Raw genomic sequence first — 288358 nt, 5'->3', positions numbered from 1 at the left:
CACAACGTAGAAACATTGTCCACAATTTTATGGGTGACACCCCTCTGAAGACCCACCATCAGCTTAGCCGCAGGGATTGAAAGCAAGGAGAGGGAGCCTTGACGAGGCCTGAATTTCATTCAGTTGAATCTTTGGACACATCCTCGCTGATGACAAGCCAAAGAACACCTAACCCAACCTCAATTCAAAGGACACTACACAAACTATATAGGACAGTACCTTTAACAGAGCAAGCTGCAAGCATTACTCCGTGAATCCAAATCATGATTAGGATATTAGGTTGCACTTAAGCTCATAATCAGAAGATAGTCTCGTATTTGCAGCATCTAAACTTTAGCTTATCTCTGGCATTGTCTACCACAAAGCAATATCTCCATCACATTGCTTAAACTGAATGCCCAAAATAATGATATGCAAGAGGCCCAAATCTGACATCTCAAAAGCTGAATTGAAGTAGTTGAAATAGAATGGCCTTCACAAGCTGATAAGTTTGAAAATTTACTTGCTTCTCTTCCTGCTGGCGCTGTACTTCTGCATCCCTTTGTTGCATCTCCTCCAAAGCTTTTGCCTGCAAGAACAAATTGAGCCAAGATAGTTGCACTGGAATGCAGCTTTCAACTCCATTCTATGCACTAAATTGCAAAAAAATTAACCAAACGTGTCCTACCGCACGCTCTCTAGCTCGCACATGGCGCTCCCATCTTGATTTCCTGCGTTCTAGGGATTCTCCTTCTATCTCTTGAAACCCATCCAGAGAAGAGGCAAGACCTGTTAAAAACAATAGAGATGTGTACTCGGTGCTTGAACTAGAAATGGACAAGAAGAAAAAACTCTTCACTTGGGCACACATGAAGCAGGAAACTGTAAATGGCGGCAGAACAAAGTAAATCGAGAATCCATATGTTCACAAAGCAGGTAACCAACCTAAAAAGCACTCTGTATCCTCCATCCCTACATTGAGAGATATTTCACTCCCCTCATTGTACCGTACAAACTCCTGCAAAATAAGGAATCCATAAAAAAACAGTAGTCTTCACAAACAGCCCTACTTACTATGACCATATTATTAGATATTCTAGAATACATCTCGCCACACCTTGAATATATCAACAGAAAAGGTTCCCTTAAAAAAAAGGAGCTCACCCACAAGACCACAGCTCGCACCTAGAGTAAATGTTTCTTTGTTAACTTAAAAGAAGAAACTGACCCTTTTCTAAGCTTGAATAATGTGTATTGAGGGTAAAAGGGGGAGCAGGGAGCTATAACACCATCTAAGCTCATTGAGGGCTCTAGTCAAACAAACGACCCTGGCTCCAAACATGCATTGAAACTGCTCTCCATTCCTACATAGCTCCCAAATTGCCCTGTAGGAGATCTCAATGAACATGGAGTATGTGGCTAGGATCCGTCTATATGGTGCTGACAGTGTCAGTCAGGGGAATAGAGGTCCCCCTCAGTGGTATCCCTACAGCATGCCAGCTATTGTGCCAATCAGAAAGACAGCTATTAAAAATAGGAAGAAATGTTTACCTGATCATCTCCCACCTTGAGTCCTGCCGCATGGAGAAGTGCCACAGTATCAAGGGGACTTGTCATGCAATATTGAGACACATCACATTACGCCAAGTCCTCTCCATGGCGCAAAGTAAGGCCCATGTGACTTTTTGAGCCTATAGCCCCAATGTGATGAAACCAGTATGGGAGTAGCCATGAATGAACAAAAAAATGCTATCTTGCCCTAAATGTGTTGTGCTACACAGCAGCCCCAATGGAAACATTGTAATCTGCTGAGAACAAAAGTGGTATTTCCATGGCTGGCCCCTTTGGGAGGGGAAAAGCCAAAAGACTAAAACAATAAAAGACAGACTCTAAATCATTAATCTTTATTGCTTTGCGTTAATCATCATTAAGCACACTTCCGCATAGTAGTCATGCAACATTGGTATCAGAGCATGTCGAGGTCGTTCCAAGGAAAAGTTTTGCATCAATGCTAAGGTTTACATGTAAATCAGCAAATTAGGGTTTGCATTTTGGCATTAAATCAACCTTTTTGCATCAGCTTTTTGCTCATTGTCAGCATAGTATAGTACTAGAAAGTCTATATTTCAATCTAGCATTGTTCTAGGGTGTCTAGGATGCATGTGGAAGCCTAGGTTTAGGGTTTTGGGACTGATTATAGCAAAAAAAAACAGCAAGCGTTTCTTCATGGAAACCATAGAGGATATTTTTGCTTGGATGAAAAGGCAAAGTGAAGCTAGTTGGGCAATGTTCGACCGGGCATCCCAAGAAAGGGCAAAGATTTACCAACAAGCATGTGAAGACCAAGATCACCGAAGGAAACAACCTGAAGAAGAAGCAAGGCAAAGAAGGGAACAACATGAAGAAGAAGCAAGGCAAAGAAGAGAGAGACTCTTTACCGTCCTGGTCAACAACGACTGGAAAGGTCTTCCAAACGCTGCCTCATATGGAGTCTTGCCAATAGCTGAAGAAAAAGAATCATTCAAAACAGCTTGAACTAAAGGCAAATAAGATTCCCACTTACCTTGCTGATCGTGGACATAACACTTCAGCACATCAAAGACCAACTGGTTGTATATCTCTATCTGGCCGTCCGTCTGTGGGTGGAATGCACTGGAAAAATTCAATTTAGTATCAAAGTTATCAAACACTGCCCTCCAAAATGACTAGTAAACTTGGCATCTCGGTCTGACACTATGGTCCTAGGAATCCCGCCAATCGGGTACCAATGCCGAATGAACATCTGGGCAACATCCTCGGCGGTCACATTGGCCCTACAAGGAATAAGCATAACAAATTTGCTAAATCTATCAACAATAGTTAAGCACTGTGTATTACGCTTACTCGGACTGGGAAAAGCAGATTCGTGACAAAGTCTATTGAAATATCTTGGAAAGGACCCTCCGGAATTGGCAAGGGCTGTAACAACCCTATTTCCTTTCCACGAGGAGTTTTCACCTTTTGACAAATATCACATTGTTGTACATATGTAAACACATCTCGCCTCATCTTCGGCCAATAATATTGCCGTTCTAATTTCTTCAGAGTCGAATTCATGCCCCTATAACCACCAGTAATGGCATCATGGCCATCATGGAGAAGAGCTGTCCTGAATGACTTCATGACACACAGTTGACCTTTGTAGAAAAGCCAACCATCGCGTATCACAAAGTGGCATAATCCTGTGGCATCCAATGCCCGTTCCCACTGTGTACCGAATTCCTCAGAATCTGTGTACGTGCGCTTCATGTCATCTAGTCCTGTACCAACAAGATCGAGTCTAGTGGTCTGAATCAAAGTCACTTGTCCCTTCCTGCTCAAAGCATCGGCCACTGGATTGGCCTTTCTTGGAAGGTACTCAAATCATACCACCGAATTGCTGGAATAACTGGCTCCAGCGATATTGTTGATCACTCCACTCTGCACTTGGCATTGTCTGAATCCAGCGTAATGCCTGATGGTCAGTGCGAACCTCAAAGTCACGGCCATACAAAAAATGTTTCCAATGTTTCAAGGCCTGTATAATTGCTAGGAGTTCACGATCGTAGACTAAGTAATTTTTCTCTGCGGACAGTAACTTACGAGACATGTACTGGATGACTATTCTGTTGTAACACACCGCCAATTGCAATGTTACTCGCACCAGTGATCACCTGAAATGACTCGTCCCACGAGGCAAGTGCTAAACAAGGCGCTTCTGATAAAGCCACCTTGAGGTTCTTGAATGCCTCCAACGCTCGAGGAGTCATTCGAATCTTTTACCTTCTTGTCTTCACACCCTTTAGCAGATCGGTGAGATCCGCCGAGAGATCAAAAAACTTGTCTATGTGGATGGAGTATGCCTGGCATATACCCACAAAGGATCTGATGTCATAGACTATCTGAGGTACTTCCCAATTGACAATCTCGGTCACTTTAGCCAGATCAAGTCGAATGCCTTCAGCACTAATTATGTATCCAAGTAATGCACCTGGAACAGATAAAATTCCGACTTCTTTTCATTGACATAGAGCTCCTTGCTTTCCAGCAACTTAAGGACTTTCTCCACATCAATGTCATGCTGCTCAACCGTAGCTGAAAATACCAGTATGTCGTCCAAAAATATGAATACACACTTTCCAATCAAATCCCGGAAAACGCACATCATCATGCAGTTAAATGTAACTGGGACGTTCGTCAAGCCAAATGGCATGACCACAAATTCATAGTGGGCCCGTTCCGTACGGAAGGCTGTCTTGGGGATGTCCCCCTCCACAATCCGCACTTGGTGGTACCCACTGTTTAAATCAAGTTTCGAGAACACCTTTCCTCCATTCAGCCTCTCGAGAATATAATCTATTCGAGGCATCAAGAATCTGCTCTTGATACTCAGCTTATTGAGTGAACGATAATCGACACACAAACAGAAAGACCCATCTTTCTTGACAAATAAGATCGGTGCTGCTACAATTGGCGACACGCTGGGACAGATTAAGCCAGATTGCAACAATTCTTGGAGTTAGCGGTCCAACTCCGATTCCATTGCCTTGGAAAGGCGATACGAAAACCTGCTCGGGGATTCCGAGCCTGGGAGGAGGTCAATCTTGTGGTCCTCCAATCTGGATGGGGAGAGCTGGGGAGGGAGGCTATCCTGAAGAAAAAATCTTCTGGAACTTTTCATGGAGAGCCGAGTACTTCTCGGAAGCACTGGCCACGTCTGGGTTGTCTGGATGTATATCATCGCACACTGTGCGCCTTTCCTGACTGCTTGTTTAGCCTGCAAGTGGCTTATGAGCGGAAAGTTCGGAATTCCTGGCTCACACTTAATGGTCACTGGGGCGTTTGACACATTTCGATTGATCTGGAATATGTGCTTGTCCCACTTGACATCTGGAAGAAACTTGTGAAACCATTGAATACCCAAAATTATGTCTGCTCCTACAAGATAGGCAACCATAAAATCACGCACAAATTCTATGCCCTGAATAACTAACTTAGCACCTAGAGCTTCATACTTGACGCTCGTTTTGTCATGCCTATGCTAAAACCCTCAACCTGTTTGCCCACCAAAGTCAGGTCAAAACGGGCACGCCTAGCGGCCTGTTCCGTGGCCACATCCTCCGTGTTGCCGCTATCAAACAAGACAACGACTCTCTAGCCACCTATGTAACCAAAGGACTTGAGCAATTCATTGCGCTCATACTCCTGGTCATGGGCGCCCTTCTGCTTATATTCGAGCTCCCGGCTAATAATTGCTCCAACTGAAGCACCGGGGTTTGAAGAACTAGGGACAGCCACTGGGGTCTGTGTGGGAGCTGTGCTCACCACACGGATGCTGTGGAGGCAACAGCGGCGAGCTTTGGAGGCTTCTTAGAACACTCCCGAGAAGTATGTCGTTTTGTATGACAAAAGAAACATCTACCCTCCTTCTTGTACTGAGAAAGCTCCTCGGCACTCAACTTGCCACATGTCTTGCCTGCCTCCGCTTTCTAGTCTGGAGTAAGCTTAGACGCATTGTTCGAGTTCTTGGAGCCAGAGGCATCCGGGCTCTGTCCTAGGGAAGACCCTGTCTGGTTCTGGCCTTTTCCCCCCAAGGCGGCAGCCTTGGGAGTAGCAGGCTAGGAAGTCTTGGGCTTGCCACCATTGTGCTTCATTTCTACACTCTGCGCAAGCGAGAGTGTGTCTTCGAAGGTGGTTGGCCTAAATATACGCACCTCCCATTGGATTTGCGTGTCAAGGCCATACAAAACTATCCTTTCTTGTCCGAATCAAATAAGCCTAATTGCAAACATGAAGTCAAAATTCTATTGGCAAACTGAAGGACTGGTTGGGCGTTCTGACGCGCTCCCCTGAACTCGTCTTCGAGTTGCTCAAGGTAGTGGGGCGGTAGAAACCGCTACTTAAGGTCGCGGACAAACTCGTCCCACACATAAGCTGCCATACCTAATCTAGTGTGGGCATGAGCCCACTGAGTCCACCAAGCAATGGCCTCACCTTCCAAGTGCCAACTGGCTAAGATCACTCTGTCAGTATCTGTCTTTCTAACTGCAGCAAAGTAAGCTTCAAACTAATGCAACCATGAATAGAGAGTTGTGGGATCGAGTTTACCATTATACTTACTGAAGTTCATTTTCTTGGAAAAATGATTCGAGAGCACCGCCAGTGTCAATCTACCGTCCAAAGCTGCTAGGTAACGCTCGTGTTCCACGCGTCGCATGGCTTCGTCTTCACATTGTCAGATCTCCAATGCACGCATCTGCAACTCAAGCAAAGAGCTCGGCTGCGGTGGTGATCCCGCAAGAGGGTCCCTGTGTCGAGGATCTAGAATCTGGGATACGGAAGGAGAGGGAGGAGGAGATGGAAAACGCGACGCTGGAGAACGGGTACGTTCCTCTAGAGCCTCAATCTGCGCCTTCTGCTCTTCCAACTTGGTCGTCTGGTCTGCGCGACTGCTCGCATCATTTGCTGGAACATCTCTGCAACACTCAAACCTGGTGCCCTAGCTGGGCTGCCTGGTGCACTCTGGTCCCATGGTTCTTGGTCTCTCTCGTCGTCGCAGCTCGCCATAGCAGGAAAACGCACTTCCTTCAATCTGACCATCCACTATGTAGGTGGGAGACTTCCGGAGGCTGAAAACCAACCATCCTTCGAGGGACAGGAGTCACTCCGAAAGGGGTAGTCCACCGGCATCTAAAAACCAACCACACGCGCAAGAAAAAATTGTGGTTTCTTTGCTGAATCTTTGCACTTGAAGTAGGCTCTGATACCACTGTAGCATGCGGAAGCTTCGGAGAAGATCGGTAACTTCAATGCTCAGAAATCAGCACTCTTTTCGCGACCGAATTAACGCACAAAATTGCATGAAGATGTGCAAAAAAATAGAGAGAGAGAGAGAGAGAGGGAGAGATGGAGAGGACAGTATTGGGTCCCAAATACCCTCTGTAGGGCCCCCACCACGGATGGTGTATTTGCTTTATTAGAATGATGTAAATCTGAAAAGAAAATACAGTAATCTTGACCTTTCTTGGCTGAGAAATCTCTGCCCTTGACCTGCAGTCCTCCACCCCTTTGCTTTAGCAACTTCTTGGTTGTCCTAGCCCTGGTTTGCTTGAGCACTTGGTGAATGATGAGATAACATAATGACTTGAGCTCTCACCTATTTATACTACCTATAACCAGCAGTCAACCAGTTCGTATTCCATGCGGCCAGCATAAATTCTGTCCACGACTATAAAATCAGCATTAAATGCTGATTAAATCAGCATTAAATGCTGAATAAATCACATAAAATCTGCGCATCATTTCCCTTGATGGCTGGACACTAGGCGCCTGAAAACAAGGGGCTGGGCACTGTTTTGCAATCAGTTTGGGGGCTAGGCAGCCTCTATGGGCTGCCCCATACTTGCCCTACAACCATATAAATGCTGCATGAACTGTCGGCTGCTCCTGGCATGCCCCTAGGGCTGTCCTACAGCCCTTCCATGGCTGGTGGGTTCAGCCACGGCCTCTGGCCCTCATGGGGGTGGTTTCACACTATCCCCATGCCCACACAAAGACCCGGGGTAGCCCTATGGGCTGGCCCCTTGTTCTAAAAGCAAACCCTAACTAACTACACAATGATTTGGCATCTGGTACCATACCAAATACACAATCACTGTCATCATTCCAGAGGGGGACTCACAGCGCGGACTGGCACTGTTTCAAGTGCAGGACAATGCACACCTGACCTTGGACTCCTTTGCACGACAATGCACACCTGACCTCGGACAACTGGGATGGATCCCTGGCTAACTCGTCCCGGACTGGGCTCCCAGGTCCTACACCTTCTGTACAGAAATGTCGACGTGGCATTCAAGTGCGGGATGCACGTGACACACCGATAGAGACAATGACCCCATTTGGCATTACAGACCACCTGTGTCATTGTTCCCCCCCCCCCTCCCCCTCCCCCTGTATGAGATAGCCTTCTCCTCACAGAGCAGCCAACCGGAGGAGAAGCGTCTCTTCCCCTTATGATCATTCGATTCCTGCCCTTAAATGAGCAAGTTTGTATTTAGCCCTTCGTGGTTGTATCTAGCCCTTTGTGGCTATTTTTTCTTTAACTAATAGAAGGATCTTTTTCCCGGAAAAAAAAAAGATTGACTTATGGGTCCAAGGATGTCAGAATGCGCAGCGAAAGACTAACGCACGTAGGAGACGCATCACCATCGAGCTCCACGAACACCCCCAACAGGCACTGCAGCATCCCTCCACCGGGCTCCCATCTCTCGGTGAGCTGCCTCCCAAAACACCGGCCGGAGGAGATGATTATGACAAGGTGCCACTCTAGCCTATATATGGCTCTTCAACTTCCCATGCTTCCACTTATGGGATAATCCAAGGCACCTTCTAGCCATAGATCACACGCTCGAAATCGCCAACCTTCCAACACCCTCCCTCGATTATGTCCTCCTTTGATGATGGATGTCATTCTTCCCTGAGAGTTCATGGGCAACATGTATGCAAGACTGACTGCTAAGATGTCTGTTATGATGACTGCTAAGATGTCTGCTATGCAAGCCGTGTGCAACCCTAGATGCTGTGCAAGAATGCAGATGAATGGGTTACTGATGCAGACCTGAGGGAAAATCCCTAAGGGTGGCTTGCAAAATTTTGAGAACTGGGTTTAACTGTGCGGAAGCGATAAAAATGATGTCTGACTGAATGACTGATGGAATGAACATGCTCTAAGGCTGGTTACCCTGTAACGCTCTGATACCAATGTGACATAAGAGAGCTTATGACCGTAGTAATCACAACCTTAGTCTAACTAAACTGCACTTAATGATGTTTAAGAGAGAGACAAATTGGTGTCAATGCAATGCAGCTATATTATATGAGGAATGCGGTTACAATGAGATCCAAATGGATCTATACTACTGAATATGCTGCCTATATGCTGAATATGCTGAATGAACTGAATGAACTGCTGTCCACTATCTTTCCCTTGTTTCCTGGGAAGGAAACGCTGAAGGGAGGCTTTGGAACAGATGCTGAATGCTGACCTGATGATGAAACGCAGAACTGATGGGCTGAACTGAGCTGAATGTGGCTGCGTTTGCTGAAGATGAATGCTGATGATGATGCGTTACTGATATGCTGATGCGTGGGCTGGTTATGCTGCTCCCAATGCTTCCTGGAGGAGATGCGTTGGAGAACACACTGCTGAATGCTTGAATGATGAGCTTGTCGTGCTGAATGGAGGAGCTCTTCTATTTATATGCACGAGGGCTGCTGGTCGGCCAGCATTAATGCAGTCGGCCAGCTACTGAATGTCCACGACTGGGTATTTAATACCATAAAATAGTATAAATACTGGTCGGCTGATGTAAAATGCCCATAAAATGCCTGAATAAATCATGATTAAATGCCTAATGATTCCTGATGATGCTAATGATGATGCCATGTCACTGTACACCTGACTGGTGTGCACGTGACAGCTCTAGACAGATCTTGGGCGTTTTTCTGAGCAAGAGGGGGACTGTTTTGTGGCTGATTGGTGGACTGTTTTGGGCTGATCGGGAAGAGGAGAAGCAAGAGGAAGGCGGGCTGATTTGCTGGACAGCCACTTGCAGGTTTTAGTTCTTCTTTGTTCTCACCCACCCACCCTTTTCAGAGTACATCCCCGCTATGGCAGATCTGTTTGAGATGGCCGAGAGACATGTGAAGATCCCGACACTCCCCACGTTCCCGGTGGACCGTCAGTTGGACGGGAGCAACTACGGCATATGGAAGGTTATGATGGAATCTGTTCTGGAGTCTTACGACCTCGCTGATTTCGTCATTGTTGGTATTCCACGACCGGAAGTAGAGGAAGGGGAGTTACCGTCAACCCGAAAGGACCGGGAGGCCCAGACACAGATATGGGATCGTGTCAACGCCAGGGTCCGTTCGTTTATTTTCCTCAACTGCACACCGCAGGTAATCAATCATGTAAAGCATATGACGCTGGCCAGAGGTATATGGCAGCATTTGGCCTCACTTTACAACAGGGTATCGCCCATGAAGAGGATTTCCTTGGAAGTATAGATGCGGGTTATGAGCCCTGCAAAGTCGCCGACGATGCGGGAGCATATTAACAAGCTGCAGGCTCTTCAGCAGGAAGTTCTCCAGGCTGGGAAGGAGATATCGTCAGAGGACATGGCCATCACGTTGCTGTCACACTTGCCCTCTTCGTACTCAGCATTTTACTCCTCTTTGATTACCAGTGGCAGGCTCAGCACCATCACGTGGGAGGAGCTCGTGCCCATGGTCCTGGACCAGGAGGAACGATTCACGAACCCTCCTCAGGGTGGAGGTTCGGAGGCCTTTACTGGCCAACGGTCGAAAGGCCGTAACTCGGGCAAAGGGAAGGCTTCATCGGAGAAGTCTTCTGAGAAGAAGTCCGACGCTGACCGCGAGAAACTGAAGGCAGAGAAGAGGACCTATAATGATTGTGGCGAGAAAGGCCACTACTGGAGGCAGTGTCCCAAGCGGAAGACCGAGAAGGGTGAAGATTCCTCAGCAAAAATCATGAAGACTCCGGCTTTTGTGCACCTGGAGGTGATGGACACCGATGCTGCATTTTCTTCAGGCAGGGAGGAGATTGGAGGACTCTCCGCAATGGATACTCGGGAGTGGATTCTCGACAGTGGTGCTTCCAGGCACATGACTCCTTCCCGTTCCGGTTTACAGGATCTCTGCAGGCTTTCTGGTCATATTCTTACTGGGGATACGTCCACTATCCCAATTCACAGTGAGGGCAGGATGGAGATAGTTCCCGATGGCAGAGGGGGGAAGCATTCCTCCCAGGTGTTGTATGTTCCGGCACTTGGTTTTCATTTGTTGTCAGTGCATCAGGTTTGCAAGACTGGCGTACGGGTGGAGTTTGATGAGCATTTTGTTGCTCTCCGGGACAAAGCAATAGACCAAGTGGAGAATGGAGTTTACAGGCTTTCAGCACTCTCTCTCCAAGGTCCTCAGGTTTGTGATGAGTGGCAATCTGGTAATGGCTACTCAAGGGTGGATATGCTGCTGGTACAGGCTTTCTGGGACCAGATGGTGGTTAGCTTACCAGTAGATGGTAGCAGTTGGCAGGAACTTTCCAGTACTGATGTTGGTAGTTCTTGTGTTCGTGAGTCAGAGGAAGCTGAACAGGTCACTTATGCTCTGATGTCTCGTCGTGTTCGGAACATAGAACCTCCAGTAGATGAGGATGTTCTTTCCACGGGGACCTTTCGGAAAGCCAGGCAGGTGACAGGTGATTACTTGCAGATAGAGGTGGTTTCTCCAGGCTTTGTGGTTCCGGATTCAGAGGGGGTGGTTGACAGGTTTCATCAGGTTTCCAGGACTTATTTGTGCACCGTAACAGGTGTTGATCCTTGTGAGCAGTGTGATGTCTCTGTGACTCAGAAGCTGTATGGTTCATTGATCTGGTTGATGATTGGACGGGAGCTTCCTGATGAGGCAGTTGAGCTCATGGTTGCAGATGTCTCTTTGGGAGGCAGGATTGCGTTTCCTGTGGTTTCTACGGCATGCGAAGGATCAGGGACTCTTGTACACAGGAGGGGGATTGTTGGATGGAGTCCGACTCCACGGTTGGAGTGACTCGGTTTGGGGAGGAGATCCGGACACGAGGAGATCTACTTATGGCCCAGGAGCAATTTCACGGAGCAGCAAGAGGTTACATTGCAGGTTTGGGTTTCCACTGGAGGAACACATGGTCATCCTGAGGCACTTTGTTCGTGAACAAATCGTTTGCTGATGACATCTTGCTGGAGTTCTGTTCGACGGAGGACAGTACGGTGGACCTCTTCGCGAAGTCGCTCTCTCAGGACTTGCTCGGGCGGCACCCCAGCTCCCTGTGGTTGGTTTCACAGCCAGGAGCTGAGAGGGGGTGTTAGAAGTCATCTCCTGTCTAGATTTATACACCAGGGCCTTTGTTGTGGGTGTGCCCGCCCTTATCAAGTGTTTTATCATTTTTCCTCACTCCCCGTATTTTTCCCCTATTTTTTCCCATTTTTCTGTGGCTTGGGAGGCATCCCTGAGTTGGCAGGAGGATCTATATGCTGGCCGACTACATCTGATATGTGTATTGGAGCTGGCCGACGGTACTTGATCAGTCGTGGACGCCTCAGAGCTGGCCGACTGGATGCATGCTGCTGGCCAACTGCATATGCAGTCGTGGAGCCTTTTTCAGCAAGCCGACTACACTTGTGGGGGCATATAAATAGGCCCCCACCCCCATACCACTGATTGTATCATTTCTCGGGATCTTCTTGTGTATATAGAGCAGAGTTACATGCCTACATCTCTCTCTCTCTTGTGCTGTTTTTTCTGCCTGCATTTTTGCTCGTGTTCCCAGATTTGGTCATCATCTCCGCTGCGTATTCTGACATAGATTAGGTCTACATCTATCTTGTCTATAGCATGCTTTCATTCACGTTTCCGCATAGGGAGATTTATGTTAATCTACCACTTAGTCTGTGTTGTTGTGTTAATATCCATTAAGTTAAGCACTCATGTTATAAAAGCTAACCATGAAGGACTTATAGACTTAATCTATTGTATATTGCCAAAACATGCTATATTTACAATGATGATCTTGGATCTTGACTTAGATTCTGCTTACGCATGGAGCCAACCTGAGAGAATGAAACCGGTTTGGTAAAAGCTTTAAGACCAAAAAAGCACAAATCAAAATATCTGTCGAGAAAAGCTTACAACTACTCTAAAAAACAGCCAATAGGTCAAAAACTCTTCTCTTGTTTAAAGGCTAAAGCTTACCTGTGATGATCCATTCGCTGAGTTCTGGACACTTGCAACCCCGTCTAGATCACTGGATCTTCCCGAAGCTTGCTCCTTAATAAGGAATTCAGCATTTCCATGTGCTCCAGAAACTGCTTTGCTCGGTCTTTCTTTAGGATCTATACCAGCCCATCCATCAGCTAACACTCCAGTAGATGACACAAAACAGTTTGTGGACACTTTCTCTGTAACTACCTTCATTATTTCCTCTGTGTCAAGAAATTTTTCAGCTTCAGATGTGACATTCACTCCTGCAACGCTTCTAACCCTGTCCTGGACCAGGACTTCACCATTGACATTGGGGAACTTTGTAGCAGATTTATCAGTCATGCTGCCATCCCTCGTCACTTCCTTCCTTTCTCTGCTTGCATATTTTCTCCATTCTTCCCAGTGTAAATCAGCACGTCTGTCCTCCAAGTCCACTTGCATGCTTTGTTGAGGCTGAGATGCCTTGGATTGCCTACTCAAATGCTTTCTCCGTTCCTTCCAGTGTGGTTCATGCTCTTTTACCTCTGATATTTTGGGTACTTCTTGTGATTGCTTAACAACATTTTTCTCTCTCTCTCTGTTTCCGTTGATCTTCCAAGCTTTGGCCAACAGAGCCTGCAACTCCCTCTCTTCCATTTCAACAGTCTCCTCTGCAGACTTGGCTTTTACCTTACTTCTGGCAGCTGAAACTTCAAATGATTTCCCAGGGTATTGCTGTGCTGACAAGTTCTTATCAGATTGTTTGCCAGGAAGCTTTTCCACGTAGCCCTTGAGATATCCAGATACAGCATCTCTATCCTTAAGTTGTTCATTTTCAGCAGAAACTGTAGAAGCTACTGTTGCTGCTGCCATTGCATCCAGAACTGAATTGCGAGTCCAGCCTGACAGCGATATGCTAGCTGAATGGCTGGCAGGAAACTCAGAAGCCCAATCCTTCCATGACTTGAATTTTAGTTGAGCTACAGGTGTAGGTGGGGGCCTAGCTGGTGGTGGTTTATGTGAGGGCTGACGTGAGAGACTCGAATTATTGACTGTAAACGAAGCTTTTCCAGCATTGTCTGAAACTAAAGAATCGTTCCTTCTATCCATTCTGATCTCGATAAAATCATCATGCAGTCCTCGCTCATCATTCGAAGAGGAAGAATTGGAAAGTGTGTGATGTATACTTTCATAAGAGTCAGAGTTATGGGCTGTGGAGGAACTATTGTGAGCCTTGTTTCCTGTTACAAAACTCTTCAAGTATGGTTTTTCCAATGCCCCTGCAGCGTAAGTTTCTAATGCATTTGATGCATCCTTGGCATCAGATTGGACAGCTGACAATGGCTGAGAGTAACATCTCTGAGGAAAACCACCAAATACATCATCAACTTCTACGCTTGTGGGTGCTCGTACACTGTTGATGCCATTAGATCCCATGGTTCTCTTCAAATGGCCCCAAGGACCTGCATGTGGGGGTGAGGAGGGTAGGCTTGATGTAATGGGATCACTTCTTAAAACCATGAGGGGATTGTCCACAGGCTTTCCTCCCCTTTCGTCGAAGGAAGAAAATGAAGAGAATGAACACCGCCTTGTGAACTTCCCAGAACCTGGCCTGTTCTAAAGCAGCAGTTGATTCAAACAGTAAGTAACATAACCATGTCTCAAATTCACCACTCAACTACTAACTACAAGCAGCACTCCACTAGAACTCGTCATTTATTTGACCCATTCTAATATGACTCATTGATTGGATAAATCCAAATGCAAAACAAGGCTCCAGGCTCCAATCAAGCATGAAGATTGCAGCAGATAAGGGTATTGGGAACTGATAGGCTACCTGGGCTTGAGAAAGGCTGCCGAGCTCATTGCAACTGGGATTTCATCCTGTCCAGGCTGGCCAGGAAATGCAGCAGCAGGATGGACAGGGCTCATGCGCCGAGAGCTGGAGCGAGAGCTCGCTTTCGACCTGGAGATGCCAGTAAGAGAGTTGCCATACAAACTGGAAGCCGGGAAAACATCAGGCATTTGTCCTTCTTCTATGAATATGTCCTTGTATGCAGCAGACACAGACCTTTGATCGTATGTACCACTGCTGCCACTGCCAAAGACATCATCCCCAAAGACCGGGAGCTCAAACACAGGCAGCGATGAAGATCTGAATGATGGAATCCTAGCAGTTGTTCTGTCAAGCATTGCTGATGGTAATGGCCCTGACTGTGATGCAAATATCAATGTAGCAAACTTAGGCGGGCCTCCAAAGACATCATCATATTCCACTGCTGGTGAAGAACCTGCTCCAGGTGGCTCCTCTATGCCTTTGCTGATTGAAGAAGGCGAAACTCCACAGCTGTGGAGGATCCCCGCTCCTTCGATCCTTGGCGAATGCATGGGAGGCAGCTTGCTGTACGGTCCGGAGCTGTGATCCCTGTGCAGCATGTTTGGAAAATCCGCCATAGCGGTAGCAGCAAGCTCTGCTAAAGAAATGAGAGGAGGTAGATGCCGTTCCTGAGGATGGACGATGCATGGTCTGAAAATTCCCAAGCCACGCGAGTCATTGAAGGCGATGGACTCATCACACGAGCTTCCAAGCTACCCTTGCTTTCTTCCAGAGACGGCTCATTGACGCTGGATTCATGCCCTTGGCAGCTCGAAATTACATACAAGGAGAGACAAACAGCAGAAAAGGCAAGCTAACCATGCTAGGGTTGCGATGCTCACAGATATGGCGAAACGTGAAGTTTTCGATGAAGCACTGGTCTTGGTGAAAAACAATGGCAAGCCAGAAGGACAGGCAGTACTGGGGTTTCAATGAAGCAGAGGGAACAGGCTAAATTAGGGTTTAAAAGAAACTTGTGTACAGATAGCATCGGAATAAGGAACTTCGATACAGCGATGGCGAGCTAGAGTTTTTGGCGTTGAAGCTGCTATGGCCGCCCTTGCAGACACCAGAGAGAGACTTCGATCTCAGTGAGTAAACACACTGAGCTGGAACGATGGAAGAGTTCCAATAAAAATAATAAAATAAAAAATACGTAATTTTGGCCCCATGCCCTACGGCTGCGCACCACGTGTATTTCTATATTCTTTCCTCGCCACAAATTATTATTTCCCGCTCCCGACCCAAAAACAATGGCCTATTCGCAGGTCAGGCCGGTCCATTTTTCTCCTATTCGCCTTATCTAGTATACCTGACATTTTGTGACATAATTTGTTAGGGTGGTCTAGGCTAATATATATATATATATACTAACTAGCCTTGGTTAACTCTACCCTGTCGAATCTAATGATGTGAGAAAAGAAATTCACATTCCCACGAGTTTCTTCCTCCATCGTGCACCTTCCTCCACGAGTTTGAGAGAGAGAATGTAGCTCGCTGAAGAATTATTCTCACAACTAACTGTGATGTGGGAAAGTTATGTATGGCCACGTTCAAACAACACAGAGCGCTCACGTGGCGAAATGTCATTCGTTGCACTTCCAACAAAATAAAATTCCTTCCATCCTCAACCTCCTTGGCTGGAGCTAAGGCCATCTCAAGAATTTTGCACAAAGACAGAGCTTGGCAAGGTTTGAACCCAAAACCCACCATGTTTAGTGAAACACCCTAACCAAATTGGGCCACGCCCATTCATTGATTGGTGTGGGTGTCAAAACTAAGATGATCTTGCCAATGCTTTGTGTGAACACCTTCACAAATTTTAGTGTATGGCTCACCGCCAACTAAACTGGACCTATGGCTTTTGTATAAACATCTTTGAATATCTTCTTATCAAATATTTAGGCCTATAATCCAATGAACACTATCTTATTGGTCCTTTTGTAGCAATGAGGGTGGTGCTTCGGAAAATGAATTGAGGTTTTGGGTCCTTCAAGAGTAGGTTCATTGATCATGTATTATAAGCTATTTCTTTGCGCAAGAGTTGTACTTTAAAAGATAGGTGCATATTTACATCACATTAGCACAAAGCCTGTGTAAAGCTTTCTATCGTGGGTGGTGCCTAGAGACATCAAGAACTTCGTGCTTTACAAAAGGACTTCTTTATGATGACACCTCCACAATTATGAATTGGAGGTCTTGTGGCACAAGAGAGACCCCACTCTCTCTTTTTAGTCCATATACGAGTGTAGACCCTCATGTCAACCCATTGCATTGTACATGTAAGTTGTTAGCCAATCGTGTCTTCGGGCTTGTCAATTGTTTTCTCAAATTTTTTACCTTCTATTTTCACTTGTTTCAAGCTCGTAAGTATTGACAACTATGAGCCTTGTTCAAATGTTCATGTGTTAACCTCCAAAAGAACACTCTTTTCTTAACATCTTTAGTCTACCCCACACGCCCACCTTTTAAAAGACCTTGTACTATTGTTGCTTCGACAGGGACACTAAATTGTCTTGATCCCTTAAACATGAAAAGCCATGAGTGAAAGCATACCATGACACATTGACGTGCAAAGGCTTTTTTATTTTAAAAAATGAGACAAAATGAAGCTATAATTTTGAAATTCCATATATATATATATATATATATAGAGAGAGAGAGAGAGAGAGAGACGTCTTATGTTGCCAAGTCACTTTATTGTATGCCTTGTATTTAAGTACAAATTATCATAATACATAGTACATGCATGTGTTCTCCTTTTTTTGTAATAAAAGCTCACCTTCCCTTCCAAGAGTTAGTAAATAAAAGCTCACCTTCCCTTCCAAGAGTTAGTACTTCTTACCTATTCCTTATAAGTAGCATTTTTTATGCTGTCTTCAAATAAAGATCTATTGTTTCACCTTTACAGTGCATTAAAACCTACTTACAACATGCACACTAGATTTTGAACATTTAAGTTATAAAACTTTCTTGTTGTCTTAAATATTTCACGTGATTTGTTGTCCTTGTATAAAACAGCCCATCAACTTTTTTTTGTGATTTCCATTGTCCTTGAGTACTATGAGACACCTTAAGCTTCTTTAAAATATATTACAATTATAAGTTTAAATAACTGTCATTGATTTTTGTACCAAACAAAGTTGTTTTGTCTCATAAAATATTTAAAATCCTATAACCATTGTATATTTAAGCAAGGATTTTTTGTTTAAGGATAGTATGAATATAGATAGGTTATTAAATATTTATCTTTTACAAAAGTGAAGACATTAAGATTGTGAATAAATCTATCAGAAACTTTACCATATTCCCAAGCATGACATGAGTTTAGTTCACCAAACTCGTGTGAGCCTATTTCATACAAAAAAGGCATGAGTCCACCAAATGTAAGCCCAACAAGACATGAACCTACAAGTGTGAGTTGTGAGCCCACAAACCGTGAGCCATGAGCCATGAGACATAAGCTAACAAGCGTGAGCCCACATACGTGACATAAGCCTACAAAGAAAAAAACATTTCAAAAACCAAAAAACGCATATATATTTTTGTAATTGGTGTTGTACCGAGTGACCTATGCACTAGATGCCAATTAACCAAAAAGAAACCCTTTGATGCAAACTCAATCTAAGTTGGATACGATAATCCAAACAACTATAGTGCATTAAACCACACTTCCTCAAACCTACACTGCATTCTGTCCCATCAAATGACTAGGTAATAGAGTGCTCTCGTGTTAAGAAGGCAAGACTCCTTCAGATCTTCCTCAAGTGAGGAGTCTTGGGAAGAAATGGGCCAAGTAAATGCAAACTTGAGCAGAGTAACCCCTATGGGAGGAGCCACCCACCACGGTCCTCCAAGTCCTAGATTATTTACTATCATGCTCAATGAATAGCACCATTAATTTTGTCAAAAGGGAAATAAGCTATCATATTCTTTGGGCATAGCTCTAGTGTGAAAGAGCACAGCAGCAAGATGAGGAACCTCAACATTTTCTAGTGTGAAAGAGCACAGCAGAGCAAGATGAGGAACCTCAACATTTTCTCCTACAAGAAGTGCTCAAACCATGTTGAATGAGCCACAATCTTTATAACTCTTGGTGTGGATCTTGAGTCGAGTTTGATCCAAGTTGGTGGACATGGCCAAGTAGCCCGACAACCACGATGTCAGGAAATGTCCCTTTTGAAATATCATGAGGGGGCAGCAAATCCATAAACCCGTCAACACACACAATGTAGGTAAGAGGTCCACCTCCTCAAGAAACCCATTATGGAAGCTTTTTCACTGTGGAACCAAGTTCCAATTCCTCTTCGTTCAGACAAGGAATAGAAAATGTAGGGAAAGGCCCAAATTATAGAGGACCACTTCAAACCAAGGTGTTCCACAAAGGGTAATCACATAATGTGTCCTGAATCACATAATGTGTCCTGAATCGTCTCGTAGAGGAGGCAAGGGAGCTCAACCTCGACATCGAGGGGGATCCACGACCGATCTTAGTCACATCATGGGTCTAGGAGGACCCCATTACTAGGACTAGGGTTTTTGCCTTCTTTAAGGGACATTAGGATGTCTTTGCATGGACATACAAAGGACCTTTGAGGTATTGACCCAACCATTGGCACTCATAGGATCCCACTAAGAAAAGGCAACCACCTAGTGTGGAAAGGGTATCTTCTACTACAAGATGAACCTAGTGCAAAAGGGTATCTACTACAAGATGAACCCCAAGTAATCACAAGTGGTTAAGAAAAAGCTAGACAAGATGGAAGAGGGAAGTATCATTATTGTACCCATTCAGCACTAAAAATGGTTATCCCCGATAGTGGTCATTCCCCAAGAAGAAGACAGATAAGATCCACATTTGCATGGAAGGATGGCAAGTAACTCATTGATGGTTGCGGCTATAATCAAGTGGTAATAAACCATGCGAATCAGCTTAAAGCTACTTCTCCCACATAATGGGTCACCTAAACTTATGTCATGATGCCCTTTGGCCTTCACTCACAATGCCTCGACTTCCTTCTAGCCAACAAAGATCTTCGATGAGTACTATGGTCCGGTCGATGGTCTTAATGGCCGGTCAATCTCCTCGTAGAGCTGCTACGAGCTATGTAACATTACCCCCCCCTTAAGAAGAGTTTTCATCCATGAAAACGAACTCCAAAAAGTTCTTACTTAGCCTGCTCAAGCGCTCCCACGAGGACGCCTCATCCTCGCGATCTTTCCACTACTTAACAAGTGCCTCTCAGTACACAATGTGCCTCATGTTTAGATCTCTAAATTCGAGAATCCTCTCAAGTTCATGTGGAATAGATGGTGGTTCTATCAACTCCACCAAAACGCTTGGAAAAGCTATGTTTTCCTTATGGTAAATGGTTTTTCGTAGTCTACTGACATATGAAAAACAGAATGAACTCGAGCTCTTCGTCAACTCAAGTTTGTACGCTAATCCACTAACCTTCTTAAGGATTTTAAAGGGACCGTAGTATCTAGGTGAAATTTTTTCACACTTTACCATCTTTAAAGTCTTCAACTTCGTAGTAGGGACTTTCAAATATACGAAGTCACCATCTTTACCATCTTTAAAGTCTTCAACTTTGTAGTAGGGACTTTCAAATATACGAAGTCACCTTTTTCAAAGGCTACTTGTAACATGCAGCGGAATTATGTGTAATGAAGGATCTTGTCTCACAAAGTCTCACACCGCTTTCTTTATCCTGAGTTTTGCAATCCACTTTCACTTCAAACCTTAAGAGATGAGAGAGAGAGAGAGAGAGAGAGAGAGAGAGAGAGAGAGAGAGAGAGAGAGATCTACACCTTATTGGGTCTTAAATTACCCACACTGAAGGGCCCCCTCCTATTGCTAGGAGTATTTGCTTGATTATCTTTGAAGAGAATGAATGGAGGACTGACTTGGGACTATAGATAAGCCAAACGCAACACCTTTGAAAGACCAAGACTTGGGTTGAACTATACACGGTTGTAGAAGCATCAATGAATGACGAATCTCAATGCCTATGCACTCTTCCAATGGAATGTAGGAACGCTACAAATCTAAGGCTGAGAGAAGGGGCTGATTGGGACTGTTATAGGTTGTGTTATGCACTATGAATGAATGAATATGATGCATTTTACCTTCACCAAAGTGGTTGTAGCAAAACGATGATGAGATGGTATGTTGAATTCTATTTGTATGTTAAAAACGTAGGGTACCGGAGCACCTTCCTTGGCTAAATGCTGAAGATGAAGCATTTTGTTGATGTATGTTTGTGTGATCCAAACAATGATGCTCCCAAGGCTGTGGGACTGAATCGCTTGGTTGATGTGATGATGATGTATGGCTGAATGCTCAAACGTTGATGCTCCTTGTGCTGAAGGACTGAAATGCGCGACTCCAAAGATGATGAGATGGAATGAATGATGTAAGCCTATGCTATTTATATGCTCTTATGTGCTGGTTAACTGGCTGCTTTGTGAAGCTAGCTGACTGCTACATGACTTGCATAAATGGATAATGTTGAAATAATATGGTGAAAAGGCTAGAATAAATGTTATAAAATATGGTAAAAATAGTAGATGATATTCCAAGGCTTGTGATGTGGTCTATGTGCAAATGAGATAAATGATATGCACTATGCAACCATGATCTGATGTAAATCCCAAGGCTTCTACTAACTCTATATGCATTAATGATTCTCTCTAAGTGGGTTAAGGGACTTGACTAACTGACTGACTCTCTAAGGAAATCCTAAAGGATTCTACTGTTGTACAATGTTACATTGATGATGAGCCATATTGTCTCCATGCACTATAGTACAGAGTGCATGTGACATTCCCTCCTGTGCTTAGCTTAGCGATGGTTTCCAATTAGTCCGGGTACTCTTGAAAGAACTCTTCATCTAGCCAAACTACTTCGTGGGTACCTTGATCTCAAAACTTCTTATAGAATTGACTCAGTCTTTAACTGGAACCATGCTTCCAACGATGAAGAAGGATTTGCTCAGGTTGAATGACTTATGATTCATCTACCATGTCTGGTTGCTCTTAATCTGACACATCAAACACTTCTAGTCCAACATATGGTTTTAGCCAAGAAACATGGAAAACATCATGCATCATCCAACTGTTAGGCAACTTCAATTTCATGGAGACATCACTTAACTTTTTAGCTATAGGAAAGGGTCCAAAACTATAGAAATAAAAGCTTGGGAAAATCTTTGCCCATTTGTTTCAATCTCTATTTCGTGATGTGCAAAAATACCCTATCCCCTCCCTTGAAATGGATATCTTGTTAGACTTATTTGCATGTTTGTGAACTGAATACTGGCCAAGATGAACACCGGAGGACTGTATGCTTGGCAACATCTTCTCTGGGGCTGATAGTACCCCAATCCAGATCGATCAAGGGGATGCCAGTATATGTGAGATATAAAGCCTCTAGTTGGGAACCTCTTGGCAAAACTAGTCATGGCCGCCATCGCCCAACCTAGTGAGAACATATGCCATACATCTGGTGCAACATGGCCTGCATCAATGTCCTCATCTGATGCCTCGTCTACAAGAGGTATGGGCTGATCATTCCCTTTATGTCGTCTACCATCATTAATATACAAGACATAATCAAGCTGTTGTTATGCATCATCTTGTACATCTATATGCATAACTAAAGCATCATGAGAAACACTCTCCACACAACCTATGTTAGACAAGGTCTTCCTTGAGGCTAGGACATCACAAAATGCTCTACCCACAGAAGTAATAGAAGAATCAGAGGCAGGACCACCTTTTAAAGCATCATGCACATCTGACCCATGGTCAAGTACATTCGAGGAACTCCCCTGGTGGAAGACTCCACCCAACAACCCCTCATGTGCATGCTCAATCACAACCAAATCCACTCCATTATCATGGCAAACATAAGCAGCATCTGGATCCACATCGGAAGCTTCAGAGTCACTATCTTAGCTGCTCTCCGAACTATTGTCCTCATCCTCGAGGTCTGCAATCAATCAATCGCATGCTTGACATCAGACAAGAGGCGTCCTGCTGCATATGTTGCCCATGCACTATCCTGCAACAACAAGGAATCTCCTCTTTGGGGGTGTTGGGAGTGCCATTCCACGGCCAGGGCAGCATCTTTGAGAAACCTCTTTAGCTCCTTTTTACTCTTCAGAAGGTGGTCAATATCGTGTGCATTCCTCCTCCATGGCCATGTTGGCCACATTGCTTGCAGGTCACACATTCACTAGATCAATGCTTCTTGCTGCTTGGATGCTCTCCGACCCATAAATTGGGGGGGGCAGGACACCTATTAGCAGGCCGGAGAGCCACCCAGCCGCCGTCGAGTCCCGCCAAGCTATCGGAGACAAGCGTGCCAAGTGTTAGCCTTCACCTTCCTTAGGTTTTGGGGAATGTATCTCATTCACTCGTTGGGGAATTTATCTCCTTCACTCGTTGGGACTCGTTGGGGGATAGTCGAGGGAATGTAGCTCGACTCTGTGAGCAAGCAGCTTAAATGGAACCTTTCCTTTCTTCTCCTTCTCCTTCCTCTTCCTTCTCTTTCTCTCTGTGTTTCTTTTTGCGATCATTTCCCTGTTAGGGCTAGGCACTAACACATTGGCGACCCATAATGTTAGCAACCCACCACTACTGGTGACGAAGCTCGAGGTGAAAGCGGGCTCAGAGATGCAGGCAAGGAGGGCTCTCATTTTCCTGTTGCCTCAATCACAGAGGCTACTCGAGCTGAGTGTTTGCTTGTGTTGCTTGCTCTGTGAGGAGGTTGTGCGACGGCCACTACTTATCAATGTAATAGTTCTTGCTGTCTGCGGGAGACCCTTGTGAGCAACGGGAAGGCTGCTTCAATGGTTGCTGCCATCTATTCTTCTCTTGCCGGTGAGAATAGGTGGCGAGGCCTTCTATTCCGCTAGTCGGGCATATAAGCTGCAGTGAATCTGGCGGCGGATCAATTTCACTTGAATCCAGAGGCAAATCAATTCCACGTGCTAAATTCGAAAGCGGATCAATTCTGCTTGCTGAATCCGGAGGTGGATCAATTCCACTTGCTGAATTCCGAAGCGGATCAATTCCTCTTGCATCTACCCAATAGAAACTAAGTTTTTTGTAACATTAAGAACATGAAGTACATCAATGCTTCTTGCTGCTTGGAATAGGTTCATATTGACGAAAGCACTGGATTCCTAAGATCATGCCCCACCCCAAAAGAGGAAATCTCGTTCGAATGAGGCCTTTTGAACTTGAAAAGCAAACTTTTGTGCCTTTTTGAGGAATGTGGGTGTGGAGACCATGTGTAAACCCGAATGATAGGGCACTAAGATACAACTCTTGTTGGTAGCCAAGTGGGAAGAGATGGCGTCCTCAAAACTTCCCATGTCAAAAAGGATTATAAACTCGCGGCCCTTGGTAGAGCCATAAGCTCAGATCAGGCATTTCTGTGTGGTTGTAGCCTCACCCTCCTGCCTAGCATCTAGCACCACGGATGGCATGGGATGCATAGAAGGTAAGTGCTGAACCGCATTGGTGGTAGTAGGCAGTTCTAGAGGAGCGGGCAAAATTGTGGTAACTGTGGCAAAAGGCTGGTAATAACTGTGGCAAAAGGTTGGTAATAACTGTGGCAAAAGGCTCTTTGGAGGCTTGCTCCGTTTGCCATTTTTGACAATACTTTGATGGTATGACAGTAGAAACATCAGTTTTTTTACTGATATTTCCTTTGCTCCTCTGGAGGAAGATAGCCTCCAGTGATGCTTGCTTTAGCCTTTTCCTTAGGGGTTTTCTTAGGCTTGGATTTCTTACCCCCCTAAACTAGAGCTAGGACTATTATCTATCTTAGCATCTTTAGAAGACGGAGGACCCTTTCCAAGTCAGGGTTTGGTACTAGATTGCGGTTGTTTAGGCTTGCCTCTGTTCATCTTCATTTTGAGCCAGAGTCAAAGCCCGGTCATATGTGTTGGGTTCAAAGTTACGAACTATGAACCGGACGTTAGAATCTAATCCACGAATTAATTGATCCATCTTGGCCTGCTCATATAACTATCAACCTACGACAACTATGTCCGCATACTTATGTAATGGGCGCCAGCACTATATATTGTAAATCCCATCATTTGTGATGCCCTAAAGACACTCCCAAGTATTGAGTTTCAAAGGCCAGACAAGAGGATCTTAGTTAATTGGCTAATCCATAAAGAAAAGCCTTGTAACTATGTTTTGGGTGCCCCATGTCACTTACTCCCCGGGCAGCCTAGTGGGAAAAGGCTTGGAACTATAAAAGCCAATTTCTCTTGTTTGTAACTCATTCTCCTATTTATGCAATGAAAGTGAAGTGTTCTCTCTCCCTCTTTCTTGCAACTCTAATTTAGCATGTGTGGTGTGATTAGGATTAGGGTTTGGAAGTGCTAATCACTTGTTCCCTCTTGCTTCCTCTCTCCCTATCGCTTGAGTGATTAGGGTTACCAATGCGCTCGTCTTCTGTGAAAATCCCATATGATCTTCATAAGAGAGGTTGCATCACCCGTTGGATTAGAGCAACTGCCTTGGGGTGGCAATGAGTGCGGGAGGACTACGGTGATGAGTGTCTACGGTGGAGCTCTTGAGCCTAGCTTGGGCTCGGAGGATAGGGTAGGATTTCCTTAACATCTTTGGCGCCGTTTGCTGGGGAGCGCCAATCCGCTACTTGTCAAAGCCATCTCTAATTCAAATCTGTCTTTGATTCGAATCCAACGGAGTCTCCATAGCCAGTGCGCCAGGTAAGCTCTTTGGCATGCAGTTTTTTTATTTTTTAATGTTTTGCATGGTTGTTTTTATGTTTTTGCTGTGATTCATGTATAGCTTTGTGTTTAGAGTAGGATTACTACTTGTCTGAGTGAAAAAACTTGAGATTTGGATTATTAAATCAAGAGGATTTTTGCTTAAACCTATATTATTTCTCTTAATTTTTAGCTTAATCTTGTTTCTTTTGCTTAATTGTATAGGTAGGTTAGCATTGTTAGATAGAACCCTAATCTACTAAAAAATCCAAAAAAAAAACCATAAACTGTCTCTTAGTTTTCACTAACTATGACTAATCTACTGGTGGTTAGTGTGATTAGTGAACTTAAAGAGAGAAAAAAACAAAAAAAAATTGAGCCTAATTGCTTGTAATTAGACTAATTAGAGTGGAATTAGTGTTCTAAACACTTGCCTTGACCCAAATCCATGTTTAGTTCACTCCCATTAGGTCTTCATTTTAGTAAGAATTTTTCCTCTTTTGAGTGGGTTAATTAGAGATCTAATTAGTGAGATTATTTAGGGTTGAGCACATCCTTGGATTAGCCTAAACTTTATTAATTCACCTATCAAATTCCCATCCCTAAACTCCTCACCAATTAGGAGTAATTAGAGGGTAAAGAAGAGGATTAAAAGGTGATTAACAATGGAAATAATAAGATTAATCATTAGTTAAGTTAGAGTGCCTCTAAATTAGTTAAAATCCACTAATTTAGAGCTAACCTCTAACTTTAGCCTTTTCCCACCTACCTTGCATTAATGAGGGGATCTTAGTTATCTCCCACTCACTTCCCTCCAAATTTGAAATTCAAATTCAAAATCCAAATTTAAACTTCAAATTCAAATTTCAAACTTGCCATGGCCATTCACACCTAAGGCCATGGGCATACACTTCTAAGCGTACGGCCGTATGAACCTGATTTTTTTTTATACCACAGTCGTACCTTCTTAAGTGTATGACCGTACCAACCTTAGCTACAAGCTTACCAACCTAAGCGTACGCCAAGCGTACGCTCGTTACCAACCTAAGCGTACGCTCGTTACCAACATAAGCATATGGACGTACCATTCTCGAAAAAAATTAAACAAAATTGCCATGGCCATACTTTCCTAAGTGCATGCCCGTACCAACCTAAGCGTACAGATGTACTATTCTCGAATTTTTTCAAAACAAAAAATTACCATGATCGTACCTTCTTAAGCGTATGCGCGTACCAACCTAAGTGTACACCCATAACAACCTAAGCGTACGGACGTACCATTCTCGATTTTTTAAAATAAAAATAAAAACAAAAAAATTACCACGACGTACCTTCCTAAGCGTACGCCTGTACCAACCTTAGTCATGGTTTACTAACTTAAGCGTACACCCGTACCAACCTAAGTGTATGAACATACCATTCCCAAAATTCTAAAAAATAAAAATTTCCAAATCTTTAGAGGTGCTGATGATCTCCTCGACTCACTAGGGTCAAAAGACCCATTTTAACCTTAAGGGTGCATTCACGGTGGGCAAGGCAGCGGGAAAGGCAAAAGAAAGCCAAAACTCCTATTTCGAGACTGTGCACGCTCTGTTGAAGCTTTTCTAAGCTTCCCCACACACCATGGACACCTTTCGGTCATGGTTGCATGTCTCCAGTGCCTCCATTCCATTTGGCGGCACCTCGGTGCTAATTGAACATTCACATGTGGTGGCTACACATGTTTGGCCGTGAGGGCAAAACGATTTTTGAAGAGCCCTCATCTAGTGGGGCCCCTCCATACTTGCACCCCAAATGCCCCGAGCACCCTCACATACCTTCTTCTCTATCCAGAAATTTATTCCCAACCTCCCGCCCTTGCACCACCTCCCCTTGCACCACCTCCCCTTGCACCACAACTTGGCATTCCGAGCTTAGCACAAACTCTAGGAAGGGGAGTGTCACAACACTTCTACCCACAAACCTCATATGCAAAACCTATGTGGGCGAAAATTTTCAAACTTCTGCTGAAATTCCACGAAGTTGGACACCCCATATTCCACATCGTCTTTAACTAAATATGTCAAGTATTTGAAATTTTTGATGATGCAACCAAAGTCCATCTCCTTGGACTCTGCTTTTAAGGCAAGGCCGTGCAATGGTTCCAATCCTTGGACCCTCGGCACAAAGGTGCTTTCAAAGCATTGATAGACGCCTTCATACTTGGCTTTGCATCCTACAAGCCCAAATGGAGCCCCATCATCCAACTGTTCCAATTGGAACAAAGACCCGAGGAAACATTATATGACTACATCGCACATATTAAGTACCTTGAGTCGCGTTGCGAAGAGAGGAAAAAATTGAGTGAAAAGCACTTAATGGACCGTTTCCTCTTAGGCTTGCACAATCCACCAAGGCTACACAACCACATGTTGGTCAAGGACCCCTCCACCTTTGATCAAGCCTGCAAAATGGACGATCTTTCTCGATGATAACATGCGAGAAAGCTATTCCACGCAATTGGCTAACGCGCCAATGACAACCCAAAGCTCATTTGTAAGATTACCTTTCTCTCCTCCTGGGCCCGAAGCCTTACTCATGGCACTGCCCCCAAACTAACTACTCACACATAGCGCCACCACGACCTTCTCCAATGCCAATCTTTCCATTCCAACCATTGCCTCTCCAGGCAAACCCTATTGCTCTCATGGAAGGATTCCAACCAGGTCCATTGCTAAACCTGTGGAGACCATGCGCCCGCCATCCCTGAGGCACCCCTAATACATCAGCTCCCTTTGTCAGTGCCTCACATGGACCCTAAACCACTTGTGCACACTATAGGTGCACCCGCAAAAGGAAACCACCTCTTCTATGTTTCCTCTCTCAAGGACCCCATAGAGTGGTTGAATGCCCTCAAAAGAAACACTTGCTAGTGACACCACAATGTCATGGCTATGGAATCGACCATTACTTCAAAGATTGCCCTTTGCAATCAATTTCTCACTCCACAGTCGAAGGCATGCTATCTCTCAACATGTTGAGTATTCAACATGGGAAGATTTCGATTGTCCCATTGCAGTCCAAGCTAAAGAAGGACACATCCCAAAAGAAACAACGCTCTAAGCACGTTGGCCAAGGTGACGATCGGATTAGCATCAGCAATGGCTCAACCAAGACCACATCCTCCTCCTCTGGAGTGATGATCGTGCCGAAATGCCACTCTCCCATGCAACCCACCAAAAACTCACCAAATGGGAAAAACAACTGGCCATATATCCCAATGCCATCATTGAGAAGCAACGTCTTCAAGAGGCCCAAGCACTGGTAGAGAAATACCAGGCTCAACTTGAACCGCCACCCATTTTTATAACCGTTGACCCAGTGCTTGAGTGCGCGTCGTCTCCCATAGAACCTGAACTCCCACACTAGGTAAGGCCGAAGCCCAACTTACGCTCAAGGTCGAGGAACATCTATTCACCAACATGACGTTGACAAACGAAGATTTTTTCCCACATTTGCCCTGAAATCCTCCAGTGCCTATTCCACAAATGACCAAACCAAAATCCCACGTTCACATCGAGCAACTTGATGAGAATAGTGACACAGAGACTCACGCGGTGCCCACACAAGATTTGTTGATCTTTTACTCTCCTATGGCACTCAAATCTCGACTTTCACCCATATCAAATAAGGACCAAATTGAACTTCCATATACTATTGCTGGTTCACCTTATGATCAACAAGGCCCCGCACTTTAGGAATCTCCTACTCATCAACACAACCTGGCTAGCCTCTCGGCCTTCCTTTCCTCCCAAATTGAAATGCCCATTGACACCTTGTTAAAAGGTAGTCCAAATTTATGGAATGACTTTCGGGAATTGGATGGAAAGAAAACTACATGCTTCTATGGAGGAGGGAGCTAACTTAGATTCCTCAGATGAATTTGAGCCCCATCATCTAGACATACTCCATCACCACAACCCACAACCCAAAGGCGCACCATAATTCGCGTAAATGCACTGGGCCACTACTTTGAAGGTGATGACACAAACACAGCCTTGCCCATCTCCTATAACGAAGATGTGGTCAAGGATGGAGGTGCTCGCGTCAACATCCTCACAAGAACATGCTAGGAAAACTGGGGCCAACCACACTGTCACGTAGGCTGTAATGCCTGTGTGACCGCGACGGGCAGACCGGATGGCCATGTCCGGGTTTCAGTGGGAGAGGACGCCCATGCGGAGTCATGGGCGACCAGGCTAGTGTGGACGGCAGGCCACACACTATATAGCCTGGGGGATGAGGGGCAATCCTCATTCTTCCTCTATGGCTGGGTGGTGAGCCAGAGGCCGTCCCCTCTTGTGGTAACGCCTGTAGCGGCGTTACGGGAATGTAACACTGGTATCAGAGCGTGGTTCGAGGGGATCGTGAGAGTCCGCGCGTGAACGGGGGACCGGAGCTCACTCGATGGTTTTCATCCACAATCTTCTCACCCTTATCTCGAATGGAGGGTGTGGAGGGAGGCGGCCATGGAAGAATGGAAGGGAAGACCTCTCTCACTCTCTCTCTCTCCCCGTCACACACAGCAAGCAAAATCAAGTAAGCGATTTGAGTTTTGTTTTTTTTTCTATACGATTGAAATTGTCTGCGTTGAAGCTTGTGTGTGGGGGGAGCGTTGAAGCGTTTGTGTGGACGAAGCGCTGCGTGAAAGAATGGCTGGCGAAGACCAGCGCCTTTGCCTGTGAGATGGGACGTAGCCTTGCGTCTGTGTAAAAATTCGTTTCATAGACAGAAGGTAGCCGCTATATTGTGTGTGGGGGAGGTTGGGGGGGGCGAAGAGCACCCCCACTGCGAGGACCAGCCCCACCTTTCACCACGACCTGCGTTGAAGAGGATATCCCGTCTAGTGGTCGTCGTCTGAGGAATGGAGCGAAGATCACAAATGTGCGAAGACCACGTCTGAGGGGCGTAGAGCCCAAGCGATACGGCTCTGACGGCTGCGCTGTGCAAAGGAAGGCTAGCCAAGCGGCCAGCCAGGCGGCGGCGCCGACCAGCGGGGCGCCGGCCAGCCAGGCTAGCCAGCGGCGGCGGCCAGCCAGTCAGCCAGTGCTGCAGGCGGCCAAAAAAAAAGAAAAAAAGAAAAAAAAAAGAAAAAGAAAAGAGTTAAAAACCATTTTTTCTTTTATTTATATTTTTATTATTCATTTTTATGCAAGGGGAGGAAAGTTAATCCCCGCAAGGGATAATCCCGGCAAGGCACAGCCTCTCGACAATTTTTATTTTTTTATGAAGACTCTGGGAGCGTAGCCTCACCAGATTTCAGTTTACACTTTTGCGAACGTCGTCTTGCTAGAGTCAAAGTTTTTGTTCGGACAAATTTGTGTTTGTTCTGTAGTGACAAACAAATGTGTTCTTCTGTAGACACCCCACGAAACAAACCCAACACGGCCATCGTGTCGTGTGGCCGTAGTGCCCGTTTTCCACGAAAGAGACCCACCGCACATGGCGTAACGCCGCGTGCTAAGAGAGAGACAAATCCCACGGCCGTTGTGCCGAGTCCTTTGAGAGAGAGCCGTTCTATGGCCGTTGTGCCTAGTGAACACGTCTATGGCCGTAGCACCGCGAGAATAGCACATATGGTGATCACACATTTGGTTCAGAGAAACTAAATTTAAGCTGAGCATAGACTTAGAATTGACCATCAAAGTCACGTAGTTTGGCTATAGTGTAAATCTAAAACTGCGGTGTGTTTTACTTGGGCTAAGAGGACCGGCAATGGCGTCAGTTGTACCCAAATTTGACGAAGTGCTTATCACGAGAAATCAAGGTAAGCCTAATTGAGCCGTAGTGCTCATAACCCTTCACAATCTTTTAACAGATGCTAGAAGATTATGATAAACTTTGGCAAATGAGAACCATGTACAAGCGTAGTCTTGATGTGGTTATGCCTTGTCTCCAAACAAGTTGCTTACTGTTTGTAGCAACAAGAGAGCCTTGGCCCGTAGAGGCAAGCTGGCCCTTGTTGGTAGTAACAAAATAGTGTCACTACTTGGGCCTAGACAGTAGTGACTAGTTTGATTTAGTCACGAAGATAGCCTTGTGAAAGTAATCCCTAAAGTGTGTATTACTTGGGATAAAGGGGCTAGCAGTGCTGCTAGCAGTACTCAATTTGGTTTATCTAGGAGTACTAATCTGAAGGATTAGCATACACCTAGATAATAATAGCAGATTTAGGATTGATTTGTAGAAATCAAAGGTAAATCTGAAGGGGTATAGTCTTGAGATGTAATGCTCAATTCCCTTATAGAAGTGATCGAAGAGAACTGTTCTTAAACTTACTAGCATGGTTTTCTCTTCTTTTTATTGCCATGCGTCGACATCCCACTGCTCGAGAGTTTGTGGTGATCTTTCGAGGGGGGAAAGAGCCTTTTTATATGTCATATCAATTGGTTGGGTGGTAATTTGATGGTATGGGACATCAAATTCTCACGGAATAGATTGTAGTCTTGGTGGAATGGGACGCCAAGGCTTGTGCATGTAACTTGACTCTTTGGCAGGTCTGTATGTACACTTGTCTGTAGTGATAAAGTGTGCAAAATAAAATTTGAACTTTGAAAATTACCAAATATAGCCATAAGTTGGGATAAAACCCAGTTACAGAGTTCGGAGAAGCTCTAGGTAGCAAGACCATGATGGTGTACTAGTGCTAACAGAGTGATTTAGTTCCGGAGTGATCTAAATCTAGAGGTTAGCAGTAAGACTAGTTTGGTTGGACAGTTTCATGCATGGGGGACGCCCTATAGCATTTTGCAAGCGTAGTCTTGCCTATGTTCAACATAATGTGCGATTGTGAGCACATTTTAGTTGCTACCATATGAATTTGGGAAATATATTACTTTCCTACATAAGCAATTGTAATATTGCATGACCGGCTATTTTGCTTACAAGTTCATGTGCGTGTAAACCCTATAAGTCGTATGACCCCTGGGAAATGAGTGGAGCATTTCTAGGATTTAATAAGGTTTTACATGGCAATAGTGAGTAGTATCCCACTCCAGACGAGCCTGGTTGTTGTTAGTATCGGATCCGACATATGTAGTGTACATAAAATCGGGCTGAGTTAGGATAGGAGGCTAAGCCGGAGAGCTTAGCGGTAAATCCTACTGTATCTGGTGAGTTTTGACTTAACCGGAGTGTTAAGAAGTAAACTCAAAGTCTGGGGCTGAACTGGAGTGTTCGGAGGCAGACATATCTTTTGTTAAATCGGAGAATTTAGCAACAAATGTGGGGTGAACCATGGTACCCAGGAAAAAAAAAAGCTCTTCACACTAAAATAGTGCACAATAATTTTAGGGTGATAAAAATCCATCTCGCAGGAATGTTTTACAACTTTCCATAGATGATAGATGAGACCATGTACTTTACGGAGTTAAAGTACATAGGTGGTGACTTCGGCGCCACATTTTTTGTAGGAAGTCACCAATGGTGTGGTTAGGTCAGCCGAGACTCCACAAGACCTATGCACTAGTTTTTAAGTTGACCTCTATGATAAGGACGTCCAAAAATTCGTGTTGTAATACCAGAGATTGTACTACAATGTGCAATGGAGGGGTCAATTTATGTAGTCACTTCTTAGCAGCAAGTGACTTAAGCATCTTGTTATAGATGGCTGTATATGGTACTCCCACTCGGGGGAGGTACGCCATTGGGTACGGAGTTACTCATCACAGACTAGTATGTCAATTTGTGTAGTCACTTCTTAGCAGCAAGTGACTTAATCATCTTGTTATAGATGGTTGTATATGGTACTCCCACTCGGGGGAGGTACGCCATGGGTACGGAGTTACTCACAGAGACTAGTATGGAGCTACTAGTGTGATGATAGTGAATACGTAGTTACTCACTACTAATACATAGCTGCTAATAAAATTAAGATCCTCGAGTGAAAGATACTCTAGATCAACATTTTAAATTACCGAACCACAATCCATGAGTATCGAGGTACTCATAAATATGTTGACGTTGCTCAAATCGACGAGCTCAAATCGAGGGATCGATTTGTTCGATGGTATGGAATAAGCAAGGAGAGTGGAGTAACTTAAAAGTTACACATCACTAGTCCTAGTGAGTTGTCGAGGTCATCCGTAGTTTGATGATCCCCTCTACCTATCAGATAACATTCAATTTTGCAACCCTGGCATTTAATCCGTAGTGATTATGAGTTTGGTGTGAGATATGGTTATGAAGTTCTTACAAGAGTACTCGTTTATTTGCTTGTCATTGGTTATAGCTTGGTAGAGATTGCCACCTGTGATGGGTAGGTAGCGTTGCCGCTATGATGAGGAGGCAGCAAATAATGTTCTCATAGTTATACTTTATACCAACACCAAACAGGGATAGGATGAAATTCCTAAGTTCATCATCACGAAGTACTGTGATGTTTGCATTTATATTGAATGTATGATGTAATGAGACATTGGGCTTGTGTAATTACCATCAATTATCTAGCAACCTATGGCTTCGCAGCAAGCTCAGTCATTATCTGTGGATTGATAATGTGGTTATTAGTAGTTTGGAATTTTTCTTGATATATGGTACAATCCACCCATATAATTCATGTGTGTAACCACTTATGAAGGGTAATAATATGCAACAATGAAGCACTTTGTTACAAGTGTGAAACCGTTGCAAAGCAATTTATCAATAGTACCACCATATGTGCGTAGACACTATACCACATCTTCATTGCAAGATGTTTAAAAGTTTCTTGGAAGGACTCAAGATATAACATATGATATTAAACATGGTCTAGATTTGTTCGTGTACCTATGACACTAGCGCGTAGTCCGCTTAACAGTAGAGTTTTTGAGGACAAAAACCTTTCTTGAGGGAAAGGAGGGATATCCTCAAATATCACATAAACTCGAATAGTTGTGTGAGTCCAGACAATACTTGAAGGGATGTGTCTGGTAATAGCAACAAAGAGTTGTAAGTGATTGGATGTAACTCCAGACACCCGTAGTGGTGCCAGAATCTTTATCAAACATCTCCGCATACTATATGGCCCCCGCAAAGATAGTATGGCATAAGAGATAGGAAGTTTGATTGTTATATTTGAAGGGAAATCTTCAAAAAGTTACATTTACTCTGAGTTAGAGTGGAGTTTAACCATCCGTAGATTGATGGTAGTTAGAAACTCAACAAGATTCTAGAGCATATGCTTGTGTAAAGATGTTACTCTAAGAGAGAAAGTATCTCTCAGCTTTAGAACTAATCCTTGTGATGCATGATTAGATTGGCTCTAGTTTATTTCTCCTATAACCGTAGAGCTTTCCAAGGAGAAGTTTTAACAAGTTGGTGATGCAACATGGTAGCGTAGTCTACAAATATCTAGTAGCATGGTCTAAGAACTTGCGCTACTAAAATGCTCTCCAGTACATTAGCTTCTGTGCTAATGACATGATGCAAAATCAAGGCATGAAATTTGCCTTAAGGTTTTGGTTGAAATACCAAATCATGGCTTGTGTGAGCATGATCCTGTCTTTACAGAGGTCTGGCGCGCTGTACGCGTACGCACTTTGTCACAGCCTCGCCCACCTTCCTCGCCGGCACGTAATGCTAGTCCGGAGAGACTGGCCGTAGGTGCGGCAGGTAGCGAAGCGAGAGTTAGTCCGGAAAGGCTAGCCGAGTCTTCGGGGTATAGTTTTGATAGTCCAAGTGCGGGTCACCCTGGGATTCAGAAGACCTATGCACTAGTAAAAAGACAGTTTTATTGGCCTAGTTTGTTTAAGAACGTCCAGACTTATGTGCTGAAATGCAGTAAGTGACAGGTCAATAAACATGAACGTCTTAAGGTTGGAGGACTACTCCATCCGCGCTGGAGATTTCTCAAGGGAAATGGGAAAACATTTCCATGGATTTCATTACCGGTTTACCCAAGACGAGTCGAGGGAATGACTCGGTGTGGGTGGTAGTGGACAGGTTAACTAAAATGGCAAAGTTCATTGCCACGAAGAAAACTGTTAAAACGCCAGAGTTGGCAAAACTCTTTATTGAACATCTCTACAAGCTATATGGCCTGCCCGCAGATATAGTGTCGGATAGAGATAGAAAGTTCAACAATCATTTTTGGAGGGAAGTCTTCAAAAAGTTGGATACTACTCTGAGTATGAGTACGACGGACCATCCGGAGTCTGATGGTCAAACAAAAAGGGTTAACCAAATACTCGAGGATATGTTGCATTCTTATGTAAGTAAGAAACAATCAAATTGGAAAAAATATTTTCCCATATCGGAGTTTGCTTATAACAACTCCAAGCATTCAGCGAACGACTGGATTTACACCATTCATGTTAATGTATGGATTCCAGCCGAGATCTCCGATGGCTGTAGGCCTAGAAAAGGAGAAGATTCAATCTGTCAAGGATTTCCTTGAAGATATGAATGATATGCTCGGAGCCGCACGAGAGAGCATCCGTAGCGCACAGGATCGCGCTAATACATTTGCCGATAAAGGACGCAGACAAGTGACCTTTGCAGAAGGTGACTTTGTATTTTTAAAGGTTCTTGCGCAGTCAGCAACCATGCAAACGGGAAAGTGTGATAAACTTTCTCCTAGATATTGCGGTCCTTTCAAGGTCCTTAAGAAGATTAGGGACGTAGCCTACAAACTTGAGTTACCGGAGGGTCTCAAGTTCATCCTGTCTTCCATGTTAGTAAAGTGAAGAAATCAGTTCACGGGTTAGAGAACGTAGTTTCTCTAGATATTTTGGTGGAATTGATCACTCCACCAAAGATACCACATAAACCGGAAAGGATTCTTGGGTATCGAGACAGACAAACCCGACATAAAGTGTACCCATAGGGATGAGGAGGTGGCAACCTGGGAACGTCGTAGTGCAATTTCCAAAAGGTTTCCCCAGTTTGTTTTCGAGGACGAAAACTCTTCTTAAGGGGGGGGTAATGTCACGTAGGCTGTAATGCCTGTGATGACCGACGGCGACGGCAGACCGAATGGCCATGTCCGGGGTTCAGTGGGAGAGGACGCCCATGCGGAGTCATGGGCGGCCAGGCTAGTGTGGACGGCAAGCCACACACTATATAGCCTGGGGGATGAGGGGCAATCCTCATTCTTCCTCTATGGCTGGGTGGTGAGCCAGAGGCCGTCCCCTCTTATGGTAACGCCCGTAGAGGCGGCGTTACGGGAATGTAACACACACCTTGATCATACCACATTGGTCATCAAGCTTGTGGACGGAAAATCTGCAAAACCCCTAGACCTAGTGCATGACCTCAAAGGTAAAAGTCTGTGACATGACATTCCACCTCACATTTATAGTCATGGACTTTCGTAATGCTGCATATGACAACATCTGGGTAGACCGTGTTAAAATTACAGCAATGTGATGAGCTATGGTGGATCAAATGCTAGAATCAACATCATTAACAAGAGATTAGTGATAATTAAGACGTGATTAGTGAGAAATTAACTGAAAGCTTAATGTAGGCATGGATAATCAAAAACCAGCAAACTCTCATTAGACCAACACCTCGATTTATAGGGTTTACATCCAAGCATCGAATCCCACTAATCTCTCCTTGATTCACTCCACCTCTCCAAAAAAATCTCCACATCTCCTAAATCTCCTCATGCTACCCTTTCTCTCCCAGTAGATTCTTCTCACCTTTTCACACTCACATTTACATATTCTCTTTTACAGCCTCTAGCCAAGGGCTTTTTTTCGCACACCCTATTCACTTGTATATTTCAACACCTCTCCTCAAGTGAATACTCCTAGCACACCTCTCCTCAAGTGAATACTCCTAGCACACCTGGACCCTATACCAAGTTTCCCTCTTACTTGATAGTCCGCGACCAGTGCCTCAAGTCCCTAAACTCATAGTCCTTGACACACTCTCTCTATGTGTCCAAGGCTACTACAAGTGCCCGTAACCTTGACTAAAGTGCTCATACATACATCTGCCACATGGTCTATATCATCAATGGCTCAGAGGTGGTTTTACTATGTTGGGGCAAGTTACATTGGGTTGTGGGGTTTCTCTCTCTCTCTCTCTCTCTCTCTATCTCTCTCTCTCTCTCTCAGAAAAGATGATCTGACTCCACTTTCTTAGGAGCCTCCATGAAGTTTACCGATGTCGTTCCTTCTCCACCATTGGGTTTGCTGTAGAGCAGTCTCTTGCCATGTGTCCTGGCTTTCCACAGTTGTGGCAAGTGAAGGTCCTTCCTCGTACTCTGCCTCTTCCTTGTCCTCGTCCTCGAGAGAATCCTCCTCGGGTGAAAAATATTTTTTATTCTCCTGCTGTTAAGTCCAGCCATTTGTTCTCTTTGCCTCTGCTCTCTTACTCTAGTAGAGCTCCTTCTATCTCGTGTAGCTTCAATTCAGGTACATTCTTTAGTGTTGCTACAATGTTTTCATATTCACCTTTGTCCACACTCTTCAGAAGCACTGCTAGTGCCTCATCATCTTCTACCTTTTTGCCAATAGCTACCAGTTGTTGCTTAATGCTTTTATATCTGTTCTAAGTGTGTGACTAAAGGTTCACTTTCCTTCATATCCAATTTGTAGAATTGCATTAACAGATTTATCTTTGAATTTTTAGCTTGTGTGCCAAATAATTTATTGAGTTCATCCCATGCATCTTTTGCCCATTGTATCTCTATGATGTGATGAATGATTTCATCATTTAAACTGAGTGCGATAAGTCCCAATGCTTTTTCATTCCTACTCTTCCACTCATTTTTCCCTCACCTCTGAGCATTCATCTCCTTCCTCAACTAGCCCCCACAAATTTTTCCTCATGAGCAGATACATGGTTTTTATTTGCCATGTGTAAAACTGCTCTCCATTAAATTTGGCTATTTCTTGTGCCGTACTCATGATAATGTGAAGGTGATCTTACCTCTTGATCCAATTTCAAGATTCAAGGGCAGTGTCTACCCTTTTACAACTCAATCTGGTGTTTAGGAGATGATTACAACATATTTATCAGTATAAAATCACCAAAAATTACATTAAATCAAGGGTAACCAAGTTGTACAGAATGGTTGGAGTATCAAACCATCTCCGAATTGCAATCTGAGGTTATAGGGATCTGTATCAGATACCTAATGGTTAATTTGAATCCTCAATTGTATCAAAAAATAGTGATTAGCATTGATTAATCATTACTGATTAGCAAATTAATCCTTTGTTTTGTGTGCAAAAAATAGAGAATGCGGGGAGCCCAGATCTGAGGCCTTAGAGTTCAAATGAGCTCAAATCCTTTCAATGCCATCAATAGCAATTAGTCTAGTAGAGAATTAATCCAAGAAACACAAGATTTGACCAAACATTGAATGCTTAATCTCTGTTTTACCAAAGTCACCTGCAGATTTGATGAAGAGATTGAATCTCACTGTAGACTTGATCAAATCAAATCCTGACTTCACCAACTTGTAGAACACCCTTGAAAATCCCTAGGACCAAGAGGAATTAGACCCATTGTAACTAAGTCTAATTCCTCTTGATCAAATCAAATTCTGATTCCACCAACTTGTAGAACACCCTTGAAAACCCCTAGGACCAAGAGGAATTAGACCCATTGCAACTGGAGAAGAAGAGATCATTTTTCCTCAGAAAAAATAACGCCTGTAAATTAACGAAAATTGTGAGCTTTCGTAGGCGGTTTGCTGCGCTGATTCGCTTGGCTGGAGCACAGGTGAGATAGCTATGTATGGCTACAAGGGCTTGAGCTAATGTTGCTCCTGGAGGGAGATCAAGCCCCTCCACTGACTGGGAGTACAGTGGGCTACTTGAAAATAACTAAAAAAGTGATTATTTTTTAATCATCTACTAATTTTAATTAGTTAGATAATGGACTCATAAACTTGATGGATTCTAGGCTAGGCTCTGATATCATGTTAAAATTACAGCAATGTGATGAGCAATGGTAGATCAAATACTAGAATCGATATCATTAACAAGAGATTAGATGATAAATAAGACGTGATTAGTGAGCAATTAACTGATAACTTAATGTAAGCATGGATAATCTAAAACCAACAAATTCTCATTAGATCAATGCCTCAATTTATAGGGTTTACATCCAAGCATCTAATCCCACTAATCACTCCACTTCTTTTGCTTGATTCACTCCACTTCTCCCAGAATATCTCCACACCTCCTAAATCTCCTCATGCTACCCTTTATTCTCTCCCAGTAGATTCTTCTCACCTTTTCACAGTCTCCTCTGCAGACTTGGCTTTTACCTTACTTCCGCCGACATAGCTGAAACTTCAAATGATTTCCCAGGGTATTGCTGGTGCTGACAAGTTCTTATCAGATTGTTTGCCAGGAAGCTTTTCCACGTAGCCCTTGAGATATCCAGATACAACATCTCTATCCTTAAGTTGTTCATTTTCAGCAGAAACTGTAGAAGCTACTGTTGCTGCTGCCATTGCATCCAGAACTGAATTGCGAGTCCAGCCTGACAGCGATATGCTAGCTGAATGGCTGGCAGGAAACTCAGAAGCCCAATCCTTCCATGACTTGAATTTTAGTTGAGCTACAGGTGTAGGTGGGGGCCTAGCTGGTGGTGGTTTATGTGAGGGCTGACGTGAGAGACTCGAATTATTGACTGTAAACGAAGCTTTTCCAGCATTGTCTGAAACTAAAGAATCGTTCCTTCTATCCATTCTGATCTCGATAAAATCATCATGCAGTCCTCGCTCATCATTCGAAGAGGAAGAATTGGAAAGTGTGTGATGTATACTTTCATAAGAGTCAGAGTTATGGGCTGTGGAGGAACTATTGTAAGCCTTGTTTCCTGTTACAAAACTCTTCAAGTATGGTTTTTCCAATGCCCCTGCAGTGTAAGTTTCTAATGCATTTGATGCATCCTTGGCATCAGATTGGACAGCTGACAATGGCTGAGAGTAACATCTCTGAGGAAAACCACCAAATACATCATCAACTTCTACGCTTGTGGGTGCTCGTACACTGTTGATGCCATTAGATCCCATGGTTCTCTTCAAATGGCCCCAAGGACCTGCATGTGGGGGTGAGGAGGGTAGGCTTGATGTAATGGGATCACTTCTTAAAACCATGAGGGGATTGTCCACAGTCTTTCCTCCCCTTTCGTCGAAGGAAGACAATGAAGAGAATGAACACCGCCTTGTGAACTTCCCAGAACCTGGCCTGTTCTAAAGCAGCAGTTGATTCAAACAGTAAGTAACATAACCATGTCTCAAATTCACCACTCAACTACTAACTACAAGCAGCACTCCACTAGAACTCGTCATTTATTTGACCCATTCTAATATTACTCATTGATTGGATAAATCCAAATGCAAAACAAGGCTCCAGGCTCCAATCAAGCATGAAGATTGCAGCAGATAAGGGTATTGGGAACTGATAGGCTACCTGGGCTTGAGAAAGGCTGCCGAGCTCATTGCAACTGGGATTTCATCCTGTCCAGGCTGGCCAGGAAATGCAGCAGCAGGATGGACAGGGCTCATGCGCCGAGAGCTGGAGCGAGAGCTCGCTTTCGACCTGGAGATGCCAGTAAGAGAGTTGCCATACAAACTGGAAGCCGGGAAAACATCAGGCATTTGTCCTTCTTCTATGAATATGTCCTTGTATGCAGCAGACACAGACCTTTGATCGTATGTACCACTGCTGCCACTGCCAAAGACATCATCCCCAAAGACCGCTCAACACAGGCAGCGATGAAGATCTGAATGATGGAATCCTAGCAGTTGTTCTGTCAAGCATTGCTGATGGTAATGGCCCTGACTGTGATGCAAATATCAATGTAGCAAACTTAGGCGGGCCTCCAAAGACATCATCATATTCCACTGCTGGTGAAGAACCTGCTCCAGGTGGCTCCTCTATGCCTTTGCTGATTGAAGAAGGCGAAACTCCACAGCTGTGGAGGATCCCCGCTCCTTCGATCCTTGGCGAATGCATGGGAGGCAGCTTGCTGTACGGTCCGGAGCTGTGATCCCTGTGCAGCATGTTTGGAAAATCCGCCATAGCGGTAGCAGCAAGCTCTGCTAAAGAAATGAGAGGAGGTAGATGCAGTTCCTGAGGATGGACGATGCATGGTCTGAAAATTCCCAAGCCACGCGAGTCATTGAAGGCGATGGACTCATCACACGAGCTTCCAAGCTACCCTTGCTTTCTTCCAGAGACAGCTCATTGACGCTGGATTCATGCCCTTGGCAGCTCGAAATTACATACAAGGAGAGACAAACAGCAGAAAAGGCAAGCTAACCATGCTAGGGTTGCGATGCTCACAGATATGGCGAAACGTGAAGTTTTCGATGAAGCACTGGTCTTGGTGAAAAACAATGGCAAGCCAGAAGGACAGGCAGTACTAGGGTTTCAATGAAGCAGAGGGAACAGGCTAAATTAGGGTTTAAAAGAAACTTGTGTACAGATAGCATCGGAATAAGGAACTTCGATACAGCGATGGCGAGCTAGAGTTTTTGGCGTTGAAGCCGCTATGGCAGACACCAGAAAGAGACTTCGATCTCAGTGAGTAAACACTGAGCTGGAACGATGGAAGAGTTCCAATAAAAATAATAAAATAAAAAACACGTAATTTTGGCCCCATGCCCTACGGCTGCGCACCACGTGTATTTCTATATTCTTTCCTCGCCACAAATTATTATTTCCCGCTCCCGACCCAAAAACAATGGCCTATTCGCAGGTCAGGCCGGTCCATTTTTCTCCTATTCGCCTTATCTAGTATACCTGACATTTTGTGACATAATTTGTTAGGGTGGTCTAGGCTAATATATATATATATATATACTAACTAGCCTTGGTTAACTCTACCCTGTCGAATCTAATGATGTGAGAAAAGAAATTCACATTCCCACGAGTTTCTTCCTCCATCGTGCACCTTCTACGTTCGCAAGTTTGAGAGAGAGAATGTAGCTCGCTGAAGAATTATTCACAACTAACTGTCATGTGGGAAAGTTATGTATGGCCACTATTAGTTGCTTGATCTCATTTTAAGTACCTTGGCCCCCCCACATTGGCTCTCCAAGCATTGTCCCAGTCCAGCATTCCAATGATTAACACTATCTTATTGGTCCTTTTGTAGCAATGAGGGTGGTGCTTCGGAAAATGAATTGAGGTTTTGGGTCCTTCAAGAGTAGGTTCATTGATCATGTATTATAAGCTATTTCTTTGCGCAAGAGTTGTACTTTAAAAGATAGGTGCATATTTACATCACATTAGCACAAAGCCTGTGTAAAGCTTTCTATCGTGAACTTCGTGCTTTACAAAAGGACTTTTTTATGATGACACCTCCACAATTATGAATTGGAGGTGTTGTGGCACAAGAGAGACCCCACTCTCTTTTTAGTCCATATACGAGTGTAGACCCTCATGTCAACCCATTTAATCGTACATGTAAGTTGTTAGCCAATCGTGTCTTCGGGCTTGTAAATTGTTTTCTCAACTTTCTTTACTTCTTTTTTCACTTGTTTCAAGCTCATAAGTATTGACAACTATGAGCCTTGTTCAAATGTTCATCTGTTAACCTCCAAAAGAACACTCTTTTCTTAACATCTTTAGTCTACCCCACACGCCTACCTTTTAAAAGACCTTGTACTATTGTTGCTTTGACAGGGACACTAAATTGTCTTGATCCCTTAAACATGAAAAGCCATGAGTGAAAGCATACCATGACACATTGACATGCAAAGGCTTTTTTATTTTAAAAAATGAGACAAAATGAAGCTATAATTTTGAAACTCCACACACACACACACACACATATATATATATATATATATATATAGAGAGAGAGAGAGAGAGAGAGAGAGAGAGAGATCTTATGTTGCCAAGTCACTTTATTGTATGCCTTGTATTTAAGTACAAATTATCATAATACATAGTACATGCATGTGTTCACCTTTTTTTGTAATAAAAGCTCACCTTCCCTTCCAAGAGTTAGTACTTCTTACCTTTTCCTTATAAGTAGCATTTTTTATGCTATCTTCAAATAAAGATCTATTGTTTCACCTTTACAGTGCATTAAAACCTACTTACAACATGCACACTAGATTTTGAACATTTAAATTATAAAACTTTTTTGTTGTCTTAAATATTTCACGTGATTTGTTGTCCTTGTATAAAACAACCCATCTACTTTTTTTTTATGATTTCCATCGTCCTTGAGTACTATGAGACACCTTAAGCTCCTTTAAAATCTATTACAATTATAAGTTTAAATAATTGTCATTGATTTTTGTACCAAACAAAGTTGTTTTGTCTCATAAAATATTTAAAATCCTATAACCATCGTATATTTAAGCAAGGATTTTTTTGTTTAAGGGGGCAATCGCATAGTATGAATATAGATAGGTTATCGAATATTTATCTTTTACAAAAGTGAAGACATTGAGATTGTGAATAAATCTATCAGAAACTTTACCATATTCCCAAGCATGACATGAGTTTAGTTCACCAAACTCGTGTGAGCCTATTTCATACAAAAAAGGCATGAGTCCACCAAATGTAAGCCCAACAAGACATGAACCTACAAGTGTGAGTTGTGAGCCCACAAACCGTGAGCCATGAGCCATGAGACATAAGCTAACAAGCGTGAGCCCACATACGTGACATAAGCCTACAAAGAAAAAAACGTTTCAAAAACCAAAAAATGCATATATATTTTTGTAATTGGTGTTGTACCGAGTGACCTATGCACTAGATACCAATTAACCCCTTTGATGCAAACTCAATCTAAGTTGGATACGATAATCCAAACAACTATAGTGCATTAAACCACACTTCCTCAAACCTACACTGCATTTTGTCCCATCAAATGACTAGGTAATAGAGTGCTCTCATGTTAAGAAGGCAAGACTCCTTCAAATCTTCCTCAAGTGAGGAGTCTTGGGAAGAAATGGGCCAAGTAAATGCAAACTTGAGCAGAGTAACCCCTATGGGAGGAGCCACCCACCACGGTCCTCCAAGTCCTAGATTATTTACTCTCATGCTCAATGAATAGCACCATTAATTTTGTCAAAAGGGAAATAAGCTATCATATTCTTTGGGCATAGCTCTAGTGTGAAAGAGCACAGCAAGATGAGGAACCTCAACATTTTCTCCTACAAGAAGTGCTCAAACCATGTCAAATGAGCCACAATCTTTATAACTCTTGGTGTGGATCTTGAGTTGAGTTTGGCATGGCCAAGTAGCCTAACAACCACAATGTTAGGAAATGTCCCTTTTGAAATATCATGAGGGGGCAGCAAATCCATAAACCTGTCAACACACACAATGTAGGTAAGAGGTCCACCTCCTCAAGAAACCCATTATGGAAGCTTTTTCACTGCGGAACCAAGTTCCAATTCCTCTTCGTTCAGACAAGGAATAGAAAATGTAGGGAAAGGTAAAGGCCCAAATTATAGAGGACCACTTCAAACCAATGTGTTCCACAAAGGGTAATCACATAATGTGTCCTGAACCGTCTCGTAGAGGAGGCAAGGGAGCTCAACCTCGACATCGAGGGGGATCCACGACCAATCTTAGTCACAACATGGGTCTAGGAGGACCCCATTACTAGGACTAGGGTTTTTGCCTTCTTTAAGGGACATTAGGATGTCTTTGCATGGACATACAAAGGACCTCTGAGGTATTGACCCAACCATTGGCACTCATAGGATCCCACTCAAGGAGGGCAACCACCTAGTGTGGAAAGGGTATCTTCTACTACAAGATGAACCTACTGCAAAAGGGTATCTACTACAAGATGAACCCCAAGTAATCACAAGTGGTTAAGAAAGAGCTAGGCAAGATGGAAGAGGGAAGTACCATTATTGTACCCATTGAGCACTAAAAATGGTTATCCCCGATAGTGGTCATTCCAAGAAGAAGACAAATAAGATCCACATTTGCATGGAAGGATGGCAAGTAATGCAATTTACTCATTGATGGTTGCGGCTATAATCAGGTGGTAATAAACCATGCTTAAAGCTACTTCTCCCACATAATGGGTCACCTAAACTTATGTCATGTTGCCCTTTGGCCTTCACAATGCCTCGACTTCCTTCTAGCCAACAAAGATCTTCGATGAGTACTTAAATAATGTCTTACATATCTTCTTGGATGACTGGGAAGAGGGGTACTCCAAGGGTCATTTCATTACACGAACACTTGCCTTAGCTTACCCTTGTGTTCAAGAAGCGTAAGTGCCTAGGCCATCATCTTAACCCCTATAATTATCATTTCCTAGTTGGCCATGGTGCCTTATTGGGGCATGTGATCTTGGTAGAAGGACTCTCTCCAAATTCGGAGATGATCCTTGTGATTCTTCAACCAACACCAACCACCAGCCAATCCCAAGGGGGGTGCAAGAGCTCTTAGGACACATCATCTATTAGAGGAGGTTTGTGAGGATGTATGCTTACATTTGTTTCCCTCTCAATAGGCTATTTTGCATGCAGATGTGCCATATCATTGGGGTCTAGACTAGGAGAATACCGTTGCTTTCCTTAAGCACATGTTGGTGCATGCCCCCGTGATTACCCCTAATTGGGAACTCATTTTTAATGTGCACACGTCTGCTAGTGGGGTGGCAGTAGGAGAAACTAGTCCCGCTAGATGCAGTTGGTCTCACTAGATGCCGCTTTGAAGATGGACCAACCAAAACATTATGCAAGCAGATGCCTCGATAGAGTGGAGCGCAATTACTTCACCACTGAGAGCGAGAAAGTTTGGGCATTGTCTACTCATTTCAAAATCTAGGCACTACTTATTGGGCCACCACTTTGTGGTGATCTTTAATCACCAAGCCTTGAAGTATCTCCTCAACATGGCCCAAGTCTCCGGATGAGTGTTGTGGTGGTGGCTACTTCTCTTTCAAGAATTTGACTACAAGATTATGGTTCTAAGAAGAGAACATGTCTTGGCAAATCACCTATCAAGGATCCTAAGTGGAGATCCATCCTCAAAAGAGGGCATATGTGATGACCTCCCTGATAGCATGCTATTAATAGTTGATGCCACACCCACCTGGTGTACGAGGATATTGTCATGCTACTACTAAGTACTGCCAAGTTCCCCCTCTCTGCAGATGCCAAGGCTAAGTGGAGAGAGCTAAGAGGAGGTTGTTGCTAAAGAGGAGAGGGCTAAGAGGAGGTCAGGTGGGCGTATTCTCTACATCCTCATCCGGGGCCCTGAGCTTGTCCAATTGGTATAGTCGACCAACTTTATAAGATGGGTAAATGTTATGTGCATGTAGCGACAACACATGGACGACGGAGGACAAGAGGGAATGGGGGATCCACATGTCCGGTCACCCGCGGGACTATGCTCGGGTGCCCTCTCCCCTAAACCCCGGCTCGCTCACCGCCCATGGTCCGGTGGATGGTCTTAATGGCCGGTCAATCTCCTCGTCTGCTATACGAGCTATGTAACATTACTCCCCCCTTAAGAAGAGTTTTCATCCATGAAAACGAACTCCAAAAAGTTCTTAGTTAGCGTACTCAAGCGCTCCCACGAGGACGCCTCATCCTCGCGATCTTTTCACTTAACAAGTGCCTCTCGATACACAATGTGCCTCATGTTTAGATCTCTAAATTCGAGAATCCTCTCAAGTTCATGTGGAATAGATGGTGGTTCTATCAACTCCACCAAAACGCTTGGAAAAGCTATGTTATCCTTATGGTAAATGGTTTTTCGCAGAGTCTACTGACATATGGAAAACAGAATGAACTCGAGCTCTTCGTCAACTCAAGTTTGTACGCTAATCCACTAACCTTCTTAAGGATTTTAAAGAGACCGTAGTATCTAGGTGAAATTTTTTCACACTTTACCATCTTTAAAGTCTTGAGTCGCGTTGCAAAGAGAGGAAAAAATTGAGTGAAAAGCACTTAATGGACTGTTTCCTCTTAGGCTTGCACAATCCAAGGCTACACAACCACATGTTGGTCAAGGACCCCTCCGCCTTTGATCAAGCCTGCAAATGGACGATCTTTCTCTATGATAACATGCGAGAAAGCTATTCCACGCAATTGGCTACCGCGCCAATGACAACCCAAAGCTATTCCATGCAATTGGCTACCGCGCCAATGACAACCCAAAGCTCATTTGTAAGATTACCCTTCTCTCCTCTTGGGCCCGACGCCTTACTTGTGGCACCGCCCCCAAACTAACTACTCACACATAGCACCACCACGACCTTCTCAAGTGCCAATCTTTCCATTCTAACCATTGCCTCTCTAGGCAAACCCTATTGCTCATGGAAGGATTCCAAACCAGGTCCATTGCTAAACTTATGGAGACCATGCGCTCGCCATCCCTGAGGCACCCCTAATACATCAGCTCCCTTTGCGAGTGCCTCACATGGACCCCAAACCACTTGTGCACTATAGGTGCACCCGCAAAAAGAAACCACCTCTTCTATGTTTCCTTTGTCAAGGACCCCATAGAGTGGTTGATTGAATGCCCTCAAAAGAAACACTTGCTAGTGACACCACAATGTCATGGCTGTGGAATCGACCATTACTTCAAAGATTGCCCTTTGCAATCAATTTCTCACTCCATAGTCAAAGGCAGGCTATCTCTCAACATGTTGAGTATTCAACATAGGAAGATATTGATTGTCCCATTGAATGTAGTCACATGATTGCAGTCCAAGCTAAAGAAGGACACATCCCAAAAGAAACAATGCTCTAAGCACGTTAGCCAAGGTGACGATCGGGTTAGCATCTGCACTGGCTCCACCAAGACCACATCATCCTCCTCCGGGAGCGATGATCGTGCCGAAATGCCACTTTCCCATGCAAAGTCCAAATAGCTTGAAAGTTAAAACTACTTGCCTTATTTTTAATAAAAATATATATTTTTTAAATTCTCTCATAAATAGTCAAAAGAATTTCCACCAAACTTGCAATGTTTATATTCTTCCACTAACAATATATTAACGCCACTTTTTATAGTCTATAGGCAGTGCCACGCAGTGTGTAGCATGTTTCTTTGCAATTCCAATCATGTGGCTATTGTTTGCAATGGCAAAAGAAGGTGGACAAGGAGGCAAGCACACAAAGAGCATGCAACATTACCTGAGGAAGTGCGCCACAATGAGTGAAAGGAAGACACTGAGGTGATGTAGCATAGTGCTGCAACAATAGATAGCGTTGCGTGGTCGAAGAGATGGGGATGTGGCTATCATAACGTTGCTCGCCAACCAACAGAAGAGAAGGGCTAGCCGTCATGTCTCAACAGAACAAGGGCGATCAACAACCCTTGTAGGAGAATCGCTAAGGAAGAAGAAAAATAGTTGGCCACTTGGTTTATCATGAAAACCATGGGGTGGGGTGGGGTGAGGTGGGTGGGCACTTGGGAGAGGCACTAGGCAATATAGAAGCTTGCCCCTAGTAAGCATGGAATCAATTGTAACCCCTGGGCCGTGGTTGAGTTTTTGGAGTCTCGCAGTTCCCGTGTATGAGCTTGCAGAGCCTAAAGCCTACATTGTTGGAAGCGAACTACTACCTAGTAGCTTCTCCAACATATGCACATTGTAACTTCCAAGCTTGTAATTCTTTAAAAAAAAGGGGACTGGAGGTGGTCTGCACTGGCGTGGGCCACCTCTAGCCCCCTTTTTTTTAAAGAATTACAAGCCATGATGTTTTTCTTGCCATAACCATTCAACCACAACATAGAAAAAGGGGTTAGTAGCAACTTGTACCGGCACGGGCCCCTTCCAGTCCCCTTTTATTTTATGTTATGCTAATCCAAAGTGGTTGCTTGCCTAGCTTGCCATAGAAGCTTGGAAAGTGCTAAATTTTGACGCCTGCTACTACAGTATATATATTTGAGAGCTTACTACGGCTAGTTTGTGCATCCATTCAAGGGGAAATTTTTCCCATAATATTGCCTAACTCCTACGCTTTGAAATTAAACCAACTGAGCTTATGGCAAGAAGGCCATTTCTTGTACACCATGACCTACAATTCTGGATATGTATTTTTGGCATTTTTTGGGCCTTGCCTTGTTATGTGATGTGGCCTTGCTTACTACGGCTAGTTTGTGCATCCATTCAAGGGGAAATTTTTCCCATAATATTGCCTAACTCCTACGCTTTGAAATTAAACCAACTGGGCTTATGGCAAGAAGGCCATTTCTTGTACACCATGACCTACAATTCTGGATATGTATTTTTGGCATTTTTTGGGCCTTGCCTTGTTATGTGATGTGGCCTTGGTTTTTAAAATCTTCTCTATCTCTTTTTTTCCTTCCCATTAAGTTAGTGCATCTTCGATGCATTATTGATGACTTGTTTCATTTTTTTAAAAGTACTTTGCCAGTGTATGCTAAGGCTATGGCTAGACAAATGATGGGGGATGTAAGATATAAGCAACGAAGTCGAGACCGTCTCACCGACAACAGTCCATTTTTGTGGATGATGAGTGTAGCTCTGAGTAGCATTGTGTGGAAATGTAACTTTTGTGTTTGCCTCACACACTTGATGAAATACCTCCACTTGGTCTTGGAAATGACGCGGTTTTCTTGGCCTTTGTCTCATTCGTTCCCACCCGCTTGTTGTTTGGGATGCCTCCCATCATTTGATGAGGGAAACGCCCTAAAGACGCTCCCAAGTTTTGAGTTTCGAAGGATAGACAAGAGGATCTTAGTCAATTGGTCAATCCATAGAGAAAAGCCTTGTAACTATGTTTTGGGCGCCCCAGGTTACTTACTCCTCCCGAGCGACCTAGTGGGAAAAGGCTTGGAACTATAAAAGCCAATTTCTCTTGTTTGTAACTTATTTGTAACTTATTCTCCCATTTTTGCAATAGAAGTGGAGTGTTCTCTCTCCCTCTCTCTTGCAACTCTAATCTAGCATGTGTGATATGCTTAGGGTTAGGGTTTGGGAGTGATATGCTAATCACTTGTTCCCTCTTGCTTCCTCTCTCCCTCTAGCTGGAGTGATTAGGGCTACCAACGCGATCGTCTTTCATGGAGATCCCACATGATCGTTGCAAGAGAGGTTGCATCACTCGTTAGATTAGAGCAACCGCCTCGGGGTGACAACGAGTGTGGAAGGATGGTGGTGAGACGAGTGTCTTTTACGATGGAGCTCTTGAGCCTAGCTCAATCTCGACGGTGGATAGGAAACTTCCCATGACACGCTAGGGTAGGGTTTCCTTAACAATAACCCTAACTATTGTGCTAAAGTGATAACCTTATCGAAAAACTGAAGCACGGGTGACTTGTTCTGTCTGAGTCCATAGAACTCATCTACCAGGTTGGTCAAATACTAGGGAGGGAGAAATCTGGTCTTAAGGTCAAAAACAAAGGTATCCCAGCAAAAAGCTGTGACACCTGTGATGTGGTCTGTATGGATACTAAACCAATGCTACCACCAAGTGACTGCCTCACTCGTGAGGTGGAGAGCCACTATGTGGGCTTTGTCTTGAGGACCAATTACCTTTGCCAATGGAAAATAAGCATTAAATTGATTGATAACAATGATCACACTTACCATCATACTTACTAAAATTCGGTTGAGTTCAGATGAAGGTTGTAGATATCGTGGGATGCTGGCTGGTGGCACCTATGGGTGGTGAAACTGAAGAGAGGCGCTAATATTTCAGATGTAAGGCCTCCTTTTCCCATTGGTGCATGCACTCTCAATCGAGCTCTCATTGGTACACCCGAGCGGCGAGTTCAGCCTGACGCGGGTGTTCTTCAAGCCTGCGTCGTTGGGCTTCCTCAGAATCCCATCTGTTTACTTTTTTTCCCACTGTCTGGCTTCATTCTCTTGTCTTTATTGTTCAACTTGAAAGAAGAGGGTGAAGAAGTCAGGGGTGACTGGAGGAGTGGGTTTTATTGCTGTTGCCTCCAAGAGTTGGATATGCCCCATAAGAAGCTCGTTTTGTGCTCAGAGTAGAGCTATGGTATCTGTAGTAGGAGGACGAGCATGGTCTCCTTTGAGGAATACATCTTCCCTCTGCTGATATGTACTCTCCTCTGTAGACATGTTATTGAAGTCGGTGGTCATGCCGAAGCGAAGTATGACCATCCAAGGATGCTCTCACACTAGGATGCGGTGTGTGTGGTGGACAAGCTGAATCTGATACCAATGTAACATGCAGCAGAATTATGCGTAATGAAGTATCCTATCACACAAAGTCTCACACTGCCTTCTTTATCCTGATTTTTGCGAGTCTTTAGCAATCCACTTTATCACTTCAAACCTTAAGATGTGTGTGTGTGTGTGTGTGTGTGTGTGTGTGAGAGAGAGAGAGAGAGAGAGAGAGAGAGAGAGAGAGAGATCTGTACACCTTATTGGGCCCCAAATTACCCACTGAAGGCCTCCCTCCTATTGCTAGGAGTATTTGCTTTATTATCTTTGAAGAGAATGAATGAAGGACTAACTTGTGACTGTGGATAAGCCAAATGCAAAACCTTTGAAAGACCAAGAGTCGGGTTGAATTGTACACGGCTCTAGAAGCACCAATGATGACCAATCTCAATGCCTATGCACTCTCCCACTCGAATAATGTAGGAAGGCAGCAAATCTGAGGCTGAGAGAAGGGGCTGATAAGGACTGTTCTAGGTTGTGTTATGCACTATGAATGAATGAATATGATGTGTTTTACCTTCATTGAAGTGGCTGTAGCAAAACAATGATGAGATGGTATGTAAAATTTTGTTTGTATGCTAAAAATGCAAGGTACCAGAGCACCTTCCTTGGTTGAATGTTGAGGATGAAGCATTTTGTTGATGTATGCTTGTGTGATCCAAATGATGATGCTCCCAAGGCTATGGGACTGAATCGCTTGGCTAATGTGATGATGATGTATGGTTGAATGCTCAAGTGTTAATGCTTCTTGTGCTAAAGGACTGAAACACTTGACTCCAAAGATGATGAGATGGAATGAATGATGTAAGCCTATGCTATTTATATGCTCTTATGTACTAGCTGGCTGGCTGTGAAGCTGGCCGACTACTACACGACTTGCATAAATGGATAATGTTGGAATAATATGGTAAAAATGCTAGAATAACATGGTAAAAATAGTAGATGATATTCTAAGGTTTTGGCAATGGTCTACATACAAATAAGATGAATGATAGGCACTATACAACCATGATCTAATATGAACCCTAAGGCTTCTACTGACTCTATATGCATGAATGATTCTCTCCAAGTGGGTTAAGGGACTTGACTGACTGACTAACTCTCTAAGGCTGAGGAATGACCTATGTAGCTTGTGGTGGCTGCTGAGGATTACAATGGGGTCACGACGTACGACAATTATCAAATCCTAAAGGGTACTACTACTGTACAATGTTGCATTGATGATGAGCCATCTTGTCACCATGCACTATAGTGCAGAGTGCATGAGATACAGCTTCTTTGCGACCCTTGTTTGCATATGTTTTGTGTGCTACGTATGCTATCTTTTGCTACTTGTAGCATATCTTACATGTCTTCAAGGAACTCCTTGACTGACTGCTATAACTTCTGCTTCTCTAGTTCTACGGCTATAGGAGATCTTGATTAGAAGCCATACATCAACATGAATGGACTAAATCCAGTCCATTCATGTTACATGTCGATCAAGGAACTCCTTGACTGACTGCTATAACTTCTGCTTCTCTAGTTCTACGGCTATAGGAGATCTTGATTAGAAGCCATACATCAACATGAATGGACTAAATCCAGTCGCATATTATTTCAAACTATTATAAGCAAACTCCAAATGTGGTAGGTACTCCTCCCAATTGGATTGCTTTTATTGACATACGCACAAAGCATGTCTTCTAATACTTGGTTGACTCTTTCTGTCTGACCATCAAACTCCGGACGATATGCTATACTCATACTCATAGTAGTGGTCCAGCTTTTTGAAGACTTCCATCCAAAAGTTACTATCGAACTTCCTATCTCTATCAGAGACTATATATGTGGGCAGGCCATATAGTTTGTAGAGATGTTTAATGAACAACCTAGCTAACTCAGGTGTTTTCACACGGTCTTTTTAGTAGGTATAAACTTTACCATCTTTGTCAATCGGTCAACCACTACTCAAACTGAATCATTCTCTCGATTCGTTCTAAGTAAACCAATGATGAAATCCATGAAAATATTTTTCCATTTTTCTTTGGGAATATCCAATGGATGTAGCAAACCTCCAACCTTGAGGCGCTCATGTTTATTAACATGACACTTCTTGTATTTCAACATGAAGTCCTGGACGTCCTTAAACTAGACTTATAAAATTATTTTTTGACTAGTGCATAGGTAGAAAATCTCGAGATGACTAACACATACTATTGTGACTTTCAATAAGAATTTGGACCCAAAACTCACCAATAGCTGATACGCAAACTCTACCTTTGTAGAGTAGGCACTCATCATCAATGAAATAGCATCTATAATTTTCCCCCCGATGAAGTTTATTACCCCCAAGTGAGCTAGTGTCAAATGGTTGTGAAGGGTCCACCCTTGAGCTCTCTGTCTTCGTACATAACCCGAGAGACTCGTCTAGCCAGACTAGCACTTCTCACAGAAACCTCGACTAATCTCTCCGGACTAGTACTTCCCATAGAAACCTCGACTAATCTCGTACTCCTTCCTGATGAGGGAGGTGGCTGCATTTGTAAATACGACCACGTACAGTGTGTCATACCTCTTAAAAAGATGAATCATGCTCACATAAACCATGTAGTGACTCTAAGAGTTCACTCTTGAAGGTTGCGAAACTCAACTCGTTCACCATCGGCATGCGGCTCAGTATATCTGCTACACCGTACGTTAAATTTACCTCTATGGTAACGGAGTGTATATGTGAAAATATACCCAAAAGGGTATTTAACCCATCCCAAAAGGGCAACGTTTTTATATAATATTTATCTTCTGGCCGACTTCTCATGCTGGCCAACCAGCACCTTGCCCTAATATAAATATGAGGCGCCTCTTAATCCTCTCCCATTGACTTGGTGTTCACTCTCATCAGCGTTTCACCCCCCTTTCTGTTGGATTGATCGCTTTCGCGGGACAGCACCATAGCGTGCTTCAGTACCATCTGTTGGCATTGGAATAGGCTACCTACAAAGTGGCGGAACCCGACTGCTCTACTACTAAACTGAATGTGTTCTTCTTCAGTTCTTTCTTCAGTGTTTTTCACATGTTGATGATGCTGGTCCCACGGTGCATACATCTGTGTTTTTCACCACAGCACACTTTTGCATTTTTCCATCAACAGAGCAATAGCAGCAATTAGCTCATAAGCGCTTACATCAGTGCTTACATCTCAGCTCTACTTTAGAGATACATCAATGCTTACTTCTAGGCGCTCACATCAGGCTTACTTCAGGAATTGACGTCTGCATTTTTGGGATAGCAGCCTTCAGAGCTCGTTCAGAGTCTCACATAGAGCTCCTGTACTGGACTTCATCTTTTATATAGATATCACCATTGCATGCTGTGTGTTGTACTCTGATCTTTCATATATTTAGTCCTTTGGTCTCTTTTTCCCTCACATGGTATCAAAGCAATCATGAGCAAAGGGATTGAAGACCTCGAAAGTACACAGCATGGATCATCTACCCTCGATTTTGAAGGATCAGCCTTTCATACCAGATATTGACTCTCCTTATTCTGATATAGATCACATAGAGGATGGGACTCTTCATTCACTGGAGAGCCCTGTTCGAGGTCTTTCATTGGGAGACGACCAACCTACTTTTACCCACCCACCCTCTACACCCTTGGCATATGTTTTTTCTTCTCTGAGCTCATCAGCCCGCCGCCGTTACTTCTAGAGGAGGATACATATGCCCACAGCCAGTGTGCTAGTATTGGACCCAGGTATTCAGCCTCAACTGGAGAGCTCTGCTTCTCATTCTAGCCAACAAACTACTGGACTTCGGTATGGGACTTTTTCTCAGGAAGGACATGTACCTCCTCGGTTGTTTGGAGATCCATCATCATCCCTGTCAGTGACCGCGTGGTGTCAGGTTTGTATGTGCCTTTTAGTACGTATGTATGTTCCTAACTCTATCTGGGTATCTTCTTCTGTAGCACATGTAGCATAAATGGTACCATCAACTACCCTCGATCCCTGGCATTTTGTGAACCCAAATAGAGGAGGGTCATAATTCGGAGGTAACATTGTTTTCTCCTCTAGTTCACTTTCTATTCCTACTCCTAATGTGTTATGGAATACTGCCCAAATTCAAACACAGAACCCTCCCTCCCAAACCATATCTCTTCCTACTAGTGTTGGCATGCAGTCATCACTCCCTGCACCTCCTTTGGGTCTTACGTATGGGTTCTACCCATCCATCTTTCAACACTATGCCCTCTGGCACCTCTAGCACTGTAGTACCACCCAGCATTCCGGGGTATCACGTGTTTTACCAACCCATCTCTGGCACTGGTGTTTTTCCCAATTATGTGCCCTCTCCAGGGTTTGTCCCTCAACCAGGTATTCCACCTATGCTGAGTACTCAAAACTTTATTCCATCTTATGGAGCACCCTCGACAGGTCCTCCTGGTGGATTGTTTGGTTTCCCTCAACACTTACACTATGGATATGGACCCCAGCCTTCTTGGACTCCTCACCATCTTCCTTTCATATTTCTATGTCCATAAATGCTTTCACAGAAAAGACTTATTAACGGGTCTAATTATATAACCTGGGCTAATCTTATGGAACAAGTTTTCACTTCCCAAGGTTCCTGAAACCTAGTAAAGGGATTTGAACCAAAACCCCACCCTTCTCTAGTACCTCATGAAGTCATCAGCCATTGGGAAGCTAGAAATGCCACTGCTATAGTGGAGCTCATGCAAGGCCTTTTGCCCAAGTTCCATTCACAACTCTAGCAGTTCCCCTATGTCTCTGATAGATGGGCACACCTTGCAGAGAGATATGTCGCACGTGATCTACGTGTCGCATTGATCTTGAGCAGCAAATTCAAATTTTCTCTATCAAAGAAGGGGATGACCTGACCGTCAAAGTTGCTGAATATCGGCGCCTTAACACCGAGTTTGCCACCACTGGTTTTGCTAAGTCCCAGGAAGATCAAGTTATCACTTTACCAAACAAGTTGCTGCCTAGCTTCTTTACTTTTGTCACACAGACCATTAGTTCAGAACCTATGCCTAACCTATATAAGTGTGAGTGCCAATTCTTTCGCTTCACTCGTTTGCATGACCAATTTCATCCCAAGAAGTCATCCTCTTCCTCCACTCAAGAGGGGGCCCTTGTTTCCAATACCACCTCTACTCAAGAAGGACAGCAAGGGAAAGGCAACAGCAACTTAGGAAATCAAGGCAAACCTTCCAACAACAACATTGATTCCAAAATTCCTACCTCAGTACCCATTCCCCACTGGCAAAATATTCCCAAAAGAATAGATTTTGCATTTATTGCCAAAAGAATAGATTTTGCATTTATTGCCAGCCAAATACCTGGACATGATGATGATGAGTGTGTTTTTAAAGCCAAGGAAAATTGAGGCAACACCTCCAACCCCACTACCTCCACCCGCCAAAACAACCAATGTGGTAGAAATACCCCAAATTGGCGATCGAGAGGGGGTTAGCAATCCAGCACCTACTCTGCCAAGATCCCCTCCAAGGACCCAGCAACAAGGAAATGGTTCTACTTGGCCATGTTCCTCCCAGTGGTGGGGCAAGCCAATAGTCAGGTTGCTCAAGCCCCACCTTCCCAATCAATTCTTTCACCACTCCTGAAGAGATGTCTGACTGGTCTTCCCTTACACCTCATCCCAGCGCCTCGGCCAATATTGCTCAGGTCACATTTAAGGTTGATTCTAGCCACTACTCCAGAAAAAAGAAGAAACAAAGGCCTAAACGAGGGCATCCGCCAAGGGAAAGCCTCTGCCCTCATTCAGATTTGTCAATTACCTGACAATCCCTCTATGCCCATCATTGAGACCCATCCAACTCTTCCCTTTGCCCTCATTCAGATTTGTCAATTACCTGACAATCCCTCTATGCCCATCATTAAGACCCATCCAACTCTTCCCTATGGTCATCATGTCACTTGGGTAGTTGACAATGGAGCTACTCACCATATGGCATGCAATGCTGACATTTTCATTTTTCAGCGTCCCATTAAGGGAGAAGTTCGATGTGGAAACAACACAATGACGCCCATAAAATCCATTGGCACTGTCTTATTTGACACCAACACTAGCCCCAACCAGGCTACCTTGGACAATGTCTATCTTGTCCCTAATTTAGGTCGTAACCTTCTTTTTGTATCCCAGCTGACCCAACTCGATTGTGGTGTTTACTTCAATAAACGAGTTGTTGAGGTAATTGATGAAACTACTGGTCTTGTTGCTAGAGGTCAAGCTCAGAAGGATGGTTTGTACCCAAATGTTTACTTTTCTAACTAAGCCATCTTCTGCTGGCTCAGAGTTTCGTTGGGGTTCGGGCCTATGTGACCCAAGCTCCCTCCAACATTGAACGACTATGGCACTTTCGCTATGGTCATCTACCCTATGCCACACTACTCTATGAGCTAAAAAGGCACTCTTAACATCCATCTGATAGACTGGCCATTTGTGGTGGCAACAAGATTGAGTAAAAGACAGATTGTGGTCATTCGAGTAGTGGGTGTAAAGGTCTTGTCGAAATCAATGCCTTCTTTTTGGCGAAAGCCTTGCACAACAAGCCGGGCTTTGTATTTGTCCAAGGTACCATCTTTAAGTTTGGTGCAGAATATCCATTTAGTTCCAATGACCTTCTTATGAGTGACGAGGGCAATCCACAAGGGACCACGTGCCATTACGGTCAATGCTTTCTAGTTCTAGTTCCATGGCCTGTTTCTAGGATGGAATTTTAATAGCATCCTTCCACGATGTTGGTTCATCATGTGCCACATAGTATGCAGAGAAAACAAAGGCGAATATCCATTTGGTTCCAATGACCTTCTTATGATGACGAGGGCAATCCACAAGGGACCACGTGCCATTACTGTCAAAGCTTTCGAGTTCTAGTTCCATGGCCTGTTTCCAGGATGGAATTTTAATAGCATCCTTCCACGATGTTGGTTCATCATGTGCCACATAGTATGCAGAGAAAACAAAGGCGAATATCCATTTGGTTCCAATGACCTTCTTATGACGAGGGCAATCCACAAGGGACCACGTGCCATTACTGTCAAAGCTTTCAAGTTCTAGTTCCATGGCCTATTTCCAGGATGGAATTTTAATAGCATCCTTCCACGATGTTGGTTCATCATGTGCCACATAGTATGCAGAGAAAACAAAGGCAAATAAGGCACAAGGAGCAAGTCTGGTGGATCAAGGAGGACCATCCAAAGGGATATCAAGGGGAAGCATGCCAAAATCACGCATGGTTTGTTGATACCAGCGAGGTAAAGGGTCCCTGGGTGGTTGGGAGGAGGAAGCCTCCTCACAAGCGGTGAAGTTGTAGGTGACTAATGGGGTTCATTTGGTACAGTTTGAGATTCTTGTTTAGTTGGTATGGGCCGCGAAAGGCGAAGTAAGTCTCACTCTCATTAAAGACGTCTTGACAAACGAAAACTTTGTTTGATCGTGGATCAAAACTTTGTAAGCCTTTAATTCAAAAGAGTAGCCCACAAAAATGAGCAACTCACTCCTTGGCTCAAGCTTGCCCCTTGTATCATTCGGAGTGTGATTACATGCTCGACACCCAAAGACACGAAAAATGGGAAACAGTTGGCTTTTCGCCAAAAAATGCCTTAAACGGAGTCTTGTGGGGAATAGAAACCGTGGGGCAACGGTTCAGAAGGTACACCATAGTGTTGACTGATTCTGACCAGAGGAGTTCATGTAGCTCAGCTCTGCTCTGCTGCTGTGGTGGGCAGAAAGCATGGAGCGTGCCATATCCATGACTGTTCAATTCTTGCGCTCGACCACTCCATTATGTGAGGGAGAGTTGGTGGAGGTGAGTTAGCATTGAATGCCCTGATCTTGTAAGAACTGAGAAAATTGATGGGAGATAAATTCACCACCATTGTCACTACGAGCAATCCCAATTGAGATGCCCATTTGAATGGTAACTAACCAAACCCATGTGGAAAAGTATTGGAAAGTGTCAAATTTATGCTTTAGGAAATACACCCACATGTAGCTTGAATAATCATCAACAATTAGCATGTAGTAGAGAGATCCATTCAAGGAAGGGGTTGGGGATTAGCCACTCAAGTCGAAATGAATCAACCTGAGGATTCTCGAAGCCCGATGAGTAGCGTGTTGTGGGAATGGGGAGCGATATTATTTACCCATTTGACAGGGCTAATAGACATCCTTTGTCAATTTGAGGCTAGGTATACCTTCAACTAACTTGTCTTGAGATAGAGCTCAATGTCATCTGTCCGATGAGCCTTAGAGCGCCTTCATCAGAGATATGGTTAATTGTATTCTTAAAGAGGAGGTCTACGCTCACCAAGCTCCGAGTTTCCCGCTCCCCGCCCTTGAGGACAGTCTTTTGCTTACATAAAGCTCTTTATGGGCTTAAGCAAGCACCCCGGGCATGGTATCATCGCATTGACAAATTTTTTCACAGCCAAGGTTTTCAACCATCTCACTGTGACCCCAATATCTACATTTACACTGATCAGGTGATGGTTTGCTACCTAGTACTGTATGTCGATGACCTCATTATTTCAGGTTCACATCAAGCCAAAATGGTTGATATCATGGCATAGCTCAGACAAACTTTTGAGATGACTGATCTCGGTCTTCTCTCATATTTCCTTGGCATGGAGTTGATCCAACATCTTGATGGTATTTTCGTGTGTCAACAATAAAAGTACTGTCTCCAACTCATTACTTCCTACTTTCTTGATGGTGCTATCCCAGTGGCTACTCCATTGGATCCCACCGTTAAACTGTCAAAGGAAGTGGACTCACCTCCACATGAAGAGCGAGCCTACCGACAAGTGGTTGGGAAACTTATTTGGCTCACCAATTCTCATCCTGATATCTCCTATTGCACATCCATTTTAAGTCAGTATTTCAATGCTCCTAAGGAGCCACATTAGAGTTTAGCAATGAGGGTTGTTCTCTATCTAGCAGGTACCTATTTGTATGGACTTCACTATAGTCGTGGGATCACCTTACGTGGTTACACGGGGCTGGTGATCTCGATTCTTGACGTTCTCATGGTGGTTATTTGTTCTCCCTCTCAGATCTGCCCCTTTCTCTTGTTCTAGCGAAAAGCAGGAAACCGTTTGTAGGTTCTTCAGCATAAGCCGAATACCGGGACCTCTATGACGCCACCGCTAAGGCTATGTATCTTCGTCAGCTTCTTTCATATACATCCCCATCGACACCGCCTCTACATCTTCGTTGATAGTCAGAGTGCGATTGCCCTTGCTGGCAACCCTATTTTTTCTAACTGTACCAAGCATGTGGGTGTCCATTTTCACTTTACCAGGAAATAGGTTGAGCTTGGTACCATCCGACTCTAGTACATTTCCACGATAGACAACCATACAGAAATAGGTTGAGCTTGGTACCATCCGACTCTAGTACATTTCCACGATAGACAACCATGCAGACATCCTTACGAAGTCTGTCAATCACCCCATTCTCGAGTGTCTTCGCAATCGGATCGGCATCGGTCCACCACCATCATCCTCCACACATTGAGAGGGGGATCTTCCTCTCCCTTCATATTTTTTATCATTTTTGTATCGAGCACATGAGTCAGTGGTGAAAACCCCATGAGGGCACGGCTCATGTGAAAACCCACTGCATTGCATTATTTTCCCATCTGTGCATTCCCTATGCACAGCATTCTGTTTTTTGTGTTTGGGGCACATGTATGAATGAAAACCCAAAAATGGGCATTTATGCATGTGAAAACCTCTTACATTGTGGCGTTCTTCTAGTACCTCTCAATCCCAGAAGCCTATACTCTGGTCTCAAATAACATGAATCCTCATCTTCGACAACCAAATCTATTTTTTTTCCCTCATCTTCTCTCATGATCCCTTTTTGGTCTGAGAGGGGGTGTGTGAAAATATACCCAAAAAGGGTATTTAACCCAAAAAAGGGCCACGTTTTTATATAACATTTAGCTTATGGCTGATTGCTCATGCTAGCCAACCAGCACCTTGCCCTCATATAAATATGAGGCAACTCAATCCTCTCCATCGACCATCATCGACTGGGCGTCCACTCTCATCAACGTTTCACCCCCCTTTCTGCTGGATTGATCGTGGCGGATGGCACCAAAGCGTGCTTCAATACCATCCGTTGGTGTTGCAACAGGCCGCCTACAAACTAGCAGAACCCGTCACACTACTGCTGCTAAACTGAATGTGTTCTTTTGCAGTTCTTTCTTCATCGTTTTTCACATGTTATTGCTATTGGTCCATGGTACATACATCTGGGTTTTTCACCATAGCACACTTTTGCGTTTTTCCATCATCAACTATTAGCTCATAAGTGCTTACATCTCAACTCTACTTCAGAGATACACTAACATCAGGCTTACTTCGGGATTGATGTCTGCGTTTTTGGGACAGCAGCCTTCTGTGCTCGTTCGGAGTCTCACACAAAGCTCTTGTACTGGACTTCATCTTTTATATACATATCACCATTGCATGCTGTGTGTTTTACTCTAATCTTTCGTATATTTGGTCCTTTGGTCTCTTTTGCCCTCACAGTGTAAGATCAAACTCCTGTAGGATCTCTGACCACCAAGCTTTTCTATCCTTTAACTCACTCTAACTTGAAAGCCATTTAAGACTTTCATGATCCGTCTGGACCTCAAACGTAGCGCCATACAAATAATGTCACTGCTTTTTTAGAGCATGAATCCTAAGTCAAGTAGTTACACTGGGCACGGTTAAGCTTGTACCTTTCAAATGTAATATGATGTCCCCTTTGCAATAAAACCGCCCCAATGGCCTTCCCAATAGCATTTTTCTCCAAAATAAATGGTTCGTTGGGGTCCACAATGCTCAATACTAGTTCCATTGCGATGGTTACCTTGAGCTTCTCAAAACTTCTTCGTTGAGGATCCCCCCAACAAATATTTTTATCCTTCGTCCTTAGCTCATCGGTTAAGGGGACTTCGATCTTGGCATAGTCCTTTACATACTGTCGGTAGAACCCTGACACACCTAGAAAAATGTATAGTTCCTCGAGATTTCTAGGTTCAATAGCATCCACCTTGTCAGGATCCATCCGTGTACCATCATGGATACTATATGGCCTAAATAGTGCATCTCCTTTTAGCAAAAAAATCACACTTAGATTCCTTGCCAAATAGCTTATTTTCTTTAAAGAGTTTAAACATTGAGTGCAAATGCTGTAAGTGTTATTCTTTCAACTTATATATAAGTATGTCATCAAGGAAAACTACTATGAATTTTCTCAAATATGGATGTAAAACCTTGTCCATCAGTGTCATAAATGTCCTTGGAGCATTCGTCAAGCCAAATGGCATGACTAGGAACCTATAATGTCCAAAACGAGTACTAAATGCAATCTTGAAAATATCATGTTCCCTTAACTTAGTGATACCCCGATCTAAGATCAATCTTAGAAAAGTATTTCGCACCATTAAGTTGGTCAAACAACTTGTCAATGTGTGGCATTGGGTATTTGTTCTTATTCGTAATTTGATTAAGAGCACAATAGTTTATGCACATCTGCACAGACCCATCTTTATTTTTTACCAAAAGAATCGGTGATGCCCATGGTAAAGAACTCGGTGTATAAACCCTTTCTTCATATACTCAGCTAACTACCATTCCACTTCCTTTACCTTGGAGTGGCTTAACCTGTAAGTAGGTTTGCTTATAGATTTCCCCTCTGGTAGTATATCAATGCCATGGTCAAGCTCTCTAGACGGTGGAACCTCATCTGGGAGATCATTGAGAAACACACCCTAAACTCTCGTAATAAATCACTCAAAGAAACTGCATGCATTTGTTTTATTGTCTCGATTCTAACCTTAGTATTTACGTTTTGTTCACAAGAATACAAAACAAGTTTTGGAAAACAATGGTCTCGACCAAGGCCATTTAAGTTATCACAACTTAAATTATTTTCAACTATGGAAACTTTATCAATCACATTTATTTCATCTATGGAAATAAAGTGATGCGAGAGAGTATAAATATATACTTGATGTATGTCGTTAAGATCGATGGTACAACACAACTCTAGGGACAAAATCATGGGTGTAACTGGAACCTCCTGCTTACCCTGTAGCCTCACCACTCTCCCCTCATGCACAAACTCTAGGTTGTTATCGTGGTATCTACGACTCAAGGTAAGGTTGAGATTATACAACCATTCCCTGAATAGATAAATATCGGCTCTAGCCCAAGTGCATGACCTGAAAATCCAAACAAGTCTCATAGCCCTACATAGCTAAAGGTCCCCCCAAGAACACTATGTCCCAAATGGTCATGAGACCTTTAGCCCTACATAGCTAAAGGTACCCCCAAGAACACTATGTCCCAAATGGTCATGAGACCATTAGCCAATGATACAGTGTACTTATGGTCACTCTTGGTCTCTGGTGGCAATCGTAACTTCTTAACTAACGTATAGTTAAGGAAGTTGTAAGTGGCACCATCATCAATCATGACAATGACTCTACGACCACCTAACCTACCATATAAGCGGACCAAATCATGTGGTCCCATTGACATCACCTGGGTAATGCAGCAAGCATGAGTACTATCTGTGTGTCCTACAATCACCTCTCTGAACTCTGCGGAACTAAGAGGTAATCGTTAGATAGTATGTTGAGATTTGAGGTGACATGAAAGCTAGAGAGAATGTGATAAGAGTTGGGTAGTATCCCACATGGAAGAAATACCCAAAGTGGATTGTACCTTCTCATATAAAAGGAGTCCATTCCAAGCAATGAAGCAAAAAATTCAAGTATTAGAGCACATATTGAGTAAGTCTTGCATTTGGTTATCTCTTAAGTTCCTTCATAGCCATAGCTTGAGTTTGATCCATGTTTCTTAACAAGTATATAGCTACCCCGAGAGGATTTACCATCCTTCTTGGAATCGCTAGAACTACCTCCAGCTCCCAGCTTTGGACTTGCTGCCTTACAATGTCCAGCCTCGAAATAGTTAAAGCATAGATTTTCCTTTCTAGCGTTCTCGTATTGTTCCTTCTTAGTGGATTTATATTGGTTTTTCTCTTGAAAACGGTTCAATTTCTTCGCCCAGCGCCCACTCTACCCTCTCTGCTACTCACTCCATCCCCCTTGCCCCCTCTCTCCCCCAAAAAAAATCATCTTAAATCTAGAGCCCTCTTCACTTGTCTTGTTAAGATTGGATTTAGAGCAACGTGAAATGTCATCATAAATCTACACATATTTTATGGCTTCACCGAAATCTGTCAAGTGCTTAGGCTCTACACAAGCCTCATAGTATGGGTGTAAGCCTCTCATGAACACGTAAAGTCTGGAACTTATTGATTTCCTTTAATTTCAACACAATCTCACAGTAGTTGGAGATGTACTATGTGAGGGAGATTCCCTACATCGAGCATTTATCCCAGTCACGCCAAGACCTCTACAACTCATTCACAGGCAAAAACTCTTTTCGAAACATCGTTTTGAACTCTACTCAAGTACTCGGAAGTCTGGCACTCTCGGGCAAATTCATCCACCATTTGTACAACTTGCCTATCAACCTTGCCTATCAACAAAACAGGCTGGCCTCTATGGGCCTCACCTCCTCTGGCACCTACCTAAGGTTGTGGATATCTGACCACTTCTATAGAAAGATGTTTATCGAGTCCTTATTGCATTCTTTCTCCTCTCCCCCAAAGCTTAGTGGCTTGAGATCCTTGAGGAGATTAGTGGTTGTTGCTAAAGATTGCTTCAGAGGCACTCTGGCCTGCGATTATACTCGAGGCACTACGTCCTCCTCGGTATGAGGAAAATGCACCCTCCTCTATGCAGATGTCGATGCAATAACACTCTCCATAGGAGTTATTGGAATATATCATCTCCAGAGGGTCTACATCACCTTTTTTCATGCTTGTACTGGTCATTTTATGAGAGCTTGCATAGGAATATTTACCAGATATTATTTAGGCATTTTTTTACCATTTTTTAGGCACTTTATAGCATTTTATGCTACTGGACAGTTGTCGGCCTGCTACTACAGCTAGCCAATCAGCTCTCTGAAGGGATATATAAGGGTTCTCACCCTTCCCCTCACTTTTCATCTCATTCTTGCATATCTGTTGGAGGGTTCTCACCCTTCCCCTCACTTTTCATCTCATTCTTGCATATCTGTTAGAGGTCATTCACTATTGCAACAATCTCTTACAAGCACCTATACAGGCTTCCCTCGTGCTCATTTTTAGCAATAATTAACTGTTTCCAGCCTTCTATAGTTTGTGTTTTGGGCCTACAACCTATGATGCTCTTTCTTTCATGGTATTAAAACAAAACGTTGATCTACAAGTAAGGAATTGCTGTATTTTTTTGATTGGAGCAGAGGCTTTATCATTGCTACGTTTTTTCTACATCTATACTGTTGGACTGTTGCGTTTTTGCTGTTGAAGGTTGAATCTCTCTTCTAGGTGTTGAGGACAGGGTTCCTTAGAGATTTGCTTTCCCTATTTCTCTTTTCGCACCCTCCCTTCCTCTCTTCTTTCTCTCCTCTTGTTGTGCATAGCTTCAAAGGAGGTTATTTGCTATTTTTTACAACCCTCTTTCTTCAGAAGAAGGTTTCTTGTCAGAGGACATGGCTTCAAGAGATTTCTCTACTACTGCTCCTTCTCTTGTGATACTCCGGCTCCTTCATTGCCTAGATCCCCTACTCTCGCTCCCCAGGTGCTTCCTCTTCCCATTCTTTCTTCTTTGAGTTTCTCTCATCCAGGTCTTGCTCCCACCCCTACCCATATACCATCCTACAATCCTCCCTAAATCAGGGACTCCATGAAGCTTACAGCAACCAACTATCATACATGGTCTTTCTACACTCAATTATTGCTGGAGGGAGTCGGTGTGTGGATGGCTATCTCCATGCCTCACTTGGTGGACCGTGCTTTGAGAAGCATATTGGACGCTTGGGCTCATCTTATCATCATCCATTGCATGATTTCATCTATACAGGCATAGTCGGTCTCTACCCAGAGTAATGGATAGAGATCCAGAGGAGGTATGGGAGAGTTTCGACAATGAAGATTTCCAAATTGGAGTCAGATCTGGAGACGCTTACAATCAATGAGTCAGATAACTTGATTGAGAAGATTGGAGAGTTCACCTCTAACAAGCTGTAGCTTGATCCATTCTCGGTGAATGTTAGTTATCTTATACCTCTTCCACATCTAGAGTTCACCGAGAATGGATCAATCCATTCTCGGTGAATGTTAGTGATCTTATACCTCTTTCACATCTAGGTCCTCCTCCTCCTCCTCCTCCTGCAACTCCGATGTCAGGTGCTACTTTACAACCACCACTTCCTATTGCACCAACTTCTGCAGCTCCTAGTCCCTCTACAAGTCCTGCTTTAACTCCAAGATTGCCCCCACTAGTGCTTACTTCATCACCTCTCCCCCAGAAGCATCAGATGAGTCCTCTACTGTAACAATTGGATCTTCACGCTTCGAGAGGAAGGCTGGCCTACCTTGATGGGTTCAACAACTCTTTAGAGATTCTGGTCTCACTGATGCACAGCTCCATAACTAGATCTCTAACACCACCCCTGGACATCGCCATTCATCTCGGGCTTCCATGTCTCATCACATAATGAATTATGCTCTCATGAGTTCTATCTTAGATATTGATGAGCGTGAGAGTCCAGGGGAGGCTCTTTCATAGCCACCACAGTGTGGCAGCAAGCCATGGAAGTAGAGATGTCCTTTATTGAGAGGAATCACACTTGGTCTTTGGTGCATTATCATTTTGTACATGACTGGATTGAGTCTAATATCTCTCTAATGCATGCTAGTGAGTGTGTGTGAGTGAAGTGAGGTGAGAGGAGGGAGGAGTACATGTAATGCACGCAGCAGTGTGACAACGCTCGCGGGAGACACGGTGGAATTGCTTCTCAAGGAGTTGTAGAGCTTGGAGACCTTAAGGGTTACGAGCTCGAGACACGGTGGAATAGCTTCTCAAGGAGTTGTAGAGCTTGGAGACCTTAAGGGTTACGAGCTCAACCATTAGAAAGATCCTCACGACGATAGTTGCGGTTCACTAAGTAATCTCTTGTTGGATGTGTTTCAAGGGGGGTTAGGGTGAGCCATAATAGAGTCTTGCATATGGGATACTTTCTTGTGTGTCAGCCCCCCACGAGAAGCACGGAGATTAATTCTAATAGCACATGCTCTCATTGTCATTGTACACTAATTTTCCTCTTATGTTAAACTACATATCACTCATTTTGTTATTGATTCCAATAGCACATACACTCATATAAGTCACGGTATTACTTATCCTCTCAATATTGTACTTTATAAAAGATAGACTTTTCGAGCTTTATTCCTTTTGGTTTCTCTCTTATATTCTCTTGTCCATTTTTCTTAAATGTAATCCATACTAAATTCCAATCTAGTGGAGTCATCCTCAAGGGTGGTGGTCTCAATGCTCAATCTCACCCCGTTAAATTTATGTGCCTCAGTTGTCCTAAATGGGTGATCCATAAGTAAAAACTTCCTATAAGATGGGTATATACACTTTTTCAAGCTCGTACTCCACTTAGAATCAAGTTCATCTCCAAATATATATGCTTTAATATCCATTTATAATAAGCCCTATCATTGTGACTATTCATTAAGTGGTCAATGATTAAGAAGTATGAAATGGGATAGTTCTAAGTTAAATAACTCATCTACGAGTGGTATTTTATACCTGAACATATTAAAAGGCTAGGATAGTCATGAATGGTCCATGTTAATATGCCATGTAAAGTGAAATTGTCATGCTCATCAGGTCTAGACCGATCATAAACATCAAAGACCTTCCAAAGCTCTTGAAGCTTCTCAATATAAGCACTGCCAAGTAAACGTTAATGTTGGTTTTGGTGCTTTCCTAAGACATTAAGATAATTAACAATAAATCCATCTCCTCATTATTCATTATACAAAACAAAAAGAAAAAACGGAGATTCATCATACTAGGAATCAATAAGCCTAAAATCAAATGTTCATTTTTTATCAATAAAAAAGGTGGAATATTATAGTTAACTAAAATTACAGGCCATGTCAACCATTTTGAAGATTGTATAAAGAATGGATTGATCCCATCAAGTTCTAGTAGGTCAAGCCTTACATTGCATGGTTCCTCATTTAAGATTGGCCATTCTCTTTCAATACATTGAAATGCTTTAATGAGCTGGAATTCACAAAACTCCATTTGTGATACGGTTCTTTGCATGCCAATCCATATGTTGGGCAAGCACTGGACATCATCCAAAGATACCCTTGAGATGAGGTTTAAGAAGAAAATGTCGCATGATATTTTTCCATACTTTACCACTAGCGGAGTTCTCTTTGAAGTGCTTAAGAAAATGCATGTTTTTCTCATAGTCTCCTCTATACAACACACACTCGTTAACGCATGTGGAGTTCTCTTTGAAATGTGCTTCATTGCACTTAAGACAATGCATGTTTTCTTCATAGTCTCATATATACAACATGCACTCGTTAAAATCCAAGTCTAAGTTAGATAACATGCATGTATACTATTAAAATCCAAGTCTAAGTTAGATAACATGGATTCTACCTCAAATCTTGACTTTGGCAATGTATTCTTATCCAATAATAGTCTTGTTGATAGGAATATGCAAAATGTTACCCAAACTTTATATTTATTGATCTACTCCAAGAACATAATTGAAAAAGTCATAAATTTTAAAAATATATACTCCAAAAATGCGGTCACATAGTTATTGCTCCATTCATGCTAAACTTGTAGGTTTAAAATTAGCAAGCTTGTCAAAAGCCTCGATAGTTTTGCACTCTCAATAACACGGCTTAAGACTTCCTTCATCAAATGATCATGTCTATATCGAGTGGCCTCTTTCTCTTTTTCTATGGTTAGTTCATTTGAAATATATGTTTTGTGGTCATCAAAAATATCTCATAGCATCATGTTAAGTGTCCCATCATTGTAAGTGTCAACCAAGGTTGATTGGTCATTGCATGGTTCCCCATATCTTAGATTTTCATATTGGTTAGGATCTTTTTCTCTTATGAAGTTGACATAATTTTTTGGTAACTCTGATATTGTGGTCCATATAATTCATTCAAGAAGATTATCAAGAACCTAATACTACATGACCATACTAATTGAATGAGACATAATGATTAATCATAAGCACAGATCTTTATTTACCTAATATATGTTTGTATACAAAAGATTTGACACCTAACTTAGCCTTAATTACCATGATATTGATCATGGTAATTCCATGAGAAACACAATGATTAATTATAAGCATATATATTTGTTTACATAATCTATGTTTGTATACAAAATATTCAACACCTAGCTTGGCCTTACCAAACACTTGACTATGATCTTACAAAGTGTCAAGTCTAGCATGTACATTAATAATTTCATGCAAAAGATATAAACAAAATACAAAGAGTCACACTTGAAGAAACCATAATATATATAATCAAGATGGAGTATAATGAAAGTTGAAGTATAATCATCTTGCCCTAGAGTGTGGGCATCCCAATGGAACATCTAGTGGAAAACCCACTTTCTCCCATCTACATCATCTACATCGAATAGGTTGGGGTCTAAAAAATGAGTAGTTAATAAGAAACTCCTTTCTAGCTTGTAGACTACGTATAAAAACAACTACTACATAGTTACAAACATCCTGAGACATATACTCTTAAGTACCTATATGCTCTTCAAAAATTACAGTTACTCATGACTATCCTCTGCTACTATTTATTAGCCCTGCTATATTTCCATAGGTGTAAGGTCGACCATCTGTGTATGTTCGCTCGCTTCATGGAACCCTTTCACTAGCTACTTCTCTCTCTTCAATGGCATTTGAACACTTTCATATGTGGCCATGCTTATCACATATGTTGAGAGCGTGGTCCAAATGTTAAAAGCATGGATTGGACCACAAAAACTCATAAAAGTGACTTCACATCCCTCAGGAACACAAATGTTGTGAGCAATGTATAGACCATGAGCTACACCCATAATACTGGATGGTGTTATGATATAGCAATGTCCCCAATGACTAAACTGCTCCCAAATCAGAAGGAATCTGTTGTGTAATCCAAGGACACTACTTTACGATCAAACATGTATCATAAGGGAATGTGGTAGACTGTAACCATTAGTCATCTCTACAATGGGTTGTGGTTGTAATGTGGCATTCCTACTAAGTCTTCATAGTTGACTTTATAGAGCTTGAATTACATTCAATCAATGTGTGACATATCTTGTGGTCGACATCTATCCACCTCATGATCGTGAGAGGTCGAGCTACTATGAGGAGGAGTAACTACTCATCGTCAATTAGAATATGTGACATATATATATATATATATATATATATATAATTATGAGAAAAAAAACTCTTTGAGAACTTCATTATAAACAAGATAATAAAAGTGACAAGTAAGAAATTATATAGTTTGATCACGTCCAAGTAGATTTGTAGGAGCATTCGCACAAAAACCTTTCTCAAAATCATGCTAAGCAAAAATATAACCCATGTGTTGAATGTACCCAGGTGGTTCTCCATGATGAGGTGCAATAGATGATGTTACTCCCATAAAAGTATTTAAAGGAGGTGTATGGGTAGATTCATCAGAGTCACTATCTTGTATTTTTAAATGAAAATATAATTATGAAAATATAATAAATCAAATCTCTCTCTCTCTCTCTCTCTCTCTCTCTCTCTCTCTCTCTCTCTCTCTCTCTCTCTTCATAGTTTAAAATGTCAAATATTTCAAAGTACCTATATTTGTTATTATGTAGTAACACTAACATTTGTAAAATAATTAAGGAGAAGTGTAAGAGTTAAAAAGGCTACTCGTCTGCTCTAGTGATGTATGGGCACACTTTTGGGGGGGAGAGAGAGAGAGAGAGAGAGAGAGAGAGAGAGAGAGAGAGTTGAGAGTTCTGAGTTGTGTGTGTATGTGTGCCTGTTGTAAAAAAGACTACACATGGTTTTTTGTCAAATACTCTAATATCTAGTGTGACTTTTAAATTTACAATAGATAATTTTAAAAGTCACTATTTGTGACTTTTAAAGTCATAAAGTGTGTCATTTAAAGTCACATTTGTGTGGTGTTTAAAGTCACATTTGTGTAACTTTAGAACTCACTAATTATGACTTTGAATGTCACTAATTGTGACATTTAAAGTCACTCCAAACGGTTAGTTTTGGAAATTAAACACCTTATAATGTCACTATTATGAGATGATAGTTGTGACCATATGAGTGACATTTTGCGATGGGTTCTTTACGTCTCTCATATCATCAAAAAAAATATGCGTGTTAGATGATGTTATTTGTGACATTTATGGGGATCTACTCTTATAGTGTTATCATCATCTTCTTTAACCATATTGACATGAGCTATAGATGTGAGGTTCTTCTTCTTTTTTGGACGATATAGTGTGATGTACCCTTTCTTATGACATCTAAAACACTTGACGATATGATCCTTTAGCCTACCATTCGAGGGTTTGTTGTTTACATCCTTCAAACATCTCCTTTGACTACTTCTTTACCTTCATACATCCTAGATTTATCAAAATTTTTCAAAGGAAAAGAGGATTTGCATAAGTACTATCTTACATTCTAGAATATATAGAACTAGAAGTTTTGTGTTTAGAATTAAGAGCAAGATCCATAGCAGAGATGAGACAACAAAGATGAAACCGACAATGAATTTCCTTCTTTACTCTCTTTAGGAACCTACAAAAAGATATTCCAAAATTTGTCAATGTATGCCTCCACATTTTCTTTCTCCACTTGGTGTAGAGAACCTCTTATCCTTTTTTTAAGATTTTTTTTTGGCCAAAAAAAAAAATCTAGTTGCCATGCAATAAACATAGAAGTGTATTTCTTTCATCATAATTCTAGAAAGCGATTGCCTTTTGGCTAATTCGTCAACTTGTTCGAGAACTCTAGGTATGCAATGTAGCCTCAACATAGCATTAAACATGATCACTTTCCTCTTTACCAGAATCAGGAAAATCACATTTGATACAACATTTTAGTTGGTGCCTATGATTATGCTTAGTTGTTATTTGCCTTTGAAGTGCAACAATTTGCTCTTACATTGTGGGTGCTGCACGTAAATCTACCATGCACCACAAATCTATATTTAAATAAAAGTGCTATATGAATATTTTGTAAATAAATAAATAAATAAAGAGCACAAATTTGACTTATCTCAGTACTCCCAAAAAATGGCTCAAATTTGTGTTGAAACTAAGCAAACAGTTTGTATGAAGGTCGACATGGAGTCTTGCTTCATACAGTTTTTCCGATGGAGATCATGCAGGTTCAAAAGCAAAGGTCAGAAAATTGAGACTACGTAGTGTAGGTTTAAGAGTCTTGGATCATAGGTCAAAATGTGGTCAAATTTTGTTTCTTCGCTTTGCCTATTGTGAATGCGAGAAAATTTTAGGTTATTTTCTAGTTTTTTCAAGGTAATTTTAGGCCTTTTTGAGCTTAAAATAGGTTTCAAAAAAATGTTATTTTGGTCTGAAATAAATATGTCAATTTTTTGTGGAAAATTGTAGAAAAGCTTTCTAAACCTCAGAATGACTCCCATAAATTTTAGCACTCCATTTGGCCACCAAAATGCCTTAAAATAGGGGGTTTTGCGCTTGTTTAAGGTGTTAGGCTTGTTTAAGGTGTTAGGCTTAATTTGGCCTAATATTGTTTAAGCTTTAAGCGTACATGCTTTCTCACTATGACACTTATATTAGGGGTGGATACACACTGCCCACCATAAGAAACTCCCCTTTTCCAATCTTTTTATGACATGGCATTGGAGGTGGCTTTGGGGTCACCGCGCATGAATAAGTCCTAAGCGTACATACTTTCTGACTTTGACACTTCACAAGCTTCGCCTCCTGAAACTCCGTCCTAAGCGCATATGCTTTCTCACTCTGACACGTATATTAGGCGTGGATACACACAAGCTTCACCCACCCATAAGAAACTCCCCTTTTCCGGTCCATCAAGCTTTTGCCAACTGTGGAGTTGTGAAGGCATGGGAGAGGAGGTGGCTTTGGGGTCATTCGGCGTGCATGAACAAGTCCTAAACGGACATGCTTTCTCACTCTGACACTTCACAAGCTTCGCTTGAAACTCCGTCCGTCAAATTTTTTTTTATTTGTATCAAGCAGTGTCCTTATGGATGAGAGCTGGAAGTAAGACTAGATCAGTAGACGTTACCACGCTTCACCAATTACTCTACCGCACTGCTGGTAACTCCGTCCATCATTTTTTTTTTGTAGCATTGACTAGTCTCGATCTCGTCACTCTGTGTGCGTATCAGATCAGCCTCTGTTTGGCATTGAGGAGAGAGAGAGAGAGAGAGGGGGGTCTAGCTGCAGCCTGCAGGCAGTTTTGGTATCGCTGTATCGTGAATCGATGGCGCCCCTCTCAGGCAACGAGCTGTCGCTGTTGCGGGAGAGGATTTACACAGCGGCCCTCGTGGACGCCCACGCCCACAACCTGGTGGATGCCCACACCTCCTCCTTCGCCTTCCTCCGATGCTTCTCAGAGGCCGAAGGCGACGCATTGCAGCTCTCCCCGCACTCCCTCTCCTTCAAGGTACTCATTGCCCACCATCGCTCTTGCATTCCAGCAAACAAAAAAAAACGTTCTGGTCAAAATTAATCATCTTTATTAAGCATTGGTTAAAAATAATTAGGAAATCTCAGCTTACCCTCTTAAGCATCTCATTAATTGCTACTTGGAGCTAAGCATCTAATCTCTGCCCACCCTCCTTTAAGCATCCTAACAAGTGTTTGCAAGACCATACCTGCACTTGCTCTATGTTAATTTGCTTTACTCAATTTGATGCTTTTGGATGCTTGCAGAGAAGCTTGAGAGACATTGCAAGCCTATATGGTTGTGGTGCTTCTCTACAGGATGTACAGTCACACCGCCGCTCTCTTGGAGTCAAGGCATTATGCTCCAAATGCCTTGAATCTTCAAACATATCTGCAGTTCTCATTGATGATGGGCTGCATTTAGATAAAATGTATGAGCTTGAATGGCACAAGGGTGTCTTCCCAAATGTTTACAGAGTACTACGGATCGAAAGATTGGCAGAAGATATTCTTAATGAGGTAGGAGAAGACTTTGCTCTTTTCATATATAAGCTTACTCTTCATTTTTTTGTATGTGTACAGATGCATGTGCTATATTGGTCTCAACGGGCCAGCAAACTTTCCAAGCTGCTAACAAGGAATTTTTTATATTGTAACAAACTAGTGATGGAAGCGGTCTCCACGTGAAGAGTGATACTTAGGATACGTTTCTAGAGCCAACGATTTGCTTTCTACACCTTCATCTTTCAATTACAGACTGTTCTACATGTTTATTGCTAAACCAATGTGCCTATTCCAACATGCCAACCACGTGGGAAGATAACCTCTCAAAGGGGTTGGCAATTCTACTCGGCAAAAATGCGAGAACAGGGTGATCGAATCCCATGTGTCACTACCAAACCACAACGATCATAAGAAGGCAGCAATCCCCATCGCTAGCTGCCCCCCTCACATCCACACAAAACCCGGGAGGGGAAGATACCTATGAGCCATGCCTATTATGGGATTCGCATGTGGGATTACTCCACGAGTTCCTTGGCTCCATCCAAGCTCCATCCAAGCCCCCTGATTCACATGTGGGATTACTCAACGAGTTCCTTGGCTCCTCACGCACTCCACCACAATGCATTGGTGGCAACCCAAATCCTAACACCTTATCTCCAACAATGCATGTGAACCCCCCTTGCCACATGGTCAACCCTTGAAAGATTGTCAACTCAACAGTTGGCTAGGAGTAGTTTGTTGACATCGCCATAGTTAACTAGAATCCTTGCACCGTTGCGTTCTCGCATGAACGTCTCTCCAGAGGTCCCTAGTCTTGCGAACCTTTGCTAGCCCTTTGCAATGGATCCTCATCGTTGTTAGCAGCAGCTGCCTCTAACCATCGCCTAGAGGAAGATCTCAAGCAGTGGGAAGTTCTGCCAGGATCGAGCGCCTAGCGCTTTGATACCATGATCGAATCCCATGTGCCACCACCAAACCACAACGATCACAGGAAGGCAGCAGTCCCCATCGCTAGCTGTCCCCCTCACGTCCACACAAAACCCCTTGGAAGATACCTATAAGCCCAGCGGGGTGTGCTGTGACAGATTCAACCACATATCCAAGGGATAAAAAATGTAGAGAGAGAAGGTAGAGAGAGAGGGAGAGAGAAAGGTTTAGAGAACTTTGCAGAGTACACACATTGAGCGGGAAATGGGCTCCGCCACCCTTTTAGGAATTTATTCAGGAACAATCCATGACCTTATCAAGCCAGGATCAATACAACCAATGAATACAAAATCAAACAAAATATGTCGATGTATCAAGACTGCTCTAATGTAATCTCATCATGTTCAACCACAAAAGGTTTTGACAAATCTAGAGTAATCAGCACCGGTCCTTTGCTAGCATAAAATCTCAATGCTTGAAAGGATTCTTTTTCAGCTTTGGTAAAACTTGCAATGGACTAGCATCCAGTGCCACCCTCTTGATGATCTTCCTGGCATAAGATCAATTTGATGATCTTCCGGTCTCTTTGGTTTGTTGCTCTGGCTTGTTGGGACAATTTGCAGGTGTCCCTTCTTTCCACATTGGAAATACTTCCCTTCTTTGGGATATTCCTCATGTTGCTTGAGGGATAATTTTCTTCGAAAGAGTGGAGGTTTGTCCCCACTCCCATCCTTTTTCTCTTGAGACTCGGTTCTTGATGGGGATTCGTCTTTAAGCTTCTTCTTTTGAGGTGAATCCCGATTGTTGTTCTTTGTCTTGCCGTTCATCCAAGGCATGTACAAAGCCTCGGTTTGTAAAGTTTTGTCTTGAGCTTCTTCCAAAGTTTTTGGACGAGCCATATGCATTGCTTGCATAAGCTTTGATTGTAGTCCATTCACAAACTTGCGCATTTCCATTAGCAGTGGAATAGGAGTATATGAAGTAAACTTCAATGAAACAGCTGAAAAGTTGTTAAGGTAAGTAGCCACATTCTCACCGACTTTATGCTTTACTTCATCCCACTCTTTTTGCACATCTGCTTCAAAGCTTGCGGGTAAAAACTTTTTGTTGAAAACATAGTCTTGAAATCGGTCCATGTCTTTTGGATCGGTCCCTTCTTGTACTACCTTTAGCCACCAATTCAAGGCGGCATCCTTCAAGTGCATGTGAACCATGCGAAGCTTGGAATTTTAGGTGAAGTCCTCTCCTCCAAAGGCAGCATCAAACTGCCTAACAAAAGATAATGCTTTTTGTGTATCCTGCTTTCCATGAAAAGCATCAAACTTGACACTCTTCTCTCCCGGCTTGAAGTCCATCTTGTGAGGGCAAAAGAACGAAAGGACTAGCTGTGCGAGAGATCAGAACAAATCAACACAGCTTGAAAATGATGAATGAATGTATGTATATTGTTGAATGTAATCTAGTACAAGAAGCCCTCTGATATGAGGTGACTCTGAGTAGTAGACTGGTGAAGAAGAAAAGATGAAGTTGAAGCAAGAGGCTCGGTCGATGACGAAGGCTTGCGTTGACAGATTTTTGTGGTAGGGCTCACACTGTCTCTCTATAGCTCCTCTGTCATTTTGATTACGACACTACAGTGCTCTATACCCACCCGACCGACCCAACATAACTGATCCATCGTCAACCATTCACACTTTTGTGCATCAATATCTACCAAAATCATTAGGAGCCACCAGAAGGATGAAAGGGTGAAAACGTTGTCGTGACGTGGGTGGTATCGCTGGGAAAGTGCGAGACTTCTGGCTGTGAGAGTAGCTTCCAAAATCCCAGCAAGGAAACAAAACAGATAGCTCTTCAAGGAGCATAAGACATCTCCATTTTTGTTGGCATGTACATGTGACAATTCACTTCAATACATCCCCAAATTCAACTTGGCACATAAATTGTGTGTCAAGAGCATGACCAGCTCCAAGCATAGATCTCCTGACTCTTTTTCCAAATGCCTCAATCATATCACATGTGGGCATAACACAATTTACAAAAGATTTCCATATACATGTGACCGTTCACATCACATATATCATATACTGCCAACTCCATTATTTCAAGATGTCTCTTGATCTCATAAAAACCTGTTTTCAGATTCCAACAACTCACAAAGCAAAAGATGGCATATGGCATATGGCATATGTACAACATATTCATGTGATTTTAGAAAACTCCATGTCTAGAAAATCCAAAATCCGACCAAGTAGCTTTTTACCAATAAAATCCAAATCCAGGAAACTCTTTGTATTTTTGATGCTTTCTTATTCCAAGACTCTCAAAAACCATAAAAACCTTTTTCCCAAAACCTTCTCGTTCTCAAAAACCTTAAAGGGTTCCTAGACTATACGATTTTTGAAATCGTAAGTAGCAACAAAAAAAATCACTTATCTCAGAGTAAAAAAAAAGAAGCGAATTTATGGATTTCGCTATTCCCATACGGCTGCTTCACTGCTTTTTGGCGTGCCCAAACTTAGTAGATACAAGCTGCCTTCCACGCTATTCTGCAGCTTTTCTTGCCCATGGCTTCAGATGTTTCCTCCTTTGCATGAATTCGGCAGCGATTCCCTTCATTTTTTTTGAAATTTTCTGTAAGCGTATCATTAGATGCAGCTTGAATTCCTCTCTAATTCAAATCCCTACATGGCTTGAATAGAAGTTATCCTCCATTTTTTTGAATCTCTGGTCCATTTGCTCTCTGGTTCTGATTTTTACACACCCCCCCTTCAATAATCGCCGTTTTTCTGGTTTTCTTCTCTTTCCTGCAAGATATTCGGGCTCCCTTCACTTTTGTAGCTAAAAATTCAAATTTCCCAAAATTAAAAATACGCTTGCGCCTCCTTTTTTTTAACTTAATACTCGGATATTCCGTTTTTAAAAAAAAAATCCTTCGTGTTATTGCCACGCAAGCCGCCACCTTGCGTCTGCCAGTTGCCCTCTGCTTGGTGATGATTTTCTTCATCAGCTTCGCTGTCTGATTGCGCATTGGCTGGTGTGCCTAATTTGTTGGATCTCGCCTCATGCCGCTTGTTCTTCTTTGGATTGGTAACTTTCTACCAGCCATGGTTGATTTCATGACCATTTTCGGCACCAGAGGAAGCGCCATTACTGAAGGCCTCAGGAAACCCACCATAGCTAGTGGTGGTGCTGGTATCCATGGAAGCTATGCCGTTCTGTTTTAGGGCAAGCATACAAAGAAAGGAATGTATGGAAGCTCAAACAGTATCGTGGGATCCTTACATGCCAAGAGAAAGAAGTGCATGCAAGCATGCAAGCAAATATGGGAGAATCTACGGGCGGACAAAGTCACGTCCGGCTAGGCGTCCAAGCTGCCAAAACCAAGCTGGACAAGTTCGGCTATGGCGACTGCAAGAGTTCTAGTTGCCATCCCCGTACTCAACACTTACAAAAAATCTAGTTCTTCCCTACACATCATGAAAGGTGCCCCAGTTGGTGTGTCCATATCTCACCGCTCACGCACCCGATCACCAATCCAACTTCATGGCCTTGAATTCCATATGACCACCTATGTCCAGACACCTGGGTCTCACCACAGCATGCTCATCATGTGCACACAAAAGCCGCTTCAAACTAGCCATCTATCATCTGTAGCTATTTCGGATGAAAAGTACCCACCTTGGGTGCTAAAAAGATCTCAAACTGTAGCTTCTCTGCAAAAATTTCCTTCTAGGAAGTTGTTCATAGCATGTCTGACCACAACTCTTCAGTTCATCACATACCCATCAGGCACTCCCAGCTCCTGCTATCTGCCCTCCAAAATGGCTCCTTATCAGCCTGTACACTTCACAAAAACTCACACATTTCTCCACTGTTTGCCTGGCCTTCAAGCATGCATCTGCACAGCAAAAGATTGCCCTTTTCCTCCACTAAAAACATCACACTATCCAAGTGTTAAAACACCTGCTACACTCGTTATGTACACAGGCTTTGAGACCTGACTCAGTCTCAGCTCGTCTTATTGAACCTCATTTACAATATGAACATATGTACTTAGGCATCATATAATGACTCAAATCATGGCACTTAATTCCATGCATCTGGATTTGTATTTGATGGCCTCATATGCATGATTTCACACCATAGACGTGCCATGGCACGACATCCACCCCCTCTAAACCTGCACATCCTCTGGTATGTGTCAAATCATCATCAAGATCCACATATATCTGGATGTCGTCTTCATCTTCTACATTACCAGGAAGATCATCTTCTTCCTCTTCAACCATATCCATGCTATCACTGTCAAGCCTCTCATCTTGAGTCTTCTGTGAATCAAAAGGATCAGTGTCATGCCTTCTTTTAAACATCTTGATCCTTTTACCTGCTACAAGATTCTTTATCTCTGTTCCATCAAGCTCACATAGGGTATACGTGGCATTTTCATGCACATGCTTGACAATGTAAGGACCAAACCATCTTTTTGCAAACTTCCTTTGCACAGTAAACTGGTTGTCAAGACTACTATCATACATTAGGACCCAATCACCTTCTTCAATAGGTTTTGGCCGGAGTCTGTGTCTTCTGTCAAATCTTTCTTTATTTTTCAACCTTGCATCTTTCAAACGAGCTTTAGCAAGCTCTACATCTTCAGGCCTCCTCTCCAACTGCCTTATTTGCAATGCAAGGAGGTCTTCTCTATTCAATTCTTCCACCCAGGGTAATACATTCCAAGTTGGAACTACTTCTTTCAGGCATGTATCCTGTCACTGAGCTATGAGTTGTACGGTCAGCCCACAAGGCATGTGGTAGCAGCCTTGGCCACTCTCGCATTCTTCCTCTGCATGCCTTAGCCAAAGCTTTAATGATTGGAGGATGTCCTCGCTCACTTTTACCATTGCCCTCAGGGTTGTAAGCACATGTTAGGGCCAATTTGATGCCAATTCTAGAGATGAATTCCCTTGCTTCTTCAACATCTAGCTCACCTCTGTCAGCTGTTATTTTTCCAACACAACCATACCGGCAAATCACATCTTCCAAGAGAAATTTGCATACTGTTTCCGTACTCTTTGTTCTAAGAGCACGCCCTTCCACTTGATTTGTCAAATCTTCTCTTGCAAGTGCTATGTACCGCATCTGCCAAATTCCCAAAGGCATTGTAACTAGATCCACTACCCATTTGTAATGCATGGCAGGTGGGTAGGTTGGTTGCAAGCCATCACGATGTCGCACATTTGAGTACATTTGGCATACCATGCATGTTTCCACATATTGGGAAACATCCTTGTACATTCCTTTCCACCAATATCTTTCCTTTATTTTGGTAAAGGTGGCCCACACACTTCGATGTCCAGCCCAGAGACTCTCATGGAATTCTTTCATGAGCTTCCCTTGAGTCTCTTTATCACGTATGACTCTCTGTGGCATAGCATTCCTCTGCTTAGGATGCTTCCATAGGTATCCATCCTTTAGAAAATACCCATATGCTTTTCTGCGGATCTTCTTAAATTCTGAGTCAGACCAATTTTCCTGTCTTGTCAGAGTACTCAAGTATTGACCAATAAGCAACCAATCTTCTTCATACATTTCCTCAGTAAAAGACTCAAGTGCATTTGATAGGCAAGTATGGTCCCCTTTTGCATATGCAGTAGTATAAAACTTTGTACCTACATCATCAATGTCACTAATCATCCCTTCTTCATCTTCATACCTGGCTCTTGATAGCATATCTGCAACTGGGTTATCTTTTCCTGCAATATGCTCAAACTCAGGATTTAGTGACTTGATATAGGCAATCCACCTAAGCATAGCGATATCTGGAGTGGTGCAGCTTGCGATCATCCCAAGGAGTGGCAAGCAATCAGTTTCCACAAGTACAGATGCCCCAATAAGATATTCTTTTTCACATTTTAGAGCAGTGACTATTCCCCATAACTCCCTCTTGATCTGCGGATATTTTCGTTGACGAATGCTTAATACCTTTGCTCCAAATTTGATTACATACCTGTGATCATCCTCATCATCTTGCCCTACTGCCCATCCTATCCCAGTAGGACTAGTATCAACTGTAACAATCACAGGCCTGCCACACTCATAATCTGCCTTCCTTAGAGTAGGTGATGATTGGAGCAAACATTTCAGCTTCCGCATAGCTTTAATATGTACTGCACTCCATAAAATTTTTTGATTTTTTCTCAAAAGTTGATAAAGAGGATCTGCTACATGTGCATAATGTGGGATCCAAATAACATAAAAGACACATGCACCAAGAAATCTCCTCAGCTCTGTAACATTAATGCATATCTCTTTCATTCTTTGTATTGCATCTATCTTGGCTGGACAAGGTCGGCGTCCACTAGTACTACAAAGATGCCCCACTATTAGCACTTCACCAACCCCAAACACTGATTTCAGTCCAGATAAAGTAAGATTCACCTCTTCAAGCCTGGATAGAATCATATCACAATCTTTTATATGATTCGCCACAAACTTGCGGCACCCCTTCGAATCCAAATCCCCATCTTTGTCTTTCTCATCACAGCCTTTTATTGGCACATCATCCAGAAAAGGCATAGTTATTTGTGGTATGAAGTCTCGCAAGACTTTATTCATTCCATTCATCATATGCGCCACTGAGTTGGTAGCTCCCTGTGGTAAGGTACACATCCTTACCAATCCCAAAGGAGTTTTCATTGTGGTCAAGTCCCTGCTTTGTATATCCAGCTGGAACTGATCATATCCCGAATACAGATCACCCATAGAGTATATAGCTTTCCCTGCAAATGCTTCTGCAAACTCGTCCACAATCGGACCTGCTCCCACATTCCTGATTGTGACCTTGTTTACAGGTTGCATGTCTTGAATGAAGCGCAATGTTCCATTTTTCTTTGGCACGGTAAACCATCTGTTGGAGTATGGAGCGCATGATGGCTCCAAAATTCCCATCCTGATCTTTTCTTTTAGTAATTCCATCAGCTTTGGCAAGAGAGCCTTTGGTACTGGAATCGGCCGCAGGTTCCAGGGCACATGTGGAACAGTGAAGATCACCATTGGCGCTGTTACACTTGGATCAACACAGCCTATCTCATGCGGCTGAAAAGCAAAGGCTTTCCCATGTTTAACAAGCATCTCCTCAAAGCATTCCCTTTCAACTGGCAACAGAAAATCCTTTTCACCAATCTTCAGCTCTTTTAGGGTTTCCTGTGTAAACTTATGCCCAATTTTCTTTGGATCTCTGAGATTCGGTTGCATAGAGGCTTCATCTATTTTCTCCTTGCTTCCTGGTGGCAAAGGCAAGGCAACTGGTTTCACCTTTTTTGCAACCGTTTTATACTTTGTATCAACATGAGCATCTATCTCACAATTCATGTTTTTACATTCCATCCCCTCAAATTCCCGGATTATATCATACATCCCCACAGATGACACCTCTATCATCTCATTTCCACCCTGTAAGCATGCTCTTTCCATGGCAAAAAGCACACCCATAGTATCCACAAATGACACCTCATCAAGCACCCCTGAAATAAACTCAAACTCATTCTTCTCCAAAAGACCACACTGCTCAAGACTTTTTTGTTCATTTTGTACATGTCGACGCATGCCACGCTTCAAATCCTTGCTTTTTACAAAGACCAGTGACCCATAGCTAGAAAATCCCTGAAAATTTGCTGAAAAGTTATTTACATTGATTGAGTCCTGCAAGAACTCATTTTCCCTTGTACCATTGGAATCCCGCTTTACAATGGCACCTGGCCAAAATCCCTCATCTCCCTGTAGTTCATGAATTCTCTGTTTATCTTTGGGAGTGACTGTGCTCGAAGAGACTCACGGTTCCTTTCATGGTTAATGCAAACTGTCAAGAACTGAACAGCTTTCTTGCCATCTTTACTCCTTATTCTTGCATATGCCGAGCCATCATCCAAAACTTTTGTTTCCATCCTCACAACTGTAATGTAGGGTTGCCCAAGGATGAGGGGATACGATGACATCTCCTGAACAAAGAAGTTCTGATCATCTTTCACATCCCCTATAGTTACCCTTATATTTGGACAGGCTGCATAGAGCTCTCCAGATGAGTTATTAGCTGCTTTAATCATCCACCCATGATCTACATCCATTGGCCACTTACATTTGTTGTAGAGATTTTTAGCCATAAGATTTATTTCAGACCCATGATCAATTAGAGCGACATACGGCTCTTCCAAGTCACCTATCTTGACAAGGGTTTCAGTGGTGGCCCTTGCCCAATGGCTCCTGGAGTAATGACTCTTTGTAAGAACTTCCTTTTCATCATCCTCATCCACAAAGCGCACTTGTCGTGCCCCTTCAGCAGAGTGATTACATTCCACCACATTCTCTCTCTCTTCCTTTTGCTGTACCTGTACTCCATGAGTCTTGGAAGTGCTTGCCTCCCCTTGTGATGGAATAGATTCAATTATGGACTGCCTTTTCCTTCGTATAATATCAATTATCTCATCATGGAATTCTTTCTTTGCAATTCCCAAGACTTCCCCTAGTGTAAATTCCACCCTACTGTTTAGAATCCTCTCTTCAAGCACCTTTTTGAGATCTGTTGCGGCTTCAATATCAGATTGAAGCTTGTAGAGTGGACTTTACCCTTTACCCTTCTCCTTCTCATGCTTCATTTTTGCTGGCACTTCTTTCATTGATACTTCCTGTGGAGGTCTGCTATGCGGTGGAGGCATATGTGATGGCCCAGGATCCTTCTTTTCATTACCACGGGTAACCCTTTTTGATGGCCCTCCTTCCTCATTTTCCCTCTTACGCTTGTCCTCTACCTGTGCCTCATTATTCTGGCATTTTGCAATGTAGGCATGAACAGATAAAGAATCCACAGGCTCTTCCCAGCCAGTCTCAAGACGTATACAGTCACCTGCCTCATGCAAAGCCTGTTTAGACACCTTCTTTGACGCAATTAGCTCCATTGTTGATGGCCAAAAATCTTCATTCTCATAATCTTCATCATTCTCAGATTCCTGCTTTGATTGACCAACCTTTAACCCATAGGCCGCTGCCTCAACCATAGAGATGGCATGTCTAGCAACCATGTCTTCAACTAGCTTTTTCATCCCTCCCTTTCCAAAGTTTGTGCTTAATGGAAGACCAGTCTCCGTAAGGTGGATTTTTCCATCTTTGAAAAACACAAGTTGATTTCTGAGGGCTTCTTTATAGCTAGCACAGTCTTTCTTTGCATGTTCTGGGTCATCACACCATATACATCTGAATGTAAACCCTTCCTTGCTTTGAGGCCTTTGCATAGAAGCCTGCCCTAATGGTATCCCTTTTTCCTCAATCCTGGACATCTTCAGTTTTAGGTCTCGCATGCCCTTAATAAGCTCATCCATCGGCCCTTCTACCTTTGGGATTGCAGCAGCTGGTTTTGGTAGATTCTCAGGGGTAACAGCAGTTATAGGAGTTGCCGAGCTCATCACCATTTTATCCCTCCTTCGCTGCCGCTTTGCTAGCATGGTGACCGCATCCTCGACATCATTCCAATCATTCTTTAGCCCCTGCTCTGTATCCTTATCCTCAAGGAGAATTTCCAGTTTTTCTTGGAGATCTTTTCCGGCTGCTTGTAAGAAGAGCTCTGTTTTTTCCCTGTCCAAGGTTGTGCGCTCAATCCTTGACAGCTGGGCATAGCGCTTCTCAAACTCTCTTAGCAACTCTGTAGCAGAAATTCCCATTTTGGGTTTTGTCCATTCCAAGAAAGTTCGTTTGGTCACCCGCTCGGAATCCTCCATGAAATATTCATCCTTCAAAGCAAGCTTGAACTCCTCCCAATTTCTGCCACCATGTGCTGCCTGTAATCCTCTTATGCGCTCTCTTATTTCAGGAACACATACCAGCTCAAAGCTTCGAACCATATCCTCCTCAGTCACCCTGTTTAGCTCCATTTCCTTTGTGTAATTGCGCAGGTACTTTGTGATGTCCTTACCATCAAATTGATCCACCTTTTTCACAATTGACTGCAGTGCTTTAGTCGTGGAAATTTGCCCCCTCTCAGCAGCTTGCTGCTGTTGCATATACATAGTAAACATCTGAAACATTTGCATAACCCCGGGGTCAAAATGAACCCCCTGTCCCTCAGGATTCTCAGCCATAGCTTCCCTGTGTATTTCACCACACTCTCACCCCAGCAGTTTCACGTCGGGTTCACCAAAGCTGTCGTGACGTGGGTGGTATCGCTGGGAAAGTGCGAGACTTCTGGTTGTGAGAGTAGCTTCCAAAATCCCAGCAAGGAAACAAAACAGATAGCTCTTCAAGGAGCATAAGACATCTCCATTTTTGTTGGCATGTACATGTGACAATTCACTTCAATACATCCCCAAATTCAACTTGATGATTGCACATAAATTGTGTGTCAAGAGCATGACCAGTTCCCCAAGCATAGATCTCCTGACTCTTTTTCCAAATGCCTCAATCATATCACATGTAGGCATAACACAATTTACAAAAGATTTCCATATACATGTGACCGTTCACATCACATATATCATATACTGCCAACTCCATTATTTCAAGATGTCTCTTGATCTCATAAAAACCTGTTTTCAGATTCCAACAACTCACAAAGCAAAAGATGGCATATGGCATATGTACAACATATTCATGTGATTTTAGAAAACTCCATGTCTAGAAAATCCAAAATCCGACCAAGTAGCTTTTTACCAATAAAATCCAAATCCAGGAAACTCTTTGTATTTTTGATGCTTTCTTATTCCAAGACTCTCAAAAACCATAAAAACCTTTTTCCCAAAACCTTCTCGTTCTCAAAAACCTTAAAGGGTTCCTAGACTATACGATTTTTGAAATCGTAAGTAGCAACAAAAAAAAATCACTTATCTCAGAGTAAAAAAAAAGAAGCGAATTTATGGATTTCGCTATTCCCATACGGTTGCTTCACTGCTTTTTGGCGTGCCCAAACTTAGTAGATACAAGCTGCCTTCCACGCTATTCTGCAGCCTTTCTTGCCCATGGCTTCAGATGTTTCCTCCTTTGCATGAATTCGGCAGCGATTCCCTTCATTTTTTTTGAAATTTTCTGTAAGCGTATCATTAGATGCAGCTTGAATTCCTCTCTAATTCAAATCCCTACATGGCTTGAATAGAAGTTATCCTCCATTTTTTTGAATCTCTGGTCCATTTGCTCTCTGGTTCTGATTTTTACACACCCCCCCTTCAATAATCGCCGTTTTTCTGGTTTTCTTCTCTTTCCCGCAAGATATTCGGGCTCCCTTCACTTTTGCAGCTAAAAATTCGAATTTCCCAAAATTAAAAATACGCTTGCGCCTCCTTTTTTTAGCTTAATACTCAGATATTCCGTTAAAAAAAAAAAATCCTTCGTGTTATTGCTACGCAAGCCGCCACCTTGCGTCTGCCAGTTGCCCTCTGCAAGAGTTCTAGTTGCCATCCCCGTACTCAACACTTACAAAAACTCTAGTTCCTCCTTGCACATCATGAAAGGTGCCCCAGTTGGTGTGTCCATATCTCACCGCTCACGCACCCGATCACCAATCCAACTTCATGGCCTTGAATTCCATATGACCACCTATGTCCAGACACCTGGGTCTCACCACAGCATGCTCATCATGTGCACACAAAAGCGGCTTCAAACTAGCCATCTATCATCTGTAGCTATTTCGGATGAAAAGTACCCACCTTGGGTGCTAAAAAGATCTCAAACTGTAGCTTCTCTGCAAAAATTTCCTTCTAGGAAGTTGTTCATAGCATGTCTGACCACAACTCTTCAGTTCATCACATACCCATCAGGCACTCCCAGCTCCTGCTATCTGCCCTCCAAAATGGCTCCTTATCAGCCTGTACACTTCACAAAAACTCACACATTTCTCCACTGTTTGCCTGGCCTTCAAGCATGCATCTGCACAGCAAAAGATGGCTCTTTTCCTCCACTAAAAACATCACACTATCCAAGTGTTAAAACACCTGCTACACTCGTTATGTACACAGGCTTTGAGACCTGACTCAGTCTCAGCTCGTCTTATTGAACCTCATTTACAATATGAAGTACTACTATTTAGAAGAATCTTCATCTGGACTCTCCTCATTCGAATCTTCAGAGCTACTATGCTTCTTCCCATGAGATGAGCTTTTCCTTGACTTCTTTTTGGATTTCTACCTGCTGGGTGTGTCGTCGTCCTCCAGGGATTCAATTGATGTTACTGATAAATGAATATAGAACTGATTATACACAGTGCAACATGATTAATACTTCACTAACACAGACTGCTGAATTATCGCGTCAAAATGCTGATTGATTGATTACTTGATTGTCGTTGAATATATAGGCATATAGCCTTTAAAACAGTTACATCGTTGCAGGATTCAAACAAGCGCGACCTCCCATTTACATATGTACTTAGGCATCATATAATGACTCAAATCATGGCACTTAATCCCATGCATCTGGATTTGTATTTGATGGCCTCATATGCATGATTTCACACCATAGACGTGCCATGGCACGACAACGTGGGAGTGGCATAGATTGCCCTTGTAGTGAAGGATCACACCCAATGCCTCAGAAAAAAACTAGTGGTGCCGTAAACATTTTATACCAACACATGGCCATGATCTTCTTTCCACCACAACAGATGTAAGCCAACATTTTATAATTCAATCCAACACCATCAATGTAGTAGAGCTTAAATTGTATTGAATGGTCAAGGGACTTCAAAGACAGAAGCATTTTTCACAGAATACCAGTAGAGGCTCCTTTAAAACAATAGTATTTCTCATACTTCAACCCATTTACAGAAAAGGAAAGATACAGTACCATGACAGTCAATGGTGATTTTAGTGACTCCTTTTTGTGTAAGCCGGGATCAGATTGCTACCAGATGAGCATGTTATACTGCCCAGAATACTGGCAACTCAGCCTATCACCTTTCCTCACAAGACTTCAAAGGCTTTCCATTTGATTGGGTTCTGTACAGCCATGCAAATCCGTTTTCTGAGAAACCACCTTCTCATCCACACCCCCCTCTCTGTTCTTTTCTGCAGCACTTTTTTCCCACCCCCCTCTCCAGAATTTTACCCACCTTCCTTCTCCTCCCTCTTTCCATCTCTGGCAACTCTACATCCCTCAGGCACGCAGCACACAATTGCTATTTTCTATCATTAGAAATGGCCAGCTTAACTCTTGTCCACACGTTGTCCCTATGCAGCCGACTTCAAAGTTTCTATTTTCTATTTCCTCAAAGGTATATTACCTTTATAATTAATATTTTAATCCTAGCTGCAAGCACTTGTTCGCACTGTTACTTTCTTTCACATTAGAGTTAGCCCACAAGCATAGTTGCAAAGAAACGCGTTTCATTCATGTTTTATGAAACGAAACGTTTCAAAAATGTTTCTTTCGAATGAAACCCGTTTCTTTTCATCCCACCTATTATCCATACAATTTGAGCATTGTTTTTGTAGGAGGCTATTGATGAGGACATTGAGGATTGAGTGCCCAGACTCCAAATTGAGGTCTCTATTCTTTGGGGCTATCAGGCTCCTCTAGTTTGTCATGCATCTGTCAGCATGCTTTACTTTGTGTATTTCAGACTTCATTTTTCTTTCTTTGTATCACTTCAAGATTCAAACTTTTTGTGATCACTTTGAGTGCTAAGTTGACTATGTCACTCTTTCTTGCTTTATATATTGTTTCTTAAGTTTTGAGCAGTTGCCATTATTGATGATGGAATCCGAATCTTGATTCTTGATGTTGCTAGTTTATTTATGCCAATTGGTCGGGTGCGCAGTGTAACTGGGTTACCTTGAATCTTTAGTTTTAACTTGTAAACATGTTTAATGTGTAAATGATGCATGTTTAATATTGTTCTGCAAGCAAGGCAACATAATTTTTTGCATATTATAAACTTATATATAAATTTTGGGGCATGTAACCCCTCCCTCTTGTATGAAACGTTCTTGAAACATCTGGGATATGAAAGAAGCTTTTTTGAAAGGTTTCAGAAACGGTTTTAAAACACGTTTCAAAAAACACCTAGCACAACTATGTCCACAAGAGTGTTTCACAAGAGAATCCTGGCCAGTCTTGTTCACATTTGCATAGCCCATCATTCATGTGCCTTCATCTGACTATGGAAACTTTTGAAGTCAAGTGAAGGAAAAGAAGCATAGTATATCATCACTTCCCAACTATCATACACAATGCACAATGGAGTATATAGTCTTGTGGGTTAACTACCATGAGTATATAACATGTACGTTCCTAAAAGGTGAACTTGGGCATGTTCTTGGATTCATCTAGGTATATATATACAATGCACAGCAAGACTTATGCTATAGATAGTTACATAATGTCAAAATGCAAAGTACATAACTCAGATCCTAGCAAGTCATAACTCACACACCCAAAGCATTCCTTTTAAGCTAGGTTGAGGATTTTCCTATCCCTAAAATATATACACATGATTTTTTATATTTTATTTTTTGAGCCTGTCATATTTTTCCCACCCCCTAGCTTGCTGGAGCATTTATGCTCAGCAGTAGAGAAGTTGGCCCGGTGTTGGATCAAAGTCTTCTTCCTTTCCTTCTGTTGATATCAAATCTTATTTAGTTCCAAGCATGTCTTCTTTGACTACTGTCATTAGCCGAGCAAGGTACTTCTTCAAGCGATAACCATTAACCCTTGTTTTATGCCAAGTTCCATCCAAATCAGCTAATTGATAAGTGCCATTGGGAAACCACTCAATCACCTTGAATGGCCCTTCCCATTTGATTTGATTTTTTTTTGAAATGTGTGATCCAATCTGCTATTGTAGCGAAGCCCTAAGTCTCCTTTTTTGATGTTTTTATCCTTGATAACCTGATTGACCTTTTCTTGCCTTTTTCTTTGTACATGATCATAATACTCCAAAGCTACGACCCGGTCCAGTTGCAATTGTTGCAAATATAATAATCTTTCTTGCAATGCATTGGTCCCTTCTTGTGCCAGCTTAACTATTATCCTTAAAAGAAGGTAATTCCACCTCAATAGGTAGAATTGCTTCTTTGCCATATACTAAATGAAAAGGAGAGAACCCTGCAGTCCTATATGCCCAAAGAGCACAAGGTAACTCCAAGTCCCAAGTTTTCCCATATGTTTGAGTCATTTTAGTGAGGATTTGGACAAGCTCTCCATTAAACCTTTGTTTCATACCATTACAATTGTGGATAATAAGGAGTTGCATAGTTGTGTTTGATCTTGAACTTGTCACATAAATAGTTTCACAATCTCACCTCGAAAACCTGGCCCCCTATCTGAAAGAAGTTCCAATGGCATCCCAAACTTGCAACATATATCTTCATAAATGAACCTTGCTACATCTTTACTGGTTATGTGTTTAACCGCTTTAGCTTCTGCCTAGCACGAGAGAGAGTCTACTGTGGTAAGAATATAGCATTTTCCTCTTCTTGTGATAGGTAGAGGCCCAACAGCATCAACACCCCATTTTTTAAAAACGTCAAAAGCTAAAATAGTACCTCTTGCTTAAGCTTTCAGGACCTTCTTTCCCATAGATTGGCATGAGAGACAAGATTTGCACCAATGATGCACATCCTTTTGAATACTAGGCCAGACATAGCCTTCCTGCAGAATTTTATGCAACGTTGTTTTTACAGCAAAGTGCCCTCCGCATGCGCCTTCATGATTTTGCTCTAAGATTTGACAAATTTCTTCTTTCCATGGTATTCTTCTGATAATCAGATCTGCACCCTTCATAAACTAAACATCTTGCAACAGCTTATACTTGTTGGCTTTCCTTACAAAAGAATACTTTTTGGATTTGTCCAGTTCCTTTGGAATTACACCTATTTGTAAGAACTCTTCCTCCTTAGACATAGTTTCTCTACCCAAATATAATGGCGTGTCAGCTTTAATTACAAATGTCTCTGTAATCATGTCTTGGGCTACAACATGCGCTTCTTGATTAGAGTCCCTAGCAATGTGTCTTATACTCCAGGCTTCAAATTTTTTAAGTAGAGCCCAAACTTGAGAGCATAAACTCTTCAATCGAGTATTCTTGCTTTGCCAAACACTAAGCACCTGCTTTACCACCAGAAGTGCATCCCCTCGAATTCGAAGTCTCTGAATACCGAGCTAAAGACACATTCGTAAGCCTGCTTCAAGAGTCTTGTATTCCGCTTCATTATTGCTTTGTACATCCAATTTGGGTCCTTGCTTCTTCATTAGGCCACCTTGTGAATCATATATAACAACCCCTCCCAACGCAGCATTATGACTCTTTCTGTGTAACATGCGGAAGCTTCGGGGGAGATCGGTAACTTCAATGCTCAGAAATCAGCACACTTGTCGCGAGGAAATTAACGCACAACTAAATGTAGATGTGCAAAAAATAAGAGAGAGAGAGAGAGGGAGAAGAGGACACAATATTGGGTCCCGAATACCCTCTGTAGGGCCCCCACCACGAATGGTGTATTTGCTTTTATTAGAATGATGCAAAACTGAAATAAAAGATTGAACCTGAACCTTCTTGGCTGAGGGAAAATCCTCTGCCCTTGACCTTCAATCCTTCACCCCTTTGCGTTAGCTTCTCCTGGCTGTCCTGGCCCTTTGATTGGCTTCAGCACTTGGTGAAATATGAGATGATTGGATTGAAAATATGTTTTTACTCCTCGGGGGTGCTGGTCGACTGTAATAAAACCAGGCAGTTGATATAAAAAGCCTCACAACCTGATTAATCAGCATTTAATGCTAGAAAACCTGCGCATCACACTAATGGAGGGCTGGCCACCATGCGCCTCTGCCTTTGGCTGGTGGGCACAGCCAAGGCCCTCCTGGCCCCTATGGGGGTGGTTCTACACCTCCCCCATGCCCACATATTTGTTCTTGGGGTAGCCCTATGGGCTGGCCCCATTCCTATATGCAAACCCTAACTGTCTACACAGTAGTTTGGCATCCGGTGTCATACCAGATACATAGAACCACTGACATCATTCTAGAGGGAGACTCACAGCGCGGACTGGCACTGTTTCATGTGCAGGACAATGCACACCTGACCTTGGACGCATGTGCAGGACAATGCACACTTGACCTCGGACGACTGGAGTGGGACCCTGGCTGACTCGTCCCGGACTGGGCTCACATGGGACCAGTTTTCCACCCAAGTCCTACACCTTTTGTACAGATATGTCTAACGTGGCATCCAAGTACGGGATGCACGTGACATTCTGTAAGAACCATCAAAGAATAAAAGATAGCACTAGTGATTTTTGATTCTTCTAACTTGGGTCCCTTTACTATTTCTTCTTTAATAAGCAAAGGACTCTCTTTGTAAGTAAGCAAATCAGCTAATGTAGCTCGTGTACTCTCTTCCACAAGAAAGGAAAACTGAAATTCTTGAAGCTCCACCACTCACTTCATAAAAGCTTTGGACATATACACTCCATTTATCAATTGAGGAAGTAAGGTATAACTGGTGAGAAACACAAAGGCCTCGGCAAGAGATATTGCCTAAATTGTCTGCATGCATAAACCACATTGAGCCTTACAAGCTCAGCTTTTGAGTATTTCCTTGCTGCTACTGTCTTGACTCTACTCGCACAATAGATAGGCTTCATGTAATTTGAATTCCTTTCTTTTTACAGCAGCATGGCACCAATGGCATCCTCACCCACGGAAGGGTTTACATAGAATGTTTGTTCAAAATCTAGCGCCGACAGGGCTGGCAAAGCTCCCAATACCTCCTTTATTTTAAGAAAAGTTTCCTCACACTCTTCGGTCCAATCCAAAGGATCCACTCTTGCTGCTTTTTGCAAGGGATACGATATTTGTGAAACTAGAGAAATAAAACGAGACATATTTTACCTTTTAGATAAAGGTAGCTAGTTGTTTGGTATCTTTGGGAGATGGCAACAACATCAAAGCTCTAACCTTGTCAGGATCCACTTCAATCCCACTTTATGATACAATGTGGCCCCACAACTTCACCCTTGGTTGAGCTAAATGACATTTTTTAGGATTCAATTGGTCCCCACTTTCATCATATTTTTTGAAAGCTAGAGCAAGCTTGTTGCAATGAGCAGCCCTACTGCTATGAATACAAAAATCATCAATGAAATCCTGTAAAAACTTCCCCAAGTATGGTGATAGAACTTGGTTCACCCATCTTTGATAATGTGCAGAAGCATTTGAAAGATCAAAAGGCATACAACATTTGAAAGATCAAAAGGCATACATTTAAACAAAAGCATCCCCATGGAGTTAAAGTTGTTTCTTTTGATCCTCCTCAGCTTTTCGCATCTGAAAATAACCTGAAAAGCCATCACATACACTATACCGTTCATAACCAGCAATAGCATTCAAGATTTCATCAATAAAGGGCAAAGGATAAGACCGCATTCAAGGGTTTGAAGTCAACACAAACTCTCCATCTTTTGTCCTTCTTAGGTATCACCACCACCGGGCTGACCCACTCAGCTGGATCCACCGGGTAGATGAAGTTTGCACGAAGCAATTTCTCCACCTCTTCTTTCAAAGCATGCAACCGTTCTTCTCCTAACCTTTGCAAAATTTGCCTTATAGGCTTAGCTCCTTCCTTCAAGACAATTCGTAAGTCCTCTCCTTTGAAACCACAGATTTCCTCATATGATGTAATGAACAAGTTAGGGAATTTCCCCAACATTTGTAAATACTGATCTCTTTCATTTTGAGTCAAATCTTTGCACAACATTCTTTCCAACAATGCTTGCTTTTCCAAAGGCTCCACCTTTGGTTGCATGAAGTCTTCAATCTGTTCATAAGGCCCGTGCATAGCTTCTTCTTCATGGAGGGGCGCTAGATTTGGCTCAAATCCTTCTGATTATTTTGTCAAGATAAAGGAAACTTCCCCTTCGTCAATCACTTCACTATCAGTGCTTGAATCCTCTATCATCAGATTTTGACTCATCCTCACTACCTTCCTCCATCTCTTGCTCCATTTCTTCTTCGTCATTTTCCATTTCCCATGGTTGTTTACTAACCATGTCAAGCTGCTTGTTTTTCCCTTTTGTATTGTTTATTGTGAAGGGAAATACATCCCCTCCTGCAGTCGTGAATAGCTCCCACAGCTCTGAGCCATGGACAGCGTAAGATCAATGGAAATGCTCCCAAACTTGCAGGCATAACATGACAATTGACCAAAGCCTTAACTTCAAAGACTTCTACCTTCATGTTCTTGATCATGCCTAAGCACTGCACTTTTTGATGGTTAGCCATTTGGATCTTAAACCCTGATCTTCTTGCAATTGTCAATCCTAGTTGCTCTACACAAGATTGAGTTATTACACAAACTTGAGCACCTCCATCAATGTAGACTTCTCCAATACGTTTTCCTTTATGACAAGCATCCATTGTAGGCCAAATATCTGGCAATTCTTCAAGTGCAAGTATTGTAACCTCTCCTCGCTTTGATTCTCTCGGTGGATTGACAAGGGACTTCCATTTCTTCCTTAATTTAGGGGCTATCCCAAGCAACTATCCAAAAGTGATGTTTGCCTTTTGCTCTGTTAAGTCAGCTTGTAAACTATTGTAAAGTATAACTTTGCTGGCCAACCCCAAGTGGAAGATCCGTGACCTGAATTTTTCTACGAGGCTTCCTTACTTTCTTCACTTTGACATCATCACCTTCTTTTTGTTTACCCTCTTTTTGCTAGGTCTAGCTCCATTGGTTCCCTCCCTTTTCCGTACTGGCATCAAAGTAGCCCCTTCAGTTGACTCTGCTCCGATTAGGCTGACCACCTTAGTCTTTGCTCTCTCTTTTGACGGCAAACCACTAGGTCAAGCACCACTTTTGATCTCCACAGCATAATCCTTGAGCAATCTGGAAGATGTGCAAGCAGTGGAAATATATCCCCACCCATCCTTTGAAAGAGTGCACAGAGCGGAAGGAAATAAGCACTAGAGTGTGCTGAGTAGAGAGTGCAAGAGAGAGAGATACAGAGCAACTATGTTGAATATACTGAAGTGATACAGTCCCAAGCAAGAGACATAAATAGTCTCATAAGTGAGGGAGCAAAAGAAAGACTAGGCAAGATGGAAAAGTGAGAATCCGTCATCTCAAACTCTGTCTCCAAAGCATCCATGACTGAACGGATCCCCACAGAATAAGAACCTATAAAGATGAGGTCATCAACATAGACCACAATGATAACAGTCAACCCCCTCTCAAGGAGGATATAAAGGTTCAAATCTGCATGAGAACGACGCAGATCGAGCTTTTGAAAGAACTCATCAATCCGTTGGTACCTAGCCTGCGGAGCGTGCTTCAGACCATATAAAGCTTTTTTCAGCCGGTACACGTGATCCTATTTGCCTGGAACAACAAATCCCGGCGGTTGATCAACATAAACCTCCTGTGTAAGCTCTCCATTCAGGAAAGCCGACTTGACATCCATCTAGAATACGGGCCATCTATGATGTCCTGCAAGAGCAAGAACGGTGCGAATGGTAGTCATCCGGGCCGTCGGAGCGAAGGTCTCATCGAAGTCGACTCCAGGGCGCTGAGCATAACCCTTGGCAACCAACCTCGCCTTGCTCTTGTCCAAGCTGCCATCAGCTCGGAACTTCGATTTGAAGATCCAGTGCACACCAATCACCTTACGTTGCAGTGGCCTAGGCACCAAAATCCAAGTGCCATTCCGTTCAATAGCATCGAGCTCTGCCTGCATAGCACGACGCCAAGGCACATGTGAAAGAGCCTCGTCCATAGAAGTGGGATCAGAAGGACCATGAATGATAGAGGACATAAGAGCATAGTTAACAAACATGTTGCCCTCATGAATTTGTTTCCCTGAAACTCTGGAAGATCGCCTGAGAAAACCAGGCGAAGGAGCAGAAGGAAGCTCACGTAACCTAGAATCACGAACTATCTGATAGTACCATCCAGGCACAGATCTGCTCGAACTCGTTCAGGAGGAGTAGAGTCATCATCATCTGACTGAGAATGCACAGCTGGAGGTGTAACAGAAGCAGAGGGTGGAGGAGGAGGCGGCAGATGCGGAGGAGGAGGCGGAGGCGGAGGAAGAAGAAGCTCACCACCTCCCTCTGAAGATGTAGGAGTCTCGTCGAACACCACATCACGGCTCACAACAACTTTGCTGGCTTGAGGATCATAAAGACGAACATACACCGGACAACCAAATATCCGGAAATGAACAACAGAGGGCTTCTTACCATGGAAAGCCTCATATGGAGTTTTATCTGGAAGAGCAGTAGTAGGAGACTTGTTCTGAATGTAGACAATAGTAGACATCACCTCAGCCCAGAAACGTCGAGGTAATGAAGAATGCTCAAGCATAGCACGGGCCATATCCATAATGGTCCTTTTCTTTCTCTCTGCAACTCCATTCTGCGATGGAGTATATGCTGTAGTAAGCTGTCTCCGAATGCCATGGGTCTTGCAATATTGCTGAAACTCTTGGGATGTAAACTCACCCCCTCTGTTGGTCCTAAGAGCCTTGACCGAGGAACCGGTCTTTTTCCACCTCAACTCTCCAATCACAAAAGTGCTGAAAAGCCTCATCTTTGGTCTTCAGAAAGAAAACCCAAGTATATCTGGAGAAGTCATCCACCATCACGAGCATGTACAATGCCTTACTCAAAGACGCGGTACTCATAGGACCACATAAGTCTGCATGAACAAGAGCAAGTGATGTCGAAGATCTGTGTGTCGCCTCCTTCGAAAGGCGGCTCGGTGTTGCTTCCCTTGTAAACAAGAGGAACAAGCAAAAGATGGAGCCTTGATGGTTGGTAAACCCTCAACCAACCCATCCTTCGAAGCTCGTTGTAGAAGCTGATAGCTCAAATGGCCAAACCGAGCATGCCAAAGAGCAGAAGAAGAACCAGAAGAAAGCAGAGCGGTCAACTTGTACAGACCACTATCTTGGACTTCCTGAGCCAAGATGCTACTAGTCTCCTTATGACGAATGGTAATCTCATAACGAGAGAAGATCACCACTGACAAAAGGTTAAATGCCAAATCTGGAATGTACAGAACGTCAGAGAAGTACCTCTTGTCCTCGGAAGAGCGGAAGATGGGGATGGTGCCATGTCCATGCACTGGCACGGAAGGAGAATCACCCAAAGTGATCTCGCCTGACCTGGCAGTGAAGTCCTCAAATCAATCTCGATGGGGTGTCATGTGAGCAGTAGCACCGCTATCCACAATCCACGACCGCGACTAAGAAGTCACAAGAGCAAGTATATGACGAGTACTTGCTAATAGAAGAATACCATCATCCTTGTTGGTTTGAGACACCGCTGTAGAGGAAGAGTTCTTTGCTTCTTCATCCTGCTTCTTCTTGTGACATTTGGGCGATTTATGACCCTTCTTGCCACAATAATGACACTCAATGTCTTTGTTTTTAGAAGATCTGCTTTTGTCTTTGTCGTTATTCTTGGAGTTCTTGTCAGATTCCCCTTTCCCTTTCTTGTGTTGATTCTTCCCTTTATCTCGCGCAGCCAAACTCCATCAGAACCACCAGAGGTGCCAGTCCGCTCCTCAAAGCGAGACTCAATCTGCATAATGGAGGGGAGAACTTCCTCCCAAGTAACTGGAACATGATGAGGAGAAGAAACAAGAGACTGAAAATAAGCATCAAACCTCTTTGGAAGCTTGGAGAGAAGCCGAATAGCCATATCCTCTGTAGAGATATCCTTGCCACAAACAGCAAGCTCGCCTTGGAGATCTTTCATCTTTGAGATGAAAGCAGATAAAGATGGAAAGGCAGAAACTGTTAGGTTCATAAGTTGCTTTTCCAACACCAAAATCCTGTTAGAAGTCATCTCCTGTCTAGATTTATACACCAGGGCCTTTGTTGTGGGTGTGCCCGCCCTTATTAGGTGTTTTATCATTTTTCCTCACTCCCCGCATTTTTCCCCTATTTTTTCCCATTTTTCTGTGGCATGGGAGGTAGTCTAGTAGTGGCAGGAGGACCCTGAGCCTGGCCGACTGCATCTGTGACATGGCCGACTGCAGTGCATGAGTCGTGGGACTCTTCTGGTGCTGGCCGACCCATTCAGATGCTGGCCGACTGTGATTATCCAGTCGTGGAGGTTCCTGTGTCCAGTCGGCTGCCCTACAGCAGGCCGACTGCTGCTGATGTGGGGGCATATATATAGGCCCCCAGCCCCATACCACTATTTGTATCATATTCGGGATCTTCTTGTGTATATTAGAGCAGAGTTACACGCCTACATCTCTCTTTCTCTTGTGTTGTTTTTTCTGCCTGCGTTTTTGCTCTCGTGTTCCCAGATCTAGTCATCATCTCCGCTGCGTATTCTGACATGGTATCAGAGCAGAGTTACGCGCCTACATCTCTCTTTCTCTTGTGCTGTTTTTTCTGCCTGCGTTTTTGCTCTTGTGTTCCCAGATCTGGTCATCATCTCCGCTACGTATTCTGACATGGTATCAGAGCCCTAGGCTCTAGATAGGTCTTGGGATTTGTGTGAGCAAGAGGGGGACTGTTTTGTGGCTGATTGGTGGACTGTTTTGGGCTGATCGGGAAGAGAAGGTGCAGGAGGAAGGCGGGCTGATTTGCTGGACAGCCACTTGTAGGTTTTAGTTCTTCTTTGTTCCCACCGACCCACCCTTTTCAGAGTACATCCCCGCTATGGCAGATCTGTTTGAGATGGCCGAGAGACATGTGAAGATTCTGACACTCCCCACGTTCCCGGTGGACCGTCAGTTGGACGGGAGCAACTACGGCATATGGAAGGTGATGATGGAATCTGTTCTAGAGTCCTACGACCTCGCCGATTTTGTCATTGTTGGGGTTCCACGGCCAGAAGTTGAGGAAGGGGAGTTACCGTCGACCCGAAAGGACCGGGAGGCTCAGACACACATGTGGGATCGTGTCAACGCCAGGGTCCGTTCGTTTATTTTCCTCAACTGCACACCACAGGTAATCAATCATGTAAAGCACATGACGTTGGCCAGAGGTATATGGCAGCATTTGGCCTCACTTTACAATAGGGTATCGCCCATGAAGAGGATTTCCTTGGAAGTACAGATGCGGGATATCGTCAGAGGACATGGCCATCACGTTGCTGTCACACTTGCCCTCTTCGTACTCAGCATTTTACTCGTCTTTGATTACCAGTGGTAGGCTCAGCATCATCACGTGGGAGGAACGATTCACGAACCCTCCTCAGGGTGGAGGTTCGGAGGCCTTTACTGTCCAACGGTCGAAAGGCCGTAACTCGGGCAAAGGGAAGGCTTCATCGGAGAAGTCTTCTGAGAAGAAGTCCGACGCTGACCGCGAGAAACTCAAGGCAGAGAGGACCTGTAATGATTGTGGCGAGAAAGGCCACTACTGGAGGCAGTGTCCCAAGCGGAAGACCGAGAAGGGTGAAGACTCCTCAACAGCAATCATGAAGACTCCGGCTTTTGTGCACCTGGAGGTGATGGACACCGATGCTTCATTTTCTTCAGGTAGGGAGGAGATTGGAGGACTCTCCGCAACGGATACTCGGGAGTGGATTCTCGATAGTGGTGCTTCTATGCACATGACTCCTTCCCGTTCCGGTTTACAGGATCTTTGCAGACTTTCTGGTCATATTCTTACTGGGGATACGTCCACTATCCCAGTTCACAGTGAGGGCAAGATGGAGATAGTTCTCGATGGCAGAGGGGGGAAGCATTCCTCCCAGGTTTTTGTATGTTCCGGCCCTTGGTTTTCATCTGTTGTCAGTGCATCAGGTTTGGTGTACAGGTGGAGTTTAATGAGCATTTTGTTGCTCTTCGGGACAAAGCAACAGGCCAAGTGGTTTGGGAAGGCGGAGTGGAGAATGGAGTTTACAGGCTTTCAGCACTCTCTCCCCCAGGTCCTCAGGTTTGTGCTGAGTGGCAGTCTGGTAATGGCCACTCAAGTGTGGATACGTTGCAGGTGCGGGCTTTCCGGGACCAGATGGTGGATAGCTTGCCAGTAGATGGCAGCAGTTGGCAGGAACTTTCCAGTACTGATGTTGGTAGTTCTTGTGTTCGTCAGTTAGAGGAAGCTGAACAGGTCACTTATGCTCTGATGTCTCGTAGTGTTTAGGACATAGAACTTCCAGTTGTTGAGGATGTTCTTTCCACGGGGACCTTTCGGAAAGCCAGGCAGGTGACAGGTGCTTACTTGCAGAAGGAGGTGGTTTCTCCAGGCTTTGTGGTTCCGGATTTAGAGGGGGTGGTTGACAGGTTTCATCAGGTTTCCAGGACTTGTTTGTGCACCGTAACAGGTGTTGATCCTTGTGAGCAGTGTGATGTCTCTGTGACTCAGAAGCTGTATGGTTCATTGATCTGGTTGATGGACACCAGATTGGACGGGAGCTTCCTGATGAGGCGGTTGAGCTCATGGTTGCGGATGACTCTTTGGGAGGCAGGATTGCGTTTCTTGTGGTTTCTGCGGCATGCGAAGGATCAGGGACTCTTGTACACAGGAGGGGGATTGTTGGATGGAGTCCGACTCCACGGTTGGAGTGACTCGGTTTGGGGAGGAGATCCGGACACGAGGGGATCTACTTCAGGCCTAGGAGCAGTTTTACGAAGCAGTTGGAGACAGTCTTCTTTTGCCTTGTCAAGAACAGAGGCGGAGTATCGGGCTGTTTGTGATGCTGTTTGTGAGGTGGTGACGATTCAGAGGTTGCATTGCAGGTTTGGGCTTCCACTGGAGGAACCCATGGTCATCCAGAGGTACTTTGTTCGTGAACAGATCGTTGCTGATGACATCTTGCTGGAATTCTGTTCGACGGAGGACAGTACGGTGGACCTCTTCACGAAGTCGCTATCTCAGGATTTGCTCAGGCGGCACCCCAGCTCCCAGTGGTTGGTTACACAGCCAGGAGCTGAGAGGGGGTGTTAGAAGTCATCTCCTGTCTAGATTTATACACCAGGGCCTTTGTTGTGGGTGTGTCCGCCCTTATCAGGTGTTTTATCATTTTTCCTCACTCCCCGCATTTTTCCCCTATTTTTTCCCATTTTTCTGTGGCATGTGAGGCAGTGTAGTAGTGGCAGGAGGACCCTAAGCCTGTGGCGGACTGCAGTGCATGAGTCGTGGGACTCTTCTAGTGCTGGCCGACCCATTCAGATGTTGGCCGACTGTGATTATCCAGTCGTGGAGGTTCCTGTGTCCAGTCGGCTGCCCTACAGCAGGCCGACTGCTGATGTGGGGGCATATATATAGGCCCCCAACGCCATACCACTATTTGTATCATATTCGGGATCTTCTTGTGTATATCAGAGCAGAGTTACACGCCTACATCTCTCTTTCTCTTGTGCTGTTTTTTCTGCCTGCGTTTTTGCTCTTGTGTTCCCAGATCTGGTCATCATCTCCACTGCGTATTCTGACAAATCCAACCCGGAGACTTAATCTCGTAGAGATTTGCAAATGCCTTCCAAGCTTCATGTGCAACATTTGCTGTACGCACATGAGAGAGAATAGAATCCTAACAGTTCAACATTAGAAAGGAGAAAACACGATGATCATTCGTGTGCCAAATATCAATCTGTGCTTGAGTCACACCACCGGAAGCAAGGGTGGGAGGGGTGGCATTGGCAGGTGTAACAAGCCAATCCCAGAGATCCATGCCACACAAGGCTGATTTCATCTTCACCTTCCACAAAGTGTAGTTGGAACCATCCAACTTTGCAGACTCAAAGAACATATGAAGTGTAGTCGGGGAAGCCATTACAAAAGCTTGGGCTCAATCTCGGAAATATGCACAATCTCGGAAGGAGTGTCCACCATAGGTACCAAGGTTGCCACCAAAGCCCGAACCACCACAATACCCCCTCTGCAAAAGGGAATGTCCACTGGAGAGGAAAACGCAGCCAAAGAGGGGCTGCTGTCCTGAAAAAACAGGCCGCCTAGTTCAAACTCCAAGTAGAAGAAAACGCTGATGAGAAATTACCTTCAGGCTGTAAGCGATGAAGCCAAAGTGAAGGGAAAGCAATCAGCAGCAGCTGTCCAGAAAACGCAGCATCCAGAGGGCTCCAAATCTGAGAAAAACTTTGAGGTGAAGGGGCTGTAGATAGGGCTGAATCTGGGGCAGCAGAGGGAGTCGTTGAATCGGGAGCGATGATACCATGAAAGAGTGCACAGAGCGGAAGCAAATAAGCACTAGAGTGTGCTGAGGAGAGAGAGAGAGAGAGAGAGAGAGAGAGAGAGAGAGAGAGAGATGGAGCAACTATGCTGAATATACTAAAGTGATACAGTCCCAAAGCAAGAGACATAAATAGTCTCATAAGTGAGGGAACAAAAGAAAGACTAGGCAAGATGGAAAAGTGAGAGGCCAGCCCACCTATTTAGAAGTAGGAAGGGTTTTCCGACTGGACATGCTACTACTGGCCGATTGGACATTAAATGCTGGCCGACCTGGAAAATACATCCAGGCTAGGAAAATCCCAGAAAAATATATAAAAAAGGGGTGGCCAGCCCACAATCAAGGGCCATGAAAAAGGGATCAAAAGGACACCAAACATGGGCAGGAACTGGGGATGAATGTGCTAACATCCTTTTGGGCCCGGCTTATCACATTCATAGCTATAGTGTCTTGGCTCTCCGCATGTAAAACATGTTGGCATCCACCTGGGCATGTAAGCACCACGTCCTCTACCAGCTTGATGTTGCATGGCATCTCCATTAGTGTAACCACCATGGCTAGAAGTACCACGGCCTCTTCCACTATTGTTCAGCATATTAAGACTAAGATTCTTCATCAAATCCACCACTTGATGCATCTCATGTCGAAGAAGAGGATCAACCCCTTCCGCTGTGACTGCAGTTGATCTTTGCATTGCCGGTGGCTCCCTTGTAACCATGGAAGCTTGGTCCCTTGGCCTACTTTCGGACGGCATGCCCATCTGATTCAACTTCTCTGCCTTCCACTCCTTATTCTTTGCCACCTCAACTGCCTCATCAAAAGTCCGAGGCTTCTTCAATTCCACTTTCCTCCGCAGTTCCTCTCTTAGGTTCCTCATGAAGATGTCCTTCAACATAGCAGGTGGGCGTTCAGTTCCAAGGGCTAAACACCAATTATCCCACAACACAGTAAAGCCCTTTAAGAAATCTTCAACCTTTTCATGGCTTTTTTGAACTCGCTCACGAAGTTCATGCCACACCTTGGCCAGATCTTCAACTCTTTGATATGCTAGAAAAAAGCTTGACGAACCCTATCGTAAGTGACAACAACTGGGGGCTGGTCTGCGCTAAGATCAGCTTCATACTGCCAAAGCCATAATTTAGCTTCACCCTTGGGCCTTAAGATAATATTGAAAAATTTGCAGCTGCACTGCTGGATCATTTTTGTCAGTTGTAAGACGTGAACTCCAAATCGTCTATGAAGTCCTCAGCCTTTTCCTCTGACCGTCCATGAAATTCAGGAAACCTTACCGCCATTTGTTCTTCAAGAAGGTCACTTTTGCTAGCAAATCCTCAGTGGGGGCACTAGAAAGATGACAGATTTTTGTGGTAGGGCTAACATTGTCTCTCAATAGCTCCTCTGTCACTCTGATTACAACACTATAGTGCTCTATACCCACCCGACCAACCCATCATAACTGATCCATCGTCAACCATTCACACTTTTGTGCATCAATATCTACCAAAATCATTAGGAGGCACTAGAAGGATGAAAGGGTAAAAACTTGGGAGTGGCATAGATTGCCCTTGTAGCCAAGGGTCACACCCAATGCCTCAGAAAAAAACTAGTGGCCCTGTTAAACATTTTATACCAACACATGGCCATGATCTTCTTTCTACCACAACAGATGTAAGCCAACATTTTATAATTCAACCCAACACCATCAATGCAGTAGAGCTTAAATTGTATTGAATGGACAAGGGACTTCAAAGACAGAAGCATTTTTCACAGAATACCAGCAGAGGCTCCTTTAAAACAATAGTATTTCTCATACTTCAACCCATTTACAGAAAAGGAAAGATACAGTACCATGACAGCCCCCTTTAAAACAATAGTATTTCTCATACTTCAACCCATTTACAGAAAAGGAAAGATACAGTACCATGACAGCCAATGGTGATTTTAGCGACTCCTTTTTGTGTAAGCCGGGATCAGATTTTTACCAGATGAGCATGTTGTACTGCCCAGAATACTAGCAACTTAGCATATCACCTTTCCTCACAAGACTTCAAAGGCTTTCCATTTGATTGGGTTCTGTACAGCCATGCAAATCCGTTTTCTGAGAAACCACCTTCTCATCCACACCCCCCTCTCTGTTCTTTTCTGCAGCACTTTTTTCCCACCCCCCTCTCCAGAATTTTGCCCACCTTCCTTCTCCTCCCTCTTTCCATCTCTGGCAACTCTACATCCCTCAGGCACGCAGCACACAATTGCTATTTTCTATCATCAGAGATGGCCAGCTTAACTCTTGTCCACACGTTGTCCCTATGCAGCCGACTTCAAAGTTTCTATTTTCTATTTCCTCAAAGGTATATTACCTTTATAATTAATATTTTGATCCTAGCTGCGAGTGCTTGTTCCCACGGTTACTTTCTTCCACATTATAGTTAGCCTTCCACATTATAGTTAGCCCACAAGAGTGTTCCACATGAGATAATCCTGGCCAGTCGTGTTCACATCTCCAGAACTATTTGTATCAAGCCAGCCCATCATTCATGTGCCTTCATCTGACTATGGAAACCTTTGAAGTCAAGTGAAAGAAAAGAAGTAGAGTATATCAGCACTTCCCAACTGTCATACACAATGCACAGCAAGACTTATGCTATAGATATTTACAAAATGTCAAGATGCAAAGTACATAACTCAGACCCTAGCAAGTCATAACTCACACACCCAAAGCAGTCCTTTTAAGCTAGGTTGAGCATTTTCCTATCCCTAAAATATATACACATGATTTTTTATATTATATTTTTTGAGCCTGTCAGCGTTGGGGACAGTGGTGGCACTCCATGAAGATGTAGAGGGCTGTGAATGCAGTGCTGCTGCAAGTTTAGGGTGCTGAGCAGAACTGGGCGCAGATGTTTGCTGCCAGAGGGCAGAGTAGTGTTGATGTGGCTGTAGCAACAGGGGCAGAAACGTTGCTGCGGGAGTGTTGATGATGTGGTTGTATGTAGCGGGGCTGCTGCTGTGTGTAGGGGGTGGAGCCGACAGCTGCTGCTGATGATAAACGATGGTGATCAATGTGTTGATGATTCAGGCGACTGCTGCAGTGGTAGAGTGCCGGCTGCTGCTGATGTTGGTTTTGTTGATTATATTGTTATATTTTTGCTGAATTATGAAGCGCTGTTTATATATGTGGTTGGGCTACTGGTCAGCCCAGAGAAGGGCTGTCGGCCAGCAGCACAAGACAATAAATGTCAAATAATGTGCCTTTTTGGCTTGGTTGAATGCCTTTTTGGGCTGGTTTTCACACATGCCCTCTTAGCCAAAAGGGGACCATGAAAGAAGATGAGGAAGATGGTAAGTGGGTGAAGAGGAACATGATGAAGTATTTAGGCAAGGTTGGTTCTTGCTGGTGTAGATCATGTGCTCTTCGTCTTTTGTAGAGTCTTTTGAGTTTGGGCTATACTGAATCGATGCCACAATGCAAGAGGTTTTCACATGTATAAATGCACTTTTGGGTTTTCATTCATACATGCGTCCCAAATGCCACAATGCAAGAGGTTTTCACATGCATGAATGCCCTTTTGGGTTTTCATTCATACATGCGCCCCAAACACAAAAAACAGAATGCGATGAAAAGGGTATGCAAGATGGTAAATGCTATGCAGTGGGTTTTCACACGAGCAGTGCCCTCAAGGGGTTTTCACTTACTCATGCGCCCTTTACAACAATGATAAATAATCCAAATGGTGAGGATGGTCCCCTTTGCAAGATGCTGGGGGTGATGGTGGAGGACCGACGCCGATCCGCTCGCAAAGATGCTCGAGGATAGGCCGATTGACGGACTTTGTAAGAATGTTGGCATGGTTGTCCGCCGTTGGAATGTACTGGAGCCTGATGGTACCAAGCTCAACCTGTTCCCTGGTAAAATGGAAATGAACACCAACATGCTTGGTATGGTTAGGAAAAATAGGATTGGCAGCGAGGGCAATCGTACTCTGATTGTCGATGAAGATGGTAGTTGTGGTGTCCATGGGAATGCACATCTATCTCCTCAAGAAGTTGACGGAGATACATACCCTTAGCGGTGGCGTCATAGAGGGCCCAGTACTCGGTGTTAGTTGAAGAAACTGCAACGGTATCCTGCTTCTTGCTAGACCAAGAGAAAGGGCCAGATCCAAGTGAGTACAAATAACCACCATGAGAATGAAAGGAATTGGTATCGATTCAACGGCCCAGTCGGAGTCCGTGTAACCACGCAAGGTGAACCCACGACTGTAGTGAAGTTCGAACATATAGGTACCCACTAGATAGCGAACAACCCTCATCGTTGAACTCCAATGTGGCTCCTTGGGAGCATTGAAATACTGACTTAAAATGGATGTGCAATAGGAAATGTCAGGGGTAGAGTTAGTGAGCCATATAAGTTTCCCAACCACTTGTCGGTAGGCTCGCTCTTCATGGCGGTGAGTCCTCTTCCTTTGTAAGTTTGATGGTTGGATCCAATGGGGTGGCCAAAGGAATAACACCATTAGGAAAATAGGAAGTGATTAGTTGAAGACAATACTTTTGTTGTGACACAAAGATACCATCAGGATGTTGGACCACCTCCATGCCAAGGAAATATGAGAGAAGATCGAGATCAACCATCTCAAACGTTCGTCCACAGCTATGCCATGATATTAGCCACTTTGGCTTGATTTGAACCAGAGATGATAAGATCATTGATATACAACACTAGGTAGCACACCATCCCCTGAAGGCTGATCTGTGTGGATATAGATATTGGGATCATAGCGAGATGGTTGAAAACCTTGGTTGCGAAGAAATTTGTCAATGCGATGATACCACGCTTAGGGGATTCGCTTAAGCCCATAAAGAGCTTTATGGAGCGGAAGACTTTGTCCTTATGCCCGGGGAGTGGGAAGCCCAGAGGTTGGTCAACATAGACTTCCTCCTCGAGAATGCCATTTAGGAAGGCACTCTTGACATCCATTTGGTAGACTGGCCATTTGTGGTGTGCGGCTAGATTGAGTAAGAGGCGGATGGTCGTCATTTGAGTAAGAGGCGGATGGTCGTCATTTGTGGTGTGCGGCTAGATTGAGTAAGAGGCGGATGGTCGTCATTTGAGTTGTAGGTGCGAAGGCGAAAGCCTTGCACTACAAGCCGGGCTTTGTACTTGTCCAAGGTACCATCGGCTTTAAATTTAGTGCGGAAAATCCATTTAGTTCCAATGACCTTATGACGAGGGCGATCCACAAGGGACTACGTGCCATTACAGTCAATGCTTTCAAGCTCTAGTTCCATAGCTTGTTTTCAGGCTAGCTGTTTGATTTTCTTTTTCCATGATGTTGGCTCATCATGTGCCACATAGTCTGCTGAAAACGTAGAGGCAAATGAGGCATGAGGAGTGAGCCTGGTGGACTGACGAGGACCGTCCAAGGGGGTATTGCTGGGAAGCATGCCTAAATCCCGCATGGTCTGTTGGTACTAGCGGGGTAAAGGGTCCTTGGGTGGTTGTCGGAAGGAGGAAGTCTCCTCAAGTGGTTGAGTAATAGTCGACTGATTGGGTTCATGTGGCACAGTTAGAGAATCTTGATTGGGTGGTATAGGCAGCGGAAGGCGAAGTAAGTCCCCCTCATCAAAGAGAATGTCTCGACGAATGAAGACTTTGTTCGATCTTGGATCAAAAACTTTGTAAGCCTTTGATTCAGAAGAGTAGCCCACAAAAATGAGCAACTCACTCCTTGGCTCAAGCTTGCCCCTCGTGTCATTCCACGACACCCAAAGACAGAGAGATGGGGAACAGTCGGTTTCTCGCCATAAAATACCTCAAACGGGGTCATGTGAGGGATAGCGAGCGTGGGGCAACGGTTCAGAAGGTACACCGTAGTGTTGATCGATTCTGACCAAAGGTGTTCAAGTAGCTTTTACTGCAAAGAGATGGAGCATGCCATATCCATAATGGCTCGGTTCTTGCGCTGGACCACTCCATTTTGTGACGGGAGTTGGTGGAGGTGAGCTGGCGTCGAATGCCCTGCTCTTGCAAGAACACGGCAAACTGATGGGAGATAAACTCACCACCATTGTCACTGCGAGAATTCCAATCGAGACGCCTATTTGGTTAGTGACTAATCGAACCCAAGTGGTAAAATATTGGAAAGCATCTTATTTATGCTTCAGGAAATACCACCCACATGTACCTCGAATAGTCATCTACAATCAGCATGCAGAGAGACCTGTTCAAGGAGGGGGTTGGGGATTGTCCACTCAAGTCGAACGGAATCAACTTGAGGATACCATGAGCACGACGAGTAGCATGATGTGGGAACGGTGTACGATGCCGCTTACACATTTGACATGGCTGGCAGACATCCTTGGTCAATATGAGGCGGGGTATGCCTTCAACCAACTAGTCCCTAGACAACTCATGGTAGAGGAGAAAGAAGATGGCTTCTTGGGGTGAAATTGGTCATGCAACCGAGCGAAGCGCAAGAGTTGGCACTTACACTCATACAGGTTAGGCATAGGTTCTAAACTAATGGTCTGTGTTACAAAAGTAAAGAAACTAGGTGGCAACTTGTTTAGTAATGTGATGACTTGGTCTACTTGAGACTTGGCAGAGCTAGTGGTGGCGTGCTCTGCGTAAGGTGCCGGTATTCAACAACCTTGACTTTCAGGTCATCCCCCTCTTTGATAGAGAATTTTTGGATTTGATGCTCGAGATCAATGCTACATATCTCTTTGCAAGGTGTGCCCATCTGTCAAAGACATAGGGTAAGTGCTGGAGTTGTGAATGAAACCCCGGCAGAAGGCCTTGCATGAGCTTCACTATGGTAGTGGCATTCCTAGCTTCCCAATAGCGGATGACTTCAGGAGGTGCTAGTGAGGGGTGGGGTTTCGGTTCAAGTCCCTTCACTAGGTTCCAAGAACCTTGGGAAGTGAAGACCTGTTCCATAAGGTTAGCCCAGGTGGTGTAATTAGACCCATTGAAACGAGTCTTTTCTGTGAAAGCATTTCTGGACATAGAGACATGAAGGGAAGGAGGTGGTGGGGTCCTGGATGGCTGGTACCAATATTCGGAGTGTAGAGGGTTAGGTGGAACTCTAGAATAACCACTAATACCCGGCACAGATGTAGGACCTGGCGAGGGTACTCCATAAGATGGGATATAAGGCTAGGCACTCGGCGTAGGTGGAATACCTAGCTGAGGCACAAATCCTTGAGGAGGCACATAAGCTGGTATTGGTGTAGTGTCGGTGATGGGTTGGTAAACTACCTAGGTGGCGACACAGTGCCAGTGGGCATAGTCCCTAGAGATCCCTGTGTTGGGTAACACCCATATGCAGGTCCCTGTGGTGGTGCGGCCGGTAATGGCTGCATGCCAACACGAGTAGGAAGAAACATGGGTTGGGTGGGAGGGGGTTGTGCTTATGGTTGTACAGTATTCCAAAACACATTAGGAGCAAGAAGAGAAGGTGAACCAAAAGAGAAAATAGTGTTACCTCCTTGTATACCAATAATTTGGGAGCGTACTCTGGTCCTAGACCCTCCTCTATTCGGATTCACATGTGTGCTGGCCGACTGGAGGTGGGAGTAGGTCATGGGTCTTTTGCTTGTTGTTGGCTGTCTTTGCTACTGGCCGACTGGCTGTAGGGGCCATATAAAATGGCCCCTTGGCCCCCCACACATTGTATTGGGTATTCGGGTTTTCTTTTGTGTATATAGGAGAGTTACACGCCTCGCTCTCTCTCCTTCTCTATTGCTGTGTTTTTTCTGCAGTGCACTTGCTTTTGAGTTTTCAGATTTTGTCTTCATCTCCGCTGCATATTCTGACAGATGTCTGTGTTGCTGGCGAGGTCTAGGGAGTCTGGGGCATTGGGCTCGCTGTAGTGCCGTGGCCTAGTCTAGAGTCATGCCAGAGTGGGGTCTGGTGGGGGTCGGGCACTCAAGAATGTGTGGCTCGATGAGGTTGTGGGTATGTTATCCATGGCTGGTGGGGCATTCTCTCGAGGTCGGAAGAACTGAGTGATGGTCGCCTTGGGCCAGGGTGGATGTCTCCCATGGCGTCTCGACTCCCTAATCAATGAGTCTCTGTGGCTAGTAGGAAGAGGTCCAGGCACCACTGATCCGGGCAATCCATGATCTTGGATAAGGGTCCAAACCCCTCTTTGAAGAGACAGTGGAACCTCCCTCGAATCACATAATATACGATGCATCTGTATATGAAGTGCTCCTCTGACTTGACTTCCCGCTGGCATAGTGCATATCCTCTCCTCACGAGGTATCTACATGGCTCTCCCTGTCTCTATCCTCAGACAGTGCGATGACACTCGCAACTGGCCCACTACAATTTGCTTGGCATGTGACATGTATATGTCAATATATCTGGCCCTTAGTATGAAACCATGCTCTGTAAGCCTCATGAAAGTATCCATGTAGTACTGCCGTTTGTGTGAGAGTGGCGCATGTGTTGTGATCCAGGTATCCTGTGTGTACAGTCTCAATAAATCATACCTGATCACCCGGTTCCTATCATCTTGAGAGAGCATGATGAATCATACTGGAGTGGGGGGAGGTGATCCATCCTGAGTCCTTGCCTCATGAACCAGGTGCATACTCGGCTATACCATGACTCAAATGATTCTCACAATGGTATGATAGAACCACCCAAGTACATGCTTTTATAGGCATCAAGTCTTATCTTCAGAGTGATGGAGGTGATGTTGACAAACCTTCATTAGTCACAGTGATATGGACTCTAAAGTGCAATCATGTGATACAAAAGAACATTAAGACAAACATCCTCCCCCTCCCCCCCCCCCCCCCCCCACGGTCCTTTTCTCTACGTAGGGGTAAAAAGGGAATGATGGAGCATTACAAAAGAAAACACACAAAATATATAATTCAGATTTTGGGGGACTTTGTGGGGAGAGAACCCATGACTCAAGCATAATAGGAATTAGATAATTTTGGAAGTTTAAAAACTTTCCCTTGAATGCATGTCGGCGAAGAGTAGTCTCTTTCGGAGACATTTCCATGCTAGTCCCGATGCATGGTTTTTTTATGGAAGGCAATGATGCCCAAATGAAGATGCTTTGATCTTCCATGGCACTATAGATAGAAGCTCCAATTTGATGTAGGAGGCAAAGTCCCAATTTTCTGTGGATGCAAAGGCTTCAGTTTTGATGATTTTTTCCATATTTCAGAAAAGCTCCAAATTTCTGTGAAAAGCCCTAAATTAGTAGCTTCACTTCAATGGGCTGGTGTTGCTGGGCAACTTAATATAGTGGCCGGGGGCGAGCAGGAAGTTGGTGTCTTGGGCTGAGTGTTGGCCCTCTAACGTAGCATCTGCTGGACAGCTTTGTGATGTGCATTTTGCTTCTACGGGCTGGTTAGACCTGCATCTTGCTTCATAGGCGGTGTCGACTGCACATAGGCTTCTCCGTAGCTTGCGTTAATGGCTTGAGGGCTGCCGTAGCTTGCGTTAATGGCTTGAGGGCTGGCTGAGGCAGTGCAATCAACCTTGGATGTGCAAGAATAATGAGTGATGGCTGCATTGCTCTGAGGGCCCAGGCCAGGCCAGCCCTCCTTTGGGTATTGCCCATCATGAGAGACTGGCTGTCCTCCCTCTTGAGATCCAGATAGAAATTCTTCTGAACCCAAGGGGTCCTACACAATCTCTCTTTTTACTTCGGAACTTTGAATTAAATATCAAGCAGCGGAATTTGCAACATTTTAACAATTCATACGAAAGTATAAATTACAAGTTCCTTGATATCCACTTCTGTCAATGAAAATGGGGAGAAGACACGAGCTTGGATCCATCCTTTCTGTAATCCAACCAACCACCCTCCACTTTGTAGCATGCAATCGGTCGACCGTTATAACACGCAACAAAGCCTTCTTTAAACGTGTGAGCGTATGCAATCCAATTTACGTAAGAGAGATGAGTTGAGAGAGAAGATGAGAGTCAGACATCAGATTGAGTCCTAATTACCCACTGAAGGCGCCCCCCCCCCCTTCCCCCGTTCCCCCGTCCCCCCCCCCCCCTTCCCCCGCATGCACGCGCCACAATGAGGAGTGTTTGCTAGTATTACTTTGGAGGACTTTGTATAATGATGTGAATGATGACTGTGGATTGCCAAACACAAGGATGAGGAAGGTTGAACCATAGTCACCAAAAACGAGAAATGGGAACAGAAACGTTCGAGGAATGGAAACGGGAAACGAGTTTTTAGGGGTGGAAATGGCCATTTTCTGTGACAATATCACTTGGGAAACAAGAAACGGCCATGGAAACGGATGGGGTTCTGAAAGGGAGAAACGTGTTTCTAGGAACTGAAACTGCCGTTTCCTGTGACTATGGACCGAACGTTGGCTGAACCATATGCTGGCCCAATAGCAGTGCAAAAGACTCTATGGAGCCACTTATGCAAGTTTAGAATTGTTGAGGATATGCACATATGCTGGCTGACTATGTCTACTGGTTGGAAATGTTGCGGACTGGGTGGTATAGGCTTGCAATGATGCTTAGAACCATATTCAAGGCATAACTTGCCTCATAGTTATGGGGCCACGACATACGACAAATATTCCTAAAAAAGGGTATAAATGATGTATAATGTTACATTGAATGCTGAGCCAGTGCATCACATAGCACCAGTGCAGAGTGCATGTGACATTTCCTCTTGCTTAGCTTGGCGACAAGTTCATGGCTTCTAAGTAGTCCGACAATATCTATGGGTACTCTTGGAAGAACTCTTCATCTAGCCGTACGGCTTCATGAGTGCCTCAGTCTTTGAACTTTGTGTAGAACCGTCTTTGTCTGTTATCAGAACCATGCTTCGATTTGTGGAGGAGAATCTTTGGGCTCTATGACTCTAAATACTTTAAAGAATATAGATAATATATTCTTATCTTGGGAATTCTATAGATGAGTTCTATAAGGTTAAGTTTATGCATGGAAGTCGATAAAAACCTAGGCATTAGTATGCGTTTTTTGTAGTCTTATTAAGATTCGATTGATATAGTCTTTCTTATCTTATTTGCATGATGATTTTTTATCAATTAAAAGTTAGACTCAAATCACTTAAGATTCAGGTAGTTAATTATGAGTTATATACTGAAATTATATTATATTTAGGCTAAGTGTGATAGCTAGTCTAAGACCTATTTTTCTTAAACTTTGATAATGCAATCGTATGGTCATTGTGTTTCGATCTTGGATTTGTATTAAAAGCTATGAACTATTCATATGGGATTGGTAGTTTGGATTTACAAGAAAGGCTTAGACAAAAGGGAACTTTACCAAGTCTTAGACATGAATATCTAGATCCATGCCCAAGACTTAAGGATTTCTCCTATCTGAAACTAAGGGGAAAAGGTGCATGAGGATTGCATATATAAGAAGGAACTAACAGATGTTCAAGGAACCTTGGCGATTATCTACAAAGGAGACTTTACCTTGAGGGATGGTGCTACATAAATTCTGAAAAGGATTGTAAAGCAAAGGATAGATTTTTCTTTTGGGGTATTCAATGGTGCTAGGAGTTGAGCATGTGCAAAGAGAGAGATGGAGATTCAAGCCATGTCAATGTGGTGCACAGAGAAAGATATAGAGAGAGTAATAGGGAGAGAGAGATATCGTTGTAATAGTAAATAAGGGAGAGATTGCACAACTCAAGATGCTCAATGTTATTATAGAACCACCAAGTACATGCTTTTTGTAGGCATCAATATTGGCATATATGCTATGAGTAGTGCCACATGTGAACATGGACTAACAAAGGGCACTTTTCTCCCTTTGGGTTTTTCTCCTTGGATATCTGGTGTGAAAGGACACCACCACTTTTATTGTATTTTGATATTGTGGAGTTGACTCTCTAGCTCCATACATTCCAATGCAATCCATTGTGTGAGCATCAATCACCATCCACTATGTACTTGCCTTTTGCTGCTGACTCTGTGTGTGTGTGTGTGTGTGTGTGTGTGTGTGTGTGAAATCCTAATCCTAATTTGTGCCAACAGTGGTATTTGAGCCCGGTTTTCCTTGTCCCTGCCGTGCAAGCCATTGACGTTGCTTTCAGCTGCACTTGGAATTCCGTTCGGGCGACACCCGCATGTCTGCAGTTTCGTTTGTCGACGCTGCGGTACTCCGGCCGTTTTGCCCCCCTTGCTCTATCGCCGGTCCTACCTGCAACAGCTGTGCCGACAATCTCCCCATTCAGCCACCCCAACCGGCGGCACTAGTGCCTAGGGCACCACCTCCGCCGAGCCAAGCAGCGGCGCTAGCTCCACAATAGGCGCAACTCGGCGGAGCTTAGCCACACTTGGGGCTTACGTGGCAACCGTTGGAATTTTGTGAAAACTTGGCACCATTGTGTCCAGCAATTCTACCGTTTGTTGCCATCGCCGGTTCCGACGAGAATGTTGCTGTCGCTGTTTCTGCCCAAGTCGCCGTTGTCGGTTCTGCCCAGATTGCATCGCCATCCGGCCACAGTTGATATTGTCGCCCCTCTGCAGCTTGCCGTTCACCGCCCTTGTGCAGACCGCCGTTGCTAGTTGTCAATGCCCACCTACCTCTTGCTCGCCGTCGCCGCCCTTCTGCAGGCCACTGTCTCCAGTCGTCAACGCCCACCTACCTCATGCTCGCCGTCGGCCAAGCTGCCTACCTCTGCTGCCCGTTCGCTGTTGACGTGAAGTAGGAGCAACCAGAGGATCGGTCAAGAAACCCAAAGACTTGTTCCAGTTGATCTTTGCTCCTGCTGCCAAGCAAAAAGTATCAAGAACAACTTGCACATGCTCCAAGACCTACACATTATCCTCAACATATAGAGCTATATCATCGGCATACTCTGCATCAAGGAGGTCCTCAAGTAAATCCAAAGGTAACCTCAAGCCATCAATCCTTGTAGTGCTGTCTCGAAGAAAAATAAGACATGGCCTTGGCAAGGAACACAAACAAATAATGAGCAAGAGGGCATCCCTGTCTCACAGACTGTTGCAAGTGAAAAGAATCACCCATATGGCCTCCAATAGTCACTTTGCTGGTGGCACTATGATGAAGGCCCGATACCCCCATAATCCACTCTTGCATAAAGCCAATCCTGCTAAGAGTGTCCTCCAAGAAAGACCAGTCCACTCTATCATATACTTTCTCGAAATCCAACAATAAAATGGTTGAGCCCACTCTGCAGCCTCAAAGAGGGTGAAGATATTCTCCAAGATGCTCGTATCTTGGACAAAGCCTGCCTGAGTGTCGTGAATAAGCTCTGGGAGGAACGGGCGAATCAACTTTGCCAACCCCTTATAGTAGGCGGTCGACAATAAAGTGATTGGTCTCCACTATTGCAATTCCAGCTTGTCACCCCCTTTAGGAAGGAGAGAAATCAAGCCGGATGTCATGCTCTGTGGCATCTTGCTAGAGTAGAAAATCCTCTAAAAGGCCAAAAGAAGAGGGTTCTCCAGCCACTCCCAAAAGGAGAGAAAGAAGGCTTGAGAGAAACCATCCTCACCTGGACAAGTATGTGCACTCTGCGATACAAAAGCGGCTGCCAACTCTATTTTTGTGAAAGGGGCCATCAAACGCCTACCCATCTCCTTTGTGACCACCCTGGGAGTGCAACTCATTTTTTTGGTGTTCTTGTCGAAACACGCGGGCATACCCCAAACTTTTAGAGACATTAATTCGTAGACTCTTTGTCTAGCGAATTTGACCTTTGGAGAATCTGCCTCAGCATAGAACAAGGTAGAGTAGAACTCAATGGCCACCTCCAAAACCTCATCTGGTGCTGTACAGACTGAGCCCAGGCAATCTCTCAAAGCCCTAAGCTGATGTCAACAAGGCCATGGTCCTGAAAAACTCTTTGTTCATTCGATCCCCCTTGCGGGCCCAAAATGAAGCAGAAGAGTGAAAGTGGAACTCAGATCTGCTCTCAAGTATGGCACTCAAATCTGCTCTGGTATGGACCTCGTCATCCTTGACAGAAGGAACACAAGGATACTGCCTAATACCTCTTTCCTCCTCCTGCATGCCTCTGACAAATCTCTAGTCTCTGGATAGAGGCTAGAGACTGCCTAATACCTCTTTCCTCCTCCTGCATGCCGCTGACAAATCCGGGTCAACTCAACCAAGGTTTGGGCCACCCTCTCCGCCACATCCTCTGTATTTGCCCAATCTCTATCCCAAAGCAGTCTAATGGCCTCCTCGACCTCTCCACACTGGAATAAACTATCAGGGATCCTACAAAAGGCCGCCCCGGGGCCGACACAGAGGGAGGGTCAGTCTCTCATGGTTACACTTACTATTTTTGTTCCCGTAGACCCTTTGGGTCTTTTGTAGACGCTAATATCTGTGCACGTGCACGTGCACACTACTGGTTTCATTTGGCATTATAACATCTGTGATGTTAGCGACTGTTTTTCCAGTTCTCTTGGTTGACTTGTGACTTTCGTATGTTCTGCTATACTCAGTAAAGACTCCTGTTTGGGAAAAAGAATATCTTATATTTATGGCAGAACATGACTTTACTCTCTACATAGGCTTGTCTCATCATGATAATGAACTTCAGATCTGGCAGTATGCTGTTTGATGCGTCTCTTATGAACTATGCATTTCATGAATTTCTAGATTTCTGAAGACTTCTGTTAACTCTTGGCTGCTTTTTTATGCAGGGTCTTGGTGGTGGTGTGAGGTGGACTCTTGACAGCTTTTTAGAGCGTTTTGTGTCTGCCTTGAAAGAATATCCTTTAGAGATACCAATTGCAATCATGTAAGCCAATGTGTAACTAATGGCTTTGCTCCTTAATTCATAATCCTTACACTTTCAGAGAAAGTGGTCGCTTTCAAGAGTATCGCTGCTTATCGTGGAGGTCTTAACATAGATCCGTTTGTTTCAAAACAACATGCAGAGGAAGGACTTCAAAGATGCCTTCATTGTATGTTTGTATTTCGACTTTGAAGTTTTCGTGGTTGCTTCTTATGTGGAAAGCAGAATTTCTAGAGAACCATTGATTTAGTAGAATTTGGGTCTTATAGCTGGCGGTCCAGTGCGCATCGCGGAGAAGAGCTTGGGGGATTTCATATTTCTCTGTGGGCTGGAGGTTGCCACTTCATGTGGCATTCCAATGCAAATACATACAGGGTATTCCTGTTATCTTTAACTCTTCTTGTTATGACACTACAAATTCTTTTTTTGAAATGTAGAAGAATCTTGAACCTCTTGTAGAAAGACTTCATGTCTAGGTATTTGGAATTTTTGAAAGTAAGAGATTGTCACTTTTTCAATGATCAACTTACTCCCGTTGAACTGGTTTTAATCACCAAATAAAGTTTGGCATAGACTTTGGAACTCTTATAGGAGGCGGCATATCTCTTTTTGCTTTTTGCTTTCATTGTATGGTGGACTCCCGGTTACCCAGTGGAGAGCAGTTCTTGTTGTTGCAGATCCATCATGCCCTAGATGGCCAGCTTCTATTGAGTCAGTTCAGCATTGCATCTGGAGTTGCAGAGACTCCGAGATGATCTGGTGGTCCGATGCCCAGCGCATTGGCAGTTTCAGGAGAGGCATTCATTGGCAGTTTCAAAACAGACAGTGTGTATATCTATTGCTTGGTTAGCCAAGTCTGTTCTACAAGTTTTTTTTGAGGGTAGGGATCATAGTTGTCAGGTACGAAAAGTTCGATTCGGTACGGTACGTTCAAATACGGTCTCGGAACCCCCCTGCTTAATTTTGAAAATAAAAATACGGTGGAGGTACAGTCCATTTTAAAAACACTTAAAAATATAAATATATATTGTTGATGGAGGGAGAGGCTTGAGGAAGAGGGAGAGAAAGGAAGAGGGAGGGAGGGACTTCAGGAAGAGGGAGATGCTTGAGAGAGCCTAGAGGGGAGAGAGGCTTGAGCCTTGAAGGAGAGCTCGAGGGAGAGGATTGATCTTGAGCAATGAGCACTTGTGAGGGGAGGGTTGAGCAATGAGCACTTGTGAGGATGTTGGGGGAGGGGCTATTTTATAGGATGCATCATGCAAGCAAAGGCAAGCAAAGGGCCGAAGGCTAAAGCCTAAAACAATCCCCAAAATGCCCAAGAAACGGCGAGAAAAAACGGGAAAAAAGGTCAAAAAACGGCCAAAAAAAACGGTCGACTGGATTCGACCGAACCGTCCGTATTGAACCAAACCGTCCGTATCGAATCGGACCGCCTGGGTGGTGCGCGAACTGGGTGCCACTATGGTAGGGATACAGATTCTTTCCTCAAGGTTCATAGAGGGGTGGTTCATAGGTACCCTCAAGGATAGGTCCCAAATTCTTAGTCTATTGCTCCATGGCACAATGAATTTTGATTGGGAGATTATTGCCAGTGTCACGGCATGGCAGATTTGGAGAGCCAGATGCATAGAGGTACTGATGGCACCCGAACTTTCTATGCTCAGTCGATACGCACCATTTGAAAAGATATTATGCATACTCTTATGGCCACTTGGGCACTTGTCCAGGGTCCTTGTAAAACTGCACAATCTAGGCGCACTGCCCCTTGTAAAGGAACTGAATCATTGGTACTCCCTTGGGACTTTCTTGGCATCATCAAATCGCAAACTGGCTATGCACACCATGTCTTTTGGGATGTCTTTGACTGATTGTTTTGTTCATACTTGATAGAAGCCTTGTTTTTGCAAATTTTTTTTTTCTACCTGATCTCCCCTCAAAAACTACACGAGCCTAGGTTTCTAAGCCTTCACAAAAATTGGTAATGTTTGCTCTTGTGACCGTGAAAGCTATATATTTGTTTGGCACGTTAAGTACAACTCTATATGATAAATTGGAGTCGAATCTTTGTGGGCTTCCAGAAATTACCATGTGATTTCTTATTTTCCTTAGCAAACATGTCGACTAAAACTACAATGTGCAAAAACTTGTCAGTCCTCACATCACCCTTGAGAGTGCACTCAATTGTTTAGATAGTAGTTAACCATTGTAGAATCTTATGCGCATACATACAACACCATCACATCCCCATCCCCTTCCTCCATGCCCCACACACACACTTTTTTTAAAGAAAACGTAAAAAACCAATGTTCTATTACCAAGGAGCAATGCACATGGGGAGGATGTACTTCAGAGAGAAGTCATCCAATGAAGAAAGCTAGAAACATTGGAAAAAGACCTCAAATTGTTGGGTATCAATAGCGTTCGGCTATCGACAATCATGTAGGGACTGGGCACGAAGAAAGCATAAGCATCTAGAGAAGGCTGTGGACACATAATATGGTTCCTAGCCTTCCAAATAGTCCAGAGTACCCAATATCTCATCCAGATGATGAAAGTGTCAAATTCAGCCATGCAAGATGGCAAAACACCAAAAATCCAGAAGAGTTTTCCTCCTTTGAAGGATGGAAAATGTCCTTGGAGATTGTGAGTCAGTGCTTGCAAGAAGGTCATGGACTCCATGCAATGCCAAAGAAGATGCGAAATGGAGCTCTCGCATGATGCTTGGTTTTCCACAACAATTCCAAGGCATCAGACATAAAAGTATCAATATCAACTTTATGCGAAATCAACAACGGCAAGTAAAATTGCACATAGGCCGTAATGGTCGATTGAACAATTCTGAGACGAACATGTAAAGGCCATGTAGAAAGCTTCCAATATACTAGCTTGGCATTCAATTTGTTCAATACCCAATGAATGGTATCCTGCGTAGAGATATCCCAAATGTCTAACTCCTAGTTGCATTTGTACGTTGTACGAATAGATTCGTACTATACTGCATGATCCGTATGATACCGTACCATATTTTTGACTGTCCCCCCTCCCCCAACCCAACAAGATAGCCATTTTTTAATGGTTGGGGGACTATTTTTTTAAATCGTTTTTTGGTCCGTTTTTTATCGTTTTTTTTTTGGGCTACTTTGATTGTGTTTTTGGCCTTAAAAAAAAATGCTTTTTCAAATTTCGTTTCCCTCACTTGAGTTTTGGTCTCTGTCAACCTTCAAGCATCTTTTTATCCCCCTTGCCCTCTTCAATCTTCCCTTCCACACATTAAGTCTCAAGTTCAACTTTCAAGCCTTGGCCCTTCTCTAGAGCTCAAGAGTCTCAAGCCTCCCTCCCTCCCTCCCTCTCTCTCTCTCTCTCTCTCTCTCTCTCTCTCTCTCTCTCTCTCGCCATTGCCTATGTATCACATATTATACCACCATTATGGTACTGGTTGGAGCTAGACAGATTTGCATTGCATTCTTGTATAGTAGGTTGCATACTGAGCCTCTAGTAGTAGTGCTCCATCCATCACACCCCCCCACTAGCTCAGTACTTTCATAGTTTATTTCATGTTCATTTTGTCCTTTTTTCTGGACATCCAAAGGACATCCACAGTTGTACATTGATTTGTCTCATAGGTCGAGTTCGGCCTCTAGTAGACGTTAATACAGCTTTCTTGCTTTCTTTCTTTCTTTCTCTCTCCTCTCTCTCTCTTTCTCTCTCTCTCTCTCTCTCTCTCTCTCTCTCTCTCTCCCCCTCTCCCTCCCTCTCTCTCTATAGCCTGTTCTGCCCTGCTCGCCTGCCTACGTGCATATGCCACCGCTTGTTTTGCCCTTTTCGCACTTGTGCACTGCACGCTCTTGTCGCCGCCTGCTTTCGTTGCATTTTCTGCCCTTTTTTCACTTGTGTGCTGCACACACCTGGCTCCCTCGGCCTCCCTTATAAGTTATAGACACACTAGTGCCAGGGGAGCTACTTACGTGAGGTGAGGGGATATAAATGGGACTCTGTCCACCACCATCCACAGTCCCGTACAGTAGGAGGCTCGGGAGGAGTGGCCATACTAGGAAGAGCTACAACATGTGATATAGGTGATCAGACGAGATGAGGATGCACAATTCATATGGGTGAAGATCAGTACACAGAGAGCCCGTGATATCTACCTTGCGGTGTGCTACTTTGCGCCATCTTCATCCAGACATGACACCAATGGGGAGTTCCCATACCTGCCACTATATGATGATATTACGAGATTCTCAAAACTAGGAGATATCCTCCTTGTCGGAGACTTCAATGCCCATACTGCCAGTGCATAGGCACCCCTCTTCAAGACAAATGATTCCGTATATTAGGAGATAGACATTGTGGGCACGGATCTGGAGTGGACATCATAGGACATGGTGACTTGCACAGACTACAGGGTGTACTTTCTTGCCCTTGGTGGGCTCATGGACTAGTCATTCACAATGGCCTAGCCCGATGTCTTGGTTCCAGCTCCTTCACTTGCTAGTTGATGGGATCTCTCTCCTTGATACTTCTCATTTTAGACTTCACCATCTCGCCCCGCCCCATTGGTGTGGCAGGCAATCATGCCTACCTAGCCTTCTCCCTCACATGCCAGTACACCTCTCATCCACCTACCTTACCACGCCGTCACCACCGGAGATACCACTTCACTAGCGAGACCTCCTTGATCTAATCACATCTTCTGCATCATCTCCGACCTTGACCTAGACACCCCACTTGAATCGCTTACCACACAACTTGCAGCCTTCCTTCACACATCCGCCGCAGCTGCCTTTACACACATCAGAGCCACTCCTTGACCGCCAGACGGAACTGTTCCACAGAACGGTTGGTATGATGTGGAATGCCGAAACACTCATGCCCGCCTGCAGCGGGAGATTGCTTTGAGCTACACCACTCACCAACAGGCACAAGTGATCTTCCGGTGCCTCATGCGGAGGAAGAAGCGTGCCTATCTAGCCACACTTAAGCAGGAGCTATAGCAGCTGTTTTTGGGATGGGACTGCAAGGAGGCATGGAGGCTCTTCCAGGATCATCACACACCGACTCCGATTACCTCGCCTGACACTTGGCATACCTATGCCGCCTCCCTTAACTACGTCCCCGGACAGCCACCTCTCCCTCACCCATCTAAACCTCGCCCCCCATTCCTCCTTCCATTTGAGTATGGTTAGAGATGCCATTGAGACAGGATGTAGAATGGGAGAGCACAGGATCATGATGGGCTGCTTGTTGCCGATCATTTCTCCCATGCCAGGGATGTGTTGGCTCCACTTTTGGTTCATATGTTTAACATGGCAGTATGCGAGGGTTTTCCCGATAGTTGGTCCTCGAATACAATTGTGCCCTGACAACTGCAGGACTATTATGATTGGTCACACATTGGCCAAGGTTTATGGACCGATCTTGGAGCATGAGCTCATCAGATGGGCAGAGGAGTAGACTTAGAGCACTAGGGGAGGCAAGTTTTTGGAGAGGACACTCCACACTGGATCACATTTTCACATTATGGGGCATCATTGAGAAGGGGAGAGCTCATGGGCATCACATATATTGTTGCTTTGTGGATTTCCGCAAGGCTTTTGACACTGTCCCATGGGCCAGATTGATGAGAAGACTGTAGGATATGGAAGTACCAACAGATATGCTTTGGGGGATCCTCACACTGTACGAGTCCGTCTCACTGGCAGAGTATGGGCCCCTGGGGGGGTGACTTAGATGTCATACAGAGCTCTATCGGAGTGAAATAGGGTTGCCACCTCTCTCTCCTACTCTCTTTGGGTTATACATTGATGAGATATCTGACTACATAGATAGACAGGGAGGACGAGGAGCACAGTTGGCAGGAGTCTTGATACCTATCTTATTGTATGTAGATGACATTGCCCATTTTTCTGATTCACCAGAGGGGTTGCAGAGGCACTTGGATGCATTATGGTCTTTTTGAGGATCAAGACCTCATGGGGTGAACCTTGGGAAAACCAAGGTTATGATCTTTAACACATCCCCACAATGGATAAGCAGATCCGCACCTCAATTTACATATAGTGGGCAGCCCGTGGAGTATGTGGCCTCCTATGTATATCTTGGGATCACTTTTGCCGGGCCTTAGTTCTCTATGCAGAAGGTAGTCGAAATCAGATTGATGCGGGGGTATGCAGCTCTGGGCTCACTTGAGAGGCATTGCTTACAGATACAGTTTCAAGAGGGTCGAAGCTTTGGCTGTTTGACACATCAGTCACACCTGCATTATTATATGGAGCTCTCATTTGGGGTCCTAGTTTATACAACCGGAGGAGATGGAGAAGGGAGTAAAGCTATGGCAGATACAGGAGAGGTAAATGATGGGTGGAAGCCAATGGAGAGGCCACTAGTGATGATGATCCAAGGTCACCGCGAAACGATCTATTTTGGAATGAAACGTTTCAAATGTGGATAGGTGCACAATGAAACGGTAGATCAAAGCAATATATGCATGACAATATGAAAATATATTGCTATAATGTCACCATTGAAGAAAGGAGAGCAAAAGAGACATAAAAGAAGGGAAGTGAAAGGCTTAAAAATATAGAGAGAGGCTAAACCATAGAAAAATCAGAACTTTTTGTTCCACATGAAACGAAATGGTTTCAGTGATGCGCATGAAACGTTTCAACACCGAAACGTGAAACGAGTTTCAAGGCTACCGAAACGAGTTTCATGGTGACCATGTGATGATCTCGCACATGATTAGGAGTAAGCCTTCAGTGCCACATGAGATTGTGTGAGTGGAGATGGGGGCTGCCCCTAACGTATGATAGAGGCTCTTTTCCAGACAGTTACATACTGGCATAGATTATGGAAGTTCCCACTAGATAGATTACCCTGGCTTGCCCTAGAGTCCTTGAGACAGCTGGCAACATGCAGTGTTGGTATGCAGAGGTGAGCACTTGATTTGGTATGCATGGCATGTAGATGGGGGCACTCCCACTGTTTGCTCTCAGCCACACGGAACTGAACAGGGTGATTAGGAAGGACATTGTGAGATTGGATACTCAGAAGACTTGGCATCCACCCCTCCAACCCCTAGGGACGAAGATGGCTTTCTACAGAGACCATCTTCTTTACATGATGGAGGATGGCTTCATCATACGCCCGCACTACATTGATACACATCTCTCATTTGGGGTGTGGTGTGCAATTGGACAGATCCGCACCTCATCCCACTAGTTGAGAGTGGAGACAGCCAGATATGAACTGAGAGCCAGTGCACCAAAGAACAGGACATGCCAGCTTTTGCCATACAGAGGCTAAGATAGAGGCTCATTATATATGCAGATGCCCAGTATACTATGATATCAGGGGGAGGTTCCACTGCCTCTTCCGAGAGGGATTTGGACCATTTTATAGGATCATGGATTTTCCAGACCAGAGATGCCTTGTTGTTCATTAAATCTTAGTGTATTGATTAGCATTGTGTTGAACCAAACATTCGACACCAAGCAGTAGAATTACATTGGTATTAGAGCATACGATTTGCTTTCACTTCCATCATGAGAGAGGATCACTACGAACACAAGCTATCTTTACACTTAGAATGTTATGGACAGCCATACGATTAATGTTGAAGTTGGCAACACAAGGGGCAAGTTATGCATGCTTTCAATGCCTTATAGGAAGAGCATACTCATGTTGTGCATAGCATGGAACATGAACATGTGGGACAATCGTCCCGTGGTAAAGAGAAAGTGCAAGAAGGAGAATCCACAGTATTATGGGCTGAACTTACTCGTATGCAAGCTCTTCTTAATGCACAAGAAGAAGAATGGAAGTTCTACCGAAGTTGCATATGCAACGGAGGGATGCAATACATGCTATCTTGGCTCGTACTGAGGATGCATATGAAGAAAATGTAGGTATCCCAGCAAGAGCACATGCCTAAGGATGAAGCCACATGCAAATAGAGAGGAACCATCAGTGACTTCATGCCTTCCAGGTGTACCTCATGTATCCGGTGAAAAACGCAATGTATATGACAGTGGTCAAAATGTATGTCAAATGCCATTGCTGGCTGAAAATGTGCATACACAACACATGTAATATGGGCTGTAGTTTTCTCTTGGTGCAGACATTCCGCGTATCTCTCATGCTACTCATGCCCCTGAGTATGCTCGTGAGAGAGGTTATGGGTGAGAATGCGCCAATGTATGTTGAAGGGCCAGCCATGCCTCATGCTTACATATCAAGGTGAAACAGTGAATGCATATATGCACAAGTTTTGGAAAGTATTTTTGGAGGTGTCTCCATTTATGCATGTTCCACAGGCGGAAATGAATATAAAGTTTCACTCAGGATTACAACATGTGTACAAAGTGGGATTACAAATGTATCCTGGTTACACCTCACAACAACAACTAATCGTAGCCACCACTGCCACCGAGCAAATGCAGCTCAGGTTAAACCATCCCACAAAGTTAACCCCTCGTTCCATGGCAAAGAGAGGGCTGTCCCAAACTTGCAAACTAGTGGACAGCCACCTAAAAGGGGCTAAAACCAAGTCATAATGATCCAAAAGCTGAAAACAAGTCTACTAAGAAGCATACCTACAAAGTGGCAAATTATGGTCTTAGTACTGAGCAGAAAGAGCAATATATGTGTGAGGGCGAATGCTTTATTTGTGGAAGCACTCAGCATACAGCAAAAGCATGCCCAAACAAGAAGAAGCGTGATAATGTGAATACACCGATGCCCAATGTGCATATGGCTCCCGCCGATGTGTAGGGAATACATCACATCATGGCAAAGATAGGGTTATATGCAAAACATGGGGATAGCTTGCTTTATTTATGTTTGACGATTATGCAACTCAGAACTTTATCTCTATGCAAATGGCAGCTACTTTGGGGATTGAAGTAGAGGACATGGGTCCTCAAATAGAAGTAGGGTTGCCTTTGTTGGTAAAGAAGTGTAGGTTACGCCAAGCATTGGTAAGTTGCGCATACACATTCAAGGCTATTTGGATCATGAAAACTTTTTTGTAGCGTCTTTGAATGGCTGTGGTGTATTGCTTGGTAAGCTTTGGCACACACGCATTGATCCGCACAAGGCTTACAAGACCAACAAGATCACCTTCATGCATAAAGGCTGAGAGCATGTGATTGATGCTGGCGAAGAGGGTGATACTATCCCCATTGTATCTCACGTATAAATTAAGGAAGTAATGAAAAAGTGTGCTTATGTGTACTTGATTTTTGTACAAGATCATGTTGAAGAAACTAATATGTATATAAACACTCTTAGTAATGATAGGCTGAAATTTTGCAAGAATACAATGATTGTTTTGTTGATGAGTTACCAAATGAGTTGCCGCCTGTATGTCTGGAAGATCATCGCATTGATCTTGGGCCGGGTAGTTCACTGCCTAATAGGCCAGCCTATTGTGTGAGTGCATGAGATCATGAAGCATGTAAATGAGCTTCTTGAGAAGAGTTTGGTTTAGCTGTGCTCTTCGCCATATTGTTCACCTGTCCTATTGGTCTAAAAGAAGGATGGATCTTTTTGTATGTGTGAGGAGCAAGACTCCATGTTCACATACCTTGTGTAGTGTTCTCTTGTCCTACGTGCTCTCCTAAAGATTATTTTTACCATGTGTGGGTAAAATAATAGAGAGTAGATGGTAGGGAACATGGGCACTTAAGAGGGTAGTATTGAGTTGAAGATCTTCACCGACAACCATATTGATTGCATGAACTTGTGCCGGGATGCTCACTACCTAATAGGCCAGCCGCATCCCAAAGAGAGATCATGAAGTAGATAAATGAACGACAACCATATTGATTGCATGATCTTGTGCCGGGATGCTCACCACCTAATAGGTCAACCACATCCCAAAGAGAGATCATAAAGCAGGTAAATGAACTTCTTGTGAAGGGTTTGGTTCAGCCAAGCTCACTATTAAGAATCGGTTTCCAATCCCCATGCATAGACGACATTCTTAACAAGTTGGATGGATTGGTATGTTTTAGTGGAATTGATATTAAGAGTGGGTATCATCAAGTGCGTATGGTGTCTTAGGATGTACGTAAAACCGCTTTTAGGACATCATTTGGGCCTTATGAGTATCTTGTTATGCCTTTTGGTCTTACGAATGCTTGGACACATTCAATAGAATGATGGATCACATTTTCCATGGGTACAAGAAATTTATAGGTGTCTTCCTTGATGACATCCTAGTCTTCTTGAAGATCGAAGGAGAGCATAGAGCTCATTTGGTGAATGTTTTTGAAGAACTTCATAAGCATAAACTCTTGATAAATGCAAAGAAGAGGGAGTTCTTCTTATCAGAGATGCACTATCTTGGGCATGTTTTGTCCAAAGACAGAGTGCTGATGGATTCTGGAAAGATTGACGCAATTCGGAATTGGCCCGAATTGAGATCCGTGCATGAAATGCGTAGTTTTCTTGGGCTATACTCTTACTATTGTAGGTTTATTCGACACTTTGCATGGATATTTTCTCCTTGGCATGATTTGAAGATGGTTATATTTAAATCGACTAATGTTGAGAGAGATACATTTCTCAAATTGAAAATTGCAACTACACAAGGTCCAATGTTGATCATTCTGGATTTGCAAAAGTCATTCAATGTGGAATGTGATGCATTTGGAAATTGCATAGGAGCTGTCCTAAATCAAGAGGGGTACGTTGTGGCTTATGGGAGGTGTAGATTGCATGATGCAGAGCTCTCTCTTGGCATTTATGAGAAAGACCTCTTGGTTGTAATTTGTGCATTAACCATATGGAAACATTACCTTCTTGGAGCTAATTTCATTGTAAAGACAGATCACTAGAGTTTGAGATATTTTCTTACCCAAACTAAATTGTTAGAGATGCATATGAGGATGGACAATTTCCTCTCCATGTTTCATTTTCATGAAAGCCGTGAGTAGTAGCTATCTCGGTTCCTTCTCATGGGGACTTATCTGCCATGCGTGATTTGTACCATACAGATACTGATTTTTCCACTATTTGGATTGGTTTGATGGCTGGTCATGCACATGCCTCCTTTGTGATCAAAGAGGGTTATCTTATGAAAGATAATTGCCTGTGTGGTGTATCTAACATGAGACAAAAGGTTTTGGATGAGTACCATGCTTCTCCATATGCTGGTCATAGAGGCATAATGCTTACTACACACATGATTGAGTGGTATTGTTTTCATGCTTGCCTGACTAATGTGTAGTTTTGGTAAGGGGATGTCCGCCCGTGAAGCATGCGTGTGAAATTGTCTGCTGACATGCTTATGATGCATGTGGACAGGTGGTAAGTATTGGTCAGATTGAGTTAAATTCTCTCTTAGGACTTAGTGTGAATTTATAAGTGAGTGTACTCACACTTTAATAAGTTTTTGGCAACCAAAACACACTTATAAATTGTGACCAGTCTTGTGTACGCGCACATAGAAGTCTTGAGGCGGTTACAACTCGGTGTCCAGGTGTCCAAGCCTTATCTCTTTGTCCAAAATGAGTATGCAGACATGTTTCACCTCCACCTTGGACCCCTTTGCACTTGCCTTTTGTAGGTGGACACCTCTTCCTCGCTTTTTCTTTCTTTCCCTCCCTTCTCACAAAGGGTCACCAACTTCAAGAGGGCTCTATGGCTATATGTTTTCCACCTCGGTCTTTTGGCTGAATACCCTAATTGCCTCATAAAGTGGTCCCGATAATTAATTTATCTTTGTACGAAGCTGTAGTGGATCCAGCCATGTGACATTGGTCTCCAATCTGAAGAGGTTGGCTCGGATAAGTCGGTTAATGTCTTGGCAGGTGAGGTAATAGTGGTGCATCCAAGCTGTAGTGGAATGGGGGTAGGCGGTATGAAGCCCATGTGAGATAAACCACTTTGTAACCATGGCATGCCAAACCCTAATCTCTCCTGTCTCGGCTAGTTGCCTAGGCGATTCCAAGGCCAGCCAAGGGAGCAAGTCTTTGTCCAAGGTTTAGACGCAGTGGTCACTAACTGGAAGAGGGCATCAACTACCAAGGGGCCTGCTCCAAACTATGCAAGAATAATGGAGTGGGCAATTGAGGGCTTTCTCTGAATCATCCATGAAACATCGTGACTTGCAATCCCTGTATTCTCCTATATTCATTCTACTCGAGGCCTAGTTTCCAAAAGAAGGCCCCATACATTGTACATCACAGCACGTGTCACAGGTGTGTCAAAACGCCACACCCCTTAGTGCTAGGCCCCGGAAAGTGAGCCTGGGAGCTCTGTCACTTCAATCGAGTCAAAGCTGCATACCTCGGAGAGAGAGTGAGAAAGAGAAAGAAAGAAAGATCTATTAACGTCTACAAAAGACCATAAGGGCCTATGAGACCATGAATAGTACAATGATACCGTGGGTATTATACAATGCTGATGGAAAAACTTAAAAGAACGTGAAAACTGAAAACTACATGATGACTCTATAAACCTCCTGATGGTAGATGTGGCTACGGTGAGGGCATGTCATGTCGTTGAAGAATTTCATGGATCTATCTTTGTGTGGTGAAGCTGATGTCGATGCGCTAATGTCGGTGTGGGTGGCTGATGTAGATGCTCATACTGTGAAGAAATCATTGATTGATCTCTAGGCAACGTCTTGTATGAGAGAGAAAGATATATTAACATATGCAAAAGACTTGAAGGGCCTACGAGACTATGAATAGTACAGTGATACCATGGGTATGGGCAAACTAAAAAAGAACGTGAAAACTGAAAACTGAAACATGACTCTATAAGCCTGCTGATGGCAGATGTGGCTATGGTGAGGTTATGTCATGCTGTCGGAGAATCTCATGGATTTGTCTTTGTGTGGTGGAGATCCTTGGTGCTTTGGGTCGGGGGCGCCTTGCACATACGATGGACTAGGCTTGCCCACTTAGGACCCCTCTGGGACTCGAATACGATCGCTTTGTACGGCCGGTATGAGCTGATGTCATTGCGACAGTGTTGGCATGGGTGGCTGATTGCTCGTGCGGTGCAAAAATCAGTGATGGATCTTTGGGCAACCTCTTGTAGGGCTGGCCTCGTCTCTCAGCTGAGCTTTATCAAGTACATCCCGAGACATCTATGGTCCTCATACTGTATCACCCATGTGAGTGGCCTGAACCCCTCTTGGAAGAGCCAACGAAATCTCCTCGATATCTCATAATGTGCTGGGCATCTGAACATATACGTGAGAGAGAGGGAGAGAGAAAGAGAGGAGTTACAGAATATTCTTGAGAAAGTTAACATGCATTTTGGGGAAATGAAATGAAATGTTATATTAATCTCTTCAAAAGGCCATAATGACCTATGAGACCAAAAAATTACATGAGAGAGAGAGAGAGAGAGAGAGAGAGAGAGAGAGAGAGAGAGAAATGAAATGAAATGATATATTAACGTCTTCAAAAGGCCAAAATGACCTATGAGACCAAAAAGGTTACAACAATTGGTGGATCTGATACAATGTCTGTGTAAGAAAAGCTAAAAACAACTAAACAACTAACTGAAACTGAAACAACTATGAGGAAAAGTACGGTACTAGGAGCTCCTAATGGATAACATCTGAGAGGAAAACTCCAGCAACAAAGGTAAGCATCATACACATCACTATCCAAAGATGTCTCTCATCGGTCGATGGCGGATATCCTCAATGTCCTCCGTGGTGAGTACTCTGACTGGACGTCTCCTATGTCGTGCTAGTATGGTCCTGATCCTCTGTTGTAGTCTCCGCCAGTGTCAAGATGGGCCTCTCATCTTGGGGCGCCTGGACCGCCCCAGCTCTATAGCCCGATCAATCAGAGTGAGTGATGGAGAGAGAGAGAGTGAGTGACGGAGAGAGAGAGCTGTTTTAGGGTTTCGAATTGCTGTCTGCTACTGTTTTAGGGCTTCGAATTGCTGTTTTCTGCTGTTTCAGTGTTTCGAATTGCCCTCTTACTACTGTTTTAGGTTTTCGAACTGCTGTTTTTCACTGTTTTAGGGTTCCAAACTTCTGTTTTAGGGTTTTGGGCTGCTGTTTTAGGGTTTTGGGTTGCTGTTTTTAGGGTTTCAAACTGCTGCTTTAGGGTTTTGGACTGCTGTATTCTGCTGTTTTAAACTTTAAGCACAAATAGAGAGAGAGGGAGAGATAGGAGAAAGTGCAGGGAATGATAGAGTGGATACTGTTGTTACTTGGCTCTCTCATAGAGTTGTTGAATGTTAGGAGGCAAGTTATACGAGGGCTAAGTTATCTGGCTGGTTAGAGAAGGATAATAATTGTTACACATAAATTTTATGCTTAGTTGCAACCCTCTTATGCTAGAGAGAATATTGCGAGGCTTGAAAATTCATTGGGAGAGATGATTTTAGAGCCTCATAGCATCATTGATTTGTGTGTTCAGTTTTACCGGGAGCTTTTGGGCACTTCTAAGGTGCTATCTAATGATGTTCATCAAGCACGCGCTAGCATTCTAGCATTGGTACAACATCAAGTATCTTTAGACTCGGCCAATATTTTAGATGCTGATATTATAGAGCAGGAGGTTGGCTTTGTGCTTGCTCATTTGCCCAAAGATAAGAGCCCAGGTTGGGATGGCATTACTAATGAATTGTTTTCCAAGTATGCGGATCAATTGAAGGGTCCATTGACATCCATTTGTCAGGAGATCTGGCAATTTGGAGCTCTGCCTGATCCTTGGAAAGTGGGGGTGATTCGGTTGTTGCCAGAGGTGCCTTCTCCCTTTGCTTTAAAACATTGGAGGCCTCTCTCTTTGATGGGTTGTATGTATAAGGTTTTCTCTAAAGTCTTGGCAAACAGATTGCACAAGTTTCTGTCAAACTTGATACACCCTGCTCAATATGGGTTTATAAAGAGGTGCAATATCTTGCATAATATCCTTAATCTTGCATTGATTATGCAAGGAAAACAAAGGAGGAGGGGGTGATGGTTCAACTGGATTTGGAGAAAGCCTTTGATCATGTCAGCTGGTCTTTCCTTGTTGAATTGATGCATTCTATGGGTTTTGGGCCACGTATGTCTCATTTGATCTACACTCTCAACCATGGATCTTAGTCTTGGATTATGATGAATGGTGGAGTTACGTCCCTAGTGTCCCTTACTCGCTCTCTGCGGCAAGGATGTCCGTTGAGCCCTTTGCTATTTGCTTTGGTTACTGATCCCATGCTTACTCAAGTGGCTTAGGAGGGGGAGGTGGTTGGGCTAACTTTGCCTTTGGGTCAGTAATTGGTGGGTCAAGCACTAGCTAATGATTCATTTATGTTTCTCAAAGCCAACAAAGCCAACGTTGAGAGGGCAATGGCAGCTTGGTCTTTGTTTGCGAAAGCCTCTGGGTTGTATATAAATACCGAGAAGTCAACCCTTCTTAGTTGCACAGAGATAGATTTACAGGAGCTTAGTTGGCAGGGTCATGTTGTGCCACGTGGGACCATTGTACGTCACTTGGGCTATCCTATCGGGGTGGGTATCACCAACAAACAACTTTTAGAATGGATCTCAGGCTGTATTGGGAATAAGTTTGTGTATTGGAAGTCTCGGGCATGGCCATTTCACACCCGGCTGAAAGTGGCACATGTCATTATGCTAGCAATGCTCTCTTATTTCTTGCCCTCACTTCCTTGGTCTCGAAAGGCTTTGACAACTCTCACCTAGCCCCTTTGATTCATGTTGTGGAAAAAGAAAGGCAATAATCCAGGGTTGACTTGGGTTTCATGGAAGCATATTACCACCCCGAAGAGATTGGGAAGGGCAGCTCTGTTGGATGTTTGGGTACACCTTCTTGCCCGTAGGTGGACTTTACTTCAAGCTATGTGTGTTGATTCCCAGCCATGGATAGACACGACCGTTGCATTTTTGGAGGATGTGGGTATTGTGCATGGGAAGACCCGGATTGTTGCATCTTGGTGGGATGTTCTAAATAATTTGTGCGTGTATCTGCTTTTCCTCTACTAGATCATTTGGTTAAATCATGGTAGGAGGTGTTATGGTTCACTTCTTGGAGACCTCCAGATTCTCCTCGAGATGAGAACTCCGTGCTTGTTGGCCACCTCTCGTGTGATTACTTGGCCATAGAAAAATAATTGTAGACGACAATTCAATCGTATGGCGAGACTAGGTGTTGTAAGGATGTCTGATACTTTGTTGCTCGGGCGGTTGTGAATGTTATCATTCCGCTGTGCTCGCCATAGACGAGGTTACACGTGTATTTGGTTGTAGTTGTGTTACGAGCCTGTGTTTTTCCCTCTGGACAACAAGCAGGTGGGCACGCCGCACGGGCATGGGACGCACAGTGTGGACAGGCATCAGCTGAATGTGAAAAGGAAACCCATGTTAGTGGCCAGCCCAAGTGTGAAATGGGACAAAAGAGATTTTTATAAAGTTCTAAGGTTTTTAAACCTTAGATGACTTAAAGGCCTAATAATATTATTTCAAGGCATGTGTTTTTGATAAGCTGCTTTTGGCGTTTTTATGAAGAGCGCTTTGTTTCTTTAAAGAGGGCGAAGGGTGGCGAGTAGGGGTGGATTGCCGTGTGGAAGGTGGCCATGGTGTGGCGCACGGGTACTACCGCCAGCCATGCCTCCGCGTCGCCACAGGGTACAGCCGTGCCGCCACCACCAGCTATTGCTGCTGCACCGCCGTCAGGTACTGGCACCGCCGTCGGGTACAGTCGGGCGCCACCGTTGGTATAGGTGCCGCCGCTGCCAGAGCTGTCGCGCCGCTAGGTACAGACTCGGAACTGCCGCCGCTACCAACAGGTACTACCGCCGGGTGCAGTCGGGCGCCGCCGTCGGGTACAGAGCCGCGCCGCTGCCGTTGGTACAGTCGGGCGCCGCGATCAGTGCCGCTAGTGCCGCTGTCAGAGCCACTGTCAGAGCCACCGCGCCGCCGCCGCTGGTATAGTCGGGTGCCGCCGCCGCTGCCGCTGAGTGCCGCCGCCGTTGCTGTTGGCTGATGCTGCTGCTGACGTACTGATGCTGTTGTTGGCCGCTGGGCGCTGTTATGCATGTATGAGTTGCTGCTGTTGGGTGCTGATAAGTGCTGATGCACATGACCTACACCAGGGTGCTGTTGCACATGCATGGGCAACCAGGCCGGTGATTAGGTGGTTGAGCATGGGTTACTAGCAAGTAAAAAGCAACTAGGCGACTACATCTATGGGCAACGAGCAATGGGCAGCTAGGCAGGCGTCAGGCAAGAGTCTCTCCTTCAGACAATATGGCAGTCAGACGAGGGTCAGATGGGAGACTCTCTACGCCAGATGGCTGCATGTGTGGAAGCAGCCAGCGTGGGTCTCTCTCTCTCTATCTCTCTTGCAAGAAGGTGAGCGGAAGGAGGCACCGAGTGGCTAACAGCCAAGGGGTTTCTCTCTCTCTCTCTTCGCAAGCAAGTTTTGTTTACAAGATTGGGATAGAGAGGATCAAGCTACATATGCACAGGATGATGTTCTTGGAAGAGATGTGTGTTGCTCTTCGTCTTGGACCTATGTGTATTCAGGGATGGCTTGACACGTCCTCTATCTTTCTCTCTCTAGGTTTTTGGCACCGTGATTGGATGGTGCATATGTGGATTTATCTGTCATGGAAACAGGACATTGGTTTTCGAGAAGAAACAGGACTTTGGTAACAAGGATACAGGCCTATGGTTTATGGATATAGGTCAATGGTTTATCGGATACAATGGGTACATCAAAAAATAAAATAATATTAAAGGACAAAGATTGTCTAAGATTCTGAAAAAAGAGATCTTGCATAACCTTTTCATGTGGAGAACATGTCTTTGGATTCATGTGAACAGGTTATAGTTTTCTCGAGGTTACATGTAGGCTGTGACTATAGGAAGGACATAACAACCCTACTGCTGTTTGGGAAAGGGTTCGTGGGGATCCATGGTTGAGATGGAGAAGACCTTTTCAAGCAGGGAGATATTGTACAGGTGTACCTTCCCTATGGAATGCTTTGCTGTAATAACGAGAGTTCTTATTTGGAAAGTCCTGGGTGAAAAGCTAAAAGGGATCCTATTGGTAAAGGATTCGACAAGTTGTACTATGTAGTCATTTTTGATCAAGTAAAGAAATACCGCAAGGGGCGCCATTGTGTTTTGGGCCAATCGGTGTCCTTGTACTATTTGCAGGAGTATTCTAGCTCCCCTGTTTGTTTTCCTTTTCCAGGTTCTCATGGGTGATGAAGTGTTTTGTGTGCGAGTGTTTGTTCCACCGCCCATCAGATTTATGATGGCTGGTTTCATGGTTCCATCGTCGGGATATTGTCGACTTTCTCAAGGAGGCGAGCCCGTGGTTGTCACATCAAAAGGTTCAACATGAGGGAAGTGAAAAGGAAGTACAGGAGACAGTGCAGGATTGATTGTCTTTGCCTATATGAGGTGAAGAGCAAAAGCTAAAGATGAAGCTCAGGAGAAAAGACACCAAGGACAGGAAGTAGTCAGCCAAGAACAAAGCAGTTGAAGAGTTATGGTGCAAGAGATGGGTTGAAGGCTATGGCTTTCGACACTTGGTCATCAGTGGTATCTTCACGGAGGCTTCATGGGTTCGGAAGGCAGCTTCTTTCTATGTTTAGCAGTGGTGAGCTACTATGCTTCATTGTTGGGACTTGTGCTTACCACTTGGGTGGAGTGCAAGCAGGTTTCTAGGTGCATGTGGATGTATCAAATGAGGCTCAGACGGAAGCGGAGGAACTTGATGAGGTTCTTATTCCCAAGCAGATATTGGCACATAAGGAAAGAAATGTACGAGGTAAAGTTTCCCATCGCTATCGTGTGAAGTTCAAGAACTGCTCACCAATGGATGCGAAGTGGATGGAGGAGGGGACTTAGCAGATTCACCTTAGGTATTGCAGCTTTACCTTCATGCCTTTGAGTTGGAGCCGACTCTTGCGACGGCTTATTCAGGTTCAGCAGAGCATGGGTTTGGAGCATTGCCTGATGCTCAAGAGGGGGGTAGCACCTCCGCTCCCTTGTTATAGTCAGGCTCAGTTTTTCATCTAGAAGTCGCTTGGTGACATCTTTGTATTCACCCGAGGTACTGAGGCTGACAGTACATTTGCTTATGGGACTTCTATGGTATTGTGTACTAGTCACATGAGATGGTAAAGTTGGGTATGGTTCACAGTCGGGCTGCACCATGAACTATAACAACAACTATGGATGGTTTTTGCCTTTGGAACTAAGGTATGACTGAGGAAGATTGGGACATTGATCTTTGTCATATGGTTCTGGCTGTTCTTGACCACAGGATCGATCAATTGGATATTGAGATGATGCTATTTGTGGAGTTGGTCTCCTTTGGAATAGCATGGTTTGGTTGAGCTCAAAGGATGCGGCAACCTGAGCTAACACTTTGAGACTCTATGGAGGGCATAAGTCTTGTGAGCAGTCCTAGAGTTGGTTTGGCTCATATATGGATTGAACTCTATTTGTGCATGTATTTATACACTTTCTGAGGTATTATGGTATTCTGGTGCCATTGGATCCTGGTATCCTTGAGAATACATTGGATAATACTCTGGATGTGTGAGGATGAGATGCATGTATGTTGATATGATACATCAGGTACTTTACCATGTTCATGGTGTATCACTGAGTGTGGCTCCTGAGGGATGGCCACAAGTAGTGTGTAAAGCATCAAGAGGGACATATGTGGAAAGTACTTAGTGGATGTATAGTTTAGATGCATTGAGTGCTTTCATATGCTCATGTTGTACCTTCAGTCGTGGGTCCTACAGGTATACCCATGGGTGTAAGGCTTGTGAGCAACCCTGAGACTGTTATTGTGGAGTGGGTAGAGCATCTTGAGGAGCATATTGTTTGCGAATGCATATATGTGTCATGCATATGTTTGTCATATGTATGATGCATGGTTTTGTTTTTGGCTAACACAGATTACGTGTTTCCGCTTGATTTTAGACTTTTGCTGCTTGTTTTGAAGGAACAAGCAAGAGTTGTTAGTCACTTCGATGTGACAGTGTGACCTTATTGTTCAGGATGATTGTTTTATCACCCAGATGCACTGGAGGGGCATTGCTTTGGTCACATGGGGACTCTTTCTTCATTGTATGCCTTACTGTGTTATTGAGTGCAATCGAGGACGCTTGCTATATTTTTCAAGAGGGGGGTATGTTACGAGCCTGTGTTTTTCCCTCTGAACAACAAGCAGGTGGGCACGAGCATGGGATGCACAATGTGGACAGGCATCAGCTGAATGTGAAAAGGAAACCCATGTTAGTGGCCAGCCCAAGTGTGAAAGGGGACAAAAGAGATTTTTATAAAGTTCTAAGGTTTTTAAACCTTTGATGACTTAAAGGCCTAATAATATTATCTGAAGGCATGCGTTTTTGATAAGTTGCTTTTGGCGTTTTTATGAAAAGCGCTTTGTTTCTTTAAAGAGGGCGAAGGGTGGCGAGTAGGGGTGGATTGCCGTGTGGAAGGTGGCCATGGTGTGGCGCACGGGTACTGCCGCCAGCCTGCCTCCGCGTCGTCACAGGGTACAGTCGTGCCGCCACCACCAGCTACTGCTGCTGCGCCGCCGTTAGGTGTACTGGCGCCGCCGCCGCTGGGTATAGTCGGGCGCTGTTGCTGGTACAGGTGCTGCCGCTGCCAGAGCCGTCGCTAGGTACAAAGTCGAAACTGTCACCGTCGTTGGTACAGGCGCCGTCGCTGCTGGTACCGCCGCCACCATCGCCGTCGCCATCGAGTACCGCTGCCGCTGCTATTGGCTGATGCTGCTGTTGACGTACTGATGCTGTTGTTGGCCGTTGGGCGTTGTTATATTTGCATGTATGAGTTGCTGCAGTTGGGCGCTGATAAGTGCTGATGCACATGACCTACACCAGGGTGTTGCTGCACATGGGCAACCAGGCCGGTGATTAGGTGGTTGAGCATGGGTTACTAGCAAGTAAAAAGCAACCAGGCAACTACATCTATGGGCAACGAGCAATGGGCAGCTAGGCAGGCGTCAGGCAAGAGTCTCTCTGCAGACAATATGGCAGACAGACGAGGGTCAGATGGGAGACTCTCTACGCCAGACGGCTGCATGTGTAGAAGCAGCCAGCGTGGGTCTCTCTCTCTCTATCTCTCTTGGAAGAAGGTGAGTTGAAGGAGGCACCGAGGGGCTAACAGCCAAGGGGTTTCTCTCTCTCTCTTGCAAGCAGGCTTTGTTTACGAGATTGGGATAGAGAGGATCAAGCTACATATGCACAGGATGATGTTCTTGGAAGAGATGTGTGTTGCTCTTCGTCTTGGACCTATGTGTATTCAGGGATGGCTTGACACGTCCTCTATCTTTCTCTCTCTAGGTTTTTGGCACCGTGATTGGATGGTGCATATGTGGATTTATCTGTCATGGAAACAGGACATTGGTTTTCGAGAAGAAACAGGACTTTGGTAACAAGGATACAGGCCTATGGTTTATGGATACAGGTCTATGGTTTATCGGATACAGGTCTTTGGTTTCATGTGGAGAACATGTCTTTGGATTCATGTGAACAGGTTATAGTTTTCTCAAGGTTACATGGAGGCTATGACTATAGGAAGGACATATGGTTTGGTACAACCCTCCTGCTGTTTGGGAAAGGGTTCGTGGGGATCCATGGTTGAGATGGAGAAGACCTTTTCAAGCAGGGAGATATTGTACAGGTGTGCCTTCCCTATGGAATGCTTTGCTGTAATAACGAGAGTTCTTATTTGGAAAGTCCTGGGTGAAAAGCTAAAAGGGATCCTTTTGGTAAAGGATTCGACAAGTTGTACTATGTAGTCATTTTTGATCAAGTAAAGAAATACCGCAAGGGGCGCCACTGCGTTTTGGGGCCAATCGGTGTCCTTGTACTATTTGCAAGAGCATTCTAGCTCCCCTGTTTGTTTTCCTTTTCCAGGTTCTCATGGGTGATGAAGTGTTTTGTGTGCGAGTGTTTGTTCCACCGCCCATTAGATTTCTGAAGGCCGGTTTCATGTTGCAGCAACAAGTGCAGTCTCTGGGTGCCTTCCTAGGATGGATTCTTCTCATGCATGGGATGATTGGGTGTTGGGTCGCAAGACGAGGCTATTGAAGGCTTATAGCTGGTCATGCGACCTTTGCTTTGTATTACATTTTCGTAATCTAATCAACCAACCATTACGAGAGAGAGAGAAAGAGAGAGAGAGAGAGATGTCTACGAAAGACCCCAAAGGTCTATGGGACCAAAAGTGATTCAATGGTACCATGGATATACTGAGCCATGGAAAACTGAAAGAAGAAACAATCCAACACTAGTGTATGTATGATCTTGGGTAGAGCAATATATGTCGCTATCAGCTAATGACTATACCCACCTCGACTAGAACTGATCTGATGGTCAAGGGAATGTCAGGTCTTTGTGATCGGAGCATGCCATATCGGCAAAGAATCTTCTGGATCTGCCTCTCTCGGATGAAGTATTACTCTCCATTGAGGGCATCTGGCCTGTAAGATAGATTGGGCCTGTCATTGAGAACAACTTTGGCAAAGGCACGGGTATGGGTGGTGGACTTTGATGTTGGAGTAGGGGCAACTAGTATGGGTGATGGAACTTGATGTGGATGCCTCTACCACACAGAAATCTGTGATGACGCTTTGAGAGATGTCTTGTCAAGGCTGGGCTTATCTCTCAGCATCCTGCCTTAACACTACATCCTGTGTTGTTTGGGCTCCATCAAGTACATGCCCAGGCATCTTTGATCCTCATATTGTATCACCCATAAGAGAAAGAAAGAAAATTATATTTTTGTCTATAGAAGGCCCAATGGAGAAAGAAAGAAAGTTATATTTTCGTCTTACACAAGGCCCAATGGAGAAAGAAAGAAATAAAGAAAGATATATTAAGTGTCTACTAAAGACCCAATGGGCATATGAAACCAAAGTGATACAATAATGTCCATGGCATGTCTCATCATGGAATGGAAAATAAAATAGAGAGAAAGAAAGAAAGAAAGAAAGAAAGTTGTATTAACGTCTTCAAAAGGACAAAATGACCTATTAGACCAAAAGGTTACATCATATCCATGAGGTACATCATCCTGGGTACAAAATAGTAATAAAGAAAGACAACAAAAATCTAGAATTGATCTAGGTACATGAGCAGAGAGCTCTCATATCACCCTAATACATTCCTCATGGGCCGCTTTGACATGGTGCTCAAGGTGGTAAAACTGAGCTGGCGCGAGAAGGTCCTGCGATGATGGGAGATGATGACCCATATCCTCCCGTGGTGGTGTGGCTGTGGGCGAGGGCCATGGAGTCTGGGGTGTCGAGCTCTGCATAACTTAGTGGCTCTGTCGAGTGTCACACCTCTCGACCGAGCTCCTGCACTAGCCTGTGGTCTGGGTATGATGGGTGGATCGGCCCTCGGAGTGCTGGTATGGAAGAAGTGAGAGAGAGAGAGAGAGAGAGAGAGAGAGAGAGAGAGAGAGAGAAATGAAATGATATATTAACGTCTTCAAAAGGCCAAAATGACCTATGAGACCAAAAAGGTTACAACAATTGGTGGATCTGATACAATGTCTGTGTAAGAAAAGCTAAAAACAACTAACTGAAACTGAAATAACTATGAGGAAAAGTACGGTACTAGGAGCTCCTAATGGATAACATCTGGGAGGAAAACTCAAGCAACAAAGGAAAGGTAAGACAAAAAGGACTAAAAAGGTCCTAAAACAGTCCTAAACAGCTATGAAAGGAAAATACTCCTATTGAGGTACAACAAAAGTGTATAATATCTACAACTAGCATAAGACTGGTGTAATTTGCTCATCTCAGTATCTCTCTCATGGGGTGCTGTAAGATAGAGAGACTAAAGTGGCGGAGCAGTCGTCTCTTGTGGCAGGTGATGATGGCTCTAATCCACCGGTGATAAAGCGGCCGTGGACGAGGTCCTGATAAGCATGGGCGTCTCGCTTTGACAAAGTGCTATGGCTCTGTCAAGGGTGACTCCTCCTGGAGGACGTCTGGCTCTCCGAGGGGGTAGTGGAGGTCCTGGTCGTATTTGCCGGGGTGGTCCTGGCCCTAAAAAAATCTGTCATGGCTTGCTGGCGGGGTGGACCCTGGTGTGCTGTTTTGGCTTGTAGGAGAGCCTCTTGATGGCGTCTGAGCTCCAATAAGAAAAGCCCCAAACACCTCTAATCCTCTAACTTCATCACATGCGGCTCCCTCCTTGTGTGGTAGAGGCTGGGTCCCCATATGGGTGAGCCATATAAGAGTGTAGGTGTGACCAATGTGTCAAACAACCAGAGTTTGGTGCACGGCTTCTAAAACTGAATGTAGGCACATTGTCAATCTAGTGCCCTTAGGGCTACATATCCACGTGCCAATCTAGCCTCTGCTGCTTGCCTCATAAAGAACTGTGGTCTGCTCTGGTGTACTCCACTGATTCACCTCTAAAAGTGAACTGATGGTCGGATCTAGTCACCCAGGCCGGTATTGAAGACCTTAATCTTAGTCTTCCCAAGGTTCACTGCGAGGTCCCTACCTGCACAAAACGACTGCAAAGCATCCAAATGCTATTGCAAACCCTCAGGGGAGTCTGCAATAGGTACAATGTCATCGGCCTATAGCAGTATATGGGTATCCAAACCCTTGCCAGACTGGCCCCCTACCCCCCCATCCTGTCAATGTAGTCGGATATCTCATCAATGTAAAGTCCAAAAAGGGTGGGTGACAGTGGGCATTCCTGCTTCACCCCAATGGTGCTAGTCACTGTATCCGACATGCCTTCGGGAGTCCGTACTCTGCCTATCACCGCCTCATATAATGCATAAATGCCCCACTACATCTCCTTGGGAACACCAATATCATGCAATCTCCTCATGAGTCTGGCACGTGGCACCATGTCAAAGGCTTTGCGGAAGTCCACAAAGTAGCAATATATCCTCTCCCCCCCTGCTTGTCCTTCCTCAATGAGATCCTTGAGGGTAAATATGTGATCCAAAGTCGTGAAACCTCATCTGAAACTTGCCTGCCCAGGTGTTCTGAGTCCATGTGTCTCAGCCCATCTACTTAGCTCTCGATCCAAAATAGATCCAAATATCTTGGCCAAGCAATGGCCAATCATGATAGTCCTGTAGTTCCCTGGTATCATGGGGTCACCACTCTTAAATAGAGGTACAATAGTATGTGCCGACCAACTATCTAGGAAACCTTTGCAAATGGCCCTACTAAACATGTGTACTAGCAGTGGTGCCAATACATCTCTGGCATGTGAAAAACGTTCTGCCACCAGACCATCCTGGTCTTGGGCTCTTCCATTACGTAGTTTGTCAATAGCATCCAAAACCATCCAAATGGTGACATAAGTACTATGATCCGGGCGAGATCTTGGATACAAGCTTTAAGGTTTTGAAGCCTTAAGACGAGGCTTGGAAGCCTTAACAATGTGGTTGCTAGAGGTGTAAACTGACAATAAAAGTGGGCAACACGAACAATGAAGGGAGAGAGAGAGAGAGAGAGAGAAAGAAAGAAAGAAAGAAAGAAAGATATATTTAAAGCGTCTACTAAAGACCCAATGGGCCTATGAGACCAAAGTGATACAATAATGTCCATGGCATATCTCACCATGGAATGGAAAATAAAACAAAAAGAAAGCATTAAGGTTTTAAAGCCTTAAGACAAGGCTTGGAGGCCTTAACAGTGTGGTTGCTAGATGTGCAAACTGACAACAAAAGTGGGCAAGACGAACAATGAAGAAACAGGTGAGGAAATCGTGGCCTGGTCTAGCTTTATGGATATGAAAGCTTAAGGTTTTGAAGCCTTAAGACAAGGCTTGGAGGCCTTAACAACATTGTTGCTAACTAATGACAAAAGTGGGCAACATGAACAATAAAGAAGAGAGGTGACTGGGCTGTGGGGCTTGCAGAGTGGTTATAATTTGCAGTGTTTATACCTTAAGCACCAAGAACTCTTTATTCAAGAGGTTAAGGCTTGGGGCTTCAAAGGTGCAGGCTACGTGTTCAAATCCCGTTGGTTATATTGGCATATATGCTATGCTTAGTGCCACATGTGAACATGGGCTAACCAAGGGTACTTTTCTCCCTTTGGGTTTTTCCCCTTGGATATTAGGTGTGAAAGGACACCACTCATTTATTGTATTTTGATATTGTGGAGTCAACCCCCAAGCTCCACACATTGTATGCTATCTTCTTTGTGTGAGCATCTATCACCATCTCTGTCATGTGCATGACATGCTCATGTACATTCTCAGGGCTAATCCAGAAGGGGCAGCCAAGAAAAACAGATTAAAGCTAGGACATGGAGCACAGTGTGCAGTGGGGACTTGGAGATGACCTAAAGATGCTGTCGGCTGAACCAAAGAAGAACATGGGAGCTGTCGGCTGAGGCGGCTGCAGGCGCATCTCCATTTAGGGATTAGGTACCAAGTTGGCTGGTCGACTGCTGGTCGGCCAGTTCCCCAAGGAATCCAAAGGCCTATAAATAGGCAAAGAGGCTCTTCATTAGAATCATTCATTCCTTTAAGGGATGGGTCATAGTTAGGGACTGTTTTGGTGATGTTCACCTTTTAAAGAAGACCAGCATATCTCTCTCTCTCTCTACTCTCTCTTCATGTCTACGTTTTGCATCAGCTTGTTTCCAGTGGTGTTTAGGGCTGAAAGAAGTCCCCAGAGCTTCCGCGTGTTAATGTGCATGACATGCACATGTACATTCTCAGGGCTAATCCAGAAGGGGCAGCCAAGAAAAACAGATTAAAGCTATGACATGGAGCACAATGTGCAGTGGGGACTTACGATATCAACGTGTGACCTCCATGAATACTGCTAGAAGAGGATAGGGCATAGCGCTCGCTGAAGCTACGCTCGCCCCCGCTCGCGCTGACTGCTCGCCTTCCCCCCTCTCCTGCCATCGCACCTGCTCACCCCCCCCTCCCCCCCGCCTGCACTCGCGTTTGCCCCCCCTCCCCCGCCTGGTTGTCCTGCGCGCCCCAGCGCTGCAGCGCCTGCCCCCCTACTCCTCCTCCTCTCCTTCGCGCCCTCCTGTTTTTCTTCAGCGCCCCGCCCCCCCTTGTTCGACGCCGTCGCCTTATCTTCCCCCCCCGCCCCCTGTTTCGCGTTGTTCCGCCGCCCCCCTTGGGTTTTTTGTCTTCGCCGCCTTACCTCCCCCCCCCCCCCCCTTTTTCTGATTTTTTTCGTCCCCGGGGTCTTCTTCTTTTTTCTTTTTGCCTTTTGCCTTTCCCCTCCGTCCTTTGTGTGCAGCTCGGCTCTTGCAAGTCTCCCCGTTTTCGCTCCGCCTTCGACTTTGCTTCAGACACTGATGGAGGCTCCTCCCGCCCCACCTCACAGGGACTCTCCCGCAGCACCCTCGCCCGCCCCTGAGGATACCCCCATCAAGCTTTCTCTTTCGCCAGAAGAGGAAGCGAGCCTCTCCGAAGAGGTGGAACGCCTCCAGGCACACTCCACCATCTGCCGTATAGTCGACACTCGCCCCAGCAGAGGGGAGATCCGGGATCTTCTCCAGGCCCGCCTTCTTGCAGATGTGGGCAAGATCCTGGACGTTCAGCTACTGGGCCGTGGTCACTACTAGATCGAGTTCGAGACTGCCCAGAGCGTGGCCAAGGTCCTAGCCATGAGTCCCCTAGACATCAGGGGTGCTCGGGCATTCTTCAGACCTTGGTAGCATGGCTTTGACCCAGCAGCGGCCGAGCAGGGAGAGCGCCTTTTCCATGTTACAGTTTGCTTCCCTGGACTCTGCCGTGAGTACCTGCCGCTCCTTTCTAGGCTAGGAGCATTGGTGGGTTCGGTGCTAGAGACTGGCCCCACAGCAGCTTCAGTGGTGGCCAGAGCAGCTGGGCTACCTTCAGTCAGAGTTTTGGTTCCTGACATCTCCTCCCTTCGAAGGTCATTCAGCTACCTAGGATAGGGGGGGGATGGATTGATCAGAGAGTGGAGTTCTCGGGGCTCCCGAACCAGTGCTTTATTTGCAGGCAGGTCGGCCATCTGGCCAAGGCCTGTCCTCGCAGGAGACCCCGACCCTCACCGCAGCAGCAGGCCCCTGATGGCCCGCCCACAGATGCGGCTCGGCAGGCAGCCTCCGGAACACCTGCTCAGGCCACAGAGATCTCGGAGTGGCAGCCTGGACAGGGGCGCCGTTGAGGGAGACAGCCGCAGCAGCACGCCTTGAGACCGATGCAGCAGCAGCCACAGTCTCAGCATCACTGGGTTCCCGTGAGAAATAGCTTTGCTCCCCTACAGGAGGAGACCCCTGCGACGACTGAGGACCAGGAGATGCCAGCACCCCCTCCTTCACCCCCCCCACCCCCATCCCCCCCTACCGCCTCGCTTCCACCTTCGCCGCCTACCGTCCCCGCTCCGGTTTCGGTAGCGCCTCCTTCTCCACCCCTCCTCCCCCCCCCGGCCCGCCTCAGCTCCCCGTGAGGCCCTAGCAGTCCCCTGGCGTTCACCTGCAGTCCGGAGGGCTCTGAGCATCGATCTTGATCGAGCACCGCAGAGGAGACTTACCATGCCGATTCGGGCTTCACGGATATCATCTATCCGCAGTCGGCTGAGTCGCCTCGGCACTAGACATCGCTCGGAGGCTTTTGATTACTCCTTCACACGCCTTTTTGGAGTAGAGGGCCCCCATGAGCCAGCACCCATCCGAGTTCATGTAGTGATACCTCCAGCCCGCGGGGAGGAGGCACTTGATTCAGCGGTGGCCTTCTCGTTCCCTCTCTGTGGTCCATATGACCGGGAGTGGACTCTAGAGCTCGCTCTTAGCATTTTGAGGACTCAGGCAGTTGAGTTCTCCCACCATGTGAGCGATCTGGAGGTGACAGATGTGATAGGCCGACTATGGGAGTTGGCTCATTTTTTCTTGGATCCCGGGAGTGTGGATGCCTCAGGGATTCGTCATTTGGTCGTTCGCATAGTGGCAGACTTAGCACGCGACCCTGGATATGTATGCATACACGAGGTTGCTCTGTCGGAGCGGGAGGCAGTCGCCATGGGACACACCACTGGCGCCTGATCTGTGATTCTTGCAGCACATCGGGTGGGCAGATTCGTAGCCGCTCGGATGGGGACTATTCTCCATCCAAGCCGCTTGCGAAGGCCTGCCGTACGGCATAGACAGCATCCACCTCAGCAAGTCATCCATGAGGATCATCTCATGGAATGTATAGGGCCTTGGCAGAGCACATTATATACGCTATCGGGGTTGCTTGAGGCAGGAGCTGCAGAGATGCCTGGTTGGTGGCAATATTGATATTTTGATGATGCAGGAGCACCACTTGGGTGAGAGCAGGATCCGGAGATATGGTTCGATGATGCCTGGTAGATGGGACACCTTTTGGTCTGCAGGGTTTGGCCCTTTGGGTGGACAGGGAGGAGAAGGTTGCTTGGGCAGTTATTACACTTCCGCTGGCCCAGGGAGGCTTGGGGCATTATAGATCCAGTCGATCAGAGTAGAGCCTTATTGGGGAAGCTTATTGTTCGGGGGCTGCTTCCAGGCACTCAGCCTTGGAAAGAGCTTCTTTTGCAGCGGGCTGCAGGCTCGGGCTCCCCCAGCAGGGGGCACTTGGGCACCAGAGATTCGATGGATCTTCATAGAGATCAGGAGGACAGGCCTCAGTAGAGGATGGGAGGACAGATTTGCTTTGAGCATCCTGAGAGCTTGGGAGCTGCTGAGACCGGGACTCTCGCAGAGACCTCCGTGTTGAGGACCTCCTTCGTGTTTTGAGGAGCGGGCCAGACAGCCGCTCATTTGGAGCCCAGCGGTTTGCACAGAGCAGGGTCATATGCTGGGTTCTCGGCCTCGTCTAGCCTGGGGACCTTTGGCGGCAGGCCCAGCACGTAGCTTTGGAGACTGGCAGGCCTTTTGCAGTCTCCCAGAGGAGATCTAGGTGGAGAGACTGAGTCACTTCAGAGGGGGGTTGATTATGAGGGATGACATTCAGGAGGCACTCACAGAGGAGTGGTTCATGCCTCTCGAGCTAGTGGCCCCACGGTGGATGGGAGCCTTTACACAGTTGGAGATCCTGATTGCTGTCAGAGCTAGCACTGAGGATGGCAGATGCCTCTACTATGAGATTCAGGATGAGGGCAGACTTCAGAGAGTGGAGGTGGAGTCGCCTTTGGTTGCAGAGTGCACCTTTCAGAGGATACGGGTAGTGGCTGCCGCTTCTCGGAAGTGGCATATTGACCCAGACCCTGCAGATGTGCTCCCGGATTGGCGCATATGGGCATATGCAGCGCGCCCCTTGGCCCGGCTATACAGTGGGACCTTGGGGAGTACGAGTGGCATGATCCTTATGCATCCCTTGAGGCCACAGAGATCACCTTTTTCTAGTATACTGTTCGGCTGGGGCGGCATATTTTGACGGCGAGGAGGATGGTCTCTCCCGCTGCTGCAGCGGGGCACTGACGGCTACAGGGACTTTCACAGGAGTTCCTGGAGGATTTTTGGGCCCGGCTCTGGGCTAGTCGACAGGCCCGCAGGATCGCGACTTTCCAGTGGGGCTGGTCGCCCACACGGGCTCAGCAGTTGGCACCTGGCTTGTCTACAGCGGTCTTCCGGCGGCCTGCGTCCGATGCGGCCACCCTATGGAGACACAGAGACATTGCCTATGGGATTGCCCTCAGGCGCAGCAGATTTGGCTGCGGATGCTGCGTATTCTGGCCCCCCTCTCTCCAGAGGGTATGTTTACGTGGGGTGCCGCTGCTTGGTCGACTTCGTCAGGGCTTGCTATGGGCTATGAGACGGAGCAGGACGATCAGGCCATCAGATTCATTAGGGGCCAGCCTCGCCTTGTTCCTTCACCGGATTTCTCGTCCGCCAGCTCGACACAGGAGAGGGATCTACGATGGGAGCTCCTCAGCAGCTTCACCATCTGGTTCACCTGGAGGGCCCGGTGTTTCAGGGCCTTTGAGGGGAGACTGGAGCCACTAGCAGAGACTGTACAGGGGATTTTGCAGAGTTTAATCCACACCCTGCGAGGACAGTATGACCGCATCCGGGGCGACTCGGATGAGGCGATCTTGTGGCGAGGCCTTTCACACCACCTGGCGCAGCGGCCCCTTCTATACCCTACACGCGGGCCCCCCCGTTGGCATTACAGGCCACCTGTTTGGCTTTTCCCCCCTCCTATTGTATGATTTAGCCCCTCAATTCTTTGTACTGATGCTTGTACTTTTCAGCACCTAGGGAGAGTCTCCTGGGCTGCCTTGCTTTGTTCACTGCTCTGTTTTTCTTGTGAGCAAGAGAGGATATTTTGTAGTCGTTTTTATATAACTAATGAAAGGATCTTTTCTCGGAAAAAAAAAATGTGCAGTGGGGACTTGGAGATGACCTGAAGATGTTGTCGCGGCTGTTGGCTGAACCAAAGAAGAACATAGGAGCTGTCGGCTGAGGCGGCTGTGCAGGCGCATCTCCATTTAGGGATTAGGTACCCAGTTGGCTGGCTGACTGCTGGTCGGCCAGTTCCCCAAGGAATCCAAAGGCCTATAAATAGGCAAAGAGGCTCTTCATTAGAATCATTCATTCCTTTAAGGGATGGGTCATAGTTAGGGGCTGTTTTGGTGATGTTGACCTTTTCAAGAAGACAGCCAAAGGCTGTAGATTTGTAGGTACCTTTTTGTACCATGAGAATATACTGAATTTCCAGCATCTCTCTCTCTCTCTCTCTCTCTCTCTTCATGTCTGCGTTTTGCATCACCTTGTTTCCAGTGGTGTTTAGGGCTGAAAGAAGACCCCCAGAGCTTCCGCGTGTTACATTGATATTAGAGCATCAGGCTCAGCAAAGCTAAACACTGAATCAGTCCCATATGATGGTGTACAGGTCCAAGGTACAAGAAAGTACACGGATATGAAGCCCAAGGCAAGGAACACAGGAACAGGAAGAGCTCCCAGGAGGTTTGTTGGTGGTGTACCACAAAGCCAGAGGGGATGGCAATCCTGTGAGCCAGATAGGTTCTCAGGCAACGGTCCCAAGGGAGGATTATCCTCCAAGGGCTGATGTGAGTGCCAGACTCATTTTTCAGGAATGAAGACCAAGATAGTGTTTAGAGTCAGGGCAGGAATGGATTGTGGATTGATGGAACAGATGCATAGATCTTATTCAGAGTCAGAGTGGTTTTGGAGATCGGGTCGGGTTTTCAGAGAAAAGGGTTGCTAGGGATGGATGGATGACAGAGGGACTTCGGGAAAAGAATGGGATGATGATAGTCATCCAAGAGCAGGTTGGAATCCCGTCATCAAGTTTAGCAGAGGGGGATGTCATGTGCATGACATGCTCATGTACATTCTCAGGGCTAATCCAGAAGGGGCAGCCAAGAAAAACAGATTAAAGCTAGGATATGGAGCACAGTGTGCATTGGGGACTTGAAGATGACCTGAAGATGTTGTCGGCTGTCAGCTGAACCAAAGAAGAACATAGGAGCTATCGGCTGAGGCGGCTGCAAGCGCATCTCCATTTAGGGATTAGGTACCCAGTTGGCTGGGTGACTGCTGGTTGGCCAGTTCCCCAAGGAATCCAAAGGCCTATAAATAGGCAAAGAGGCTCTTCATTAGAATCATTCATTCCTTTAAGGGATGGGTCATAGTTAGGGACTGTTTTGGTGATGTTCACCTTTTCAAGAAGACAGCCAAAGGCTGTAGATTTGTAGGTACCTTTTTGTACCATCAGAATATACTGAATTTCCAGCATATCTCTCTCTCTCTCTACTCTCTCTTCATGTCTGCGTTTTGCATCAGCTTGTTTCCAGTGGTGTTTAGGGCTGAAAGAAGACCCCCAGAGATTCCGCGTGTTACAATCTCTCTCTTGAGAGTGCTTGTTGCTGTTCATTCTCTTTGTGTTCTTGTCTGCCTGCAACCCTAACCCTAACAGGTTACAGTCTAGTAGTAGGTATTCTTTTTCTACCTGTTGGTTTTTCTTTTTGTGTGATAGCCGCAAGGGGCATTTCACATATGGAGGACTAGTAGCCAAAGGGAAGGAAGAAATCAAGGGCAAAAGAAAAAGCACACTTTTGGGTTGAGAGTATGAGAAGCAGTGCATTATTATCGCCATTCAAGATCTAAAGCAAGAGGAAAGCAGAAAAAGCACACACTTTGTAGATTAAAGATTTCAGGAGAAGAGCATCAAAGAAAAATTCTTAGTCATCACCAAATTTCCATGTATAAGGACAAATGAACTTAACACACCAGGCCACCTCACTATATATGACTTTTTTCCCCTTCCTCCCTTTGTCAAGATGTTTGAAGGTAGCAGATGATATCAAGACCAAAGTTTAAAAGCCTATCAGCATTTGTAGAGCAACATTGTAAGAATTTCTGCTTGATATGAATCTTAGGAATATAGATGTGGAGCTTCTTGTCATCACAGTTGTATCTGGGTTTGCTGATGGCTTTTTCTGATCAGGTTTGGAGACAAAGACCTGGATCTCAGATTGGCAAACCCTCTTCATCTCCGTCCGGTCCTGGAAGACAAACGGTTTTCGAGGAGTCGTCTAGTTTTGCTACATGCGTCATACCCATTCTCAAAGGAAGCTTCATATCTAGCAAGTGTTTATCTGCAGGTGATATCCTTTAATCCCTTGTACACATTTGTACACAACTTAGCTTCTTTCAAACAATTGGAACTGAGGAAGGTGGGGTTGTCCCCTGCAGGTATATTTAGACTTCGGATTGGCAGTACCTAAGCTGAGTGTTGAGGGCATGCGCTCTGCAATCAGTGGACTGTTGGACTTGGCTCCCTTGAACAAGGTCGTATTACTCTCATTTACAATTTTTGTGAAATGTGGCGATCTCACGTCTGCAGTGGAAAGCTTACAAACCTGATATTCCATGTTCGAGTTGACAGGTTATGTTTAGCACCGATGGCTATGCATTTCCGGAGACGTTCTTTCTTGGTATGGTTTCCAAGCACCACTATTTAACTGTTAGTTCAAAACTAGTGTGAATCTATGCAGTTTAAAGTACGGTGCAATGTTTCAAGACATGGGTTTCTGACTGCGTGAAATGGGTGGCGTAAAGGGATCAAATGGGCACGTATAACCATTCTGCATGTTCTTGGTGAGGCTTGTGCCAACGGAGACCTTTCATTTGAGGAAGCGCTTCAAGCTGCAGGTGACATTCTTGGGAAGAATGCTGTGACCCTGTATAAACTAGATCAGCAGCTAGAAAACCTCACTGTTCAAGGCTCACAAGGATCAGAAGCTTTTCTGCATGGTGATGAGGGGAAGGTGGTAAAGCATGTCCGGTTACTTTGGTCCGACGGATCAGGACAAAGAAGGTGCAGGGTAAGTGTACGTTTTTATTTTGCAGCATTGTACCAATTTTCGCAGGCCTCCCATAACGATGATTTAGCATACAACATAAATTGTTAGTGTGCTAACCTTGCCTTAGCCTATCCCTTGTACACTCCATGTGCGGTTATATATATATATATATATATTACTCCTCCATCCTCTTTCATTGAGGCTGACATGTACAGCAATTTTCTCTCTTTCTCTCCCTACTGAGTTCCTTTAATGATATTTCAAAGATAATTAACTATGATTTAGCATACCATTCAGGATGTGGTTTACGTTGCCCTTTTTTTTTTTCAGACCTTTCTAGTTTCTACTGTCATAACAGCAAAGCAGATACCTGTGCCCTTTGTTTTTGCCCCGGGGGTGGGGTGGGGTGGGGGGTTTGGGGTTGGGCAGGGGGTGTTCTGGCTGGCAGGCCATTACAACCCAGAAAAGTGTTATGTGTGTGCGAATCTTTCAATTCTGTCTATTGTTTTCAGTTGATGTCTTCAGCTGTTCAAAAATTTTGGTGGCTAAGGGCTTCTGATCACACCTCTTAAAGATTGTCTAAGATGGAGTGGCTATGCCTTTCCAATTAAGTCTCTTAAAGATTCTCTTTTGTGAAGGAGAATACACATGCACATTACACATAAGTGACGATAAAGAGAGGAGGAAGTCAACCTGTTTTATTTTTGCATTGGATCATCATACCTCAGCATGGAGACTGGATATGGCAAATCACCATTTAGTCTACTATATCAAGATGTCATTCTCACAGTAGGAGCACCTCAAAACTGGGACAGCAAAAAATCCAAGACAACAAGAGAAATATTACGACATATGCTAGCATCTACTAGATCTAGGTCTAGCTCGTGGCCTAGGTTGTTTAGGTGGCTTAAGTTAGGAACCTTTATCTGATTCTCTCCCAGCGGGGGCTCCAGCACAGTTGACTATGTCATTGTATACCCAGCCTTTGTCTCAAATGTCTCAATCTTAATACCCATTATCCACTATTCGGACCTCACGTCTCCATCCGAGATAGTGTATCATTGTTTATGGGAGTGCAGAGCAGCACAGAGGATTTAGGTATCTATAGCCCAGCTCTTAGGCAGATTTATGACTGATCCTATCTATATATTACTCGGGCTGCTATTGCATAGTTGACTCAGTCTGGCCCATAGCTTCTTTTTGAGGGTAGGGGAGTAGATCTTGTTATACTTGTCCGTAGCGGTTTAGCTCAGAGATGTTTGCTTCAGGAAATCCCCCAGTCACAATACACACCGCCTTCACTGAGTATTGACACCACCTGGGAGATTATTGCTAGTATCATAGTGTGGCATATCTGGAAGGTCAGATGCTCAGAGGCCTTCGAGGGTATGCAAGTTTATGACACCCATTGTATTTGCAGTATATGGAGTGATTTTGGCCACCTGGTGGGCGTGCATACAGTGATCTTCTAGAGCTGCGAGGCAAAGCGCAACAAATTTTTTGAGAGTGAAACCATGATATTTTGTCCTCCTCCACTCATATAGAGCTTTTATGGCAGCGTAGTGCCCCCAATTGGTTGATATCTCCCTACCTTTTGATTTTAGATCTCCACATGTAAGATTTTATTTTACTTTATGGATGTCATGTGCACGCTCTTCCGAGTGTGACGTGGACATGCTTCTACCCATTGGCCAACTCAGAAGTCGAGTACATGGCTAGATTCATTATGTGAACACACTTAGTTGGACATTATTATTATTAGTTAGGGTTGGTAGAGCCAACTCACCAACATTAGCCACTAAAAATAGGGGTCTAGGCCTTCATAATGTTTATTCATTGATCAATTAGTCATCATTGAGTCATTGAGAGCTCAAGGGTAGTGCTACCATTGAGTATCTCTATTCAGCATTGTATATACTTCATGTTAGTAATACATGGTAGATTAGATCATCTCTCTACTGTGTATTGAGCATGAAGAAGAAGTAATTTGTTGCATGGGTTTAAGTCTTTGATTAGGCATTAATGCAATCAATTAATTATAAACACGCTTTTGCGAGTACCCATGTTACATTGGTGTCAGAATGTCATGTTTTGACAGAGGAAGGGTTGCAATTTTTTTCTCACATAAGGGCATGGAGATCCATCGTGAAGAACCCCATCATCATTAGCGTTTTCACTTAGGTTTGCGTTCTCATCAGGGCTACATTTTGCAAATTTTGTACCAAATAGCACGTGTGCAAGGGTGGCTCCGCCAAAGGGCAAAAGGGCAAAAGAGAGGGCCAAACACACCAAGTAGAGGAGAGGGCAGACAGAGAAAGCATGCAAGGTGGCTTATTGGAGCTTCAAACAAAACCAGACATGGGTGGAAGAAGGTGCATCAAGGGGGGTACAGTGGTGGGTACTCAAAGGATAGATTTGGGAGAGCATGCGAGCTGCCAGATTTAGCAAGTTAGGAGCAAAAACACATCCCTATTGAGGTTGCAAGACAACACACAGAAGAGCGCCTACAAGGGGGTGTTATAGGCCGGTGAGGTTGTGGACGGATGGGGCAGCTAGGGCAGCATGTATATATTTAAGTATATGCGGCGTCCTTGCCCACGCCAATTGGCCAATTGGTTACACCCACCCTTCCTCCATTGACCGACAAGAGATCCAAGCAAGAAATGCAACACATACTATGGGAAGTCCATCCATAAATGAAGCTCAATAGGAGGGAGCACTCGAGGATGCCGGAAAGCTTTTAGGAGAGGAAGTGGTATTGGGTGACAAAGTTCCCAAGTAAGGAGTAGATTCTGGAGGATGAACCCAAGGAGCAGACACTACTAGGCTTGGAGGTGATCTAGATAGATGGAGGACAACCCATCCTGAGTCCATTCTAGTTGCCGAGGACAGGGAGGAGTCATCAAGTGAATTTCAAACTTTTCTCTCCAATTCTATTGAGGAGGATGAGATGAGCGATTATGCAACGATGTCTACCATGTTAGCTGAGCATCTAGAGGCAGAGGGGCTAGTTCTAGTGCCCATAGTTCTCGAGCAGGTAGTGGTGAAGACATCATTGGAGACAAGAGGTCCAGTAGCCATGCTATTGGAGTTTGTACTGGTGTGTGGAGTAGAGAGCGAGTTAGCCAGGAGATGCATACTGGGTTGGAGCGGTGTAGCATCATGTTGCTCCAGTTTAAGCAAGATGGGATGCCACATGAACGCTCTCCCAAGTGTGACATGGACATGCTTCTACCCATTGGTCAGCTAAGAGGTCGAGTACGTGGTTGGATTCATGTGTTTATAAGGGCTATTGTGCTAGTTCATGGTAATATTGTCCATGCGTCACTGAGCAGCCAAGTGCGGACATAGTTTTGGGTTATTATGTGAACGCACTTAGTTGGACAATATTAGTAGGGTTGGTAGCCAACTCACCGACATTAGACACTAAAAATAGGAGTCTAGACCTTAGTCATATTCATTTATCGATTAGTTAGTTAGCCACTGAGAGCTTAGGAGCAATGCTACCATTGAGTATCTCTTTTCAGCATCGTGTATACTTCACGTTAGTAATACATGGTAAATTAGGTCCTCTCTCTCTACTTTGTATTGAGCATGACGAATAGACCTCACGTCTCATAAGAAAATGAAGCGGGCCACATAGGTTTGCTTTGACCAGAGCATGAAGGATGTTTATTGTGATGCCCTTCCACCACTTTCTAACTTTTAAGAAAAATCATACAATACGGAACAAATTCAAATCATCAAGATGTTCTTGATTCTTTTACTCACACTACTAGGTTCAAAAACAACTCATCCGCTTGAACATTTCCTCAAACAGTTGGTATGATAAGGAATACAAACTCAAATACGATCAGGTGATGCAGAAGGTTGCAGGAGGTGCTATCTTAGGCAAGGCTGTCGTGAGAGCACTACAAAGGTTTCTTCACTAAAAGATGAGCTGTTCTGTATGAGCCTTCAGGCAATCTAGGAAGTAGGCCCATTTAATGTGGCCCTACCCTTGCCAAGGCAGGGGTATCGAGGGGCAAGGTATAGTAGTGGTTGAAGTTGTTCTCCATTGCTAATCCTTGGCAAAGACAATGAAGAAATGCACTCGAGGAGAGCTTGGGGCAATCCCATTCACTGTAGGTACAGGGCCAGTCCAGCTTCATCTGGGTTTGGGAAACAAGAGCTCTGAGTCATATCTGAGATAAAAATGAAAACCACCTGATTTGAAAAGTTGGATACTAATGTAGTCTCATCCCAAGAGGAATTAGGCTGCACACTGAAAAGGAAGAAGGGGGAAGTGCGCATATCTGAAGGTAATGCAAAGCTACACACGTGTAGCAGTGCAGGGACATGAGCAAGGACCGAATTCGATTAAACAGAATTTGTCGAGTTGTGATGAAGATCTGATGCTCCCAGTTCTCCCAGTTCTGGTGGTCTTTCGGGTGTCTTGGGGCTAGGTGGTGGAGGGGACCTCACCTGCCGGATGGTGGAGGTGTTACGACTCATAGTTCAGCTAGAGTGTTGCCCAACACCCGAGACACAGCTGGAAGAAGGCTGGCAATTGGCTGGTCTATCAAAACCTGAGATCAGGACCCCATGCCATTTCAATGTTAGAGAGGACACCGTGCACCACCAAAACCTTTGCCCCTTTACACCAATGAGTATGTACAGGTGGCTTCAAAATTACAAATGAGGCATGGACACACCCTCAGGTCCGCCTGCTGTGACAATATTTATATTAATAAATAAATAAAGTTGATATACCTCACCCAACAACACTCAGTGCAACCCCCTTCTTCCCCTGGCAGACAGGGAGGGGGGATTTCAGCCTCTTACATGGTGATTCTTGGTGTTTTACTACCTTTCGTTGGTGGTGGTGAGATGTATCAGTCTGTCTTTCTACAATGGCCAGACCTGGTTGTCTGTCCCTTGTTCTTGGTCAACGTCATGTAATTTCACTCAATTGTTGAAATTTCCTAGAAGTGTTTCACTAGCTCTTCAATTTCTCAATTGTTGAAATTTCCTAGAAGTGTTTCAGGAGATGATTGACTAAGAGCTTGTAAATAATAGCCTAGGGCTAATAATGCCTAAAGCTTATAAATATAGCAAGAAAGCTTATAAATAAAGCAAGAAAGCTTATAAATAAAGCGTGAAAGCTTTATAAAGAAAAGCAGGCCACTCTTAGCGGGGTTATTACTATATAATGGACTTTGGGGTCACTTATTAGACACGAGATCAAGGAGCGATGTGGTAGCGTGGGGCTACTACAAAGCGTGCGGGATCTCACGGACAGCTCCGTGGGATCTCACGGCCATGGAGCTGTCAACGGGTGGCTATGGTCTGGTTTGTGGGACGCAAGGCTGGAGTCATCGGTGATTGGCAGGCTTGCGGGCAAATATGACCTGAGGCTCAGGGATGGTTCGAGGTACCGAACCTATAGTTGGGTGGTGAGTTGCCAGCCACAATCTATTGCGGTCCTTGCATTGTATTCGATGGCCATGGAGCTGTCGACATGGTCTAGTGGTATGGGAGGCAAGGTTGGAGTCATCAGTGATTGGCAGGCTTGCGGGCAAATCTGACCTCAAGCTTGGGGATGGTTCGAGGTACTGAACCTACAATTGGGTGGTGAGTTGCTAGCCACAATCTATTGCGGTCATCGCATTGTATTTGACGTTCAGGTATGTCCTCCTTGTTCCATAGAGGTTCTATGTCATATATAATCCATGGGCATGCTCGTGTGAGGACTTCACATTGGTATCAGATTTCGGAACTGAGAAAGCATGAACCTAGGGCATAGAGATGTACATTAGTACTCTCATGCGGGTGTGCAAGAAAAGTACGTGGAAGGTGAAGTCCCATGCATGGATGTGCAAGGGATAGGGGAAAGAAGTGAAAAGCATGAAGGAAGTCTTGTGAAAAGTAAGCCTTTTGTGTTGTACACCGGCTACGTATTGTAACTAGCCATATGGTGTCTTTGCTTAACCTGTACGGCAGGTGGTCCCCTTGTAGACAGCTAATGGATTGAGGGCCAATTGGCTACCGCTCGTACAGTGCTAAGTTCCATCGAGGAGCAGAGGTTGGAGGACATATACCATGCCAGAGTCTCCTTTTGGACATTGGCAAGATATAGGGTCACCAGGGGTTTCTTTGAGGTTGTAGGCCCACATAGGCGCAGGGATGGTATCCGTAGGTTGCAAGGCTAGGATGGATCCATTGTTGGAGATCCCCCCCCATGTGAGAGCTATTGCCACAGATTTCTTTCGCTCTCTCCTTACGGGTGCCCCCTATCTTCACAAGTGCTAGACGCGCGTGAGCGGGTTTGGCAACATACAAGAGAGGTGGTTCCACTCGTTTCCTATTGACTCCCTTCACTTCAGAGAAGCTGGCGGAGGCTATGACGGCACTACTTGGCTCCTTGATCTCGTGTCTAATAAGTGACCCCAAGCTCCCTTATATAGTAATAACCCAGCTATAAGTGTCCTGCTTTTATTTATAAAGATTTAATGCTTTATTTATAAGTTTTCTTGCTTTATTTATAAGCTTTAGCCGTTATTAGCCCTAGGCTATTATTTACAAGCTCTTAGCGAATCTAGACCTCTTCTTGCTTGCGCCCTTAGCCCATGTGTGAACCCTTTAGGTCCCCACACCCTTGGCTAAGCCTTAACCCTAATTTTGGGTTAACCCTAACCCTAATTCTAGGTTAGTCCACATGTTAATTTGAAGTGTTCCCCCTAGCCCTACATCGGTCAGGACGTAACATACTGCATCCTCACGAATCATAGTCACCAGAAACGGGAAACGGAAACAGAAATGGCACCCTCCTCGGAAACGGAAACGGCAACTTTGGAAAAGGGGAACGGCTAGGAAACGGCACATATACTTGATAAATTAAACTATAGAACCAAAAACTAGTAATTACAAACTCAACAGCGAGACTTTCTCAAATTTGCATAAAGGACACCTCAAGATGAAGTCAATTTCTTGTTGAATTAAGAATAGAAAGTACAATGTAAATACATCAGCCAAGTTTGGAACTCATGAGTAGGCTCAAACTTGCGAGCCCAAATCATCATAATCTAGAAAGTCGTTGGAGCCGCTATCTCCTGCTTCGCCCAAAGTAGCTATGGGCGTAGGCGGTAAACTGGCATGCTCCTTTGCCTTTGAACCCTTCTCCCTCCTCCTCTGACCAATGCTTCCAAGATCGGGGGTTCTCATTTGCTCAAGAAGACGCAAATTGGCACTCACAAAAATTAGATCATTGGTCTTTTGAGTGCCAAGCCGGTTTCGCTTCTTTGAAGCGATATGGCTAAATGAGCTCCATAGTTGCTCCAAACAAGACGAACTGACCGCCTGGCTCAGAATCTTGATGGCCAATTGTTGCAACTCTGGAGTGTCTGCCCCATAGTCCTCCCCCCAAACACATGGATCAGTGGTGAAGAGATCTGCCAAAGCATTGGCTCTTCCAAACCTCCTCTTGCAAGCCCTGTAATCTCCTTGATAGTTCTCTGCTTTGCAATGTCAGGCTCAAGTCTCTCCAAAATCATGTCCCATCCATCTGTCACCTCTGAATCTGTGTATTGATTGCCTGCTTGAAACTGGGGATCAATCATGAAACCTGTTGCATGCATAGGTGAATGGTACATATCCCATCTATCTTGGCATAGCTTCCTTAGTACCCGGTATTTTTGATCATCTTGCTCAATGTGCTCCAACTTTTCCACCATCTTGTCCATCCCCTCTCGTAAATATTTCCAATGCATGGCTGAAGTGAATCTGTCATCCTCAACAAGTGGATGATCGGCTTCCCCAAAGCTATGATGCGTCTCACCTGCTCCCACCAAAGAGGGTTCCCAATATTTGACGCACATGCCTTCCCTACAACGGTTCGAGACAATGCATGCCTCTCATACTCATCACTCACCATCAACTGCTTTAGGACACTAGAACACTTGTTAAGGGACCCCAACATGAGGAAGTTGTATCCGAAGCGAGTGTCTGAATACTTGCGCAAATCTCTAGATGACTTCTTCCTAAACTCAGCCAACAATGGCTTGCTCTATGATGGAGCAACCCAATCCAACTTCTCGATGTCCTTGAGAAGATTGTTGAGGCAGTGCGCCATGCATACAGAAAATGTGATATGAGGAAACCTGTCACACAACAATCTGCTGGCTGCCTTGTTTGCATTCTCTCCATCAGCTACAAAGTGGATCACTTTCTCTTCACCCACTGCTTGTACAGCTACTGACCACTCTAGGAAGAGTGCTTCTGCACTTTTCCCTGTCTCGGATGCATCATGCGATGAGATAAAGTAAGATTGCCCTCTGGAATAGGCAATGACACCATGAATGGATCTGGACCGAGTGTCGCTCCAGCCATCTGCAATAATTGTGATGCCATTCTTGTCCCAAGAGGACCTAACATTCTCTGTTGCTGCAGCAACTGTGCCCTTCTCCTTCATGAGTAAGGTGGTTCTCAATGCCTCTGATGATGGAGGAGTGTAGGTGGATCCATACTCTGCAATCTTGTGCACCATGTCCTTGAAGTGGAAGGACGGAGCTGCCTGAAAGGCAATGGCATCATGGTAGAAGAAGCGCGCAACACTACCATCCACCTCCTCCTTCTTCTTTGGGTCCCATCTACTCTGAAGTGTACTCTGCCTAGATCGAATAGAACCCCTCATGCCAACTACTGGTGGTGGTGCACCAAATGGACTTGCAGTGGGTCCAAAAAATGAAGGCATTCCACCATATGAAGACCTGGTGGTTCTAGAGGTTTTTCCAAAAGTACCCACATATGTGGAAGGATCTACTCCCACCCACATATGTGGAAGGATCTACTCCCACCCTTCTCTCTGAGCCGATGAAGATGCCCGCGGTGCTTCGTCTTTCTGACGAAGCTCCTCACGTGCTTCACTAGTGATGTTGGTACACAATGCAATGTCTTGTCCATGCTGATGAAGCAGGTGTGCTCGAATACGAGTTGCACTACTACCTGACTTTGTAAGGAGACAATATTTGCATGTCCACTTTTTCGTGCCTCCTGCTTTGGCCCGTTTAGCGCTGCGCAAAGGCGTTGATCTACATTTTTTTAAAAATAAAATATGCCAGCACTGTGCAAAGGCGTTGATCTACGTTTTTTTAAAAATAAAATCTGCCACGTGGACAGCATGACCACCTTGGGCCCGTTTCCAGCCATTTCGGTGAACTGGACGTGGGGAAACGGCGTTTCCCCGTTTCGGGGTGCCGTTTCCCCCGTTTCCTGTGACTATGTCACGAATGCATAAGGAGAACAAGATTTTGTAAGCAAATCCTGAGATCTGAAAATCCATCCATAGCATCTACACAAGTCTAGTGCCTTTTCTCTAAGCCAGTGTAAGACTCCTCTTGTTGACCTTGCTATAAAGATCCAATTGCTTAATGTCAGTCCAACTCTCGTTCAAGAGCTGAATCCCAATAGGACAACCAGCCACAAAGTGCAACAAGCTCTACCATAACAACCCCAGCACAAACCCATAGCACAATTTGTCGATCATACCAAATGGCATTGTGCATAAGTTGTCGGCAAACACTAGTTCACTTTATGTGCAAACAACTCCTAATTTCTTTCCAATGTGTTTTCGCATAACCAGTAGATACTCACATCTACTTTAGGGCAAGCATAAAACCTCCCAACAAATTCTGGCTATGTCCCATGTGCTCAAAAGCCTGAGGATCACATATGACTTTCAAACAATCCAGCGTATGTCCCTTGTCCTTGAATAACCTGAAGACAACATACAACTTTATAACAAATTCCATCCCTAACATGTCAATGGGTTATGGCCCATCAAACAAGTGGAAAGCCCATTACTCGAGAGTTGATGAGTAACTTATCATTCGCTCTTTTTTCTTACTCCATCAAATTGGGAATGAACATGTCCTCATGTAGTGGTTGTACTTCCAAAGGCAAACAACAAAGTATAACATCATTTGTGGAGTTGCATCCACTACTGAGCAATCGTGAATCTCGGATACCCATCCTGATCTTAAGCACTTAGTCCTAGACAGAGAACTCATCTCCCTCATGTAGAATTCCGATGCATCAAGGTGGAAAAGCAGTAGTAAAACTGAAAGGTTTGCCAAGGTGCAACAAAAAAGAGTTGAGGTGTAGATGTTGGTGATGGAGAGAGCGCACTGAGATATGTTGAAGCTAGGCCATCACCCCACAAAGAGAAAACCATGCCCTTGTAAGGGCCTTGAGAAAAAAAAGCAAAATCATGCTCTCCTTGAAAAAAAAAACTAGCTTTGTGTATTTTTTATAACCCCCCTTTTTCTAGAAAAAGCTTACTTGCCCTTTTTAAATCTAAAAAAGTAGGGCTGTTTTTAGTGTTTTTTTCTAAAAGCTTCAAATGCCTTTTTTTTTCCTTTTTTTTTTTTGGCTAATAACTCACGTTTTTTATTCTCTTGCACAGGCGTAGTTTCATCCTTTCTTTCACTGGTGGCCCATATGATCACCTTCTCCTTCTCCTTCCTTGCAAAAGCATCTGCGCCCCCCTCTCTCCTCAGCCCACAACACGAGGCACTGCCCACTGTCTGGCCCGAACTGGCTGTGCTTGTTCGTTGGGGCCACACTATGGGCTATGATGGCTGCCCCTAGAGCGCCCTTTGTATGGTGCACACACCTGCAAACACTATACATGCTTGCTTTTTCTTAAAGCGTTCCATATGCAATCTACAACTGCGCAGCCCAGGGCAGCGCCGAGCCCCAGGTCAGCCAACTGATAGCCATCTGTTGACCTGTTATGGCAGGCACGCAGCTATCTTGCTGCTGCTCATAGCATTATAGCTTACGCGCAGCAATGGTCGTGTTGAAAAGCCTATGCTGACCAGCTTGAACCTCCATGTGGACCTGACCATGTCCAGCCAGCCTGGGACAGATCCTGTTCAGCCATGCAAGAGCCAGCCGATTTGTTGCGCTGCCTTCTGTAAATAAACTGCTGATCTCTTCAAGGCCTGCATCCAAGGCGAACTGTGAATCCCGGTCGTCGCGCAAGCTCCTGTTAGACCCCCCCCTCCCTTTCATTGCTTCGCTGCGCGCCTCCTTTCTTGGCGGGAGACCCCATGGATCCTAAATTCTAATAACTACAGAACCATCATGATAGGCCATATCTTGGCCAAGCTCTATGGATCTATACTTGAGTCTGAGCTCAGCACACTAGCAGAGAGAGAGAGAGAGGGATACAGGGCACCAGGGCAGGCCAGATTCAGGACCTTCTCCATGCTAGATCAGGGCTATACACACGTAACACATGGATCACACCAATAGGCCCATTGCCTACCAAGATGCAGTACTACAGAGATCATTTCTTGATATTCACAGCAGGTGGTTTCATACAAAGACCAGGTTATCTCGATGTCTTCATGTCCCATGCTATGAGGATAGCCATTGGCCAGCTTAGGGTATCATCCCATAGACTGAGGATAAAGACTGGCGGATACCTAGAGAGGACAGGACATGTAGACTGTGCCACATGGGGGTCGAGCTAGAGGAGCTCTATGTTTGCCAGTGCCCGGTCTACTATGAGATGAGAGGGAGATTCCAGTGTCTATTCAGAGAGGCTTTTGACCCTTATCCCAGATCATGGAGTACCCAGGTCAGAGGTGCCTTTGACTCTTCCTATAGGAGCTTAGCTGACACATAGAATCACTATTGAGAGATCCTCACGCCCAACACTTCTCTCAGCTTACCATCACCAATTTTTTCCAGCCTAGAGAGGTGGATAGGGAGGCACAAGAACCCCCACCACAATGGATACGAGAGCCTATACCACAGTGCCCCCTCATAGCAGGCCAATGGGAGTCACATCAGATCGGACATCCACCCAAACACCAACCACTTCTCGTTCCCTTCACAAAACCATCTGCCCAACACCCGGCGGCCTCCCACATTTTGCACCCTCTCTACTCCATATCTTCCTTCCTCTGGACTTAACACTTCGGCCTTGACTTATTGCACCTCTGTTAACTTATTGCCATCCTCTCATCATATCGCTGGCTCTGCACTTAACGAGTCCCGACCACCCCACTCTACCATCCTATCGCCCTGTCTCACCCTGATCTTCTCGACATTCTATTGCCCTGCACGAGGGAGAAGATTTGGACATGGCCATTTTGATCTAGAGTGGAGTCCCTAAACTTATCACCCTAGATGCACTCCTCGTATTTGTGCAAGGACGGTCCCTTAGTCATAAACGCTACAGTGGGAGACCTTTGGTATTGCATTACCCATCCAGGTTCTTTTTTGGAGACAATCGGGAGATCAACCGGGAGAGACACATATCCATTTTCTGGTTCCTCAAGCACTGTAGACTCCTCCCCTCCCAACCTTCCCTCACATTCAAGCTTGAAGCTCCATAGGTTGTAAGTGTAAAAAATAAAAACCGTATTTTATCGTACACGGTACGGTATCCAAAAATTTCATATCGTACCAAAAATTCTCGTACGGTATCGTATTTTCGTACCGTGACAACCATGCTATCACCCCTTCTTCTGCCTATCGCCTCCTGCTTCTCATTGACCTTCTGCCCTCGCTCTCCGTGTCATGTCCACCCACAAAACCTATTTCCCTGGCTTCTCTCCATATCCGCCATCTTGCAAAATCCCAGCCAAAGAGGTGGAACATCACAATACACCCCTTGCATTCATGAGAATCCGTGAGTCTACAAAATCTTGCAGAGGCACGTATGACTTGTTGAGCTGCCCCACTCGAGCCTTTCTGTGGCACTCAGATTACATCCCCACGTGAGGGGAAAAAAGGGGGGGGGGGGAGTGTGGTTAAACTGCTTTTAGACATGGAGATGAAGGAAACTGAAGCGGCTCCTTGGTGCAATGGAAGTTGTGGCCTTGCTGATATGGCAACCATCTCAAGGGTAGACACACCAAATTTTTAGTCCTAAGCTGAGGTACCCCGGTGCTTTTCCTGTGTCACTGCGATTTCTGCAGAACGAAGTCAGGCTGGAACCTCTATGGTTGTGGTTGCTCTCTCTTGGTACAAGCACATCATCCACCAATTGGCAAGATCCCGGCTCCAAATTCATAACTTGGGTGTATTCCCATGCCTACATATATGTAACTGCTTATTCATGTATAAGGCTTTGCTGGTTGTATGGATGTGCTTCATCAGAGCGTCAACCATTTATGTAAGAGAAGGTTGTAGGAGCCATGAGGTGTGTGGTGCATTAGGTTAGGAGCTAAGGGGGCTGTGTTGAAAAAGAAAAAGAAAAATGCCCTACTCCTGAGCCACACACCAAGAGGCTTGAACGTCTACATCTTGAAGGAATTGCAAGATACACAAGAAGAAGAAAATAATTCCATATTTATCAAAGAATGTGCACAATGGTCTGCATAGGAGATCAACAATCTAGAAATAGACATAGAAAGTTAGGATAAAGTCCTAAGTGATGTACTTCATGGATATATTATGAGAGTAGTCATTGTAATAGCATTAGACCTCTTATGAGCCTAAAGTGCCCGGCCGGCCACAGTTTAAGTGAGTGTGAACACTTATGGCCATGTATATAAGTGAATTTCTCTCATAATACAACATACTCTTCCATTGTGCAATTGAGTCTTGCTCTTGCTAATCTCTCTCTCTAATGCATGCTAGTGAGTGTGTGTGTGAGTGAAGTGAGGTGAGAGGAGGGACGAGGAAGATTTTATTTTTGTCCCCTCCCAAAACATCGGTTTTGAGAGTATCCTTTGTCAGGAATGTTGGAGGGGCTGTCGTGGATTCCTCTTGGGGTGGGGAAACTATCGGCAATCAAGTGCCAATGAGAGCTGGCACACTGAGATAGTGTGAGAAGGAAAGCAGGGGTGAAGAGGACAATGGAGAGCAGAAAAAAGATAGGAAAGAAAAACTTATTCAACTAGGTTCCAACTTTGATTGTCGAAGTCTCCATCAATATTGATTTCACAAAAATAGGAAAGAAAAAGTTATTCAACTAGGTTCCAACTTTGATTGTTGAAGTCTCCATCAGTATTGATTTCACCTACATATGGCAGATTAATGCATCAAATTTATACCTAGTTTTGTTCATTCTGTATGTGAATTCTATTGTGTTTCAAAATTTGATATAGGTGGTTCCAAAAGAGAGATTTGAAAGAGTGACAAAGCTCCATGGTGTGGGTTTGACAATGTGCTGTATGGGAATGTCTTCACATACTGATGGTCCAGCTGAAGGCTGTGGCCTTACTGCTGTGGGGGAGATCAGGCTTCTGCCTGACATGACTACCAAACGTGTTTTACCTTGGTAATACTCTTTATATTCTACATTAAACATTTGTAATGCTTTACAGATTATGTCAGTTTAAGAAGAGTAAGTATGGAGCTACAGCTGTGTTTGAAAACCCTGTTTTGCAGGTCCATGGAAGAGGAGTTGGTGTTAGTTGATATGCATCTAACACCTGGGACTCCTTGGGAATACTGCCCGAGGTCAACCTTAAAGCGCCTTTCTGGCATTTTTGCAAGAGGAATTTGGCCTGGTACCATGTAATCTATAATTTCCATACGGCTCCACAAAGGGCGTTGAATCGATGTAGTAGCCTTGAATCTGATGGTTGTGTGGCTAGTTTTTTGACATGTGGTTTGTGATTTGTAGGTCATGAAAGCTGGCTTTGAGAGTGAGTTTTATATCTTGAAACCAAATCCAGAGTAGGTTTGGGCAGATGCTGCTCTGTGCTTCTCTTTTAGCAGTATTGATTGATAATGTATGATCTCACTCATCATGAATTTTGAACAGGGCTAATCAGAAATGGATTGGCTTGGACACAACACCATACTGCGCATCTACAAGTTTTGATGCTGCTTCTGGCATGATCCTTGAGATCTCGAAGGCGTTGAGCTCAATGGGAGTTAATGTTGAGCAGGTATTTTCCTATTGTATCCCTGCACTTCTTTTAACGTACTACATGATTATCTCCATCCCCTTCTTGCTTGTTGAAGATGATTGCAAGACACACCTTTGCGTGTTCATATTTATACCCATGAAGAGTCGCCTTTTTGAATAGCGGCCAGAAAAGCTTGCACTACATATTCTATGTTCTTGTCAAGCGGCTCCTAGCATGCTCCTCAAGATGTCTAGCTCAATGGTTTTCGTTGCTGAACTAATTTCTAGTGCTGCTTACTGAGCTCTCTATGATATGGAATAGAGGGTTTGTTGCGAGGGCATCATGACCTGCTGTCACTCTACTGAGCTCCTGTCCATTGAGGCGCTCCATATGGTGACTGAGTCGGCCAAGTCAAGGGGAGGGCCTCCATTCCAGCCTGCAGAAATGCGCTTGAAAGCATTGCCTCTATAACAAAAGACATGCACTTCCCTGATCTGGAGCGCCCCCCCCCCCCCCCTCCCCCCCCCCAAAAAAAAAAAAAACCTTCTTCCTACGCGTACTAGCCCCCCACGGCTTCCTCACCCTTCTTGCAAGCTTTGGCCCTCTTTCACCTGATACTTGACTCCTCCCGTCAGCCCCTCCTCCCTCCTGTGTTTTCTCCTGCTATCGAGTGCTCCATGTGCCTGTGGCCTTCTTCCCACCTCCCCGACCTTAACTTGGCCAATCACCTCCACCCTGTTTTTCCCTCCACCTCCTCCCCCCTCAGCCGGCTTGCCCACTCCCTCGAGTGCCTGTTTCCCATGGCTGCTCTGCAGTTCTCCCCTCCCCATCTTCCTAATTTTTCCTGCTTCCTTCCTGCCTGCCTGCACCTGCGGCGGCCCAATTTTCCTCTGTTTGTGCTACCTCTCCTTCTTTATTTCCTGGTTTTTTGTCCTTTCTCCTGCTCTGCTTGCCCCGCAGCTTTTCCCCCGCCGCCTCTGCTGCACCCTCCAACCTTGTGTGCTATTACCTCTGCAGCCTCCTATCAGTTTTTTTCCCCAAAAAAATATTATTCCGTTCGTTACCAAAATGCAGCGAAAAATGGCTAAGTACATGACCCAGTCTCAATCAAGGGATACAAGAAAAACAGTTGGGTCAGAGAGGGGCTCTTCCTTCTGTTGGTGGAAGGCTATCTCATACAATTTTGGGGGGGGGGGGGGGGATTGGGGGGGCAACCAAACAGGAGGCTTGTAATGCCAACTAACCTCGCAATCTCTGACCCTGAGGAAAGGACTCGGTGCTTCCACATCCGCTCAAATTTTCCTCACAGCTTCTTCCACTGGCCAGAGAGTGTGTATGATGTCTGTCCATATGCTCTGGATGAACTTTGCGGGTGGCGTGGTAGTTCCCTCTATGGCCTCACTGCAGCAGCGTGAGCAAGCAAAGTGTGCCATGCTACTATGCTACTAATGATCTCCCGCTTTTGACAGGTGGGTGGTGTACTTGTCCCTACTGGGGCTGCTGAAAATCATGCTGTTTATGATACTGTGGTGAGAGAGGAGAAGGCCAAGGCCCTGTCCTGTCTCCTTTTATGCTAGGGCCGGTGCTTACTCAGAGGCCTAGGCTACCGCCCCCCAGGTAATGGTGTGGGCAGATGCCTAGTCCGTGGTGAAGATACGGAGGACCCGCCGCCATACCTGTTGCGCCTTCAGACAATCCCAAAGGCAATGATGTTCTCCTGTGGGTGTCCACACCTAGAACAGAGGGCGGACCGACCTCCAACTGCCAGCCAAGTGTGCACTGCCAAGCTCTTGTGAGCTATTTGCCAAAGGAAAGGAGTAATATTTCGTGGCTGGAAGCTGTCCCACAGCCGTTTCCAAATAGCCCGGAGGAAATGTGCGGGAATGTCCTGAGTTTGACAGTGTACTGCTGCCACTGCTGGCGTACTATCAACCTTTGGCATCTGAATCCCACGGCCTAGACGTAGTGTGCATCCGAAGGAAGGGATGTCAGGGGCGTCCTCAGGGGCGAGGGGATTGTGCCACTGCCACTCGCCTCAATCCCACTGCAACCACATCAGTGGTCAGCCCTCCCATAACCATAATCTCCATAATCTCTCTTTGGCCGTTTTGGCCGGGGACGGTCAACGAGCCATCTGTGGTCACGAAACTCTTTTTAGTGAAACCACTATCCCATTAGAAAACATTCATTGTTGTCCCAGAGTGGGGTAGGTGCTACTTAGTTCAAAAACAGTGGGAAAACACTTCTAGTTGCTGAAGGGAAAGTCCTCCGATTTCATGAGAATCTTGGAGGGATTGTAAAAGGGCTCTCCGGAAGTAAGCAAAGAGCTGAACAAAATGTCTCGATAAGAGCATATGATTTCGAGCATGGTAGATAGTCTACAATGCCCAGAATCTAGTCCGGTCGAGGAAGTTTGTAGAAGCTGGTAGTGGAGGAGAAAGGCAACCAAAAAGCCAAAACATTCGCCCAAAACGCCTCCCAGGAAAATGAGCGTGGAGGTGTCCGGACAAATCATCAAGAAAACCCTGAGAGTGAAAGCAATACCAAAGAAGGTGAGGCACTGTCTCTCTAATGGGAGAGAGAAGTTTGAAGCTTTCCGAAAAGCTTTAGGCTTGCTCTCATTTAGAGAGTGATTTGCTAGCTTGTACAGGTTCACACTTACTCTACAAGGGGGATTTGAAGGCAAATGCGCACTTATGGTAGTGCTACGTGTGAACACGACCTAACCAAGGGCACTTTTTCCCATGTGGTTTTTCCCCTTGGATATCTAGTGTGAAAGGACACTCTATCTATTGTTTTGTACTTTTATATTATTATGGATGTGATATACTTTGAAGGTTGGCTCTACCGCCTCCACTGATTCTCACTCTCAATCTCTCTCTGTATTGTGTCCATCTCCATCTCCTTCTCTGCGTGAGAGTAAAGCTGAAATCCTAACTCTCTGTGTGAGAGTAAAGCTTTCCAACACTCACATAGCCCATTATCCAGAGTCGGCTGCTGCTCTACCCTCATGAAAGGCCAAGATCTCCCATAGCTCCTCAAATCTTATTGCAAATCTCTGGGTCTTGTATCGAGTTCTCAGGTATGCGGAGGCTTTGTTGACTATCATGTCGCCAGGTGTCCTCTAAAAAGAGGATGACAAGGGAATAGTCCAAAAAGGTAGTGCGAGCTAGAATACCAACCAAACCACCTCGTCTTCAAGCCCACTCATCAATGTCAAAATGATCCAGTCGAGAGAGGTTGGGGCTTGCGCTCTGCCTTGTTGATTGTGGAGGATCTCAAACTCCCCTGACTACACCCAAACTCCAAGAGATGACAGGAGTCCTGACTCATGATGGTGAAGACAAGCTCCTGCCAAGCCACAAGCTTTGCACTAGAGACAGCACCCTGGCTACCACCTAGTCTATCCTCCGTGGTGCTGAATCATGCTCCAGAAGTTTGCTCGATCTGCCATGGAGCCAAGGGCATAAATGTTGAGGAGGCCCACCTGGTGCTCCCTGAGTTTGATAATCACCCACAGCAGCCTTGTTGAAACTATGGTGCCAAAATCCACCACCGCCAGAAGAAGCTAATCACTAACAAAGATACATACTCCTCCTTGGATCCTAGAGGGGCCGAAAGCATGTGACCAAAAGTTATGACTCTTGCCGTGCAAAATCTTCTTGCATTTTCAGGTACGACCAGCTGACAAATGATGCTTCTGAACATTCAACAAAGAGGATGTCGATAGAGCCTCCTGCTAAAGCTCTCTATAACTCCTCACGAAGGATTCCCTGCCACCGAAAGCGGCATTGTAGGCTGCCCAATCCTTGACTATCCGCATCACTAAGGTCTGGTGGGGTGAGATCTGTCTGTGCTACACTCCACCCTGCGAGACTTAGGCGAGGGTTTGGATGGCGAGTAGTCACAGTGTGTCTTGGTGCGTAGATGACCAAGGTGTTCCCTGATCCTATGCTTCATGTGGGCCCATTCCGCTTTGTCTCGGATGTCTGCATAGATTGGGCTCCTGCTATCAAAGTAAAGGTATCTGTAGGAGGGGGAGGTGGATAGCGATACACGAAGGTAGATGAAGAGGATCACCTCCAAGCTTGATCTCAGGAGCTCCCCATCTTGGTTTGCATGGCCTGATCCTCCTAGCTCCATGTGGACCAAGGGTCAAAAGTGGGAGACAGTGTCTATGAGGCGCAAGTCTCCCAGGTGGTGAGAGAGCTCTATCACTTGTCCATGAATAGAGGAGACAGACTCCGGACTCCACTCACGCTTTGCTGCTACACTCGAGAGAGGGGGGGGGGGGGGGGGGGGGGGAGGAGAAGATCACTGTGCCACTCTCTAGAGTGGCTAGTCTAGATCAGTGAAAAATTTTACGGACTTGGAGACAAGCTGAAGATTGGCATCCACTGGAAGACTTTTGAAGAAACTGTAAGCCAAGGGTTGTCTCTTGACTTGGGGAGCGCCACCTAGAGACTTCGGGGGGAGGGCTCTCACCAGGGAAGCAACGACCGTCATCGCTACAAGCTCCGAGAAGCGATGAATTAGTCTGTGGACGGAGCCTGCCTGGCGGCTCCCCCCAAGGTCAAGGGCTGCTTGCACGAGTGCTCAAGAGAGGCTACTTGGGGGCTTTTTGGGGGGGGGGGGGGGGGGGGGGGGGGGAGGTGGGGATGGAGATGGAGATGATCCCTATGGAGAGGGGGAAGAAGATTGGCATCGAACAACTCCGTGGGATGAGTCTCCAAGCTGGACCTGGCGCTAAGACCCTCTGGGGGGGTGGGTGGGGCCTCCGCTCTAGATGGATGCTCTGCAATAAATGCTCAAAACGGTTCTCTGAAATGACCGTCTCTTCTTGGGCCCCTTCGGGCTGTCTCGTCTGGTGGTGGTGTGCTGCTTTGGTTGGAGTCTACACTGCCTCCGCCAATCGATTGCCACCTACCCCCATCCTCGTCATCAGGGGTAGGGTGTTGGGGCTCTCTCTCACCAAGGGAGTAGGTGGCACTAAGGGGTTGGGTCCGCTCTTGCCACTTTGCCGCCCGGGGGGGGGGGGGGGGGGGGGGGGGGGGGGGGGACTGCAAAGATTTTGGGATTAGAAAAAACATAAATGATGTAGAGCCAAAATCCAAACTCTGGACTTTATATTACTGTAACTTGTTTACATCATACATGTATGATCAATGATGTATCATGTAACATGTTACATAAGTAGGGACTAGGGAGTGTGGAGTAGGCAAATGCCAAAACCTATCACCTGTAGGCATAGTTTTTTCATACGACATACGAACTATGAAATAAATATGGTTCAAACCTTGGAGAAATTCCATACGTGGGATTTCATACTTGATTCTTAAATTAAAGGGTAGATATGCCATTTTCAAAGAAGTGAACCATAGAGACTTAAAATATGTGTGAGCCATGATAGATGGTCTATCATGGTTTTCACAAATTGACCATGTTTCATCCGTCATGACTTTCACACATTGACAATTAATCTCTCTGACAATTAATCTCTCTGTCTATGATCTTGCCCAGCGCACCAAGGAGGCTGGCTTGGAGCAAGTCAGGAATCTAGCTGTGCACTGAGCAGCTACCCACAATCTTGCAAAGCAATGTTGAGGTTTGGTGGGAGGTTATTGTCGATGCTAGGAGCTGGAGGTCCAGTTCGGAGAAGAGGCAGGAGGCCTCATGGAGTACTCTTCAAGGAGTGAAGACGAATGGAAACTGACACCTATCTCCCATCTACTCTTCTTCCATTTTGTCTCCTCTGCTTGTGCTTTTGGGTAGTCCGCGGTTTTCATGTTTATCTGCTTAAGGCAGGCCTTGGGACAAATACTAGACCTGCTGCAAGCCACCCAAGTAGGCGAGTAGGGTATATCGTAGAAGTCCATTTTCTTGGCAGTGGTGATACCCAGATTGAATTCAACTCAGCCAGTGAAGACCTTAATGAGCCCATTTGCATTACAAGACTCCCAGGTGTACTTCGCCAAGGGGAAAATGTATTCTCTCTGGATTCGGGCCCGTTGGCAGGAGCTATAGGTTTCCGGGTCTCAGTTTGCTTCCTCAGCCCCCCCAAAGGATTATCCCTGATAATCAAGCCTCACCAAATATGACTGTCTTCCAACATCAAGGAAGAAAACCTAGGCTTTGATAGCGTGGATCTCTTAATTTTACACGACTGCTTAAATGACCAGAAGATTTTAGCCATGCTTAAATATGCCCAAAACCATTAACAGGCACTGGAATGTGCCAAGAATAAAACGAAGAACTTAAACATCACACTAGGGATGGAAGATGCACCCCCCCCCCCTCCTCCTCTCTTTCTTTAGGTATTTTATTACCAAAAGGAGAAATTATCAATACAAGCTTGTGGGTGATCCTCAATCACTGAGTTGTCATGTACATTGTGCAAATTAAAACGATTTAGAGACAAAATGCAAACCAATAAATGGCTGCCAACGAATGTTGCTGACATGAAAAACAAGGTGAACATTTTTTTGGCAGTCCTAGCAAGTAAGCCAATTTTCCATCTCTCTTGAGAATCTTAAATGGGCCTTAAAATTTGTGAGATAGGCTTCAAAATCTCACCTCATGAGTTTACTTGCAGCTTTCCTTTTTCCTTTGGTGAGTGAACAAAGGCCAAGACCTGGTTTAAAATTGTCCCATGCCTTGGATGTATTCCAAGCGTTCTCGTACCAGAACCACCAACAAAAAAATCTTATAAGTGGTAGTAGACTAGCCCCGGGCAGAAATACATCAGGTCGACCAACCAAAATGAGCCAGTGGGAAGCCCCAAACTGGATGTAAAGCATCTCCGACAGCCTTCGTGCTGTTTGGCAGCAGCAGCACGGCTGTGGAGACGGATTTACAACAAGTTTGCTGCCTGGTTTTCTTGTCTGTACCACTCATGGTGGTCCCTTAAGCGAAAACGTTGAAGATAAGGCCCATTGAAGCTGGTCAATTCTTCCTTTTTATCCCACGATCCCTTGCATGGGGTTTATGGAAAGTGGCATGCCAACCCACAATAGTTGGTGAGGTGTTTAGGCTCCAAGTTGTCCACAGTTTATTATAAATGGGCGCCCACTTAATAAGTTGTCCGGCTGCAATAAGTGTAGTGTGTGTACTTGACATGTACACATTAGCAATAAACCTTATAATTCATAAAATGGAATTAGGGGTAATACTTGTTGGGTCTTTCTGAGTTAGTTGGTGTCAACATGCTCTTTGGGTGTAAACAACTCTTATTGGTTTTGTTCAAAAGATAAAACTTGATGCCTATAAAAGCATGTACTTCGGTGGTTCTATTAACAATGAGTATCATTTGAGTTGTGCAATCTCTCTCTCTCTCTCTCTCTCTCTTGTTTGCTATCACATCTCCATCTCTCTCTCTTTGCACATGCTCTACTCTTGGCACCATGCAATGCTATGTTTTTTAAAAATTTGATTGGCCTCATACGTCCAAGATCCTCCTATAGTTACCGTTTTTCACTGCCTGCGCTTTTTTTATCTGCCCGTAGCCAATGCTGTTGCGAAAGCATCTAGTGGGGTTTTGAACCTAGGACCTTCTGGTCCTAGACAAACACCTTTACCACTTGAGCTCTCTCCTCCTTGGTCCTTCAATGCTATGATTTTCATTTGAAAATGTGCGTTTTCCATCATCACTGCTACGTTTTTTTTTTTTGTGTTGTGCATTTCTCATCTTGAGTTGCCATGTGCTCTCTATTGGAGTGGAGACAAAGATAGTAACACCCATAGATGCAGCAAGCAAGCAAAGTTAGAGAGAAGCACAACACTCAAAGTAGATGATAAGAATCTATGAAGTACAAGTGAAGTGACATGTTAAGGTCCCTTACACAATTTGTCACATTTTGTCATGTGTAGAGACATAAGCTAGTCTAATCTCTCTTGCAATGAGCTTCTCCCTTACGTAAGGATAATGCACCTCAATGTGCTTTGTGAGAGCATGAAACATTGGGTTCCTCACACCGGCTAATGCACTCTGGTTATCAGTGAAGATGGAGATGAGGGACTGGTGCCCAACAACAAAGGCCTCTGAGCCATACACACTTCATAGTCGCTCTGTAAAAGCTACCTTGTACTCAGCTTCATAGCTCGAAGTGGCCATTACCATTGGTTGCGTCTTGCTGAACCATAATATACATGAATGACCAAGATGAAAGTAAAAGCCACTAGTGGGCACTCGCGTGTCATAACATCTAGTCCAATTGGAGACATTGAAAGCATGCAGCTGAATATTAGCCCCCTAAGCATAGAATAGTTCAAGGGACTCAGTGCCCTGTAAGTATTGGAAAACTCACTTGGCAGCCACCAATGCTCATTTTTGGGTTGTGTATAAACCTGCTCATCTGAGCCTATAATGAGCCTAGCACCTGTCTCTCTACTGGTGTAGCAACACTTCAAGACCAAACCGTGTAAGCAGTTTCTGTATGCTCTTTGATTGCAACATCACAATATCATCATCACGCTCTTCAACAAATCCTGGTCTTTCAAGACTCTTCATTTCCTTAAAAACCACTCACCATGGCTTGTCATGCAGTTTGAAACACCTGAATCAACATACCATACATCATCCTTACATACTACTACATCATTTCTAGACACAGCATTAACCACATGTTGCATAACAAACAACCTCTCATTATGCATAGTTGTTTCGTTGCACTTTTCCATTTCGCATGCTAGAAGGATTTGTATTCATTTTCGAATGAAATTTGAAGTCATTTTGTCAATTCATTTGATACAAAGTGTAAACTACCTTGGCATGCACGTAAATTACTTTTTTGTGTTGTAGCTACTATTTCAGTACCATGAACTAATTTTTAAGTACTTCAAACAATCTTATTAGGATCATAATCTTCTAATCATATATGTATACCATTTGTGAAGAGAACATATCCTAATTTCATATTTTTGAAAAGTAGTAAACTCATCTTTTCAAGTACTTACATGTAAACCACCTATATTGAGATTATAGCAAAATATCAAGTTGTAAGCTCATATTTTCCAGTTTTGTATATAATAATGCAATGAGCCCAAATTTGGGTTTTGTTTTCTCTTGTATGCTTTCCCCGTGTCTGTTATATGTTTGTATCGCCTTATGTTATTAAAGGCTCCACTTGGCTATGACCTGTTGTATCACGTCAAGTATGGCCATTGTGATCTTTTGCATCACCGTGTTTATTGAAGGTCTATCTTGATACATCTCCACTCTCGCTCCCCCTCACTCCAAAGGGGGGTTTGTTGGGAATTTCGAAGGTTTATGTGTGTGACCACCTCTTAAAAGGTGTAGGTGTGTAAGGGCATGTGAACAGGGGTTTGTAGCCACTTAGTGTGTTAGTGTGTAAGAAGTGATGTCATTAGTTAGACATGTGTCATTGCCCCATAGTTTGTGTGATGAGAAAAATAAGGCTCACAATCTATAAAAGCATGTACCAAAGTGACAAGTGTGGATTAACACTTGACAAGCTTTGATTAACACACAATGTTAATCAAAGCTTCTTTGTACGTGCAATCATTGTGCTTTAACAGTAGTTAATATTTTACTCTCTCTCTCTATGTGTGTGTCATTTTAGCTATGGTTGTTCTCCACCTACATCAATCATAGCTTCTTTTGTGCTAACCCTAAAGATACCATACATATCATTGTGACTAATGAAGGTTTGTCAAGCATCATGTCCGTCATTCCGAAGGGGGGTTTGTTTGTTCTGCGCGATAGTCGAGTACATCATCCTTCAGTGGTTTGGGCTAGGGTAGAGAACTCACCATTTAGGTTATTATTTTAAACTTTCCTAGTTGTTCTTCTTTGTTTTTTTACCATTGCATTTTTTTCATTCTAGTTCTATCCCTTGGTCCTTGCATTAATAAATAAGAATAATTTGGTGGCATAGGGAGATTTCTTTGGAAAAGACATTAGCAGAGAAGATTAAGAAACTACTCTCCTTTTTAAGAAAACCTTAATCAGGCAAGTCTCTTAGTGGCATATGTAGCAAGTTCATGGTATGTATGGGCTAGTTGTACTCTAGACTTCAATAAGTGATGGAATGGTTGTCGATTAAATGTGGATGTTGACATGCTTGTTGGTTGCAATTAGCTGCATGCAGAAGCAGGTGGTGGCCAATTTGAGATCGCACTTCACTATGCATCATGCTTAAAAGCTGCAGACGATGTGCTCATCCTTCGAGAGACTGTTAAGGCTCTGGTACAAAGGCATGGTCTATTGGCAACATTTTTGCCAAAGTAAGCTATGGATATCCTGGCAGTTTTATGAAGTGAGGGCTGAGAAGAGGATTAGATGGCAAAGTACATATACTTATTTAAGATCTCTGAATTGTCCAGATTTTTCCCAGGGGATATTGGTTCGGGTTCTCATGTACATTTGAGTTTATGGCAAGGAGACAAGAATATGTTTATGGCTGATTCGAGTCATGACAGTCGGTTTGGGATGTCGAAGATAGGGGAGGAGTTCATGGCTGGTGTCTTTCATCACCTTTCTTCTATCCTTGCCTTTGCAGCTCCACTGCCAAACAGGTCAATGCATAGCATAGATGTCTTTCTACAAGTGGTAAAGTGTTTTTTATGATTGTTGTTTTAACCATCAATAATGTGATGTCTGCATATACATTTTGCAGCTATGAACGCATCAGGCCTCAGACTTGGAGTGGAGCATACCATTGTTGGGGACGGGAGAACAGAGAGGCTCCTCTGCGGACAGCGTGCCCCCCCGGAACACACGATAATGTAGTGAGTAACTTTGAATTGAAGAGCTTTGATGGTTGTGCTAACCCTCATTTGGGTCTGGCAGCCATCATGGCTGCTGGCATTGATGGCCTGCGAATGCACTTGCAACTCCCAGAGCCCATAGGTATTTCTTCTTCAAACTCACCAGTATTGATTGGCATTATAATGCTCACCAAATCATGAGAGTTCTTTGCTTTCATGTGATAATTGAGCTGATTTGGCTCTAATGCATATTGCATGACAGATGCCGATCCTTCTTCTTTGAGCGAAGGAGTAGTATCCAAGCTACCCACCTCATTGGACCAAGTTGTGATGGCCCTTGAGCACAATGAAGTCCTGAGGAAGTCTCTAGGATTCCCTTTGGTGAATGCCATCATTGCTATCCGCCGTGTAAGATTTTCTTGTCCTTGTGTTCTTCTTTTTTTTTAAAAAATTTGTCACCAGCTTTTCTGTGCATGGTTTGATGTTTTGATTGTAAGGCGCATGACTACATCAACTCTTATTTTAATCTCTCTGGTCCCTTTTCTGTATAACTTGAATATCTCTATATTATCTTAAGGAAGAGTTTCACAAAGCTGCCATATGTGGCAAGAATTTGAAGGTTCGGGAAGAGGAGGAGGAGGTTTGGGTAGAATTTGATTTTGAAAGCCTCAAAAGACGTGCGAAGCACGGGTTCCCAACTAGTATACCATGACAAGTCTGTATGCAGCTATATCTTCTTATGTCGAAGCTTTCTACATGCGTGTTTCTTCGTGTGCCTTGTGTAGATGGCTCTAGCTAGATTCATATGCTCCATTGACCTCAACATGTCCTTCCATGTATATATGAACCCAGACCAATGTCCGGATTGGCACATCTCAATCTAGATCAATCACTTCTCTGTCACAGCTGTCCTCCTGTACAATAGACCTGAAAATCTCCGCATAAAAGTACTTTCTTTTTTTTTTGTAACTGACCACACAAAGGTTTCACTGCCATCTCAAGGAGCTGTCACCATATGATTACTTACTGTAACAAAACCTAGCTATCTCCGTCACAAGCAGCCTACCAAGACAATATGGTTAACCTTTTTTGTCAAGAAATCTGCATTTATTGAACTAATTTTCCATGTACTGGAACCAAGATTGCACCATTGCATCTGTAAGAACCTCCAGTTTATTTTAGCAAATCATCTGGCTACAGATATCATTCCAAGGCACATCCCTCAAGAAAAACAAAATATTCTGACCCAGTAAATTTTGTTTGAGATGTTGCGAGGAAAAAAGTATGTTAATTCATTTTTACCAAAATATGCTCCTATTCTACCATGTATCAGAAGTCCTCGTGTCAGTCGAGGAGCTCTGTTTCTTTATCAATTAGGTCTCACGCCAACACTTTTATAAACCCTAATACTTCCTTAGTAGTATAATCAAATGCAAATTTTTTAATCTCCTTTATCCTGAATATGATGGCAAAACCTTTAAGGGTTGTTGAAGGAACATGGGTTAGTACTATATGCTGCTGATAGCCTTGTTTTGATGCAGTCGGAAATCCAATTTTACAAGAAGCATGTGGATGCTTCAGCAATGCTGGCAGTGCGTTACTGAAGAGCGGGAACTCAATAACCAATAAACATGCTTCTGCCGGTTTTGAGTGAGAGTGGTTTCGAGTCAGTTCAATGACATCAATTAAGCAATTACCATGAATGCAAGCTTTGCATAAGAGGTCTTTGCACCAGTTCTATGATCACTCAATCAATCTTGTGAGTTATCTCTATTTAAAGACAGCATGAGTTACCATTATCATAAAGTTTTCAAGTGAAAGGTTTACAAAAAGCTTGCCTTTGGTCTTCAAAAGAAAACAAGTCATTCAAAATTTACTCAGGTTTATATCAAGCTCCTCCTGTGTCAGTATGAATGTCTTGTGAACAGGGCAAACTCAGTCCTCTGTGAATTGAATGGTATAACAATAAGCACTTACCGCTTTCTTTTTTTTCCTTGGTTGGAGCCCTTGTTGATTGACTTGTAGTTATGACCACTCATTGACATGATGGCATTTCCTTATGGCAAATGTGATAGCTTTTGGTGGGGTGCATTCCTCTGTTGGCAACAGGAATTGTTGGTTACCCGCACACCGGCTACATCATGAATGTTACTTAAACATGGCTTAATATTTAGGCATAAACAAAATTGTAATTGTGAAGAGTCTCAAGCATGTGGCATGACATAAGCAATCATGTACCTCTGCCAAAAGGGTTAAAGTTAATTAATCATTGCAATGTTAGAAATGATGCTGATGTGGGGGTTTAAGAGGAGGCATAATATGTCATCTTTGTGTATGTGCAACTGCAATACATCACATTTGACACCTGGGCACTGTCATCTTTCTGTATGTCCAAGTGCAATACATCACATTTGACATCTGGGTACTGTCATACTACTTACATTCAGATGTTGCATGGATGCACAATATGGACATTCAGTGAGCCAGGGAAGCATAGGATATACTTCTGGCAATGTATCTCTATGTACACGTTATGAATACTAGTGTAACCCAGTATGTTGTCTAATTGTAATAGTTGAATACAAAGGATCCTACATGTAAATGCGGCATGATTGGTGTGTTACAATATCATGTGTATACTATTTCACTTTAATGTTCAAGGCATCTTATGTTTTGAGTTATTTTAATGACTTTTATATGATTGCTTGTTAACCATACCAATAATTTACATATCTCGTGTGTCATAAACACCAAATTTGGTATCAAACTCTCTTATCTTTAATTTTAATGAAGGGATCTCAAGTTTCACTTTGTTTATGTTAACCTTTGACATGCCCAAAAGCATGTGTTGACAAGATTTTTCCTTTTTAAGTGTAAATAATGGATTCGTGAGTGGAAACTCTCATAAAAAATGAGAAACTTGTAACTTTGAATTCACCAAGCATGTTTGTCATGCATGCAAAATATTAGCTTGACACTCTAGAATGACTAGGATGTCACTTCGGATCCAAATGCTACCCAAAGGGATGTCAATAGTTTTATTGAGAAGGTGAATAAGGCTTACAAAACAAGATTGGTTAAGGATGAGTTGACTTTTGTTAAAAGGAGTAGAGAAGGCAATCATTTACAGTTGTTGGTGCATATGTTTACATGAAGATGCCAAGGATGACGAGTTCTAGGCTATGATAGTTAAGAGTAAGTGGTAAAAAGCTGAGTTGTAGTTCAAAGGGAAAGTAAGCCAAAGCAACTAAGGAACTTTATTTGAAGGCTCATGAAGCAAATGGATGTCTACTAAGTGGAATGGCAAGGTTTGCGTTCGGAACTCGGAGGATCTCACGGAGTTAGTGATGTGAGATTTTCAAGATAGTTGATGTGCTTAATACTTTTGTCAAGAAGGCCTATCTATGTGAAGTTGGTAAGACTTTAAAAGTCTATGTTGAGTCGACAAGACTTTTAGAGTTTAACGCGACCCATAATTTGACAAGACTTGTAGAGGTTAAGGTGAGGTATAAGTAGAGTAAAGTATAGGGGTATGTAAAAGGACCTAGTATAGTCAAGAGTTAAGTTTTGGTAGTAGCAAGATAGCTAGTCAAGGTAGTGCACTCTTCATTCCTTTGTTCGAGAAGAGGTGACAAGCCTTTAGAGGTTTAGGTGACCTATATAAGTTAAGTCAACAAGGCTTTAGAGGTTAAGGTAACCTATTAGTTGACAAGACTTATAGAGGTTAAGCTGACCTGTAAGTCAACAAGACTTCATGGGTATATTAAGGCCCAACCTAACACGTAAGGTGCTTTGTCATCTTACCTGCTTGAACGGTTACTTATCTTTTGTAAGGTGGTGCTGAAACATATAAAGTAGCCTGACCTTGTAATTAATGTCAAATAGAGAAAGTCTAAGGACTTTGTGTATATACTTGCCTAAGACTAGTAATAGAGATTGGACCATTTTTAAGTTTGATCAACCTAGTTTGAAAACTAGTCACTTATATATGTCATTTTTTACAATAAGCAATACACAATCATTCCCTTGTAATAGAATACTCGTGAGCTCCTCTCTTCTCTATTCTTGCTTACTTGTATGCTCTTGGATCTTTCTTGTGTGATGGATGCATGCTAAATAGGCCTATTTGTAGGTTTTTTGCTTGCATTAGCTTTATCTTCTTCCTTGTCTTTTATGAGAGAGAACCGGCGAGAAGGACCATCTCTTATTGCCACCCTCTAAACGAAGAGAGCTCTCCATTCACTCCATCGGCAAGGAACACTCCGGTGTGACAATGGAGTTAGGATGTGATGGATGTGACGGACAAGCTAGTGCACCCATATAGGGAAGTTATAATTGTGGCTCTAAGAAAAGACCCAAAGTACATTCTTTGGCAAAGCTAAGGTAAACATATTTGGTGTTGCTCTGTTTAGGACTAGCTTAGGTCTTAGCTCTGTTTACCTGTCCATTCCAAGCTATTGAGATTATCGGTTATTACCCAATGTTGGTTAAGAGATCACACTCTAAAAAATATACAATTATTGTTTTTGGTTTAGATTTGAAGTTTATTTGCATTAACGCATTCTATTTTCATCTCTTAGAAGGACAAAAACATGATTTCTTGGTGACTTGTATGACGTTGGAGCCCAAGCTGCTTAGATTTTATTACATTAAGCCAAGGAATAGCTTAGCAGTTGTGATTTAGAGTGAAATCCACTCTAAAAACATGAGCATTAAGCTCCATTACGTGCGGATTAGAGTAGGATAGGTAATTTTTGTTCATGTATTCATATTCTTTTATGCATTGTTTGAATTGGTAGCTTAGAAACATACAAATCTAATTAAAATAATTAATTACTTATATAATCATCATTAGCTAGGATCAAGATCCTTAATTATCCATAATCAAGCCAAAAAACCTTAAAACTAGGCTAAACGAGCTCTTGGGTTTAGGAGATGTGAGCCACAGTCTCACAATAAAAGATATGAGTCAACATACGTGCCTCAATACTAGAGACGTGAGTCAACCATATGTAAGTTAACAGACGTGATTCAACCAAATGTGAGTCAACCAAACTTAAGTTTAGTTGACTCACATGAGTCTAGAGGTAGGTATACTTAAAATTATACCAACCAATTATATTATTACTCTAAAGACTTATAAGGATATACATACTCATGTTATTTTAAGGATTTGCTTGTCACACAATATGTATAAGATAAAATTCTCAAGAAAACTTCTTGGAACGTTAGAGTATAATTATTATCCAATAATTGTACACCAACCTTGTCATCATAAGCCTAGTGCAAAAACTTTCATATCCTAGGTAGATCTATTTTATAAAAAATAAAGTACGTGAGCCTAATTCATACAAAAAAAGGCATGATCATACAGATATGAGTCAGCACACATCAACTTGAAGACATGAGTCTAGAGGTAAGAGTTAATAAACCTGAGTCAACACACATAAACCTAGAGATGTGAGACTTATAAGGATATACATACTCATGTTATTTTAAGAATTTGCTTGTCACACAATATGTATAAGATAAAATTCTCAAGAAAACTTCTTGGAACGTTAGAGTATAATTATTATCCAATAATTGTACACCAACCTTGTCATCATAAGCCTAGTGCAAAAACTTTCATATCCTAGGTAGATCTATTTTATAAAAAATAAAGTACGTGAGCCTAATTCATACAAAAAAAGGCATGATCATACAGATATGAGTCAGCACACATCAACTTGAAGACATGAGTCTAGAGGTAAGAGTTAATAAACCTGAGTCAACACACATGAACCTAGAGATGTGAGACTAGAAAAAAAGATTAAAAAACCAAAAAAAAAATCTTAAAACTAACAAGAAAATTTGTGTTTTAAAAAACATATATGTATTTTTTTTAACTTGAGCACAATAGACGTGTCTGAAATCAATTTTAGACTTGCTTGAAGAAGCACGTCAAGTAACACTATAAATCATTTCACTTGAGTGAAACCCTTGATGCAAACCCAATCTAAATCAACAATGTAGTCTACTATAGTGCATCAAACCACACTTCTTCCAACCCACCCAACCTTCAATCCTAGCAAACGACTAGTACTCAAGAGAGTGCTTACATGTTAAGAAGGAAAAAATCCTTCGGATTCACCTATAACGAGGAGCTTGGGGAAGAAATGAGCCGACTAAACACAAACATGACACTTGGATACCCACACTCTTGCGAATCCCAAATTCACCAACTAGTCATGCCATAAACTTTATGAAAATGGCACTAAATCACCCTATCTTTGGGCGAAGCTCTAGTGAAGGAGCGGGATAAAGACCAAGATCCTTAAGGTTTGCTCCCTCAAGAAGTGGTCAAACCCTGTTAGCGCCACAATGTTTTGAAAATTTGGTATCGATCATGAGTTGGGTCATGACCACCACCAATAAGCAAGCCAAAAATTAGGTTACCGCGATTAGGACATGTTCCTTTGTTGTACCATTTGGGACAAGTGCTCGTTAAAACACACAACAAGAAGCACATAGTGCAAGCAAGAGTCCCGGAGATCATTATAAAAGTATCTTCACCATCATGGGACCAAGTTTCAAATCTTCTCCATTCGAATGAGGAACATGGAATGTGGGGAAGGGTAAAGATTCGGGACTAACTCAAACCAAAGTTTCCACAAGGGCATTCACATAACGTGTCCTTGGCCGCCCGCAGAGAGAGCATGTAACCTCAAAGCCAAGCTGACAGCATCATAGAACAAGTACCATTGGAAACCACGCAGCTCAACCCCATGGTGCAAGAATTTCCAAACTCTGGAATATAGGGTTTTGTGCAAGTGCTTCCTTATTTTTAAATATGCAAAAGATATGCTTAGGATAATGTTTGAATATGTAGAAGACATGCTTTTAGGATAACGTTTGAAATGGGAAGAGGGATTACCACAAACATAACACATGAGATGCACCCCTTGCAAAAGACTAGACAACTTATTGCTTGTTGATCGATTTATGATCGGTATCAAGAGAGAGGCTTCATGACCATCTTTAAAATCATGTTGTAATGAGGCAATAGACCTAATAAATAATCTCCAAGAGCAAGAGGTTTCATGACCTAATAAACAATCTTCGAGACAAGGATGTAAAAAGTCATCCATCCAAAAACCAAGAAATAGGGAACATATAATCAGATCCTTAACATGGATAAAGATACCCAATGAGCATCAACATCTAGATTCATAGTCAAGGACATGAACATGGATGAGTTGGTAAAAAATTTGAACGACCGTTTAGGCTAGCAACAATGGAAGACCACTAGCCCCAGCCACCTCCTAAAAAGTGAGACACCCACATTTATTTCCACGCCAAGCTGTGGTTTGGTGTGCAATCTTCCACCATACAAGCATGGAGTGTCCATTGCTAAGGCCTAGACAACAACTATATTTTTCTCATTGCATGTGCTCATTGCCAGCGCCATGGGAACCACGATACAACCCATTGTTAGTACCAGGGAAATCCCCTTTAACAGCCAAAGCAATCACTAGTCTTACCACCCATACCAAATTCTTCTCAACCGGTGCTTAATCCAGTGCCATTTTTCAAAACCCTATACCGAGAGGCATGTACAAATTTGCAAGGCCATGGGAAGGATTGATGATCCCACTCTAAGATCTATTCATTCGGACTTTGCCTTGAAGGCAAAGCAGACTAATGGTTTAGGTTTCTAAACCCACATGAAAAGGCAAGCTAGGAGGTCTTGAGACACACATTCATTATGGGATTCTTGCCCAATGAGGCCATATGGATCCCCATCGCATTGATCTATAACCTCACCCAAGAGGAGGTGAAACAATGCGGGACTACATTGTTAGAACCAAGTATCTCCACATGAGATGCAGCCCCTGAGAAAGCCTAGATGAATTATTTCTCATTTATCAATTTATGATCGATATTAAGAGCAAGAGGCTTCATGACCATCTCTACATGTCATGTTGTTGTGAGGCAATAGACCTAATAGACAATCTGCAAGAGCAAGAGGTTTCATAACCTAATATACAATCTCCAAGACAAGGATGTAAAAGTTGTCTATCCAAACCAAGAGAGAGAGGGTACGTAATATCTAAATACTTAACGACCAAGGATACCCAATAGCCAAAGTCCTAGAGTCAAGGACATGAGCATGGATGAGTTGGCAAAAAATCTGCTCAACAACCTCTTTTAGGCCATAGTAGTGGCAATCCTAAGGCCAATCCTAGCCCCAAGGGCATGAAAGGCAAGACACCCCATGGAAAGATGTGGTTTAGTGTGTATTCTGCTATCGAAACCATACAAGCATGGAGTGTCCATTGCTAAGGCCTAGATAACAATAGGATTGTGATCATGGCTAGTGCCATGGGAACCACGAGATACAACCCATTGTTAGTACCAAGAAAACCCCCTGACCCCACAACCTATGCTCCTAGTGCCAAAGCCACCACTAGCCCTACCGCCCATACCAAAGTCTTCTCAACCGATGCTTAATCCAACACCCATTTTTCAAAACCCTATACCGAGAGGTATGTATGGACCGCCACCAATGCTATACCCACCTCCGGTATTATCACCCCAACTAGTTCATCTTTGAGCCGCACATTGGTACAACAATACTCAGTGATTTTTTTAAAACCCTATACTGAGAGGTATGTTTAGGCTGCCACCAATGCTATACCCACCTCCAGTATTGTCACCCTAATCAATTCCTCGGGGCAGACTTCAAGAGTCCAAAATATGAGAGCTATGAGTCATATGAGCAGTAAGATTTATACAGATATCTAAAACAACCCCCATCCATTAACTATGCCTCCTTGTTCAAGGCTATGATATAACAAAGGGTGAGAGACTTCAATATCATGTCACACATTCCACCTCTTCAATATTTCCATTGTAAGAGCCCACATTTTGTTTCTCAATGTCCTCATAGAACTGTCACATCAAGTGTCCTCACTCCATCCCCGATTTGGTGCCAAACCCCAATCTCATTCCATAAGGAGTTATGCGAACATACCTTCAATGATTGTCCCAATAGAGTGACAATCAACCCAATGAGGAGCATTAGCCATTCGGTGAGCCTTAACTTGTTAACCTTGCAGGGAGAACTTATGCGTACTATCCCCCTTAAGTCTATCATAAGGATAGCTGCCAAGGAAACATCCAAGGCAACTAAGAAGCAGGAAGATCAAGCTTCAACCTTGAAGCCATCTGCCACCCACAAAGAGTGTAAGGTGCAAGCAACAAAGGCTATAATAGCCCCTAATAAGGCTAAAGGATCTGAACTAGAGGTCCAAAGAAAAACTCGAAAAGCACAAGGAAACAAAATGCATGATCGATTGTCAAGGAAAACGACGGCATGATCATCAAAAGTGGTTCCAATAATAGCTATGAAGCTACTCACTCATGTGAAGACAATGGGGATCTCCCACTTAAACTAGCTCTTCTCAAAGAGAAGAAACACATTAACCATACAAACTTTCCAAAGAAACCCAAAGAGTATATCAAGCTTGTGTTGGAGAAGGAATGAATAAAACAAGCCCAAGTGCTTGTAAGGAAGGTACAGGTAGTACTTGAGCAGGTTAGATAGACTTATCAGAGATTGGATGATTGGGATACACACACCTAAACCTGAAGATGAAGAGGATGAGCCGTGCCACCACACAGAGCACTCTCCTTCCATACCCAAGACAAAAGGATAACCAAAAGCGCCCATGAACAATCTGGGACACTACTTTGAAAGTAAAGAAATGCATGTCGTGTTACGTGTTATTAACGATCTCAAAAATCTTGAATGGTGGTGCTGGTATTAGCCTAATCACCAAGGATTATTGGGAGGCCTACAAAATCCCACCACTCGCAAGCTTGGTGGGATCAAGCTTACTGAGAGAACAAAGCTAAAAAATTTAGAAAATGATTGCTCTTCTCATCTGTGAGGAGATGAATCTTAGGAGAGATTAATCCTTTGGAAATTCACATGTATTGAGATGTTAAGCTCAACATGAGCTGACACTCATGACGCACCTGCATGATCATTCGACATATACATCACTGGCGGGTTTGGTATAGCTGGCACCAACATATCTTCGCCAGAGATTCTACAGCTGGACTACACTAACTAGTCCACACCTACCCACTCCACTTAGTGTGTTCACATTATGTTCACAAGGTGGCCTAAGTTTAAAGTTGAAGGTATGCAAAAAGTATATGAAGCATGTCAATTTGGAAAGTAAACAAAGCATGTATTTCCACATGAAAGAAATGTGAGCAACAATGTACTAGATGTTGTGCATTCAGATGTATAGGGTCCTACAAAGACTATGTCTATGGGTGGCTACAGGTACTACGTAACATTCATTGATGACCACACGAGGAAAGTGTGGGTGTATTTCATGAAGGATAAGAGTGAAGTGTTCACTCATTTTTAGAATTTCAGAGTGACGGCTGAAAAACAGACAGGAAAGCATGTGAAGTGCCTAAGGTCAGATGGAGAGGGAGAATACTTCTCCAATGAGTTCTCTGAATTCTTGTGAAAGAACGGCATTTAGAGACAATTTACATGTAGATACACTCCACAGCAAAATGGAGTTACTGAGCGAAAAAATAGGCACATTGCAGAGATAGCACGAGCATTAATGGTAGAGAGGAATATGCCACATAGCTATATTGGACTGAGGTTGTGTCTACAGCAGTTTATATCATGAACATGACTCCTACTACAGCCATACATGATGTAACACGAGAGGAGAAGTTTACTGGTGAGAAACCTGATTCGTCTCACTTGAAAGTTTTTGGATGTATTGCCATATGTGCATGTGCCAGATGAGTTGCGTACCAAACTGGATCCAAAGGTAGAAAAATGTGTATTTATTGGGTATTCCCTTGAGCAAAAGGGATATAGATGCTATAATCCTGCTACACGTTAATTGAGAGTAAGCAGGGATGTTGTATTTGATGAGATGAGTAGATGGTATGCTACTGAAAAAGATGTTGTTGGGGCTGATGTAAGTGGAAATGTGGTTGCACAGAATGCAAGTTAGCAATCACAATCGTTGAGTGGACCCGGAGAGTCCTCATCCAGTGGTTCTGTTGATAGACCATGGACTGGCAGGATGCGTCATAATACCAGTCCTGGAAATGTAGTTGGTACATCACATAAAGACAAAGAGAAAGTGGTTGAGCCCCTTGGTATGCCTAATATTTCTGTAGGGCATTCTCTTGTTGATAGAGAGTTTAGTGGCTCAGAGATGAGCCTTGCGGAGAGAAGCTTGGGATTCCAACAATGAGGACACCTAGTGTGAAGAAGGCTATGGAAGATCTGGAAGAGTCAAAAACCCTTTGCAAAGGTTGACTTATGATGGTTATGTGACACATCACTATGCTTATATAAAAAAAGTTGTGCATGTAAGGCTATTGGAAATGTGTGTTGGGAGAAAGCTATGGGGATGAGGAGACGGATGCATTGTATGAAAATGAGACTTGGGATTTGGTGCCATTTCCTGAAGACAAGAAAGCCATTGGTTATAAGCGGGTGTATACGGTGAAACATAACAGTGATGGTAGCATAAGCAGGTACAAGGATAGAGTGGTAGCCAAAGGATATGCGCAGACACATGGGATTGATTATGAGGAGACAGTTGCCCCGGTTGCAAAGATGGCAACTGTGAGAGCTGTGATTGCGGTGATTACAGCTAAAGGCTGGTTTTTATATCAGACGGATGCAAAAAAATGCATTCTTGCATGGTGACTTGCAAGAAGAAGTGTATATGGATCAGCCACCTAGTTTTGAGGATACAGGTCACCCAGAGTATGTATGTAAGCTTCGTAAGGCTTTGTATGGGCTGAAACAAGCTCCACGAGCATGGCATGACAAGATTGCTGAGTATACAGGTCACCCAGAGTATGTATGTAAGCTTCGTAAGGCTTTGTATGGGCTGAAGCAAGCTCCACGAGCATGGCATGACAAGATTGCTGAGTATCTTGTCACTATTGGTTTTCATATGGCAGATACATATCACTCTTTATATGTGCGCAAGAGTGATAAGGGTATTGTGATCATCACCATATATGTAGATGATCTTATTTTTAGGGGTGACAACTTGGATGAGATTGAGCATGTGAAAAGTCTTCTCAAAAGGAAGTTTGAGATGAAGGATTTGGGAGATCTGCACTAGTTTTTGGGAATTGAGGTCATTCGCACGCCTGAGGATATTTGGCTGTCACAGAGACAGTATGTATTGGACATGTTGTCTAAGTATGGGATGGCTGATTGTGTAAGTCAATCTCGGTGCCATTAGATAAAAATGGCAAAGCTTAGTGCGGATGCAGGTTATGTGTTGGAGAATCCCACTATCTACAGGAAGATTGTGGGGAGTTTAATCTATGTCACGATCAGCAGGCCAGATTTGAGTTACAATGTTGGCTTAGAGAGCCAGTTTATGCAGGTTCTATGCAAACCACATCTTGACAATATTCGATGCACACTTTGGTATTTGAAGGCCACTGTTGATTATACATTGTTTTATGCAGAAGGTGTACCATTGGAGCTATATGGGTACACAGATGCAAATTGGACAGGTAGCATCTCAGACAGGAGATCTACCATTGGATTTATGTTTTCATTCGGTAGTGTTGTTGTGACATGGAGTAGCAAGAAGAAGCCCACAGTTGCCTTGTTCAGTTAGAGGCATAGTACAAAAAGGAGTTGTGGTGGTAGCGTGTGAGGTAGCTTTGGTTACGTCAGCTACTTGTTGTGCTGATTTGGGGTTGCATGTGGAGAGAAAGATTGTTATATATTGTGACAATATTAGCAGTATACAGTTGGCCCAGGAACCCAGTTTTTCATGCCGGACAAAACACATTGAGGTACATTATCACTTCATCATGGAGAGAGTCTTGGCAACAGGAGGCGACATCGACTTAGCCTACGTCAGTCAGCACACAGGATCAAGTCGCTGACATCTGCACGAAGGCCTTGGGAGCTGAGAAGCCCCGCACATTTTGAGATATGCTTAGAGTTCATGAGCTGGAGTTGAGCTTGAGGAGGAGTGTTGAGATGTCAAGCTCAACATGAGCATCACACTCACGAGGCGCTTGCATGACCGTTCGACATTTACATCACTAGCGGATTTGGTAGCTGGCATCGACATATCTTTGTTAGAGATTCTACAGCTAGACTACACCGACTAGTCCACACCTACCCTCTCCACTTAGCGTGTTAGTGTCCAATTTATTTTATTGGAGTATACAACATCATGTTGAATCGTAATGTGAAAATCTCAAATATAATATCATGTGTACTATTCCTCCACTAGAACTGACACCAAGTCAAACTCTTCCATCTCAGAGGAAATTGATGCCACTTCCCACTCTCATCTTTATCTTCACTAGTTGTGTCTTCTACAGTATCATGAGCTGATCTAGCACCTCGAGTAGAAACACTCATATGGCAAGTATAACAATCTTGTATTGCAAAAAAAAACACCAAATCTACAACACATGAGGCCTTCAATCTATTTTACGATTCCTCATTTGTAAATGCAGACCAATTCTCTCGCGTGAGGAAGCAACAATAGATGTTGCAACATGTCATAGCTCAAAGGTCAACATGTCATAGCTCAAAGGTCTTGCTACCATACTCTTTCCATCACATTGGAGCTAATTCTCTATTTTACGTTGCTTCCTATGGATGAAGTTAACAATTCCCCTTGCATGCGGAAGTGGCAACAAATGTTGCAACATGTGGTAGCTCAAAGGTTTATCAACACTTTTTAATAGTACATCAATAGACTCATCTTCTTCAATAACTTTCTGTCGCTTGATACCTTTGAACTTGCTGATGTGGTGTGCCATACTCTCGGTGTCCTTCTCAAACTTGTAGAATTGCATGACAAAGTTAATCTTGGAGCTCTTTGAGTATGATGTAAATACCAAGGACACACCAACAAGGATGATGTGGATGAAGGGTTGGTGGAACAAGGAAGAGCTTTGCACTTGATATTGGGAGAGTGGTAGAAGAAGAGGGTGCTAAAGCAGATAAGGATGCGATAGATGAGGAGTTTGTGAATAAAAATAAAGGAAATAAATTAAATCCATCCCTATGGATCGAGTGGCAGGGTGTTGGCTGGATCATGGAGTTTAGGACCAAGGTTGGATCTAAGCTCCCCTATTCTGATGTAATCTCAACATGTTTGCCTGCCTAAACAACAAGAAGGTCCACAATTTTCCATGCATATTTTTAAAGAGTGGCATATGAGCTTACAAAGGTCATATGAGCTTACAACATGTTCCATTGGCAACAGCTCTCTTCACCAGTCACATATCAAGAGGCCAAGACACTGAAGAAGATGGAGAGGAAAGGGTCAAGAGGCTAATGCTACATTGAGGCACTTTGACAGTGTAGCACAACCAATCAACTTGGATACACTGCCAACGAGGAGGTGTAAGCAAGGAGCACAGCTGGAAGAGGTCAAGCAAACCATTTTCTAACACTTGGCAAGCAGCAGATGTAGGCACTCCTTTGGCCAACAATCCTCATCCTAATTCTTCAAATCCACAACCCAAAGATGCCTTCCAAGACCAATTTGCAGATCAAGAGCCCATTCATGACAATTGAGCTAATCAATTTGCTGAGAATGATGATGAAGTGGATCGGTCACAATTAGTGATCTCTCATGTTTGTCTCCCTTCCTTATCGTGTCCTGGATTTTGTTAATGTAAATACTTACAGTTAAACCTTATCCGCATTACCATGTATGATTGAAGCTAGGGCTCATATATTTACTTGGCTGCAAGTGGAAGTTAGGGCTCATATATTTACTTGGCTGCAAGTGTGGCAGCATGGGGATGTAGCTCAGATGGTAGAGCGCTCGCTTAGCATGCGAGAGGTACGGGGATCGATACCCCGCATCTCCAACTTCTTTTGGTTTTTTTCCTTCTTTTTACTACGTGCCAAGAAAAACCCATGGTGAAAATAAATTTTGATGGGTGGTTATATATATAACACCTGTGCTATTGTATAATGTGAGATGTGGAGGAGGAGGATGAGAGAGAAATTTTGATGGGATACACCTATGCTAATATATACCAGCCGGCTAATGTGAGATTTGGAGGAGGAGGATGAGAGATTCGTGCAGGAAAGCTCGCTCTAAGCTCGTTTTCTGAGGAAGAATGTTCCCCACCAAAGTTTAGAGCCTGCTCAACTTTTGAAAAAAAAAGACAAAATATATCTTCCAAATGGTCAAAAAATAGTAGTAATTGGATGAAACTATAAATAAAATGCTTGTTCAAAATTGTATTTTCCTCTACAACCCATGGTGAGAAGGATTCATGTTAGGTTCACTCAAAAATGTTTTTTGAACAATGTTGGACATAGATATAACCGATGAAACTTGCCTATTCACAGTAGTCCTACCCTGTTTTAGGTAATTTGGACAGTTTCAATTTTTCCATGTTCTTGGGTCACTAGAGTAAGAATCTCGGCCATCAAATCAGCAAACCTTCTTTCTCATATTTCTAATAAGATGTTGACAACTCAATACTAGTGGAAACTCTTCCCCCAAGCTGATGTGTCAAAGCTGGATTAGCTAACAAGTCACATCACACCTTCCCTCAAGCTAATGTGTCTGCAGCAGCTCACAAGTCACAATGCCTAGCTCCCCAAGACGATGAGGGTTGGGAAAGGACAAGGACAAATCTTTTTCCCCTCAAGAAAATGGCTCAAGGCTAAAGGGGTCCCCATTTTCTTGGATTCCCTTTGTCGTTTCCCTAGTCTGTCAAAAAATTGCATTACAAATGTTGCTTAAAAATGACTAACCACTTATTATCCTTAATAATGTAAATTTATAAGTCAACCATATAAATACTTATTATCCTTAATTATGCAAATTTATTAAGTCAACCAAATAAACCAATTCTAAAAACTCAAAGATGCACGGCATAATTATCCATCTAAAAACACCATACATAATATCCATCAATGACAATCTATAAATAAATCAAATATAATGACATCCAAAATCCAAAAGAGGTCCTACTTATCCAACCCACTGGACATTGCAACCATCTTGGGTTCGCTTCCATCTCAATCACGGCCGCTTTGGGTTCAACCACAACTCTCGAGCAGTGTTGAAATCTGAAGCCTTCCCAGGGCGTCAAAGCCCTTCAAATCTTCTAGAGAAGGCCTCTTAGAAAATAGGGTTCCAAAAGAAGACCACTATTTTGAAAATTTCTCTAAATTTTACACAAACATATATATTTTGAAGGCCAACCTAGTTTATGGCCTTCAAATTGAAGGTTTTGGTAGGCCTTCAAATTGAAGCCCTGCTCCCAAACAAAATCTTGATCTCTATCCAATGGGCTTTGTCTAAAGTCGATCAACCTGAATCACAATCCAAATCTCTCTCTCTCTCTCTCTCTCTCTCTCTCTCTCTATAGCATGCACAGAAATCAAGTGTCTAACCAAAAGCCAAAAGCCAAAAAACATCAATTTTCCTTTTGCTATTCAATCTTTATTATGAATGCATGGTGCATAACTCCTGTTCCTTCAACGCACACATTTTCATCCAAAAACAGGTCCAACAGTTTTTTTTTTCCTTCTAGTCTAACAAGTGGTGTTGGTTTCTTTTTGACATCTCGTTAGATTTTGACGGTTGGGCGTCTGTTTTAGGGGTGCCTGTCAATTTGAACTGTAACAATTTTTCTTCTCCCACTAAAAATTTGATGTGAGATTGGATTCCTGTTAGTTTTTTAACTGCTGGTGCCTATGAAAAGGCAAGCTTTCCACCTATTTTGTTAAAGAAAGAAAGAAAGAAAACTGTATTAACGTCTACTAGAGGCCGAACTCGACCTATGAGACAAATCAATGTACAACTGTCAATATCTTCTAGGGCTCGAAGAAAACTGCTCTATAAATGCATATAGAGGCCCTAGTGGATTCAAGATCACAAAACAAAACCTAGAAAGAAGAGTCTAATGTGAGGTGAAGAAATCAATAATGAAGGTCTGAGTAGTATCCATGTAAAACTGCCTCTTTGAGTGCAGCCGGATCACATAGCTTAAAAGTGTGTAGCAGGATAAGGTTCTCTACGCTTACCAATAGAGAAACTGAACCTTCTCAGGGTCTCTCATTGCTATTCACTCCATTGCAGCTGTGCTCCTAAGACCCTTCTTTGACCCTTACCAATCAAGTACATGTGCAATCAACAGGCGGTCGATTGTGCTAATCCGAGGCCAAAAGCTGTAGGATCAAATTTATAAAACAGTCGAATTTTGACATTGAAAAGCACCTACGGCTGAGGATTGACTATAAATAGATGACCACAGGTTTACAAGACGTTAATATCTTTGGTGTTCAACAGTAAATTATCAAAATTAGATCAGACCAGCCGGCTTATGAGGTCTAGTATATAATTCTTCTATCTTTTATCATGGCTCTACTAATCTTTGGTGTAAAACAGAATTAAATCAGACCCGCCGAGCAAGAGTTGAGCATTTAGCTGAGCGTCACGTCCATAACACAATTTGGGCTAGTGGAGCAGCAACGACTTGCATTTCGCAAAAGTTGGGCACGTGCTATGACCTTTTCCTTTGGCAACTGAACCAACTCACCCCAGCAAATGGCACAAGCATATAGCAAGAAATTTATGCCCACAGTTTGGTTGCCTACTTCCTGCCATGGGGTTATCAATAGTTTACAAAAAATTGGGCACAACTTAACCAATGGTTTGACCTTAAAGATGTTCCAAATAAGGGCGATACACAACACCCCTTTCTTGAGGTATATTGCAAAAGCCAAACTTTCTATTAATGTACAGTTGCAATTCTGACTCACCATCAGATAATCAGCCTTTGTCAGGCTTCAAAAAGTGAAGACAAAAGCACCAAATTCTCCACAAAATTTGGCAGTAGGCATCCCCACAGCCTAGCAGCAAGCATGAGAGAGAGAAAGAGAGAGAGAGAGAGCATGTCTACTGTTTATCCCCAAAACCAGCACCAAAGTCCTTAGAACCCATTTGCTTCATTAAGCTCTGCAAACCTCCCATGCCACCAAGCTGCTTAAGCATCTGTGGAGGGAGGACTTTACTCATTTGTTGTGCGTTCATGTTCCTTGCCATCGCACTCATGTCTCCCTTCTTAGGTAGCTTCAGCCCTTTCATTTTGCTCCACACCTTGGCCAGCCGTTTGAACTCTTCCAGCATCTCATTTACCTCTTTCACTGTACGCCCAGACCCACGGGCAACCCTGTTGATTCTTGAGGGCTCCGAAAACATCTTTGGGTTTGTGCTGTCTAGCTCTGTCACAAAGCAGGCAGGTTTGTCAATTGATAAATAAAAATAGTTTTAAAAATTGCATCCAGATCCTTATCCAAAGATAGATACCTTCGTTTGTCATCGAATCCATCATGGTCATAAACTTCTTAATCCTAGCCTGGCTCTCCTTTTCGCGTCCTTTGGGCATAAGTTCTGTGCTAAATCCCGGAATCATGGAAAACACCTGGATTGTAGATCCAATTTAGAGCGATCAGAGAAATATGACTTCCGTTAATTAAAAATCAAGCTTACCAGCACATAGCCTAGTGGTGAGGGCCCAAGGGTTACCAAAGCATGGGCCCCAGCCTAGGCCTACGGCCGTGAGCACCCCACAAGATGGTCTTTTGTTGCTCCATAATCCTACCTGATTCAAAGGACCCATTTTCAGAATATTTTGGAATTGCTCGTACATGATTCGTAAAGTGAAACTACCCTCTGAAAGCTTTTGTAGAAGCTCTGGCTGCTGATCCATGGGCACAACATCATGTATTTTGTCCATAAAGCCAGACCAATCTCCCATACCTGCCACCAACCATCACCAATATGCAAGACTCAAGAGTTCAAAAGAAATACGACGTGTATTTACCTGCAGCAATAATCCCCTAGCTATGCATAGGATTGGAGAATACACACCAAGTAAGCGGCTTACAAAGGGCTTCACTTCAAACTGTTCGAACTCGTCCATGTGCTCTCCCGTTCCAAGAAAGATTACTGGACTCTTCGTTGCTGCAACACTGGCACAGAGAGAACCACTCAGTCTCCACAGTAAAGCAATGCTAAACGACTACGTCTCTATAGGTGCAGTGCACATATATAAGATCAAAGAGCACTTAAAGAGGCAACTGTGAATTATAGAAGTAAATATATATAGCAATAAAAAGTTGAGGTTACTTCCAAACTAAACAAAAGCGAATGTGTAAACTTGACTCCCTGAGAAAAGCTTCAAATCATCAACTCCATCATGTATAGCATAGACTACATGCCATGACATGCACACTCTCATGTCATCAGCGCCCAAGAATGGGTGCAGGTTCATGCATAAAGATATGTCCACCTTAGTGGACAAATCTTCATAGATACCCACCATACTGAATTATACAAGTAAACTTAAGATATCTTGCAAACCCTACTCTTACAATGTGTATCGACGCCTTCCTTAACCACTCATCAGTGTAAATTGTGGTGGAAATGTGATTAATCAGAAGTCCCCTACTGCGGATCAACGACAGTGGGATGCCACAGATGCACAAGCACGAAGAATGTGGTGGCAGATGCATTGTCCAAAAAACCATAATTGGCTGCAGTGTCGGTTGCCTCACATGGGACTTATCTGCCATGCGTGAAATGTACCATACATATGCTGATTTTGAATATATAAGAACTGGTTTAGTGGCTGGACATGTACATGCCTCTTATGTGATCAAAGAGGGGTATCTCATGAAGGATAACTACCTATGTGTTGTGTCAAACATGAGACAAAAGGTTATAGATGAGTGCCATGCTCCTTCGTATGCAGGACATAGAGGTATCATACCTACTACGCGCGTGATTGAGCGCTATTTCTTTTGGCCAAGTATGCACAAGGATATTGAGGTATATGTACGTCCATGTATCACATGCCAAAGGGTCAAGTTAGACACGCAAAAAGCTCCAAGATTGCTTCGGCCGTTGCCTTTTCCCTCGCAACCATGGGAAATTATTGCAATGAACTTTATCATGGATTTGCCTCGTACTCAGCAAGGCAATGATGCTATTTGGACCGTTGTTGACAGGTTTTGCAAGCAGCCACAAATTTTGTTGGTCAAAAAGACCATTAAGCCTAAGCATATGGTCAAGATATTTGTGGCACAAGTGTTCAAACACCATGGTATGCAAGCCTGAGCATATGGTCAAGATATTTGTGGCACATGTATTCAAACACCATGGTATGCAAGCCTAAGCATATGGTCAAGATATTTGTGGCACATGTATTCAAACACCATGGTATGCCTAAGTCCATTGTGGGGAATGGAGATCCCAAGACTACGAGCCTCTTTTGGAGAACTCTGTTTGATAATATGGACACTAAGCTAGATTTTTCGCCAGCTTATCGCCCCCAAATGGATGGGCAAAGTGAGGCTGCAAATTTAGCTGTGTTGGATCTCCTCAAATGCTATGTTGCACATTAGAAAACAGCTTGGAAGAAGTATCTACCACTGGTAGAGTTTGCAAAAACAACACACTGCATGCCTCCACCGGAAAGGCCCCATTTGACATTGTATATGGCAAAGTAATATTGCCACCCATCCTATGCACTAAGGATGAGATCTTTGCACTAGATGAGTATGTCTTGATGTTGCCTTTGCACAAGTGAGGCTCGTTCATAAGATAGGCATAAGAGGGCTCCCGACAAGCATAGAAGAGAGGTGGACATCAAAGAGAATGATTGGGTATTGCTGAAATTAGAGAAAGCAAGATTCCGTAAGAGGCCATGAAAGGAGGGAGCATGCCCTAAGCTCTCTACCAAGTATTATGGACCTTTTGATTAAGCAGATCAATGAGGTTGCTTTCCAACTTGCATTGCTTGATCATCGGAGGATTCACAATGCTTTTCATGTGAGTCTGTTGCAAAAGTATGTGGGGCTAGAGCCAGAAGAGCTGCCAGAGGTTGATAAGCTAGAGGAAGTTCTTCAACCTAAGCAAATTGTGTTTCACAAGGAGAAAAAGCTACTTGGTGGTAAGCTTTCCAGTCGATACCTTGTGAAGTTCAAGAACTACTTGCCTATCGATGCAAAGTGGGTTGATGAAGATTACTTCAGAGATTACACATAGCTTCTTCATGCATATTTGGAGGCTTTTCACTTGAGGACAATTGTTTAGAAGCCAGGGGAATGTCACCATTTGGCCACCCAAGTGGCTCTCCCCTATTTCATGGCAAGGTACGGGATGCAAAGAAGCTTCGTGTTCCCCGTACTAAGGTAAGGCCATGACTCGTGTAACCTACAAGAGGCCAGGCCTAGTGTCACCCATAGTGTGGCCAAGACATGGAACCCACTGTCAGCGATCCCAGTTTTAGGCTTCCCACTAATCCACTCCACGTCCGTGCTCGGAAAGACCTGCTATTTATAGGTTCCAAGGGCAGGAGATATATCCATTGCATAATGCATGTGCACGCATCTCTGCTTGCTTGAAATTGATTTCGCGTGACTTGTTTTCGAGTGACTGCCTGCTATGATGTGTCCAATTCACGGGCAAGGGACACCCACTCATGAACCATGTGAATGCTCTGTATTCTGATATGGTTTGTGGCATGTGAACAAGTGGTAAGTATCTCATTTAACCCTTTAATTTTTGGGTAAAGGTGTTATAACCTTTGGCTTTGCAGTGTTATCTTGCACAACGTTGTGTACTTTCAACTACCTGTTGCATTGTTGTTGGTCCATATTTACGTGTTGACGAGCTTCTTGTTCACGAGACGGTGGCCAGGCACATTCAAACCTAACTGTCAGTATTACAGATTCATACATACATACCTAACTGTCAGTATTACAGATTCATACATACATACATGATGTCCATGTTGCTTTTACAACTAGGATACCATCCGCCATCAGTATACCCAATGTACATGCCACATGGCCAGAATGCACACAAGCACCGTCCCAAAGGTCTCCATTGGGCCTTGCCCAAGATCTAAAACATCTAAAGATGTCCACTGGGCCCTACCCAACATACCATCCAAGGATCTCCACCAGGCCCTACCCAAGGTCCAAAACATCATCCAAATAACTCCACCAAAGCCAAGATCTAGGACATCCAAATAACTCCACCAAAGCCAAGATCTAGGACATCCAACGATCTCCAACGGCCCTGCTCGAGATCCAAAACATCATGCTGAGGCTTGGACTCCATATGGGCCCTACCCATATGACCCATACGCATGCCCAAGATTATCATGCCTTGCATGTCCATAGAAATTAAGGAGTTGTGACATATACAGAGTTTGACTTTGAGATCTGTTACGTAAAAGGGGGCAACCAATCGGGTTTAGGATTCCCGAGGTCAATATTATCTCTTTCACATAGATATTGAATTATTTTATCTACCTCTCAACAAGGGGTGTTAACAACATTTTTTGTACCTTGGTAGAATCTCGCAATTGGTTCAAGCCCGCGAGATTAGAGTGTTTTGGAATTTGAATATTCAATGGTGCTCTACAGAGAGAGATTGACAAAGTATTCCATTAAGGTGAATTACTAGTTAAAAATGGCAGGGTTTGTGTGCCCAACGATATGGACATCTAAACAAGAATTTTGTATTGTCACGACACACCTAGTACTCGACACTAGGGCATATAGAGGACCTTGGCCTTGGTTGGCCACATGTTTTATTGACTGCATATGAAATCCCATATGGAGGATTACCTGTGGAAGTGTATCCCATGCCACCTTAATAGGGCTAAGAGACTGAGACTACACCTACTATAGATCCCATACAACAAATAGCAATGTGTCTTTGTGGATTTTGTAGATAGGCTACCACAGACAGGTAGTGACCATGATTCAATCTAGGTCATTATGCACCAATTGACTAAGATGGCAAGGTTTATACGTTCTAGGTCCAAAGTGGAGCCATGAGTTGGCTCGGTTCTTTGTGGAGCAAATTTACAAACTCTACGGAGTGCCATAAGAGACCGTCGGTGACTAGGATCTCAAATACACTACAAAATTTCGGCAATTAGTGTTCTCCAAATTAGAGACACACTTGAGTTCGGAAAGGGCTCACCTACAACAACCCCATGGATCTCCTAAACACAGAACACGTGATTAGTACAAACCCCCTAACAGGGATGTAGGTGTAACATGCAGCGTAAGTATTTGTAATTTGAGGATCCTGTAACACAAATGCTCACACCGTCTTCTGTATCCTGAGTTTCGCGAGTTTAGCAATCCACTTTAAGACTTCAAACTTTAAGAGATTTGAGAGAGAGAGAGAGAGAGAGAGAGAGAGAGAGAGGGAGGGAGAGAAACTGTACACCATATGGGGTCCCAAATTACCCACTGAAGGGATCCCTATGCCGTTACCAGAATAGTATTTGCTTTATTTCTTTGAAGAGACTGACGGTGGACTGACGATAAGCCAAACGCAAGATCTCAGAAGACCAAGAGTCGGGCTAAGCTGTACACGACCGACTGCACTTGTCCAAGCAAAATATATAAATGATGTAAAAATGCCCAATAAATGCTGTAAATTATGGGAATAATACTAGATAAATTCTCATGACTGCTAGATGATATCTGAAGGCTTCTGCAATGGTCTAGATGGCCTACATGCATATGGGATGTGGAACACAATCTGACCATCCAAGGATGCCCTCACACTAGGATACGGTGTGTGTGGACGAGCTGAATCCGATACCAATGTAACATGAAGTGGAAGTATTTGTAATTTGAGGATCCTGTCACACAAATGCTCACACCGTCTTCTGTATCCTGAGTTTTGCGAGTTTAGCAATCCACTTTAAGGCTTTAAACTTTAAGAGATTTGAGAGAGAGAGAGAGAGAGAGAGAGAGAGAGAAAGAAACTGTACACCGTATGGGGTCCCGAATTACCCATTGGGCTCCCATCCCGTTACCGGAATAGCATTTGCTTTATTTCTTTGAAGAGACTGACGGTGGACTGACGATAAGCCAAACGCAAGATCTCGGAAGACCAAGAGTTGGGCTGAACTGTACACGGTTGTAGAAGCACCAATGATGACCAATCTTGAGCCTATGCACTCTTCCCAATGGATGTAGGAAGGCTGCAAATCTGAGGCTGAGAGAAGGGGCTGATTGGGACTGTTCTAGACTATGTATGAATGCTGAAAATGAGTATGAATGCTGAGTTTTACCTTCACCAAGCGGCTGTAGCAAAACGATGCATATGAGGGTGCTGAAAACTGTATGAATGCTGAAAACACAAGGGGTACTGAAGGCTGAATGCTGTAGATGCTGCGTTTTACTGAATTGAGGCTGAATTGCTCAAGCATTGATGCTCCTAGATGCTGATGAGGAAAACGCTGAAGGATGATGTGCTGAATTCTGCAATCACTTATGCTCCTTGTGCTGAAGGCTCCAAGCAATGAGTGCTTCAATGCTGAATGAGATATGAATGAATGAAAGGACTACATGCTCAGTTATTTATATCGACAAGGGATGCTGGTCGGCTGGCTACAGAGCTGGCCGACTACACTTGTCCACGCAAAAATATATAAATGATGTAAAAATGCCCAATAAATGCTATAAATTATGGTAATAATACTAGATAAATTCTGATGACTGCTAGATGATATCTAAAGGCTTCTGCAATGGTCTAGATGGCCTACATGCATATGGGATGAATACTATGCACACATGTCCTGATGCAAAAGGCTTCTACTGACTCTACATGCATGAATGCATCTCTTCGAGTGAGTTAAGGGACTTGGACTGACTGACTGACTGTCTGTCTGTCTAAGGTTGAGAATGACCTACGTAGCTCGTGCCTGACTTATCCTGGACTAAGGATTACAATGGGGTCACGGCGTACGACAATTATCATCCTAAAAGGTACTAATAATGTACAATGTTGCACTAATGATGATGAGCCATCTTGTCACCATGCACTACAGTGCAGAGTGCATGTGACAGTAGGCTAGCTCACCTCCCAACCATAGGTTCTATGCCAAGGTGGTACCAAACGTTATGTACTGTACGGATCCGTACGTACTGTACATTGTTTGGTACGGAAAACAAAATTTAAGGTACGTAAAAATACGTACCATTGGTAAAAATACATAAAATCTCAGAAATTTCAGCCACCTACATAAAATTTCAGTCCATGTCTACATTGACATATAAAACTTTCGAAATAGAGACACAACAAGGTCACAAACCTACTAATTCAAAAGTGAGAAATTAGAATCACAAGTCGTCAATCATACTTAATAAGTTAATCATACTTAATACTTATTGTCACAAGTGAGTCGTCCACAGATGGTGGGCTAAGGCTCTGAGAGAGAGAGAGAGAGAGTTATGTTGCTACCTTGGGGGCTTGAGCAAGGGTGGGTGAGTTATATTGCCAGCCGTACTAGGCGCCAGTGGGTGGCGAATAGAGAGGGCGGCTACGCACAGAGGCGCGAAGCGAACAGGGGCGGTGAGGGCAGAGGCGAACTCAGGCGGCAGTGAGCAGGGGGCGGCCCAGGGAGGAGGCGGCGACGACAGTAGCGAAGAGAGAGAGAGTGCAACTGTAGAGAAGAGAGAGCATGGCGGCTAGCTCTTACCGGAAGGTTGAGGTCGTACGGCCTCTAGAGTCCAGACGCAAGACGCAAGCACGCCCAAAAAAAACACACACACGTACGGGTCGATCCGTACGTACGGATCCCCGTACGGTACGGATTGGATCCGTACGTACGTTTTGATCCTACCTTGTTCTATGCTTCGTACCCCCCCTCGAGCCACGTGCCAAGGTCTGACCCCCATAAATCCATGCCTGACAACCTAGCAATCCTACCAACTACATCTCCCTCATAGAGGTCTAGGCAAACCTATCTTTGCTCTGTTACAATTGTTGTTGGGTTCCTAGTCAAGACTTAGACCAGAAGTGAGGCTACATCAACTATAACTCATGTTTCACTTATATAGTGTCCATAGTTGTTATAAATAACCAAACTATTATAAATTGCCACCGCACATGGATTTATTAATATTAACCTTAGCCACCCATATTAACCTACTTTCTCCTAATCATAGGGCTATCCTAACCTTGCTAGATTAGGCCACTAATCCCAAGGATTAGTACCAGGTACGTAACATACTTTCCCACCTAAGACATTTTCATCTTCAAATTCTAATTTGAACTAACATCCTATCCAATGCATGGAAGCTCTGTGTGTTCTTTCAGCCCTAAACACCTTTCATGGAAACACATAGATGCAAAACGCAAACAAGGCATGGAGAGAAGAGAGAGAGAGTTGTATTTTCAGTATATTCATAAAGTACAAAAGGGTGCATGTTCTTGGCAATCCTAGGCATGGCCAAAAAGGTGGTCTTGACTTCAAGAGTCCTAATCCATGATCAAATCCCCAAAAGGAATGAGATGAATATAATCTATGCATAGGGTTGCTTATATAGCACCATGATTACCCAGTTGGCCAGCTCATCTGCTGTTAGCCTAAAACCGACCTAGAAAATCAGCATTAAATGATGCCACCCTCAATCATGTGGACCTGAACTCATGTTGGCTGAACTCCTGCTTATGCCTTTGGTTCCTGGGTGCTGGTCTAAACCCTAACAACTCCTAAATTGTCTGTTCTGTTGCCTCCAGTCTTGGACACTTAGCCATGTACATGTGTGCACATGACATCCCCTCCAGCTAAACTTAATGACGGGATTCCAACCTTGACCTTGGATGACTATCATTGTCCCTTTGTCTCCTCATGAATTCCCAAACTTGTCATCCTTCTCTTCCTGGCAGTTCATCTTGGACACCAGTGTTTAGCATTGTTGAACCTAAAGCTCTGATATCGATGTCAGATGCACGGAAGCTCTGTCTTCTTTCAACCCTAAACAACTTTCATAGGAACACATAGATGCAAAACACAAAGAAGAGATGGAGAGAAGAGAGAGAGAGAGAGCTTTTTCAGTATATTCATAAAGTACAAAAGGGTACAAGTTCTTGGCAACCCTAGGCATACCCAAAATATGGTCTTCTTTTTTTTTTCCAAAAAGGAGACTTCTATTAAGTACGAAATTTTTTTACAAAATGGAGATTTCACACCAAGCAAGGTGGAGATCTCAACCAATCAAGAACCTTGTGCTACCAATACGGTCCTGAATGAGAGGATGTGAAAAAGATGCCAATGTCCCACTCTCTCATAAACTGGCCGCGCTTCCTCTCCGCAGCCCTCGAAGATCCCTGGATTCTGGCCCAAGTAGCCATAATGGTGTGAATAATATCACTCCAAATCCTACAAAGACACTGAGAAACAAGAACGGGAGTACCCTCAATGGCCTCAGTGCATCTAGCCTTCTAGATATTCTAGGCTGAGATGCTAGCAATAATCTCCCAAGAACTGCCAGGCTAAGATGCTAGCAATAATCTCCCAAAATATGGTCTTGACTCCAAGAATCCTAAGCTATGATCAAATCCCCGAAAGGAATGAGATGAATATAATCTATGCTTAGGGTTGCTTATATATCACCATGATTACCCAATCGGCCAGCTCATCTACTTTCGGCCTAAACCGACCTAGAAAATTAGCATTAATTGATGCCTGCCCTCACACGTAATGACCTGAACTGATGCCGGCTGAATGTATCATCATAGGCAGATCCTAACCAATGAAATGATCTCTCGGTGCTTAACACATGCACCACAACTCAAATATTCTCCCTGTTGCCTGCCTGTCAAATTAAGAACAATCATCACGAGTGGGAACCTATGTCGGTCAAACTTTGACTGCATTCAATATCCAGAAACTTCAAGTCCCAACTCAACCCTATTATTTCAAGCGAAATCTGCTAACATCAACACACACTACTAAAATTGGGTCAAGCTAGTATAACCCCACTAGTCGATATTTTGCTACACAGCTCTAGATAACAGCCATAAAAGTTGATAATCTGGATAAATGCCATGTCAGAGGCTATTGTGCCCCAAACGACCAAGACAAGTAAAACATCAATTTTACTATTCAATAATTCCAAGTTCTAAATATCTACCCCATCAGCTCCTAAAACATTTGCCTCGATGTAGTCTTGTAAACCTACACATGTGATAACTCCTAGCGTTCCGTACCACCAGAACATACCCCATATACATCTTACAAATCCATCACTCCTTGGCTTGTAGTATTAGGCAGCATAAAGAACTACTTCGATCCAGATGGGAAAAAACAGTTGTCCCCACAAAAGTGTCAAGCTCGCTGAAGCTCCCGCTCCCCCCCCTGCTCGCGCTGCTGCCTGCGCGCCCTCCCCCCCTTCCCGCCCACGCGTCTGCTCCCCCTCCCGCCTGCCCTCACGCAAGCTTCCCCCCCCTCCTCCGCCTGGCTTTCTTGCGCGCCCCAGCGCACCCGCCCCCTGCTCCTCTCCTTCGTGCCCCCCCCTCCCTTCATCAGCGCCCCCCCCCCCTCTACCAGCCGTCGCCCTCTCTCCCCCCCCACCCCCCCCTTTTCACGCTGCTTCCGCCCCCCCTGGTTTTTTTTTTTGTCTTCGCCGCCTTATCCCCCCCTCCCCTTCTTTCTATTTTGTTTTTTCGTCCCCTGGGGTTTTCTTTTTTTTTTTTTGCCTTCCGCCTTCCCCCTCCGCCCTTTGTGTGCAGCTCGGTTCTTGCAGGACTCTCCGCATTCGCTCCGCCTTCGACATAGCTTCAGACTCTGATGGAGGCTCCTCCAGCCCCACCTCAGAGGGACTCTCCCGCAACCCCCTCGCCCGCCCCTGAGGATACCCCCATCAGGCTTTCTCTTTCGCCAGAAGAGGAAGCGAGCCTCGCCGCAGAGGTGGAACGCCTCCAGGCACATTCCACCATCTGCCGTATAGTCGGCACTCGCCCCAGCAGAGGGGAGATCCGGGACCTTCTCCAGGCCCGCCTTCTTGCAGATGTGGGCAAGATCCTGGACGTTCAGCTACTGGGCCGTGGACACTACCAGATTGAGTTCGAGACAGCCCAGAGCGTGGCCAAGGTCCTAGCCATGAGTCCCCTTGACATCAGGGGCGCTCGGGCATTCTTCAGACCTTGGCAGCATGGCTTTGACCCAGCAACGGCCGAGCAGGGAGAGCGCCTTTTCCATGTTACAGTTTGCTTCCCTCGGCTCCGCCGTGAGTACCTTCCGCTCCTTTCTAGGCTAGGAGCATTGGTGGGTTCGGTGCTTGAGGCTGGCCCCATAGCAGCTTCAGTGGTGGCCAGAACAGCTGGACTACCTTCAGTCAGAGTTTTGGTTCCTGACATCTCCTCCCTTCCGAAGGTCATTCAGCTACCTAGGATAGGGGGGGGATGGATTGATCAGAGAGTGGAGTTTTCGGGGCTCCCGAACCAATGCTTTATCTGCAGGCAGGTCGGCCATCTGGCCAAGGCCTGCCCTCGCAAGAGACCCCGACCTTCACCGCAGCAGCAGGCCCCCGATGGCCCGCCCACAGATGCGGCTCGACAGGCACCCTCCGGGACACCTGCTCAGCCCACAAAGACCTCGAGTGGCAGCCTGGACAGGGACGCCGTCGAGGGAGACAGCCCCAGCAACACGCCCAGAGACCGATGCAGCAGCAGCAGCCACAGTCTCAGCATCACTGGGTTCCCGTGAGGAACAGCTTTGCTCCCCTACAGGAGGAGACCCCAGCGCCGACTGAGGACCAGGAGATGCCAACACCCCCTCCTTCGCCCCCACCCCCCCTCCCCCGTCCTCCCCTCCCGCCTCGCCCGCCTCGCTTCCACCTTCGCCTCCTCCTGTCCCCGCTCCGGTTTTGGCAGCGGCTCCTTCTCCACCCCCTTCTCCCCCCCCTCCTCCCCCCCCCACTCGCCTCAGCTCCCCAGGAGGCCCTGGCAGTTCCCTAGCGCTCACCTACAGTCCGGCGGACACTGAGCACCGACCTTGCTCGAGCACCGCATAGGAGACTTACCATGCTGATTCGGGCTTCACGGATATCCTCGGCTGAGTCACCTCGACACTAGACAGCGCTCGGAGGCTTTTGATTATTCCTTCACATGGCTTTTTGGAGCGGAGGGCCCCCATGAGCCAGCACCCATCAAAGTTCATGTAGTGATACCTCCGGCCCGAGGGGAGGAGGCACTTGATTCAGCGGCGGCCTTCTCATTCCCTCTCTGTGGCCCTAGCGACCGGGAGTGGACGATGGATCTCGCTCTTAGCACTTTGAGGACTCGGGCAGTTGAGTTTTCTCACCATGTGAGCGATCTGGAGGTGACAGATGTGATCGGCCGACTATGGGAGTTGGCTCATTTTTTCCTTGATCCCGGGAGTGTGGATGCCTCCGAGATTCGACATTTGGTGGTTCGCATAGTAGCAGACTTAGCACGCGACCCTGGATATGTATGCATACACGAGGTTGCTCTGTTTGAGCGGGAGGCAGTCGCCATGGGGGACAGCCACTGGCGCCTAATCCGAGATTCTTGCAGCACACCGGGTGGACAGATTCGTAGCCACTCGGATGGGGACTATTCTCCATCCAAGCCGCTTGCAAAGGCCCGCCGTACGGCTGAGACAGCATCCACCTCAGCAGGTCATCCATGAGGATCATCTCATGGAATGTACAGGGCCTTGGCGGCGCACACTATATACGCTACCGTGGTTGCTTGAGGCAGGAGCTTCAGAGATGCCTGGTTGGGGGCAGTATTGATATTTTGATGATGCAGGAGCACCATTTGGGTGAGAGCAGGATCCGGAGATACGGTTCGGTGATGCCTGGTAGATGGGACACCTTTTGGTCTGCAGGGTTTGGCCCCTTGGGTGGGCAGGGAGGAGTATGTATGGTCATTGCGGATGTATGGCGGCAGGCCATTGTGGATCGCGGGATCATTGTGCCTGGTAGAGCACAGTATGTCATTATGAGAATGCATGATGAGCTCTTTGGCGTCAATGTCTATTCGCCCAACCATGCTAGTGCCAGAGCAGAGTTCTGGACCCAGGTTACGGATGCATTGCCAGAGGCCGCACATTGGTGTGTCGGGGGAGACTTCAACATGCTTGAGGACCCGGTCGATAGGGTGGGAGGCAGTCATGTCACAGTGCATGGCACGGAGCTTGCAGCTTGGGAGCGATTTTGCATGACACTGAGGATCATTGATGCATGGCAGCATGAGGCTTTCTCCCGCTCTCAGGACAGTCTTAGTTTCTCTCGGTCAGATCGCCGGCAAGGAGGGACTAATCTATCACGGATTGATCGCTTCTATGTGGGCGACACGGGAGCGAGGGGGCTCCGTTGACATTCTCACTGGCACCTCTTTTTCAGACCATGCGCCAGTTATTTTGACACTTGAGGAGAGGACACGGGAGACTAGCTTGCAGTTGAGGATCCCAGAGAGGATACTTACAGATCCTAGTCTCGCTGAGGACATTGAGAGGATATGGCATGATAGCCAGAGCTCTGACCAAGATGCAGCAGGCCAGTGTGCCCAGGGACTCATCGAGCTCAGTTCTTTTTTGCACGCTGCAGCCTTGACACGGCTGGGAGAGACACGCGAGCGGGAGCGGCGGTTGAGACGTAGCCTTGCTTCGCTTCAGCGCCTTCAGGAGCAGCAGCCTACATGTGAGTGGGTGGCGTCCCAGCTGAGCCAGGCACGCCAGGAGATTAGAGAGGCAGAGGAGCAGAGACATGAGTTTTACTATCGTCGCCAGGCCTCTCAGTGGACGCACCTTGGTGATAACTAGGGAGTTTTTTGAGATTACTGGACCTCGCCATGCTCGAGCAGGAGTCCGCCAACTCAGGAGGCAGGACAGATCAGTAGCCACTGAGCCCGGGGAGATCAGAGCCATTGCCACTGATTTCTATAGAGACCTGCTTTCAGCGGAGCCCACCACTGAGGCTCGGGATGCTTGCAGACAGACTGTGTGGGCCCATGTGCAGAGGAGGGTCACAGATCGTATGTGTACAGTTCTGGGTGAGCCTCTTTCAGAGGTTGAGCTTGCTGAGGCCTTGAGAGTCCTTCCGCGCCACAGTTGCCCTGGGAAGGACGGATTGATGCCTGCCTTTTTTATGCGATATTGGGAGGCCAGGCCTCCGCAGGGGCTTTCAATATGTTTTGGACACTGGGGTGATGCCACAGAGCTTTTCAGAGGGCTTGATCTTTCTTATCCCCAAGGGGGAGGGAGTATTAGATGATATTCGACATTGCAGACCTATTACGATCCTCAATACTGTCTACAAGGTCTTAGCAAAGGCCTTGAGTTTGAGGATCCAGCCCTTCCTGGGGGAGTTGATTCATGCTACCCAGACAGGATTCGTCAAGGAGCGTAGTATCCTTGACAACATTTTCACCTTCTGGGAGGCGACGGCCCGAGCTAGATTTCTTGGTGAGGACCTGGTCGTGATGCTTCTCAATTTTAAGAAGGCGTACGATCGAGTCGATTGGAGTTTCTTAGAGGGCAAGATGCTTCGCCTGGGCTTTGAGCCAGTTTGGATTCGAGGAGTGGCAGCTCTATATTCCACAGCTCGTAGCCAGGTGCTGATGGCAAGAGGACGGGGGCCGAGTTTTGAGTTGACCAGATCAGTCCATCAGGGGTGTCCTCTCGCCCCGTTTCTTTTTCTCTTCTTTGCTGAGGCTATGAGCATGTATCTAACGGCAGAGGAGGTTGGTTTGAGAGGACTCCAGCTTCCAGTCCGGGGGGAGGACCTGCTCGATGCTGAGTTTGCTGATGACACGGGTTTATTTTTGCATGGCCAAGAGGCCAATCTTCAGAGGGCAGAGCAGTCGCTTCACGTTTTTAGTGCAGCTTCGGGAGCATTGATCAATTGGCACAAGACAGTGGCCTTTTGGATCAGTAGCGCTCCCACTCCGGCATGGAGCCCAGACCCGGGTTTTCGATGGGTTCCTCCTGGCACAGCAGTGCGGTATTTGGGATGCCAAATTGGACTAGATTTGTCACCTAAGCAGCAGATTGCCCCGCTTCTTCTGAACATTCGGAGGAAGCTTTTGTATTGGAGTATAGCTCGACTATCCTTGGCTGGGAGGGTGGTGGTGGCGAATCAGGTGCTTTTAGCGACCATGTGGTACATCACGTCTTGCTAGATCTTCTCGAGCTCTTGCATCAGCCAGGTACAGAGGCTGATCAGGAACTTTCTTTGGTCTGGGCGAGACGGTCAGTCAGCCCGGGCTAAGGACGCTTGGGCAGTTATTACACTTCCGCTGGCCCAGGGGGGCTTGGGCATTATAGATCCAGTTGATCAGAGTAGAGCCTTATTGGGGAAGCTTATTGTTCGGGGGCTGCTTCCAGGCGCTGAGCCTTGGAAAGAGCTTCTTTTGCAGCGGCTGCAGGCTTGGGCTCCGGGCACTTGGGCATCGGAGATACGATGGATCTTCATAGAGATGAGGAGGACACGCCTCAGTAGAGGATGGGAGAACAGATTTGCCTTCAGCATCTTGCGAGCTTGGGAGTTGCTGAGACCGGGACACTCTCAGAGACCTCCTCCTTGTGATGAGGAGCGGGCTAGACAGCCGCTCATCTGGAGCCCAGCGGTTCGCACAGAGCAAGGTCATATGCTGGGTTCTCGGCCTCATCTAGCCTAGGGACTATTGGCGGCAGGCCCAGCACGTAGTTTTGGAGACTGGCAGGCCTTCTGCAGTCTCCCAGAGGAGATCCAGGTGGAGAGGCCGAGTCACTTCAGAGGGGGGCTGATTATGAGGAATGACATTCAGGAGGCACTCACACAGAGGAGTGGTTCACGCCTCTCGAGCCAGTGGCCCCACAGTGGATGGGACCCTTTACACAGTTGGAGATCCTGATTGCTCTCAGAGCTTGCATTGAGGATGGTAGATGCCTCTACTATGAGATCCAGGATGAGAGCAAACTTCAGAGAGTGAAGGTGGAGTCGCCTTTGGTTGCAGAGTGCATTTTTCAGAGGATACGGGTAGTGGCCCCGTCGATTCTCGGAAGTGGCATATTGACCCAGACCCTGCAGATGTGGACTCTAATTGGCTTATGCGGCGCGCCCCTTGGCCCGGCTCCAGTGGGACCCTGGCGAGTACGAGTGGCATGATCCTTATGCATCCCCCGAGGCCACAGAGATCACCTTTTTCCAGTATACTGTTCGGTTGGGGCGACATATTTTGACGGCGAGGAGATTGGTCTCTCCAGTTGCATCGGAGCATTGGCGGCTACAGGGACTCTCACAGGAGTTTCTGGAGGATTTTTGGACCAAGCTCTGGGCTAGTCGACAGGACTGTTCGAGGGATTTGGCAGGAGTTGATCCACACTCTGCGAGGACAGTATGACCACATCCGGGGTGACTCGGATGAGGCGATCTTGCGGCGCCAGGCCTTCCACACCACTTGGCGCAGCGGCCCCTTCTATACCCTACACGCGGGCTCCCCCCCTGGCACTACAGGCCACCTGTTTGGCTTTTCTCCCCTCCTATTGTATGATATCAGTCTTTGTACTGATATTTGTATTTTTATGCACCTAGGGAGAGTCTCCCTAGCTGCCTTGCTTGGATCTCTACTCTATTTTCTTATGAGCAGAAGAGGATCTTTTGTAGCCCTACAGGCGTTTTTATATAACTACTGTAAGGATCTTTTCTCGGGAAAAAAAAAAAACTCCTTCGATCCAGAACTTGTGTGAAAGCTACTGATCTTTAACCATGCATCTAACCATCTACATGAGAGTCTTGTTTCTCCTCTCAGCAACACCATTTTGTTGGGGTGTATAAGGAGTCCACATCAGGCTACAGTTTTTCCCTCGGCTCAAGAGCGGTTTCATGGAGCAGTAAGAGGCAACCAACTATTGCCTTGTCATTGACAGAGGCGGAGTATCGAGCTGCTTGTGGTGATGCTTGCGAGGTTGTGGCTGCGAAGGTTGCTTGGCGAGATTGGGTTTCCACAGAAGGAGCCCACGGTTATCCAATGCGATAACCAGAGCTGTATAGCTATTGCTCGGAACCCGGTCTTCCATGCCTGGACCAAGCACATAGAGATACAATATCACTTTGTTCGTGAGAAGATCTTGGCTGGTGACATCTTGCTTCTTTATTGTTCGACGGAGAACAATGCGGCTACCTCAAGCTATGCTCCAGTGGCACTCCAGCTCACTGGGGTTGGTTCCACATCCAAGAGCTGAGAGAGGACGTTAGCAGTCATCTCCTGTCTGTATATTTACACCATATTCTCTTTCCCAGCATATAAAATATGATATTTAATGTTAATTGTTTAAGTTTTTATCCAGGCTTGTTCTCTTAAAAATTGATAAGTTAATAATTGGCCCCTAATGTGAGCCTCTTCCGACTCTTATCTATTTATTTTGTTCACCTTTAATGCATTGCTTTTAGTTAAGCGGATCGGGAACCCTTTCTACTATGGACACCTTCCCATCTCAAGCCCCATGCATACTCTCTTTTCCAGCATAAAATGTGATGTCTAATGTTGATTGTTTAAGTTATTATCAAGCTTGTTCTCTTGAGAAATGATTTTTAAAGTTAATAAATTATTTAAAAAACCTTGGGCTCCAATTTATAGATTTGGGACTCTCATGAGCTAGAATGGCAAGTAAAAGCTATAATGACAAGTGGAAAGCTGAGGTGACAAGTGTGAGGTCACTTGTCTCACTTTGATCCACAGTCCTACCACATGTCCCAATTTAAGAGATGGTTCCCCCAAAAACTTCATCTCTAAAAATATCTCAACTCGTAGACCTTCTGTCAAAGGTGCTTCGGCAAGTCCCCCATCAGTCGCAACGAGAGATCAAGAAGCTCCATCCACCTATTCCCAGTCTTGCATCCAAGCATTAACATTGCATACAGTATTGAGATCTGCATTCTCTGCAAAACAACTTGCAGTGTCTCCTTATCAAAACTGGAAGTTCCCAAACATAATGGCAAGTCAATCCAAGTCTCTCCACCCAAATCGAGGGGCATCCAACAAGTCACCAACATGATGAATCCCTCTATTGTTGAGTCTCCTACTGATTTTGGAGATCCAAAGGGGCATCAAACACGTGTCCACCAAATATTATACATCATGAAGAGATTTCCAGTCATTCTAGTTAACCACTGCCAGTTCACCAAGTGTAAGGTCCACTTCCAATTCCAGAGCATGTTTTTAATCGCTTAAGGGACATAAGAGAACACCTTGTCAAGCAAAGTGAGCCCATTTCACTGTTCACAGTCAGTCGACAACTTTCTTTTGGCTGACACACCTTGTGCCAAGCTAGAAACGAGCTTGCCCTTTTCCCCTTATTTCCTTTCCAGAGGAAGGCCTTCATGAAGCTCAACAATCTCCTCTGGCATGTCTTTGAAGTCCAGCAAATGGACACTAAAATGTAGATAAGCCATTAAAATCACCTTCAACATCATTAAGAGCTTTATTGAATGGTGATGAGGACAGACTTTTAAAATTTTTAAATGGGTTGAATCTAGAAAAGCAATCAAAGAGGAGCCATGAATGAATCTTACGCGCTCAATGCACCACCACCCTTTGCATGACCATCCATCTTGGTTATTATTACGGCACCCACAGGTACACTCAGCTTAAATGCTTGAGCTTGGTCAAATGCTGCTTGCCCAATACTACTGTCCATGACAAATATGATCAAATCTGGATTCTGTAAAAATCTCACCCCCAACAAAACAAGTGAGCATCAATATTTTGACCTTTTTTAAAACCCTGATAGCACACAGAGACCATAAATATTACCGTCACTTCAGAGACTTGTCGCATTTCTTCAAACAAAGAAGCCTCCTGTTTGTGCCTTCCACTTGTGTCCACAATAATAAGGTCTGAGTTTTCCTTCTTGAATTTCTCCACTCCTATTTGAGCTATTGCAACAGGATCTGTCTCCGTGTAGCTGCCAATATGATCCAATTTAAATCGTCACTTTCACCAGAAAAGAAATCTATGCATAAGTTTCAGCTTAATAGTCCTAGAGTGGAGCCAAGGCAGGGGAGGGGAGGGGGGGGGAGGGGGGGGTGGGGGCAGGGGCAGGGGTTGTCAGAATTTATATATAGACCTTCCAAAAAAAGGGATGTTAGCTTTAGTTGCATTCTGCTTCAGCTGATCGAATGCACCAGCTCTAAATGTATCAGCACAAACAAGACTCGGCTTGAAACCTTTCTTCTGATAGTAGTGAGCATACTTTGTGCATGTCGTAGTCTTACCAGAACCTATTTCATCAAATTACAATGATGCACACAAGTAAAGCAATCGTGAGCTTATGGTGAACTAAGTTTTGAAAGAAAGACCTAGAATTTCAAATGACCAGGCATAGGCATCAAGCACTTGCCTTGTAAACCCACGAACATCACCACACATGACTTCCCTTTTTTAGGAGTGTATGCAGGCTTGCCAGGATCAAGCAATCCACACAGCTCATTAAACACAGCCTGCATTGGAAATTCAAGAATTAGAAATCAAAACAATCACAACCACGAAAAATTACCTTTGGAAACTTGTGTGATTCTCAGATGGAAGCATTGCTTGATAAAATATGTAGCTTTTCACAAGATTAAAAGACAAAACTCTTTAGATGGATCTGATTTGCAGCCCTAGTTAAACAATACGCTAGGGCTGGCATGCTGTAATGTGATCCCCAGAGAGACAGACCGCCTTGAAAGAGCTTGTTGATGCACTAGGGTTTGCTTAACTAGGAAGGGAGTACTGCCCCAAGGCAAATGCACCCATCGACCACTCTTTCTAAAGATGGTTATGCTCTCTCTGCATGACAGATACTGTAGTGCCACTCAGATATGGAATAACATCCCCTCGGGAGCTGAGTTCCTCAGTCTTATTGTCACTCCATGTGTGAAGCCCAATTGCGAGTACGATACTAGCTCAGAAGTCTCCAAGTTGAGTGGGACGGAGAAGACCAAGGAACAATTGCCACTGGAATGCTAACTCAGCAGTCTCCACATCAAGAAACCGGGTGAGTGTTCTATTCTCGATGCTTGCCATAGGACAGGTGCATGAGAGCAAATTATTTGTAGTCAAGTTCTCCAACAGCAGCTAGGTCCTTGCACAGATGGCCCACACAAAATAAAGTCTTAATTGGACTTGAGAAAACTAGGGAAAACATAATAAATTGAAGCGTTGGGGAAAATTGGACTAAAGGGAGGAAAAGGACATGGGGATGACTGGGACATCGGGGGGGGATTTTGGGAAAATTGGACATGAAAATTGGGAAACTGGAAAAAACAGAGGAAAATACTACATTTTGGGGCATTGAGGAAAAAGGAACAAAATTAGAGAAATTGGACATTGGGAAAATTGGGGCATTGGTGAAATAATTTGGAAATGGGCGAGACACAGAGAGAGATAGAGAGATGTTAATGCAAATGAGTTACAAGACAGCAAGTTTTAGGTACAAGGAGCAAGAAGCAGGTGTTAAATAATGGATGATGCATTGCATATAAGTGAGCATGTTTTTTTAATAACCTTTGGTATGGTTTGGTATAGGTATGGAACATACTGTGAGATTTATAGTAGTGACCATGTGAACTAGGGACACCGGGCCCCTTTTTACCTTCACCGGAAGGTTTCCCCCCCCCCCCGCACGTGCAGACACTCTTCAAAGTGAATTACAAAGTCACTCATTTTTGTACTTGCACCCTTGTTGTGTCACTCTCTCTCCTCCTGCAAGTCAGTTGCGCTTTGTGTGCTTTGTGTGCTTCATTGCTAACCCTAAACCTAACAGCGGTATTGGAGTATTGGTTGCCACCCTTGGGCACCTACCTTTGCCCACCGTTCTGCCATTTCAAGGTTTTAGTCCATTTTAGGGTTTCTATGGTTGCAGAGTGCATCTTTTAGAGGATACGGGTAGTGGCCGCCGCTTCCCGGAAGTGGCATATTGATCCAGACCCTGCAGATGTGGACTCTGATTGGCGCATTTGGGCATATGCTGCGCACCCCTTGGCCCGGCTCCAGTGGGACCCTGGCGAGTACGAGTGGCATGATCCTTATGCGTCCCCCGAGGCCACAGAGATTACCTTTCTCCAGTACACTGTTCGGTTGGGGAGGCATATTCTGACTGCGAGGAGGATGGTCTCTCCAGCCGTAGCAGAGCATTGGCGGCTACTACAACTACTACAGTAGTACCCGTACAGCATCATGTTAGAGCTTTCGCCTCTGTCCGTACAGCCTACGTGGTATCTGTACAGGTCGTTACTACACCTGCACATTGTTGTCCATACACCCGCATGTTGGACCTGCAGTACATGCTGCATTCAACTGCACCTAATCGTATTTGTTTGTACCCGGCTGTACTTGCAACCATACCTTCACCCAAATGTGACTGTTCATATACATGTACCTGCCTGTACTTGCAATACCCACTTGTACCTACTGAAGCATTTCTGGTTAGAACTTCGACACAAATTGGGGCTTTTCACAAAATTGGAGAGAATCTGCAAAATTGAAGCTCCTGCACACTTGGAAATTTGGGGCTTTTGCATAAATCAGCCTTATACAACAAAATTGGGTCCAAAAATTTGGGGCATTTCTTCTACCAACATTCCATGCGCTATTCATATGACATTCTCGAAATGGAAGAGGGTGATACTATGACAGAGCACTTGACTAAGGTCAAGGACCTTAGAAAGCAATTACTCAACATTGATGAGGAGATGCCAAACAAGAACCAGCTGATCACTACTACTTTAAATTCATTGCCTCCATCTTATCTTGGTTTCCACACCTACCTCAATCTGTCTATGAGAGGAAACCCAAATCCTCTCACATAGGAGCTGGTGGGTCTACCATTGCACGACGAACAAACCAAGATAAACATGTCAGGTATGCATGCGGTGCTCAAGCATTTGCCATGAAAGACAAGGGCAAGGGTAAGGCATCTTCACATGGTGGTTATCAGCCAAAAGCTAATTCTGGGCAACCATCCCGCAAGTCAAATGCTAATAAGAATGACGATGGGAGAGCCAAGACAAAGGGCAAATGCATTACTACAAGAAACTTGGCCATTACATTCATGAGTGCAAGAAAACGCTTGCAAAAGAGAAGAATAGAGATTATGGCATGTCAGCGGGGCTGATGCTTCAACTCCAAATGCCCAAAATGAAGACCAATCTGCAAACTTTGTGCAAGATGATCGGGCTTTTTTTTATCACACGCAGTTATGATCTTTCCAAAGAAGACACTTGTTTTACGGCTACAAAGGATGATGTGTGGTACTTTGACAATGGTGCCTCTCAGCTCAGTACATCGAGGAAACACTTGTTTAATTCTCTTGGGTTTTCGCTTGGTGCTCCCCATTCTTTCATGGTATCAGAGCTAGGTTGGCTCCTACTCACCATCAGGCTTCGATCCAGGGGGGGTGTTGGAATAGATTCTTGCCCTCCTGCTCCTCACATTGCCATGTGGCAGTGTAATATCCCACATAGTGGATTGGGATCTAATTGACTCCTCTATATAGGGCTAAATAACCCTTGGTATCCCCTTATCCCCCACCTTTATTGCTGGTCTCATGGGATGTTCAAGTAGGGGGAGGGGGGGGGGAACCCGGCCGGTTGATGGCCATCTTCCGCATGTTGTGCCTCTATTTCACTTGGTGCTCCACGTTCTTTCAAGTTGCACCTCAAGGTAGAAGTGTTTCATGTGCTAACAACTCTTCGTATGCTAAAGATAGTGCTCACTCTACTGCAAATGGAGGGACTATCACCTTGTCAAATGTGTTATATGTACTTGGCATCAAGAAGAATTTGCTTTCAGTGTCTGCCATTGCTAGAGTTGGTCTAGTGGTAGAGTTCATTGATGATAAGTGCACAATGCATGATCGTAATGATGGTCATATCATTTTGGCTTTTGGTACACTATGCCATGGATTGTAGAGATTGGATAAGTATGACACATATGCTATGGCTGATGTAGACCTTTGGTGTTTTGGCCATGTCAACTTTGGCAATTTGATGCTTTTACGGAGACATCAGATTGTTTCAAAGATGCCACCATGGTTGTCACGGTACGAAAATACAATACCGTACGCGAATTTTTGGTATGATATGAAATTTTCGGATACCGTACGATAAAATTCGGTTTTTATTTTTTACACTTACAACCTATGGAGCTTCAAGCTTGAAGCTTCTTTTGCAGGGCATAGCACCCACTACTTGGGTACAATTCAAACAGGTCTTCTCTTCCGTATGGCTCACATCTACATTTGAGGTGGATGTTATGACTGCATGGCACAAGTTGGATGCTTCAAAATGTGAAAATTTGGAAGATTATAATAAGAAGTTTACTCCCAGTGACTTCTTACCGTGCAGTGCCTTTGTCTGTAAGTATTGTTGTGGGCTGCCCAAAGAGGTGCGTGATTATTGTATCAAGACTCGAGTAACGAACATGTCGCATATGATTGAAAATGCTAATGCGTTACTCACTGGAGGATCATCTGGGTTTAAAGGAAGTAAGAACTCGAGCAAGAAAGCTGAAAAATCTGGGCATGCTTCACGTGATGCTAAAGGGTCTTCAGAGACGAAGTATAAGAAGTTGCCAATGCCCAAGAGAACTTCTGAGGAAAGACAGGCTTCGAGAGATGCTCGGAAATGTTTTTACTGTACTGAAGAGGGGCATATGTCATTTAATTGTCCCAAGAGAAAGTCCCAAAAGGATTCTGACAATAAAGGAGAGCCCAAGTCAAAGAAACCAAAACCTTCTGCAGGGTTAGTTCCTGATCTTGTGGGGGAACAGCCAGGTGGTGAAGAGACAGAGTTGTGCAGGGCATGGGACAAAGTGAGAGATCAGAATGCCTTGATATTCTTTGACACAGGTGCTAGAGCCAACTTCATTTCACCAAATTTGGCTGGCCGATTGGAGATTTGTGCAGAGGAGATGGGGCCGTTATATGAGGCTAACATGGCTTGTCCAGGGTATGCAAAACCCGTTACTCCTATCATTGGGAAGCTCAGGCTTCATTTGCAGGGTTATGTGGACAGCGAAGAGTTCTTCATCATGCCACTGGATGGTTGTGATGTTTTGTTGGGTATGCCATGGTGCCACAGAGTACATGCGGTGCTGGATACATACAATAGGAAAATCACTTTGACTCATAGAGGGAAAGAACATGTATTGGATGTGAAACTCAAAGGGGAATCTGTTCCTATTGTATCCGCTTCGGCGATTTCATCAGTAATGAAAAAGCATCTTTCCGCGTACTTGATTTATGGAAAGGATGCAAAAGATGATGAGTCTAAATCTAATTTGTCTATGTTAGATAAGGACAAGACTGATTTCTTGTGAGATCCATGTTCCCCACCGATCAACGGATTCGGAGTACTAGCAGCGGAAGTAGCTCATCATGTGTGGGTAGGGGTCTCACACTCGAGGCCTCGCCCACGGATATCCGGACAAGAGACTAATCCGTCGGTTTGTCCAAAACCGAAACCGGAAAAACTTCCTTTACCCGAAAAGCATGGGCGATTCCACCAGGATAACTCTTTACTCTAACGTAGTCAAGATCATTACGGATCAACTGATCTGACTGCACCTTTAACGGTACTTGGTCAACTCAAGGAAGAAACTTGCACTTGGATCATTGGAATCAACGCTTTTTTCCCCATCAAGAGGCACAGCCGTTGATTCCTATCCATAGAACAATTTCTATCCAAGATTTACTTTATCTATCGTAAAAACAAAAGTTGAGTCTCGATTTATGGATCCATCAGTCCAGCCTAACCCCATCCGATCCCATGGGTTAGCCAACCGCCCAACCACTGTAGTGATGGGATCCAATTAAGAATTTGGTTAGGTTTTGTCCCGGGTACCAAGGAAAAGAGTTCCAAGGTCCCCTAGCCGGAAGTTCATGCAAACATAAAACTAGCCACACCACTTACACACCAAATATAAATTTGCCTTTTTCTTAGCATCAGCTAACTTTAAAACAATCCTTTAATGAAACCATAGTACCACTGATCACAATCTTCCAATTTATCCGGTTGATTCATAATTTCCCATCATTCCTTCATCAGAGTATCTATGGCATCATTGGCAACTAGAACGCTCACCACCTGTCCACTCAGGGGCCTTTTCAATAGTTCCTAGCCCATAATACTCGACAATATAATCACTTATAAAAATCAAGATGGACTCTCGTTGAAGATCAGCAAGATCAACCAACAGATCCATAAAAAGAGCCATGGACTCATCCATTGAAGACCAGCAAGGTCAATCAACCAGATCCATGCCCGGTTTCAGAAAACAACTCTTACTCCTTGTTCCAATATCTTCCTCGACGCACGCGTGGGTATCCTAGGCGACCCAGAGCCCGAGCACCGTATGGTCAGCACCCTCTAGGATCCTTCGCAGGTGACCTAGCGCTTCACTCATAGGCCGCTTCCTTGGTCCCTCATCCACCATACCGGAAGCTCACCATTTTAATCGAACCAAGGCTGGTCAAGACCTCGGTCGACCTTGCTACGCGAGACGTCCTCCATTGACTCTCCGTCAACAGTTGCAACTTTATCAGCTAGGTCTTCACGACCTTAAACACAAGACGGTCAAAATGCTTCCCCAACATTCTTGACATAAAACAGCCATTTACAAACAACATTTACAAACAGTTTACAAATACAATTTCTATATTAACTCTCATTTTTTCACATTATCCCTCAGTAATCCGCATTACTTATTCCACATTCCATTTCCAATCACATCATTTTCCATCTCTTCACTTCAGATTCCTTCACATCACATATCATATATTCACATCCATATCCACATCCATACATCCACATCACATGTTTACCTCCATTTTCACATCCTCATTTATACATCCACATCCCATATCCACATTCATACATACACATCCATTTTCACATCCATACATCCACATCCACATGCATACATCCACTATCACGTCCTCATTTATACATCCACATCCACACATACATCCGCATCCACATTCCCATTCATATCTATACATCCACATCTACATCCACATACATACATACATCCACATTCACATTCCATATCCATATCTACATCCACATTCACATACATCCACATCCACATTCCCATTCACATCTATACACCCACATCTACATCCACATACATATATACATCCACATCCACATACATATATACATCCACATCCACATTCCACATTCACATCTATACATCCACATCTACGTCCACATTCACATACATCCGCATCCACATTCCCATTCACATCTATACATCCACATCTACATCCACATACATACATACATCCACATTCACATTCCATATCCATATCTACATCCACATTCACATACATTCACATCCACATTCCCATTCACATCTATACACCCACATCTACATCCACATACATATATACATCCACATCCACATTCCACATTCACATCTATACATCCACATCTACGTCCACATTCACATACATCCACATCCACATTCCCATTCACATCTATACATCCACATCTACATCCACATATATACATACATCCACATCCACATTCCACATTCATATCTACATCCACATTCACATCTATGCATATACATCTTCATGCATACATCCATTTTCACATTCGTACATCCACACTCCCATCTCCACATCCACACATCCACATACATATATCCATTTTCACATTTCCATTCATATAACCCCATATGCCTTCACATCTAATCTTTTACATCACATCCATTCTTGTCCTATCACAACCCATATACATCTTATCCTATCACATATACTTCTTACCTCATCTCATACACATCTTATCACATCTTAATTCATCTTATCACCTGCTAACTTATTTCATAAGCATCTTATCACCTCTTATCACATCTTATACACCTCTTATCACATCTTATACACCTCTTATCACATCCCATCACATCTCATATCTGTGTATAGAATACAAGAGAATTCTTATATTTGATATAAGATTTCTTTACACATTTATTTATGCATAAATTCCATTTAAAGAGATTAATACTTTTGAAGTAAAAATCAATCTTTTACGCATCTTCCTATATATAAATTTATGACATTTTTGAATTAGAATTCAATCTTTTATGCATCTTCCTATGCATGATTTCAATTTAGATGAAAATGACACTTTTTAATCAATCTTTTATGCATCTTTCTATGCATAAATTCAATTTAATAGGAATTACACTTTTAGAATAAAAGAATTTCTCTTATGCATCTAAGTTATGCATAAAATCCATTTATGATGAAAATCACACTTTTAGTATAAAAAGAATATCTTTTATGCATACTTCTATGCATGAAATCCAAATATGATAAAAGTAACACTTTTATAATAAAATAATCACCTCTTATGCATACTTCTATGCATGAAATTCAATTGTGATAAAAGTAACACTTTTATAATAAAATAATCAACTTTTATGCATACCTCTATGCATGAAATTCAATTGTGATAAAAGTAACACTTTTATAATAAAATAATCAACTTTTATACATACCTTTATGCATGAAATTCAAATATGATAAAAGTAACACTTTTGATATAAAAATTTATCTATTATGCATACTTCTATGCATGAAAATAAAAATGGTAAAAATAACACTTTTGATATAAAAACTTATCCTTTATGCATACTTCTATGCATGAAAATAAAATTGATAAAAATAACACTTTTGATATAAAAATTTATCCATTATGCATACTTCTATGCATGAAAATAAAAATGGTAAAAATAACACTTTTGATATAAAAACTTATCCTTTATGCATGATATTAAAATTCAATTTCTCCATGATTATAATGAAATTCTTTCAATTAATCTAGGATGATAATTCCTAGAATATGGTAGGAAGTCCTCTTTTTATGATTTGAATGAAATTATTTTATGCATAATTTTTATAAAAATTGTCATAAAATAAAATTGATAAAAATAACACTTTTGATATAAAAATTTATCCATTATGCATACTTCTATGCATGAAAATAAAAATGGTAAAAATAACACTTTTGATATAAAAACTTATCCTTTATGCATGATATTAAAATTCAATTTCTCCATGATTATAATGAAATTCTTTCAATTAATCTAGGATGATAATTCCTAAAATATGGTAGGAAGTCCTCTTTTTATACTTTGAATGAAATTATTTTATGCATAATTTTTATAAAAATTTTGCCATAGCTCCGCTGCTATGACTGATAAATCTCAATTTTTCTAAGAGATAAAGTTTATCATTAAGAAAATAATTAAAATGATCTCTAATTGGATCATTAATCCATAATGGATTGAATCATCAATATACATAAACTAAAAGCATAGAAAAAAAAACCATTAATTTGGCCTCAAGCATAGCTTAATCTTGGGTTAAGGAAAAGCTTTATGAAAAGCTTGATTTGGATTGAGAATGGGTCATGAGTATGACCATTTCTTGAGTGAGAGAGAGAAATTACATAAAAACCATTAGGAATTAAACATAAATGAAAATTAACTTCAATAGCATTTATTAAATTATGTAACTCTTCACTACTATTCACCAATTAACTTCAATAGCATTTAAAAAACCATACCAATTAAGCTTCTCAAGCTTGAGAGGGGTTGAGAAGAGAGAAACATTGAGAAAATATAGAAAAAATCAATATTCACTAATTACCTTATAAATTGCTTGATTCTTTGTTCACGGTAGAGGCCCCCAACCAATCAATTGGTTAAGTATGTTGATGGAGCCACTAATGGAGATTGAAGAAAGAGGGAAGCTCCAAAAACTAGTGAATTATTAATGAATTCATAGTTCTTGGCTTAGGTGGAGTAGAGTAACGACGCATAAACACTATATGTTTTTCAACAAGGGGGAGGCTTCTATTTATAGGAAAAATTGAGCTCCTAACCAAACAAACTGATTCTAGAATTTTCTAAATCAGTTTGGTCAATATTTGACCATTTTTAGGTCAGTTAAGCTAACTTTTTGGAACTAGACTTGAATGAGGAGAGAGGAGAGATGAAATATCTCAATTTTTATGAGTTTAAAACTCATTCAAGCATGTGAAATATGCACCTCCTTTAAAGAACTCCCCTTCCTTACATATGTGTCATAATGGAATCATTTTAATATTGCTCATAGTTTTTTACTAATAAACCTTGTACATTTTCAACTCTTCATCTTATGTGAAATATGCACCTCCTTTAAAAAACTCCCCTTCCTTACATATGTGTCATAATGGAATCATTTTAATATTGCTCATAGTTTTTTACTAGCTGGAAGAAAACAATCTGCTCCATGAGCACGCAGCCATGCGAGCTTGCTTCACTCCCATGCCAAGAAACATAACCACATGACCTGTACTTGTAGCCAGAAACCCAAGTACATTGCTGAATTTGCAACCAAACAAAAACAGCCCATAAACTGTCCCAAAACAGTCCCGAATCCAAAGCATAAAAAGGCTGAAAGTCTCATCAGTTGAACGCCATCGTCATGATGTCTATGTTCATGAATATCCAGCCCTTGTTCACTCTTATGCTGTCCTTGAATGTACAGATCTGAAAAACAGCCCCGTACCCGTCTGTACCACCTCGGGATACGTGCCAGGAGTTGTACTTGCACAATCAGCCTACTGTCCTGATTCTGGTCGCCTGAATCTGTGTAACTAGGCCTGTCCAGCACCTGTCTGCACCGCCTGCAGCAACTGTACTTGCTGTACCTGGCTGTCCGTACACTGTACGGCAGCCGTACAGTATGGTACTGCTGTTGTACCTGCTGACCCTGTGTGCAGCAGAAATCCTTGCAGCAGCTCCTATGCGCAGCCAGCAACAGAAGAGAAAAGAGGGTATTTGCAGCAGATCTGGCCGTACAGTGCTGTACGGCTGGTTTGCACTCAAAATCAGCGACAGCAGCACGGCTTCTCCAACGACCCTTCTCCTCTCCTTTTCCACGCTTGAGAACATGCGCTTCAAGGCTCCTCCACGACTCCTTTCCCAAAAAGCACACGTGGCCCCAAAATAGCATAAGGGCCACGTTTCTTTAATGAAAAGCTTTATAAATGATTTTAAAGGTTTTTAACCTTCAAAGCTAAAATTCCTTTGCCCCCTTTCACACATGGGGTTATCCACACATGGGCTTCCATCTTCACTCCCACCCGATGCCATTTCACACTGTCCACCATGTCCCCGTGCACATCTGCATCTTGTCCAGAGAAAAACACAGGGTCATGACATACCCCCTCTTGAAAAATGGCAAGCGTCCTCGATTGCACTCAATGGCACAGTAAAGCATCTTATGAGTAAAAGCACTCCATATGGCAAAAACAACCTTCCAATGCATCTGGGTGATAAAACAATCATCCTGCACAATAAGCCACATTGTCCTCTTGCTTGTTCCTTCAGAACCTACAGCAAAAGTCTAAAACCAAATGGAAACACGTTAACTGTGTTAGCCAAAAACAAAACCATGCATCATTCTACATATGACAAACATATGCATGACACATATATGCATTCGCAAACAATATGCTCCTCAAAATGCTCTACCTACTCCAAAGTAACAGTCTAAGGGCTGCTCGCAAGCCTTACGCCCATGGGCATCCCGCAGGACCCATGACTGAAGGCAAAACATGAGCATATGAAAGCACTCAATGCATCCAAACACTACATCTACCAAGTACTTTCCCACATATGTCTCATGGCCATCCCGCAGGAGTTACACCCAATGGTGCATCCATGAACATAATAAAGCACTTGATGTATCATACCAACATACATGCAGCACATGACACAATGCAGAGTATTTCCCAATGTATTCTCAATGATACCAGGATCCAATGGCACCAGAATACAAAAATACCTCTACCTCAAAAAGTGTATGCATACATGCACAAACAGAGTTCGATCCATATTTCCATGAACCAAACCAACTCTAGGACTGCTCGCAAGACTTATGTCCTCCATAGAGTTATCCATAGTTGCAGTTATAGTTCAAGGTGCGCGCGACTGTGAACCATACTCAACCATCATCTCATGTGTCTAGAACACAAGATCATAGAAGTCCCATAAGCAGATGTACTGTCAGCCTCAGTACCTTCGGGTGAATACAAAGATGTCACCAAGCGACTCCTAGATGACAACTGAGCGTGTCTGTAACAAGGGAGCGGAGGTGCTACCCCCCTCTTGAGCATCAGGCAATGCTCCAGACCCATGCTCTGCTGAACCTGAATGAGTCGTAACAAGAGTCGACTCCAACTCATAGGCATCAAGATAAAGCTGCAACTCCTGAGGTGAATCTGCTACGTCACCCTCCTCCATCCACTTCGCATCCATCAGTGAACCTCCTCCATCCACTTCGTATCCATCAGTGAACAGCTCTTGAACTTCACAGGATAGCGACGGGAAACCTTACCCTGTACCTTTCTTTCCTTAATGTGCCAGTATATGCTCAGGAATAAAAACCTCGTCCAGTTCCTCCACTTCCATCTGAGCCTCATCTGATACATCCTCACGCACCCAAAACCTGCTTGCACTCCACCCAAGTGGTAAGCACAAGTCCTCGATGAAGCATAGTAGATCACCACTAACATAGGAAGAAACTGTCTTCCGAACCCATGAAGCCTGTATGAAGATACGACCGGTGACTAACTGTCGAATGTTTTGCACCATAATACTTCAACTGCTTCTTGTTCCTGGCCGACTACTTCTTGTCCTTGGTGTCTTTTCTCCTGAGCTTCATCTTCAGCTCTTGCTCTTCACCTCATATAGGCAAAGACACAAAATCCTGTACTGTGTCCTGCACTTCCTTTTCACTTTCCTCATGTTGAAGCTTTTGATGTGACTCTCATGAGACAACCACGAGCTCGCCCCCTTAGGAAAGTTGGCGATTGTCCCGACCAAAGCAACCACGGACTCGCCTCCTTAAGAAAGTCGACGATGTGTCCCGGCAAACGGAACCTTGAAAACCGGCCTGACGAAACGAAAGGGCGGTGAAACAAAACACTCGCACATGAAACACTTCAACGCCATTGAGGACCTAGAAAAGGAAAACAAACAAGGGGAGCTAGAGTGCTCCTGCAAATAGTACACAGACACCGATTGGCCCCAAATCGCAGTGGCGCCCCTTGCGGTATTTCTTTAATTGAATATAAGAGCTTTGATTACAATATAAGGCTGGTAATTCAGCCGTCCCAGTAGAACTCCTGAAGCCTGCAAAGAACCTGCATCTGGCTTCTTGTCCACACGGCATCCACAAATAAATCCAGCCATTGTTCACATCGAAAGACTCTCTCACATTGAGTCTGCATACAGAAACTTTCTCCCATGATCAAGGCTGCCACAACCATCCATAGCCTCTCACACTATGAACACCATCACACCCTGACACATCCAGTGCTTCTGCATCACAACACAGACTCCCAAACTGTCTCTCAAAAGAGAACTCGCATCACAGCACAGCATACCGTACAGTTGACACACCTGTACAAACCTCTCTACCATCCAAGGGTACTATCCATCTCTGTCATGGATTCCCTGTCCCCTGTCCTATCAGTAGCAAGGCTGTACCAAACATGTGTCCACTCCTGTACCTTCTGCCTGCATGTGACCTATCTCCTGGAGAAACCCAAAAACATGTCTCTTCGAGAAAACCTACGACCTGTTTCCACATGAAACCCTTAGGCCTGTTCCCCTTTGAAACTTCTGTCCTGTTTCCCATACATCTAGTTACCTGTTCCCTCATGAAACATCTGGCAACATAGAGATGCTCATAACTGTAGTTCCCACTGTTCCTTTCTAGCTGGAAGAAAACAATCTGCTCCATGAGCACGCAGCCATGCGAGCTTGCTTCACTCCCATGCCAAGAAACATAACCACATGACCTATACTTGTAGCCAGAAACCCAAGTACATTGCTGAATTTGCAACCAAACAAAAACAGCCCATAAACTGTCCCAAAACAGTCCCGAATCCAAAGCTTAAAAAGGCTGAAAGTCTCATCAGTTGAACGCCATCGTCATGATGTCTATGTTCATGAATATCCAGCCCTTGTTCACTCTTATGCTGTCCTTGAATGTACAGATCTGAAAAACAGCCCCGTACCCGTCTGTACCACCTCGGGATACGTGCCAGGAGTTGTACTTGCACAATCAGCCTACTGTCTTGATTCTGGTCGCCTGAATCTGTGTAACTAGGCCTGTCCAGCACCTGTCTGCACCGCCTGCAGCAACTGTACTTGCTGTACCTGGCTGTCCGTACACTGTACGGCAGCCGTACAGTATGGTACTGCTGTTGTACCTGCTGGTACAGCCTGACCAGACCCTGTGTGCAGCAGAAATCCTTGCAGCAGCTCCTATGCGCAGCCAGCAACAGAAGAGAAAAGAGGGTATTTGCAGCAGATCTGGCCGTACAGTGCTGTACGGCTGGTTTGCACTCAGAAAATCAGCAACAGCAGCACGGCTTCTCCAACGACCCTTCTCCTCTCCTTTTCCACGCTTGAGAACATGCGCTTCAAGGCTCCTCCACGACTCCTTTCCCAAAAAGCACACGTGGCCCCAAAATAGCATAAGGGCCACGTTTCTTTAATGAAAAGCTTTATAAATGATTTTAAAGGTTTTTAAACCTTCAAAGCTAAAATTCCTTTGCCCCCTTTCACACATGGGGTTATCCACACATGGGCTTCCATCTTCACTCCCACCTGATGGGCTTCCATCTTCACTCCCACCTGATGCCATTTCACACTGTCCACCATGTCCCCGTGCACATCTGCATCTTGTCCAGAGAAAAACACAGGGTCATGACAGATTCCTGGACTTCTTTTCTAGGGATTTGGATCTATCCTCAGGTTTATGGATTATTCTTTTTGGTTCCCTTTATTTGGGATGCATTGGACTTATGAAACTCATGGTTCACATACCCTGTGTAGTGTTCTCTTGTCCTACATGCTCTCTTGAAGATTGTTTCTACCATGTGTGGGTGGAACAATAGAGAGCAGATGGAAGGGAACATGGGCACTTCAGAGGATAGTATCAAGCACAACATACCGTGTGTAGTCTTCTCTTGTCCTACGTGCTCTCTTGAAGATTGTTTCCACCATATCTGGGTGGAACAATAGAGAGCAGATGGAAGGGAACATGGACACTTCAGAGGGTAGTGTGAGTTGGTGGCCGAAATGCCTACAAACAATTGGTGGCCGAAATGCCTATAAACTATGTGTAGCAAAAATGCTTATGCTTGCGAGTGATTGTTTTATCTTGTTACTTGAGCCCACCTCTCATCCAAGGTGTGTGGTGAGAGTACCAACACGGAGTGCAAGTGCTAAAGTGGACATGACACCTGGTTAGCACGGGACTTATGTCTATGCCAAGGGTCATGTGGACCAATGCCTTGTTGGCAGGAGACTTATTTTGTCTCGTCCATTTACTTGGGACATGGATTATGATATCTGGACTTATGGGACTGATTTGTCTCGCCCATTTACTTGGGACATGATTATGATATCTGGACTTATGGGACCATTTTGTCCCGCCCATTTATTTGGAACATGGATTTATTTATTTTTTTAAGCCATATTAGAATCACTATCTCCCCATACAGAGACCAAGAGGTTCATTGTTCATCTCACCATGCATGTGGATTCATGTTGGGATTGTGAGAGGGCAATTCAATGAACACTCCACTATACACGTGGATTCGTGTTGCGATTGTGGAGTGAATGTTTCATTGTTTCCACACCATGCTTGTCGATCAGAGTCGGGATTGTATGGGAGAACATGGAAACTGTTGGGATTGGGAGAAAGAATTGCCATAACTATGGAGAACCAGCTTTTTTGTCACCATGGTTTGTGCTCTTGAATGGCACCAGTTTGTGTGCATAGCACATGTTTCTGTGCGAGGCACTAGCTTCTTGTGCATGGCACTTATTTAAGTGTCTTAGCACCTGGTTGGTGATTTTCATTGGCATATGATTATCTCATTGATATTGGTGATTAAGACACAATTGGCTCTTGTGCCTGTGTCTAGCATATCTTCCATGGAATTCTTGCCCATTTATTTGGGACATGGATTCTTCAGTTATATTGGATTTTTGAGACTATCTCGTCTCGCCCACTTGATGGGACATGATTATATCTTGAATATATAACTTGAAGCTTAAAGTTGCAGACAACTTTTAAGAAGCTGGGAAGGATGTCACCAGCCTGGACATTTCCCAGTATGAAAGGGGTCTGGTGGACTCCAAGATGTCTAAATATTTGGAAAGTACAAGCTTTGGGAATGAGGGATTATCCTAGAATACAAAGGATCACACTCATAAAATTTAGGAGAGTTGCTTTTTTTGGCCCGAGTCTAATGGAAATTCTATTCGCGTCATTACATCTGGAATTGAGCAGATACCAAGAGTTGGCAAAGTGCCTATGACAGAATGTCTACTAGTTGGTATATTTTTAGAGGTAGAGATTATGGGAGAACCCATCTCTTAGATTGGGACATGTGGCAAGAGAGTGGACCAAAGTGAGACAAGTGGCCTAACACTTGTTAGAAAGTGGATCAAAGTGAGACAAGTGGCCTCACACTTGTCACTTCAACTATTGTGTGGCTCTCCACTTGTCATTGTAGCCTTCTCTTGCCATTTTAGCTCATGTAAATCTATAAATTGGAGCCCTCTCTCTTCATTAAAAAAGGCTCTCTTGCTGCACACTAGCCTCTACCACCGTTATAGGCTGCCCTAATGATGACTACTCTCTTTCTCTCTCTCTTGAAGGCTACCCATGAAGAATACCGACTGTTGGGGACTGTTTTGGAGGCTTCCATCGCGAAGAAATATTGAAGGCAAGGGTATTTAATCATTTATTATAATTTCTAGCCATTGTACTTGTTGTACTAGCCCTTGTACCTGATGTACCAGCCATTGTACTGGTTGTACCAATCCTTGTACTTGTTATACCAGCCATTGTACCGACTGTACCAACCATTATACCTGCTGTACCGGCCATTGTACTTGTTGTACCGACTGAATAGAGAGTTGTACTTGCTGTACCAGCTCTATTGCATGAAGACCCGTGGTTTTTTGGGGAAGAATCAGTACCCACACGAAAGTATGTGGATTATATTGTTGGCTCGACATTTCTACAACCTACGTTCCGGCTTGGTTGCCTCGTGTTGGGCTGTGTTATGGCATTTGTATGTGGATAATCCGACATCTCCCGTGGGGGGAGAGTAAGGTCCTCAAAGCTTGTACATGATATTATTCTCCTTGGGTAATAAAATACTCAAATTGGGGGTTCGGCCCATTCCGGCCTCTATGCGGTGTCACATGTGCAAGCTCCATTTTCACCATTTGTGGATATTTTGTCCAGCTTTATGTTTTATGCAAAGTGATGATGGATATGTGTTAAGGTTGTGGCCATGTTTAAATGTTTTAATATACATTGATCACTCAATCATGTTGAAGATAGAATGAAAACAGAAGTGCGGATTAACGAAGTAATTATCTCAAGGTTTTGAGATACCCTAGCTATGGTGAAACGGCCTAGGTCAAATGAAGAGCTATTTCTTAAAAGGAGAAGCATGATGTCCCTAATGATTTCTATTGGGGTTTATGAGAAAGGATTAGACATCAATGTTTGCAATGTCTCAAGAACATTGAATATTCATTGAAGGAACTTGTATGTTGCGCACACTAGACTTCTCCTTTCGAAAGATGGATGTTTGCCCCTGAAAAGGCCCTAGTCCCCCCGGGCATCCGCGAGTTACAGAACCCCCTTTCAATTGTTTCGTGCAATTAAGCAAAAGAATGAAAAACGCCAAAAAAAAAAAGGACAAGCAGCATGAAGACATGCCAAGAATAGAATTTAGAGGATCTAAAACTTCAAAGCTAACATACATACGAGCCAACATTGCCTATTTTTGACAATTTTGGGCCAATTTTCACCAAAGTTGAGTCTTGACCCACATTGACTAGTTAACTCAACTTTGATTGGCATTGACCAAAGTTTGACTAATAATTTTTTCCCAATTTCCAATAAGCACACCAAACAAACCAAGGAGCACACATTGGCGATTAATGAGTCACTCTAACCACTCTACCTCCCATGTGACATTGGATAGAGCACGCTAACCACTCTACCTCCCATGTGACATTGGCGATTAATGAGTCACTCTAACCACTCTACCTCCCATGTGACATTGGATAGAGCACGCTAGTTGCAACAAGCAAGACATCCACCGCCTACTATGCCAAGGCGATCCTCCACAAGACAACTCCAAATTCTAGAGATCTCCCAAAGACATAGGAGCGCTCCATGACAATCAATGGATGTAGAGAGGTCACACACTCAGAGGCTGCACACACTACAGTCATCCCCATTTTTTACCAGATAGAGGATATGCAATTGAGATGTGCAATTTTTATCATACCACATCCTTCAATAACTCCACTCTCGCTTGCAACTTTGTCTTCAGTTCATATGACAAAGAATACAAGCCACTCAAGACCTCAATTGCCGTAAGAGAGAATGTTCTCAATACTTGCCTAAGCATATGCAAGCACATGCTTGTAATCCTATGCAAGTATAATCTTTCATATGGTTTGCATTTGCTTGCCATATGCTTTCATATGGTTTGCATATGCTTGTCATGCAAGAATATGCAAGCCATATGGGAAAAAGCCTAAGCAAGCATATTACATATGGCTTGCAATACGCTTGTCTAGGCTTGCATATGGCTTGCCATATGCTTGCCTAGGCATAACAGTAAGTTTTATTTTTCCCGCGATACAGTTACTTTAAGGATTCATTGCAACACTTTTGATCAAAACAGACCCTTTGATCTTCGTAGACATTAATATACCTACCTCTCTCTCTCTCTCTCTCTCTCTCTCTCTCTCTCTCTCACACACACACACACACACATTCATCATCAAATGATCAAACCCTAATTATCTCAACAAACATAGATGTTGACACCTTCTGACAAGATTGCACTCTAGTTGTAGGGGGCAATACGTCATGCGAAAGACTGATAAAAATAAGCGTAAACAAATTGAGCCAGGATTAAAATCTAATTGAAATTAGGGAAGATTTACCTGCTGCATGATCTTGCGCTTATTGTGGCCTGCGGCAAGGTCATCAGGGTTCACGGTTTTCTTGATGTTTCCGGCGAGGGTCATGACGAGCTTGAACTGTACGTCGGCCTGGAGGAGGGCTCGGGTGATCTCGTTGAGACACTCCTGGAGAGCCTTCTGGTCGATGACCGTCACGTTGCTCATCTTCTGGAGGGCATGGGAGATCTGCCCTCCTAGCTCCGCGAGCACCATGGCGCCTGATTCTTTCTTTCTTCTCCCTGGTTTGAACGAGTTCGACAGAAGAGGCTCTCTGCACGTTAATGCCTCTCTCTCTCTCTCTCTCTCTCTCTCTCTCTCTGTGTCTGCAACGAAGGCTTGGGCTGACCTTGATTGAAAGAATTAATTGACCAAAGGTAATATATCTGATATCCTAGTCGGCTTCCTCGTTTTTTTGCTTTTTCTTTTTTCTTAACCAACGCACTATAACAATTAATTAATTAATTTTATTTTTCCACTCAATAATATATGGGTCCCAAATTTCTTAATTAATTAGTGAGGTGTAGGTGACTTTAGCGAGAGGTGCTCGAACCTTTGGGGCTGGAACCTTCGAGTTTGAACAATTTGAGGTTGAGGCGGTGGGATGACTCTAGATATTTTTGGCGTATCTTTTTCTAATCTATCTATTTCTCTCGCGATCTCTTCTCCTCTACTCTGGAACACGCTCTCTGCTCTGTAATGCGCTCTCTCTCGTGTCTTCCCACATCGTTTGCTACACTCTCTCTCTGCGAGTGCTCTCTTGAATCTACCAGCATCTGCTACGCTCTTCTCTGGTTTACTACACAGTCTGTCTGTCTCGTCGCTCGCGAGTGCTCTGGTCTGCTATACGCTCGCTCTATCGCTTCGTTTGTTGGGGAAGTAAGGTTTAACCTTATGTTGTTCATTAATTGGTGCAAGCGGGCACTAATTAATGAACATATTTGCTCCTTTAAATATTATCATTGTTGGAAAAGCATTTGCTCAATGCCCCACTTGAGCTCAGGTTGTCATTGTAGGTCATGGATGTGCTTTATTTTTGTAAGGCCCTTTATACTTTCTTTCTCAAATGGATATTTATCTTTTGTATAACAGTGCTGGAACATATAAACTTACCTTGAGCTATAGGGAAAGTCTAAGGACTTCGTGTGCATACTTGCTTAAGATCAGTAACAGTGACTGGACTATTTTTAAGTTTGGTCGGCCTAGTAACTAGTTATTTATATATAAGTCAATTTTGACACTAAGTAATACACAATTATTCCTTTGCAATACTTGTTGCGAGCTCTTCTCTACACTTGCTTACATCTATGCTATTGAATCTTGCTTTACTTAATGGAGATAGATTTGTTTGTAGGTCTCTCCCCCTCATTAGCTTGATGGAGATAGATTTGTTTGTAGGTTTCTACCTCTCATTAGCTTAATGGAGATAGGTTTGTTTGTAGGTTTCTACATCTCATTAGCTTAATGGAGATAGGTTTGTTTGTAGGTTTCTACCTCTTATTAGCTTCTTCTTCGTCTGCCTTTTATGAGAGAAAACCCCCCCGCAAAGATCAATCTCTATTTGCCTCCATCTCGAAAAAGAGAGCTCTTCTTTCACCCTTTAGCAAAGGAGTATTATGGTGTGACAACGCATTGAGGATGTAGCATGAGCCAATACATCTACATCGCGTGGGGGGGGGGGAGTTCCATTGCGGCTTGAAGGCAAGACCCAACAACTTGTGATTTGGGCAAAGGCTAAGATAAGCTCTTGACTTAAACATATTTGACGCCACCAAACAGACTAGCTTAGGGCTTAGCTTTGTTTATCAATTCCAAGCTATTGAGATCACCCAATATTATCGATGTTGATTAAGAGGTCACACTTCAAAATACATATGATTTTAGAGTCTTGGATTTCGTTTTTTATTTTGTTTTGAAGTTTATTAACAATAGGGCATTCTAAGTTTATACCTTACAAGGGAAAAGCTTGGTTTCTTGGTGATTTGCATGATTTTGGAGCTCACAACCAAAAATAGCTTAGCAATTGTGATTAGGAGTAGATTAATTCACTCTGAAAACATAAGCATTAAGCTCCATTAGGTGTGGATTAGAATAAGATAGTTCATTTTTGTATATGCGTTTCATAATTTTTCATGTATTATTGGAAAAAGCATTAAAAATCAATAAAAAGCATGGAATTGGTAGCTTAAAAATCAATTAAAAGCATGGAATTGGTAGCTTAAAAATCAATTAAAAACAATCAAGAAACACTTAATCACTTATTTAACCACCATTAACTAGGATTAAGAACCTTAATCACTCCCCATCAAGTCTAAAAAATCTTAAAAGCTCTAAAAAACGAGATGAAGCTAGCTCTTCGATTGGGAGAAACGAGCCTACAATCCCAAGAAAATAGACATGAGCCAAACACATGAGCCTAGAGACATGAGCCATGAGCCCAGACACATGAGCTGTGAGTCTAAACACGTGAGTCATGAGATTGAGTCAAAAAGCATGAGTCGTGAGTGATGAGTCTAGAGGTGTGAGTCATGAATCTAGAGGTGTGAGTCATGAATCATGACTCTAGAGGTGTGAATTATGAGTTTAGAGATGTGAGTCATGAGTCACGAGTCTGGAGGTATGAGTAACAAAAGTGAGTCCAAAGGTGTGAGTCTAGATGTAGGTATATCTAATATTCTACTAACTAATTATTATTGCCTTAAAGACTTGTATAACGATATGCCTACTCGTGTCCTTTAAGGATTTTCATGTCATACAATCTATACCAGCTACAATTACCAAGGAAAATTCTTGTCCTTTATTGGGGCATTAAAGTACAATTATTATCCAATTAAATTAGAATTATTATCTAAATATAATTACGCACCAACCCTATCTAGGCCTTATTCATAAAGTTTGTGCTTAGTAGGCCTATTTCATAAAAATAAATCTGTAAGTCTAGCTCATACCAAAAAGGCCTATTTTATATTTAAAAATCCATGAGCCTACCTCATACAAAAAAGGCTTTATCCTACATCTGTAAGCTTAGACACGTGAGTCTAGAGGCTTGAACCTAAGATGTAAACCTATAGGTGTCAATCTACAAGGTATGCTGCGAGTCTGGCTCAACAGACATGTGTGAGCCTATTTCATACAAAAAAGGTGTAGGTCTCTAGGCGTGATTCAAGAGGCATAAGCCTATATACGTGAGTTAAGAGGCATAAGCCTACATACATGAGCTTAAAGACGTGTCTATAGACGTGAACCTAGAGATATGAGTCTATATAGGTAAACCTAGAGACATGAGCCTAACAAAAAAATGGTTTAATAAAACCAAAAAACTAAAAAAAACCTATTTTTTTAACTTGAGCAAAAATACGCATAAATATGTGTTTGAAATCAGTTTTAAAAACCTTTGATGCAAACCCGATCTCAACAAATCATTTGAAATGATAATACAATAGATTGTTGTGCATTAAACCATACTTTCTTAGACCCACCAACCCTTCGGTCCCACAAGAAAATAGCTAGCACACTCAACAGAGCGCTCCCCTATTAAAAAGGTAAGACTTCTTTAGATCTACCTTAGTAAGCTTTGGGAATAAATAAGCCAACTAAACATAGACATGAGCGGAGAAACATCGAAGCACTTGGAAACAGCAGCCGCCCATGGTCCTCTGAGTCCTAAATTCACCAATTGGCTTTACAAACAGTGCCATAAACTTGTGAAAGTGACATTAAACCGTGTGATCTTTGGGCAAAGCTCGAGTGAAGGAGCGAGAGCAATACCAAGAATCTCAAGGTTCTCTTGCTCAGGAAGTGGTTAAACCATGTCAAATGCCATAATGTTTCTAACATGGGTGTCAATCCTAAGCTGGGTTTATTCCAAGTGAACCATGGCCAAGTAGCCCAACAACCACGGGACATGTCTCTTTTGTTGTATCATTAAGGACACGTATTCCATAAAACACCCTGGAGGAAGCACAAGCAGTGCAAGTAGAAGTCCATCTTTCTACAGAAGCTGCTTCACCAATGGAAGCAAGTTCTAGATCCTCTTTGTTCAGATGAGGGAACACAGGGGAAAGGGTAAAGATTCAACGGAAGCAAGTTCTAGATCCTCTTTGTTCAGATGCGGGAACATGGAAGCAAGTTCTAGATCCTCTTTGTGTTCAGATGCGGGAACATGGAACATAGGGGAAAGGGTAAAGATTCAATGTCCAAACTACCTCAAACCCAAGGGATCCACAAGGGTATTCACATAATGTGTTCTCAAATAAATGAGCTTATAGTCAGGCAGGCTAGCATAAGATAAGTGACGTTGGAAACCACACAGCCAACCCCGTGGAGCAATAAGTCCCAAACCCTAAAATAGAAGCCCAACCACTCCCTTATGTTCCACCACCACATAAATATATAGAAGACATGCTTAGGATGATGTTTGAAATGGGAAAGGGGGTTGCCACAAACATGATAGAGGCTAAGATTTGGGCCAATTCACGTCTCAAGGATGATGACCAACTTAGATGGAGCTGAAGATCCCATTATTCAGTACCTAGAGAAGTTTGATCAAATTTGCAAAGGCCATGGGAAGGGTGGATCATCCCACCAAGATCTAGCTCATTCAAAATTTGCCTTGAAGGTAGTGGTTTAGGTCTCTAAACCTACTTGCAAAGGCTAGCACTATGAGGGCCTGAGACACACATTCATTGTGGGATTCTTGCTCAGTTCAGTAAACCAGATGAAGCTCCCATCGTACAAATCTATTAGCTCAAGCAATAGGAGAGAGAAATAATGCAGGATTACATTACTAGAGCCAAGTATATCCATATGAGATGCAAATCATTGATTGATTTATGATCGGTCTCAAGAGTAAAAGCCTTCATGACCATCTCTATAGGTCTAGACACTACATCTTTGATGTGAGTGTTGCCAAGGCAACACACTACATCTTTGATGAGTGTTACCACCATAAGGCCATAGACCTAGTAGACCATCTCTATAGGTCTCCTCACTACATCTTTGATGAGTGTTACTACAAGGCAATAGACCTAGTAGACAATCTACAAGACCAAGAGGTCATCCACCCAAACCAAGAGATAGGGAGCACATCGTCCAAAGCTACCAATGGGCTAAGGGTGTCTAGCCAACATTACTTAGAGTCCTAGTCAAGGATATGAGCATGGATGAGTTAGCAAAAAATTTGTTTAGCCTTTTAGGCCAGTAGTGCAATGCCACCCTCACCCACTTCCTCAAGTAGGACACCTACACCTATTTCTATGGAGAGATATGCTTAGTATTTTTCCATCGAAATCATACAAGTACAGAGTGTGCATATTGAGGCTTAGACAATAATAATTTTATGCTCATTGCTAGCACCACCATGGGAACCATGACACAACTTATTGTTGTTGGTACCAAGGTGGACTCTAGCACCGCAACAAATTCTCCTCATGCCAAGACAACCATTAGCCTTGCTAGCTCCACTTGTCACTCCTAAACCAGAACAAAATCCAGTATTGGCATGCCTACAAAAACCATTTACTAAGAGGTATCCATAGACACCCACAATTACTATATCCACCTCTAGTACTACCACTTCCCCAAGAACCGCACACTAGTACACCAGAACTTGGTGACTCTACCTACTAAGATAGAAACTTTTGATCCAAAGAGCTACGAGTCTTATGAATAGCAAGACACATATGCATAGCAATTGTATGATCCCTCTATGGATATTCTAAAGAAGCTTCAACCATAGACTATGCCTCTTTGCTCGAAGTCGTGGTGCAACAAAGAGTGACACTCAACAATATGGTAGGAAGACCACAACAATATGTTATGGAGGCCACCAGTGCAATGATTCTAATGCAAAAGGGCACACCATATTATAGATTGCCCTTACAAAGACTGTACACCATATCCCTCGAGTTCCCTTACAAAGACCCTATGCCATATCCCTTAAATGCCCTTTTAAAGACTGCACCATAGTGCCCTTACAAAGACTACACCATATCCCCCGAGTGCTCAGAGGCGCTCTAAATCCCATGCCAAACCTATAAGAAAATTCTCAACTTTGGAGATATTTATCCAGTTGGATCAATTAGAACCTAAGAGCCCACGTAGTTTAACCGGTAGAGGAGGAGGATGAGTCATACAAAATCCAGCACCCTCCCTGTATAACCAAAACTAAAGGATAGCCGAAAATACCCATAAACAATTTCTAGGGCACTATTTTGAAAGTGACAAAATATACATCATGTAACTTGTCATATACAAAGGAATGACGGTCTCAAGCCATTATTTATTTGCAAAAGCCCTTGCCCCCTAATCAAGAAGGAGAGTAAGCTTGCATTTTGCAATCTTCAAAACCATGGTTTTTCATAAAAACGAACTCGTGGAGAATAAGGGAGTCCATTCAAACTCACCTATATGATCATTGATTGTTGGAGAGGGTGAAATCAAAGATTTTGATCATGTTTAAGCGGATTTGAAGCCTCTTATGCTTGCAAAACACATCTGATTAAGAAAAGGACTAGTGTAGAGAAATATGGTTTTGGATTTTTAAGTGGATCTATGAAACCATAAATGGTTTTCCACCTCCTTTGGACAAATTACCTCTAGCTTTGAAGGCTTGATCAAACCTTTGATTTGGCCTTTCTCCCTTCAATTTCTTCAGCTCCTTGTCCTCTGATCCTTCATCGCTTCGAGATTTGGACTTATCCTTGGCTCTAATGAGGGTACCTCTTACACAAAAATAATTAAAATAATCCCCATCTCTCTCTCTCTCTCTCTCTCTCTCTCTCTCTCTCTCTCTCTCTCTTTGCTTGTTCACAACCATAGCATAGAAATATATCCAACTTGCCTGCTCAAAGAATTTCAATATATTTTTCCCAAATACATTGACATGAAGGAAATTCCTCTAGAAGTGGTGCAACACTGTTATGAAATTATTGAAATGGTATTTTGTGATATGTTTCATTTATTATGGATATTTATTTCGGTTAGTTTCCGGTTAGTTTCCACATGGTTAGTGACTTACCGTCACAAGGTACTGGGTGCACCATGTTGCGTAGATAGTTACTAGATATAATATTTGGCATGTGTTTTTGATAGCACATTAATGATAGAGCTAGTGCGGGCAACTCAATGAGGGTTGCACATGTGTGCACTTTTTTTGCGACATTATATTTATGTGACATTGTATTTTTGTAGCAAATTTATGGCTGTTAGTATTTTGGATTTGTGGATGTCATTATTTTGTAGCCAAATGGTGGCCAAGCACATTTGTTAATATGGTTTATTTACCCTTAGTAGGTTCATGGACCAATTTATTTAAAGTTATAGAAAGGTTCATGTATAAAAGCTTAAACTTTTCTATTTTAAGATCAAGGCCCAAAGTAGAGTGTAAAAAGTATTTTTGACTCACAAGTTATGCAAAAAGATATCAAAATACACTTGCTTGAAAGCATGAGCCGTCAACCAAGTGGGGAAGATTTTAACTCATTTTAGTGTTGTGCATGTTCTTCTTATTTGTATATTCTAGCAATAAAAAGCCCATAATTTTTTTTTGTTTTTTTCCAAATTGCATGTTGAAAATTATGTAGCTTCCTTGATAGTTTCAAATCGTGATTTGTATTATGCAAATGAGGCAACAAAAGCTCCAATTTCATTAACAAAATTTACAAGGAGTCCTTCAAGTGATGATGATTTTCATATCGATAACACTCATGGCTTCACCAACTCCTCACTTCTTGAGCCGATGCTCAATCAAAAGCTTTCTTTAATCCAAGCTCAATTGGAAGAAGAGCAATGATGATGCATGCATGTAGAATCCTTATTGGAGCATAAGAAGCACACTTGAGTCGAGGATTCTCAAGAGGATGACGACATCACCAAAATTCTCATTGATGTTCACAACATGCACACAAGGAATCCAAGATAAGTTGTTGCACTTTTATTTTTACTAAGTTTGATAATGAAAAGGATGATCACTCTATTCTTTCATGTGGTTAGGCCAATTTGATGATTATTTTGTAGATGAAAGTTTCTTAGAAAAGGATAAGATCAAATGTGCTACTAATCACATGGTGGATAAAGCATCTTTATGGTGGAATGTGTCATGTTGTCGGCAAACCAACCACTTGGGTTGAGTTCCAAGGTAAAGTCAAGGAGTGTTTTCTACCACCCTAGTTTCATCTACAAGTACATCATGCATGGAACTGATCATGACATTGTATCTTAGTATACAAAGCAATTTTGGCAAACTTTACTACATCTTCGCATGCTTGAGGATGTTCCTGGTCACACTTTACAACAAAAATAAGAAGATGGCCTTGAAGAAGGTATACAAGCAAAGGTGAATATATTGAAACCTCCTTCTCTCTATGAAGCTATTTCTCTCATTCACGATGCAGAGAAAAATCTTAGCTTCATTGGTAAATTTATTATGTCTATGCAAGGCTCTCTCCCATAGAATCGGCAATCATCTTTTATGGGTAATAGTCGTCCATTTAAGTGATCTTTTGAACCTACTTTCACTTCAAATCGCACTAGTAAGTTTCAAAATTCATGTGCACCCACAATTCCTTCTAAAAATGTATTTAATGGAAAAATTTCAAAGCCAAATCTTGTATATTCAAACCCCAAGCCTAGTCACAATAGCACCCATAATGCTTCTCCAAAACCCCTTAGATGTAGTGTTATTTGTCATTGTTGTCAAAAATGGAGCCACATTGTGGGGTGAATTGCTACTCCAAGTTACCACCTCTAAAGAAACCAACTGCCACAATCCACTACATCGAAGAAGAAGCCCATGATGCTAATTGTGATGGCACTTCAGATTAGACCAAGGATACTCTTCTATTATGGCTCACCCTAAGCCTCCTTGAAACACATCCAAGGATACTCTTCTATTATGGCTCACCCTAAGCCTCCTTGAAACACATCCAATAAGAGATTACCTGATGAACCACAACTGCTGTTGGTAAGGATCTTTCCAATGGCCGAGCTCGTAACCCTTGAGGTCTTCAAGCTCTACAACTCCTTGAGAAGCAATTCCACCGCGCCTCCCACAAGTGTTGTCACATCACCAAGTTGCACTACGGATACTCGTCCCTCCTCTCACCTCACTTCACTCACACACACTCACTAGCATGCATTAGGAAGAGTGATTAGTAAGAGCAAGACTCAATTGCACAATGGGAGAGTATGTTGTATTATGAGAGAAATTCACTTATATACATGGCCATAAGTGTTCACACTCACTTAAACTATGGTTGGCTGGGCACTTTAGGCTCATAAGAGGCCTAATAGTATTACAATGACTACTCTCATAAGAGGCCTAATAGTATTACAATGACTACTCTCATAATATATCCATGAATTACATCACTTAGGACTTCATCCTAACTTGCTACCACATGCTCTTGAAGAGGGAATTGCCATAAATACTCCGTTACACCATTACGGGTGCCCGTCCAAGTTGTAGCTTTGGACACTATTGCTTCATATCTTGAATGTATGACCCTTTGGTGTATCTATCATGAATCCTTGATGTAAGATAATGGCGGTAGATCTTGTTAACCCTAGGAATGGGTTAACATCCCCCCTTCTCGATGGCGATTGCATCCTCGTGATTACGTTGAGAAGACCTTTGTGTGGGGAGAATGGACAAGCTTTGTCGATGGCTTTGATGTTGAGTTGCATTCAATGGTCTTTGTCCATTCGAAAGGAATAAGAAAAGCTAGTTAGTGAATGAAAAGGTTAGTGGTTTATTGGGAATTCCTAACGGGGTGGGGTTTTTTGTGAGTGATTACATTTTATATTTGTGTGAGCATGTTTTTTTTTTGCTCTGTTTTTTTTGGGCAATCATAAGCAAGGTTACATGTGATTTGTGTTAGTGGGGACGCTAAAAGATGCTAATAATGGGAGAGAGGAGAGGGAAGGATCCGAAGGAACGTAAACATAATCATTAGAACGAGATGGTGATTCTCAGTTCCTCATTTGATTCATTGAAGCGACATTCATCATTTAAAGAAATTGGCCTTCAATGATGTCCCTTTGTGTGGCAATTGAGTAGGACCTATTCCTGCATGCTTCTTCCCATGTGCTTTTTATGTTTTTATGTATATTTAAGTGCTCTTATGAAGTAGATATACAAGAAGTACAAGAATTGAGTCAAATAAACTCTTATTAAGCTGCTGCTTTTTGTTGAAGTAGCCACTTGTTGGTGAGGATTGAAAGAATTACGTCGACTTGCAAGGTTAATATAGATATCTTCACTAAGGATTGAAGATCATTGATTTGTGAAGATGGTAGCGTCATTTGGAGATGTTTGGAATTTGACAGAAAACTCTAGGCGATAGGTTGTACCATTGACCAGGCTTTCGTCTCGCCCACCATGGCCCCCCCATCCAGAGATGCACTTGGAAGTTATTGATGGTAAGGCTTTGGTGTAAATGTTCTCCTATGTATGAGTATGGATATGTACTCATGGAGAAGCTGCTACGTCAACATAGCCAAAAGAATATTAAGCTATAAGCTTAACAAAATATAATGGCTATTAAAGATTCTTGGAAGTTGCTTGTGATTTTTATCACGTCTAGGTAGGCCATATGCGTAACTCCCTTGTTTGTGTGTGTTTTATTTTTATTTTTTTAACTACCACCTTGCGAGTAACAGGTTCTTGTGGCTACTCTCCTTTTTGAGAGAATAGGTTCTTATGTCTGCCGTGTAGCTTTCGCACTTGTAATTCATATCCAGAGGGGTGAAAAGAGCATTGTGAGTTTGTCTTTGATGCGTTCATAAGTCTCCGTTGTTATAGACGTGGGAATTGATTCTTGAATTTTTGGCTCAAATGTTGTCGAGGTGGTAGGTAAGACTAGTGGTTGGTTACCATTGGGGTTGTTTGAACACACAAGCCCTTGTGTAGGTGCTGATGAATGCATGAGAGTGGTTGAGTGATTTGCTTGGGCCTCCATTCTTGTCAAACTTTAGGTGAAGCTATTGAGGTGGTTGAAGTCAGTGGTGAGGCTTTCTTCACGTTGTCCGATTTTTGGCAACCATATGATGGGATTACCATCATAGTATCCTTTTTGTTGAAGCACATGCACATGCGCCCATCTTTGATGAACATTATAAACTGGTGGGTGGCTGATGCCTTTGGTGCTGAGGTTTGTTTCTTTGAATAGGTTGAGGGGACTTTTTGATTTGCTTGGGAATCCAAGCTTTGGTATTATCTTAGCAGTACCCTTATGCTTGTAGTAATCTTTTTGATACCCACACTTGTTGACTTGGTGGAGTTTTTTAGGAACTCGCATAGACTTTTGTGAACGGTGTTATGTAGTACTTTTCTTTTTCCTTGGCCTCTAAGTGTTGCATTGAGGAAGAGGCTTTAATGATCAAGGCACCCAAATTTGATTGGCACCTTTGTAGTAGCCTTGAGCGACAAGTAGCTGCTTCTCCACCCACATCTTGATACCATCAAGATACCTTGATTTTGGTTATCTTGGTGGAGTTTTCTTTTTGGTTGATGCAGAAGGTTTGGGACCCTCCTTCACATTCACATTGGTTGGCGTTGAGGCTCTACAAGCTTGGGACTCATGTGCATTGTTGACGATGTTGAGGCTAGAGTCTCTTGTGGAGTGGTTGTCGATGATGAGGCTTTCAAGCACGCGGTTGTCTCCTTTTGGTAGGGTTTGTTGATGAAGAGGCATAGGGTCCGGGGATTTTCCATTGAGTTCCTTGTTAGAGATAGATGGTTGTGTTGTGGGAACTTCTTCAAGAATAGTTGTTGATTGCGAGGTATTGGCATCTAACTTCATTGGTGAGGATGGGGTTGAAGGAGTAAATGCTTTATCGGAGTCGGTCATTGACGTAGATGGTAGGTCATTGTGTAGAGGGGCTTCTGTGGAAGAGGCTTGTAACCTTTTATGTTCAGCATCATAAAAATCCATTAAAGTTGGATCTTCTTCCATGTAATATGGTATTGTCAACTTTTTGTCGTTTACCACCATCATGATGACTCTATTGCTAGCAAAGCACTGTGGTGCTTGGGCAACAATAGTCCATTTATGCCCCAAGATCAAATCTGCTTCCAACACATACTCAACCACAAAAAACTTGCAAGTAAGGGGGTTAGTTTCAATATACATTGTATATTCAAAGTACCCCAAACATGGCATGTTCAAGTCTTGTGTAAAAGGAATTCTTTCAGGATGAGTAATGAGTGTTGATTGTCCTAACAAATCCCATAACTTGAGGGTCATAAGATTGTGTTCCCGAGTGGATAAAGCTGTGCTTGAGCTGTGGTGATTTTATTTGAAATTTCCAATCCAACCAGAATCCTAGGGATATTTTTAGTAAGATATGTTAGAAGTTCCAACTCCTTTATGGTCTCGTTCTCCCGTAAAATAGTATGTGTACAATACCTATAGGAGTGTTCAAAGGTGACCGGTTGCATGGATACATCAATTGAATACAATGAGTCATGTATCCAAGTTCCACCAAGGACGACATCATACTCAAGGGAATCTAGGGTAACATGGAATGTAAATTTCACATCTGCACCGATTGTTTGAGTAGCGTAGCTAAAGTAACCGAGAACTTCAATGTTTTGTCCATTGGCTCCTCTTGCAAGACCATTGTCTGTAGGGATGAGTTTAGGTTGTCCCAATGACACTCAAGTGTCTATTATTGTTATGATGTTTTGACTAGCTCGAGGGCTAATCAATGCGTGTTTGCATTTAAGATCATTGCCTGTAGGAAAATCTAACCATACCATGATAGAATCTTCTAGAGGAACCATGGATGTTTTAGTTTTTGTTTCAGCTTCAGATCCCGTATCTGTTTCATATTCCCATTCACTTTCATCCTCTTTTTGGCTCTCAGCTTTTTCAAGAGTACCCAATGTGTACACTGGCACACTTGGTCCTTTGACAAATCTAAATGATGTCTTATTTGGAAACTTGTGAATCCTCATAGTCCTGTTCTATGGAGCTCCTTATATCTTGGTATAACTCATGTTGAGCCCTTAAAGGTGCAAGTGCTGATGTTATGCTGGTTTCACCATATGAGAGAAGAGCATTCCTCCAAATGAGGTTTTTAGAGACTCCTTTAATTTTGTAAGGGAATTATCGAATTCCTCACGTGCTTTCTCAACCACATAATTTGTGCAATCTATCTCGAATGACTCTTCTGTAGAGAGTATGTCTTCCTCTTTTGAAAGGGGAAGCAGTACTCCTCTGGGTTTTGTATTTTGGTTGCTTTTTTAGGTTTGGCATTATTAGGCTCAATCACAACCAGTGATCCTGTAAGACATTCAACCATGCTAAGCATGCTCCCCTGAGCTTTCTTTTTACGTTCCACATATATCATATGATCATGATTTTTAATTTGGGGTGGTTGGGTAGGTTATAGTTTATTGATTGGTCTATGAGCTACACTGAGTGAAGAGTCAGAACTTATTTCATCCTCACTTAGTGACGTACTAGAACTTGTTTCATCTTCTGACTTTCTTTGGATCGTTAGGTTTTCATTATGTTTGTCCATGCACGAGATCGAATTTTCTTTTGGGCTTTTATACCATGTGTTGCACATATGGGTTTTAAGGTTTGTGTGGTGGCTTTTGAGGTGGATGCTTCCACATCATATGTAGCTTTTGGCTCTTTTGGGTTTATGTCCTTCAAGCTCATTTTCCCTGTCCTTTAATTTAACCTTGGTTTCGATATTTTGTTGTCTCTTGTTTTTCTTGGGTTTAAAGGTTTTATTTTCTCTTTTGGGTTCTACTTTAAAGCATGTTCTTCTACCCATGTTGAGGTATTGTCTTTTGCGTTCTTATTTGATCGTTTCTCGTGCCATGGCTTGTAAGCGTGTTAGCACATTTAAGGGTACCATGGACAATTTCCCGTTTTGTACACTTAAGATGTTAAGAGTTGTATTTTGTGAGACAAGTTGCACTAAAGCAACTCATCTTGGGCAATCTTGGAACATGCGATCAATGCCACATCGTTCACACATGGGTTGCCAAAGTGTAAGTGACTATGGGCATGGAAGTATTCCAAACTGTGCAGTCTGCCACTTTGTGAGCTCCACGACAATAGAAACACTAAAGTGTTCGATTAACTGCTTCTTGAGCAGTTTCTATCCTTTGGATTATTTCTGTTTGATGCACGGGAGATGGGGGTTTTGAGTCAATTGTTGATGAATTGGAACACTTTTTAGTATCATGATCAAAGGATTTACAATATGTGCAGTATAGAAAAATAGGTGCCTTGTATGCACAATGGGGATTGGGATGGTCATAGTGATTGCATTTAACACAAGACATTTTGCTCCTCCCTTGTAGAGGCATTAAGGATGGTTGGTTTTAAAGAAGTTGGTTTTAAAGAAGTTTGTTTTAAAGGAGCTCATCCCTTGTAGAGGCATTAAGGATGGTTGGTTTTAAAGGAGCTCATCTTCTCTTAGAGATGTCGATTGAAAGCTTTTAAGTAAGGCTAGAATTCGAGGAATGACAATTCTGAGATCAATCTTTCTTTTGCCATTGCTTCACTTGGTTTGGATGAGGAGCACCTCGTAGCATGATCATCTTCCAGTATGTTATCATCTAAACATACTACTTCTTTATAACATTGATCAAATGTTTTTGGATTGGATACAATGATAAAGTTGTGTAAGCTGTTTTTCTTTAATCTCATCATGAAACATCTCTTCAATTGAGCATCATTTAATTTCTCCCATGACTCACATCGTGAGTCCAAGAGTTTTATCCGCATGATAAAGTCTCTGATGGATTTATTTGGTTTACGTTCAATTGAATAGAGTTCTTTTGCTGCACTCCACCAATCACCTTGTCTTGAAAACTTGTGGATAAAGGTTGTTTTCAAGGTTTTGAAGTTGGTCTTGATCGTCGGGATCAATGTGATGAATCATCGACTAGCCTTTCCCTCTAAGCATAGGTTTAATGCATGTACCTTGGTGGGGCAATTGGGATTTCCAAAGACCACATCTCTGTTCAAACATTTGTATAAATTGAATAGGATCTGTTGTTCCATTGTATTTGCCTATGATTTTGAAAATCTGTATGGTCATAGTTTTGTATGAGTCACTGAGGCCGTATGTGAGTGATCTTATGGGTAGGGACTCACTTAGTCCTTGGGCTACCTCCCTTCCTAGACTAGTCAGTATGTCCAAGGTGTGGGCATCCAGGGGGTGGTACCTATAAGATTGGTGGGAATGTTAGGAAAGGGACCAAAGCCTGGTGGGATCGAAGTGACAGCAACGGGGTGTAAAACCCGATGACACGCTTGTTATAGGCATGGCCAATGGTATTGGGAGATGCATTTGGGGCATAGATCTTAATGCCTCGAAGATAGGAATTTTGAAAAACTTTGTATGAGAGAGTTGTAATATTTTTGGAGCATTACAACTTTGTCTCCTTGAGTTGTTCGTGGTTTTGTCATTTAAACCCTCATAAAGTAGCCTAAAGATGTCATTTTCACGCTATTTTTTACGATTTTTCGTGCTTTTTGGATTGTTTTTTTACCTTGATTTCTGGGTTGAATTTTGAGGCTATTGGTCAGAGGTCAAAACGGTCGATTTTGACTTCGGACGATTAAGTCAAAATTTGAAGACCTTGATGTCGGCTTTCCGATGAGCCCTAGAGCATCTTCATCGGATTCACAATTTAGGAGATACAAGCCTCTAAACAAGGGTGTTTTCCAGAGTCATTTTTTTTCACGTCATAAAATGATAATGTTTCACGCCGTGAAACACTTCGTGAATCATACTTCACAGAAAATTAAATTTGATTTTTTTAAACATCGTGAAATGCCAGTGTTTCACGCCGTGAACCATCTGCTTCACGAGAGAATTAAATTTTATTTATTCATTTTTTTGGCGTGAACCTTGTTTCATGTCGTGAAACCTTAAGGCATGGAAGTACAGAAAAGGGTTCACGTGTGAATCAATTTTTTGATTTTTTCTCACGTCGTGAAATGCTAGTGTTTCACATCATGAACCGGACCATGACAAATTAAATTTGATTTTTTTCCACGTCGTGAAATGCTAGTGTTTCACGTCGTTTATCCAACTTCACGGGGAAATAAAATTTGATTTTTTTTTGGCATGAAACTTCTTTCACGCCGTGAGACCGGACTTCTCGAAAAAGTTAAATCTTTTTTTTTTTGGGTCGACAGACCCCCTTTCACGTCGTAAACTAGCAAGGTGGAGTTCACGAATTTTATCAATTTTAATTTTATTTATTTTTTGGGCGTGAACCTTCTCTCATGCTGTGAAATCGGACTTCACGGGAACATTAAATTTGATTTTTTTTCTCACATTGTGAAATGTTAGTGTTTCACGCCGTGAAACACCTAGTGTTTCATGCCGTGAACCGGACTTCACAGTGGGGAAATTAAATTTGATTTTCTTTTTTGGAGTCTAGTGGAAAATACGAATTTACTTTTTTGGGGGGAATATTTTTTAATTTTAAAATTAAGGAGATATTGGCATTTTCCCTAAAAGGTAAGTGGGAATAAAAAAGTCAACCTTTTTATGACACCCCTTACACCCTTCATAAATGACCCCCAAAATGGACAATTTGACAACTCATGAGCATCTACTCATTGAATGCTCATTTAGCCTTAATGAGTTATATAAAAAAATGATTAAGAATTAATCAAAGATTACTCTTTTCACTAATCTTTTCCTCTTTTACACTAATCAAGGACTCTAATTAACCACTAATCAAGAACTCTAATTAACCACTAATCCCTAATTAATTCACACAATTAGGCACATCATTAGATAGAGCAAGGGAACGCTAACCTATGTATATCAACAAATGTGTAAATTAATCTAAAATAGAAAATTAATTAGACTCTTAATTTTGGTTTTCTCTTTTAAGTCAAAATTAAGCAAAGAGAGTCAAATTCCGCCAATTGATGTAATTAGGTGTTTTGATGCATCTAGATGCTCTCAAAACACTAATTTTGACTACTCACATGATCAATTAGGCACAAAGTAAATACATGGAAAGATTTGGATACCAACAGATCCTTGATTGTCATTTCAACTTCAAAAGTGATTACATGAAAGAGTACATTATTACAGGAGATAGGATTCTCCTAATCCTATAGAGTACCATCCTCGGGTGCATGAAGCCTTGCCCTTTTTGTAGATGACTCTGCAACATCCTGAAATTGCAAAATTGGAGAAACCCTTGGTCTTCTAAATTTGAGAAGCTCCATTTTTCCATAATCACTAAGCATCTTGGGATCCCTTATCTGGTATGTCAATTCATATGCAGTATAGTCTAGGTTCTAAGTGCATACACTCCAGGGCTTGCCTGAAGATCCGCACTGCTAAACTGTTTTTCCAAAAGCATCACTTTGCCTGCATTCCACTTGATTGGATGTCCCCCAAGGTATCTAGATAATGTTTTGATGGTAAATGGAGAGGGAATACTACATTATCCTTTGAGAATTTTTTTTTTGTGGAATATAATAACATGTAGAAATCTCATGTATTCTCTCAGTCCTAAGTCCTTTCTAAGCCCTCGCTCGTTTGCCAGTAGCACGCTCGAGAAAATCATCCTCAAACACCACCAGTTGTAAAAGGATGTTGCACCACATAAGCAACAAAACAAATGCATCCTCAAACACCACCAGTTGTAACTCCTCTCTGCAACCAAGTTGATCTCCTTCACAATCTCTTGAACTTCATCCTCTTCTCTTGTAGGCCCTTCCTCTCTTGTAGGCGCTTCCTCTCTTATATTTTCTTCTGCTCTTCTGTCACCTTCTTCATTGGCAACTTGGTCATCCTCAAGCAACATATGGAGGTAGAAAATAAAGCCGTAGTGGTAGTTGACTAGATGAAATTTGCTTTTGTGAAGAGGGCACTTACTATATTTCTTCTTCTTATCCTTTAGCACCTTTAAGATATCCATGTTTAACTTCTGTCTTTCGGATATAAAGTATAGAATATCATTGATATGCACGTATTAAGCATTATCAAACATGACAACATCAAACATGACAACATCATTAGTATTGACCTCCTCATAATGCTGTAGTTGGTCTTCAACATACAAACAGGCAGACAGGATCAGGTCTCAATGGAGAAATTGCAATTAAACATCTATGAAATCTCAGGATGTCGGTGGTGATGCTAGCAAAATGTGTAGAGAAAGTTGAACAATTTCTCATCTTGGGTTTCCACAATAGGGGAAGCTAGCTCGATCTCAATCTCTGGCATATCCATCTATAAGCCAGGGGAGATGTGACTACGAGTAGGAACACGTCTGTAAATAGATCACTACAACGCGATACGATGCCTTGATGTGAGTCTAAGTTCTTATATCGTGTTGTAGTGATTTCCATATAAATACATATCCAGTACAATAATATACTTCAAACATGTGAGGAACACCGTTTACTTAACCCAAAAAAATAAAATATCACAACGTGATATGGGGTCGAATTTGGTCTGTGAGACAACATATCGCATTATGGTGATTTACGTGTAGAGATTTAAAGAAAAAGCATTAACACAATGCGATATGGGATTGGAGTATTTCTGATAAGAACAAATATCATGTTAACATGATTTCCAAATGGAATAATATCTATCATAAGAATATGCTTCAATATGAGAGGGGAACTATTTAAAAACCTAAAATAAAAGAAGATCATCACAATGCAATAAGGAGTGAGCTTTGGAAAATGAGACCCCATATCACGTTGTGTTGATTTGTACTGGTCTTGGCATAAGGCATAGATGATATACCTCGAAATGAAATTGGTTGTGGTAATGATTTGTAGAACAAAACAAATCGGACCCAATAGTTGAATGATGAAATGAATTGCACGAGAACGCTCGAGTGAAAGTGTGGCCCCTTTATAAAATGAACGACCTTGACACGTGGCATTCATACATTGGCGGCCAACCAAACATTCTTATTCGCACGTGTGGATGCCAATTACCAAGCATGCATTAGTTGTAATCATGATGGGTCACATCTATTTTATGTTTGCATGTGCCCTCAATTAATGTTCTCCCTTTGATCTTCTACCAAGCAACTGTTTATTTTTTTATTATCCTTTCCTCATGTCCTCCTCAACTCTAAAACAACGCCATTCCCTTATTTGCATGTGTCATTCTGAGGTGAGTTCTATCTGATTATTAATACTTTCATCTTGATGGGATTATCACTACATTGTGTGAGAAGAGCCTTGCAAACTCTTGTGAAGGTCCTTCTTGCATTGTTGTGTGATCCTTTCACAAGTCAATACAACGCGAATAGGTTCTCACATTTTCAATGGTGCAGCCTCGTCGCGTTGTAGTGATTCATACCTTAAATGGTATACGCATAAATCAATACAATGCAATGAGGGTGCTATGATTCCATTGGATTTGTCTCCTCGCATTGTACTGATTCATACCTTGACGGTATATGCAATGAGGGTGCTATGATTCCATTGGATTTGTCTCCTCGCATTGTACTGATTCATACCTTGACGGTATATGCATCGATCAATACAATGCGATGAGGGTGCTTTGATTTCATTAGAGTTGTCTCTTCATAGCAATGTTGCAATTCATATCGTAATGGTAAAGGCACAAATAAATAGGACCTGATAGGGGTGCTATGATTCCAGTAGAGTTGTCTCCTCACATTGTATTGATTCATTCCTTAATGGTATACCCCCCAATCAATACAACGCGATGGGGTGCTTTGATTCTAGAGGTGGCTCCTTTTGCGTTGTTGAAATTCATGCCTTGATGGGTGGTAAAGGCACAAATCAATACAATGTGATGAGGGTGCTATGATTCCATTGGAGTTGTCTCATCGTGTTGTAGTGATTCATGCCTCTCGTTTATTAGTCTAGGCTGTGTAAATGGAGAAAACAAGGTTTATTTGGAGAAATCACCACAATGCAAGGATTGCAGATCTCATTCCGGATGAGGTGCTTCCTCGCATTGTGTTGATTTCTCGTATGAGAATTTGTCTGGCTCTTTCTTAGAGCTTTTTACTTTTTAGGATCTTTCCTTGGAGAAATCACCACAATGCGAGGATGGTACCTTGAGGTGTCTCATCTTATTGTGTTGATTTCTCATATGGAAATTTATCTTTCTCCTTATTCCTCAATATTAGTTGAAGACTTAGCATCTTGTTGTCGCGTTATTTTATCAGATGGCACGTACATCGAATGATCCTTAAATTGTTAAGAAGGTGGCCTCTGGAAAAAGCATGTCGAGATTGCAGACAATAAAAACTCAAAGGTACCAACAACGTATATGCATGCTCCAGGAGCTTATAAGGGTGCAGAGACATATGTGCAAAGTGCAATTCCAAAGCTGCCATTCCAACATGTAGTGAGATCGATATGCAAAAGTTATAACATCAGTATTCGGTGGGTAGGCCTCTGCCCTCGGGTGTTTGCAAGAGGCTTTGGAAGGTTTTATGATTGAGTTTTTTAGGATAGTTATGTTCTTGATGCACATGCCCACATAGTCACTTGATGCTGAAGAACATGAAATCCCTTCGGTTGCTTAGGTTTAGATATGACAAAACACTTGTGCGGGCGGCAGATTACCGACACAATAATGTAGGGTATACTTGAAGTGCCTCCTTAGAAGGGAAAGGTTAAGATAATGGATATTTGAGAATCCAATGTTAGGGAGCTTAGGTATTTGTCACCTAGATTTGATGACCGTCTTCTTGTTCGAGGTAGTCTACAATACTTCCCTTTTGAGGAGGAGGAGATTTGGATTATTTCCAATGATCTCAAGGACGTCAATGATAGAGTTATTATAGTAGCTGTTCTCAGGTTTGCTACGTCCTTTTCATCTCGTCTTGATTGTAAGGTGTTTTTATTTCCCAACTAAGTAATTTAATGTTATCTCTTTTATTGCACCTTGATTTTATCACATCTCCCATGGGACATACAAAATCGTGTATATCTACTCGACTCCCTCATCTCCTTGATTCTTGTTTCATAGGAGACTCCTCTCGTGGATGTATGTCCATGGTTTTCACATGTAGATTTTGACTGAGTGGAGATCATTATAATGGCATACCATCAAAAGTAAGCATCATGCATTTTTCTCTATACTTTAGTATTGTGTTGTAGATTAACTGATCGTCTTCTTCCATGACATTTCACTCTCTTAATTGACTATTGTAGTTCACACTCTGGAGTTTGAGAGCTTATGATATAGAAAGAAGGTGATGCTACTTGGCCAATTCAAGATCAGGTGTTCATGACACCATTAGATAGTAACTCTACATAACCGAGAGAGAGAGAGAGAGAGAGAGAGAGAGAGAGAGAGAGAGAGAGAGAGAGAGAGAGAGAGAGAGATGGATTTCAATATTGATAACCTTATTGTGACTTGCAGGTCAGTAAGGAAGCTAATAAGTCATTACCCCAGCAAACTTGTTTGTTGGACACACACATTTTGAGATGCAAAGTCTTGGAACAACAAGATGCTCATAGCTAGGGTTGGAGGGTTTTCTACAACGCAAGGTTGCTAGAGACTATTTTCAGATTGTCATCAAGCATTGTAAGCATGCACTTTTTTGAAATGATATTTTTGTTTCCTTTTTCATGTTCTGATGTCACAAATGTAATAATTCCCTTTCGTGCAGGATACTAGATTAGTAGAGTACACCAATTTGGATCTACAATTGGATCTACAAACGACTGTTCAGTGTGCGAGAGCATTGAGCATCTAATCAACAATGTTCATGATCGGCCTATTGACATGCCACATGCATTTGTGCCTCCTTCGCCATGGCCACCACTAGGACCAATGTCCCGACAGTATCCCCAAACATCCCAGCAATCCTCATCACGAGTGTGGGTCAAAATCGATGAAGATGGGAAACCTGTATCTCCCCAAGCAAAGGCTTTAGCAGCCCAACCTACATCTATGCCCCATGAGGACTTGCAAGGCCCCAACCAGACATTTCTAGTACATTATGTTGCAATGCTTATTATTACATAGTCAGTTATACTATGTTCCAATGCTTCCTATTACATAGTCAGTTACACTATGTTCTAATGCTTCTTATTACATAGTCAGTTACACTATGTTCTAATGCTTCTTATTACATAGTCAGTTACACTATGTTCCAATGCTTCCTATTACATAATCCGGTTGCACCAAGAAAACTTGCTTGTCGGTGATGTCTTTACATAAAACGGTTCTTTCTTTTCTCCTTGGAACCTATTTACAAAAATCATAGTAATGTGTTAATAATAATGATTAGGACATAGTGAGCGATGAAATACTTTTGCTCGTATAATTAATAATGTGTTAATAATTTTGCATGGCTAGTGTGATTGACATACCTTACAGTCGTTGCACTTGAACACATAATTATCAAGCATCCTCATTTGCAAGTCATTTCTCATTTGACGTAGGGAAATGTTTGACCTTATATTGAGTACTGTTAGAAGCTCGTGCTCAAACGATACCTCATATAGAATCAATGGATTTTCAATGTCATCCTCCAAGTCCTGATCAATAGCTACAAGATTTCCATTCACATTATGCCATCTAATGTAATGAAAGGCTAAAATAAAATTCTGAGAGTCAATCATATATTTATAGATAATAGACTTCCTCTAAATTTTTACAGGTAACCCCATTTTGTTCTTTCACATCCCAGTTTTAATCTAGGAAACCCAAACATTTCTCTGATTTGTAGATAAACATTGACATTGTTTTTCTAACCTCCTCATCATAAAAGAAGTCAACAAACGCATGTAATGGCATAAACACATTTATTTTCACCTAGCAACTTGTCACATTTGGTTACTTACATCTTTTCACATCTTGATATATCTTTAACCTATAGCACTCACTTGTTCCTGTGCAGTTGGTATCGACCATTCTGGACTGTCAAATGAAGGAAGAGGTGATGCTTTCAAAGAGCCATAATCTATAACACTATGAGGCGCCATATAAAACATGTCATAAAAGAAACTCCTCTCTATGCCAAACACCTACTTGATCTTTCTTAGTATTGCTACTCACCAATAGAAGCATGAAACGCATTGACGATTCCCACTGAAGGATACACATATGTATAGATAAATACAAAATAGCTGATAATACAAAAAAGAAACTCATTACATAGACATAATGTAAAATCATTTCAAAAGACACCTGCTTATAGAGAAGGATGCCATTAGGTAAACATTGCAAATGCTTCTTTGAGTGCATGTAAGAATGTTGTATAAGGAATTCTTTGATACTTCTATCTATGTTGGAGCACTTCAAATCTTTAACTCTACCTTTGTATGTGCCAATGAACTCATTTGTTATCCTTTTTCTCTTCCTCGTCCACAACATAACCCAACTGCCAATAGAGATGGTGGTAGGAATCCACCTTTGATTATCCACATCAAAACTGTTGTATATTGTAATAGCTCTAATAGAGGAGCTTAGATGCCTAGGTTGAGTGGTTGCTATGGAAAAAGAGAAGGGATAAGCGAATGCACGAGGAGAGCTAATTTGATATGAAAAAAGGAGAGGGAAGAAGATAACCTCCAAAACTTGCGAAAGTAAATAAGCTGACTGTAACCATAGCTTTCATACGAATTAAGAAACTAGCAATATACAGGTTGGTCTAAGTATTTTATTAGGTAATATGTATTTCTTTATTAATAATAAATCCTTATAAATAATATATGAAATATATCTAAATAGCAAAAGTTTCATTTAAACCCTTTCTCTCTCTAGAGAAGAAAGGCTCGGATCGAGCAAAATAAGCCTGATGGACCATACCAAGATCTTTGCCGAATTCACTCAATCTATTCAACAAGCTCAAGAAAGATATACCAACAAGCAAGTTAACAAGAAGTGAACACATATGCAATTTAAAAGAAAATGATTGAGAAATTGAGAAATTGAGAAACGCACATTCAAGAGCGTTGAAAAGCACCCCAAACTTAAACTCGCTTCACAATTTTATGGGCCATTTAAGATTCTTGAGAAAATTAATGACAATGCCTTCCGATTTCTTGTTCTAGATGACTTGCCCCTTTTACTATAAGACTTTGAAATCATAGTCCCTAAATCAATCATTGACCATGACCCATATTGATACTATTTATCATTGCTAATTGATTAAGTACAAAATTCACTCGATTGAGGACGCACAGTGACTCCCAGAATCATTGTTGTCCGCCTACTGTGCCTCGATTACTACTTATCATAGTTGCCTTGATTAGTACTGTGCCTTGATTATTACTTATCATTCATAGTTGCCTTGATTAGTACTGTGCCTTGATTATTACTTATCATTCATAGTTGCCTTGATTCTAGTTTCAAGTATACAAACTTACCGATTGTGGCAGTACAATATGTACACAGACTCATCGATTGAGGCAGTATACAGATATCCACTCCTCTGTGTGTAGACTCGTTCATTGTGGCAGCACACTATCAGGTTCATTGTGTGTAGACTCACTAATTGAAGCAACACATGTTGTGGGAAGAAGACTCGCTGTTTGGGGCATCTTCCTGAGTTCATAATCAACTAAGAGTAGTTACATTTCAACCCCGTGGCATGTTATGAAAATGAAAATTATTTAAATTATTGAAATGGTATTTTTGTGATGTGTTTCATTTATCCTGGATTTGGATTATTTACTGCATGGTTAGTGACTTACCTGCAAAGTGCTGGTCGCACCGTGTTGAGTAGAGTCACTAGATATAATATTTAGCATGTGTTTTTTATAGTAGATCAGTGGGGTGGCAAGGCTAGTGAGGGTGACTCGATGAGGGTTGCACATGTGTGCACATTTTTGGTGACATTATATTTTTATAGTAGATTTAAAGCCATTATTATTTTGGATTTATGGCCATCATTATTTTGCAGCCAAATGACGGTAGCTAATCACATTTGTTCATATGGTTTATTTACCCTTAGTAGGTTAATGGACCAATTTATTTAAAGTTATAGCAACGTTCATGCATAAAAGCTTAGACTTTTCTATTTTTAAGAGGAAGGCCCAACGTGGAGTGTACAAACTATTTTTGGCTTACAAGTAATAAAAAAAGATATAAAAATAAACTTGCTTGAAAGCATGAGCCATCAAGTGGGGAAGATTTTAACCCATTTTGGTGTCGTGCACGTTCTTCTTTGTGTATTATAGCAAGTTGGATATATTTTTAAGCTATGGTTTTGAACAAAGAACGAGAGAGAGAGAGAGAGAGAGAGAGAGAGAGAGAGAGAGAGAGAGAGAGAGAGAGAGATGGATATTATTTTAATTATTTTTGTGTAAGAGAATCCTCACCCTCTCATCGCAATAAACACATCATCCATGAAAGAGTAAAACCTTCCAAATAGAGAGCCGATCACATGAATCCCAAGTATGGATAAATGGTCAAAGAAGATCCATACAAGCTTATCAACGTAGGATTTGTGTATCAAATTGAGCACGCCAACAAGCGGGTGTCACTCTGATAGTGATCGTTTCAAAAAAAAAGAAAGCTTGGTGTGTGCACCACCACCCATCAACTATAAGGAGGTGGAGAGATTCATGTAGCATGTAGGGTATTATAAAAGTTTCATCTTCTTGTATGCCATATATAAGGAGGTGGAGAGATTCATGTAGCATGTAGGGTATTATAAAAGTTTCATCTTCTTGTATATATTCCCCCATCGCAGAGCGACTAGGCTAACAGGACCCACAAAGTCTAAGTCCCATTTTTCAAACGATTGTTCTGAAATTTTACGAGAGTTAGGGGCATATGATTATTCTCTTAGATCACAACGTTTGACAAACTTGGCTACATCTCAAAAGAGTGTCAGCAACCATTGTCCTGATTGGAAAACCTTACAACAAGCAATCATGATCCTGACAAATTGTCCTCTGCCTATGCCAGAATGGGCTTACTCAAGAATGGTAACAAAGTCATCTTTATGAACACATTTCATGACGTCTTCTTGACCCTTCTTGTAAAGTATTCTCGCCACCTTCCTAAGAGGCATCTAGCTCTATTCTTGATGATTGATAGAGGGACCACCTTCCTAATGAGGCATCTAGCTCTATTCTTGATTATTGATAGAGGGACCACCTTCCTAATGAGGCATCTAGCTCTATATTTCTTGATGGGACAATAGAAAATTGGAAATCCATTGGCCAAGAAGTGGGTAATGTCTTCACTCCATTTCAATATGTGGTCAATGTGGAACAATAGAGCATTAAGAAGATCATCTTCCGCTCCTAGAGGGGGTTCACCATTCAAAATTCTGGAAAGGTGGTCGTATGCCCATTTGTATTCATTTTTCCATTTAAAGACAATCAGGTATTTGGCCTTGTAGCTCTTCTTCCTTGGCTAGGGAAGTGTGCTTGAGCTCCTGTAGGTGTTGGGCATGGATAGGTATTTGCTCCTGGTTATGTGTGACTTCCTTCTGAATTTTCTCTTTGGCTTACTCCAACTGTGCTTTTAAATCTATATCCTCTTTAATCCTTTGCACAATTGTTTGACTTAGAACCAGATTATTGTTTTCCAGCGCTTGGTACTTGGCTTCCTGCTCCTCAGTCGCCTTTAGGCTCTTTAGGGTCACATCTTTATGTGTTGCTTCTACCGTTGTGAGGTGTTCTTGCAATATCTATACTTGGTTGGTTGCCTCTTAAACCTGCTTCCAAAGTGTGGCATTGCGATCATGAAGCATGTGGGTCGAGGAGATGTGAGATCCCTCTGCCCCCTCCGTGCACCAGCGGACTCCCGGTAGCTGCTGACAGCGGAGATAGCCCCCTCATGCGCGGGGTAAGGTTTCTCACTCAGGGCCTCGCCCACAAATGTATGGGCACGAAAATTTCCCATGCTTGAAAAACGGGGACGATTCCACCTTTTTGAATTTTTTAAACGAATTTTTCTAACGAGATCAATTCTAAACTATCCTTCACCTGAATAAACCAGATAGAAGGAAACTATCACTGATATAATTTGATCATCTGAGTAAATTCAACGTTTTTTTCCTAATCAAGATCAGGCACAGCCGTTGATCCACTCAATTGAGAAATTTATCAGGGAATTAACTAGCTACTCGAATCCTAGCGTAATCCTAAGATTTTTCAGTTTGATTATTAAAACTCTATTGATTCCAGGCCCATGGGTTAGCCACCACCCTATCACTGGAATCGGTAGAACCAAACAAGTACTCACCCACCCATAATTGAAATGCCTTTCTTAACTTTAGCTTTAGAAAATAGATATGCACACACTTCTCTTTAAAACTTTAATATAAAAAAATAATCCATTGACAAAACAGATATGATTACAGATTTCATAACTCAAAATTTCCATTCAATCTCTTGTTTCACAAAAAAAGTACCACTCTGGACTCTCCGTTGGGACCAGCTAGTCAGCAATGAGATCCAGTAACATATTACAATAATCATTTCGTCAACATACATATATATAAATCTTCCTCGACATACGTATGGGTGTCCTAAGCACCGCAAGCCCATGCATCGCCTGGTCAGAACCCTGCAGGATCCTCCTTAGGTGTCCTGGTGGTACTTCACTCAGGGATCGCTTCGTCGGCCCTCACCCATCGTACCGGAAGCACACCATTTTTCACCATACCCAGGCTGGTCAAGACCTGGGCAGGTTTTTGCCGTGTGAGCTATCCCTCGAACAATCCCCACTAGCTGTTGCAACCGAACTTCCCTTAGATAAACATATATGCCAAATGCTCCCTCTAGCATTCTGGCATAAGACAGTCCTTTAAGAAAACAGGGTTTCTATGCAAGTTTTCAGTTTTGATTTTGTTTGAAAACCATGAATAATCTTAAATCCGTATCCCAATACTTCTAGATCCAGGTCTGAATTCCAAACAGAATTTCTCGAATTCTGTTAACTTGATCCTCACATCAAAATTCTGTTAACTTGATCCTCGAATTCTGTTAACTTGATCTCACATCAAAATCAAAAGTCTTAACTTAGTTTCAGATTCGGTGGAGGATTTGAGTACATTTTTCGTGAACTAGGTACATCATCATTGATTGAAATTGACGAAGGAATTAGGTCTTGGTCAATAGTTTGAATTAGAGTTTGGGTCTGAAAATGTTCTTCCTAAACTATCTTTCTCGAAAGATACTATTTCAATTTCTCTTCTTCTAAATTTCGATTGACGAATATTTGCTTACAGATTTCTAAAACATGAATTTCTTATGAGGAATAAAATAATCATTTATCTCGATCTCCGACTTCGATAGTTTAATTGAATTTTCTCATTACCATCGTTCTTCTCATAGATTATCTACTTATTCATTTTTCTAATTTTTGTAAAAATTAAACAGAGGATTAAGAGAACCCTTATTTAAATATAATCATTCTATATGCATCTATTTATGCATAAAATCTAATTCTGGTGAAAGTCACACTTTTATCATCATAAAAATCATTTATGATAAAATCACTCTTTTAATATGAACGAATTAATTTTATGAATCCATTTATGCAAATCATTTATGATGAAAATCACACTTTTAATATAAAAATATCTTTTATGCATACAAATTATTTATGATAAAAATCACTCTTTTAATATAAAATAATTTCTTTTATGCAACCATTTATGCATAAAAATCATTTATGATGAAAATCACACTTTTAATATAAAAAAATATCTTTTATGCATATGTTTATGCATACAAATCATTTATGATAAAAATCACTCTTTTAATATAAAAGAATTTCTTTTATGCATAAAAATTATTTATGATGAAAATCACACTTTTAATATAAAAATATATATCTTTTATGCATATGTTTATGCATACAAATCATTTATGATAAAAATCACTCTTTAATATAAAAAATATCTTTTATGCATATGTTCATGCATACAAATCATTTATGATAAAAATCACTCTTTTAGTATAAAAGAATTTCTTTTATGCATCCATTTATGCATAAAAATCATTTATGATGAAAATCACACTTTTAATATAAAAAAAATATCTTTTATGTATACAAATCATTTATGATAAAAATCACTCTTTTAATATAAAAGAATTTCTTTTATGCATCCATTTATGCATAAAAATCATTTATGATGAAAATCATACTTTTAATATAAAAAAATATCTTTTATGCATATGTTTATGCATACAAATCATTTATGATAAAAATCACTCTTTTAATATAAAAGAATTTCTTTTATGCATCCATGTATGCATAAAAATCATTTATGATGAAAATCACACTTTTAATATAAAAAAATATCTTTTATGCATATGTTTATGCATACAAATCATTTATGATAAAAATCACTCTTTTATAATCAAAATAAAAATTTCAATATGCTTCCTTCTATACATAGAATTTAATTCTAAAGAGAGTAACATTTTTTTAATGAAATATTTTTAGTATGCATTTTTCTATACCTAGGATAAAAAATAACACTTTATGAATACATATACGATGGGAATTACTGTTTTTGAATAAAAAAGTAAAACTTATTTTTCACAATTTTAAAAAAATTTTGCCATAACCTCCTTTGTATTGCTGACCATTTTTCAATTTTTAACTCTCTAAAATTAATTAGAAGTTCACCAAGAGTATTTAAATCAGCCTAATGTAAACATTTTCTACTTTATCAAAGAGAAACATTATAAAAAACTTGATTTTATCCATTAATCATTCATCTAGGATAAGAATGGTTGGACTTACTAAAGAAGAGAGGGGAATGCCTTTTTTCAATGAGAAATAACATCATATTCAATTTAGAGAAGACAAAAATCATTAAAAAAACCATAAAATGAATAGAAAAGAGAAGAAACTCCAACTTACGAAGGAATTTGAGAGCTTTCCTTTGGCTTGATGGTTTGAGGGTTCTACTCTTGTTTGAAACAAGAGTTGCCACCAATCTTTAGAAGAGGGAAGGTAAAAAAAAGTAATGAATTATGTGTAAATTCACAGTTTTTTGGCTCTTGGGAGAAGTAGGGTAACAGTGCAAAAACACTATTAAGCTTCAACGAAGGGGAAGGATTCTATTTATAGGAAAAAGTGAGCTTCTAACCAAGCCAACTGATTCTAGAATTTTCCAGATCAGTTTGGTCAATTTTTGATCATTTTTTGGTCAGTTTAATCCACTTTTTGGATCTAGTTGAAACAGGAGAGAGGAGAGATAAAAATATCTCATTATTTGCGAGTTTAAAACTCTCCCACACATGTGAAATAGGCGCCTCCTTCATGAGGGGAATTCCCCCATACTGAGGTGTATATAAATATCTAAATATCTCTCTTTTTTAACTATTAACCTTGTTCTTTGTCAACTCTTCATCTTATGTGAGTATTTACTCATTTTTGGGGGATTTTTCTTTTATTATTCTATTTATCTCCTCCCTACATTTGGATGAATCTTATTGGTCCATAGGAACCTTAATTTAAAATTTTGAAAAAATCTTGACCCCCAGGATAATGCCTCTTGAACAGATTATACTTAATTTTTAATGCACTTTCTGAAAATCTTTTTGAACTTTTGTTTTAGGGGAACTTATTTTAATAAGATGAGGTATTTTTCTATCCAAAAATATTTAAAAACTGAATTACCACTCTCTAAAAGATTTTCTCTCTCTAAGCCAAAACTGGTAGAAACAAGATCTTTTATATTTTTGAAGAGGGATTTGATTACAGGGGAGGATGCTGGAGATCTTGAGAGGCTAGGGAGGAATCTTACATTCTCTCCCACTTGAAAAACGCGAGATGCCCTCATCTCGCAAACTGGGAATAATCCCGCAACAACAGATCGGCTTCATTCTCCCAGGTGGCATCTTCAAAAGGATATAACTTCCATTTTACCAATAATTCTCTGAGAATTCTGTTCCTGAGAATCTTTTCTTGAACATCAAGAATTTCTTCAGGTTGGAGTTCCAACTACCCTTGGGTTGAAGAGGTTAGGATTTCATTCAAGTACATGATTTGGGCTTGGCACATATTTTTTTAGAAGGCTTACATGAAATACATTATGAACTTTGAGATGAGGAGGCAGAAGAAGCTCGTAAGCTAAGTCACCTACCTTCTTTGTAATCAGATATGGCCCACAATATCTGATAACTTCTTGTACTTCCCAAGAGATAGAGAACTTCTTTTGGGCTGTACTCTAATGAAGACCATATTCGCTTCTTCAAACTTTCTGTTTGTCCTCTTCCTCTGGCCACATCCACTACAGTGTAGGTTTCTTTTACTGGGATCAGATGGGTAACTTTGGTTAGTCTGTCAACTACCACAAAAATAGAGTTGTAACCTAATTGCATTGATGGTAATCCAGTAAATAAAGTATATACTGATACATTCCCACTGGATGTAACTTCCCAGGCATTTTTACTCTTTCAGCTTTGACTTTCTGGCATGTCAGACATTGACGTACATGATTCAGTACATCCTTTTTCAGACCAGGCCAAAAGAAGCTTTTCTTTACAGACATGTAGGTTTTGATGAAACTTGGATGTCCTGCTATAAGGCTATCATGGGCTTCATTCAAAATTTGACTCTTGGTTCCCTCATCATTGGAAATGCATAGCCTGCGATTATAATACATAATGCCATCATCCAGGCTGTACCCTTGAACTCTGTTCAACTCCTGAGGAGTTTTGCTTTCTTGCATAAGTAGGGTAGCAATAGGGCCAAAGAATCTATTCTGCATGATCTTCTCTCGTGCTTCAATAATCAAAGGATTTGATACTACAGTAATTGTAAGCAAGGAGGCTTTTCTACTGAGGGCATCTGCTACCACATTTTCTTTGCCTGGGCGGTACTTGATTTCAAAATCAAACTCCTCTAAGGTCTGCATCCACCTTCTTTGGTGCATGTTGAGGTCCTTCTGAGTAAAGATTCACTTTAAGCTCTGATGATCTGTCACATCAAAGTGAAACTTTTTCCCAGTAGGTAATGTCTCCACAACTTTAAGGCATAGACTACTGAAAGTAATTCTAGGTCGTGGATAGCATAATTCCTCTCATGCGTTCTGAACTTTCGAGATTCATAGGCCACTGCATGACCTTCCTGCATGAGTGCACCTCCCAGGGCAAAACCACTTGCATCAGTTTACTACCTCAAAAGGTAGAGAGAAATTTGGCAGCTTCAGAATGAGACTGGTTACCAAGGCACTCTGGCACCTAGCAGACCACTGAAATGGGGTATTCTTTTTGAGAAGGTTAGTCAAGGGGGAAGCTATGAGAGCATACTTTGGTATAGAAATCCTATACCAACCAGTCAATCCCAAGAATCCTTCGACTTCTTTCACTGTCTTTGGTTCAGGCCAATCTATGACAGCTTGGACTTTTGCGAAATCTGGAGAAATTCCATCTTTGGATACCAAAAAGCCCAAGTATTCAACGTGGTCTCGACAGAGAAAGTGCATTTGCTCTTTTTGGCAAAGAGTTGGTGCTTCCTTAGAATCTCAAGGACTTTTCGGACATGAGTCTCATGGTCAGCTGCATTCTTTGAGTAAATCAGAATGTCAGCTGCATTCTTTGAGTCTCATGGTCAGCTGCATTCTTTGAGTAAATCAGAATGTCATCGAAGAAAACTAGAACAAAATCATCCAAGTATTCTCTGAGGATATCTTGCATTAGGCAATTGAATGTAGCTGGGCATGAGTTAATCTGAACGGCATGACAGTAAATTCATAATGCCCATAGCGAGTATTGACGGCTGTTTTCGGTATATCTTGAGTGCTCCATTGGTCACAATGGAGGTATCTATAAGAAGGGGGAGAGGTACTACGAGAGAGGTATGCATGAACACACAATGCAGCACCTCTAGGCTCAAGGTCACCATCTCCACTCCCTGGTCTCGGTGTGCTGATCCACCAAGCTCCATCCTGGCCAAAGGCCATAGATGAGTAAGAACGTCTGTGATCCGGAGATCCTGCAGATGATGTGATAGCTCAACTACCTGATCCTGTACGGTAGCGACCACCGACACTACTCTGTCTCGGGGGCTGTGCTCAAGGCGAAAGAGAAGATCATTGCGTCATTATCTGGCATAGAGGGTCTAGAGTGGCGGAAGACCACACATACCTGAATAGGGGCTACGGTCTCCTCAAACCTGTCTGTCCCTTCCGTCGGAAGACATCGGAAGAAACTATAATCTAGAGGCTGCCCTAAGATCCTAGGAGGCCCGCCTGGAGACTCAGGTGGGAGAGCCCTCACTGGTGAGGCTGCAATGGTCATCTCCACTGGCTCTGAGACCCGGATTTTAGATCTATCTTTGTGAAGATCTGGGCTCCATTTAGCCTATCCACCAGAAGCTCATCAATTCTTGGGATAGGATACTTATTCTTAACTGCAGCTGATTTAGACCTTTGTAGTCCACACAGAGTCTAAGCGTTCCATCTTTCTTTTTCTGAAAGAGAACTGGCGCACCCCAAGGTGAAACACTGGGTCTTACAAACCCTTGTTCTAACAGCTGTCTAAGCTGTTCCTTGAGTTCAATGGCTTCAAGAACTAGCATTTTGTACGTGTGTAGGGCTACTGGCTGAGCTCCGGGGGTCAATTCAATCACATGATCTACTTCCCGGATTGGAGGCATCTCAGTTAGCTCTGCTGGGAATAGATCATCAAATTCATTTAACCATTCTGGTTCTTTAGCCTTAAGCTTTGAGTCTACTGGGTTCATTTTGACAACATAAATTTGCTACTTCTTTCTAAGTCCTTTCAGCAACCTAGAAGCTTAACTAAAGGTATGGGATCCAAAAATTCAAGTTCCTTGAACTTTGTTCCCGTGAAGGTCATGGAAGGAAATGGTTCCATTGTGACAATGTATGTCAGCTTGATTTTTGTGGAGCCAATCCATTCTAAGGATCCCGTCAAACTCCCAGAGGTAAGACTTTGAACTGACAGTCAGTTACATTACTATCTAGATTAAACTCTGGATAAGATCTGTCTCATGGTGAGTGAAAAGAGTCTTCCCACTAGCCAATTCAACTTGCATAGGTTTCCCTGATTTCTGTTCTAAGACTAGGTTACGCAAGCATCTAGGGAAAATAAATGAATGAGAACTGCCTGAATCAATCAAAAGCTTAAAAGGCTTACCCTGATATTCTGCTGGAGTATGGATGACTGAGAACTGACGGTTAGGTCCTTGGTTTTCAATTGCAGCAAAGATCTGCCCTCTTTCCTCTTCTACTACATCGACTGCTCTCGCTACTGCAGTTTGAGGTGGAAGTCTTTCTCTTTGATTGCCCCAGTTCTGGGAAGGAGTTTTGAGGCTACTCTGGATAGAGGTAGATGGCTGAGCTGGAGTTCTTCTGAGGCTTCCCTGGCTTGGGCGAGACGGACCCTGATTAGACTAGTATGAAGGGGTTGGTCTCTAAATTCAGGGTCCTTGACTTCCCTATCCCCTTGACATGGCAGGAGTCAGGCAGTCTTTCAGTTGGTGACCAAAACCTTGGCATCCAAAATATCGGTTTTCACTTCTGAGCTCATCCCTTTGATTTCTTGAAAGAGGTGGGGCTCTTGAGAAAGTATTTTGGGGGAAGGATCTTCCTTCACTTCGGAATCTTCCTGCATCCTAATTCTGATTTGGACCTTGCTGTCTCTTCAGAGGTGGAAAGTTTGAAGTACTTCCTTGGGCTTGGAATCTTTTAAAGTTAGAGGGTGCAGGCTTTGGCGAGACCTTTGCTACAAAGGCTTTGGCAAAATCCTTTGCCATTCTTACTGCTTCAGCCATGGACACTGGCTTGGCATTTTTGACTAGTGTGTCCATCGTTCATTCCCCGAATGAACCTGGCCATGAGTTGCTCTTCATCTAGAGGTGGTGAATATTTGAGTAGAAGAGCAAAGGCCTGGTGATATTCCTCGATGGTTTTACTCTCTTGCTTTAGCTCTAAGAATTCGTTCATTTTGATTAACCTTGTCCTTAGTCAACTCTTCATCTTATGTGAGTATTTACTCATTTTTGGGGGATTTTCCTTTTATTCTTCTATTTATCTCCTCCCGACATTGGATGAATCTTATTGGTCCATAGGAACCTTAATTTAAAATTTCAAAAAAATATTGACCCCTAGGATAATGCCTCTTGAACAGATTATACTTAATTTTTAATGCACCTTCTGAAAATCTTTTTGAACTTCTGTTTCAAGGGAACTTATTTTAATAAGATGAGGTATTTTTCTATCTAAAAATATTTAAAAACTAAATTACCACTCTCTAGAAGATTTTCTCTCTCTAGGCCAAAACTGGTAGAAACAAGATCTTTTATATTTCTGAAGAGGGATTTGATTACAGGGGAAGATGCTGGACATCTTGAGAGGCTGGGGAGGAATCTTATATGAGATGGCACTGCTATACTCATTTTCTTACTCCCAAAGTGAAGTACTTGTGGCCGCAGCCCCTTTCAATCTAGCTTGTGGCAAATTTAGGAGCTCGTCCAGTCCCTCCACAGTTTCTTGAAAGAATCTTTCATAATCCAAATTATGTAGGAAGGAAGTTTTTGGTGTCACCTCCTTGTCCTCTAGACGTCTCCTCCTTTTGCTTGGACTTGGTGTATCTTCATAGCCCGTGGCCTTTTGCCTGTGTCTAATAGTGGCTCTTATGTGATTTGCACTGGGAGCGATGTAGCTTCTTCGAGTCCTTGGGGTTCTACTGCTGGCAATGCTTCTGGTTCAAGCTTTGGCTACAACCGCGCAGGTTTGTCTAACATTGTGGAATTCTTTAGGGGAGATAGATTTTTGAAGATTAATTAGGTCGGGCTTTGAGGAGGAGTCATGTGATGTACTTCCGTCCTCTCTTAATGTGTTGCCTCGCTGATACTGGCTTCCTGTTGCCCTAGTACTTCTTGGTACGACTTTATTTCTTGAGTGAGTCCGGCCTCAATTCTTTGTGTTTCTTCAGCGACATCTGGTATCAATACCCTCATCTTTCTTGCAGTCTTCTTTTTCCTTCCTCTCTTGATCTCCTTCATTATCTCTTTAGTCTCCACGAGCATAGCTTGTCCTTCTTGCATCTACACAGCAGTCAGTGTTGGTTGCTCTATCAGGAGTGCCAATTGCATTCTTTCTTTTAGTTTTGGTTCAGGGAGAGGCTTCTGAGCCACATGATTTAGTACCTGTGTCATCAGGTAGTACGGGTTGCATATCTTCGACTAATGGGCCTTAAGGTAATTCTCCATCTCCCTGTGGATGTAGTAAGCCCAATCATCCACCTTTTCCTCATGCACCTTTGCTATTCTATTCAGTGGCACCCTGTTGTACTTGTCCACTGGCTTCACTTGCATTATAGTGACATTGCCCTGCATGCTTTTTCTGTGACTTCATCCATGATATTTTCGTATTCAACTCCATTAGAGTTGTACAAGCTCTTATTTAGCATTGCGTCTAGGGGCATCTTTTCAAAGGCATGTGTATGTATTTTTACTGGTGGGGGGAGCTACAGAGCCTCACGTATTAAGTCCTCTATGATCAACACTTGCTTTGTGGTACCATCTGCTTTAGTCATTGTCCCCCTCTTGGTGGCTTTGGCGTATGTCTTTATGTACTCTACACATAGTTCTCTGTCTATGTTTCGGGGGAGAATTTGTGCCATCCGTCGCCCGAGGCCCCACCTTCTCCAGCTTGTCCTTAACTTTGGCATCTTCCAAAATCTGGTGGCATTCTGGGCTGTGGCATCTTCCAAAATCTGGAGGCATTCCAAAATCTGGAGGCATTCTGGGCTGTGGTATTGTAATGCCACCTTTCCATGCACCGTGTGGAGTTCTTTGCTGATTATGGCGCCATGGAATGCCTGGGCGTATTGACTGAGGTAGCTCAGCTTTGGGCCCCGTGTTGGTCTTTTCTTTTGGCTCATTGAGGATCCCGTCGCACTAGCTTGTGTCACGGTGGGGGTCTCTGCGGCTTTCGGGTCGGATGTTGCTTGAGGTCGACATCTGTACATTGAGAAAAAGGTCAGTCCATAGACTGGTGGGGGCATGTGCCTCACCTTATTGTTTTTTTTTAAATGGTAATAAGGCTAATTTTGATGGGAAGTGTGTTAGTGGTATGAGAAATTAACGGGGTATAAGTGTTGTGACGTGATAGGGTCCAAATTCTCGTGATTGGGTTAACCACCATGAAAGTGCAGGTGTTAAGGCCGTGAAGAGGAAATTCATGAAAGTGCAAGTTGTGAAGGGTAATCCTGTGAAATGGGGTAAACCCGTGAGAGCTGGAATTCTATGAGTTGGCATTCCACGAGTTTTGGTTACGTGAAATGGTAGTTCGTGAGATGGAATAAACTTGTGAAAGTTAGTTTCGTGAGATGAAATTCCATGAGTTTAAGTTACGTGAAATGGTAGTTTCGTGAGATGGGATAAACCCTGAAAGTTAGTTTCGTGAGATGAAATCTCGTGAGTTGGAATCTCGTGAGATTGTAGGTTTTTGGCTCTAGCCATGAACTTGTAGGTTTTTGGCTATGGCCATGAATTTGCAGGTGTTTGGCTCTAGTTGTGAACGTGCAAGTTTTTTGGCTCTAGTCGTGAACGTGCAGGTTTTTGGCTCTGGCCATGAACTTGCAGGGATTTGGCGGCGAATTATTTAGGTTTCATTTTTTATAAATTTGATGAATGCATGATTTTATTGAACCACAAAGCGGGGTTTGTGCAATGATGATAATGAAGGGCAATTAATGATTATAATTTTTATAATTTGAACACGACATTGTTCGACATTCAAGGACATTGTTCGACAAGGGCATTCAATGATTACTATCAATGATTACTATCAATGATTTGAACACATGAAAGGAAAGAAAACGCAAAGGAAAGGCCCAAGCACCCACCTCAACCCGTATGTGTTGATTTGTACTCGAAGAAGTGAGGAGGAAGGCGATGCAAGGAAGGGCTCGATTCTTGCGTTGTGCACACGAAGAACGACGAATGCAAAATGACAAAAAAAGGAAGGAATTTTGATTTTTATGGCACAGCCATCGGCTTGGGCGGCTACCTTAATGAAGAATGCCATGTGTCTTCCTACGATTGGTCCAGAAAAAGTAATCGTTTCACGATGTGAAGCATTTTGGACCAGTTCACGGCATGAAGACTAGTTCACGGCGTGAAGCTCTTAAGATCAGTTCACGGCATGAAGCTCTTAAGACTAGTTCTCGGCTTGAAGCTCTTAAGGCTAGTTCACGGCGTGAAGCTCTTAAGATCAGTTCACGATGTGAACCTTTTTGGACCATGTGTGTGCAAGATTAATACCCTATATTTCTCTTCATGCTTAGACACTCAACCATGCATTCAAAGAAGTGAATGATACCCAAGTTTACCTTGTCTCCATTTTTTGAGTAATGGAAACCTTCATCATTTTATTGCCATGGAAACCAAGGTGGTACTTTGGCACTTCTGGGTAGGTGTTGTTGCATGCATTTTAACTCCATGTGAGAGTGCTTGATTCTTCCCTCCACCCAACTGAATAGTGTTTCTACCGAGTCCTATGGATTGGGGCTTGTATCATGGTCCATTTGTTGCACCTTCTTTTTCCTCCTTTCAATGTCCTTATCCAGCTCCTTGATCGAGGTAGTTACATGTATTGGTTTTGTTATATTTAACGCATCTTGTTGGGTTGGCTTCTTCCTCCACACTAGTGTTTGTGCACTCCTAACATTTGTTTTAGTTGGGAGTTGGTTCTGAATGGCTTTTACTACCCTTTTCTTTGTATTCGGAGGTGTTTGCAACGTGGCCACTGGGTGGAGTTTGGGCACCCATACTATTGTATTGCCCTGGTAATAACCTTGTGCTATTAGCAAGTCCTTTCAAACCCATTGCTTATCACGAAGGCTTTGTGGAGAAGGCTTTGTGGAGTGCTGTTTTGTTTGGAGTACTGCCAACTTACCTGTGAATACCATTTATGTCCCTTGTCTCCTCTCTAAACCTTTCTTGTTGATTCCTTATTGACACCCTTCTCATCCTTGTAGAGCTGGTTTCCAAGTTGACCCTTAGGCACCCACTGTTGTGTACCCTCTGAGTTGGGCTGCTTTTTGCATAGGGATTGTGGAATTGATGCCTTTTTTGCTTCATGAGCTGATGTCACTATGCTTGGTATTTCTATATCCTTAATCATGGCCCGTTTTCTTATATTTATCGGGCTCCATAAGGGTACGGAAATGACATTGTTGCCCTCGACATTGTTGCCCTCGTTCAACAATGCTATCCTCTTCTCCCATTAGATATTATAATTGCTAGTGCAAATCCAGGATCGTCCTAGGATCATTTCCTCCTCCATGGAACCTGCAAGAATGACAAACACCTTTCCAACCAAGGAATTATTTCTGATGGAAACATTAACACTTAAAAATCTCTCAGCTATTTTGTAGTTGTCAAATGCACATTGCATACTTGTGCATTGGTGGTTTCAAGGTGCAATTTATATAAGGCTACCCATGTCTCATATGAGATCAGGTTATGACTTGATCCCATATCTATTAATGCAATGCTCGTTGCATGACATTTAGGCGTAGAGAGTTCCACCTTGAGTCGCGCTGGCTCAATGTTTAGTTCATCTTCATCTAAGAGAGTTAGTGAAGCCATGTTCACATGCAACATTCTCTTCTGGAGTATCTGTTTGGCTTTGGCCTCCATTGCCTTAGCCTCTTCTTGAGCTTGCTGGATTTTTTCTTTTGCGAGCTCCTTCCATTGTTTTAAAAGATGTTCTTGCAAAGAGAATCTCTTGGGTCAGTGGTCCAAAATATTTTTTAAGTTTGCTCCCATTGACGTAACCCTCCATTTGTATGCTTTCAATTGTCTCAATTCTAATCGACCCCTGAGGTGCGATCTCGGACACTCAGAAGGATCCTAGACCTCTGTACTTGAGTTTCTTTTTTCTGGTGCTCTTCCCTACACCATACATGAGGACAAGGTCCCCCGTTTTCCAGTTCTTTTTGTTTTAAGTTATTGTCAAACTTATGTTTTCTTGGTAGTTTTTCGACCATAAGTCCATGTGATGCAATTAGTTTGGTTTCATCAAGCTTCTCTAAATCGATTAGCCTTTCAGTTAATGCATATTCCGTCAAGCATTCTTGCACTACAATTCTTAAGCTTGGAACTAAGTATTCCATAGGCATTACTGCCTCAACACCATAAGCTAGACGGAAGGGAGTGTATCATCTCGTCCTACCTTATACGATGTTTGGTATGCCCATAAGGCTGCTGTTAGCTTATGCTCCCAATGTGTTCGACTTGCTCCCAATGTTTTTGTCAAGATAGTACACAAAATATTATTTGTACTCTCTACTTGACCATTAGCCTGTGGATAATAAGGTGATGACTTCCGGTGGACTACTAGGAATCTAGCAAGTAAGTGATCAATCACCTCATTAGCCTACTTGACCATTAGCCTGTGGATAATAAGGTGATGACTTCCGGTGGACTACTAGGAATCTAGCAAGTAAGTGATCAATCACCTCATTAATGAAATGTGAACCGCGATCATTGACTAACTCTAATGGGAAACCAAACCCCAAAATAATTTGCTCATATAAGAACTTTGCTGTTGTTCGTGCATCAGCTCGCTTAGGGGCTCTGGCTTCTATCCATTTTGTGAAATAGTCCATGGCCATGATTACATATCGGGCTTGTGAGATGCACCACTCGACTAATAGGTCTAACAAAATCAATCCCCCATTTCTCAAAACGTTGTCTTACAATAACAAGGGTGAGTGGCATCCTTTCCCTTTGTTGTGGGATAGCAAATCGATGACATTCTTCCCACCTTTTGACAAATTCTATGGCGTCCCCGAACAACATAGCCACCATAGTCTTGCTTGAAGCACCTTGCGAGCTGTAATCTCTCTAGCAAAATGCCCTCCGGCTATTCTTGAATGTGCTTCATCCAATATCGTACGAACTCATCTTCTCTCACACATCTTCTTATATGACATTGTCCTTACCTATATTGTATAGTTCTCCCTCAATTAGTGATAAGGTGTAGCAAGCTTAATAAGCCGCCGTATTTTATCTTTGTTCAAGGGTCGTTCTTGTGGGAAAACATAAGCTAGATAATCGGATATTTCCTCGCTCCATTTGGGCACCATGTTCAATCAAAACAAACAAGCATGAGGGAGGTCATCATCAACACCAGTTTCCAGTTTCCCATTTGGAATCCTCGACATATGATTGGCTAACACATGTTGTGTCCCCTTTCTCACCATAACTATGAAGTCAAATTCCAATAGTAATAGCAATCAGCATGTGATTCTTCCCCCGTGGTGCAAGGCTTATTCACCAAATGTAATAAGGCCTGATGGTCCATGAAGAACACGAATTTGTTGGCCAATAGGTAATAAGGCTTATTCACCAAATGTAATAAGGCCTGATGGTCCATGAAGAACACGAATTTGTTGGCCAATAGGTAATGTCGATACTTCTTGATTGCATAACCGTGGCCAACCCCTCTCGCTCTGTGGTAGTGTAATTCACCTCTGCATCATTCAATTGGCAACTAGTGAAGCAGACTGGGTAGTCCGATTTGAACTCACCAGAGCAGGCTATGCCAATACGCATCCGCCGATAGCAAAGTTTGATGCATCGATATGCACATGAAATATAAGGTCCCAATTAGGTGGTCTTAGAATTGGCATACTAGCCAATGCCTACTTCAATCTATCATATGTTTCCTGGCATTCCTCAATGCATTCAAAGATAATGAGTAGCTTATATAATGACTTGGCAATTTCAACATAGAAGATTATGAAGCGGCGATAATACCCAACGTGGCCCATAAATCTTTGCACACTATTGTAATTAGTGGGTGGTGGCAGTTCCAAGATCAACTTGACCTTGCTGTCATCTGTGGATATACCGTCCTTAGAGACAATATGTCCCAATATCACACCGTGTTTGACCCAAAATTGGCACTTTAAAGGGTTTAGGGATATACGATATAATCAACATTGTTCAAACACCTTCCTTAAGTAAGCCAAATGGTCTGTCCATCGAGAGTGTGCACACATATCATTTAATGAATACATCCACCCACTTCTGCAAGTAGTCTTTGAAGGTTGTACACACATTAATCATTGGAATGTTGCTGGGGAATTGGTGAGACCGAAAGGCATGACTTTGTAAGCAAACGTTCCCCACATTGTATTGAAGGTTGTCTTATGCCAGTCTTCTGGTGCTATTTCTAGTGCTATAGACACTTTTGATTGTAGCCTGAAAATCCGTCCAAGAAGCTGTAAGATTCTTAACCAACTACTCTCTCCAAAACATGTTCCATATAGGGAAATGGATAATGGTCCTTCCTAGTAGTTACGTTGACCTTTTTAAGATCGACACATATCCTAAGTTTCCCATTCTTCTTTGGCACTATTACGATTGGTGACAGCCAATCCATATGTTCTATCTCATAGATAAAATTCACAGTTTAGCGATTTCCTCCTTTACAATTATCGCATATTTAGGATTCATTTGGTATGGTTTTTGTCTGGTTCATCTTGATCCTTCCATGATTAGGATCGTATGTTGCACCACCTCAGGTGGTACACCCTTCATGTCTTTGTAGTTCTAGGTGAAACAATCCTTAAACTCCTTAAGGAGAGTAACAAGCTCATTTTTTTCAACCGAAGTCAAGTCCTTAGGATATAAACAGGTTTGGCTTTCTCCCCTGGTCTGGCAATATCAACTTCCTTGTCTTCAGCAGGGCCATCGTATGACATGAACAACCCATCTTCCTTAACTCTTTTTGCCATCAGTCGGACCACCTTTCCTTTGTCAATTGTGTAGGTTTTGAAATAGTCTGGTACTGAGAGCAAGTCTGGTTTATCCTCATTCTCACTTTTTGTTTTAGCCATAAATTTCATGGCCTCTCACTCAGCTTCTACCAAACCTTTATTTCATTTTCGACGCCTAGCTTTCGTAAGCTTAGGCGTTTTTGGTTCTAAAGGATGACTTCCTCCTTATGTTTCAAGTGATATCTTACTTAATTCCTCACCCCAATCCTTAGAAAACTCATCGTGTACCTTAGTGGCTTTGAGGTAAATCAACCATTGGGCATCCATGGGTTTTCTTTGTAGTAGGGCGTTTCGTCAAGCAATATATCATTTCTACTTTTGCCATCTTCTAAGGCGTTGGGTGCTCGTACGGCCCTGTGATCCAGTCCTTCTATGCTAGAGACCTCCTCTTCTGATTCCTCATCAATGGTTTGCCAATCGACCATACACACATAGATAGTGGGAATAGTTCCAGATTCCACATATTGGGTTCCTTGGGGTTGCATCACATCTATGGTAGCTAGCACATGCATCCAATTTTCACTGAAATCCGAGGGAGGAAGTGATGCATACATTTTTGTTTCCTCTTCCTCTTTGGAATTTTCCATCGTGGGCTGGAATATTTATACAGATGTGGTCCACGGTTGTGATGAATCATTACGGAACAGTTGCCTTCCATGGGGTGTTCTCTCCATGTTCTCAGATCTATCTTTAGAATTTGTGAATCCCTACGCACATACACATGATCTAATGCCCAATTGTGCACCAATTTGGATTCCCTCATGAAGGGTATCCCTAATATTATGTCATATGAGTCTGGTTGGCGCCGCAGAAAGTCCATTACTACAAATGTATGATGGTAGCGAAACGTAAAGAGTTTGAGTCTCACATTCTCTAAAAGCCCAATGGGCCTTGAAGATGTTCCATCTGCCATTTTAACAATAAGATTTGCTCTTTTTAGATCGGGTTTTTCCTAGTTTTCCTAACATCATTTTGTGATGATGCTAACCTCTGCCCCACCATCCAGGATAGCCAGTGCCTATAGTACCCGTTTATGATGAATTGGGATTGTAGCATAGTGTCGTCACTTTCGTAATAACGCCCCAATTGATTAACCGGTATCTTGACGACTCTGGTTGTTCTTTCCCTTGTGTGTTTTAAGGTTCTTTCTATTAGAGGTGACAGAACATCCTCTGTAGTGTCGGCTGCCCTTAGTCTGCCTTCTATCCATTCCTTCATGTTTCCCCATAATGTTGGTGAACTGCGTAGCAGTTTTTCCAACGGCATTTGCAAAGTGGATAGTACGGTCACTCACGAGGTTGCCTATGTCTCTGTGTTCTCTGGCAATTGAGGGTTCCTTCCATGTGTGTGTCTTGTGTCCATCCCTAGGGAATCAATGGATGGACTCATCCATTCTTAACAGCATGTTTCCTTTTGAGATTCCTCTTCCGTCTCTTCTGGAATTGGAGTAGGTACGTTCAATTCCCTTTCCTTTATTGGTTCGTTTCTTGGATACATTGTATCCCTGACCCGGTTAGCCCTTAATTTTGCTTCGTGAAGTTGTTGACACTCTTCTACTAGGGCCCTGGCTTCTTCGAGCTTCCTTATCTCCTCTTCGGCATTTGGGTATTCACCGACTCCTTTAGGGGAGGTTGATGGTATTTCCCCTTGCATCTCTAGGTCAGACTCTTTTTGTTTGACCGCTTGATCCCCTTATTCTCTTGATTGGGTGGATTTGGTGTCGATTGTATCTTCTTCGGATCCATCTTGGATTATGACCCTGGTGTCACCCTTATCCACTTTTTTCACCCTCCTTCTCTAGCCCATTCTAGAAGTGGTTGCATCTGTTAGGTTCTTCCCTTTGTCCCCCAATTGGGCCTGGGCTCGTGTCAGGACATTGAGTGGTGTGATGTTTCCAGGCTGCACACTAATGGTCCGGACAGTGGCCTAGTTAGAAGTGGAAGTCGAACCACTTGCCTAGTATAGACCATCTTTGATCAAATGATCAATCCCACATTTAGTATAAGTAAGTATTGGCATGTCATTGGGTGGAGCAGGCAATTGTTGGGGTTGGTACTACGTATGAACTACATTCTTGTTTGGACATTCACAGCGATTCGATGCGGTCCACCGCAACCAAAACATTGTAGTAGCGGTTCTCTCCTCATGTTTGAGTTTATTTCCTTACCCTTCCAATGTACCGTGATTTGAAACAGAAGTACTCACGTGTTATTCTGTAGGACATAGAATTTTGGTGTAATCTCCGTAGCTTCCTCGTGGTACTCTACTGAGTTCTACTTCACGCACCATATCCATATTTTCTAATGGCTCTTCAATCAATACTTGGTTGATTTTAGCCTGTGGTGGTTGTGGTGGTAGAACATGTGGCGGCAGGCGGTGAAGTGTCATGTACCCGAAACATCCCCCTAGGTAAATAGGAAGAGTTTAGCTGTCCTGCAGCTGTAGTGATTTGCACAGGTGGTGTGTTGGTAAGGCCAATGGAGCTCTAGGTGCCGGCAGAGCTGTGCTACTGTTTGGAACCTTGGCTATCTGCATATGGAGGTGTCATGACTCCCTAATTTTACACAATGTGCACAATAGAGTAGTGGCTTGCTCTTAACTGTGGGCATTTGGTGGTAGTGTGATTCAATCTGCACATAGAACATAACACCAATTCTCTACTGAGTTTAAATATGGGTATGCCCATGCCCAGATGTTTCTCTTCCATCCTTTACCTTTAATTTTTCTAGTATTGCATTACTGAGTTCATTCACAGTCATGTTTCCGACTTGCTTGCTCCAAGTTCCAATCTCTTGGTGACTCAAAACACGCGAAGTCGTTGCTGCCAAAGATATTCTAACATCTTCTAGTTGTGACAATTCCAGCATATTGTCTTCATATTTGATTACCAGTTTACAACATGTATCCAGAGTAGCCGGTCAGACAATCATGCATCTTGTGGTCTCTAACTCCTCTCCGAAAGCAAGGCAACAGTTGATCATCACAGTTATTAGCCTTTCCCATAGTTTGCACCTTGAATTTAAGTGCTTTAACCGAGACACATAGTCTTGCATCGACTCTATTTCCTTTTGTATGATGTTATGCAGCTGTGCCACAAGACTCCATCTGTTGCCACTTCTGGCAAAGATGGGCACAAACACATTCTTGAGTCGTGTGAAATTAACCCTTATCTTTGGGTTTGAGGGTTCAGAACTATTGATGCGCTTTTCCTTCTAGGGTCAGTGAGAAAGTATGAATCATTGTTACATCACTGACTGGCTCGTAGGTTTTGCATGTGGACTCAAAGATCTCTACATGTTGAATAGGATCCCCATCCCTAGAGAATTTTTGAACAAGTTTTGAAATGATGTGTGGCTTCATTTGAGAGGGTCAGGATTCTAAAGAAACTCCTAGTTCGCTGACCATTCCTCGGCCCATTTTCGCAGCCATATTAAACAAATCTGTCCTTGTGGTTGCATTAAGATCTATGGTTGGTTTTGCCCTTGGTCTTTGAGGAACTGCTCCCCCCTACCTAGACCTCGTCCTCTTCCTATGTTGGTGCTTCTAGGCATTTCCGGTCTATGGGATGGTCCGGCCACTTCATTTTGAAATGGCTCATCATCATTAGTCATCTCTGTACACCTTTGCAGAATTAAGAGTTCTATGTCCTGTATGAATGTGGGATGATTGATCATCTGCTTGATCTCCTTTTTAGTGTACAGGCGGTCTTCCACTTCACCCCCTTCTCTTGGTAGATTATCCCCTTCATCTAGGGTTACAAGCCCTTCCTCCGTTGGGCTATTCATTAATGGGTTCTAAGTTTGGAATTTCCCCCTCACTTCTTCCCATGACTATTTTCGGCTCTTTACCCCGTGATTGAAGTAAGTTTACACATCCCATCTCCTTTTGTTCGGCTCTAGCCCTTCGAGTATCGAGCTCTTGTTTCCTTAAGCTCAGTTCTCATAGTTGCTGTTCTACCTCAATCCTTTTCAGACCTAATTCTACTTCCTTTGAGGTTGGGAAGAATACTTAACCAATCCTGGCTGCGCTCTCCATGTCTCTTCTTATTCGGGGGGGGTGCCAGTGTTTGACAGCCTCAAATTTGAAGTTTGGATAGGTACTTCTTGCCTTGGACCAAGTCCAACAGCACTGGTTGACAGACCCATGCCCGCAGATTGCACCTCTTCATCATTTTTGGTGGTTTGGAGACCAAAAAATCCCCGGGCTATGTCAATGATACCGCTGGATCGATAGGGGAGGGTGGTTTTTTCTCTTCCCCAAACCCAGAGTATCGCAACCCTTATTCCATGGATTCTTCACTACTAGTTTTGATGGTGGTCAGATTCCTTAAGATACTCAATTGAGTGCATAGATTGAGTGGCATGAACCCACACTCTTTTGATAGGAAGATCCTGCGTGATTTGATGCACTATCGTCAGGCGTGAGGTCGCCTCTGATGAGCTTTCTAGACCTCAAGTGCATGTGAATATGATTTGATAAGCTATTTTGCTACCCCAATTAAATTTTGGTCAGATACTGTTGACTCATTTCTGAGGCCGTGAGATGGTAGAGAACAGCTCACAGCGTGAAATGTCAGAAAACTAGTCACGTCGTGAACAATTTCCTGCACTTTCACGTGTTTAAATTTTTTGCTTTGGAATCAAAATTCCACGTTACCTTGTTATGATTTTCAATGGTCTCAAGAACTTCCTTAGCCTTAATCCAACAATACCAGGTTGGTGACTTAGATTTAATCAAGGCATGAAATTGCGAAAACAGTTCATGCCATGAAGGGAAAAGGTTTCACGTCATGAAAAGCAAATGGTTCACGCTGTGAACTGAAAATGGTTCACGTTGTGAACTGAAAATGGTTCACGTCGTGAAAGGTTCTAAAATGGTTCACGTTGTGAAATGAAAATGTTTCACATCATGAAATGCAATCAGTTCACGTCTCGTGAAGTGCTCTCAAATAGTTCACGTCCTGAACATTTTCTACTAATTCACGATTCTTAATTTTGTCAGATCCATGGTGTCAGAGGTGTCAGGATAAGGCTACCTATTTTTGGCAAGGTAATCCCGTGAATTGCAACACTAATCGTCTTTGTGGCATTGATGTCGGGAGCATTTCACGACATAAAGTTACAAAAAACGTTTCACGTCATGAACGATTTTCTTGCAATTTCACGTGAGAAATTCCCACGTCGAGACTGAGGTGAATTTGGGTGCAAAATCCTTATCCAAATGCTTCCAAGATAATTGTGCCATGCCTAAGGAATGTAATACAAGTTCAAGGCACAATCAATGGCTCCTTATTTTTGTGATTTTTGTAAATTTTTGAAAAGAAAGAAAAACAGAATACCACTCTGCTCGTTTACATTGATGATTTCGGTGATGTAAACATCAAAATTGACTAGCAAAAATAGTGGAGCCCTCTTCCAAGACCACTCCACCACACAAATACACAACAAACACAACCAATTTCTCATAATTTTTCACTTCCACTCAAATCTTATCCATTCATTTCCTACACAATGCACTACCATAATGCAAAGGCAATGATGAATCTTATGTAATGGGAGCTGAAACTCAAAGAGGATGGAGGAAAAAAAGGTGTTTCCTCGACAACGGCGCCAAAAATGTTATGGGCTACCACACCTCCCAAGAGGGAACTCAATGCATTCACCTTAGGGAAGAGAAATAGAACACAATTATCGTAGGGCACTTACCAATACTTCAAACTTGTGTCCCTTGAGGTCTCCAAGCTCACTTGAGAAACTCCAATCCTCCAAGCTCCACCTCTATGATGTCATCGTAGAGTCACTCGCACCACCACATAAGGCAATCACTCTCTCTCTGACTCCTCAACACAAGCATGCAACATACAAGTATAGGAGAGGCACAAGTGCTGGGATGCTCTCTCTCAAGATAGAAGCAAGAGCTCTCAATAGAACAAAGGGGGATTACGTCCATTCATTATGAGAAAATTCCTTATATACAATTGGCCTTTATTCACACTTGGGCGCCCAAAACTTACTTAACCAAGGCCTTGGGTGGCCAATATCTCATAATGTACAACTTTTATAGTGCCTTTGCATGACACTTATTAATGTCCTCAAATGGAGGAGCATATTTGTTAATCCAAAATGGGATCAAATACCTAAGGTCAGATGGTAGGGGAGAATATTTCTCTAATAAATTCAGAGAGAGCATGGGATAATGAGGTAGTTTACATGTAGGTACACCCAACAAAATGGGGTTGTAGAAAGGAAGAATGGGCACATTATAGAATTTGCTCGTACATTGTAGAATTTGCTCGTACAGTAGTTCATGGCATGTTCCTGAACAAAAGTTAGGTGGTGGAAAACCATATTTGGCTCACTTGAAAGTCTTTGGGTGCATTGCTTATGTACTAGATGAGGTGAGAAGTAAGTTGGATCCCAAGGTAGAAAAGCATTTATTGATTATTCTGGGTAGGCATCCTAGTATTCACCTGATTTGGATATTTAAAAGCTATGTGGTCCAACTGCTTACATCGAAAATATGCATTGGCTTGACATAAAGTATTTATTCTTCAGACAGAAAGGGGAATGCTTGGGGTAAATATCTCAGGTTGATAACTCCCTACATCTTTGGGACCATGCCATTGGCTTTCACTTGAGACATAAATTTTCTCTAAGCATCCCATCTTGACTACAATAGGCGTTGATAAGAGTACACCCTTGGAACCAATAGTGTTTGTCTCTACTCAATATGAGTTAGAAAGTAAAACTGCTTGAAGTGTCATGCTAAGGTAATCCTTTTGCACTGTCCATGATCAAAAGCAGAGGCTTTCATGTTTTCCTCGATCGATAAGCCTGTAATCCTAGATAAACTACTCGTAGATATATCTGTGTTCATCTCAATATAAGGAGTGTTCTTGTAAGGCCAAATAATCCATCAAAATCCACAATCATTGATCTCATAAGTTTATCACACTAGTTAAACACGATTTAAAAATAATCCAATAATCAATCTTGAAAAGAAACATGGTCTAAAGTCTTTTTGTCTTTACAAACATACACTAGGTTTCCACCCTTACTCTTAATGATTTCGGATAGGGTACAAGGGTACAACAGTGCCTCTACAAGGGTACAATAGTGCATCAAGATAAATGAAGCTGACTATTGATTTGAAGAAAAGATGACATGGAATTCCTTAGAGGGCCCTTTTTTGAGACCTCAAAAGTACCCTAATCTCAACTCTGCAACTGTCTCAATCTAGGACACACATGGCTTACACTAGCAATCCACAATAGCACTTAGCACAGTTACTAAGTTGGTAACCAGACTTGCATAAAAAGTCAAGTTAGATTCACTTGTGTGCAAGAAACTCATAGCTTCAAGATCAATGCCAATCAATGGTCAGGCAACTTAAACACTTACACATCCAAGAGACTGGATGCAAGCTAAGAAGGGAGTGGTGTTACGTTAACCCAATCAATGCCACATAAAAAGTCAAGTTAGATTCACTTGCGTGCAAGAAACTCATAGCTTCAAGATTAATGTCAATCAATGGTCAGTCAACTTAAACACTTAAACATTCAAGAGACTGGATGCAAGCTAAGAAGGTGGTGGTGTTACATTAACCCAGTCAATGCCACTTAAAGGTTAAGCAAGGTCAGTGAATTATACCATCCAAATTGTGGTTTTAGGTTGTGTCCAAATAGACACCATTACATCAATTCCATCAAGTAGTTGAGTGAAAGTGTCTTAAGTTAAGCAAATCACACAACTCAAGGAGTATTTTTTTGTACATGGACAATTAATTAATGGTCAAGAATCCCCATGATAAATGCAAGTCAAGAAAGGTGACACAAGATCAATTATGACATTATATTATTGAAAGACAAGTTCTCAATACTAAATGTGAAACCCAACTACATAATGAAAATTTATTTTGACTTGATTTAAGGGATGATATTTAACAGTATATATTGGTGACAATATAAGGGTATAGGCCCTATGATGTGCTTGATGAGCTCTATTTTTGGCACCAAAATTAACAATTTCAAAGTATTCTTCATTAACAATTTTAATATTTTATGCTTTGAATCAAAGCATTGCTTAGCCTTTGTACTTTATTTGATATATCTTTTGTAAAATGTGTATGGCTTATTTAGCAGGTCTGCAAATTTGTAAAAGCCAATGCACATTTAAATTTACTCATTTCTTTGGTAGCATGAGAATCTTAGTCAACTAGGAAAATAAAGCCTCAAATTGAAACCTTAGGATAAAGAGAGTCGTATACTTTTTGCAAAGAAAAAGTGGTTTGGGTGGTTGGAGAAGTGCACGACTCATTTCTCATGAAAAGAGGTTGTGTCTTTCTTTTTTCCATCTCTTCCACTTTCTTGCTTCTTGCATTTCTTCTCTATCATATACAACTATGTTTCCTTTTAGTGTGGAGAGAGTGTGAGAAATCAAGAAAGCACCATAGCGTAGTTATGTGTGTTTTTTGGGCATAATCTTATGCTAATTGTTTTCTTTAATCCTTCCCAGAGCCTAGAGCCAAGCACTCAACATATACTTTGTTAGCGTTTTACCCACAAATCTGGACTATAAGGAAGGCATTTCATTGGTGCGTCGCTAAGAGAAGGCAAGCTTTGGAAGGTGTGTAAAGAGGAGTTAACAAGCATTTGTAATTTTTAGATGTCAAGAAGTGCAAAAAAATTTACTTTTGTGGTCGAGATTATGGGCTTCAATCTTCAATAGTGGAAATCCATGGGAGGGATCTTCGTTGTGTAGCAATCTAATCATGATTTGAGGAGAAGAAGAAGGGTATTAGGAAAGTAAAGAGGACGCTTCACGATTGATCATGGGAGGAATGATGAGCTCTATTTTTGGCACCAAAATTAACAATTTCAAAGTACTATTCATTGACAAATTAAATATTTCATGCTTTGAATCAAGGCATTTCTTGGCCTTTGTACTTAATTTGATATATCTTTTGTAAAATGTATATGGCTTATTTAACGGGTCCGCCAATTTGTAAAAGCCAATGCATATTTAACTTTACTCATTTTATTGGTAGCATGAAAACCTAATCAACTAAGAAAATAAAGCCTCAAATTGAAACCTTAGGATAAAGAAAGTTGTATACTTTTTACAAAATGAATAAAATATCAAGACAAGATGGTTAGGATGGTTGGAGTAGTGCACGACTCCTTTCTCATGAAAAAAAGTTATGTCTTTCTTTTTTCCCTCTTTTCTACTTTCTTGCTTCTTGCTATCTTTATGTCTCCTTTGGAGTGTAAGAAATCAAGAAAGCACCTTAGTTTAGTTGTGTGTGTTTTTTAGACATAATCTTTTGTTAATTATCTTCTTTAATCCTTTCCAAAGCTTAAAGCCAAGCTCTCAATATAATACTTTGTTGGCTTTTTGTCCACAAATCTAGACTACAAGGAGAGAATTTCAATGCCGGCGCCATTTTTCAACATCACATACAAACACAACACATAAAGAAGATATTAATTTTCTTCTTTTTTCACTTCATTACTGCTCATCACTAAGCAATATTGTCTAATACTCTCCCGTGCTTTTAAACCCTATTATTCACAAGAACCAAATAACTTGGACTTGTGATATTGAGACACGTGCCCATGCATAATGGATGTGTAGGAGCGATTCTACTAACCCATATGTGAAAACCATCCATCCAAACATATACCACACAAAGAAACAAGAAAATTTATTGATCTTCTCCTTTACTCACTTCTCACAATGATGACACACAATATTGTCTTTTATACTCACTTGTGCTTCTCAACCAGTGTGAAACCTATTATTCACAAGAACCAAATAAGACGCATACCAAGACACGTACCCATGCACGTTGGATTTAATTTATAGGAGCACTTCTACTAACCCAATGCATATTGGAATCACAAGAGCACTTCAACTTGCCCTGTGCCCATGGCCATCTAAAAATAGGCAATCCACATAATGTTGATGCCTATCCAACTTTTATTGAGTTTGCAATATACCAACCACATGAACAGGATCCTCACAGATACTAGAGATACTGTTTATGTTTGATACTAACACTTCATCACATCCACCCATATGTTCCATATCATCTCCGTCTTGTAAAATGGCCTTCCAAGAGTGAACATTATTCATGCATGCAAAACTATCCCAACAAACAGCTAATCACTAGATGCTCGGTCCACATCAACCCACATACTAGTGTTGAAGTTTATGATGACCTGCTGCATCATATCATTTACATCCCACTGCACACATTTCATATCACCATGCAAATGCATGTCAAGCTCTGCATATCATGGTTGAAAGCAGTAAACTGAGTCGATGGATCAAATGACGTCATACCCATCATGTGACATGTGAGGGTGAAAGTAGAAACTGAACACTACTTATCCGTGTCGTTATTTCATGTGAACAGTCATCATCACATCACATCCAAACTGCCACGTTAATGTGATGGACGTTTTTTAGGTCACATCCAAGCTTCCAACTAGAGATGATGGATTCTAGCTTACATCAACATCAACAAAGAGACTGGCCAAAGAAAATGCAGCTGAGTTTGAAAAACATTAGGCAAGGCACCTAAAGCAACCAGACAACAAAGCAAAAGTGGCACAAAGCATATACATGCCACAAGCCACAACCCCTCCTTCATGCCAACACATCTGGCCAAAGGCCTTGACGCAATCATGTGTGACAGAATTCATAGAGGAGGATTACAGATATACCCCATCACAATTACCCATGTAGATCAGACATGAAAAACTCCCCCATCCAAGCCTTGCCATTCGAATGAACCAGGGTTGTATCTGTAACAACCATTAATATACAGAAACCTGTGCAAAATGCAACCAACCACATTCACACTCTGTTCACTTCCAACTACAGCAACATAGCCAGCATCTTGCAACCACATTCTGCACCTTGCGAGTCCACAAGCTTAAGCATGAGCAACCACTCAATCTTCAAAACCAAAAGCTGGATGACTCTCAACCAACAGTAAGGCTAGCTGTGTAAATCAGTTCAGTACGACAAAAACTTCACCAACAAAGCTTGAAGAAATCAACAACGAAACTCTAATTCAATAATAATCAGACGAAAGGTTTACTTCTCCATCAATCCCTCAGAAGAAATGAATTAAATACAATTTAGTTGTCAATAGTTCCATGTCAATACTGTTTATGTTCTGTTGGTAAGTACCTACGTTTTATTAGATTGTGAGTCCCTGCGCAGCAATGCTGCCTGGATGTATTTATCCATTATACCAGAGAGCACTGCAATGAAACCCAACTCACTAGTTCCAGGTAGGACACTGCTTTCTGCATCTTCTAGCATTAATTCAATCAGAGACATCTTATTCAGAGTTTCCCGGCACATCATAGATCCAATCTCATAAGGAGTGAGACCAGAAGCTGCCCCTTTCTTTAGCAACATGGTTCCCACATGGAGCACACGAGCACATGCTGCAGGCAAAATCCAACCATGTTTCTGCAATAGAGCAATATCTGCTTCTGCGTCAAGGGCTTCAATGTACTTGAGGGTTTCTGGTTGAAAAGGTACTTTTGCTTGAGGCCAGTACAGCCATTCAAAAGTGCAGTCTTCAAACTGCAAAATAGTGTATACAAACTCAGAGAGCTGGATGCAGGCTATTCCAACAATGGAAGATATTTTATTTATTAAAACGGCAAAAAAAAGGCTACAAACCATTACCTTATCAGGCAAGCAATAGCCATGATCAATGGGTACAAGACTCCACTCTTTAGAATCCCCTTGCTTGCAAGCCAGTATGTTGGCACCATTTCTGTCGGTATTAGCCAGCCGCATGTCGAGAACAGCAATCTTATGCACTTCATGGACAGGAAACTGGGCAGGGCCCATGTCTTCACAGTTGCTGGAAGCATGTACAAACATTTGAAGGGAACCTATTTTTACATTAGCAGAAGCAGCCTCAGTTTTTTTGGGATGCCCAAAATATTGATAAGAGCATTTGATCAGTATAGTTGGCGGGACACCTGCAAAACCTGTGAGCTTTTCACCTCTTTGGCCGTTAGTCATGTGATCCAAAATGTAAGCTGCAACCTCTCGCAGAGCACCTTCACCTACTTTGGTTCCTCTTTTGAGACCCTCACCGTTCTTGGATGCTGGTAGTCCCCTGGGATTGTTAACAGCCATGGGCTCCTCATCTGTGGGTTTGAAAACCCCGACAATGGCAGACCCAAACTCATCCTGCATAAAGTAAGCACCCCCAGATCCTTCCGGGGACAAAATAGGGGTGTGACCCTGCTCGAGCCCAGTTTTCACCCGCTCCATGAGATCAAGAAGCACAGAAGAAATATTGAAGGTTGAGAGACCCTCGATACAGGGGCTCACTTTTCTAG

General features: G+C 43.2%; 5 protein-coding genes and 1 non-coding gene across 7 annotated transcripts in view; 2 read left to right on the top strand and 4 right to left on the bottom strand.

Moving 5' to 3' along the window:
• Positions 1-15864, bottom strand: part of LOC147604833 (uncharacterized) — a 17795-nt gene extending 1931 nt beyond the window's left edge. The window contains exons 1-5 of the mRNA XM_086794969.1: positions 14627-15864; positions 12802-14401; positions 925-997; positions 668-768; positions 503-568 (exon numbers count right to left, since the gene is read on the bottom strand). Of these exons, the coding sequence (XP_086651095.1) occupies positions 503-568; positions 668-768; positions 925-997; positions 12802-14401; positions 14627-15243 (2457 nt within the window). The 5' untranslated portion in view covers positions 15244-15864. The remainder of the gene's footprint in view (positions 1-502; positions 569-667; positions 769-924; positions 998-12801; positions 14402-14626) is intronic.
• Positions 15865-39621: 23757 nt separating this feature from the next.
• LOC147604832 (uncharacterized) lies at positions 39622-41941 on the bottom strand. Its single transcript, XM_086794968.1, has 2 exons — positions 40827-41941; positions 39622-40601 (listed from the first exon to the last, which is right to left on the bottom strand). Exons 1-2 carry the CDS (start codon positions 41012-41014, stop codon positions 39701-39703), a joined length of 1089 nt encoding a protein of 362 aa, XP_086651094.1. The 5' UTR covers positions 41015-41941; the 3' UTR covers positions 39622-39700.
• Positions 41942-73734: 31793 nt separating this feature from the next.
• On the top strand, positions 73735-179595 carry LOC147604831 (protein fluG-like). Its single transcript, XM_086794863.1, has 18 exons — positions 73735-74179; positions 74449-74700; positions 117388-117456; positions 117537-117651; positions 117752-117857; positions 150873-151029; positions 151121-151216; positions 151314-151362; positions 151487-151752; positions 165837-166009; positions 166120-166241; positions 166358-166410; positions 166499-166625; positions 176683-176828; positions 176928-177119; positions 177221-177453; positions 177574-177719; positions 178853-179595. The coding sequence occupies exons 1-12, from the start codon at positions 73997-73999 to the stop codon at positions 166375-166377; spliced, it is 1608 nt and encodes a 535-aa protein (XP_086650989.1). The 5' UTR covers positions 73735-73996; the 3' UTR covers positions 166378-166410; positions 166499-166625; positions 176683-176828; positions 176928-177119; positions 177221-177453; positions 177574-177719; positions 178853-179595.
• A 12553-nt stretch (positions 179596-192148) lies between these two features.
• On the top strand, positions 192149-192221 carry TRNAA-AGC (transfer RNA alanine (anticodon AGC)). The gene has a single exon. It is a non-coding gene; the product is annotated as a tRNA-Ala (tRNA).
• A 2798-nt stretch (positions 192222-195019) lies between these two features.
• On the bottom strand, positions 195020-233624 carry LOC147604829 (signal recognition particle subunit SRP54 2-like). The gene is made up of 9 exons (XM_086794835.1): positions 233258-233624; positions 214554-214653; positions 214281-214434; positions 213968-214118; positions 213727-213875; positions 196250-196350; positions 195981-196138; positions 195686-195800; positions 195020-195600 (listed from the first exon to the last, which is right to left on the bottom strand). Exons 1-9 carry the CDS (start codon positions 233486-233488, stop codon positions 195275-195277), a joined length of 1485 nt encoding a protein of 494 aa, XP_086650961.1. The 5' UTR covers positions 233489-233624; the 3' UTR covers positions 195020-195274.
• Positions 233625-287037: 53413 nt separating this feature from the next.
• The window catches only part of LOC147604828 (phosphatidylinositol 4-kinase gamma 4-like), a 3228-nt gene continuing 1907 nt past the window's right edge, over positions 287038-288358 (bottom strand). For both annotated transcript variants that reach the window (XM_086795054.1, XM_086795053.1), the window contains exons 2-3: positions 287691-288358; positions 287038-287585 (exon numbers count right to left, since the gene is read on the bottom strand). The exon at positions 287691-288358 is cut by the window's right edge and continues 885 nt beyond it. In XM_086795054.1, coding sequence (XP_086651180.1) covers positions 287181-287585; positions 287691-288358 — 1073 coding nt within the window. In that variant the 3' untranslated portion in view covers positions 287038-287180. The remainder of the gene's footprint in view (positions 287586-287690) is intronic.

The sequence above is a fragment of the Cibotium barometz genome, chromosome 61, assembly GCF_041138505.1.
Source record: "Cibotium barometz isolate CiBa-2024 chromosome 61, ASM4113850v1, whole genome shotgun sequence".
NCBI classification, from domain to species: Eukaryota; Viridiplantae; Streptophyta; class Polypodiopsida; order Cyatheales; family Cibotiaceae; genus Cibotium; species Cibotium barometz.
The sequence above is the reverse complement of the archived record's forward strand: the minus strand, read 5'-3'. Positions and strand labels throughout refer to the sequence as shown.

Coding starts and splice junctions, on each gene's coding strand:
- LOC147604832 (XM_086794968.1), bottom strand. CDS start 41,014: ATGCCTGATGTTTTCCCGGCTTCCAGTTTGTATGGCAACTCTCTTACT. Junction 40,602..40,826: donor GCAGCCTTTCTCAAGCCCAG/GTAGCCTATCAG, acceptor GCTTTAGAACAG/GCCAGGTTCTGGGAAGTTCA.
- LOC147604831 (XM_086794863.1), top strand. CDS start 73,997: ATGGCGCCCCTCTCAGGCAACGAGCTGTCGCTGTTGCGGGAGAGGATT. Junction 117,652..117,751: donor ACTTCAAAGATGCCTTCATT/GTATGTTTGTAT, acceptor TGGGTCTTATAG/CTGGCGGTCCAGTGCGCATC. Junction 151,030..151,120: donor TAGCAAGTGTTTATCTGCAG/GTGATATCCTTT, acceptor TGTCCCCTGCAG/GTATATTTAGACTTCGGATT.
- LOC147604829 (XM_086794835.1), bottom strand. CDS start 233,488: ATGGTGCTCGCGGAGCTAGGAGGGCAGATCTCCCATGCCCTCCAGAAG. Junction 196,351..213,726: donor GGTGGTGGTGCATTGAGCGC/GTAAGATTCATT, acceptor TCTCTGTGCCAG/TGTTGCAGCAACGAAGAGTC. Junction 196,139..196,249: donor CTTTGTAAGCCGCTTACTTG/GTGTGTATTCTC, acceptor GGTTGGTGGCAG/GTATGGGAGATTGGTCTGGC.